Source organism: Rhinolophus ferrumequinum, unplaced genomic scaffold (assembly GCF_004115265.2).
Source record: "Rhinolophus ferrumequinum isolate MPI-CBG mRhiFer1 unplaced genomic scaffold, mRhiFer1_v1.p scaffold_84_arrow_ctg1, whole genome shotgun sequence".
NCBI lineage: Eukaryota > Metazoa > Chordata > Mammalia > Chiroptera > Rhinolophidae > Rhinolophus > Rhinolophus ferrumequinum.
The window spans coordinates 1,136,491-1,424,848 of NW_022680440.1; the positions used below are offsets into that span (position 1 = coordinate 1,136,491).

The 288,358-nt window shown below is 43.0% G+C and overlaps 2 protein-coding genes and 2 non-coding genes across 8 annotated transcripts; 3 read left to right on the forward strand and 1 right to left on the reverse strand.

The window, feature by feature from the left end:
* Positions 1-20,280: 20,280 nt before the first annotated feature.
* LOC117020108 (U6 spliceosomal RNA) lies at positions 20,281-20,385 on the forward strand. The gene has a single exon (XR_004422626.1). It is a non-coding gene; the product is annotated as a U6 spliceosomal RNA (small nuclear RNA).
* A 2,810-nt stretch (positions 20,386-23,195) lies between these two features.
* On the forward strand, positions 23,196-143,310 carry UGGT1 (UDP-glucose glycoprotein glucosyltransferase 1). Of its 5 annotated transcripts, none has more exons than XM_033102302.1 (42): positions 23,199-23,344; positions 28,094-28,246; positions 28,422-28,557; positions 35,443-35,525; positions 37,489-37,619; positions 44,018-44,130; positions 46,020-46,194; positions 47,274-47,370; positions 48,469-48,547; positions 50,902-51,002; positions 51,757-51,856; positions 52,928-52,988; positions 56,518-56,609; positions 57,918-58,068; positions 60,355-60,474; positions 63,595-63,680; positions 67,540-67,675; positions 70,127-70,258; positions 82,224-82,388; positions 93,920-94,040; positions 96,780-96,878; positions 99,993-100,016; positions 100,515-100,609; positions 102,461-102,667; positions 103,397-103,528; positions 104,309-104,439; positions 106,430-106,525; positions 112,766-112,868; positions 113,802-113,881; positions 115,230-115,419; positions 119,065-119,223; positions 119,730-119,815; positions 122,009-122,093; positions 123,363-123,451; positions 124,015-124,119; positions 125,341-125,425; positions 126,464-126,646; positions 127,293-127,453; positions 128,538-128,652; positions 137,516-137,632; positions 137,995-138,160; positions 139,685-143,310. In XM_033102302.1, exons 2-42 carry the CDS (start codon positions 28,228-28,230, stop codon positions 139,708-139,710), a joined length of 4,632 nt encoding a protein of 1,543 aa, XP_032958193.1. In that variant the 5' UTR covers positions 23,199-23,344; positions 28,094-28,227; the 3' UTR covers positions 139,711-143,310. The 5 variants fall into 5 exon arrangements, with proteins under 5 accessions (XP_032958194.1, XP_032958193.1, XP_032958192.1 ...); XM_033102300.1 differs by having other exon boundaries at positions 23,222-23,344; positions 28,176-28,246; XM_033102303.1 differs by lacking the exon at positions 28,094-28,246 and having other exon boundaries at positions 23,196-23,344.
* Positions 58,198-58,361, forward strand: LOC117020107 (U1 spliceosomal RNA). The gene has a single exon (XR_004422625.1). It is a non-coding gene; the product is annotated as a U1 spliceosomal RNA (small nuclear RNA).
* A 35,713-nt stretch (positions 143,311-179,023) lies between the features above and the next one.
* Positions 179,024-223,669, reverse strand: HS6ST1 (heparan sulfate 6-O-sulfotransferase 1). Its single transcript, XM_033102312.1, has 2 exons — positions 222,858-223,669; positions 179,024-180,127 (listed from the first exon to the last, which is right to left on the reverse strand). Exons 1-2 carry the CDS (start codon positions 223,382-223,384, stop codon positions 179,419-179,421), a joined length of 1,236 nt encoding a protein of 411 aa, XP_032958203.1. The 5' UTR covers positions 223,385-223,669; the 3' UTR covers positions 179,024-179,418.
* Positions 223,670-288,358: the final 64,689 nt, after the last annotated feature.

Consider the following 288,358-nt stretch of genomic DNA (forward strand, 5'->3'; position numbering starts at 1 on the left):
TTGACGGCAGGTAACTGAAACTGTGGAGAGTCAAACTGAGGATAAGGGGGTACCATTATATAAGATGAGGCATACTTTGTTTTACTGCACTTCACAGATAATGCATTTTCGTCAACATTAAGGCAAGACCCTTCACCAGGAAAAAGAATATGACTTGCTGAAGGCTCAGATGATGGTTAGCATTCTTTAGCAACAAAGAATTTTGTTTTTAACAGGAGAAAATGTCCAAAATGTATTATGGATGTATATGTGGAGGTGACGAAAGAATATGAGACCCATAAACACATTGGGCAGTTGAGACTTATAACCCATTCTGAAGAGAGGAGAAAGGAGGCAGGGGTCTCGGATTTCAAAGGGAAAGCAAGGCAATTTACAGGTTGATGAGAAAGAGCAAATGTGGTAAACAAATTCTTGCTGGGCCACCCAGAAACAACGGGAAACAAAGGGAAGTTCAATAAACAGCCTTTGCTAGATTTCTTCCCATCTGCCATGTTTAGTTTATATTATGATGCTAAAGCAAGCTCCCTTCCTTTAAACAGATTTTACTATCTGAATTCCTTTAGGCAAAGAAGGGGTAGGGAGGGTCAGCAATTCTCTGTGAGTTTATTTCTTAACAACTGGCTTAAAATCAATATCTCAAAGACATATTTTGGGGTGGTAAAACTTTGGTCCCCCTCAGTCTCGCCTTTGAAACTTTGAATAAAAAGTTTCACATTCCAGAAGTGAGTTGGTAGATTGTTCCATATCTCATTGAACCAATCATTCAGTCCTGAAAAGTAAGTCAGTTCGGTTAAACCACTATGTCACATTTCAGAAGGTGATGGTGCACACAGGCCCCCACCGGTTAGCCTATATTGTGCAAGCAAGCAATCAGGTGCTTATAAGCGGCATTTCTATGGAAACAAAGGAAAAACAAAGGTTAATGATTAGAGAAAGTATAAACCCAGTTTCTGAGCCTGGAACGCTGCCAGTTAAGATGAGATGTTAGGTTCAAAGCTTTTTTTTGCTGTAGTGAAGACAGTGACAATCTGATAGATAGATTTTCCTGGTTTGCAGTTTGAATGTCTCTGGTGATCTCATCAGGTGTTCAGGCAAACTTTTGTGTGTGTGTGTGTGTGTGTGTGTGTGTGTGTGTGTGTGTGTTTGTGGTTTACACAACACCAGTCACAGAGATTATGTAAGCGTGAGTGGTTGCGGTGATTTATCTGAAATTTATTTCAAGTCATGTGGCTGCAATTTGCAAAGCTTCAGGAAAAATGGCAATGTTAGCTCTCAATGATTCCAAATCAAAGGATGGGAGAAAAAGGAAAATGTGAATTTGGAGAGTTGTAACCAAATATTTTAAAAAGCTAGAAGAATTCAGGATTCAGTCCAGTTTAAAAGCTAAATAACAAAAACCTCACAAAGTTAATAGGACTAGAATTTAATATCCACACGTGTGTATTATAGTTCCTACTGAATCATAATTTTTCTCTCTAAAATCACCCTCATTTTTTACCAAAGATAGCCAAAGTAAGACTAATTTATTTGCAAAATAAATCAAGCTTCAAAATAAAGTTGGCCTGTTACTTGGCCTGTAAATACCACCAGAGTAGCCATGGATCATATAGGCTATTTGAAATCTTGCTGCGCTGGAATTTTTCACGAGGAATCTCCAGACAACCTTTAATGGCCTCTTGAAGCTGAGAGGTTAAGCACATACTCGCCAATACACTTTGCTTGCAGTACCTTCAGATTTGGATCAATTCTTTTCTTCTAGAGGCCCCCCAAATATCCTGAGGTTCTCTGCCTCTGCCAGGAAGTGACCTTCTTTACTGAGCTGGAAAGAGTTCTGGGAACCCTATGAGCAAGGCGCCAGGCTGTTTTCCCAAAGAGTTTGTATTGGCTTTCATAGTCAACCTAGTGCCTGCAGTCTGCATCTGAGTCTATGAATCTCTCCCTTAAACATGACATTCTAGTCAAAACCTTGGTAATATTACCGGGTTCCAATTGTGTCCTGTTACAAAAAGAACAGATTGATACCGAATTTATGCAAATAACCACATTGCTGTGAAAATAATACTCACTGAGTTTTTAAATTCTAGAGGGATCTGGTAGGAAAAAAACAGAAATGTTTCAATTCTGCTTCCAAAGGTATAATTTACCAAAGTGCTCTAAATTATAGGTAGTTTAAAAGAAACATGTTTCCTTATATCTGGGAAACAAAAAAATTTAAAAAAAATCAGCAACATGTCAAACAAAAGGTCATAAAATTATAATCGCCCTCAGTTCATTTAATCCATGTAATTAATTTTTGTTTATCTTGGACATTTGTTAGCGTTTTTATGAATCCAGTTTTACCTTAGAGTTTTGCAAATTTTCATCCAATTTAAAGGCATGATCTGAAAGTTTGTTCTCAGAACACTGAGAGTAAGTCAAAGTCCTCTCCTTGGCTCTTTCTAAAGATGAGACATAGTGATAACATATTTTTAAGTTAAGGTATTTACATTGTTTTAGTAGACATAATGCTACTGCACACTTAATAGACGATAGTATAGTTTAATGTAACTATATGTGCACTGGGAAACCAAAACATTATGTGACTTGTTTTATTGCAATATTGGCTTGATTGCGGTGGTCTGGAGATGAACCTGCAATGTCTCTGAGGTCTGCCTGTACTGAAAGCCTCAAAAAATTTGCTGAGAGAAATTAAAGAACTAAACACATGGAGACATATATACCATGAGTTTATATTAATAAACTAGATTTTAAGGTGACAATTTCCCCCAAATTTATCTATAGATCCAACACAATCCCAATCCCAATACCAGCAAGTTCTTGTTGCAGAAATTGACAAGCTGATCTCTATGTGTTTGGAGATAGATATTTTAGAATCATGAGATGCAAAGGAGCTAAAAGAACCAAAACAATCCTGAAAAAGAATAAAGGTTGAGGACTTTCATTACCTGATTTCAAGTCTTTCAAGACTTACTATTAATGTAGTATTGCAGTAAGGACAGCTGTGTCATTCAGTGGAACAGAATAGAAAGTCTAGATACAAACCACCCTCATATATGATTAATTGCAGTTCAAAATGGTGCAAAGGGGATATACTCGTCTTTTTAATAACTATCGTTAGAACAATTGGATATTCATATACAAAGAAAAATGAATCTTGACTCCTACCTCAAACTATATGTAAAAATTAATTCATGCTGAACTTATGGGTAAGACCTTTAAATATGTTCAAAGAAAGAAAAAAGAAATAGTTATCCCAATTTCTTAGGTGTTATATAAATGTTAATGAAAATGCCTTCTAAGTGTCATTTAATGGTATACTGTGTGTCAAAGGAAGAGGACATATGAGAAATAATCTCCCATTATACATGGATATAGGACATTTGATTTTTGATAAATCCAGTGGTAAATTTAAAAGTACCTTTCAGTGACAATAGAATACGAGGTCTGACAATTAACTTCGCGAACACATCCTGGAAAAAGTGCTACATACCTCATTGCTGAATATCACTACAGTCACCTTCAAAGTTACTCCCCTTCGGAAGCTATGCACCAACACCAGCCCCTAGTCCACCCTTCAAAGCAATTTTGGAACTCTTTTCCTGGAATGGCCATCAGAGCTATTGTCATATTACCCTTGAAGTCCTGAATGTCATCAAAATGTCTTCCTTTCAATATTTCCTTTATCTTTGGGTGAAGAAAGAAGTCATTGGGGGCCAGATCAGGTGATCAATGCAGTTATTTACTTACTGGCTAAAAATTCTCTTACAGACAGTGCCGTGTGAGCTGGTGCATTGTCGTGATGCAAGAGCCATGAATTGTTGGCAAAAAGTTCAGGTCGTCTAACTTTTTCATACAGCCTTTTCAGCACTTCCAAATAGTAAACTTGGTTAACGGTTTGTCCAGTTGGTACAAATTCATAATGAATAATCCCTCTGGTATCAAAAAAGGTTAGCAACATTGTTGCAACAATTTTGCGAACTTAATTGCCAGACCTCATATTTCATGTAATCTGTGCCAGTGACAAACATTTAGAAGAACATGCAGAATTTGCAGTCCACTTGCTGAGAGCAATGATGGTGTAAGCAGTGCAACTCTCTAGGTTTAAGTCTGGTGTGAGTGGCAGGACTGTTGGATGGAGTATGTGTTCATATATTTATCACATAGTTACTTAGTGCGCAGTGTAAGCCAGGCATTTTTCCCAGTGCTGGGGCTATAGCAGTGAATAAAACAGATCTCTACTTAAACAGTGTTTACAAAGTAGTGCTGTCTAAAATTAACCTCAAATACAAATGGAAACTTATAGAATTGGAAAAATACAATGCTGAACAATGTAAATTAAATTTAAAATGTACTCAAAAAAATTAGAAGTGATGGAATGGTAAATAGAACCAGAAAACAGTGCATAGATGAGGTCTATGCTGCTAATAGAAATGCTGGGTGGAATCACTCTTTTTATATATCATGAAACTTTGGTATCCAAAGAAATTTTGCCAAATCTCATGGATACACTAACAAATGCAGTGAAAGATGTTCATTTTATGCTGTTCATGTAAGCTTGCTGAGTAGCCAGATTTGGGACATGTTCTGTTCAGAAGCTGGGGCAAACCAGACCCACTTGTTCTAACCTATTCAAGTCGTTGCTAGGAATGGGATGAAGCACGGGGTTTGAGTACTAGAATAAGTATCACATTTTTCTAGTTGAAAAGCAATCTCATTTGGTAAATATTTTAAACATGATATTTGGGCAACAAAATTGGCATATTTAATTAGTTTTTTTGGTGTTCTTTTAAAATAAATTTGAAACCACATGTTCAGAATATTAAGGGCTCAAAAGACATTGCTGTTACAGTAAGTAAAAAAAAAAAGTGATTGCCCTAGCTATAATATGAAGCAAATAAAGATAGTTTGAACAAACACAATTACAGATATTGTTACATCTCACATTATCTGTCTAAACTTTCGTTCATTACTTTACATAAGAAAAAAAGTTACAGAAAAGTACTTAGATAAATTATCCATTTGCTGATTACTGAATTAAACTTGGTGCCTGATTTCTTAGTTACATTGAATGATGTCTGGAAGACATTAAGTAGGATGAAAAAAATTTTAGTTGGCGAGTAAAAAGAACGTATTGTTATTATAATCACTATTTTCAGTGTGAACTACAATTTTCAACTCCGACCTGATAAAAATAAACAGGCTTGACCGTTTATCAGCTGTGTATTCTTCCACATGTTTCAGGCTGTGCTAAACTAATCTGCAAGCAAGTGCACCCATTGCAATAAGTATAAAATCTTTCCTAATTTTTTGGAGGGGATTTACTTGATACATTTAAGTGTTAGTAAATAACATTTTGTGTAAATATAGTTATGTTTTTACTTTATTTATGTTATGGGCTGAAGTTAAAGTCCTATGTTAAAGTCCTGACTCCCACGATCTCAGAATGTGACTGTATTTGGAATTAGGGCCTTTAAAGAGGTGATGAAATTAAAACAAAGCCATGAGGATGGTTCCTAATTCAATCTGACTGGTGACCTTATAATAAGAGGAGATTAGGACAGAGAGACACCAGGGTTGTGTTTACACAGAGGAAAGGCCATGTAAGAACTCAGTGAGAAGGCAGCCATCTGCAAGCCAAAGAGGGAGCTCTCAGGAGAAACCAACCTGCTGACACTTTGATCTTGGACTTCTATCCTCCTGAAATGTGGGAAAATAAATTTCTGCTGTTTAAGCTACACAGTCTGTGATATTTTGTTACGGCGCCCTAGCAAACCACATACTATACATACACTATATGTAGTAGGGTATTGTTTTGTGAAATTTTAGTTTATTGCATGTATGTGTCTCAACGCAAGATGCGTTTCCTATTATTTGTCATAGGTCAAAGCTTTAGAAAAACATTGAGCTATAGAAAAAGAAGGATTTTGCCTCCCATCTCTGAAACAAGCCAGTTGAACTACGTAGGCCACCCAAGGAACTGATGGTCATTAGAAACCCAGCTAAAATCAATGGCAGGGTAGAATGGGAACACTTCAGTTCCAGCCCCAAGGACCTGCTCTTGCCTCCTGAGGGTGTCAGGCTTACTTTTGTGGCTTCCCTGACCACATCCTTCCATACTTGGACCCTCAGCTCATGACCTGAATTTGTAGCACCACACGAGACTCTCCAGACCCAAGATGTCTGCATTTCCTGCTCACCCATTGATGGCCATGTGGGTCATGTCCACCCCACAGCTTGTCGTCCACCAGTTAACAGCAGTTAGGCTCTTCACTCTCTGTGTTTCCCCTATGCACACAGCACTCTCATTCTGGCTTGCCCACCTGCCAACATTGAGGGAATTTCACACTCCCACAAAGAACAGAATGACACCTTCCAGTGGTGGGCAAGGGCCACTACTAAATCTCCTCCAACTGACCCCCTTTGTGAGAGGGCTCATCCGAAAGAGCAGGGCATGCAGCTCAGCTCCTGCATGACCCAGGTGTCAGTGGTACACTCTGGTCTCCAGGGGGACCCTATAAACCAGGAAGAGGAGGAGGAGTAGCCCTGAGCCTTCAGGGAATGCAGGTCTGGAGCCTTGAACCACCAGCTGTCCTGGGAGGTGGGGCTCCTTTCCTGACCACATATCCTAATACACTGACGGCCCTTAGTGTCCTTTGGGCAGGATGCCCTACTTGATTAGCCAGTGTCCCACTACCCACATTTATGTATGTGGTGGTCATGATCAGATGGATAGCTCTAAATGTAGAGCTAAAGCTACAAAATTTTTAGAAAACTTAGAGAAAACATGGGAGTAGGTCTTCATGACTTTGGGTTAGGCAAATTCTTCTTAGATATACCCCAAAATCACAAGCAACAAAAGAAAAAAATAGATAAATTGGATTTCATTGAAAAAGTGAAAAGAGGCCGACCCGGTGGCTCAGGCGGTTGGAGCTCCGTGCTCCTAACTCCGAAGGCTACCGGTTCGATTCCCACATGGACCAGTGGGCTCTCAACCACAAGGTTGCCAGTTCAACTCCTTGACTCCCGCAAGGGATGGTGGGCTCTGCCCCCTGCAACTGAGACTGAACAGAGTACCTTGAGCTGAGTTGCCACTGAGCTCCCAGATGGCTCAGTTGGTTGGAACACGTCCTCTCAACCACAAGGTTGCCGGTTCGATTCCCGCAAGGGATGGTGGGCTGTGCCCCCTGCAACTAGCAACAGCAACTGGACCTGGAGCTGAGCTGCACCCTCCACAACTAAGACTGAAAGGACAACAACTTGAAGCACCCTCCACAACTAAGATCGAAAGGACAACTTGACTTGGAAAAAACAGTCCTGGAAGTACACACTGTTCCCCAATAAAGTCCTGTTCTCCTTCCCCAATAATAATAATAAAAAAGTCTTAAAAAAAAAAGTGAAAAGACAACACAGAATGTGAGAAAATATTTTCAAGTCATATGTCTGAGAAGGAACTTATATCCCGAATATATAAAAAAACCCTTATAATTCAATAATAAAAAGACGAATAACCCAATTAAAAATGGTCAGAGGATCTGAACAGACATTTCTCCAAAGCGGATATATAAACGGCCAACTAGCATGTGAAAAGATGCTCAATATCACTAGTCATGGGAGAAACACAAATCAAAACTATAATGAGATACCGTTTCACATCCGCTAGGACGATATAGTCAAAGGGGCAATAAGAAGTGGTGGTGAGGATGTACTTGCAGTTGGAATCATCATCCACAGCTGATGGGAATGAGAAATGGTGCAGCCACTTTGTAAAAAGTCTGTCAGTTCCTGAAATATAGAATTATATAATAGAAATTCTACTTTTATAGATATACCCAAGAGAAATGAAAACATACGAGTATGTCCATGCAAAAATTGTACATGAATGTTCATAGCAGCGTTATTCAAAATAGCACCAAAGTGGAAACAGCCCAAATGTCCATCAATTAAAAAATGAATAAATTAAATGTGGTTGATCCAAATAATGGAATATTTATTTAGTCATAAAAAGCAATGAAGTACGGATATGTGCTATAAATGGGTGAACCTTAAAAACATTATTCTAAGTGAAAGAAGCCAGTCACAAAAGACCATATAGTATATGATTCCACTTATATGAAATGTCAAAAAGAGCCAAATCTATAGAGACAGAAAATAGATTAGTGGTTGCTGAGGGATGGGGTGGGGACTTAGTGGGAAATGGGTATGGGGTTGTTTTGGGGGTAATCAAATCTTCTAAAATTGATTTTGGGTGATGGTTGCATCACCCACAATCAATGATTATGCTAAAAACCTGTGATTTTTAGCATAATCATTGTGATTATACTAAAAACCATTGAATTGTATACTTAAGGGTGAATCGTATGTTATGTGACCTATATCACAATAAAGCTATTTAAAATTGGGTAACTTACTTATCTTAGATGCATGAATAATATATTCACACCAAAGCACACCAAATTTCCACTGCTTGTTGGAAAGGGTATTTCAAATTCAAGGAAGCCCTTAAGTGTCCATATTATTTAGGTTTTACATTATATTTTTTATGAAATCATAGATTATTATCTGTATATACTGTTTTACTTTATAAGTCTGAAGTTAAGAAAATAAAAATAATAGTTGCTTGAAAAATGTTTTTCCCAGTAGCTATTTAGTTGTTCTCAGTAGAAGTTGAACCTCCTAGATCTTAGTGTCTGCCAGTCCAAACCCTCCAGCACCAGTCATTAATCAGAATCAACAAAACACAGGGATTGTCTCGTCTCCTAAGTCCCAGCCAGGCCTCTTCTCTTAGAATATTATGGGGAGATGCTCCCCCTGGTTCATCATGAGCTTGCTGTTTTTCCCTCTGGTCTGTGTTAACTGTCTTACTCCTTTTCTTATGGCCTTCCGTAGTAAATGTAAAACATGCATGGAAGTTCTGGAGAAGGGAAGGTCTGAGACAGGAATGTTGGCTAGAAGAATGTCCTGGAATTTCTGTACAGTCGTTGCAGACTTCTTCTAGGGAACTTGATAGGCTTCTTTAAATTTGTAATTTTGGTTGTCTGCTCTCCTTTCATTGTTTATTTTTTAATTTTTGCAGAGGTGCCTTCAGTGTGTGGTGCTGTTGCTCATTCTTTTTATAAGCAACTTAGTAGTAAATCTGAGTCCCTTTCATTTGTCTTAAGATTTTTCTGGCAGGTATTAATCTGTAAAAGTCTGAGAGCGACATGCCCAAACATCAGCAGCTTTGCCCTTAACCATGTTCTCCTGGGCTTTCTGCCTCTGATCTCTTGTTGTCCTTTTCCACCTTGTAGGTGCTAAACATTTATCTTCCCTACTGGCTAACATGTTAGTCTGTTACTGTTTCATGGGTGGTGGCAGAAGCTACCAGACTCCTGTAATAAATTTCCACTGCATGGACTTTTATTACCCACAGCACAGCAAGAAGCACGGGTGGGCATCATGTGTACAATTCTTTCCCACCACTCCTGCCACAGACCCACGGCAGGCAGGGGAGTGCAATATGAGCCAGATATCATTTGTGCACACAGTGAGTTTGCATGGCAGCTGAGAAACACTGAGCTTGGGGAACCTACTAATTTATAGCAAGCAGAGTTCAAGCCTACTTTTTGTCCCAGTGTGAAACATTACCGCATCCCTCAAGCCTGCTTGCTGCAGACAAAATCCTGAGAAATGACCTGAGGAAAGTGTGGTCAGGGACTTGAATTCTCAGAAAGATGTGAGAGGCCCATGGAGGACTGTCTCTTCCAAACACCTCTCCTATTTCACATGTGTGTTGATCCTCCCTTGAGAGACCTCCGCAACAGCTCCCCTAGATGGAGTGATCCACCATCTAGGAATTTACTGGATGGCTAATGACAACCAATAATAAGCATAAAAGATGAAACTTTGTTAATGCTCACACCAGTGGGGGCTCTCAGGGAAGAAGAAGCTTTCTCAGCTGGAATCAGGTGGTGTAGGGTAATGGGAGAAGTCGAAAGATTACAGAAGCAAAAGTACTTATGTGTTAATGAGGGTTGGGCTACATTGTGTGCAAGTTGTTATTTGATTGGTTCTCGTGTGTGTGTATGCATGTACGTGTGTGCATGTACGTGTGCGTGTGCATGTATGTGTGTGTGTGTGTGTGTGTGTGTTATGTGCCCTTGAGTCAGCTCCAACTCCTGGCAACACTATGAATGAGTGATGTCCACAATGTCCTGTCCTCTATGATGAGACAAGTAAAGACTTAACGGGAGTGGGCTTGTGAGTTTGCAGGATGGGATGGGCAAAGAATTAACAGGCGCGAGCTTGTGGGCTAACGAAACAGAGCTTAAACATTAACTGCCTGGCTCTGAATTCCCCGTCTCGCACTGCACCTGCAAGCTGACAAGCACCTTACATCCATCATAGGTGAGAACAGAACAGTTCCCAATCGCAACGGCAACCCCCTACAAGCTGACATCCATCATAGATGGGAACAGGACAGTTCCCAGGAGAAGACAATTGTAACGGCAGTCCCTCCTTGCCCCAAGCTGACAAGCAACCTACATCCTGCTTAGAAAAATATAAAACTTGAGCTAAACAGAAACCCAGCGCAGCTCTCTCTACTGCTGCCCTGGCTAACCTTTTGCCAGTTCCCAACAGAACTCTCTCTCTGCCTGACTTTCAATAAAGCTCTCTTGCTTTCCCACTTTGTAGAGCCTCATGAATGCTTTCACATTCTATGAATGTGAGTTTCACATTCTATGACCAGGAATTAATTCTACGCCAATACACTCTACAGCCCTGCTTGGCTCCTGTAGACTCATGCCTGTGTATCCTTTTCTGGAGTCAGTCCACCTCATATTTGGTATTCCTCTTTTCCTGCTGCCTTCTGTTTTTCCCAGCATTCTTGTCTTTTCCAAAGAACCCTGCTTTCTCATGATGTACCTGAAGGACAGCTTCAGTATTGTCATTTTTGCCTCCACTGATGTTTAAGACTTAAGTTGCTTGAGGACCCACTTGTCTATCATTCTGGTGGTCCAGGGTATACACAGAGTTCTCCTTTGGAACTTGATTTCAAATGAATCAAGTTTTCCCTGTCAGTATTCACTGTTCAACTTTAGCATCTGTACATAGTAATAGGGAATACGAGGGTGTGGATGACCTTAGCCTTGGTTTCTAATGACACATCTTTGTGATCTTTACTAATTCTTCTTCCATTGCTGCTCTTCTGAGTCTGAGCCTTCTCATGATTTCTTGGCTAGAGTGTCCATTTGAATTGATGATGGAACCAAGATAAGCAAAATCTTTAACAACTTCAGTGTCTTCATTGTCTGTGTTAAAGTTGTGTATTTTTTCTGTAGTCATGATTTTTGTCTTCTTGATGTTCAAATGCAGTCCTGTTTTGGCACTTTGTTCTTTCACTTTCATCAGAAATCATTTCAAATCATTGCTATTTTCTGCCGGTAAGATAATGTCATGTGCGTATCTTAAGTTACTGATACCGTGTTTCCCCAAAAATAAGACCTAGCCAGACAATCCGCTCTAATGTGTCTTTTGGAGCAAAAATTAATATAAGATCCAGTATTATATTATATTTTATTTTATTTTAGAAGACTGGGTCTTATACTAATTTGTGCTCCAAAAGATGCATTAGAGCTGATTGTCTGGCTAGGTCTTATTTTCAGGGAAACACGTTACTTCTTCCACCAATTTTGACTCCTTTGAGTCTAGCCCAGTTTTTCATATGATATGTTTTGCGCACAGATTAAATAAATAAGGAGATAAAATGCACCCTCGTCTGACACCTTCGCCCATAGGAGACTGTTCTGTCCTCCATAACCTGTCCTGACAGTGACTTCATATCTACAACACGGGTTATGCATCAGGACAGTCAAGTGCGGAGGCGCGCCCATTCCTTTCAGAGCAACCCATAGCTTTTCCACGTAGTCAAGGCTTTACTGTGGTGCATAAAACACAGACTAACCTTTTGAAATTTTTAGGAGCACTCTAGTATCCAGTTAATGTTTGCAATCAGGTCTCAAGTATTTCTTCCTTTGCTGAATCCAGACTGAACATCTGGCATTTCTTGTTCCACTTAAGGTAAAAGCCTTTGTTGCAGCACCTAGAACATCACTTTATTTGCATGGCAGAGTAGAGCAACAGTCCTATAGTTATAGCACTCTGTGGCATCTCCTTTCTTGAAAATTGGGATGTATTTTGAATGTTCCTGGTCGGTAGGCTGCTTGTTTTCCATATTTGTTGACAGATTCAGTCTCTGTGTCTTGAAATAATTCTGTTTGTATCCCATCTACCCCTGATGATTTATTTCTTCCTAATACTTTCAGGGCAGCTTTCACTTTGCTTTCTAGAATTACAGGTTCTTCCTCATAGGAATCTTCTTCAAAGGTTTCTGTCATCCTTTTGTCTCTTCTGTATAGATTTTCAGTGTACTCTCTCCACCTTCCCTTTATTTTCTCCTGGTCAGATAACGTGCTGCCTGGTTGGTTGCTCAGCATCTCTTGTTATTCCTTTATTTTTGTTATTCTCCTGTATCCCATTATATTGACTATTGTAATAGTCTTTTTTATGTATATGTGATAGTCATTGAAAAACTGTGTCAGGATTCTAATACTACTTTTGTCACCTTTAACTTTGGCCTCTTGCCTGTCTTCAACAATTTTTAGTGTTTCTTCTGTCATCCATCTCAATTTTTCTTTCCCTTTTACTTCTGGCATCTTCTTTTCTTTTTTCCTTTTTTCTAGTTTCAGTCCACAGTTCTTCTGGTTCTCCGTCAATTAAGTTTAACAGTGCAAATTATTCTTTTTGTGAACTTCAAATGCATCAGGAATGTTATTTATATTATATTTTAACTTTCATTTATTTAAGTGTGTTTTCCCAGGACCCATAGCTCTAAGTCAAGTAGTTGCTTCAATCCAGTTGCGGAGTGCACAGCCTGCAGTGGCCAACGTGAGGATTGAACTAGCAACATTGCTGTTGAGAGCACCGCACCGTGCTCTAACCAACTGAACTAACCGGCCGCCCCTTTATATTATATTTTGGCACTGTGAATTTTTTTTTAAATTTAAAAAAATTTTTTTTTTATTGGGGAACAGTGTGTTTTTCCAGGGCCCATCAGCTCCAACTCAAGTTGTTGTCCTTCAATCTAGTTGTGGAGGGTGCAGCTCAGCTCCAAGTCCAGTCACTGCTTTCAATCTTAGTTTTAGGGGTCGCAGCCCACCATCCCAAGCGAGAATTGAACTGGCAACCTTATTGTTGAGAGCTCGCACTCTAACCAACTGAGCCATCCAGCCGCCCCCTGGCACTGTGAATTTTTTAGTGCTCTTCTTCAGCTTTACTCTAACATTTGATATTTACAGTTTGTGGCCAGTACCACAATCCGCTTCTGGTCTTGTTTTGGCAGAGAGAACAGAGTTTCTCCATCTCCTGCTTCCACTGCATAATTTATTTGGTTTCTATATTGGCCATCTGGTGATGTCCATGTGTACAGTTGTCTATTCAGCTATTTGAAGCATGTGCTTGCCAGTGGACAAGTTGTTGGTTTTGCAGAAATCCATGACTGATTGCCTGCTTCATTTCTGACCCCTAGTCCAAACTGTCCAACCATATTTGATTCTGCTTTATTTCCAACTTTTGTATTGCAATCACCTATAGTTATCAGCATGTCTTCTTTTGTTGTGTGATCAGTTTATTCTTGCATACTTTCATAAAAGCTTTCAATTTCTTATTCTTCAGCCTTGGTAGTTGGAGCACAGACTTCAATGATGGTTATGTTAATAGGTTTTCCTGGAAGTCTGATTATTATTATTTGGTCACATCTTGCAATGTAGCCCCTAACGGCCTGCGCTACATGTTACCTCAGAATTAAAGCCACTTGGTTTCTTCTGAGTTTATCATTTCCAAAGTAACACACTCTGTAGTTGCCTCACAGGAAATGTCCCACTGCAGTCCATTTTAGTTCGCTAACAGCAAGCACAGTGATGTTTAGTGTCACCACGCAGCAGCCTACCCGTCTGTCTCCTTGTGCCTGCCCCCAAAGAAAGGAGAGTCTGTGAGACGGATCCTTTCAGGGACTTTGCTAAACCTTTGTGTTTGCACCTTATGCCTCCCTGTTTGGTCCCAGAAAGATGACTGGTCAGTCAATGATGAGTAAGATTCCTCACAGAAGGAACAACTCAAGCCAGACGCAGTCATGTGGGGACCAACAGGAGAACCCACGGGGTTCACAGAGGTGGGCACAGCCCCCCACCTTCCTCAGGCTAAGGAGAGCCTCAGCCTCTGTGGCTGCATTCCTTCCCAAAACCTGCAAGGGAAGTGGTTCAATGAGGTGCTCTCCATCTATTCATATGCATATAGGTTTTGTCCCTTGGGGAAGTACAAACATCCTGAGACTTATGTCCAGGTGTCTGCAGGCAAGGGTGATTGACTTAAATAGGTTTCCTATTATGATGTATAGGATTCACAGATCTTGAAATTGACAAGCTTTATCTCCTTTACTTCCCCAATGACTAATAAAAGCTGATGCGAAGCTCGAAGCTCCATTCGGTGCTTCCAGTCCTTGAGATTGGGGGTTCCTTGGCCTCCACACTTAAACTCTATTCATGATTACTGTCTTTTCTTAATCCTGCGCCTCCCTCCTCGCTCCCCACAACTCTCGTCGCACAGGATGCAGCAGTTTAGATGTTTCATTTCTTGCTTTATAATATCCAGTTTCCCATGGTTCATGCTTCTTATGTTCCATGTTCCGATTACATGTGTTGTGCAACATTGTACATTCCTTTCACCTTTCTACACATCGGCCACTAGATGTCCTTCCGGCCTTGGTCTAGTTGCGTCATTAGCAACGCTATTCATACTTTTTCTCTGCTCTTTGCAGTAACTGAGTGCTTCCCGATCTGGGAGTCTCATCTTTCAGCACTATCTTTTCTTAATTTATTATTTTTCAAAATAATTTTTTTATTTTTCAATTGCAGTTGACATACAATATTGTATTAGTTTCAGGTATACAATATAGTGGTTAGACATTTATATAACTTATGAAGTGATCAACCCAATAAATCTAGGACCCATCTAACACTACACATAGTTATTATAATATTATTGATTATATTCCTTATGCTATACTTTACATAAACATTACAATTTTGTAACTACCAATTTGTACTTCTTAATCTGTTCCCCTTTTTCATCCATCCCCCCAAACCCCCCTCCCATTTGGCAACCATCATAATGTTCTCTGTATCTATGAGTTTGTTTCTGTTTTGTTCATTTTGTTCTTAGATTCCACATGTAAGGGAAATCACATTGCATCTGTCTTTCTCTGTTTGACATAGTCCAGTCAGCACAGTACCCTCCAGGTAGTTCCGTGCTGCTGCAGATGGTGAGAACCCATTACCTTTCATGGCCAAGCAGTATTCCATTGTATATATGTACCACCTACTCTTTGTATCTGTACTTCCATTGACAGATACCTAGGCCACCTCAATATCTTGGCCATTGTAAACAATGCTGCAATGAACATATGGATGCACACTTCCTTTCGAAGCAGTGCTTTGGGTTTCTTCTGAAGGGGGATTACTGGGTCCTTCTTTGTCTCTTTTTATAGCCTTTGTTTTCAGGTCTATTTTATCTGGTATAAGCATTGCTATAGCAGCTCTTTTTATTTGTTTCTTTGTTTTTTTCAATTTTCATGAAATATCTTTTTCCGTACTTTTACTTTTAGTCCGTGTGTGGCTTTCAATTTAAGTGAGTCTCTTACAGGCAGCATACGTAAGGGTCTTGTTTTCATATGCATTCAGCCACCCTATCTTTTCTCTGGAGCATTTAATCTGTTTACATTGAAAATAATTGTTGATAGATATGTAGTTATTGTCATTTTATTATTAATTTTTTTTTTTATCTTTTTCCTTCTTCTTCTTAAAGAAGTCCGTTTAACATTTCTTATGATACTGGTTTGGAGGTGATGAACTCCTTTAGTTTTAAAGTGGCTCGATTTATACTATTGTTTACAGTTCATAAAAATTTTGTTTTATTAACTATTACAAATTTCACAAACAGCTTTGCATGCTATACCTATTTTTATGTCTCTTTGTAAATCTTAGTATGCTTGTACTACTTTTGTGGATATAAATGATACTTCTATTTCAACACTAGTTTGGTACAAAGCAAATAAACCCTGTTGTATAATTTTTAATTGTCATCAGTAGAAAACTTGTAAAAGCATCTAAGACTATGGTCTTAGTTTTAGCTTCTAATTTCCTTCAGTCTGTTCTTTTAAATTCTTCTCAGAGGTAGCTGGATCTTGATCATTCCAAGATGATGGCAGGTAAAAATTCGAGATTAATATGGGAACAAATGCCTCCATGGAATTGTAAGCTCATGGTCTGGGCTTTCACTGCTTAGTTAGATATAATATTGTGAAATCTTACCAGAACAGTTAACAGAATAGCCATTCAGCCACTAGAATCATCAGAGCTCAACCAAAATCTTTAGATTCCCTAGCTTGATTAGTTCTTGACACTAGCATTGACTTACACTATTTGCTTGTAGCCCAAGGAGGTGTTTGTACCATAGCCAATACCTCCTGCTATACCTGGAGAAACACCTCTTCCGGGGTAAAATTAGAGACAACCAAACTCCTTAACCTACAAGATCTCTTAAGGGACATTCTGGTTTCACCTCTAATATCACGGACTTGTTAAGATTTAGGTTTTCTGATATTTTCAGCTAGCTCCCAGCTGGGCTTAGAGCTCTTTTAAGGTCTGGATTACAAATTGTTCTACTCATTGCTGTTCTAATTTGTTTAATGTACCTTATTTTTGGGTAACTGATGTTCTGTCTGACCAAATGTTTAAGCCCCCTACAAAACTTGAGCAATGGTTGCATGAAAGCTATAAATGATCCACCAGGCCACTACATTCCCTCCATGTTTGTAATCCACATTAGTTAAAACTTTTACTTCTGACTCTAAATATCTTTTACCAATTACCCATGATTTTTCTTGATGTTACAAATTAAGAGCCTTTGTTTGCTCTCTATTGCTTCCTAAAATGTTTTGGCCATTTTACAGAAGAGTGTAAGTTTATTTGAATTTGGCAGGTGCCTAGGTGCCTCTTGTAAGCAAATGGCTCTGGTTGCTCTATTGGCTGCTGCCCAATCACAGGAGTGCCACTGAGGGACCAGAATGACCTGGAGCAGGTAGCCAAACCACTCCGGCCTCAACATGGGATGAGCTGGTCTGATTGATCATCGACATTGTCTGCCAACAGGTTTTGACAGAAAAAAGGAAATGTTAATAACTAGGTATGGTGCTGACTGGGTACTAGATTTATTGGAGTGATAAGGTATTTAATGTCTAGTCTCTATGTTGTACACCTGAAACTCATATTATATTGTGTGTCAACTATAACTGAAAAATGAAAAAGGAAAGAAGAAAATGTTGAGCTTGAGAAGGCATATATCTATCCAAAAGGACTCCTTGTAGTTAACTGGGCCCAAATTTATAACCAGAGTCTAGCAGCCATTGTTATAGGATGTCTCTCACATGTGCTGCATTTCAGGGAAAAGCCACAGACTGGGATGTAAAGGCTCCTGCACTGTGTTCCTGCTGTCTAACAAGGGTTTGCAAACTCTCCACCTGAATAAAGTCTCTCCTTTTTCTGCACCACAGACTGGGGACTCCTGTTGGCATTGGATTGGTGGCAGTGACCTTTTGTTGATTCTAGTCATAGAATTATGGGACAATTTGCCTCCCATCTACTTATCACCACATCAGTAGGGCTCTTGTATAATAATGTAGATTACAGCTAAAAGAAATAAATGATCTGGTTCTATTTAAGAAGCCAACAAAGGAGATAAAAACAAGGACACTAGAGGAAATTGAGGTCTTTGACACTTACAGCTATAGCAGAAAGTAAACACATACCAATTCCTGGCCAGGAAAACATAAAATTTCAAATGAAGGCATATTGATCTGAGTTCCTTTAATCTAGTACATCTACATCACGTTTGGCTTTAAGCAAAAATTACAGCCATACTAAAAGGCAAGAAAAAAATACAATCTAAAGAGACAAAGCATCAGAATCAGACTCAGATATGGCAGAGATTTTAGAATTATCAGACTGGGATTTTATCTTTTTTTGCCCCCTCTTCCCCAACTCTGAGTCAAGCCATTGTTCTCAGTCTAGTTGTGGAGGATGCAGCTCACTGGCCCATGTTGGTCTCATGAGCCTTGCAGTCTACCCAGCTGAGCCAGTTGGTCGCCAGCCACTGGGTCACGGCAGCCCAGCTCTAGGTTGAGTCATTGTTCTCAGTCTAGCTGTAGATGGTGCAGCTCACTGGCCCATGTGGGAATCGAACCGGTGACCTTGGTGTTAGGAGCACAGCGCTCCAACCACCTGAGCCACCTGGACGCCCCAAACTGGGATTTTAAAGTAACTTTGATTAACATGCTACAAGCTCAATGGAAAACATGAACAACATGCAAGAACAAAGGGGTAATCGTTTGATGGAAACTAAGAAAATCAAAAAGTAATGCTAAAAATTACAAACACTGTAACAGAAATGAAGAATATCTTTGATGGGATCATCAGTAGATTGGACATAGATGAGGAAAGAATCAGTGAGCTTGAAGATATGTCAGTAGAAACTTCCCAAAATGAAATGTAAAGAGAAAAAGGAATTTAAAAACCAGAACAGAATATTCAAGAACTGTGGGATAATTACAAAGGTTTAACATTTGCATAATGGGAATACCAGAAGAAGAAGGAGATAAAGAAGCAGATAAAATATTTGAAGTAAGAATGGCTAAGAATTTTCCAAAATTAATGAAAGAAACCAAGTCACAAATCCAGGATGCTCAGAGAACACCATGTAGAATAGAAAATAAAAAAATCTACACCCAGATATATCCTATTCAAACTGCAGAAGCCAAAGAGAAAGAGAAAATTTTGATCAAAGCCAGAGAGAAAAACAACTTTACCTATAGATGAACAATGATAAGAATTACATCAGACTTCTTTTCACAAATTATGCAGGCAGAAATAGTATGGAGTGAAATATTTAAAGTCTTGAAGGAAAATAATCAGTACCAAAGAATTTTGTATTCTGTGAAGTTATTTTTCAAAAGTGAAGGAGAAATAAAGACTTTCTCAAGTAAAAACGGAGAGAATATTTCTCTAGTAGACCTGCCTTGAAAGAAATATTCAAAGAAGTTCTTTAAAGAACAGGAAAATGATGTAGTTCAGAGGCTTGGATCTATAGAAATAAAGGAAGAACATCAGAGAAAGAATAAATGAAAGTAAAATAAAATTTTATATTTTCTATTGCTATCTAATCTAATAAATAACTGTCTCCAAAGTAGTAACAGCAACAATACATTGGTTGGTTATAGCATACAGATGAGTGAAATGAATGGCAGCAATGCAGTAATAGATAGGATGCAGAAATTGGTAATATTCTGTTGTAAATCAGTACCACCCTGAAGTAGTATAGTGTTATTTGAAAGTGCATATGGACTAGTTGCAAATGTATATTACAAACTCTAGGGAATCCACTAAAATTTTTTTTTTAAGTTTAGTTCATATGCTGAGAAGACATAAAATGGAATCATCAGAGGACATATGAGTATAATGCTCAATTCCAAATATCATCACATTGGGCATTAGGTTTCAACATACCAATCTTGGGGAGGGAGACAAACATTGGGACTATGGCAGATGGTGAAAAGGTCAGTTGCTAGGGATTTGGGGGGAGAGATGAACAGTTGAAGCACTGGGTTTTGTTAGAGTGGTGAAACTATTCCGTATAAAACTGTAATGGTGGATACATGTTGTTATGTATTTGTGAAAATCCATAAAACTGTGCAATGCTAAGAGTAAACCCTGATGTAAACTATAGATTTTAGTTAATAATAATCTAAGAATGTTATGTCCACAACATTGAATTTTGAGAGTCCTTTATATATTTTAAATACAAGTCCTTCGTCAGATATGTGGTTTGGAAATTATTCCATTTGAAAATTATTTTAAATATTCCATAGTATGGATGTAACCTTAATGTACCACACTGATGCAAGATGTTAATAATAGAGGAAATGCTGTATTGGGTGTTAGGTGTTGGGCATATGAAACTGTATGTTCAATTATTCTAAAAAATTAAAACTGTACTAAAAATAAAGAATATTATTTATTTTTAAAGTGTGAGTCTCATTTTTCTTCATTTTTACAGTGAGGCTAGAGAATTAGGTTATCTTTATATTTCTTCCATCTTTAACATTTATGATTTCCCCCTTTTCAATGTACTTTAGTGCTCACTTTGGCAGCACACATACTAAAAATTGGAATGATACAGAGTTTAGTGTGTCCTCTGCTCAAGGATGACATCCAAATTCATGAAGTGTTTCACATCTTAAAAGTGCACCTATACTTTATTTTTAGAACAGTTTTAGATTCACGGTAAAATGAGTTCTTATCCACCCTCCCCGGCATATCTTCTCCCACTATCAACATCTTACACCAGACGGATACATTTGTTACAACTGAGGAACCTACATTGACACATCATCACCCAAAGTTCATAGTTTACATTAGGGTTTACTCTTGTAAGTTCTATGGATTTGACAAATGTACAAATACATGTATCCACCATTAGAATTAGTTTCACTGTCCTAAAAATCCTCTGGACTCCACTTATTTGTCCCTTCTTCCCTCTAACCCAATGGAACTATTCCAGCACCACAAAGATCTGTATCTTGATTTTGGTTGTAGTTACACAAATCTACACATGTGATAAAATAACAGAACTATACAGACACTGTACCAATGTCAAATTTGTGATTTTGATATTGCACTATATTTAAGATGTAGTCATCAGGGGAACTCGTTGAAGGGAACATGGGAACTCTGCACTGTCTTTGCCACTTCCTTGTGATTCTATAATTATTTCAAAATAAAAAGCTTTAAAAATTGCATCTGTCTTTGTTCACAGAAAACAGCACTGAATTTTTTGAGAAGGATTTGGAAAAAGAGAAACCCAACTTTCTTGGGAGCTCTGCACTTAGTTTTATAAGTAAGCAAACTGGCATTGTTGACAAAAGGTCCTTGTCACTAATTCAGTGCCATCAGGAGTCCCTGACCTGGGGTTTGATGAAGAAAGAGAATTTACTGGAGTGATGCCGCTCAAGTGTTGCAGCTCTGGTGTTACAGCTGAAGCTGGGGAAATGGAGCAGAACGTACACTCCATTGAGACAAAGGGAAGGCTGGCTGGCTTATATATGGAGAAGTTCCTGCCCCCAGTCCCTGATTGGTCCATTTCTAAGCAAAGTAGGACTCCAAATCCACCTAGTTTGACCCAAATAGCACTGTCCTGATTGGCGGGCTCCACATGTTCTTATTGGTTGTTGTGGAGCCACTCAAATTGGTCAGTAAAGATGCGAAAGAGGATTTAGCTATGCAGCTCTAATTGGATGGGGAAGGTCTCATTCCTATTGGTCAAAACACTAATCCAGAAACTCCTTTATAAGGGTAGGCTCAGCAAGCAGGAGCACAATGCAGGAGGCTTGGCAGCCCACCTCTGTGGCTTTTCACTGAAATGGAGCTTTTGTGTGTGTGTGTGTGTGTGTGTGTGTGTATGTGTGTGTGTGTGTGTGTGTGTGTGTGTCCCTGTTTATAGCTTCTTGACTCTGATTATGAATTTGGGCTCAGTTAACTACAAGGAGTCCTTTTTAGCATGTTCATTCTTTCTCAGAATCAACAGTGGTGTTCATGTATCACAGAGCAAAAGACCAAGTGTCATGCAGGGTGTCACGCGGGGTCTCGGCTTCTGCTCCCCACATAAGAACGCAGGATACGGTGTGGCCACAAAGGAACACCAACGGAGCCATAGATAGGGGAGTCATTCCACAATATTCTCGCTGGTGGCTGGGTTGGAGACACACAAAGTAGGATCCACACAAAGTAGGATCCACACAATCAGCAATCCCTGCCTGCCAACCAACCAACGCAGTCACAGCAGTTATATCATATCAGCAGCCAATTGGCCAACTGGCCAACCACCACCCGAGCCGGCACCTCGCCACGCGAGGCCGAGAGCCTAGAAACTGCTCTCTGGGACTCTGTCCCCACACAAAGGTAAAACAAAAAAAAAGTGAAAAATCAACTCTGTAACGTGGTGAATTAAAAAACATTTCCTTTTTAATGGAAACACCACCTGAAGAAATTTAAAGGGTGGTAGAAAACACACAATGGAAATCCACTAACACAAATGTTTACTCAAGAAATGAATTTTAAAATGCTTATTTTCATTCCTTAAAGTTATTTTAACTCCATTTGTACTAGCAAGGAACAGAAAACCCAGTAGACAGCTCTGAAGTTCTTAAGCACAGTATTTAGTTGTTGTTCTGGCATTCTCGGGGGAAGGGCTGTTTGTGTCATATAATCAAAAGTCAGCCAAAATTTTACACTTTTTATGTAATTTTTAATGCATTTTTGGTTTTTAGTTCACTTTCACATAAAAGTTAAAAATATACCCTCTAAACACATTCATTTTTGGATGGGTAAAATGATCTGCCCAGTGTCACATATTCAAAACAATTTTACATAATGATTTATAGTTGTCAGTCAATCAATCAAGTAATTCCAGCAGATTAAGTTGCCAGTCCCAGTATAAAATAAGAGAAATTCTCTCATAAAATTTAAAGTCTTGTTTTCCCCATGCTACCTAGAACGGATGCTACCACAGTTTATGGCTTCAAATAAAGCCTAAGATGCAAGGAACATTGTCATTTTGTTCTTTATTGTGTAAAAGTGCTTTTTTTTTTAACAGTGCTTTTAATAGAAGGATTTAAGGAAGTAGACTCTGAAATGCTCATAGTCCAAATCGGAAAGAAGGTTGAAACCCCTGTCTGGCCTCACCATCTGGTAAAACTTTTGGGTCTCAGCCGACCGTCCTATCATACACCCTCTCCATACCTGGAACACTTAAGCCGCCCTAACTACGCCAAACTGGAAAAAGCACGAAGGGAGGCGGGGGCTCCTCGGATATAAGATGGCGGCTCCCTCCCTGACGCTCTAGGCTGCCCCAGCTGTGACTCGGTAGCCGGAAGTCCTCCGGACCTCGGCAATGGGAAGCGGAAGTAAAGGGCCGTTGGCAGCTGTGCTGTTGCTCCGCGAGGCCGGCTTACGAACTGAACCGCGGAAAGGCGCGTGTCGGCTGCTCACTGGCGCAGCAGCTGCCGCTACCGCCGCCGCCCCCGCCCTTCCCCCTCCGCCCCGGCGTTGTCGCAAGCGCAGTCACGCACCGAGCGCGGCCCCAGCTTGGGCAGGAAGGGGGACACGAGCGGCGGGTGTCGCGGCTGCGCGGCAGGTGACAGGTACCCCTGGGGTGGTATGGGTGGTATGGGGCGGTCTCGTGGACTGGAAGAGGGTTCGAGGCGCGGGCGACCTTGTGCCTCGGTCTCTTGAGCTTCCGCTTCTTCCCTGACTCAATTTCCCTTTCTGTGCCCCAGCCCTCACCTTTCTTGCGAGTGGCCGGATTGTCCCTCACTGGTCTTCTGTGCAAAGTACAGGTTCTGTGAAGGCGGCCGCGCGCTGTCTTTAGCTGTTTTGAGCCTTCATTGAAGAGCTTTGAGACCCATGTGCCCAAGTGCCCTAACATGAATTTAGACCAAAGCTGACCTTACGTTAGGTCGAGAACCTACAGTTTGTGGGACTCTGGAGAACGACGTGATCTTTTTTTATAGATTTCTGTTTTCCCTAACCTGACTTGGGCTGCTGCACACTGGCTGCCGTTTTCATTTAATACAAGGATCTGTCGGCTGGAAATAAGATGATCCGGTTTCACTTTTAGTCTGGGAGCTGCCAGAAGAATAAGATCTGCGTATGCCAATAAGTTACGGATGTCAATTGTTCTTGTTCTTAGTCAGAATCTCTAGATTGTTTTGCCTTTCTTGCCAGATTTGATAACTGGCGCATTTTGTTCATTTGAAGTTCTGGGGTCTTATGTCTTACTGTGCTTCACTGTTTTGGAAACATTCATTGTGCACTTGCCAGCTAATTTTAGTGTGGGGTTTGGAGACATTTAAAACAGCTATGTAACAACACTGCGAAGTTTAGGATGATGGTAGCCTTTCTAATTGACTTGCTTTTGATAAACTTAGCTGAAACTCATTGTTATTAAAGGAAATGAACATTGCTTCGTACAGGAGCATGGTGCCTTCGCAATGCACATTTAATTTGAGGGGAATAAATTGAACTGTGGAGAAAATTCTGTTAGATTTTTCTCTGCGGTTATCTGTGACCATTTTCATATTAAGATGTATAGTAACTGCTTGTATCAGAAATTAGATTTATGTGGTTCACAACAAATGGTTTTGTAATAGGTGTAAATGTATATTAAGTTTAATTATTTGAGAAGTAAATTTATTTCACAAGAAGGGTACTTTCTAATATTGTCCCTCACTTTTATCGTATATGTTGAAACTCAGATGGCTTTCTGTAAACTTGCAGCATGTAAGTTATTTTGTTTGTTAGCTATTATCTTCAGTTGAAAAATAGAAGAAAAAGTTGGTGATGACCTAGAATTTCATTCCTCTTCTGCTTTCCATAAAGTGAAAAGCATTTTCCATATTATGTCTTTTTAATGTTTCCAATATCTTACTATAGATCAATAAGCAAGAAATAGGTTTATCAGTCATGCCACAAGCATTGTGCCTATAATCATGCAATGCCACACTGCAGATTCTACAGATGTTATTTCTCAGACTATTCATTGTTATAAGCAACATTTAAACGTTATTAATCAAAGTGATAAGGGATCTTGTAAAATGAAGGCATCCTCAAACAAAAGGCCACTTCAGTGAGGTCCTTACCTTTGCTTCTCCGTACATCCTTTTCCTCTGGTGTTACCTCTGGAATCAAGGAAGTGGGCTCAGGGTGGAAAAGCTCTTTAATGTATACCTTTCCTCCCTTTTTCATTTCTCATGGTGCTGTACCTTGCCCCAAGAACTCTCTCTGTCGCTGTTTTCTAAAAACAGTGCAAGAGGATCTCTGGTGTATCGCAGGATATAATTTTCATTTTTACCGTTTTTAAGTTCTAGGCTTTTTGTAGTGTCTTTCTCTTGGTGCCACACTCCTTTCTTTCTGGTTTCTTTCATTTATCCCTTAATGAATGACGCCTGTATTTGTTTATTTTATTTTGAGAACCTCCTGTGTTCCAGGCAGTAAGCTAGGCATATAACAGTGAAAGACACAACTCCCTGCTCTTGAGAGCCCACACTCAGTCCCTAAAGGCAGCCAAGGTATGGCTCTGTCAGGCTGGTTGGATGGTTTGCTTTGGTCCCAACTTCAGACCTGCCCCCTTGGTTTCAGGAGGAAACTGTTCCTCTCTCAGTCACCTGTGTCCCAAGGATTCTGCCCTCACAAAATCTTTAGACTTGCCTTGGTTCTCACAAGAAAGCACCTTGCTTGGTCTGGGTTTGCACGGTTTGCATCTTTACCACTCGTAAAGCCAGAGAACCAGGGGAGCTAGCTTGGTACTGCAGAAATTTTAAAAACAGGCAGATATGGGTTCCAAGCATTGCAGATTAGTCGGTGAAGCTACTCAGCCTGTCTGAGCTTCCATTTTCTTATTGTTAAGCAGGAATGATAGTGTTTCATCCATTATGTAGCATACTTTTGGAGTATCTACTGTTTGCCAGGCACTGCTGTGCGCTGTGGTGAGCAAAGTAGACATGGCTGCCACCCGCCCTCAAGGGAATGCGGTCTCTTGTGTGGAAGGACTCAATGACACGCATACACAGCGCCTGATGCAGTGCTGCCGGAAGTAATGGCTCAGTAAATGCTCGTGTTTCCTCAGGGCCCTGGCCAGTCTCAGTCCCTTAACGTCGCTGTGCGGTGGTGCCCAACTTGTTATCCGGAATCCTCACGTGGGGGATGACACATCTAGGCCCCCTGCAGGAAAAACCGCAAATAGCCGTAGCATAATATTCCTTCAGTATAGTTCATACACTCTCTGTCCAGTTTAGAAACTTAGTGAGTTTGGGGAGGGTTTATTTTTATTTTTTTCCCTAGCCAAGAGGATAGGTTTCCGAGGCATATTTTGAAGCTATGTAATAACAGTAATGTGTTAGTCTATAATTTAGAAGTAGTTTTTATTTCTTTCCCCTTATGATGTATTTTACTAAAACAGTTAATGTACTTGGCACTTTACGAAGTGATTTTCATATTGCCTTTCCATTTTCACAGTGACCCGGTGTGGCACACACTGGTGGTATTCCTGTTTTAGAGTCTGGGAGACAAAGGGGCCAGAGATATTATTAGGTAACGTGCTAAGGATTAAAATGCTAGTAAGTAGCAAACTCCAGGAATTGATCACAGGTACCTGCTCCAAAAGTTTTTCTCTTTTCGATAACCATGTTTGTTCTGTGGTGCAGGCAGGTTTCTGAGACTACAGTCCATGGACCTGTAGGGAAGGGTGTCTAAAGATACTCTTAAGAGAATTCTTGTGTGGTCCGAAATTGTTTGTAAAAGTTTGGGTCCTTGCTTGCAAATCTGTAGGAAATGGTGGTAACTTCTGCTAGCTTCCAAAAGGGGCCTGCATCGTCTACTCTGCATCCCTCCACCTGCCAGCAGTCCCCCACCACCGACCCCTAAGCCAGGAATCACCGCTCGCAGGTGTCATTGTCAAAAGTCTAGTTTGATTAGTCCTTGTCTTTACAAATGTTGATATGAAAAATATTTATTAATTATTTTTTTTTAAAGTTTTTATTGGGGAATTTGGGGGAACAGTGTGTTTTTCCACGGCCCATCAGCTCCAAGTCAGGTCGTCCTTCAGTCTAGTTGTGGAGGGCGCAGCTCAGCTCCAAGTCACCCCTTTTCAGTCTTAGTTGCAGGGGGCGGAGCCCACCATCCCATGCGGGAATTGAACTGGCAACATTGTTGTCAGGAGCTGGCACTCTAACCAACTGAGCCATCCGGCTGCCCCCAAAGTATATTCATGTATGGAATGTTCATATGAATTTTTTGTTTCCAAAGAAGCTGGCAGAGCCTGAGCTTAAAACTCATCTAAAAGCAATTTTTCTATTTGGTATAATTTATTTTGCTTTTGACCATCGTCCTTTAGAGATATTGTGTGTTATATGAACAGAATGTTGGCACAAATGATAATGCTTTTGTAAAAAGACAATACTGACTGGTTCCCCGCAATATGGACTGTCCACCCAACAATAGATTTTACAGCCAGTGTTGACGAATTGGGGTGAGCCTTTCCAGATGTTAATGTCCAGAAGCACAAATTTGGTTTAGTGTTTCCTACATATTCACATCCTCTTTGGGTTCCCATTCAAACGGGTGGGACTTGGATGTTGACTTTTATTTAGCCTGGAGCAAGTCTGGTTAGGGTTCTTCATATTAGACTTCTGGGATGAAAAACCAGATAAAGAAGTCGGCAGCTGGAGACACTTTTCTGGAATGATCTGGACACTGTGAGATCACTGTGCTTGGGGAGGCCGTCGCTGAGAGCTTGGGAGCCCTGCATTCTATGGTCATACCAATTTACCAGGAACCCCAGTTTCTCTAGTGTGTACATGGGGACCCTTTGGGTTCTTAACGTTTCCTCATTCCAGGACCTATCTTTGGGTTTATGTTGGAGAACCATCATATTAGCTTCCTAGGGCTCCCAAGACAAAGTGCCACAAACCAGGAAGCTTAGAACAACCACAATTTATTGTCTTACAGTTTTGGAGGCTACAGGTTCTAAATGAAGGTGTCACAAGACCTTTTTCATGCTTGTTTGTAGAGGAGGGTCTTTCCTGGCCTCTTCCTGCTTCTGGTCACAGCTGACATTCCTCGGCCTGCAGTAGAATCCCAGTATCTGCCTGTCTTTACCTGGTAGTCTGTCTGTGTCTTTTCATAGAGCCTTCCCTCTGTGCTTGCCTGTCTCTGGGTCCAAGTTACCCCTTTCCCATTAAGACCAGTCATATTGGATGAGGGCCCACCGTCATGACCTCATTTTAGGTTGATCACCTCTGTAGAGACCTGATTTCCAAATAAGCTCCCATTCTAAGGTACTGGGGCTTAGGACTGCAAGGTAACAGCCATCATTTATGTGTTTTTTGTCTCAGGTTTATTTACTCTCTCGCTTCGTGAGGGATGGTTGTGTGCAACCTGCTTTGCATCAACACTGACTTGTATCCCTCCGTATAGGATAGATGCCCCAGGAAGGGAACCGGAGCCTTTGTGGGAAAGAGTGGGCATAATGGGCCCCACACGCCTCGGTAGGCGTCCATTAGTCAGGAAATAGCTGTTCAACTCTTTAGGTATTAGATACTGCCACATTTTGGAAGCATTTCTAGTTCTGTAATATTCATGTTGTTTTGTGTCTCTAAGTATTAAGAAACAGGTTTCAACATTTCTCTGTAGCAGAACCTTTTTTTCTTTTTCCTTTTTTAGGGGTTTGCTGTAAAATGGGACTTCTGATTGTAGTCACTGGACTCTGGCTCTTTTCCTCAGTAAAGGCAGATTCAAAAGCCATCACAACCTCTCTTACGACAAAATGGTTTTCTACTCCGTTGTTGTTAGAAGCCAGGTAAGAAGACATTTTTTTCTTTCACATGTTTGAGCAAAAATGTAGGGTCTGCTAGTGAATATTCAGGCACTTTTTAGGAAGTGAGATTCTCATCATTAAATGCATTTAGTGATAGCCTCTTTCAGTGTGCACTGAGCTGTTAGAATCTGTTAGTAGGATAGGATTCATAGGGATACTTGGGGACTTCTTTAGACAAATATATTGAACTGGTTAAATTATTCTGCTATCTTCCAGGAAAAGTATAAATGTGGTAATAAGGGAAGACAGAGATGTACTTAAAGGAAATTTTTTCTTTATTTAGAAGGAAGACGAGAGCTTGGCCAGGTGGGGTAAAGAGGACAGGTTGCTCTTAAGAACGTGGAATAAGACCCCAAGATAAGAGAGCACAAGGAGACAGCTGAGGAAATGTCCAGATTTTATCTGTCCTAAGATGTACATGTTCTGTATTTTAACATCTGCAAAAATCAGGATGCAGTCTAATGAAATCAAGATGTTGTCTTACAATTAGAATTGGTACCATCTTTCATTCTTAGTGTTTCATAAAGTTATGTCTTAAAATCTATAGTGTCTTAAAAATCAATAAAGTACAGTATAGTCAATGATTTCTTGGGAAGTTTGTCTTCCAAGTACACTTATTACTTATATTTATAATATAAATATAACCAGATACCTCTCTTTTAGTCAGTTTTTTAATGTTTATAGATGGAAACTTACTGTATCTCAAACAATTTATAGCTAGGACTTGCAGAGAATCTTCCTAAAGCGTAAATTAGGTGGATTGAATGTCAAATGCTTGGTAAGTCTCAGAATTTGATAGTGTTAGAAATTTGAACTTTTGGGTTTCTTCAGTTAACTTTTTGGTCTTCAACTTAGAATTTCATCTTCTAACATTTTCTGCTTAATGCCTAGAAAAATGGGAACGAAGAGTTTATTTCTGTAGACTGTGTATACGAATAGTTGCATCTCCTAAGGGAAAATCCTCACGTGGCCTTGGTGAGAGGACAGGTAGGCAGGTGGGACAAGTGGGAGCTGGTCTCGACTTGCTGAGGAGCAGATTCTGCGGAACAGACTTCCTTCCGTTTCTTCTCTGAGTCTGTCTTTTCTCAGCAATAAAATGGCAAAAAACAAAACGAAACAAAACAAAAAAAAACAAACAAACCCAACCTAAACCAAATCAAACCAAACACTAAGTGTACTTCATAGTGATGTCACAATAACTAATTTGATAAACGGGATGAGTTCCTCAAATCTTAGAACTTTATTAGATATAGGGTAGTTGTGAAAGTGAAGTGACCGAAGGTCTTTTGATATTAGAGACTGCCTGAGCCAGGACTCTAATAACTGAACTTTGTTTTCTCTTTTTGCTAATCTGATTTTTGATGATTTGGCTGGCATAAATCTAGGTCGTTGAGATTTTCTATCACTTTCAAGTGCGTTTGTACAATTAACTGTAATGGATGTTTTATGATATCCTACTTAACATTCTTAACTGAGTTATATTCCATTACTCTTACTTACACTAACTAACTCCTTAGTTTTGCATTGTCGTAGAAGATTCTTATGGCCTCTAGATATGGACTTCTGAGAAGGTATGCTAAAATTGTTCGCCTCAATTTACCAATTTTTCCAGTTTCTTTGCTGTCGGTGAAGTGAGTATTGGATACTTCACCAACTTGCGCATGTCAAACATCTCCCCTTTTCATGGTATCCTGGCCAAATGCCATTCTGGTGCAGTTTTTAGTCCTGTGGCTATTTGCAGATAATTTGCCAAAGTTATTGGCATGCAGGCAACTCACAAGTGAGCTGTGCTTGTTTGAAACCATTCCATCCATAGTCACTTCCAGAGCTGGCTGAGGCCACCGTTCTTCCCTCCTGGATTCCTGGCGAACATTCGTGGTGGGTTGTGGCGTGGTCTGTGTATGGCTGAGGGGAAAGGGTAGGTGAAGGGCACATTCTGTCCCCAAAAACCGACACATACAGCTCCAACAGGCCATTTGCCTTCCTTCCATCTAGCCCTTAGGGATTAAAACTATTCCCGTGTGTATTTTCAGATCAGTCCTGATGCTGCTGGAGGGGTTGTAGCTTTGTGCTTATGCAGGAAGTGATATATATTTAATTGAAGTAAAACTCTGGGTGTAGTTTGAGCAGCTATAATACCTAACAGAAATATGTGTAAGTAAAGTACTATTATTAAAACAAAACTGATAGTCATTTATTGAGTGCTAGATATTATAAAGCCCAAGAGTGCAGCATGATGGAGACGTAAATCAAACAGATTGGAGTTTACATTCTAGATTTTTCACTTAACTAATCTCACCTTGAAGCAAGTTAATAACCCCTCTGAATTGCAGTTTCTTTATTCTAAAAATGGTTATAACTCAGAGTTGCTGTGAGGATTTGGGGATGTGGGTGAATATGCTGAGCGGAGTGTCTGTCACACAGTAGTCCTTCTTTAAATACTCATTTTCCTTCCAGTCTAGTTCTGTATAGGAGGGAGACAAATTCTTTTTTTTTTTTTTTAACATTTTTTTTTATTAGTTTCAGGTGCACAAAACAAAGTAGTACTTAGACACTTATCATTTATATCCCTCACAGCATGTGAACCCCCCTCCCCCCATCCACTACCCCTCTGACATCGCACACAGCCATTACATTTCCACTGCCTCTATTCCTAATGCTGTACTCCACTTCCTGTAACTATATATATAAAGTTGTAGTTGACATTCATTATTGTTCAGCTTCAGCTTCAGGTGTACAGTGCAGTTATCAGGCATCTACATCATCCCTGAGGTGCTCTCCCTAATGAGACAAGTGTCCATCGGATACCCTACAAAATCTTTACAACATTATTGATTACATTCCACAAATTGACTTTCGTATCCCACTGACTGTGCTTTCTAATCCCCTCACATTCCTCCTTATCCCCACCCCACCTCCCATCTAGAAACCCTCAGTTTTTCCTCTGTCTCTGAGACTGTTTCTGATTGGTTCATTCATTTATTCTTTTCTTTAGATTCCGTGTATAAGTGAGATCATATGGTATTTGTCTTTCTCTGTCTGACTTATTTCACTTAGCGTAATGCTCTCTATGTCCATCCATATTGTTGCAAATGGTAAGATTTCTTTCTTCCTTATGGCTGCGTGATACTCCATTGTATAAATGCACCACAGTTTCTTAATCCAGCTGTCTACTGATGGGCATTTTGGTTGTTTCCATGTCTTGGCTATTGTGTATAGTGCTGCGATAAACATAGGGGTGCATAAATTCTTTTGAATTAGAGTTTTGGATTTCTCCGGATAGATACCTAGGAGTGAAATTGCTGGGTCATAAGGTAGTTCTATTTTCAGACTTTTGAGATACCTCCATACTGTTTTCCATAGTGGCTGCACGAATCTGCAATCCTACCAACAGTGCACAAGGGTTCCCTTTTCTCCACATCCTCGTCAGCACTTGTTGTTTGTTGATTTATTGATGATAGCCATTTTGACTGGGGTGAGGTGATATCTCAGTGTCATTTTTATTTGCGTTTCTCTAATGATTAGTGAGGTTGAGCATGTCTTCATATGTCTGTTTGCCATCTGTATGTCCTCTTTAGAAAAATGTCTCTTCATGTTCTCTGCCCATTTTTTAATTGGGTTGTTTGTTTTTTTTTGGAGTTGAGTTGAGTGAGTTTTGTATACATTTTGGATATTAACCCCTTATCGGATATGTCATTGGCCAATATGTTCTCCCATTCAGGAGGATCCCTTTTTGTTTTATTGTTAGTTTCCTTTGCTGTGAAAAAACTTTTTAGTTTAATGTAATCCCATGTTTATTTTTTCTCTTGCTTCCCTTGCCCGAGGGGATATCTCAGTAAAAATCTTATACCGGGTAATGTCTGTAAAGTTTCTTCCTTTATTTTCTTCTAGGTGTTTTAGGGTTTCAGATCTTATGTTTAAGTCTTTAATCCATTTGAATTTATTCTTGTATACGGTATAAGGAGGTGGTCCAGCTTCATTTTTTTGCATGTGTCTATCCAGGTTTCCCAGCACCATTTATTGAATAGATTGTCTTTACCCTACTGTAAATTCTTGCTTCCATTGTCGTAGATTAAATATAGGCATGGATTTATTTCTGGGCTGTCTATTCTGTTCCATTGACCTATGTGTCTGTTTTTATGTCAGTACCATGCTGTTTTGATTACTGTAGCCTTGTAGTATAATTTGATGTCAGGTATCGTTATACCTCCCACTTTGTTCTTATTTCTCAAGATTGCTGAGGCTATCTGGGGTCTTTTATGGTTCCATATAAATTTTAGGATTATATGTTTTATTTCTGTGAAAAATGTCCTTGGTAGTTTGGTAGGAAATGCGTTGAATCTTTATATTGCCTTAGGAAGTATGGACATTTTAACTATATTAATTCTTCCTATCCATGAGCATGGTATGTATCTTCTTTAATTTTTCTCTTCAGTGTCTTATAATTTTCTGAGTACAGATCTTTTACTCCTTTTGCTAAATTTATTCCCAGATATTTTATAGTCTGTGAAGCAATTGTAAATGGGATTGTTTTCTTAATTTCTCCTTCTGATATTTTGTTATTGGTATATACAAATTCAACTGATTTCTGAATATTAATTTTGTATCCTGCTACTTTACTAAATTCATTTATCAGTTCTAATAGTTTTTTGGTGGAGTCTTTAGGGTTCTCTCTATATAGTATCATATTATCTGCACATAGTGACAATTTTACTTCCTCCTTACCAATTTGGATGCCTTTTATTTCTTTTCCTTGTCTGATTGCTGTGGCTAGAACTTCCAGCACTATGTTGAATAGAAGTGGAGAAAGTGGGCAACCTTGCTTGTTCCTGATCTTAAGGGGAATGGTTTTAGCATTTATTGATATGATCATATGGTTTTTATTTTTCATTTTCTTAATGTGGTGTATCACATTATTTGATTTGCGGATGTTGAACCACCCTTGCATACCAGGTATGAATCCCACTTGACCATGGTGCATGATCTTTTTAGTGTATTGCTGAATTCTGTTCACTAATATTTTGTTGAGGATTTTTGCATCTATGTTCATTAGGGATATCGGCTTGTAGTTTTCTTTTTTTGTAATGTCTGTCTGATTTTGGGATCAGGGTGATAGGGGCCTCGTAAAAAGTGTTTGGGAGCCTTCCCTCCTTCTAGATTTTTTGAAATAATTTGAGGAGAATTGGTGATAATTCTTTTTTTGAATGTTTTGTAAAATTCACCTGTAAAGCCATCTGGTAGAGGGAGACGAATTCTGATCTCCCACAATAACTTTGGGAGTCAAGTCCAGTCACCAGCACCACTACACCCTCCTCCTTTCCCCCGCTGGAATATTTTAAAGCAAATCCTAGACATCAAAGAATTTCATCTGTAAAATTATAGTTTGTCTACTCAGTGGAATAGGTATAAGCTGAAAAACAATTCAGGACAGAAAGCAAACAAACTGAAGTACACTGAACAAATGGTTAGCACTCTTTTGCATAGTATCTTGTGTTGTTCTTACCTTCCCTGGATTAGTTCAGTGATCTAGTGATTAATTTTCTTAAGACTGTTTGAAAGTTAGACATTGTAGGACTTATGTATGCAGTGGGATGAAAAAGAATGTGTGTTCCAAGAAGTTTTCCCGTATGTAACTGAAAAGCATGTATTTTTGCATACGGCCTTTCTAGGAGGGTCTGAGCCTCAGTGAATCCTTGTTCTTACCAAGGCAACTGATGATTTGCTTATGTTGTGAATGAAGCTTTAATTCGTGATCTTTATGTTTATTTGCATATCATAAGCTGTCTTAGTACCTGCCTATAAACTATTGTGAGGTTGGTATGAATTCTGTGTCAGTTCCAGAAAGCCTAGAAAAACGCCACACTCCAGGGGGCTCCAAATAATTTAATTGTGATAGTGGGTATTTTCAGAAACCTGTTTTTAGAGAAGCTGTGCATTACCAGGAAGTGTTTCTTATTTTCCCCATATTTCTGTGTCTAGCTGTGGAATAGAGTGAGAACTGTGCACCTCGTTGACAAGGGGAGAGTCTTCCTGTGGCTCGGGAAGCTGAGATCCAGGTCTGCGGTGCACTTGAGGACAGGGAAAGGTCACCACTACATTAGTGTTGTGGCTGAGAGGAGAAGAGAATCAGTTTGTGTTAAATGTTCAGTTAGTACATGCATTTTCTGTTAGGGATAAATGACTCTTGAATGAAAGGGAATTTAGCATAGCCATTATTTTAGGTCAGTAGTGTAAAGTCAAGGAAAAATAATTAAGACGGCATTAAGGTCTTAAGACCTGATTTTATTATGTCAGTGTTAACTTTTTAGTTAATTTTAAACTAAAATGTGGTGATTTTGAAAATTTGGATTTATGGATATTGAACGAGTACAACATGCTGCCTTTTATCTCCTAGAAATTTTTCTAGGGTTCATGTTTTCCTTGGAAGACCCTTAGTCGACGTATATTGTTTTTGTTCTTTGTAAGGTCTTTCAGAAAATAAGTCAGCAGAGCTAGTGCTAGAATGATCAATTGCTAATTCTGCTGCCACTACGGAGGGCATTTCCACATCCTGGGGTTTCTTAGCCTTTTTGATATTGGCACTTTTCTGTTGTTACAACATTTCTATTCTAGATTTTTAAAGGAATACCCATTAAGCTATTAAGTAAATCATCTAAGCTAATTAGTTATTAAGAGCTAATAGGCTAGTAAGACTTTTCTTATCATTAAAAATATATGTTATGCATGTTTGTGTAATGTATACTTAAATTAAAAGTCAGACCACGGACATTTGGAAACTTAAAAACCTATTTTATTCTCTTTAGTAATAGCGTTTATATTAGATTTTGTTAAGTTGTTGTATTCTGATATTTCCCCCTTTTTTCCCAGTGAGTTTTTAGCAGAAGACAGTCAAGAGAAGTTTTGGAATTTTGTAGAATCCAGCCAAAATATTGGATCATCAGATCATCACGGTAAAATTGAAGCAAATGCTTCTTTGACTTTGGTGTCTGGGAAAATAGTAGAAAAAATGGTTTCTTTCAGAGCACGTGTGGCATGGCAGTTAATGGGAAACATTTTTATCTTAATGATTAGAGTAATGACAATAGCCAGCAGAGCCAATACAGGCTAATAATTATTTTTGAAGCAGTTTATAACTTTGGCTATAAGCAGTATCCTTGACTCCCCCACCCTTTGTGTGTGTGTGTGTGTGTGTGTTCTTTTATTACAAGTGTTGTTTGAATATTTTGTGGCAGTCAGATTCATTTAAAATCATTTAGTATTAACTTAATAACTATCAGATTTGACTCACTCTTTTTTTGTTATGAACTAATTACATAACTGATCTATTACCCATTAAGTTTATCATTAAGTTAGTGCCATCCAAAATGTTTTCCATGATGCCTGCCAGCCACCCACAGCTTGAGTGTCAAGGTATCAAATTAATTACAGTGTAAATTCTATCATTTGTTTACAGTTGATGATGTGCTTTCATAAACATTTTCTAATTCAATGTAAGCTATATAGAGTATAAACATTAGTTGTCAAAGATGCTGATACATAGCACCTAAAAACCTTGATAATACATTGACATGCGTTTAAGTCTTGTTGAAGAGGAAATGGGTGAAAATTTTGTGACTGCTGTTAATATTGAACCAAATTGATTTCTAACTCTGATTTTTATTAATATACATATTTTAAAAGTTAAGTCTGAATTTTTTTTGCCATGTAAATACATAAAGGTTTTTAACAAGCGTTTGTTTTAGTTATACATGAAATTTACAGTCAACTAGAATTGTTTGAGTTATCAAACAAATCATTTTACTTTTAGTTTATGATTTCATAAAACACATTTATTTATTTTTTTACATTTTTTTATTAGTTTGAGGTGTACAAAACATAATGATTAAACATTTACACACCTCACAAAGTGATAACCCCAACAAAAACAAATTTATTCAAGTGGGTTTCATAATGAATTTGCTCTCTGACATTTAAAATGAGATTTCTTCAGTATAAATGATAATGTGTTCTTGGTTAGAATTAGGGGCATATGGATTCTTGGAAGTGATCGTAAGTATGTTAAACATTGATTTGAAATATTATTTGTAGTCCCACCACCCAAAGATATTCACCATTAACATTCTGGCAACATTTTGAGGTATTTCTTTCTGATCTCTTTTTCTACTTAGAAAATGTTTATGCAATGTGGAACCTTTTGTATTTTGCTTTTTAGAACGTTAATATTTTCTTTAAAAATAATTTTTGATAATACGTGATTTAAAAGTCAAAGGTAGGGTGGATGGGTGGCTCAATTGGTTGGAGCGCCTGCTCTCAACCTCAGGGTTCCCGGTTTGACTCCCGCAAGGGATGGTGGGCTGTGCCCCCTGCTACTAAGATTGAACAACAGTAACTGGACTTAGAGCTGAGTAGATAATGTGCTAAGCACTGGGGAATACAAAGATAAATAAGTCATAGCTTCTACTTGTGGGGACTCAGAGACTATTTGGGGAGGGGTAGATAGTGAATACATAATTTAATAAGTGATGTGATAAGTGAAAGAGGTAAGCAAAGAAATATTATGGGAACAAAGAAGAGATGTGCTTGGTCCAGTGAGGCACGGGGTAGGGTTGGGCTGCTTCCCTTCAGTGGTGGTCTCACGGCTGAATTCTTTGCTCAGGAAGTAGGTAGGAGTTAGTCATCCTGGGAAGTGAGAAAGTAGCAGTCTAGGGAGAGGGAAGAGCTGACAAAGGGAAGAAGAGGAAAAGTCCAATTGCAATGTGTACTCCCGGGAGTTCTAAACATTTGACAAGACAGTATGGTGGTACTATTTTGTGATCGTATGCCTTTGTAACACAGCTTTATACTTCTGGAACTGTCTTACTTGGATATCTCTAGTCATATATGATTATTTTGGTTACTGTTCTTCCTTGACAGGTACTGATTATTCCTATTATCATGCAATATTGGAAGCTGCATTTCAGTTTCTGTCACCTCTACAGCAGAATTTGTTGAAATTCTGTCTGTCTCTTCATTCATACTCAGCTACAATTCAAGCCTTTCAGCAGGTGAGTTCAGTGCTTGCATGTAACAGTATGTTTTAGGGGTTTAAAACACGATTGGTTAAATTGCAATTGTCCTGGCATTGGGTTACAGAGCTGTAACTTTTCTGCCTGAAATTTCCTAGGATTTATGTTTTTTTTAATAAATAACAGGCACAGTTGATGTTAAATCTTCAAACCACAGATTATTAAAAAAAAATAATTTGCACTTATTTTCATTTACGAAATTAAAAAAGCATGCACACACAAAAGATTGTGTGCGCCTCATTTACAAAACAGCCTAGGAGGTGGTCTTGTTAAGCCAGTTGAGCCTGAATCTGATCACAGCTTATAGATCTCAAAGCAGCTTACAGGAAACACAGGAGATGGGAAGCATGAAGCTGTATGACGGGGACACAATCAGGTAAATCCAGAATGCAAGAAACTTTGTAGTAAAGTGATGTGATTTCTTCAACAAGTAAGTTAAAAGGAAAAGGAAAGAGGGAGGGAGGAGCTCCAAGAGAAACTTTAAAAATGTGTCAGTTTAATGCAATTTGTTGATCTTGTTCAATTTTGAGTTGAACAAACTCCTATTATACAAAAAAGACCGAGAAACTTGTATACACTGATGGCATATTTGATATAAAAGAAATATTAATTTTAAACCCATGTTTCAATTATAAAATAAAACAGGTATAGAAAACCATTCACAAGAAGTAGGAATTATGATAAAGTGAACAGTCTTGTAATTTTCACTCAGGTCAAGATCTAGAACTTATCCAGCCACACTGCAGGGTTGCCAGTGCTGTGGCTGCATCGCAGCTGACTCTTGCCCTCCAAAGGAACCGCTTTCCCAATTTTTTGTAGGAATCAAGGAATCACTTGCTGTGGTTTTTATTTTATTGCCCAAGAGTATGTCTCCATACAGTAGAGTTTAGTCTTGCCCATTTAAAAATGTTTGATAATTTTTTTGTTTTTGGGTATATATGTATGTGTGTGTGTGTGGGGGGTCTCATACTTTACAAGTTCTTTCTTTATCCCTTTCTTTTCTGTTGAGTAACTTGGACTGTTTGCCCTATACATTATTTCACAATTTACATTTGGTTGATCACATACTCATGATGCAGTTCAGCGTATTTCTCTGTCTTCTGTTCCCTGCAACTCGGCTGCTGGATCCCGGGGCTTGATCATAATAGTGTTTCATCCCTCTGGCAAGTCTGTAGGTAGTGTTCTCTTCTTCCATTAGGAGGCACCTACTGTCTGAGTTCCTCTTTTTGATTTAGCTGCCTTTACTGCTCATGCTTAATCCATTCATTCTTGGGGATTAGAAAGTGGTGACTGATTCTGTTGTTCCTCTTTCATTTGTTCTTGGAACTTGGATATAAAGAAGTACGTATCCTCCCCCTCTGGCACTATTTCATGGTACTGTTCACATAGAGTAGGCAGAATACATGTTTGATTCTTGCTTTTTATACCAGGTTTCTGAATGAGTTTGATTCTCTATCCTTTTTTGACCATTTAGGTTTTTTCCCCATTTTGTTTTTATTGTGCTAAAATATGCATAAAATGAATTTATTTTCCTGTCCTTTTCTGAGTGTACAGTTCAGAGATATTTAGTTCATTCATATTGTTGTGCAGTCATCACTGCCATTCATCTTCAGAACTTCTTTCATCTTGCAGAACTGAAGCTCTGTACCCATCAAATAATAGCTCCTCACCCCCTTTTCTTCCCACCAACCCCTGGCAACCACCATTTTACTTATTATCTCTATGAATTTGCCCATTCTAGAAACCGCACATAAGTGGGATCATGAGTGTTTATCCTTTTATGTGTGGCTTATTTCATATAGAATGATGTTTTTAAGGTTCATCCATGTTGTAGCATGCATCAGGATTTCATTTCTTTTTATGGCTGAATAATGATGCATCGGATGCGTGCACCACATTTTGTTTATCCCCTCATCTGTTGATGGACACTTGGATTGTTTCTGCCTTTTGGCCGTTGTAAATAATGTTGCTATGAACATTGGTTTGTAAGTATCTGGTGGCATCCTTGCTTTCAGTTCTTTTGGGCATGTACATAGGAGTGTTATTCATGGATCATATGGTGATTCAATGTTTAACGTTTTGAGGAACGGCCAAACTCTTTCACATAGCAGCTGCACCAGTAATGTACCAGGATTCCACTTTCTCCACATTCTTGCCGACAATTGCTGTTTTCTGTTTTTCTTTTTCTTTTTAAATAATGGCTGTCCTAACGGGTAGGCAGTGGTATCTTGTGGTTTAGAATCTCAGTTCTCATTTTCCTAATGACAAATGATGATGAACATCTTTTCATGTGCTTATTGGCCATCTGTATATCTTCTTTTGTAGATATGTCTATAGAAGACCTTTACCCATTTTTGAATTGGACTGTTCGATGTTTTTGTTGTTGAGTTGTAGGACTTCTTTATATACTTTGGATATTAATCACTTGTCGGACATACACTTTACAAATATTTCTCCCATCTGTGGGTAGCCTTTTCACTTTGTTGATAGTATCCATTTATGTAGAGAAGGTTTTAATTTTGATGAAGTCCATTTTATTTTTCTTTTGTTGCCTGTGCTTCTGGTGTCATATCCAAGTACTCATCACCAAATCCAATGTCATGAATCTTTTGCCCTGTTTTCTTCATGAAGCTTTCCCTTATATTTTCTCCTCAGAGTTCTATAGTTATAGCATTAGCTCTTAAATTTAGGTCTTTTATCCACTTTGAATTAATATTTGTCTATGGTAGAGAGTAAGAGTCCAACTTCATTCTTTTACGTGTAGATAACCAAGTTTCCCAGCGCCATTTTCGAAAAGAGTATCCTTTCTCCATTGAATAGTTTTGGCATCCTTGTTGAAAAACCTGTTGACCGTATGTATATGTAAGAGTTTACAAATGCTGGTTTACAAATGCACTTATGACAGTAGCACACTGTTTTGATTGTTGTAGCCTTGTACTACTTTGGGAAATCAGAAAGTGTGAGTCTTCTGCTGAGTTCTTTTGTTGCTACCCTAGTAGTCTTTGGTTGCTTTCTTGCTATCTGGTATGATAAGAAGTTTCAGGTTCATTTTGTACATCTCTGGCCCTAGATTTGTGATCAGCTGTTTTCTAAGAGGCTTGTTAAAGGGTTTTTTTTAAAGGGTGTATGTGGAAGGTGGTATTTTAAGAGCACAGTCTAGGCACTGGGGATATTGTTCTCAGGCCTCTTAAGTGGGCAGAGATAGGAAATACCTGCACATATATCTAGAGACCAAATACATAAAGCCTTGTAAAAATGAAATACTTTGTGAGTTCATATGGATATTTTAAATTTAAATTAAGGACTACTTTGTTACATGTATATCTGTTTTCTTCTGCATTAGAATCTCAGTTCTCAAGGGTATAACGGATGATAGAATTAGACTATCTCTTGATGACTTATTTGTTTTATCCATGTTATATACACAGTAGTATTAATAACAATAGTCATTCTGTTGCCACAATAACATTTACTGAAAATAGTCAAAAAATTTTCTTTTGGCCTACTGATTCCCATTCTCCATCCCTCCATTTAAAAAATGAGTATATTCTGTGTAGAACATAGATGTTTCATATTATACTGTCTCCCCATTAGTCCCCATTTAGTCTCGTTTCTACGATAATTTATATTTTTAATGCTCACCACCAGTCCCTTTGCCAAACGTCTCTACTCAGTTGACTTTCCTGACATGTGCTGACTGGTAGGTTCTTCAAGAAGGGCTCACGGGAACAGTATTTCCTTGGTTTTTGCATGTTTATATAACAATCTGGCTATAAAATACTTAGATATTTTTCTCCCTTGATTATATTAAACATATTATTTCATTTACTTTCAGTATAAAGTTTTCCTGCAGAAAGTGTGATGATACAATGATTTTTCCCTTAAAAGTCTCTTGCTCTTTTTATCTAGAGACCTAAGGGATTTTTTTCTTTTTATTTAAAGTCATAATTTACTAGAATATAACTTAGCAGTGATTGTTCTGGGTCAGTATTTTCAGGTATACAGTATGTTGTTTTAATATAGAGTTTCAAATAATATTTTATTTCAAGAAAGTTCTCTTGAAAACTTATTGTTCTGTTCTCTTGTTTTGGAATTCGTATCATCTATATGCTTAATTTTCTTTGCCTAACTTCATTTTTTTGTCACTTTCTCTTGGATCTCTCTTGTCTTTCTTTTTGATATAAAAGTTTTTCCTTCTTTCATCTTCTGTTTAATCATTACTTACTGTGTTTGTTTTTGTGCTCATTCTGGTTTAGTCTTCATTTCTAAAATGATTTACTTATAATTTTTGCTTCAGTCTGTCACCTCATTTCAGTTTTTCTCTTATTCTGTTATTCTCTTATTTCTCTTATTCTCTTATTTAGGTTATTCTTTATATCTTATATAGTTTTCTTCGTGTATTTTTACTTACTTGAAATAGTAGGTTACATTTTTATCTGTTTTCTGGCTATGTATTTCTGACATGGTTTTATTGACTATAGCTCTGCTGTCCAATATGATAGCCACTAGCCACATGTGGCTACTTAAATTTAAGTCAATTAAAATTACATGAAATAAAACATTTCGCTCTTCAGCTGCACTGGCCATATTTTCAGTGGCTACCATATTGGACTGTGCAGATGTAGGAGATTTCTGTCATCGCAGCAGTTTTTCTTGTGTAGCGCTCATCTGGGAGAGGAAGAGTACTATTCCGTCCCCCACCCCTTTTCTTACAGTAGCTTTGGATGGGATCTGACATCAAGACTTTTCTGCTCATTTTGATGTGGAATTAGTTTTCCTTAACTTGCAGAGGTTGGCATGGCTCCCCCTTCTGTTGTTTAATGTAAATATTAAACAATAGTGGTGGCTTAAAAAAAGGTGGCTTGGTTTTTGAAATTTCTGACTCTGTTCCCCTTCTACACTTTTATTTGTACTTTGTCTTTCATTGTCTCTATATCTCTGTCCTCTTCAAGTTTTATTCTGCCCTCAGCAGTTTCTCCTTAGAGTGGGGCCCTTTCCTAGAAGGGCATCCTCGCTTGTGAGTCTGAGGGGTCAGAGTGGCAGAACTGCCTGAACCCTTTTAACCTTTACCATGGATCCCTGTGCTCACCTGATATTAGCACATTGACCCACCATACTTTCCAGTGAAGGCTGTTGACTGGGGTTTTCTTGCTCTCAGGAGCATCAGAATTTCGTTTCCCTCTGTGTCCTTCTCCATGGCATTCTGATAACTGTAGGTCTTGTTTGTGTTCTGTATCGTGGGGATTGCCTTCCACCTAGTTTTGTCAGAAGTGTGATCCACTGGTCTTTGCTATCTAGTTGCTCTATTTTTATGGGGACGGTGGGAAGGTTGAAAAACTATGCTGTCAGTTGCCATTTATGCAGTATTTTATTACTTTTATTTAGAATTCATGTGGAAACGATTCAATGGAGTGTGGTAGAAAGGTAGATGAAATAAGATTGGCTATGAGTTGATAATTATTGAAGCTGGCCCATGGGTATGGGCCATGGGGGTTTATGATACTATTCTTTGTTCTTTTCTTGTGTTTGTAAGTTTTATAATTAACAGAAAAGTAAAGAACGTAATGAAAAGTTTTAGTATCAGTTTTTCATAGCAAGCTTTCCGTTTCTTCTTTTATTATTTTTTTGTATTCCATCTATGGAAAAGGACATCTTAATATGAATGTGTTACATAAAAGATCTTAGTTCCTACACCAGTGCTTGTCATTGTATCTTTTCCTTTACTCATCATACTCGCTCTCCTCAGTGTGCCTCTCATTAAAGGTGCAGATTGACTTGTCTCATTATGTATTGGCATGAATGCGTTTCACTCTAAACATAAATTCACGCCTCATTCAGCCTTTCCTTTGAATGTCTTACTATGCTTGTTAGATAATTTTACCTTTCCATCAATAGTCTTTTCTTAGGCCCAGTTGTTTTTTTAGATTCTATGTCATTCTTTCTATTTCAGTGAGGGGCTTCATGTTAATTTGCATATCATATTTAATCCTTAATACTATAAGACTACATCCTTATACTTTAGCATTTAAAATTTAAAATTGACATTTGTAAGCTTAGTTTTCTACAAGGTATATACTGCATTCCCTGGATATCTTTTGATATAGTCTGAGAGAATTTCAAGGTCCTATTTTGGGGATAATAATAACATCTTTCTCATGGGATGATACTGGGAGGAACTAGAAAAAGATTATACAAGGAAAGCAGTGACACGTAAAGTTCTTACTTGCTGTCACATAATGGGTATTCAATAAATGTTAATTTTTGCTTTACGGATGTTGTTTTATTATCATTTTATTACCTATTTGGAATATTTATGTCTTTATCTCATTTTTGGTTAGAAAAGTTATTTTAAAAAAATCTTGTGTCTTAAATGACAGATAGCAGCTGATGAACCTCCACCAGAAGGATGTAATTCATTTTTTTCAGTGCATGGAAAGACGACTTGTGATTTTGATGCCCTTGCGACTCTTCTTCTTACAGCACCTGAAAGGTAGACTGTGTGTTTCTCTTTATAGTTGTCATGTATGCATTGTGCTTTCTATATCAAGTCCACCTGCTGATTTTTCTTTTTTTTAATGGGTTCTGTAGTCTATAGGTGTGGATGCTGGAACCAAACTGACTAGATTTGAATTCCAGCTCCATCACTTAAAATGTAGGCAATTTATTTAATCTTTCTTTTCTCATTTTAAAATGGAGATAATAAGAGTATGTAATATTACTGTTACTATTTAGCAATGACTGTATCTAGAAATTATATAGACTTTGTCATCAGTTTAGTAAAGAATACTCTGTATTAAAGCCATTGTCTGAGTAATTATGTTAATGATCTCAGGATATTACTGGTTTCAGACAAAGTAGACTATTTAAAAGATAATCGCAAGCTTAATTTCAACATTAAATTGGCAGTTAATGGGCTGGCTTTCTGCTGACAGGTCAGTTTCCTTTGTGGACAAATATAATAGTACATCTTGCTGTCTGGTTGGGCAGTACCCTTTGTCCTTCCTCCTTTGGTGGCCTTATAAATAGGATACCAGTTATCTCTCTGCTGTGTTGATCTGCTCTATCAGAAGTGCTAAGGGTGCTGTAGGTGGGGGTAGTTCTTCTTCAGTGAGGTTACCCAGCACTGTTCTCTGCCCACCAAATGGCATGAGTGCTTCTTACTGAGGGTGACACCCAAAAACCCAGCGTGCATTTCAGCCAGCTCAGGGTCAAGGTGGCTGCATGGTAAAGTAGTGCTCCTTTGGGGAAAAGAAAAGTGATTAATTCTTTGTTTAATTTTTTACAATATGCAACCTTTGTAAAGAAAAGAGTGATAGTGTATCCTCTTCTGAAAGGTCATAGTTATTTTTAATGGTTTGGCATGTATCCTTTTTGACTTTTTTTCTGTGGTTATAAATTTATACAGGTAGGTAGGCTTGTTTTAACAAGAGTCATCTTTCTTTTAGTGCATGTAGGTGTACCTCATTAAGAGGAGTTGGTGGGTCATAAAGTCTGTGTTAATATCTGTGAACATCTGTATGCCATTCTTAGAGAATTTTTGAGGTGGCAAGTTTTAAAATTTATGAGGAAAATTTAAATGCTAAACCTATTAATAGGAAGATCATAGTAGTAAAGATGACAGAGGAGGGAAATGCTATGCATAATTGGTGAGTTATATGCTTAAAGTAGTCCTTTACCTTTTTGTATTATTTGTACTTAGGTTTTCAGATAAAAGGATAATTATTTGCTGTTTGTATGGTGGAATAATTTATTAAAGTTTTAGTACTGTAAGATCTGGATATACATCCTTTTTCTGGTTTTTCCCCCCTTCTGTAGGAATTGGTTCACAATTATTAATCAGTCTGTATTTCAAGTTAGTATTTATGTAATGTACTTTTATTACTTTTTTTTTTTTTTAGATTTTTTATTGGGGAAGGGAACAGGACTTTATTGGGGAACGGTGTGTACTTCCAGGACTTTTTTTTCCAAGTCAAGTTGTTGTCCTTTTCAATCTTAGTGGAGGGCGCAGCTCAGCTCCAGGTCCAGTTGCCATTGCTAGTTGCAGGGGGCGCTGCCCACCATCCCTTGCGGGACTCAGGAATTGAACTGGCAACCTTGTGGTTGAGAGCCCACTGGCCCATGTGGGAATCGAACCAGCAGCCTTCGGAGTTAGGAGCATGGAGCTCTAACCGCCTGAGCCACCGGGCCGGCCCCTTTTATTACTATTTTTAATGATGAACAAATAAGACTTATGCCTGACAGCATTCTTACTCACTGAAAATGATTTAAAATTTTGATACCTTTTATATTAAGATGCTTATAATCTTACATCATCAAGCTGCATTTTGTTTAAAAACTTTGTTAAGTTTACAATTCTAAGCTTTTGATATTTGTTTTCAGACCCAAACCCTTATTGTTCAAAGGCGATCACAGATACCCCTCATCTAATCCTCAAAGTCCGGTGGTGATTTTCTACTCTGAGATCGGCTGTGAGGCATTTTATAATTTCCACCGCCAGCTTGTATCAAAAAGTGATGCAGGCGAGATCAATTACATATTCAGACATTATATATCTGTAAGTATTGACTTATTTTATAATGTTTTAAATATTAATTTGCCCAGCATGACCTTAGCACATAAGCTAATAATTTCCCCCTTTATAAAAGTATTTGTATTTTTTTGAGAAGTGTAGTACTTTCATCAAATCTGTTATTTCCACACAGGAGGCACTTTGCTTGCCTTTCTCAGGAAATGTAAAATGGTTATGCTTAAAAAATAATAAATTTTCCAGTCTATTTAAAAAATGAACCATGTAGATTGTTCATTTACATGAACAATCCAGATATGGTCATTATACTTTGAATTCAGTTCTTTTTCAAACCTTTTTTTTCCTTTTTGAAATCTTTTCATTAGATGGAAAAGGAAGGGTTTCTAAAGAGGTAAAATTAAGCTTTTAAAACCTTGTGTAATATTTAGCATTTAAAGTATTTATATGTAAAGATTGTTAGCCCTAGAGTTTCTGTGTCATAATAAATTCAATAAATATTGGATACTAAGTCCATGCACGTAAAATAAAAGTTTTAAATGAAAATTTGTGTGAGCAGAAACGGATTTATTGGTATTTAATTTTGACAACTGCTCTCCTTCCCAGTGTCCCCCAAGCTTGTGGCTGGTATCCAAGATTTAAAATGTCTAAAGGGCCACCCTCATTCAGGATGGTGGTGAGCTGGTGACGTTTGGTCAGCCCAAACCCTGATTGCAGACATTTAAATTCAATAGAAAACATACACGCACACATTTACACACATGCTCCCCACAGAGCACTTCTGGTGAGGTTTGAAACCTCACCAGTTTCAACCCTGCTACATAGGTCTGGAACTCTTTTTCTTTCTCCATTTCTTTACACGGTTTGGTTACCTTTTCCCTTTCTATTTTCCCTTCCTCTGGTTTTGCTTCTGTCTTGGAATCCTTGTTCTCACACTAGTGGCATGATGCAAAATCTAGAGGAGGCTGGGAGTCCCGTGGCAGTTGAAGTGTATTTGAGCATATAATCCTAGGTGACAGCTACGCGGCATTAGCACGGTCATGTTGTGTGTACACCGTAACACGTGAAGGCCTCGGTGGTCATGCTGGAATCGCTTGCTCTGCCTGCAGAATCCTAAGCGGGAGCCTGTTTATCTCTCCGGCTATGGTGTGGAACTGGCCATGAAGAGCACCGAGTACAAGGCCAAGGATGATACTCAGGTGAAAGGTGAATTTGTAAATTAGACCAATGTGTTTTCTTTTTCTTTCTTTCTTTTTTTTTTTTAAATTTATTGGGGTGACAATTGTTAGTAAAATTACGTAGATTTCAGGTGTACAATTCTGTATTACATCATCTATAAATCCCATTGTGTGTTTACCACCCGGAGTCAGTTCTCCTTCCATCACCATATATTTTGTTTTCTTTTTCTTAAACATAAAGGGGAACTCGTTTCTTTAATGAAAAAGAATAGATTTAGGAATATGATGAACCTGTGTTTGAATCCTGGTTCTCTGACATCCAAGTTGGGTGACATTAAGCAAACTCTCTACGTCCTAATTTTTTGCTCTGTAAAGTGCAGATAATGATATATATAAAGTGCAGATAATGATCTTAAAGTATTTGTGAGGAGAAAATAAGATGTATAGGTAAAGGCATTAGTACAGTTTTTTGCACAAAAATGTTCAGTAAGTAGTAGCGATTGTTACCGATATGTAGTTCACAAATAGCCATTAATTTGTGGCCCAATGTGAAATCTTAAACTCTCCTATAATTAACGAATTATTTAATGGTTTTTATTATTTTCTGCTCTTGGAACAGTTTACTATGGATACTTGCGTCATACTCTAGGGTTTTGAATTCATTATTTCAATTAAAACAAGTTTCATGTACAGTGTCTTTTGAGATTATTTTAAAGATACAAATGATTGGCTTGAGTACATGGAAGATAACCTAGTAAATCTTCATTATGTTCTCAATAATTCTATTTACGATTAAGTTGCCTGGTTACATAGTGTTCAGAATTTTCATATTGAAAAATCCATTTATAATTTTAAAGGCATTAATTTTGAAATTTTTAACATGTAGTTTCCCCAAGTTTAAGGGAAAAACGCATTCTTTATCCAGGAACATCAGATATATTAAAAACACATTTATTCTGTTTGTCACCATGCAAAAGGTTAATTGAAGTATTCAACAATTTCAATGGTATCACAATTTCAGGTGTTCCTAAATTTTTTCACATTATTCAGACTTTATCAGGTTAGTAGTATTATATTTTCATTTCTAATCTGAGTGATTATACATGTATTTGCTGTGCTTTTGTAGGAACTGAAGTAAACACCACAGTGATTGGTGAAAATGATCCTATTGATGAAGTTCAAGGATTCCTCTTTGGAAAATTAAGGTATGTATATTTTTTTGGAAATGGTTTTATTCTCTTTAAACCTCCAGGCTTTGGAGCGCTGAATTCTGCTTTTTTTTTTTTAAAAGATTTTATTGGGGAAGGGGAACAGGACTTTATTGGGGTACAGTGTGTACTTCCAGGACTTTTTTCCCAAGTCAAGTTGTTGTCCTTTCAGTCTTAGTTGTGGAGGGCACAGCTCAGCTCCAGGTCCAGTTGCCATTGCTAGTTGCAGGGGGCGCAGCCCACCATCCCTTGCGGGAGTCGAACCGGCAACCTTGTGGTTGAGAGGATGCGCTCCAACCAACTGAGCCATCTGGGAGGCAGCTCAGCTCAAGGTGTCGTGTTCAATCTTAGTTGCAGGGGGCCAAGCCCACCATCCATTGCAGGATTCGAGGAGTTGAACCGGCAACCTTGTGGTTGATAGCCCACTGGCCCATGTGGGAATCGAACCGGCAGCCTTCGGAGTTAGGAGCATGGAGCTCCAACCGCCTGAGCCACCGGGGCCCTGAATTCTGCTTTATCTGGAAATCTTAATTAGGACATCTGTGTGCTTTTCTTTTCTTTCTTTCTTTTTTTTTTTTAAGAAAGGGCTCATATAGAAATAATATGTATAGATTCAGTTTCATATACTCAGCTTTAACATTTGGCTGAGTGAAGAATTTAGCAGGGATGACTGAGTTCATGTTGAGTCATTGTGGGCATGTTGAGTTCATCCCAGGCACGTGTACATTTCTGAGTGTTTCACGTCAGTTTTGGCCTAGTTACTAGGTAATCAGGTTCCATTTTTTATTGGCCCCAGGTTTCCAGAATCCCTTCAAACATTCATGTTTTTTGTGTTTGTCTTTTTGAATAGCATTATGATTTTATGTTTCTATAGCAAAAGATAGACTATTGAAGAATTTGGACATTCAGAATAGTTATTTAGCTAAAGTAATGGGACTGTAATTTTGGTCTTTTTATTTTGAAGAGGAGTTTGTAGCAGCTGATAGGAAGTGGATTTGTTGGCAGGTGAAGAATCTGAGTAAATATTTTACTTTCTGCATGTTGTATTTATGAAATTTTGAGTTTCTATCATTTAAAAGAACAGAATGACTCTTACCACCCATCTGTCTGTCTGATCTAAATGATACATCCCTGCTTCTGATAACTTCTGTTGTACTAGCTTTAGATAGAATACACTATACAGTGGTATCTCGGTTTTCGAACATAATCTGTTCCGGAAGACTGTTCGAAGTTCTGAAACGTTCGAAAGCTGAGGTGCGCTTTCCCCATAGAAAGCAATGGAAAATGGATTAATCCATTCTGGATCTTTAAAATCAACCCGTAGAACTGCAAATTTAGCATGAATTTTACTATCTAATGATACCATAGATCCATAAAATTTATGGCGTTCGTAAACCGAAATGTTCGTCAACAGAGACTTTTGAAAACCAAGGTACCACTGTATTTCAAGATAAAACTAAACAAAACCCAGTAATCTTGGTTAGATATAATCTTGAATTATATTCATGTGACCAAAGGATTTATGAGCATGTTGCTGAAAGAAATTCATTTTGGGATCAGTAGCCATATATGTCCAATTTTTTTTTTAAATTAAAATTTGGGGTGACAATTGTTAGTAAAGTTACATAGGTTTCAGGTGTACAATTCTGTAATACATCATCTATATATCCAATTTTATTTTGAGAAATTATAAAGATACAGAAAAGTATGGAGAATAATACAACATACCCATATACTCACCACGCAGAATTGATTATTGCTATTGTACTTGCTGTTCTGTACCAAAGAGCCATTTATCAACTTTTTTTTTCCTTCAACGTACTCCTTTTAATTTAAAAAAGAAAGAAAGAAGCAAGATGAGTAAAACACTGCAGGTAGAGTTGAAGTTCCCTTTGTTCCCTACTTCCAGTGTCATTCCTCTCCCTCCCTGAAACATAGAGAATCACTGTTATAGTGATTCATTATTTATCTGTAAATACTATGGTTTTTAAATTAACCTTTACTCACAGGATGTAAAGTACAGCATAGGGAATATAGTCAATATAGTGTTGTAACAGCTATATACGATGTCAGAGGGGTAGTAGATTGCAGGGGGAGTTATCACTTTGGTGAGGGGTATAAATGTCTATTATGTTTTGTATACCTGAAACTAATAAAAAAATAAATTGACCTTTTCTATATTAACTGATCTTTTCAGAAACGTAATTATAGTTTAATTTTTTCCCGTATATTGTAGGAATTTTTCCAATGATTAGAGGGGAAAATCATGAAAATAAAATTGGAGCCAACTTCTAAGTGTGCTTTGAGAAAGAAAAGACACATGAAAAGGACTGATTTTATGTTTCTTTCAGAGATCTGCATCCTGACCTGAAGGAACATTTGAAAGAACTTAGAAAGCATCTTGTGGAGAGCACCAATGAAATGGCACCTTTAAAAGTTTGGCAATTGCAAGGTAATAAAAATAAAAGCATAAAGGAATCACTGGCCTACTTTTTGAGTAAATTTTGTGGTATTAAAAAATGTAGAATTTAGATGTAATTGCATTTATTCACGTGATTCTAAGGGTACCACAGATTTTAAAAACAGAATGATGTATTATGATTAATCAGAAAAGAAAGTCCTTTTGTAGACAGATAACACTATGCAGAAGTAATATATGTAAATGAGTGCCAGATCTTTCTTTGTGTGACCAGATACATAAGGTAGATATAAGCTTATGTATCTGGTTACACAAATACTAGAAACATGTTTGCCTTGGTCTTTATTGTCTATATGTACACATTTATTCAACAGCGTATCTACCGAATGTTAGAGGCATGTCAGTATGGGAGAATGCATGCGTGCTTTTCTGGTCCAAAAGACTACTTATCAGGTTTTACCCAACATAATTTATAGTCTTTTGTTATACTTTGTGATTTGTTTTAAATTCAGAAGAGGGAAAAGGACTTGGGATGGATTTATCTTGTGCTAAACGTTTTAATATATGCATTAATGTTTTATGCAGGTAGATCAAGAAACTGTTAAAATAAATATTCTAGGGACCGATAAAGAAAATAAAACCGGAAATTAAACCATGGGCACTCTCTGAAATGGTTGGCTCATGAGGCATTCTTAATTACCAAGAAAATGGTGGGAAATAAATGTTTTTTCCTATTTCTCATTGCATTAGATTAACACATTTTATATTATATTTGATGTTGTTGCAGATCTAAGCTTCCAGACTGCTGCCCGAATCTTGGCTGCACCTATTGAATTAGCTTTGGTGGTTATGAAGGATCTTAGTCAAAATTTTCCTACCAAAGCCAGGTAATTAGAGTAATAAGGCTTTGAGGCATTCTTCTTCTTGACATATACCTAGTTACTTAATGTTTAAATGCAAAATAAATAATTAAAATATGGAAATGCTTAGAAAATGAGAGTTCTCTTACTACCACCACTATATTGCTAATGGTACTCTCTTTCTGAGAAGGTGGCAAGACTGAATTGTGTGGTTGTGTGAACTTTGTAAATAAACGCTTTGCTCAGCACTGAAATGCAAATAACAACAGCAGCCTTTCAGAATTTGTTGAGTTAACAACATGTAACGTACGGAGATGTAACCGATCTGGGGTCTCACAGGGATGATAGTGTTTTTCTCCCTGAGGAGTTTCATGTACATCATCTTATTTAACCTTTTTGAAGAAAATGTTCATCCTGACAGAATAAGGTTTTGAATGCAGCTTTTCTGATACTGCTTTCAATTATATAACGACCCTCTATATCACATAAATGCAAGGCAAAATTGCTTTAAAAGCCAAAGTTTTAGAGACTAATGACTTAAATGAGTGTCAGTCTTTCTTGAGTCACTGAATCAGGTGTTTTGACTTCTGATGTGAGATGTTTTGTAAATAAATTTGTTTATTTGATTAGTCTTGAAAATACTTCCTAGACAGGACTTACATATATCATAATACAGTTTCCTTTAGTTCAGTGTGCTATTGATAATACACATGTAGGATTCCGCCTCCACCGTAAGTGCTTAAATAGGACGACCAGTCTGTTGCCTTATTTCATTTATATTATCTTTTAGCCTGTGAGGTGTGGACATCATATATAGGAATGGAGCTACATCTGTTTAACTAAGATCTTGGAAATAACTGCACTTGCATTAAAATGCTGCCATTACTGCTACTTTTCCTTAGTATTGTGTCTTGTAAAAATGGAAATGTATTTCAGTTGTAAAGATTTAAGGTTTTTTTCCATTTAATTTGTGTGTGTGTGTGTGTGTGTGTGTGTGTGTAGTTTATTAAACAATTTGTTGTTTCGTACTTAAATATAGGGAAATTGAAGACATATTAAATGTTAAACCAAGCATTGACCATATTTTTATTTCCTTAGAGCAATAACAAAAACAGCTGTGAGTTCAGAACTTAGAACTGAAGTGGAAGAGAATCAGAAGGTATTAACCAGTGGAAAATAGTGGCCTTTCTGTTTTGTATTATGTCTTTAAAGATAAAGAATTGTAAGTTAAATCAGTGACATTAATAGTTTTAATCTCCTTTTATCAGACATAGTATTATTTGGATTTATTTCTGTAATCTTTTTTTTGTATTTTTAGTTTTTTAAAAAAATATTCATTTATTCATTTTTATACTATTAAAAATGTTTAATGTCATATTTTTAGTTTTTAATCAAAGTTGAATATTAATATAATTCAGAGCACCAGTTGTGCCACCAATTTATTTGGAAAAATAGCACCTCCCAACACATCTCACTCCCTGTTATATCCCCCTTCCCAGAAACATCTGCTTGCAAATCTTAGCTGACTTTTGATATTTGTCTCCAGACTTCTAGCAAGCTTAGACTGGTACTTTATTTTTCAGTGTCAGCCCTCATATATTGGCCTCCTATTACAAGGATGAGGTTTCCCTTTCTTTCACTGATCCTTTCCCCACCACGTCTACCGGAACTCCATATTGGCATTTTCCCCATCTCTTCAGTTTCCCTGTAGTTTTATGTCATGATTTTATCAATTCTTGATTTGCTCCACTGTGGATGGTTGTTCTTTATGTCTACTGCATAGCAGTTATCCTGGGGACCTTCCTTTAACTTCTTTTGTTGCATCTCCTATTTCTTGGATTCCAAGTCTTTGTTTTGGGTTTATTCACTTATTTTGGTACAGCAAATCATTCTTCATGAGAAAAGTTGCATGCAAGGTAAATTTCAGACTCTGAGAAATCAATTTTCCATTTCTGTTTTTATTCATAGCTTGGCTGGGTATAGAATTTTAGATTGGAAGTCATTTAGAAGTTTAAAGGCATGATCCTTGTAATTTTGGTTTCCATTGTAGCTATTGAGAAGTCTGAAGTTTTTGTATGAGATCTGATTTTTCTTTCTGGAGTCATCTAGGATCTTTGACCCTAATAATCTGAAATTTCACAGTGATATGCAATTTTTAAAATTCTCTATATTGATGGGTGGTTGGTGGGCCCTTTAAATCTGGAAAATCGTTTTCTCTAGTTTGGAGAAATTTTCTTGAGTTATTTATTTGCATTTCTTCCATCTGGTTTCTCTTTTTCTGTTTTCCTAGAACTGTATTTATTTTTAAGATTTCACACCTTCTTGACTAGCATGGCCTAATTTAAAAACATCTTTTCTTTCCTATTTTCCAATTCTTTCATCTTTTACTTTTAAGTTTTCTAGGAGGGATTTTCAACCCCTTTGTTGAGATTTTTCCTGTAGTTCTCAAATTTTTAATTTCCTAGGGTTATTTTTGTTCTTGGATTCTTTTTATAGTCTTCTCATATGTTTCTGAAGGTATGAGTGGTGCATGTGTATATTTTCTTCTCTTTGCATAGTCTATTTCCACTTAAGTTGCCTTCCTTTTTGTCTTGATCTCTTGTCTTTTATGTTAGAGGCTTTCCAAGATGTTCAGTGATCTGTGGCTAGCTGCTCATATTGAAGAATGAGACAGTCAAAAGCTGATTGAAAAAAAAAAAAGCTGATTGGAAGCCCTAACGATGAGACCTTTTCACTTTAGGCTATCTTGGAATGCCTATTTCTTAGGAACCCCAGTGACAGTATCTTTAAACCGTTCTTCTTGAGTTTTTCAATCTTCAGAAAAGGATCTTCTAGTCTTCTGTCTGGAGGGTGAAGTCTGGTGGTCAGAGTTGTAGAAGCCAAGTAGGGAAGAGCACTCAGAAACTTCTACTCAGTCCCCTAATTTCAATGTGGGATCCTCATACTCAGTTGTGCTTCACTTCCCATAGTTCCCAGATTCTCTGTTTTACTCTTTCCAGGGATGAGCCTCCATTGTTTTGGAGTAGTGGGAGTCATGACAGCAGCTACCTGCTGTGTGAAATCAAGGGAGTCTGCAGGCTATTATCTTAAAAAGGCCCTCTATCAGAACTAATTTTTTAAACTCTTAGTTACCCCAAATCCCCTCATACATGTGTTCCTTGTGCTGCCAGTTCCCAGGGTCCTTGTTGGCTTTCTCCTCTGTCAGCCTAGCAGTCAGCTTTCTCAGGATTGCTAAGACAGTTGCTGCTCACACATTTCCATTTCAGGTTGCAAAATTAGTTGCCTTTCTTCTTTTCTGGTCTCCTTGTCATTGTGGATTTATAACTTTAAGAGAGTCCACTTTAAAAAACTGACCTTTCAAGAGAATTTCAAAAGGGAACAAAAAATGCTTGTGTTCAATCTACTATCTATACCCCCTATTTTCTTAATCTTTATGTATATTAGTTACTTAAATAGACTTGAGGAATAAGTAAACCAAATATTTGCTAAATTGAAGAAACCTATGACAGTTTTTATTTACTTAATTTTTAATTTCCATGATAACAATATCAAATATTACCTTAATTTTAGGGCTTCTCCCCACCCCTACGAAGAAAAAAACGTTAAATTGTATAGGTTATATATTGGTACTTCCTGAATTCTTCATTTTTTGGAGTGAAATATTTTATTAAAGTATAAAATACAAAAATATAAAACAAATACAAAAAAAAATATTTTAGTGTGATGAATTTTCAGAAGCCATACCAACCTGTGTCGTCTACATAGATCTAGAAATATGATCTGTGTTTACCAGCTGAGACTCCAATTTTCCTAGAGTCAAAGGGTACTGTACTTGCAGTCTGGGAGTGAGTGGACATGGAAATTTTTCTCTCTCATGTAAAGAATTCTGATTCTCATTGATGGAGCTTTCCACTGTCCACTTATCTTGCTTGCCATTTAATCCTAGTAGGGCAAAGAAGCAGAAGCCGTGGCTTCCTTGTCGTTTTTTTCCCCCCATGCAATCCTAGATCTTAGAATGTATTTCTGTTAGTCCGCTGACTGCTAGAAAATGAAAGGAGCTGATCAGCCCCTGTCCTTCCTCCCCCAGCCCTGGGAGAACCAGGGGGCCACTGTCTCAGGGAGCAGCAGTTGAAGCCCCCTCCGTGCGCCACCAGGGAGGCCAGGTTTTGGAGAGCTAGGTTGCATGTAGGTGCTGTCCTTAGCACAGCAACTCAGAGTTTCTTGGTGGACCTTAGTTTGAAGGTTTAAGGGAGTGTGGGGTTTTGAAACCCTTTTAGATAAGGTCTCTGAACTTTATCATGAAGGCCAAGCTGTTGTGACTGCTGTCACAACCTCGGTTGGCATCACAAACTGAAAAGGAACAGGACTCCTCTTTTATGAAAAGTGACCCTCAGCACTTGGCTTACTTGACTCCCCACCACCATTATAGGAAACAGTTGTATTAATTATTATTGGAAGGACAGAGGGACGGAGGAAAGGTGTGTGCTGCATAACCAGCAGTGTCATTACAGTGTAGTGAATGCTAAGAAGGGTCTGTGGGAATACACAGAAGGAAATCTTAACCCAGCCTTAGGCTTTCCTATGGTACATAAGAGGATGTCAACATTTACATATAATAAAGTCAGAAATGTGGAAATTTCAATTAAGCATTCTCTTCCTGCTCCTTAATAATTTTTTTATCATTTCAGTATTTCAAGGGAACGTTAGGATTACAGCCTGGAGATTCAGCGTTGTTCATCAATGGACTTCATATTGATTTAGACACGCAGGATATATTCAGGTATAGGTAATCTTTTTCATTCTCTGAAAAGTTTTTACACCTGGTAGCTCCTTGGGATGCGTTCAGATTGTCCTCCTTGCTGTGGCATGTTGGGAAGCCTGATGGCTCACTAGCCCCAGTGCGTGCGTTTGGGTAGGACCATGTTCTGACCGAGATGGGTATGATGACACTTGGCCAATTTTTATCATAATGTACATTGAAGGCCTTGGACACTTAAGGCCCAAGTGTCTTTTCAGGATGCCCTTTTAGAAGCTGTAGTTTTCCTGTTAACCATGGAAACAGAAATGAGCAGCTTATTTTGCTTTTGGGAACATTGTGAAGTAGGTTTGTTTATTCAAAATGCTGCCTCTAGTTTCTTAGAACATGTTCTGTCTTACATATGTTATTTGCATGGCTACCTTTTTGTTTGTTAAAATGTGATTCAGGGCTGAATTGCTCTAATTGTCATTGTGAATTTTTGGCGTGCGGTAGTAGACAGTCAGGTGGAAGTCACATTTTATCCTTGGAATTAACATTGGCACAGATGACACTATGGCTTTGTAACAGTAAAAACAAAAGCTATTGCTAATGCTTCAGAAGCGGTCGTTTCCACAGTAAGATTATTGTAATTGAGCTTACGTTTACATTACTGCTTTATAGAGCTAGTAAAAAATTAATGAAGGACACTTTAAAAGGTTTTGTTTTGTTTTTTATTAAAGAAACATATATATATCTCATTGTAAAGAGTGTTAAATAATACAGAGATAAAGGAACTGAAAAGTAAAGTCTTCATCCTGTCTTATTTCTTCCTCATCCCCAGCAAATGTCTCTGTTGGGTGTGACTTCTCCAGACCTTTTTCTGTGGTCATATGTGTGTAAATTGTAAATTGATTTACAATCTATGTAAATTGATAGTGAAGCATATATTAGACATATGGAGTCTACTGGTTCTTTTTGGTGTTTTTTTAAGTAAATTCTTTATTTTGAGATGATTGTAGATTCATGTGCAGTTGTGAGAAGTAACATAGAGTACTGTAGTGTTTTTAAAAATGTGCGATGTAAAATCCACATTTAGGATTATTTCATCCTCAACATTATGTCTATATTTAGAGATGCTTTCTGTATACAATATGTTGATAAGTATAAACAAACATGAACCAAGAAGCAGATCCCATCTGCTTTGTCCCACATACTTTGACAGGATGAAGCAGAGGACAGTGCTCCCTTTTTTGATTTCTCAACAGGTTTGATGGGGATTTGAGTTTGAACTGATATATTTTTTTCGTGGCAGGGATTCTTTTTAAAGCTTTTTCTACCATTTTTTTTCAGTCTGTTTGATGTCTTGAGGAATGAAGCTCGGGTCATGGAGGGTCTGCATAGACTGGGGATAGAAGGCCTTTCTCTGCATAATATTTTGAAGCTGAACATCCAGCCCTCTGAGGCTGACTATGCTGTCGACATCAGGAGTCCCGCTATTTCCGTAGGTATTCTGTGAGCGCGTCCGGGGCATCTGCCAGGCATTTTGTTATGATGTCCTCACTTGGTTTTTATGAGAGGTAAGGTATTCCTGCCATCTCTCTTGTTGGCATCAAAAGTGGACCACACCATCATACTTACCTGGCAGGGGAGATACCATGATCACGAAGGTGGTTTTTCCGGGGCGAGGCTTATCCATTGCACTCTGGATGTGCTGACCCCTGCGATTTCCCCAAATGTGGGAAACTCGACTGCGTAATTTGTGGTAGTGGAGGACTGCGTTCATGCTCTCCCCTGAAAAAAAAAAAAAAAAAAGGAACACACCTGCTTACATGGGGCTATGTGTGTATAATAAAGTAGGCTCTTGGATGCTCCAAAAGCTGAGTTACTACGTTTGATATGGTTAAGGCAGTGATTTTCCCACTTTTGTATCCCCCAATAATTCAGCTGAGCATCTGTTGGGAAAGAGTGTGTAGTTTGTATTTTCTCTGTTGCATACAAGTTTTGTGTGATTTTGTTTAAAAACGTCAATTTTTAGCCAATAAGCTTCTTTACAAGGCATTTGAGATTTTATATGTGAAGGATTTATATAGATTAATATCTGCTTTGGTGTCTGGGTCTTTGTCTTCTCATCTGTAAAAGAGGACAGAAGGAACATAGCTAACCTGGGCAGTCATGGTGAACGTGAGACCAGTGGTAGAAATGTGCCTGGCACACCCTTGGCATGCCAGCTTTCTGTAGTGTAAAATTTTTCTGTAGTGTAAAATTTTTTTGAAAGAGAAATCATGTAGAATCTAGATAGTCATCACTTGGTGATATAATGGCTATTTTGGTTAATACTGTTGTGTTTGTTTTTCTGTTAAAATGTTCTGTTAAAATTACAAAGAGTAAAGACACATCATTAGCAGCCATGTGTCCCATCACCATACTTACTAAGTGTTGCCATTCAGTCATTTAGTGTCAGATGTATGGTTTTCTTGGAAGAAAGTATGTTTCAGTCAAAGCCCTCCTTGCATCTCTTCCCAGTACCACCTCTCCCTCCCTGAGGGTGATTCCTCTTCAGGAGTTGGTGTGCGTTCCTCCTGTCCCTTATTTTATTTATTTATTTTTTAATTAAAGTTTATTGGAGTGGCAATTCTTAGTAAAGTTACATAGGTTTCAAGTGTACAATTCTGTAATACATCATCAGTATATCATGCTGTGTGTTCACCTGTCCCTTATTTTATCATTTGATTCCCTACTGTATGTTCTAAAATTTTGAAAAATGCCATATCAGTATCCTTAATCCGTTTCCTTTATTATTCAATAATTTTTTTCAAGACATATGTAGGTTGATACCTATAGATCTAATTTTATCATATCATGTTTTATATTTTACTTATTTTTTTAAAAATCTCTTATACATTCATAGTTGTTAAGATATACAAAAGTATATATTGAAGTCTCATCACCCAGCTGTCCAGTTTTTCTTCTCAATTATTTGTATTCCAGAAATACTCTGTGTTTACATGAGCAAGGTAATACACTCAGATTCCCTCCCTGCCTTTTTCCTATGAATGGTACGTGCTGTTTATGTACCCATTACTGTCTTTATGGACATTAAGCTGTTTCTAATTTTTGGCTGTTAGAAGCAGTATGCTAATGGCTCTTTCTGTACCTCTGTCTTCGTGTACACATGTAGACTTTATTTGGTGTAGAGCTAGAATGGCAGTACTTCGTGGTGAGGTAGAAATGAAGTCTTACCTATATTCGGTCTTCTCTAAAATGACTGTTCCAGACACCAGCAGTGGGTGCGAGTTCCCAGTATTCTGTATCTGCCTCCTCTTGGATAGTGACAGACTTTAAAGTTTTTTCAGTTGAATGAATATGGAATTTTATTGTGGCTTTAGTTTATATTTCTCAGATGACTAGTGCCGATGTACATCTTTCCTTGTGTTAATTGCCTATTTGAATTTCTTCTGTAAATTTCTTATTCATATTCTTGATTCAATTTCACTTCTCATTTGTTGCTTGCCTTTTTTTATAGCTACGTTAGATTTCTATACATATTCTTGACACTAGTCCTTTATTGCTTTTGTACGTTGCAAATATCTTCTATTCTGTGGCTTATGTTTTAGTCACTCTTTTTTTTTTTTTTTTTAGTCACTCATTTTTCTACTTGATCTTTATATTTTTGAAAATGGTCTTTTCCTGTGTAATTTTTCTTAAAATATTGAAAGTCTTATTATTTCTGCAAATTTCACTAATGGTGACTAAACTGTATGCACAATGTTGTTTTATCTTTTTCTAGTGGATCAACAACCTGGAAGTCGATAGCAGATATAATTCATGGCCTTCTAGTCTACAGGAGTTGCTTCGACCCACCTTTCCTGGTGTTATCCGGCAGATCAGGAAAAATTTGCATAACATGGTAAGTAAAACTCCTTATTGTCTGGTCATCAACTCCATTTCTGCCTTGGTGTGTCTCATCTGACCCCTTTGTCATATCTAGAATGTTAACTTCTCTCCTTTACTAGCCGCTTCTCCCCAGCACTACCACTGCTAAATAGACTTTTTTTAACTCCATATCCAAACTGAAAGGGTTTTGAAATGTATCGTCGTTTGTAGAGCTATGAGATGTCAGTGTGTGAGGAAACTCATCCTTCACCTGAAGATTCAGACTGTGTTAGTTTTAATACCCCTTTTTTACTCAGAAGATGAATACATTACTACTATTTTTCTTGAATATCTTTTTTCCCCCCCCATTTATGTCACCTCCCCCACCACTCCGATTCAAGCCATTGTTTCTCAGTCTATTTGTGTAGGACACAGCTCCCTGGCCCATCCAGGTATTATGAGCCTTGCGCTCCCCACGGCTTGGTCGGTCGGCCGCTCACAGCAGCTCGTGGCAGCTCTCGTGGCAGCTCTCGCCGGCTGCTGGCCGCTCACGATGGCTTCCAGCCACTCATGCTGGCTGCTGGCCACTCACGCTGGCCAACAGCCACTCATGGCAGCACACGGTAGCACACGGTAGCTCACGCTGGCTGCCAGCCACTCCCGCCTGGTCACCAGCCACTCATGGCGGCACAGGGTAGCCCACAGCAGCACACACAAGCCCACAGCAACACATGCCAACCTCCGGCTGCTCACGGCAGCCCAGCTGCAGGGAGAGCCAGCCGTTGTTCACAATCTTAGCTGTAGAGGGCGCCGCTCACTAGCCCATGTGGGAATCGAACCACTGACCTTGGCGTTAGAAGCACGGCCCTTCAACCGCCAGAGCCACCAGGCTGGCCCTTTAGTGAATATCTTAATCCCTAAAATTTAATAGTCCAATTATTCCCGTAAATAAGTCTTCCTGTCATCTCCTGCTCGTTATTCCTTATTTCACGGCTATAGAGAGATAGAGGAAGAGGGTTCTTAGCTGGCCCTCTTTTCCCCTCTCATTTCTTTTTCTTCCCTTATGTAGCTCCTAAAGAGACGGGGCCAGTTAGTGCCAAGGTCGGCTTCTGCAGAATGTGCAAGGGAAACTGTCCTTTGTACTTTTTTCGCTCTTGAAACCACCTTTTTGCCTTCCCAGTCAAAATTTTAGTCTGTTTCTCTCCTACCACATGTCTGAACTTTACCGAATGAGATGATATATATTATACATATATATATATATATATGTATAATATATATGTATAAAATATATATATATATATTTTTTTAAATTAAAGTTTATTGGGGTGACAATTGTTAGTAAAGTTACATAGATTTCAGGTGTATAATTCTGTATTACATCATCTGTAAATCCCACTGTCAGTTCTCCTTCCATCACCATATATTTGATCCCCTTTACCCTCATCTACCACCTCCCTCCCCCTTACCCTCTGGTAACCACTAAACTATTGTCCGTGTCTATGAATTTTTGTTTCTCATTTGTTTGTCTTGTTCTTTTGTTGTTTTAGGTTTATATACCACACATCAGTGAAATCATATAGTTCTCTGCTTTTTCTGTCTGACTTATTTTGCTTAGCATTATACCTCAAGATCCATCCATGTTGTCACAAATGGTCCTATTTCTTCTTTTCTTAACCGCTGAATAATATTCCATTATTTATATATACCACAACTTCTTTATCCATTTATCTATGGAAGGACATTTTGGTTGTTTCCATGTCTTGGCCACCGTAAATAAAGCTGCGATGAACGTTGGAGCACACGTGTCTTTATGAATAAATGTTCTCAGATTTTTTGAGTAGATACCCAGGAGAGGGATTGCTGGGTCATACGGTAATTCTATTCGTAATTTTTTGAGGAACCTCTACACTGCCTTCCATAAAGGCTGCACCAATCTGCATTCCCACCAACAGTGTACGAGGGATCCTTTTTCTCCATAGCCTCTCCAACACTTGTTACTATTTGTCTTGTTGGTGATAGCCATTCTGACTGGGGTGAGGTGATATCTCATTGTGGTTTTTATTTGCATTTCTCTGATGATTAGTGATGTTGAGCACTTTTTCATATGTCTATTTGCCATTTGTATGTCCTCTTTGGAGAAATGTCTCTTCAGGTCCTCTGCCCATTTTTTAATTGGGTTGGTTGTTTTTTTATTGTTGAGTTGCATGAGTTCCTTGTATACTTTGGATATTAGCCCCTTATCAGAGGAACTGTTTGCAAAAATCTTCTCCCATTCAGTTGGTTGTCTCTATTAGGTCGATGGTTTCTTTTGCTGTGCAGAAGCTTTTAAGTTTGATATAGTCCCATTCATTTATTTTAGCTTTTATTTCCCTTGCCTTTGGAGTCAAATTCATAAAACACCGTTTGAACCCAAGGTCCATAAGTTTAGTACCCATGTTTTCTTCTATGCAGTTTATTGTTTCAGGTCTTATGCTTAAGTCTTTGATCCATTTTGAATTAATTTTGGTACATGGTGGCAGATAGCAGTCCAGTTTCATTCTTTTGCACGTGGCTTTCCAGTTCTGCCAGCACCATTTATTGAAGAGGCTGTCTTTCTCCATTGTATGTTTTTTGCTTCTTTGTCACAAATTATCTGTCCGTATTTATGTGGTATTATTTCTGGGTTCTCAATTCTATTCCATTGGTCTATGTGTCTGTTTTTCTGCCAATACCATGCTGTTTTGATTATTGTAGCCCTGTAGTACAAGCTAAAGGCAGGGAGTGTGATACCTCCAGCATTGTTCTTTTTTCTTAAGATTGCTTTGGCTATTTGGGGTCTTTTGTGGTTCCAAACAAATCTGATGATTTTTTGTTCTATTTCTTTAAAAAGTGCCATTGGGATTTTGATGGGGATTGCATTAAATCTGTATATTGCTTTGGGTAATATGGCCATTTTAACTAGCATAAGACCACGAGAACATCACTCATCCTTTCAGTTCCATATTCTTTGGACATAGGGGAGAGTAACTGCTGTTTGTGTATCTCCTCTCTTACGTGGTTCAAGAGTAGCTGGGAAATACTGCCTTCAAGTGTAAAGACTAAGGGCATTTTTATTGGCCCAGTGGCATTTTGATGAGTGTTATTTCAAGTGTTCCTTTCCCTCTCCCTGCAGATTTTCATAGTTGATCCTGCTCATGAGAGCACAACAGACCTGATGAGCACCGCCGAGATGTTCCTCAGTAATCACATCCCACTAAGGTAACACCGATACAGGTTTGAGGATGTGTCTAATTTAGTCCAGGTGTGTGTGTCATTTTTAAATGCAGTTCTGGTGCCACTGAATTGTATGGTAATTAGTAATGGGGATCGTAATGGAAGTTTTATCTTTTGCTCAGTAAAAAGCCAGTATCTTTTGGGATAAAGAATTTGATTCTCAATGAATAGAAGCTTGCCACCACTAGATTATTAATAAATAGCTCATGTGAAACACAGAGGGTGCCAACAAAATGTATACACATTTTAAGAAAGGAAAAACCTGTATTAAAATTGTAATACAATTGTAAAATTGTAGCATATACTGATAACAAAAGATGAATACAAGTTATATGTTTTCATTTTTTTGGCTCCCCCGGTAGTTTGTGGTGTGAGCTCCTTCCCAACGAAAGGGAGTTTTTCCAAGTGAGTGTCCACATCCCAAAGCCCATCTCTACTTCCGGTGGAGATAAAGAGCTTTGCTGGCAACTTTGGTTAGAGTGTCAAGGACTAAATGTCTATGTACACCTATATAGATGCAGACAGACACATTGATTTCATTTGTGCTGCAGTTATGCCAACAAGGTACTTGAATGGCTGGCTTTCCATTGTACGTTTGAAAAACAATATTTTAAGGTTTTTACATATAAGTGTTGAGATATTCTCATTTACCTTCTGAATAATATCTGGTAATTTTACATGTTGACAAAATTTAAATTCTTAGAAAAAATGAAAATAAGAAAGGAAATAACTCTTTAGCTAACAAATGTTATTGTGTATTCCGTACCCAGCACTGAGCTAAATATTGTGAAGTACATAAACCACATTTCTACCTTCTTCGAAAAAATACTGTGCATACTTTCAGACACTTTAAGAAGATATTTTATGAAGTGTTAGGTTATGTCCTATTAGTTACAAGTGCTTTAGAATTTCAGGGAAACAAAAGATTATAGACAGATATTTGGAAGGACAAAAGTTTCATGGAAACGTTGGATTTTTATAGACCTTGAAGAAAAAGAGAGTTTTTATTAATGGAAAAGCAGAGATTTTGAGTTGAATGAACTTTTTCCTGTAAAACATGCATACAACCTGGTTAGATGGAGCAATAAACTACTGGATTACAGCCAAAGCTATGTTTTGATTAAGAGGGAAATATAGGACACAGAAGAAGGTGGCTCATGATACACAGTGGGCACTAATGAAATATTTATTGACGTGCACTGCGGGACAGGAAGAGGGAATGCAGGCTGAGGCTGCGGTGGTGGGTGAGAGGAAGGCGGTAGACAGAATGCCGTGAACAGTGGGAGGAGCCTACGGCAGGCAGCTGTCGCTTCACCCTTTGTTTGGGTTGATGTGTGCAGCAGGTGTTTATGGGGTCAAGGAGAGGAGGGGACAAATCTGAGAGGCTCCTGAGTGATTTGGTGAAGGGCTGGGAGAAACACAAGTCAGAGTTTGGGTGCTTTGCTAAGAAAAACTGATGTTCTTTCTAGAAATTGGGATCTTGGGAAGGGGAATTACTTCGTGAGGAGCTAATTAGGCTCTAGCCATTATTTTAGTTTTTGTGGGAGTAACACTTAGGTTATTTCTGCCTGGAGTCTACTCATGATTTCTGTCATTAATGGGATTTTAACAAACAAAGCCAATTTTCATCTGAAAACAAACTCTCTCGCTAACCCCATCCATGTATACATACCTTGTACACATACATCTTGAGACCTTGAAGTTTGATATGCTTTTTCTATTTTTAAGCTATATCTTTTTAAAAAAATTAATAGACTTTGTATTTTTTAGAGTAATGTTAATTAATTAACTGGTATTGATAATTGCTATTTAAAGTCCATAGTTTACTCTTTGAGCTGTGCATTCTGTGGGTCTTCACAAATGTATTATGACGTTTCCACCATTATAGATTCATACAGATGAGTTTCCCTGCCTTAAAAGTCCCTGTGCTCCACTGATTTGTTCTGCCCTCCCCGCCGCCCCTGGCAACCACTGGTCTTTTTATAGTCCCCATAGTTTTGTCTTTCCTAGAATCCTGACCTATGTAACTTTTTTATATTGGCTTCTTTCACTTAGCAGTATGCTTTTAAGGTTTGTCCATGTCTTTCTGTGGCTTGATAGCTCATTTCTTTTATCACTAAATAATACTCCATTATATGGATGTACCATAGTTTTTTTTTTTTTTTTTTAATCCATTCACCTATTGACAAACATCTTGGTGGCTTCTAAGTTTGAGCAATTATGAATAAAGCTGCTATAAACATCTGTATGTATGTTTTTGTGTGGATGTAAGTTTTCAGCTTGTTTGGATAAATACCAACTAGCATGATGGCTTTATCTTATGATAGCATGTGTTTGGTTTTGTAAGAAACTGCTGAACTGTCTTCCAAAGTGGTTGTACCAGTTCGCATTCTCATCAGCAATGAGTGACAGTCCCTGTTGCTCCAGAATTTGGTGGTGTCAGTGTTTTGGATTTTAGCCATTCTAATTGGTATATCTCATGGTGGTTTTAATTTGAAATTCCTTAATGATACGTGATGTTGAGCATCTTTTTATGTACTTATTTGCCAGCTGTATGTCCTGTTTGGTGAGGTGCCTATTCAGACTTTTTGCCCATTTCTAACTTTTTTTAAATTGCGATTTAAGAGTTCTTTGTATATTTTGGATATCAGTCCTTTATCGGATACATGTTTTGCACAGGTTTTTCTGCCAGTTTGTGGCTTGTCTTTATTCTCTTAACAGTTTCTTTTGCAGAGCAGAAGTTCTTAATTTAAATGAAGTCCACTTTATCAATTCTTTTTGTCATGGGTCGAGCTTTCGATGTTAGATCTAACAAGTCATTAACAAACCCAAGATCACCTAAATTTTCTCCTATTGCATTTTCTAGGAGTTTTATAGTTTTGTATTTTGCATTTATGTCTGTGATCCATATTGAGTTCATTTTTGTGAAGGTTATAAGGTCTCTGTCTAGATTCATTGCTTTGCATGTGGATGTCCAGTTGTTCCAGCACCATTTGTTAAAAAGACTATCCTTTCTCCATTGAATGGCTTTCACTCCAATATGGAGGATAGTGGCCTCTGTTGGCCAGTGCAAGGGTTTTGTTTTTTGCGTCTGTAGATGTGTAATGGTATCTCTTTGTGGTTTATTCCTTTATTTAAATTTTTAAAATGTAATAAACTTTAATCTTGGTTGTAGCTTTTTGCTCAAGGACAATAATAAATGTTTTTATGCTTTCCATTTATCTATGATTGCCATTGCCTGTTAAATCTCAAAGTCACCCCCCCCATATAGTTTCACATTCTGAAATTTTTCACTTACCCTAATTTTTGTTGAAAAACAGGACAAAAATCTTTATATAAAACGATAGCAATACCCATCATGTCAGTAAAGGCCTCATTTCACAAGGTGGAAATGGCTTCCTTTAACAGTTGAAAGCCTAAGCCCCTTTGGGAACTTGCTTCTCTTTTTTAAAATTTTTTTAAAATTGGGGAATATTGGGGAACAGTGTGTTTTTCCAGGACCCATCAGCTCCAAATCAAGTTGTTGTTTTCACTCTAGTTGTGGAGGGCGCAGCTCACTGGCCCATGTGGGAATTGAACCAGCGCCCTTGGTGTTATGAGCACTGTGCTCTAACCAACTGAGGCAACTGGCTGCCTCGGGAACTTGCTTTTCTTATTCTGTAAGTGATGAAAGCGTTTGCCAACCATCTCAGACTTAAGTGTGAGCTGTGCTTTTCAATAGAGGATCGTTTTCCTCTATCAGCTACAGTGTTTGTGTGGGGTACGAGGATGCCATTCCTTTTAACCGGTTGTATTCTTTGAGATAAGTTTCTTTTTCTTCTTTTCCCTTCCTCCTCTCCCTCAGACTTGGTTTAATCTTTGTGGTTAACGATTCTGAAGATGTGGATGGGCTGCAGGATGCCGGAGTGGCTGTACTGAGAGCGTATAATTACGTTGCCCAAGAAGTGGATGACTATCACGCCTTCCAAATTCTGACGCATGTATGTGTTCATTCCAAATGTTGAATAATTTTAAAAGTCAAACTTACTCTGAGAAGCAGTATGTGGTAAGGGGATTCGATATTTCTGTACAAAGAAAAGTAAGAAATTGTTCATACAACCTTTATGTGTTTGATATTTTAGGAGTTGTCTCTACTTTATTTTTATTTTTTACATTAAAATCTTTAATTTTTTTTTTTTTTTTTAAGATTTTTATTGGGGAAGAGGAACAGAACTTTATTGGGGAACAGTGTGTACTTCCGGGACTTTTCCAAGTCAAGTTGTTGTCCTTTCCATCTTAGCTGTGGAGGGCGCAGCTCAGCTCCAGGTCCAGTTGCCGTTGTTGGTTGCAGGGGGCGCAGCGCACCATCCCTTGAGGAAGTCGAGGAGTTGAACCGGCAACCTTGTGGTTGAGAGCCCGTGTTCCAACCAGCTGAGCTGTCTGGCCACCTGGGAGCTGAGCAGCAGCTCTCTGATTTCATTTTAGTTGTGGAGGGCGCAGCTCGCTGGCCCTTGTGGGAATCGAACCGGCAGCCCCATTGCCCAGAGCTCGTGCTCTAACCAACTGAGCCACCCATCCCTCCCTGTCTCTACTTTATTGATTCACCAGAGTTAATAAAGATTGCTGTGGTTTCAGCCAAGATAATCTTCCTTAGAAGCCACACTAACGTCCGTTAGCCTCTGCCTTCTTATGGTTTGAAATCACTCATTCATGCCTTTTGGTAAATGTGATGTTCTCTACTTGTTTAAAAAAATGTTTGCTCCCCCTCCTTTAAGACCATCATAATCTTTTCATTGGGATTCAGTTTACTATTGAAGTCAAAATTCTTAATTGTTTGTTTTCTCCATATTAACTGGAGATTTTGAAATGCCCTGATTTTTATATATGTTTGAAATACTGCTCAAATTCAAAGAACTCTCCTTGTTTTCTTGTTTTTTTTTCTATTTTTAATATAAAAAACTTCATTTTCAATATATTCAAAAAAGTTATATTCAGAAGTAACAGTTCTTTTGTTTACAGATTAGTGGTAATTATTGAATTTTACCTATAAACATGATGTCAGTCTGCTGTTTATTATGTTTGTTATGTTCATTGTTTAGAGATTCAGTTAGGGGCATTTTTTATTAGTTAAAATGTGCATTTATGTATTCGGCTAACAGTCACCAAGGACCTACCACTTACCAGACCTGGTCCTATCTGTGAGGGATACAAAGAAGAGTAAGACGTCACCTCTGTTTTCAAAGCCCTTACAGTCTAGTGGGGGCACCTCCACACAGAGGATCTACTTGTGTGGGGAGCACAGCTGGCTATGACAGCACCAGGCCCTCTCTCCACTAGAGGTGGCCATGGGCATTTTTGTGGAGTGGGACATTGTCCCAGCTGAGTGGAGGAGGAAAAACGGGAATTGGGTGAGCAGTGGCTTTAAGTCACAGGTGCTGATTCCAAGTTGTTAGTGTAACTTGAGCAGAGTATTGTGAGAGCAGAGTGGAGAGGGGAACCTGGTCGTTGAAGCCATGAGGGGAGGTAACAGGTGTCTAATCACAGAGTTAAACTGTAATTAAAAAGATCATTCTGATGCGTGTGTGGAGATGGATCTGAAGCAGGGCAAAGACCGTGGCAGGGTACTAACTGATGAGCTGTTGCTGTGACCGCTGAGCAGTGATGGTGATGGTTGTTACCAGCAAGAGGGCTACGGGGAATGAAATTAGTTCAGAAGAAGTTGCTAAAGCTAAGAAGTGTTTTAAAGTCTGCTTTTTAAAGTTTTTCCCCCTCATAGCCATGTGAAGGAAAGGATAATGTGAGTTTTAATTTTTTTGTTTATTTTTAATTGAAAAAGTAAAAAAAAATTTCATTGTAAAAAATTTTCAAATAATATTAAAGTGTGTCAATTTAAAATTTCTCTGTCCCTTACCCTCCCTAATCCTGCTCCTTGAAGGTAGCCACTATTAAAAGATTGCTGTTATCCTTCTAGATATTTAACTGTACATGTACAGATGTGGTGGTGTTTGTTTTATGTCTCCTTTTTCAATTAGCAATAATTACGTCTTGGATAAACCTTGTTGGCTATGGTATTGCCACTGTGTAAAGCTATGTATGCTTTTTAAAAACAGGGGTTGTACCATACATGTTTTGCACCCTGTTTCCCCTAAATATCAGGGACATGAATTCTTATTTCAAGGATTACTTGTAAATATTGAGATTTTAAAAAATTAACATGTTTTTGCATTGAGGACTTAATATGAGTATGAACTGATTGTGTCATTTTAAAAGTATGTATAGTTTCTAATGTAAGAAGGCATGTTGAGGTATATGGAAAAGGGAGAATTGCTATTCCCATTGGACCTTTTAAGAAAAATAGCCATGTTTTCCTCTACATTCAGAAATCTTTTTAATAAACACTCTCAAATTTGAATTTAAAAGTGTAGTTGGTTACCTGGTTTTCCTTTCTTCAGATATACAACAAAGTAAGGACTGGAGAAAAGGTGAAGGTTGAGCATGTGGTCAGTGTCCTGGAGAAGAAGTACCCGTATGTGGAAGTGAACAGCATTTTGGGGATTGATTCTGCTTATGATCAGAATCGGAAGGTAACACATTCTTTCTTTGGCACTTCTCGTGTGACTGCAACACTGCACTCTCCTCACCTCCCTTTTTAGGTTGTCATTAACAAAGGTGGTGGTGGTTCAAGTATTTAGGTACTTAGCGTTTATAAATTCAGAACCCAGATCACTTTTCTTTGTTTACAAATGCAGTTTATATTTTAGTTTTGTGAATATATCATTGATAGTTAACTGGCATGTTAAATATTAAAATATAAAGCCATTTCTTTTTCACAATGCCCTGGTAGTACTTGTATGACATATATTCTGGATGAAATCTATTGGACATATGATGTGTGGTTGTCAGGATATGAGGTATAGCTTAATGTCTGTCATTTATAGTTCAGGTTAAAGATGGGAATGTATTAAGAAATGTAATAAACAGAATGGTAAAATGTGGTAATAAGGATATAGAGAAACACTTAAAAATATTTATTTAAAAATAATAGTGTTTCTTGTGAGATTCTAAGTGCAGTAAAGGTCTCTTATTTATTGCAAACAGGAATGAGGTAGTAAGTTTATTGAAAATAAATGTTAAAACAATGAATCAAAATACATCCCAAAACATTTTAATTTAAAACGAAAATGTATTTGCTTACCACCTTTTTTCCTTTTTTCAAATGAAGGATAAGGCCTTTGGTTATTCTGTTTGGAGATTGGAGCTACTTTCCTTTAGAAACCATATTCATAATAAATTGTTTATAATTTCTTTTTCATCTGAGTACTGAATCCTTTGAGATTTTTGTAATCTCCCTCCCGTGTTTTATAGTTGTTTTACCCACATCTCATTCAGCATCAACTGTTTTTAACTTTTCACCTTTTTGAGTTTTTCTAGTCATTGAATTTATTTTTTTGGGTAGACCACCTTTTTTTCCCCACTCATATATTTTATTGGCTTGAATAATATTGACTTACGTTGTTTCATTAAGAAAAATAGTTGGTTTGGAAACAGACACAGCTGGTCTTTGATAAACATACAGCTCAAACAAGGAGAGCAAAAGTGTGTGCATTCTAGAGAGTAGCTCACCAGTGTAAGAGCTTAACATGCTTTAATGGCAAGTGTTTGTTGCTATTAACTTGGTTAATTTAGATTGGTTAAGAGATCTGTTACTGTAAATTGATCCATTTTTTAAGGGCTTAAACAAAACACTATTTAATGAGAACAAACACAAGAACTTAACTAGAGACACTCCTGAAATACTTTGAAATAAGGAATAAAGTTTTAATTTTAAACACATATGGTAGTACTTGATAACTTCTCTGTGCCAGCCCTGGTAATAGAAAGTTGAACAAGGGGGTGTGCCTGTACTTGGGGCGTCACACAGCCTTTTGGCGGGTGATACAATAAAAGCAGTGAGGTTTTGGTGATTGAGAGGTAGTAGGGTTTGCTTCAGGCCTAGAGGAGGGAGGGGTGGGCGGCCCTGCCAGTTTAGGACAAGGTGACTGTTGAAGGCTTCCTAGAGGTGGTGACACCTGCCTACCCTGCAAATGAAAGTTTTTAGGGAGATAAATGTAAAATCAAAACAAAACACAAACTCACAGGTTATTATCTGTGTAAATTGATATTGAGTTCAGCACTGATTAAAATACTGGCTCTCTACCAGTACTTTGTAAAGGTAAGTTCACACCAGGAGCTAGTGGATCTGTGAGAGTGAGCCGGTTTGCCTTTTTTCTCATTACTGTTTTTGATTATGTGCTTTAGTGTTTTTTATTTTTTTAACAGCCAATGATAAGGATTTCCCCCCAGCATTATCGAGATATAATTGACATTTCACATTGTGTAAGTTTGAGATGTACAGCGTGTTGATCTGATGCACAGTTACCACAGGAGGGTTAGTTAACACCTCCATCACCTCACATACTTGCCATTGCTTTTGTGGTGAGAATATTTAAGATCTACTCTCTTAGCAGTTTTCACGTGTACAGTACAGTATTGTTAACTAAAGTCACCGTGCTGTACATTAGATCCCCAGAACTTACTCATCTTATAACTGGACATTTGTGCTTTTTGACCAACATCTCCCCATTTCCCCCATGCCCCAGCACTTGACAATCATCACTCAAATCTCTCTCTCTTTTTTTTTTTAAATTTATTGGGGTGACAATTGTTAGTAAAATTACATAGATTTCAGGTGTACAATTCTGCATTACCGAATCTCTTTTTATGAGTTTGGCTCTTTTAAATTCCACATACAGGTATCTGTCTTTTTTTCCTGACATATTTAAATTAATTAGCATGCCCTCAAGGTCCATTCGTGCTATTGCAAATGGCAGGAGTTACATCTTTCTCATTGCTGAATAATATTCCACTGTACAAGTGTGTGTGTGTGTGTGTGTGTGTACGCGCGCGCGCGCATACACACCTTATCTTCTGTATCCATTCTGATACACACTTAGGTTGTTTCCTTATCGCTGCAATAAACATGGGAGTGCAGATATCTCTGAGATCCTGACTTCATTTCCTTTAGATACATACCCAGAACTGAGATTGCTGAATCATATCACAGTTTACTTTAAAATTTTTGAGGAACCTCCATACTGTTTTCCATAATGGCTGTACCAATATACATTCCCACTAACAGTGCACAAGGGTTCCTTTTTCTCCACACCCTCACCAACATTTATTATCTCTTTATCTTTTTGATGATAGCCATTCTAACACGTATGAGATGATATTTCATTGTGGTTTTGATTTGCATTTCTCTGATAATTAGTGATACTGAGCGTCTTTTTTCATGTACTTGTTAGCCATCTGTATGTCTTCTTTGGAACAATCTCTTTTCAGTTTCTATGCCTATTTTTTAATCAGACTTTTTTTCCTTACATATTTTAGATATTAACCCCTTATCAGATATATGAAATGCAAATATTTTCTTTCATATCATAGATTGCCTTTTTGTTTTGTTGATTGTTTCTTTTGCTGTATAGAAGCTTTTAATTTTTCATGTAGTCCCATTTGTTTATTTTTGCTTTTGTTGCTTATGTTTTTATTGTCTTATCTAAAAAAATCATTGCCATGACCTGTGTCAAGGAGCTTTTTACATAGGTTTTCTCCTAGGAAGTTTACGGTTTCAGGCCTGTTGAAACTGAAGTCTTTAATCTATTTTGAGTTAATTTTTGTGAGTGGTGTAAGATAGGGGTCCAGTTTCATTCTTCTGCATGTGTTTATCTGGTTTTCCCAGCACCATTTATTGAAGACACTGCCCTTTCCCCATTGAATATTCTTGGCTCCCTTGTCAAACATTTGTTGACTGTATATGCAAGGGTTTATTTCTGAGGTCTTGATTCTGTTCCTTTGGTCTCTGTGTTTATTTTTATTCCAGTACAATGCTGTTTTGATTACTATAATATTATAGTATAGTTTGAAATCAAGAAGTATAATGCCTCCAGCTTTGTTTTTTCTCAGGATTGCTTTGGTTATTTGGGGTCTGTTTGAATTTTAGGGTGGTTTTTTCTTTATTTCTGTGAAAGACACCATTGGAATTTTTATAAGGATTGCATTGAATCTATAGGTAACTTTGGGTAGTATGGATATTTTAACTATATTAATCCTTCTGAATCATGAGCATGCGATAGCTTTTTTTTTTTTTAATTCAAAGCCGTATAGTTTTCAGTATACAAATATTTTGCCTCCTTGGTTAAATTTATTTGTAAGTATTTTATTGTTTTTGATGCTACCGTGAGTAGGGTTTCCCCCTGCCTGCCCCCCGCCCAGATATTTTGTTGTTGGTGTATAGAAAGGCAAATGATTTCTGTATGTTGATTTTGTTTCCTGCAACTTAACTGAATTTTTTGATTATTTCTAATAGTTTTTTTTGATGGAGTCTTTAGGATTTTCTACATATAAGAGTATATCATCTGAAAACAAGAGCAATATTACTTCTTTCTTTCTGATGTGGATGCCTTTTGTTTCTTGTTCTTGCCTGATGGCTTTTGCGAGGACTTCCAGTACTATGTTAAATAGGAGTGGTGAGAGTGGGCACACTTGTGTTCTTCCTGATCTTAGAGGAAAAGCTTTCATTCTTTACCTCTGAGTATAATGTTACCTGCCGACTTGTTATATACAAGCCTTAATTATGTTTAGGTATGTTCCTTCTATAGCCAATTTGTTGGTTATTTTTTATCATGAAAGGGTATTGTATTTTGTCAAATGTTTTTTCTACATCTGTTGAGATGATATGACTTTTATCTTTCATGCTATTATTATAGTATATCACATTTATTGGTTTGCATATACTGAACTATCCTTGCATCTTAGGGATAAATCCCACTTGGTCATAGTGTATGATTCTTTTCATGGTTGATAAATTTGGTTGGCTAATACTTTGTTGAGAATTTTTGCATCTGTATTCAGGGATATTGGTCTGTAGTTTTCTTTTAGTGCCCTTATCTGTCTTTGGTATTAGGATAGTGCTGTCCTCATTAAATGTTTCTGGAGTGTTCTGTCTTCAATTTTTGGAAGAGTTTGAGAAAGACTGTTATTAACTCTTCTTTAAACATTTGGTAGAATTCACCAGGAAAACAATATGATCCTGGGCTTTTCTTTATGGGGAGGTTTATGATCACTGATTGTTACTCATTATTCATTGGTCTGTTCAGATTTTCTATTTCTTCATTATTCAATGTTGGTTGATTTTATGTTTCTAGAAATTTATCCATTTATTCTAGGTTGTCCAGTTTGTTGGTGTGTAATTATTCATAGCAGTCTTTTTATTTCTGTGGTATCAGTTGTAATGCTTCTTTCATTTTTAATTTTATTTGCTTGAGCTTTTTTCTCTTTTTTTTCTTAGTCTAGCTAAAGGTTTGTCAATTTTATTTTTTAAAAAACCAGCTGTTAGTTTTGTTTATCTATTTTATTGCTTTTCTGGTTTCCATTTTTTTTTGCTCTGATGTTTATTTCCTGCTGATTTTATAATCTTTATTTCTGCTAACTTTGGGCTTAGTTTGTTTTTTCCTACTGCCTGGAGGTGTAAAAGTTGATTGAGATCTTTTTTCTTTTTAAAAAATATTTTTATTAAAAAATATAGCTAACGTACAATATTATATTAGTTTCAGGGGTACACCATAGTTAGTCAACCTTTACATACCTAAAGAAGTGATCACCATGATAAGTTCAGCAACCGTCTGATATCGTACCATGCTGTCATAATATTATTGACTATATGCCCTATGCTGTACATTACATTCCCATGACTTATTTGTTTTATACCTGGAAATTTGGACCTCTTATTCCCCTTCACCTTCCCCCTCTTTTTAAATTTTTCAGTTACAATTGAAATTCAGTATTAGATTATATTAATTTCAGGCGTACAGCACACTGGTTAGACATTTGTATAATTTAAGAAGTGATCCCCAATTAGTACCCACTTGGCACTATGCATAGCTATTATCATATTATTGACTGTATTTCCTATGCTTTACTTTACATCTCCATGACTGTTTTGTAATTACCAAAGTGTACTTTTGTTTTTTTAAAACTTTTATGTATTTTAAGTGTGTTTTTCCAGGACCCATAAGTTCGAAGTCAAGTAATTGCTTCAATCTAGTTGTGGAGGGTGCAGCTCACAGTGGCCCATGTGGGGATCGAACCAGCAACCTTGTTAAGAGCACTGCGCTCTCACCAACTGAGCTAACCAGCTGCTCCCCAGTGTGTACTTCTTAATCTTTTTCACCTTTTTCACCCTGCTCCCAACCCCCACTTCTATCACCGTAATAAATTGAGTACCCATCTGACACCATATATAGTTATTACATTATTATTGACTATATTCCTTATGCTATACCTTACATCCCCATGACTACTTTTTAACAACCAATTTGTACTTCTTAATTCCTTCCCTTTTGTGATTCACACCCTTGCACCCCACCTATCTGGCAACCATCAAAATGTTTTCTGTGTCTGTGAGTTTGTTTCTATTCTTTTTGTTTATTTTGTTCTTTAGATTGCATGTATAAGTGAAATCACATTGCATCTGTCTTTCTCTATCTGACATACTCCACACAGCATAGTACCTTCCAGATACATCCATGCTGCTGCAGGTGGCAAAAACTCATTCCTTTCCATGACCAAGCAGTATTCTATTGTATATATGTACCACCTCCTCTTTATCCATTCATCCATCGATGGGCACCCAGGCTGCCTCCACATCTTGGCCACTGTAAACAATGCTGCAATGAATATGTGGATGCCCATGTCCCCTCGAAGTAGTGTTTTAGGTTTCCTTGGATAAATACCCAGAAGTGGCATTACTGGATCCTTCTTTGTCTTTTATTATAGCCTTTGTTTTAAAGTCTATTTTGTCTGGTATAAGTATTGCTACGCCAGATTTTTTTGTTTTTTTCATTTCCGTTTTCATTAAATAACTTTTCCATCCCTTTACTTTCCATCTGTGTGTGTTTTTCAATCTGAAGTGAATCTTTTGTAGGCAGCATATGTAAGGGTTTTGTTTTCTTATCCATTCAGCTCTCCTGTGTTGTTTGATTGGAGCATTTAATCCGTTTACATTAAAAGTAATTATTGATAGATATATAGCTATTGCCATTTTATTATTCATTTTTTTGATCTTTTTTTTTTCTTCGAAAAGAAGTCCCCCTAACATTCCTTGTAATACTGGTTTGGTGGTGATGAACTCCTTTAGCTTTTTCTTGTCTGGGAAATTCTTTATCTGTCCTTTGATTTTAAATGATAGCCTTGCTGGGTAGAGTAGTCTAGGTTGTAGGTCCTTGTTTTTCATCACTGAATGTTTTCTGCCAATCCCTTCTGGTCTGCAAAGTTTCTGTTGAGAAATCAGCTAACAATGTTATGGGGGTTCACTTATAAGTTACTAGTTGCCTTTCTCTTGCTGCTTTTAGGATTCTCTTTGTGTCTTTAACCTTTACCATTTTAACTGTGATGTGTCTTGGTGTGGACGTATTTGGCTTCATTTTGTTTGGGACTGTACTTCCTGGCCTTGTATGTCTATTTCCTTTGCCAGGTTAGAAACTTTTCAGTCATTATTTCTTCAAATAGATTCTCAGTCCCTTGCTTGCTTTCTCTCTTTTCCTTCTGGTACCCCTGTGATATGAATGTTGTTGTGCTTGATATTGTCCCAGAGGTCTCTTAAACTATCCTAATTTTTTTGGATTCTTTTTTCTTTTTGGTGTTTCCTGCTACTTTGTCTTCCCAGTTGCTGACTTGATCCTCTGCTTCATCTAGTCTGCTGGTGATTCCCTCTAGTGTATTCTTCATTTCAGTTATTGTATTCTTCAGTTCTCACTTTTTTTTTTATAGTTTCAATGTCCCTTTTTATGCTTGCTATCTCTCTGTTGAAGTTCTCACTGAGTTCCTTGAGCATCCTTATAATCATTGTTTTGAACTCTGTCTCTGGTAGGTTGTTTACTTCCATTTCTTGTAGTTCTTTTTCTGGAGTTTTCTCTTGTTCTTTCATTTGGGATGTATTTCTTTGTTTCCTCATTTTGGCTGGCTCTCTCTGTTTGTTTCCATGTATTAGGTAGATTTGCCATGTCTCCCAGTCTGGGCCAGGTGGCCGTATGTAGTAGGTGCCTTGTGGGGCCCAGTGTCAGTCTCCGTGGTCACCTGCTCTGGTTGCTCCAGGGGTGTTCTGTGTGTGTGTTGTGTGTCTCCTGTTATAGTTGAGCTTTGATTGCTATTGGCGTGCCACTGGGTGGGATTCACCTTTAGGCTGATTGGCTGTGGGGTTTGGTCATGGCCACAGCTTGCAGGCTTTTGGGTGGTGGGGGGCTTACTCTGCCATGTGGGATTCACCTTACCATGTTGGGTGCCCATTGAGGCTGCGCTTTGTGTGAGCCACTTGTGGGGCTAATTGGGCAGAGCCCTGCTGGGGTCTGAAGCCAATCTCTAACTATGTGGTTCTGGGGCCTCTTGGAAGGGGCTCTGTTACAGGCCCAGGTCCCCACTGCCTGTGACTGGCCAGGGACCACCTGGTAGGAGCTATGGTTGTTTGCACCTGTGCTAAAGTTGAAGGCATATAGGAGAGGATACACTGCAAACCAAAGACAGCTACCACCAGTACCAGGCCTGGGGTAGCTCTGCAAAAGCCAGGACACCCTGAGGCCTGCTGCCACCTGCCGGCCTCCTTAAGGGTCAGGCACTGATAAAGCCTCGTGCGGTACGCGAGTTGGGTCCCACGGAGTCACTAGAGTGGGAAGAGTTGTAATCATCAGGTTAATGTGGACTGGTTTGCTGTCCGTTCTGAGCCTGGAGCAATCAGCAAAAGTCGCAGAGCACACCAAGGCCAGTCACTGCTCACCTGGGGCCTGTAAACTCTGATAGTTTTCCAAGAATGAGTGCAATGTGAGTGGGGCTGGCTGCAGGAGGTGTACGGAGGGGGTCCCAGTGAGGCAGCAGCAGCAGAGCTTACCAGGCCAGTCAGATTCAGATCTGGTTGTGGTGGGGACAGGCCGTAACAAAGGAAAGATGGCACCTGCCTGCAGGCTGCATGGGAGAAGGACCCCACACAGGGAAAATGGCGACTGTCCTCCAGCCCTGCCCCAAAGACACACAACTCAGTTTGTCCTCCATATGCCTCCCACGCCTCCAGAGTCATCGTCCCTCCACTGGAGCCTAGGGTGAGTGCCTGCGAATGAGTGAGTCCATTCAAGCCATTTAAGAGGGCATCTGGATTTCCCGCAACCTTCCATTCCACCCAGATGGTCATAATCCCCACTGTGTTTCACAGCCAGATGTAGTGAGGGCTCCTCGGTACCAGCCCTCCGGGCTGGGGAGTCTGGTGTGGGGGGCTGGAGTCCCTCGCTTCTTTGTGGGGAACCTCTGTGGCCAGGATGTCCCTCCCAGTTCTCACACGGAGGTTTGGGGCCAGCCCATTTCACATCTCCATCCCTCCTACCAGTCTGGACGTGGCTGCTTCTTCATATCTTGAGTTATAAAACTTCTGTTTAGTCAGACTTCAGATGGTTCTGTAAGTTGATTTTCTTATGATTTAGTTGTAATTTTAATGTGTTCACAGAGGGAGCAGGCACAGTGTAAACTACTCCGCCATCTTGGGTCTCCTTTTCTTTTTTCTTAATGTAGGTATGTATCTCTTAGAACTGATTTGCTGCATTTCCTAAGTTTTAGTATGTTGTGTTTCAATTTTTGTTTGTTTCAAGATTTTTTTATTTTCCTTTTGATTTCTTCTTGATCCATTGATTGTTAAGATGTGTGTTAATTTCTGCATACTTGTGAATTTTCCAGGTTTCCTCCTGCTATTGATTTTTAGAATGTTACTTGGGTGCTTGAGAAGAATGTTATTCTGCATTTGGATTAAATGCTGTGTAATGGCTGTTAGGTCCTTTGATCTAAAGTATGGTTCAATTCAACGTTTCCTTATTGATATTCTGTCTGGATTATTTATCCATTGTTGACAGTGAGGTGCTGATCTCTCCTACTAGTATTGTATTTTTGTCTATTTCTCTTTTGAGATCTGTTAGTATTTGCTTAATATATTTAGGTGTTTCGATGTTGGGTGCATATATATTTTTGATTGTTACATCTTCTGTTTATCGTTATATAACGACCTTTTTTCTCCTTATAGTATTTGTCTTAAACTCTTGTTTTGTCTGATATAAGTATAGTTATTCCGGGCTGGCCCCGTGGCCCAGGTTGTTGGAGCTCCTAACGCCGAGGTCGCCAGTTTGATTCCCACATGGGCCAGTGAGCTGCACCCTCTACAGCTAAGATTGTGAACAACAGCTCTCCCTAGAGCTGGGCTGCTGTGAGCAGCCGGAGGTTGGCGTGGGCTACTGTGGGCTGCTGTAGGCTGCTGTGAGTGGCCGACCAACGACTGGAGACTGACTGCCTCAGCCGGGGGGGAGCGCAAGGCTCATAATACCAGCATGGGCCAGGGAGCTGTGTCTTACACAACTAGACTGAGACACAATGGCTTGAACCGGAGTTGTGGGGGGGGGAGGAGGAGGGGTGGAAGAAGGGGGAAAATAAAGTGTAGCTATCCCTGCTCCCTTTAGTTTCCAGTTGCATAGAATCTCTTTATTTTGAGCTTGTGTGTGTCCTTAAAGCTGCAATGACTCCAGTGCTGGGAGTCCAATCTCTTGTAGGCTCATATAGTTGGATCTTGTTTTTTTAATCCATCCTGTCATTCTTTGCCTTTTGATTGGAGTATTTAATAGTTACTTTTAGAGTAATTATCGGTATACTAATGACATCTTATTAGTTAATTTGTGGAACTGTTTTATAGTTCCCTTATTTCTTTCTTCTGCTCTTGCTTTCTCCCTGGGTGAATTGATGATTTTCTGTGGTGGTATGCTTTGATTCCTTTATCTGTGGTGAATCTACTGTAGATTTTTGCTTTGTGGTTACTATGAAGCTTACATAAAACATCTTATAGATAGAACAGTCTGTTTCACACTGGTAAAATCTCAGTTGTCATTTGTGAGTGGCTCATTCATAGATTTTGAGTGTAATTAATGTTTTTAAATTATTTATAATTAGCATTTTTAGTGATCAGTTGATAGAAATTCTCACATGTAATTTTTAAACTTCTCTCTTTGATAATTGGGCTATTCTGTTATTTGGTCTGGTAAACTGTTTACAATTTGTAAAAATGAAAACTGCAGTCAAAACATATCCCTCCACTCCTGACTTTCACTTAGTTGCTATTTCTAGAGACAACCATTGTTACTTACCTCTTATTGTCACCTTGAGTTAGAATATAGTCTTTCTAACTCTTAAAGTTTTGTTGGGTAAATGATTTTTCAAAGCTCAAAATATATTAAAATTGAGTTTTTATGAACTTCTTTGAAACAGTTGAGATGTCAAAGAACAGAATTAACATGGTTAAAATTTTGGGAGTGCAAATTTTAAAAGTTTAAACAATGATATAGAGAAACGGCAGAAATCAACATAGAAGGCACTTCTGTCTGTGCTCTATTTAGTCCCTCAGATAGGTTTGTACCATCATTCAGTGCGGTGGCTGGATCTGATTAGAAACTTAGTGGTCCATGGCTGATGACTGGTCTTAGTTACCCAGTTGAAGAACTTCTTTATTTGTGCTATCTAAAAAGGTTACATATAAAAAATTACTGCTATTTTCAGAAAATACCAGTTGCAAGATGTTTAATAAGAAAGTTTTAAGGAACTCTTTTTAATACCTTGCATAGTAATACAGTTTTTACTCTGAAAACTTAGTCTTGGGGCTGTGGTTGATATATGGGGAATGGACCTATGTTGCCAGGGAAAAATGACAGGAAAAAAATATATTCATCTCAGATATATTTGCCATTTTGTTGGCCTAGCATTTCCCTGCCAAAGAATCTCTTTTGTCCTGGAGAAGGAAAAAGATTGAACTCAGTATATTGTAGAGCAGTGTTTGAGCACTGTTTCCTCACTAATCTTGTTTTGTTTTCTGTAGGTGCAAAAATTTTTTTTTTGTTTTTTTTTTTTTAGTGATATGGATGGACCCTTTTACATATAGAATTGGGCCTAAATATTCTCAGGATATCTGCCCAGGAGCACAAATAATGAGTCTGTTGTTGTGCTGCCCATTATGGGGAGCTTCTAGCCACATGTGACTTTTAAAATGGAAATTAATTCATTTCACGTGTTTAATAGCCACATGGTTAGTGGGTACTGCTTTGGACAGTGAAAATAAAATGTCTCCATCACTGCAGAAAGGTCTGTTGTATAGTTTGGGTTATAGTATATGTAATTTAGGTTTGGTAGCTTGGCTGCTTAAAATTACCCCAACCTTTACCCCCAAACCACTTCCTAATTTGCCTGGTTTTGTGTTTTTATAAAAACTCCGTAACTTAACTTCACATTTGCCCAGTAGGATATTAACTATGATGTCACCTTGGATATTTTAAAAAAGAAATTTGTTTAATTATTTCTTGGCGACTATATACGTATGTTTGAAAAATATGCTTTGTTCCATTTTGAAGGACCAAAATGTGCTGTTTGTGGTCCCTTGTGTTTTAGGAAGCAAGAGCCTACTATGAGCAGACCGGAGTTGGCCTACTGCCTGTTGTTCTGTTCAATGGGATGCCCTTGGAAAAGGACCAGCTAGATCCTGATGAGTTGGAAACCATCACAATGCACAAAATCCTGGAGACCACAACCTTCTTTCAGAGAGCAGTGTACTTGGTGAGTTGTCTTTGAAGGCTGATTTTGAAAGAGAAGATTTACTTACATTTTTGTAGTCTCTGTAGTAGTCAGTGAAATTCGTTAAGTATCACTGTTTTCTATAAACCACTTGTAATTGATTTGCAGACTCCCAGCAAGTTCTGCTGTAATGAAAATAGTCATTAGACTTTCTCTACATTGTTTTTGAAATAACTAATTTTACTGGTTTCAGGATTACATTTTATTTTAAAAATACTTGAGAAGTTAGCCATTCTAAGGACACATTTGTTCTACTTGTAAGGAATTTTGACTTAGAAAAGGATAAATTATTATATACATGTATAGTTATTGTTGAGATAATAACTCACATGCCATAAAACTCAAACTTTTAAACTGGACTATTCAGTGGGTTTTAGTAAATACAGAGGTATGCAATTATCACCTCTAATTTCAGAACGTTATCATCACCCCCCGCAAATAAACCCGGCACCCAGTAGCAGTTACTCTCCATTTTCCCATACCCTAATAACCCCTGGCAACCATGAATCTGTTTTCTCTCTCAATGGGTTTGCCTGGTTTGGGCATTTTGTATAAATAGACTCATACAATATGTGGTCTCTGTGACTGATTTCTTTCACTCACCGTGACGTTTTCAAGGTTTATCCTTGTCGGAGTATGTGTCAGTACATACTTCATTCCTTTTCATGGCCAAATAATAGTCTCTTGAATGGATATAACATATTCTGTTTATCCATTCATTGGTTTTTTCCCCACTTTTTTTGCTACTAGGAATAATGCTGCTATAAACATTTTATGTACAAGTTGTACTGGATATATATCCAGTAATAGAATTGCCTGCTTATTTGAATAGCTTGATGAACTACCAGACTGTTTTCCAAAGCAGCTGCACCATTAAACGTAATGCATCCAGTTTCCACTTTCTTGGCATTCTAGTCAGCACTCGATCTTGTCTGTCTCCTTAAGTATAGCCTAGTGGGGTGGCGTGTGTCTCACTGTGTTTGGATTTGTATTACTCTAACACGAATGCTGTTGAGCATTGTTTCCTGTGCGTATTGACCATTTATATCTTCTTTGGAGAAATGTCTATTCAAATTACTTGCCCATGTTTCATTGGGTTACTTGTTTTGTTACTGTTGAGTTGTAAGAGTTATTTATGTATTCTGGATACCAGTCACTTATTATATATATTATTTTCAAATATTTTCTCGCCTTTTGTGATTTGTCTTTTCACTATTTGGTGGGGTCCTTTAAAGCTTAAAATGTTTTGAATTTTAAGTCCAATTTACTTCTTTTTCCTTTGTTGCTTGTGCTATTTGTATCATATCTAAGAAACTATTGCTTAATTCTAGGTCATGAAGATTTATACCTATGCTTTCTTCTGAGCATTTTTAGTTTTTCCTCTTAACATTTAGTTCTTTGATCCATTTTTAGTTAGTTTTTGTACATGGTGTGAAGTAGGAGTCCATCTTTTTTTCCGTATCCAATTTGGCATACAACCAGGTATATTTTGGGATAATCAGTTGTTTCAGCACCATTTATTGAAAAAAATGTTCTTTCCTCATTAAATTGTCATGGCACCCTTATTAAAAATAAATTGCCTCTTAATGAATAGGCTTACTTTGGGATTGTCTGTTGTTCTCCATTGACCACTGTATCTTTTCTTAGGTAAGTACCTTATAGCCTTGCTTACTGTTGTAATCTTTCTTTTTCTTTTTTTTTTTTTTTTTTAATTTTATCGGGGAAGGGGAACAGGACTTTATTGGGGAACAGTGTGTACTTCCAGGACTTTTTTCCAAGTCAAGAAGTCAAGTTGTTGTCCTTTCAGTCTTAGTTGTGGAGGGCGCAGCTCAGCTCCAAGTCCAGTTGCCGTTGCTAGTTGCAGGGGGTGCAGCCCACCATCCCTTGTGGGAGTCAAACCGGCAACCTTGTGGTTGAGAGGATGCGCTCCAACTAACTGAGACTTCCGGGAGGCAGCTCAGCTCAAGGTGCCGTGTTCAATCTTACTTGCAGGGATGCTGCCCACCATCCCTTGTCGAGGAATCGAACTGGCAACCTTGTGGTTGAGAGCCCACTGGCCCATGTGGGAATCGAACCGGCAGCTTTCGGAGTTAGGAGTATGGAGCTCTAACCGCCTGAGCCACCGGGCCAGCCTTTGCTTTCTTTTTTTTAAAAGACTGTTTGACTCTCGATGTCTTCTTCATTGCCATATGAATCTAAAGATCAGCTTGTCAGTGTCTGCAAAAAAAAGGGCTATTGAGATTTTGATAGGAATTGCTTAAAATCTGTAAATCAATTTGGGCAATATTGACATCTTTTAACAATACTGAATCTTCCAACCCATGAACAGAGGATATGTTTCCGTTTATTTTGGTCTTGTTACTTTCTTTCACCAATATTTTGTTGTTCTGAATGATGAAGTCTTACACTTCTTTCCTTAAATGTATTCCTTAATATAATTATTTTTTATGCTATGTAAATGGAATTGTTTTTTAAATTTAATTTTTGGATAGTTCATTGATAGTGAATAGAAGTACAGTTTGTATATTGATCTTATATGTTGCAACAATATTGAACTTTTTTGTTAACTCTAATAATGGTATTTTGTGGATTCTTTACCACTTCCTATGTAGAAAATATTGCCATCATGTGAGTACTTCTTCGGCAAAAAGAGATAGTGTTGATTCTTCCTTTTTAATCAGATGCTTTTTACCTTTTTATATTTCTTCTGTTCTTGTCTAATTGTTTAATTGCTGCCTTGCACTATGCTGAATAGAAGTAGTATTGAGTGAACATCCTTGTTTTGTTGTTGATCTTGGGGCGGGGGCAGGAACGGTTGCGGGGGAAGCTTACAGTCTTTCACCAGTAAATATGATGTTAGCTGTTGGTTGTTTTCCAGATTCCCTTTATCGATTTATGAAAGTTTCCTTCTATTCTTAGTTTGCTGAGTGTCTTTTATCATCAAAAAGTGTTAGAATTTGTCAAATGCCTTTTCAGTGTTTATTGATATGATCATGTGGTTTTTGTCTTTTATCTATTAATGTGGTATATTATATTTGGGCGTATTTTTTGGAGTGTGTGTATGTTTTTCTATAAGTTTCAGGTGTACAAAACAACATAATAATTAGACATTTACACACCTCACAAAGTGATAACCCCACCAAAGTTCCCTACCCCTCTGACATCATATATAGTTGTTACTATACCATTAACTATATTCCCTGTGCTGTACTTAACATCCTGTGACCATATATATATTTAATTATAGTTGATATTCAATATTATTCTACATCAGCTTCAGATGTGTTGTTTTGTTTGTTTTTTTTTAAAAAGTTTTTTGGGGTGAAAATTGTTAGTAAAATTACATAGATTTCAGGTGTACAATTCTGTATTACATCATCTATAAATCCCATTGTGTGTTCACCACCCAGACTCAGTTCTCCTTCCATCACCATATATTTCATCCCTTTTACCCTCATCTCCCACCCCCCACCTCCCTTACCCTCTGGTAAGCACTAAACTATTGTCTGTGTCTATGAGTTTTTGTTTCTCATTTGTTTCTCTTGTTCTTTTGTTGTTTTTGGTTCATATACCACATATCAGTGAAATCATATGGTTCTCTGCTTTTTCTGTCTGACTTATTTCGCTTAGCATTATACTTTCAAGATCCATCCATGTTGTAACAAATGGTCCTATTTCATCTTTTCTTACTGCTGAATAGTATTCCATTGTGTATATATACCACAACTTCTTTATCCACTCATCTATTGGAGGACATTTTAGTTGTTTCCATGTCTTGGCGACCGTAAATAAAGCTGCAAAGAACATTGGAGCACACGTGTCTTTATGTATAAATGTTTTCAGATTTTTTGGGTAGATACCCAGGAGAGGGATTGCTGGGTCATCTGGTAATTCTATTCGTAATTTTTTGAGGAACCTCCACACTGCCTTCCATAGCAACTGCACCAGTCTGCATTCCCACCAACAGTGTATGAGGGTTCCTTTTTCTCCACAGCCTCTCCAACACTTGCTACTATTTGTCTTGTTGATGATAGCCATTCTGACTGGGGTGAGGTGATATCTCATTGTGGTTTTCATTTGCATTTCTCTGATGATTAGTGATGTTGAGCATTTTTTCATATGTCTATTTGCATTTTGTATGTCCTCTTTGGAGAAATGTCTCTTCAGGTCCTCTGCCTATTTTTCAATTGGATTGTTTGTTTTTTTGTTGTTGAGTTGCATGAGTTCCTTGTATACTTTGGATATTAGCCCCTTATCGGAGGCACTGTTTGCAAAAATCTTCTCCCATTCAGTTGGTTGCCTCTTTATTTTGTCAATGGTTTCTTTTGTTGTTCAGAAGCTTTAAGTTTGATATAGTCCCATTCATTTATTTTAGCTTTTATATCCCTTGCCTTTGGAGTCAAATTCATAAAATGCTCTTTGAACCCAAGGTCCGTAAGTTTAGTACCTATGTTTTCTTCTATGCAGTTTATTGTTTCAGGTCTTAGGCTTAAGTTTTTGATCCATTTTGAATTAATTTGGGTACATGGTGACAGATAGCAGTCCAGTTTCATTCTTTTGCATGTGGCTATCCAATTCTCCCAGCACCATTTATTGAAGAGGCTGTGTTTTTCTCCATTGTATATTTTTTGCTTCTTTGTCAAAAATTGTCCATATTTATGTGGTTTTATTTCTGGGTTCTCAATTCTATTCCACTGGTCTGCGTGTCTGTTTTTCTGCCAATACCATGCTGTTTTGATTATTGTAGCCCTGTAGTATAAGCTAAAGGCATGGAGTGTGATACCTCCAGTATTGTTCTTTTTTCTTAAGATTGCTTTGGCTATTCAGGGTCTTTTGTAGTTCCAAACAAATCTGATGATTTTTTGTTCTACTTCTTTAAAAAATGCCATTGGGATTTTGATGGGGATTGCATTAAATATGTATATTGCTTTGGGTAATATAGCCATTTTAACTAGTTGATTCTTCCCATCCATGAGCACGGAATGTCTTTCCATTTCTTGTGTCTTCTTCAATTTCTTTTAAAAATGTCTTGTAGTTTTCAGCATATAGGTCTTTCACATCCTTGGTTAAGTTTATTCCTAGGTATTTTATTTTTTTGCTGCAATTGCAAAAGGAATTGTTTTTTGTATTTCTGTTTCTGAGATTTCATTGTTAGCATGTAGGAATGCAATAGACTTTTGTACGTTGATTTTGTAGCCGGCAACTTTACTGTATTCGTTGATTGTTTCTAGTAGCTTTTTGGTGGAGTCTTTAGGGTTTTCTATATATAGCATCATGTCATCTGCCAAGAGTGACAGTTTAACTTCTTCATTCCCAATTTGGATGCCTTTTATTTCTTTCTTTTGCCTGATTGCTCTGGCAAGGACTTCCAACATTGTGTTGAAAAGCAGAGGTGATAGGGGACATCCCTGTCGTGTTCCTGAACGTAGAGCAAAGGGTTTCAGTTTTTCTCCATTAATTATGAGATTAGCTGAGGGTTTGTCATATATTGCCTTTATTATGTTAAGGTATTGTCCTTCTATACCTATTTTATGTAGTGTTTTAATCATAAATGGATGTTGTATCTTGTCAAATGCTTTTTCTGCATCAATTGATATAATCATATGATTTTTGTCCTTTATTTTGTTTATGTGATGTATCACATTGATGGATTTGCGGATGTTGAACCATCCTTGTACCCCGGGGATGAACCCAACTTGGTCGTGATGAATGATCTTTTTTAATGCATTGTTGTACTCGAATTGCTAGAATTTTGTTTAGGATTTTTGCATCTGTATTCATCAGAGATATTGGTCTGTAGTTTTCTCTTTTTTGCGTTTTCCTTACCAGGTTTTGATATCAGGGTAATGTTGGCCTCATAAAATGAGGTGGGGAGTACTGTCTCTTCTTCAATTTTTTGGAAGAGTTTGAGCAGGATTGGTATTAGATCCTCTTTGAAGGTTTGGTAGAATTCACTAGTGAAGCCATCTGGTCCTGGACTTTTGCTTTTTGTAAGGTTTTGGATGCCTGATTCAATTTCTTTACTGGTGATAGGTGTGTTTAGATTTTCCAGTTCTTCATGGTTCAGCCTAGGAAGGCTATATGTTTCGAAGAACTTGTCCATTTCATCTAGGTTATTGAATTTGGTGGCATATAGTCCTTCATAGTATTTTTGGATGGTCCTTTGTATTTCTGTGGCGTCTGTGATAACTTCCTCTTTTTCATTTTGATTTTGTTAATAGGTGTCTTCTCTCTTTTTAGTAAGTCTAGCCAAGGGTTTGTCAATTTTGTTAATCTTTTCAAAGAACCAGCTCTTTGTCATGTTAATATTTTCTATTCTCTTTTTTTTTCTCTATTTCATTTAGTTCTGCTCTGATTTTTGTTATTTCCTTTCTTCTGCTGACCTTGGGTTTCATTTGTTCTTCTTTTTTAGTTCTTTAAGGTGTAACATGAGGTTATTTATGTGGGATTATTCTTGTTTCTTGAGATAGGTCTGTAATGATATAAATTTCCCTCTTAAAACTGCATTCGCTGCATCCCAAAAAATTTGGTAGGATGTATTTTCATTGTCATTTGTTTCTGTGTATCTTTTGATCTCTCCTCTAATTTCTTCTTTTACCCGGTCGTTCTTTAAAAGTATGTTGTTTAATTTCCAAGTATTTGTGTTTTTTCCTGCTTTCTTTTTGCAGTTAATATCCAATTTCAAAGCCTTGTGATGAAAGAATATACTTGGTATGATTTCAATCTTCTTAAATTTGCTTGGGCCGATTTTATGTCCTAATATATGGTCTGTCCTTGAGAATGTTCCATGTACACTAGAAAAAAATGTATAGTCTGATGTTTTAGGATGAAGTGCTCTATATATGTCAATTATATCCATTTCATCTAATGTGTCATTTAGGGCTCCTATTTCATTATTTATTTTCTGTTTGGATGATCTATCCATAGCTGTCAATGATGTATTTAAGTCTCCTAGTATAATTGTGTTTTGGTCAAATTCTCCGTTTAGTTCTGTTAGTAGTTGCTTGGTATATTTCGGTGCTCCCTGATTGGGGGCATAAATATTGATGACTGTTATGTCTTCTTGTTGTATAGTCCCCTTTACCATTATGAAATGTCCATCTTTGTCTCTTGTTACCTTTTTCACCCTGAAGTCTGTTTCATCTGATATCATTATGGCTACACCCGATTTTCTCTGGATACCATTTGCTTGGAGTGTCAATTTCCACCCTTTCACTTTGAGTCTATGCTTGTCCTTGTAGCTGAACTGTGTCTCTTGGAGACAGCATATGGTTGGGTTTAGTTTTTTGATCCAATCTGCTACTCTGTGCCTTTTTATTAGTGAGTTCAGTCCATTTACATTTAGGGTGATTATTGATATGTGAGGAATTCCTGTCATTCTATCTTTAGTTTTCTGGTAAGGCTATGTCTCCATTGTTTCTTTACCTTTTTGTTGTTGTCTGTTATATCTGTGTGGTGGTATTCAATGATGTTTCCATGTGTTTCTTCTTTTATCACAGTTTATATTCGCGTTCTGGATTTTTTTTGAGTGGTTACCCTTAAGTTTATGTAAAAGAAAGTTTGATATTTAGAGTATTCCATTTTCTTCAGCACGCTTACTTTCTCCATTCCCATATTCCGGTTCAGGCCTTTACTCTCCCCCTTTTTTATGTTTTGGTTGCCACAAATTGTCCCTGTTGATGTTGGTCGTTTGGGTCGTATAGTTGGTCCTTTAGTATTCCTTGTAGTGCAGGTCATGTATTAGAAAATTCCCTCAGCTTCTGTATGTCTGGAAAGGTCTTTATTCCTCCTTCATATGTGAAGGATGTCTTTGCTGGATATAGTATTCTTGGCTCATAATTTCTCTCTTTCAATAGTTTGAATATTTGGTTCCACTCCCTCCTGGCTTGTAGAGTTTCTGCTGAAAAATGTGATGATAATCTAATGGGCTTTCCTTTGTAGGTTACCGTCTTCTCTTCCCTGGCTGCCTTGAGGATTCTTTCTTTGTCGTTGATTTTAGACAGCTTCAATACAATGTGCCTTGGAGAAGGCCTGTTGGGATTGAGGCAATTAGGTGTTCTATTTGCTTCTTGGATTCGAGGATCCAGTTCTGTCCACAAGTTTGAGAAGTTCTCATCAACAATTTGTTTGAATATATTCTCTGTTCCCTTCTCTCTTTCTTCTCCTTCTGGTACGCCTATTATTCTTATACTGCTCTTTCTGATGGAGTCAGAAAGTTCTTGTAGAGTTCTTTCATTTCTTTTAAGTCTCAAGTCCCTTTCTTCTTCCATCTGTGTAATTTCCAGGTTTCTGTCTTTGATGTCACTGATTCTTTCCTCCATCTTGTCAACTCTACTACCTAAGCTGGCTATTTCATTCTTAATTTCTTCTATTGAGTTCTTAATCTCCAGAAATTCTATTTGTTGTTTTTTTTAAAATTTCAATCTGTGTCGTAAAATGCTCATTTTGTTCTTTGATTGCGTTTCTGAGTTCATTAAACTGCCTTTCTGTGTTTTCTTGCATCTCGTTGAGTTTTTTCAGAACTGCAATCTTGAATTCTGTCGTTTAAGTCACATATTTCCATATCTTTAAGTTTCTTTTCTGGAGACTTTTCACTTTCTTTCTGAGCTGTCTTGTTGCCTTGGTTATTCATGGCAATTACTGATTTATTATTTCTCTTCCTAGAGATCTACAGGTGTGGTCTCTGCAACAGGTTGATAGGAAGAGGTCTTTCTTTCATTTTCCAGTACGTGTTGGTAGAATGTTTTATTTTCTCTCCGACTGCAGCCTTGTTTTCTCTCTCACACGGTAGTGCTATGTTTTCTCTGCACTATTCCAGCTTCTCACACAATAGGGGGATTCCCTGGGAGACGGGCTTCTCCTCTGTTAATAGTTCGCTTGGGTCACAGGGCGCACTGTCCATGTGGGTATGCGGAGAGCTTTTGAAGTTCCAAAGCTCTTCCTGCACCAGATTCAGAGCCCGTCTGTTTCAGCAGTTCTGTTTACTCCTGCAGGGATCCACCCAGATAGTTGGGGCCAGGGGCGGGGTTAGTTGTGAGAGGTGGCCCAGAGCAATGGCAGCGACCACCACCACAGCCGGTCCTGCTTCCACAGCACCCTCCCCTCTGCCGGAACAAGTTGGGCTGTGAATCTGTGTCTGCGGTCCACAGTTCTCAGAATAGCAAATATTCTGTTCTTTTGATCTGACACTGCTAGTGTTCCGCTTCTAGCACCGGGCAGGTGGGGGCGGGGTGAGCTCTGGGAGGGTAAGGAAGCGGGCAGCCAGTCTCAGGGCCTAAGGCTTCCGTTCTCTGCTCGGTAAGTGAGGGCTTAAACCACCGTTTTCAGCCTTCTTCCCTCAGTCTTTTCTCCAAGGTTTCTGCCGTGAGCGTTGGGTTCAGCCATGTTATATGCTGCCCCCTCAGCCCTGTGGGCCATAAGCGGAGCCCTAGCAGTCCGAGTTCTTCCCTCTCCCGCGGCTGCGGTAGTTCCGGGATGCAGTGAGCTCGGAGCAGTGAGCTAGGTCTGAGTCCTGCGCCCGCCCGCGCGACTCCGTCTCCGCGCTTCTCCCTTCCCTCCTCCCCCACTGGCGCGATTCGCCACCTTTAGGTGAATTCAGTAGTGAGCCTCTTCGTCTTGCCTGTCGCTGTGCAGGGAGTCCTTTGTACAGTTATAGTTGTTCCATTTGTTGTAAATTCTGGGGAGATTTACAGCGGCTCACCTCACGGCGCCATTTTGATGGCATGTTCAGTTCTTTGGTTTTATATATTGACTTAACTTTGAATTCCTGGGGTACACCCCACTTTGTTATGGTATATATATAGTCCTTTTTATATAGCATTTATTTAGTTGTTAAATTTTTTGTACTAACTTAATTTCAATAGTAGAGAAAAACTTTGCTCTTCTGTAGCTCTATGTAGGCCCTCCTTTATGTTGTTACTGTCATACAGATTACATCTTTCCAGATAATATGTCTATCAGCCTTGATTTATAACTGTTGCCTTATTTTATAGTTGTCTTTTAAGTGAAGTAGGAAAAAGAGTCACAGACAAAAATATATGTTTATACTCTTTATATTTACCTGCATGATTACCTTTAGTCGTGCTCTTAACTTTTTGTGTAGATTCGAGTTATTGTCTTGTGTCCTTTCATTTTAGCCTGAAGGAATCCCCTTAGTATTCATAGGTTAGGCCTGCAAGTGAAAAATTCCCTCTGTTTTTGTTTATCTGGGAATGTATTCATTTACCCTTGATTTTTGAATGATTATTTGCCTGGGTATGGAATTCTTGGTTGGCCGTCCTTTCAGCACGTCGCATATATCATTCCAATGCCTTTTGATTCCTGATTTCTCTTGAGTATCGGGTCTATAGGATTCGGTAATAAGTCTCTTCTCTTCTGTTTTCATGATCCTCTCTTTGGTTGATTTTAGGATCTTTCAGTATCTTCTTTCATTTTTGACACTTCATAATTATGGCTAGGTGTGGAACTCTGAGTTTTTCCTCCTTGGAATACATTTCCTCTTCCCTTCCTTCCTTCCCTCCTTCCTTCCTTCTATTCTTTCACAATAAACTACAGTTAACCCTTGAGCAATGCAGGTGTTAGCGGTGCTGACCATCCTACGCAGTAGAAAATCCACATATAACTTTTGATTCCCGAAAACTTACTACCAATAGCCTATTGTTGACTGGAAGCCTTAATAATAACATAAACAGCTGGTTAACACATATTTTGTATGTTGTATGTATTATTTACTGTATTCTTATGATAAAGTAAGCTAGAGAAAAAAGGTTATTCAGAAAATCATAAGTACAGGAAAATGCATTTACAGTATTTATTGAAGAAAAAATCCACATATAAGTGGACCTTTATATTTCAAACCTGTGTTATTCAGGGTTAACTGTGAACGTGTGTCTATAATATGAGAGGTACAAAAGGGAAGAATAAGTAGTAAATGATTTCTCGTCCCCCCAATGTAATTGTGACTCTGGAAATGTAGGGTTGCTTGAATTCCTGAGGCTGAAAAAAGCTTGGGGTGATTTTTATAACAAAGTATAGTAACTCCTTGACAGAATGCATTTGGCTTTCTTTGGAGAGAAGTGAATAATAATAAACAGATTCAGAGTGGATTTCTGCTTACATTAACTCTTAACTAGTTTGTAGAGCTTGCTTATTTCTGGGGAAGCAGAGTGGTATGTGGAGAGATCACATATTCCTGGATTTGCATTTCTTACTCACTTCTCATCAGCTCTGTGACTTTGAGTCAGCTATTTAACCTTTCTGTGTCACAACTTCCTCATCTTTAAACTGCATGTTAGCAACGTCTGCCTCACGTTGTTGAAAGAGTTAGCGATACTATTCATAAAGCGCCAAGCTGTGCTTGGCAATGGTGGGATCTGCAATGTGGTAACTTGGTTTTAGCTGTTACCGGGACATAAGAAGATATTATAAAGTTAATGATTTCTTAGATTCTCATAAATTATTTTTGATCACATTTGTTTAACACTCATTTACCTCTGTCCTGTTTCTTTTTTTAGGGTGAACTATCCCATGACCAAGATGTGGTAGAGTATATTATGAATCAGCCAAATGTTGTTCCACGAATCAATTCTAGGATTTTGACAGCTGAGCGAGAATACCTGGACTTAACAGCAACCAGTAAGGAGCGTTTCAGGAACATCTTTGAGTTGTTTTTGGTTTGTCCTTCAGAATCTTTGCATTTACTGGGTTTTCACATTCAGAAAATAACCTGAGATTGTGATACAATTTTATGTTTAAACTCATTGCACTTTGAGTTTATAATACATACTTCTAAATTCACAGAAGTTTCCTCCAAAAGGAGAGAAATTCTTCCTGGATAAATCCTTGTAAACTTTGAAAAATATTCAGTGTCTTGTAGATACCAACTAAACAGACATTAGATGATAAAACGTACCTGTATTGTTGACTTTCTTAGTCATAAAGGTCTTAAGCAATTATCTTTTTTTCATCTTTCTCCTGGAATCAGGCTGCAATAACGTCGACAAATATCTTAAGTAGTTTTACTCTGAGAACATAAGAATGCCTTTCTAAGAAATAAAGCTTAATTAAAAAATAGTGCCATGCCATAAAACAATCTATTAAAAGTATACACTTTTACAGTGTTTAGTTTTAGTATATTTTTAAAGTTGTATGATCATTACCACTATCTAATTTTAGAACATTATCATCACCCCAAAAGAAATGATGTACCCATTAGTAGTCATTTCCCCCTTCTCCTATTCTCCATGAACCACTAATGTAGTTTTGTTTCTGAGGATTTTTCTATCCTGCATATTTCACATAATGGGAAGTGTTTGTGCCTGGCTTCTTTCACTTAGAAGAATATTTTTCAGGTTCATCCATGTTGTAGCCTGTCCCAGCACTTCACGCCTCTTTGTGGCTGATTAGTATTCCAATATATACTTATTCCACGGTTGCTTATCTGTTCCTCAGTTGGTGGATGTCGGGTTGTTTCTACAGAAATACCATTTAAGAGGTAGATATGGTAAGCCCAGATGCAGTTTGTTCCTTTTGCCTTTCAGTGAGATTCTGAAGGCCACTTTAGCAAACAGATGGAAATAAGGTAGAACTGTCATCACTTGCCCAAGAAAATCTCACTGTAGGAGAAAAGATAATGTGTACTGGTGAGGTCAAAACCAAGTGGATTCGTTATTGTAGTTGAGAATGATGAATATATAGGTCTGTTTATGGATGTTACTTTATGGCAACTATCTCTAATTTAACTTAAAACCGAATTCCTTTTCTTGTAGGTACATATATGCTTATACTTGAAACGCTTATATCCTTATATATATGCTTATACTTGAAAAAGAAAGTAGTCAGAACGTGAGCTGCATTCTTTGTTCACAGCTAGGTTTTAGCTTTTCTCCAGTTTTTTTTTTTTTTAAAGAGCTGGTCCCAAGTTCTTTTTTTTTTCTTCAATTTTTGTTGCGGAATATTGGGGAAGAGTGTGTTTTTCCAGAATCCATTAGCTCCAAGTCAAATAGTTTTCATTCTATTTGTGGAGGGCGCAGCTCAATGGCCCACATGGGAATTGAACCGTCGACCTTGGTGTTACGAGCACTGCGCTCTAACCAATTGAGCCAACCAGCAGCCCTTCTCCAGAAGTTTTAATAGAGCAAGGCAAACAGTGTCATGAGTCTGTGTCCTAACTTTTTGTTGTTTTCATCATTTAAATTAAACTGAATGGTTATCTTCAGATTGCGCATGAATAAGGAGCACACGAACAGTTCTGTGTGTTGGATACTTTGTCCATTGGGCACCGTGGTCATCACTGAAATGTGCTAGGCCATGGTGGCAGAGCTGCAGCCTCTGCTGAGCATTGGAAACCTCAGGGAGGGAGCAGCAGGCACCCTCCCGGCCCAGTGGTCACAGCTCTACTCCCACGCTGCCCTGGCCCTTACCGTCCTGGGGCCTTTTTAGACAGTACTGTTTTAAGGCCATCGTGCGTCCTCCCCTCCCACGCATGATGGCATGGCCGGGTCTGTATGATTTACTGTTGCTGTTCTTTACTAGACTATTGACAGAAAGGAGAGTAGGCCCTTCGTGTGCCTTGGTGAATGAAAGGCTAGGTGGGTGAGTGGGTGGACAGACAGATAAATGGGGGGTGGGCAACAAGCTGAGCTGGGAGGACAGAGAAGAATGGCTTCTGGGTTGGGGTGTAATAATCCGTAAGACTGGAGACGTTACTGGAGATAGAGCACTTATGGCACCAGGCTGGAGACCATTTTGTAGGTGAGAAGAAATTACTGGGGAGTTTAGAGCAAGCGGGTAACTTGATGAACTGGAATTTTGTCAAGAATAACCTGAGGGGGAACATTCTCTGAAGGGCACTAATCAGAGAAGATACGGATCTGAAAACGACCTTTTGTTTCTGTTAGGGCTAAACTTATATTGTGGCACATGAAAAAGCTAAAATGATAGTTTTCTTATATTTTTTATCTCCCAATTGTTCTCTCCCCTTCCCCTCCACCCCCCATAGGATAGGGAAGAGCTTAATGTGGTAGATGAACAGTGGGAGGGAGAGATGAAGTTAAGGGCATCCCTTTGAGAGATCATTCTGTAGTTGTACAGTGATAGAAGTGGGAATAGGATAAATTTAAACAATTAAAGTGATACACACGTATATGAGAGTTACATGAGATATGTACATTTTTATTAACTTTGTGTCTTACAATGTGATTAATGGGATGGTGTCAGTGGGGTTGTAAAGTTGTGCAGTAAACATGAAACTATACTTCACTCATGCATTTTTATAAAATGTGTGTTATGGTCATATCAGATTACCAGTTGAATATTAACATTAGGTTGAATTTAGGCATATTAATTGCAAATCTACTTCAATTTGTTTTCCAGATAACTTTTTTGTGGATGATTATGCTAGATTTACTGCCTTGGATTTCCAAGGCAAGACTGCTGCGATAGCCAATAGTATGAACTATCTATCAAAGAAAGGTAATAAATACATTCCAGGCTTATTTTGGATTCAACTTTCTGTGGGTTTTTTTTTTTTTTTTAGTATTTGCAAAAAATTTAATTGTTAGTGTCTGTTGGGAGAGAGGCTCCATAATTTATTAATTATTTCTTATAATGATTTGAGTGTAGAAAATACCTGTTTAAAATTTAATTCTTTATAAATTTTTGAAAATTTAAATGTCTTCATAAATTTTACATTAAATATTAAAGTCAAAGGAAAAATTTTTCATGGTTCAAAATGGAAAAACATTTATGATGTAAAAATGGGTCAGTGGATTGAAAATTGGTTTGACTTGCCTCTTCAATGACAACATCAGGTTAGTTTTTTCAAGATAAACTTGATTCTAGAAACACTTGTGTAAATTTTAAAATTTATTTTCATGTAGAGTTCTTTATTTAGACTAAGATTGTGTGAAATGATATTGTGTTAATGACAGACAGATGCTTTTCCCCTTTGGTCGCACATACTACCCTTTCAAAGCACTGATTGTTATTTAAGCTCGCTGTTTTCATTCCCACTGTAATCTCTCAGAATTTCTGGTTTCTTATATCCAGAGGGTGTCAAAAAAATGTATACACTCTTTTTTTTAATTAAAGTTTATTGGGGTGACAATTGTTAGTAAAGTTGCATAGATTTCAGGTGTACAATTCTGTAATACATCATCTATAAATCACATTGTGTGTTCACCACCCAGAGTCAGTTCTCTTTCTGTCACCATATATTGGATTCTCTTTACCCTCATCTACCACTTCTTTCCCCCCTTACCCTCTGGTAAACTGTTGTCTGTGTCTATGAGTTTTTGTTTCTTCATTTCTTTGTCTTATTCTTTTGTTGTTTTCAGTTTTATAACATATCAGTGAAATCATATGGTTCTCAACTTTTTCTGTCTGACTTATTTCGCTTAGCATTATAATCTCAAGATCCATCCATGTTGCCGCAAATGGTACTATTTCATGTTTTCTTATGGCAGAATAGTATTCCATTGTGTATATATACCACAACTTCTTTATCCAATCATCTGTTGAAGAACACTTTGCTTGTTTCCATGTCTTGGCCACCGTAAATAAAGCTGCAATAAATATTGGAGCACATATATCTTTACCGATAAATGTTTTCAGAGTTTTTGGGTAGATACCCAGGAGAGGGATTGCTGGGTCATATGGTAATTCTATTCGTAATTTTTTGAGGAACCTCCACACTGCCTTCCATAGCGTCTGCACCAGTCTGCATTCCCACCAACAGTGTACGAGGGTTCCTTTTTCTCCACAGCCTCTCCAACGCTTGTTATTATTTGTCTTGTTGATGATAGCCATTCTGACTGGGGTGAGGTGATATCTCATTGTGGTTTTTATTTGCATTTCTCTGATGATTAGTGATGTTGAACATTTTTTCATATGTCTATTTGCATTTTGTATGTCCTCTTTGGAGAAATGTCTGTTCAGGTCCTCTGCCCATTTTTTAATTGGGTTGTTTTTTTTGTTGTTGTTGAGTTGTATGAGTTCCTTATATATTTTGGATATTAGCCCCTTATTGGAGGCGTTGTTTGCAAAAATCTTCTCCTGTTTGGTTGGTTGCCTCTTTATTTTGTTGATGGTTTTTTTCACTGTGCAGAAGCTTTTTAGTTTGATACAGTCCCATTCATTTATTTTAGCTTTTACTTCCCTTGCCTTTGGGGTCAAATTCATAAACTGCTTTTTGAACCCAAAGTCCATAGTTTAGTAATTATGTTTTCTTCTATGTAGTTTATTGTTTCAGGTCTTATACTTAGGTCTTTGATCCACTTTGAATTAATTTTAGTACATGGTGACAGATAATCTAGTTTCATTCTTTTGCACGTGGCTTTCCAGTTCTCCCAGCACCATTTATTGAAAAGGCTGTCTTTTCTCTATTGTATTTTTTTGGCTTCTTTGTCAAAAATTATCTGTCCCTATCTGTGTGGGTTTATTTCTGGGTTCTCAGTTCTATTCCATTGGTCTGTGTATCTGTTTTTCTGCCAATACCATACTGTTTTGATTATTGTTGCCCTGTAGTACAAGCTGAAGTCAGGGAGTGTGATACCTCTAGCATTGCTCTTTTTTCTTAGGATTGCTTTGGCTATTCGGGGTCTTTTGTGGTTCCATACAAATCTAATGAGTTTTTGTTCTATTTCTTTAAATATGCCATTGGGATTTTGATGGGGATTGCACTAAATCGGTATATTGCTTTGGGTAATATGGCCATTTTGACTATGTTGATTCTTCCAATCCATGAGCATGGAATGTCTTTCCATTTCTTTGTGTCTTCTTCAATTTGTTTTAAAAATGGCTTATAGTGTTCAGTATTTAAGTCTTACACATCCTTGGTTAAGTTTATTCCTAGGTATTTTATTTATTTTGTTGCAATTGCAAAAGGAATTGTTTCTTTTATTTCTTTTTCTGAGATTTCATTGTTAGTATATAGGAATGCAGTGGACTTTTTGTACGTTGATTTTGTAGCCGGCAACTTTACAGTATTCGGTTATTGTTTCTAATAGCTTTTTGGTGGAGTTGTTAGGGTTTTCTGTATATAGCATCATGTCATCTGCAGAAAGAGACAGTTTAACTTCTTCATTCCCAATTTGGATGCCTTTTATTTCTTTCTTTTGCCTGATTGCTCTGGCAAGGACTTCCAACACTATGTTGAAAAGCAGAGGTGATAGGGGACAGCCCTGTCGTGTTGTTTACACATTTTGAGAAAGGAAAATCTATATTAAAATTACACTGATGGTAACCACTTTGAGCACCTCTAGTAGTTGCAGAAGTCAAACATGACTTGTATTCATCTTTTGTTATCAGTATATATTGAGTATTACAATTTTAATACAGTTTTTTCCATTCTTAAAATATGTATGCATTTTTTTGGCACCCTCTGTAGATATAAGTACAGGGAATTGATCCATTAGATTCCTCGAAGAAATGGGTCATGAGGGGTGTTGGGACAGTGCTAATACTAGTGGGCCAAGGAGCTCACAGGAGCTCTGTTAGGCATTGTTCGAATCTGGCTCTGATAGTAGACAGTAATTACAGAAGTGACATTTTCTTTTCCTCTACTCTTTTTCCTTTACCTTTGTCCAGGAATGTCTTCCAAGGAAATCTATGGTAACTTTAAATTTCAGAATATTCTGTTCCTTTTCTTAATTATCTTATTTCAGGCACCATTATAATTCAAAATTTATTGACCCTTTATTGGGATGTGTCTGGAACCTGTCGGTAACAGTAGATAATTTGTCCATGCAGATAAATTTTGTACAAGGGTTTGCAAAGAATTATGTTTCAGAAAGTTACAAATTAATATAATTAAAGATTGTAATATGTTACCCACACGTTCAGAGACTCTTTTTCATTTTACATGCTAACAGATGCCCAAACTATAATAGAATTAACACATGTGCATGTTCCTGGCTTATAATTAAGCAGGGAAGGTTACCCTGCTTTCGTGCTATATCGAAGTTTCTGCTTTGCATCCTTATTAAACTTTTCATTTTTTATTTTTTGCATGGTTTTCAGAAATTATTTAGCTTAATAACAGTATTGAAACATAGTCGTAGAATGTACTTCTTCCCTCCTACTCAGATATGTTGTTTTGTTTTTCTACAGATGATTCATTTATTAGGCCAGTAACTTTTTGGATTGTTGGGGATTTTGATAGCCCTTCTGGAAGGCAGTTATTGTATGATGCTATTAAACATCAGGTAAGTGTCTACAGCTTCACTCCGTTATCTTTGTTTGAGCCTGCCATTGTGCACGAGCCCCTGTGTGCCGACACTCATATTCTGGTGGGGAGGCACGAGTCCTGCTGTCTTAGTGCATGAGGGAAAAGAGTGTTGTTTTTTCAGAGGTGTGCAGCTAGTGTGTAAATAGAGAAGACTACAATATTCTGCCTTTATTTGAGGGAGTAGATTCTTTTAGAGGAACAAATAGGAGATGTTCATCAGAGACAGGTTTTTATTGTATCACCGCTCGTGTTCTTATTGCAGAGATGCTGTGAAGACCATGTTGGTATTATATGGGAGAGACGGGCGCCTTATGCTGAGGGATAGGGTGTGGTGGCACTGTGCAGGTGCGTGAGTCCACACACGGTAGCAGGAGATGTGGGCACGCAGGGACGCACACACAGGTGGTCTGACAAATGTGCGGCACAGATCGTGGAACTTGAGTGAACGACAATGCTGAATGGTTGACAAGACACTGTCTCCTTTAGAGAGTGCCATTGTCAGAGAATGAGATGTTCCATTCCTTTTCCTGAGCAGTTCCATATTTCACATCCGTCTCGTGTCCCCTTGGCACCTTGTGTCCCAGGGAGGCTTTCTGAAATATCCAGGCGATTTCAACTTTACTAATATGCAGCGTGCCTTGTCGTATGAGGAAACAGCCTAGATGCTGTGGTTAAGTCAAAGTTATATCCAGGGTAGACTGTAGGTATATGTACCAGGCACTGTAAAATTGATCAATACGCAAGCTATGGGAGAGTGGTAGAACAAGAGAGGGAGAATTGAATACTTTAAGTAAATATTTTAATGGAAGTAAAATATAGGTACAGAAGTGCACAGATCACAGGGTACACAGTGTCCCAAATGAACATACCCATGTGACCACCCCCCAGGTAAAGGAGAAGTCTCAGATTCCTGAAAGCCCGCCCCCGTTTGTGGCCCCATTACCACCCCTGCCTTTTTCCTCTTTTATATCATAGAATATGCCTGTTTATTATGTTATTTAAATGGAATCTGATAATATATATTTGTTTGTGTTTAGTTTCTTTACTCAACATTTTTGGGACTTATTCATGATATTACAAGTAGTGATAGGTAGTTCTTTTTCATTGTGTGGTATTGTATCATATGGTTATACCACAAAGTTCTGGTTGCTTGTTTAGCGTATTTGATGGATAATTGGGTTGTTTCTAGTTTGGGGCTATTTTAAGAATATTCTTGCTATGAATATTCTTGCACATGTCTTGAGCTATATGTAAGTATGAATTTCTGTTATGCTCTTGATACGAGCCCTTTTTTGGTTTTATGGGTCCCACATATCTTCTCCCACATGGACTCTTGTCTTTTTACCCAGGAAGAGATTGTTACTAGAAATCTAGAAAGGCTATGTGAATGAAAAAGGGTTTGAGCAGAGCCCTGAAGAATGGTTGAGACTTAAGAAAGCAAAGATGGGTGTACGTGTTGTTCACATGCCAATGTGAGGCATGACGTGTATTAGAACACAAAATGTGGGGGACGGGAGGAGGAGTTTAGGACTCTGATGGTGTATTTGCAGGGATGGTAAGAAATGAAGTTGGAAAGGAAGGCTGGGGGTCAATTCATGTAGGGGTTTGAATGTCTGTTATAGCATTTTAATTTCATTCTGTATGCAGAGGAGAACTAAAGCCTTTTAAAAAATATATATATATATATATATTTATAATACTCTTTATCACCATAAAGACTTTTTAAGGGAGGTATTACTTGCTATTTATGGAATATGACTGATATTAATGCTGCTTTTTAAGGTCAAAACATCTACTATATAACCCTTATTTCCCGTTTTGTAACTAGAAATCCAGTAACAATGTTAGAATAAGCGTGATCAATAATCCTAGTGAGGACTTAAGTTATGAGAACACTCAGATCTCCAGAGCAATCTGGGCAGCTCTCCAAACGCAGACCTCCAGCTCTGCTAAGAACTTCATCACCAAAATGGCCAAGGAGGAGACCGCGGAGGCTCTGGCGGCAGGCGCAGATGTGGAGCAGTTCTCTGTCGGGGTGAGTGTGTGTCTGCGCGAGGTGCATCCCTGTTACCTACCACGGAAGTCTGCTCCTGGGGCTGACGCTCTGTCGTGATTCAGGACTTGTGGTATTATAATAGGTGGAGTCTCAGGGTTTCTCTCTTTAAATTGGAAGAATCTTTCCAAGAAATAACAATTCTGCCACATTCCCTTTATTGCTTTTAAATTTGCTAGGTTTCAAGATGTGCATGATATAAGTTCATGTATGCTTTAAGCACAAAGCCATTTGTATAGTTTTTAAAAGACAGACAATATTTGTTTATAGAGCAAAAACCTGAGACTTAAGCCACTTAATGAGTTAGAGGCTTACGTCTTCTTGATGTGTTTCCAATATAAGCCCATGTTTATTCATTTATATGTTACTTTTTACTGTTGTGTAGTTTTAAAATTTCTTATAGAATTATGAGTATGCTTGATGTTTCAGTTAGAAAAAAGGCTCTCACTTGAAATTAGCAAGCTTTTAAAATGCAGAATAAAACACTAGCTTGCCAATTGATCAATCACTTATAAGAATGGGAAAAAGAAATAAGCATTACTTGATAAGTGGGCGGGTAGGAAATTGGGAGGGAAAATGGAGACATCATAATGTTAATTATTCAAATTAGTTATTACTTTCCATTAATCGAGGATTTTATGATTTATTCATTATGATTACTCATTTTTATGGTTTAATAATTACTTTTCCTAATAACAATTACTTTCCTAGGGCATGGATTTCAGTCTTTTTAAAGAGGTCTTTGAGTCTTCCAAAATGGATTTCATTTTGTCTCATGCCATGTACTGCAAGGATGTCCTGAAGCTGAAGAAGGGACAGAGGGCAGTCATCAGCAATGGAAGGGTGAGGATTTTGTCCTGAGACAAACTGGACTTCAAATTAGATCAGTGAACAGTCTTGGCAGCATTCTCCTGGGAAGCTAGTAAGCTCTTCCAGCAGAGCCAGTCTTTTTCCATAGGAGATTAGGGCTTATGCAGTGCTGAGGATATTTCTGCTTCCTTATTTTAAGGAAGCTTGCTCATTTTGACCTGAACATCTTGGGTGGAAACTTCTTGCTGGTTAATTTTGTCCCGCCATTGTGCACGGTGGTGAGACTATGGTGGCTGTCAGAACATAAACCAGTGAGGCCTTTGATACATTAAATATTCATCTCTGCAGGGACCATATTTATACTTTGTGCAGTCCATAGGAATTTAATCGGTCTAGGCTTAGACCGTTTCATGAGATCTGCAGCCACTGAAATGAGACTCTGGTGAACGTACCAAACTTTAAATTCTCAGCGTGGAGGGTGAAGTTTCTGGCATCTACACTACATCTCATTCTGGCTTCGTTATTTATACTCTGTGAGAATTAATGAAAGCGGTTTTATCTTACTTCCGAGTTTGCTTACTGTAAAAATGTTGTAAAGTATACAAGTCCACACTCTATGTAGTTGAGGAATTGATAAGTAAATAACTGTATGAGTTGATTGGGTTTTGTTTTTACTTTTGTTCATTGATGTTGTTCAGATGGAAACATTCTGGGGTCTTTCATGTGATTTGGTTTGTCAGCTAGCCTGAGGATGACAAAGACTTCTTTATAGCTCATGGATTCCCGCACTGACCACCCTGCTCTTCTTCACAGATCATTGGGCCACTGGGGAATAGTGAACTCTTTAATCAAGATGATTTCCACCTCCTAGAAAACATCATCTTAAAAACTTCAGGACAGAAAATCAAATCTCATATTCAGCAGCTTCGGGTAGAAGAAGATGTGTAAGTTTGCATAGAAGTTAATTTGTTCATGTGGTAGGAGCTATATTAATTGGACTTTCCTCATGCTACCGATTCCAAGATATTTTATTTCCAGCTTTACAATGTAATAATGCTTTCTTTCTTTTCTTTTCTTCCTTTTTAAAAAAATCTTTATTGGGGAATATTAGGGGACAGTGTGTTTCTCCAGGGCCCATCAGCTCCAAGTTGTTGTCCTTCAATCTATTGTCCAGCCGTCATTTTCAGTCTTTAGTTGCAGGGGCCACAGCCCACCATCCCATGTGGGAATTGAACCGGCAATCTTGTTGTTGAGAGCTCAGGCTCTAACCAACTGAGCCATCCGGCTGCCCCTGTAATAATGCTTTCAATTCAGGTTTTTGTTTATGCATCTATTGAAACAAGTTAATTTATTTTGTAGCCAGCTATTTAAAGAACTGAAAGAGTTCTCTCCATTTTTAATTTTAATCCTTGATGGTGGAAAATTTCAAACTTACGCAAAAGTAGAGTGGTAAGTTTATTTATTACCTTGGAATATTTATGTATAGAAATGCTTCCCTTATTATTTCTTTAGTTACCTGTCAGTTTTATTTTGTTCAGGAAGGGGCAGGTTAAATGCTTCTTTTCCTGTATTTACCATTATGGACTAATGACTTGTTTCTCTTGAATCCTCCAAAGGTGATGATGAGTTGGTTATTATTGGTTGGTTTTTAATTTAATTCTTCCATTATTATTATTAACTAATGCATTTTAATGAGTTATTTCTCAATGGAAGAAAATAAATTATTTAACTGGTCCATGTATGTGCTGTATAACTGGAGCCTCTAGTCATATACACATGGTTCCTACATTAAATATAAAATGAGTGTGTAGTTGGGGATATATTTTTATGTTTAATTTTTTGAGGAACCTTCATACCTTTTTCACAGAGGCTGTACCATTTTACTTCTCACCAGTAAGGCATAAGGGTTTCAATTTCTCCACATCCTCACCAACACTTGTTATTTTCTGTATTTTTTTAAAAAATAATATCCATTCTAATAGGTATGAAGCTCTTTATGGTTTGACTTGTACTTCCTTAATGAATAGTTATGTTGAACATCTTTTCATGTGCTCATTGGCCATTTGTATATCTTTGGAAAAATACCTGTCCAAGTCTTCTGCTTATTTTTAATTGTTTATTTCGTTGAGTTGTTGGGGTTTTTTTATATATTCTTGATAGCAATCCCTCACATATACATAATATATATATCTTTATATATACCGGGGGTGCCAAAAACATATACAAGTGGACACTTTGGTCATCGTTACTCAAATAGAGGTTTGCTGTAATCAGAAGTGTCTGGACGGTGATAGTAACCACTTTGAGCACCTCTTGTAATTGCAGAAGTCAAACGTGACTTGTATTCATCTTTTGTTATCGGTATATATTGAGTATTACAATTTTAATGCAGTTTTCTTAAAATGTGTATACACTTTTTTGGTACCCTTTGTGTATTTATTTATTTATAGCCATTAAATATGTATGTATATTTCTTTAAAAATATAGAGAAATTATGAATCAAAATGTCTTAATGCTAATTTCTTGATAAAGGTATTGTTTACTCGTATATCTCAGTTTCTCATTATATTTTTCCTGAAAATTTTCTAGTGAATTATCACTCTAATAATTATAAAAAGTAATAAAGTTATTAAGAAGAGGATGAGGGAGGATGTAAATAACATTAACTGACAGTTTGTTATGGGCTGGACTGTCTGTTTAGCCAGTGCAGTAATTATGAGAGCCGTGGAAAGCAGGCGTTATCTCCATTCACGGATGGAAAGGTCAGTACCTTCCCCAAAGTTATAAAACTAATCACTCACAAAATCAGTACTTTTTTCATGCCTCTTGGTACAAAGTTTATACCTTCTTCAGACTGTCTTGTGGGTGTTCGCAATAACTGGAAGAACCTTCATTTTAAAGAGATGCTAAATTTTCACCGATTACATCTTTCAGGGCAAGTGACTTGGTAATGAAGGTGGATGCTCTCCTGTCAGCTCAACCAAAAGGAGATGCAAGAATCGAGTACCAATTTTTCGAAGACAGACACAGGTATAGAAATAATGTTGAATTTGTGTGTATTCATGAATATAAGACTTTTTTTAATGAAGAAGTTCAATGTATTATTATTAAACTGTTTCTTGTTTTCCTGCAAGGGTGTTGCTTCACTGTATAAAAGCATCACCAGCACATGCAGTATGTTGCAAAATTCAGATAGTAGCGTCCAACATCTGACACTGTACGGCTAACAGAAACTCTTCTCCACTGCCAGTTAGTTCTGATGGGAAGATCATTATGTATTTTGACCCAAATCCAGAGACGGGTGTAAAAAAGTTACAATATTATATAGGGCTTAAGATAACAGTGTTATCCTTGAATTACCTAATTTTTATAACTAGATTTTACCACAGATAATTTCAGGAATTCTGAATATTACAACTGTCGCCTAGTCTGAAAGTCATAGGGTATTGAGAAAACGATGCATATTGTGTTTGTCTTCAAATATTAAAAGTTAAGGGGTATTTTCTTCCAGTAGCATTGTTGTAAGTACCATATTTTGCCATGTATAATGTGCACTTTTTTGCCCAAATTTGTGAGGGAAAAATAAGGGTGCGCATTATACATGGGTAGTACTAATTCTGTATCTATATAAATGTTTTTAATTATTTTATTTATGCTTATGAATTAAAAGTGTAACTCTAGAAATCAATATAATATCCGTATGCAAAATAATACCCTGGAATATAATAATCGGTTTTGTTGAACTTAGGACGAACTTGCGAAGACGAAGAGTTCTTGGCCTCTATGATGCATAAATATCGTAAATTTGGTACATAAAATTTCTTGTACCATAATATGTTAAAAAATAAATGCTAAAATTCCTTTATAATACAAAAAACAAGTACCTAAATGTAAACAAATGAAAATTTGAATTAGAAAATTAAAATGAAATATTTTTTTTCCATGAAAGTTTGGGCCCAAAACGCGGGTGTACATTATACGTGGGAGTGTGTTATACAGTGCATTATACAATGGAAAATACAGTAGTTTCTTTTTGCATTGGTATTACTAAAGGTTGCTTTTTTAAATTTTTTTATTGGGGAAGGGGTACAGGACTTTATTGGGGAACAGTGTGTACTTTCGACATTTTTCCAAGTCAAGTTGTTGTCCTTTCAGTCTTAGTTGTGGAGGGTCCTGTTCAGCTTCAAGTTGTCCTTTCAGTCTTAGTTGTGGAGGGTGCAGCTCAGCTCCAGGTCCAGTTGCTGTTGCTAGTTGCAGGGGGCGCAGCCCACCATCCCTTGTGGGAGTCGAACCGGCAACCTTGTGGTTGAGAGGATGTGCTCTAACCAACTGAGCCATTTGGGAGCTCAGTGGCAGCTCAGCTCAAGGTGCCGTCTTCTATCTTAGTTGCAGGGGTCGTAGCCCACCATCCTTTGCGGGACTAGAGGAATTGAACTGGCAACCTTGTGGTTGAAAGCCCACTGGCCCATGTGGGAATCGAACCGGCTGCCTTCGGAGTTAGGAGCATGGAGCTCTAACCGCCTGAGCCACCGGGCCGTCCCAAAAGTTGCTATTTTAAATCTTCTATCCACCACTAATTTAAGACAAGTATGCTAGATTAAGTTGTTTCATACTGTTTTATTCAGGGGGTTCCATTTTCACTCCTCAGTAGAGTTGATGTATTTCTCACATGCCTCTTCACTCATTATCTCTTCGAGTTCTGGAGGGTTACTCAGAGTCATTTTGAGCAGCCAGCCATCTTCATAAGAAGATCTGTTAACAAGTCCTGGGTTTTCTGCAAGAGCTTCATTAATTTCAGTTACTTCTGATAGAGGAGAATAGAGTTCACTAGTGGCTTTCACACTTTCCAAAGCACGAAACTCACCTTGTTTGTTCAGTTTTGTCCCAACCTCAGGCAGACTACAGTAAACAACATCTCCCAAAACTTCCTGTGCAAAATTGCTGAGTCCCACTGTTTCAAAACCATGTTTTGTTATCCATTCATGTTTCTCTCTGAATTTACACACCAAGAGGAGAGTGGGGCCAGGGCTCAGCGTTTTGACAGTGCCCACCCTCAGCCTTCAGGGCCATGGCGGGCATGTGGCGCGCACTGAGCTGGCACGGATCCACACCCTCATCCCGCATCCGCACCCCACACCCCCTGCACCCCAACCCTGCACCAGCACCCACATCCTACACCCTATGCCCACACTCCTCTACCCACACACCCTGTACCCCACACTTCATACCCACACTCCCTGCACCCCACACCTCTCACTCACACCCACCACCACACCCCAGACTTGTGCCATCTTGAATATTAAGCTTTTAAGGTTGTCTTTACCGCAGATTCTTTATTTTTTCATATAAAGTGTGAATGTAAGTTCTCATATGAATGGAAAATGTGTCTGGTGTGTGCAGTTTTCATATATATTCATGTTCATATGTAAAATTCATATACAGATCTAAGTTACATAAAAGTTGACTTTTATTTCTAAATCTGAGATAGTTCTGAGTGCACTATTTTAGAAAGAAAAGCATTTAAATGAAGCGGATCAGTTGTAATTTTCTGATACTCAAGAATAAACAGAATTTGTTAGAGCACGTGTCTCATTCATCTTATATTGAAAACTGTTTTGTTTTCAATAAAATAAAACTAAGTTTAGCATTATGAGGAAGTACTTGCCATATGTTTTCCAATTTTTATTTTGAGAAGTAAATAAAATTCTCAAACCTAGAGAATAGTTGAAAGACTATGACAGTGAATACCCAAATATGTTTAACCCAGATTCACCAATTGTTAACGAATGCCATATTTATTTGTCACCTGTGTGTGTGTTTGTGTATGTGTGTGTGTGTATGTGTGTGTGTATAGTCCATGTAATGTATATAGTGCATATAAAAACATAACGTGCACTCACATGCTTTGTGAACCATTTGAAACTACATTGGGATGTCATCACACATCATGTCTGACTTCTTCAGCATATGTTTCCCCAGGGCGAGGAGTTCTCCACAGTACCTGTTAGCATACCTCAGCCGTAATTCTTGACACAGTAATACTAAATAATGCCAGTTCATATTCAAATTTCTAGTAATGACCTTTTACAGCTATTTTTTCGTTATTTTGTTTTGGTCCAGATCACAAATTGCAGTTAGTAATTATATTTCTTTAGTCTCCTTTTATATAGGTAGAACAGTTCCCTGCTTTTCTATTCTGTCTTGTCTTTTATGAGATTGACTTTTAAGAGTCCAGGCCAGTTGTATTGTAGAGTGCTTCACAGTCTGGGTTGTTTCCTTATGATTGGACTTAATGTTGCCTTGTCTTTAGGAATAACCCCTACGGTTGAGGTATGTAGCCCTGGTCTGACCAGGAAGGTAGACATCTTTATTGTGCCTCAGAATCACCAGGGAGGCTTTAGACACAGAAGCCTGCATCCTGCTCCTCTGTGATTCTGGTTTAATTCATCTGGGGCAGATTCGACTTTGGTTTAGTTGACTTGTGCTTTCTCACACCACCCCTTATGGAGATCAAATTGGACAGACTATTTGACAATTTTAGGCTAGAATGGAGACCCTCTCCTTTCTCACTGGCTGTGTCTCCTAATGTCTGTGTTGCCAGTGAGTGGAAACTTCTGAGGCTCCTTGCTAATAACCCTACTTGGATTTTGCCCATTAGCACCCATCTTCTCATCACTCTGTATATTTTCAGGAAGTAATTCATTATCTAGTTACTGCCGCAGGAAACATTTCCTAATTGATCTGACATTTTGTTTGCCTTTCGTGGTCAAGATAGTGAATCCTGAGCAAGAACTCTTCCCTTTCTAGAATGTCATATTCTCCATGAGTCTTATATAGTTAAAATATCCTAATTACAAATTCTATTATGATAAAAGTTATAATTAGAGAAGTTCTTATTGGGGTTGTGTTAGTTGAGTGTTTGCTTTATTTAAATCAGAAATTTCTTATTTTTGCAAGACACGTAAAGGTCTTAATTATCAGTAATGTGTACTCTTGCCCTAAAAGAGTGGTCCCTGGTGCAGCAGTGGGGCACTGCCTGGGAGATGGTTGGAAATGCAGTGTCTGGCCCAACCCAGACTTCCTGAGTCAGCATCTCCATTGCAATGGGGTCCCCTCCCCCCAGGTGATTCCTGTATGTCAAGATTGGTGAAGCTCTGTATTCTTGGACATTTGCTGTACTAACCTCATAACAATGTCTATGAACCCTAAATCTTGTTCCTTTGTCTTTCACTCTTGACCCTATTCTGGTCTTTTCTCTGACCAATACGACAAGTACATTTAAACATGATACTATTAGTTTATATTGTTCTCCATTTTCTTACCAGTATTCCTCTTTTCTTGGTTTTTGTCTTGCCCTCTTTTTTCTGTCATAGAGATTGGGGGTGGTTAAAAGACCTGACAGGATCAGTGCTTGTTGTGGATCACCTAGAACACCGGCTTAGAACACGATATGTCAAACAGAACTCGATCCCATACTGCCAGGATCCTGGGATTTGGCCTGGGCAGGCCTAACTCAGACGCTGTCCCCTGGAGGACTGTGGGGACTTCACTTCTTGTTTCCAAGCTTTGTGAGACTCTGTGATGCTATTGTCTAATGAGCTTTGCCTTCTAGAATTCTAGAGTCTTACAGAGGTCCAAATTATCTGAGGGCAATGATTCTCATAGTTTTACTTACAGAGTTTGTTAAAATGCAGATTGCTGGACCTTCCCCCAGAGTTTCTGTTTCATTCTGTCTGGGTTGGGGGCCTGACAATTTGCTTTTAGAAACTCCCAGGTAAAGCTGGTGCTTCTGGTCTGGGGCCACACTTTGAGAAGAGCTGTATCAGTAAAAACATTTTCTTGTATTGCAATAATTATTGGTAGCTGAAGTTGTTACTATAAAAAATTGAGAGCATCTGCTACAGTACAGTCATAAAGCTATTCTGATGTTTATTTCCAAAGCAGTTAAAATTTAACATCATCATTTAAACTATAGTTACCCAATTTTATTAGTTATGTTCTGTTTTATACTTTTGTTTTCATCCTGCTGAGCAGATTTTCTTGCATAAAAGTCGTGGTTAGCATTGAAGCCACATTAAAATATTGTTCAGAGCAAACAAAGATAAACAGTAATTTAAATAATTCATGTTTTGGGAAAATTGGATGTATTTTTAAATCCCTTAATGTGTATTCCTTTAAAAATGTATCAGAGGCTCCGCTCCTCCTAAGTAACTTAAGTCAATATAACTTTAGAAGGAAGCAATGCAACTGGAAACTACATGTGGGAAAATGCACACTCTTCCCAGAAATCTTACCAGTACAAGCTGAAACCTAACCAGCTGCTGTTTTTCACTTATTAAGAACAGACATAATCTGTGTAACTTAATGCTGACAAAATGTGGTGAGGTTCATTTCTTGGTTTTGTAAATTTGTTTAGTTCTTCAGGAAATGTGCTTGTCAGTATATATTAGCCACAGAAATGTGTGTATCCTGTGACTCAGTAATCTTATATCTAGGACGTCATTGACTCTAAGGACATTTCCAAGTATGATGAAAGCTGGATGGACAAAGTTATTTTACAGATTGAAAGCCATCTAAATGCCCAGCAATAAGGTAGCTGCTTAGGTAAACTATGGCAGACTCACTTGGTCACCAGATAATTACTTCTTACTCAGTATATTAGATGTGTAACAACATGGAAAAGAAAACTATGATTTTTGTGGTGGGGAAAGAAGAAAACTGAATATTCTGTGGGTATAGCTGGTCTTTACACAGACATTTAAAGACTGCATGGAATATGCCACACAATGGTTGGGTTGGGATGATGAGATTTTATGATTATGTAGTTTCTTTTTCTCTCTTTTGAAAATCTTCTGTAATGTTCTTGAATTCCTTTTCTTATGTAAAAAAATTTTTTTTCTCTCCTCATACCCTTCTTGCCAAGAAATAAAAATTGGTATAATGTTCTGTAATTGTCAAAAACAGATAGAAGCTTTTAGCAGTTTTTGGCTACATACAATTTCAAGCTGGTTTTCCTCTTTTAACACACACATTTCAATCCATTTTGTGTGGACCTGAGTCATTGGAGGGTTTTGTAAACTCTGAGGTGGACGCAATCATGTAGTTGACCACCGTGTAACCTTGTTGTTCTAGATCTAAAATTTTTATTGAAATGCTGAGAAGGCTGATAGGCTATGTTGGACACCCCCCGACCCCCCACAAAAAACAAACAAAAACACCTTTGTTTCCTGTTTACCTACAGATTAATGTTTTATCTTTTGATCTTTGTAGTGCAATTAAGCTGAGGCCGAAAGAAGGGGAGACGTACTTTGATGTCATGGCCGTCATTGACCCCGTCACCAGAGAATCACAGAGACTTGCCCCACTGCTCTTGGTAGGGACAGCTGCAGAGGCAGTTCTCAGCTGTATCTGAAATGGTCACATGCCCCCGTGACTCTTGAGAGCATCACTGTTTGCTTAGTTTTCTTCAAAGGGCATGGAAACCGCTGCAGGGAACCTTGGGCGGCACATGTCTTGTCTCCATAAAGACTGGTCATAGCTCTGAAAACAGCTTCATAACCTTAGTTGGTACAGGTTTGGTAGGTTAGCTCATATAAGTAAGAAAAAAAATTACCCTATTTAGGAGCAAAATGTCTGAATTAAATCTGTTTATGCCATATTTTAATTTGTAATGGTGAAGAGGTAAAAAAGTAAAAGAATTCTGCTTTATCATTTTTCTCTTTTACAACTAGCATGTTTTGGTAGCATGTCTTTTAGATATATATATAAGATACTACAATTTTAAGAAAATTTTAAGAGCTCTGCCTAAAACAGTTGCCCCAACTTTTTTTTTTAGTTTTATTTTTTTAAAGACAGTTTTAATAAAGTATAATCAACTAACCTTTTTTTGTGGAGATACACACACACACACACACACACATCCCCCACCTCCCATACTGTAGTATGTATCCTGCACTGATGAATCTTCCGAATTTTCCTGTGCAGACAGCTCTGCATTACCTGTCTGTTGCTTCACCCACACGGGGACAGTGATTTCAGTAGCCCACTTCCCATGTTTTTGGTCATGTGATCCATATGTGTGATTTAGATTGTGCACTAGAGTTGTGATTTTCCGTAAGTGCCATTGCAGACTTTATGGCACTTACCTCTTTGTATCTTTTCTTGAGATATTAAGAAATATTCTCTCTGTTAACTCAGTATCATGTGGTAAATTTCTGAAGAGAAAATGTAAATATTTTGTCTCAAATATTAGTCATTTTCTGTATAGGAAAAAATTTATGTTTTGTCATTTGGTTTGCTCTTTCAGGTTTTAACTCAGCTGATCAACATGAATCTAAGAGTATTTATGAACTGCCAGTCTAAACTTTCTGACATGCCTTTGAAAAGGTAAAACAAAAGCTGTTTAAGAAATCAACAGTTGAAAAAGTGTATTAAATCTGAAAGCTGATATTCAGTGTTAAGGATTAAATGGGTTTATAGGTGAATGTTGCATTTGAAAAGACCATTTACTGAGTGTTTCGTTTTGCTAAATTTTGCTCTCATCAGAAGTTCTGTGAACTTAATATGGGCCTGGGAGTGTTTTGGTGGGATTAATCCAAGATCCGTGCCCTCGTGCTTTTCTTCTTTCTTTTCTTGGGTCAGAATTACACGGTTTTCTAAGTTTAGAACATTTGGACCAATATAGTTGTTAAATGTACCTAGTCAGCTGTGCTGAGGAAAGATCTGTTACTTTTTCATCTTAGAAGAAGAGCAGTTATTTCAATTTGGAATATGTTTTTCAGAGGAAGCTTGCTGAGGCTCCTTTGTGCATATCTTGAAAAGGAGGGCAGGCTTAGATGAATATTCTCTGAGCTTTGAAATGGTCATTTATGGAAAAAGTTATATAAAAACAGTTAAAGTAATAGTGTAGCACATGTTGGGGCTTTGGAAATTCTTAATTTACAAACGTGCCTGTGTTCTGTACATTACATCCTAAGTGAACTGAAACAGGTTTGGAAGTGACAAGAGGGTTCCCAGCTTCCACCGTTGTCCCTGGGCAGGAGCAGGGTTCAGACTTGCATGTCGTGTTTCTAGGGCTTGCCTGAGAACCCATCACCATTTAGGATTTTGTTTTTAAGAGCAAAATGAGCTTTTGTCAGTGAAGGGAGGCAAGCGCTCAGGATATGTTTGCGGTCCCAACAGCAGCACCCATGACAGTACAGGAAGGAGGAACCTCCATCTCAGTCCTGTCCCTCCTGCTCTTCTCCTGCATCTGCAACAACCATAGGACGGCTCATCATTTAGGAGATATTTGCAAACACTTCCCCAGTCTGGAAGGATACTCTTCCAAATCTGATTTGTTGTAAGCTGGTTGTTTACCTGTGTGGATGCCTGGAATCTCAAAGACTGTGATTGTATTCGAAAAAGAACATTTTTCTTTTTCTTATTATTAGTAGTTTCTGGTGTACAAAACAACATAGTGATTAGACATTTATACACTTCACAATGTAATAACCCCACCAAGCCTACTCCTCTGACACCGTATATAGTTATTACAATACCATTGACTATATTCTCTATGCTGTACTTGACATCCCATGACTATATTTATTTTTTTAATTACAGTTAACATTCAATATTATTTTAAATTATTATCAGGTATACAGCACAGTGGTTAGACATTTATATAATTTATGAAGTAATCTCCCTGATACATCTAGTACCCATCTGCTAACATTTTTCTTTTTAATTTCAGCTTTTATCGTTACGTCTTAGAACCAGAGGTTTTGTTCACTTCAGATAATAGCTTTGCTAAGGGTCCAATAGCGAAATTTTTGGATATGCCACAGTCTCCTCTGTTCACTCTGAATCTGAACACACCTGAGAGTTGGATGGTAGAGTCTGTCAGAACGCCGTATGATTTGGATAATATTTATTTAGAAGAGGTAAGATCATTGCTTCCAAGTATCTAATCATGTGTAAAACCTGTTTAAAATGTAGTCATGATAGTTTCTGACTGGATAGACTGGATCACAGTGTAGGCAGGCTTTTCAGACATCAATGTTCAGGCATAATTATATTTTTAAAAATAACAGTTTCATTGAGATCTAATCCACATACCATAAAATTCACCCTTTTAGAATGCACAGTTCTGTAGTTTTAATATATTTACAGTTGTGCAACCATCATCACTATCTAATTTTAGAATGCTTTCATCACCCTGAAAGAAACTCAGTACCCATGAGCAGTCACTCCCCTTCCTCCTGGCCGCCACAATCTATTGTCTGTCTCTATGATTTCATCTAAGTAGAATCACATAGTTTTATGACTGCCTTCTTTCACTTAACAAATTTTCAAGATTCATCCATATTGTAGCGTGTATTAGTATTTAATTCCTTTTTCTTGCCAGATAACATTCCCTAGTATAGATATACCACATTCCATTTATCTGTTCATTTGTAGACATTTGGGTTGTTTCTACTTTTGGCTGTTAGGCATATTGTTGCTGTGAACATTCATGTACAGGGTTTTGGAGATATACTTTTATTTCTCTTGGGTATATACTTAGGAGTGGGATTGCTAGATCATATGGTAATTCTCTGACATTTTGGGGGATTGCTGAGCTGTTTTCCAAAGTGTAACATTTTGCATTCGCCCTTATGACAAATGATGTTAAGCATTTTTTCATGTGTTTATTGGCCATCTGAATACCATCTTTGGAGAAATGTCTGTTCAAATCATTTGCATATTTTTAAAATTTGCTTGTTTTTTTTTTGTTGAATTATAAGAGTTCTTTATATGTTCTGCATACAAGTCCCTTATTTTATATATTATTGGCAAATAATCTCTTTCATTCCATGGGTTGTCTTTTCACTTTCTGGATAACGTCCTTTGAAGCACAAACATTTCAAATTTGATGAAGTCTAATTTACCTATTTTATTCTTTCATTTCATGTGCTTTTAGTGTTCTACCTAAGAAACCATTATTTAATCTCAAGTCACAAAGATTTGCTTCTATGTTTTCTTCTACGACTTTCAAAATTTTAAACTCTTACATTTAGGTCTTTAATTCATTTTGAGTTAATTTTTGTATATGACATGAGACAGGGTTCCAGCTTTATTCTTTGAGCTTTATTCTGTCCCAGCACCATTTGTTGAAAAGACTTGTTCTTTCCCCATTGAATGGTCTTGGCAGTTTTGTTGATCAGTTAACACTAATTGTGAATGTTTATTTCTAGGCTGTCAATTCTGTCCCCTTGATCTCTGTGTCCTTAGGCCAGCACCACACTGTCTTGTCAAAACTCCCTACTGTAGCTTTGTAGGGAGTTTTGAAATTGGTATGTATGAGTTTTCCAATGTCATTTTTCGTTTTCAAGATCGTTTTGGCTATTCTGAGTTCTTTGCATTTTGAAACCAGTTTCTTAGAATCTGCAGCAAAGGCTGATGGGATTTTTACAGGGATTGCATTTAATCCCTAGTCAATTTGGAGAGTTATCATCAATAATATAGAGTTCTGATTCATGAATATGGGATGTCTTTCCATTTATTTAGGTCTTTAATTTCTTTCAACAGTGTTTTGTAGTTCTTAGTATACAAGCCTATATACAACATCATGTCATCTGTAAACAGAGGTAGTTCTTCTTTCTTTTCAAACTGGATATCTTTATTTAATTTTCTTGCCTAATTGGGAAATTTAAAAAGTACTAATTCAATCTCTTGTTATAGGTCTATTTAAATATTCTGTTTCATCTTAAGTCAATTTCCAGAGTTTTTTGTATCTTAGGAATTTATCCATTCCATGTAGGTTCTCTAATTTGTTGACATACAGTAATTCATAGCATTTTCTTATAGTCTAAGTTCAGTAGTAATGTCTCCTTTTTCCTTGCTGATTTCAGTAAGTTAGCTCTTCTTTCTTTTTTCCTGGTCATCTACCTAAAAGTTGGTCAATTTGTTGATATGTTTGAAGAACCGGTTTTTGGCTTCATTGATTTTTCTCCATCTTTTCTATATTTCATTAACTTCCATATAACTGTATTCTGAGTCATTAAGGTAAGTGATCCTTTTCTCCTAATCCATTTTCAAAGATAGAGAGTTTACAAGTGTAATTTCACTGACATCTCTTCACAGCCCTCACTCTCTTGTACGTAGCTCAGAGTGTATTAACAAAGGAATTAAAAGACATGGTCTTTACTTTCAAGGAGCTTAAAGCTTCTCAGAGCCTCCTTCCTTTTTAAGACATTTGTTTCTGTATCTACCCGAAATATCTCTTGCTACACTTGAAGCTTGTTTCCTGATTCTGTTGTTTTGGGAATTGGGAAACCAGGAACTTAAAAATAGTTACCAAAGGATTTCTCAGCATTCTTTTCATTAAGTTAAATAACTCTAGTTTCTTTAAGAAGAACCCTTTAAGTACTAAGTTAGGGGAGTGTGTGTGTGTGTGTTCACACTTACTCCCCACCCTAGTCCTGTCCATCATATTTTTAGGAAATACAGTCGTTGCCCTTGAGGAACCAACTTTTGTTAAAAAGATTATAAAATGGCCACAAAAAACACTAAAGAACAGTGCAAGGAAGTCCAGAATCAGAAGCAAAGCAGGGTGCTTTCCATATCTTCAGACCTTTTGCTGCTCTTTCTTAGGCCCCCTCCAGTTTCTCTGCAGTCCACTGCAAATACAGAGCCCGAGGCTTGGAGAGCAGGTGGAGGCTACCTCTTAGCTCTTATTATTCATTATACTTGTGGAATCTAGCATTGCAGTACCATATGAAGTTCCAAATAGTGCATAATTAGCAGTAGCAAACCAAGTTTGAACTAGGCTTTAATTAGCTAAATCCAAGCTCCCCCAAGAATTGTAGTTATAGCATATTTTCCACAAAGAATCAGTAATAATTTGGGCAGTTGTAAAACATGCATGGTTTTATGCCATGTGAAGCCATTAAGTACATTTTAAACATTGACATTTAGAACAGCAATATTTTCAGCTATATTCTAAAGACCAAAATGAATTTGCATTTTCCTTTGATGTTTCTTGGGTCTTTCTCGTTGTTTCTCTGTTGTCTCATGGAAAGTAATCCTTGTAGAATTGTCTTTTCTATCTTTTCCATTATTTAGCTTTTAGATCTATTCATTCATTGGGCAGTTTATTTTACATGCTTTTCCCAATGCTACCTTCCTAGATGAGAGTCTTATCTTCTCATCTGTACTTTTGGAATAACTTCCTTATTGTTTTCTATGTGTCCTTTTTTCCTGACTCTCTTTTCAACCCACCTGAGTTTTAGAAATTGTATACAGTTGTTTGTCACCAGCGCAATTAAGATACAGAGCATTCCATCACCCCCAAAAGTTCTCTATGCCCCTTTGCAGGCGTCATCCTTCCCCACTTGTGGCCTCAGGCAACTGCTGACCTTCTCTCTGTCGCTATAGTTTTGCCTTTTCTTGAATTTCTTATAAATGTGATCATGCAGTATTTAGCCCTTTATGTCTGGTTTCATTCACTTTGCATAATGTGTGTGAGATTCATCCATGTGGTTGCATATAGTTTGTTTCTTTTTATTGCTGAGTAGTCTTCAAGTGACTTAATTGTGGTGTTGCAGGTGGACGGCGTTGTGGCTGCTGAGTATGAGCTGGAGTACCTCTTACTGGAAGGTCACTGCTATGACGTCACCACTGGCCAGCCCCCGCGAGGACTGCAGTTTACGTTAGGAACTTCAGCCAACCCAGTCATTGTGGACACCATTGTTATGGCCAATCTGGTAAATCACCAGGACTTCAGATGGTGATACTGAGTCGTGTTACTGTGGGCACTCCCATTTGTGATGGAGCAGCTGGCATTCTGCACCCAAGCGAGATGAAAATGCATGAGGGACTGAATTGGATCAATATAAAGATCCTCAGTTTAGTTAAACTTACAGATTGTAATTACATGTCACCTTAAAAGAAAACATGCTAGAATATTCTGCTGTGAACCAATTGGCCCCTGGAAGTGTGAGACACATCACTGTTCTTTGTGTTGGTTTGCAGCTCACTCATCATGTGCTGATTCTACCCTAAAGTACGGCTGGCGGGCAGGATTCTTGGCGCAACTGGTGTATTTTGCTAGTGTTTCTAATGTGTAGATTTTTTTAAAGAGTTGCACTGATTTGTTAACTTATTTAGAATGTAGGTGACTGATATTTCAGAAAAAGAAGTAACTGTCCCTTAGAAACAGCATTTTGATATTTCAAAGAAAACTAAAATTTGTCTTTTCTTCTTATCCTAGGGTTACTTTCAGTTAAAAGCCAACCCAGGAGCTTGGATTCTCAGACTAAGGAAGGGCCGTTCTGAAGATATTTATAGGATCTACAGGTAGGATTAGGTGATGCAGGTGCATTTTTTTCAGAACATTTTGCTCTGAAAATCAGCTCAAATTGACTACTACACTGGCAGTGGGCCAGGGAATAAGAATTTAATTTATAAATGTATGTGTGATGAAACATTGCTTTTCCAGGAAATTAAACATGGAAGAATGGGAAGGGTACAATTGGGTAATAAGCACTAAAATAGTAATAAGTATAGGGAAGCTTCACTTTTTAATCATCCCTTTCTGCTGCCAGTATCCTAGAATCAGATCGTCTGTCACTGTGATGAAAACATAGGCAGATGAGAAGCTGAGTCATTTTAAGAAAGGAGGAAGGAAATGAAGGACAGTCCGACTTTTCTCCCTGGGTGATACATTTCCTGCCTTGGAGTGAGCTGCAGGTGACAGTGCCTGTGAATTTCAGTCGTGACACTTTGGTGCTCATGCTGCTCCTTCCTGGCCTGTGTCACTCCCAGAGCGTGTCATCAGAGGTCAGGGTTTTGTTTCAAGGTTTGCTACAAATGACTATTATTAATAGGTAAAAAAATTACACTACCCCTTAAAAAGGTGTGTTCTAAATTCTGCCTAACGCAGTTTAAAGTAGCCTTAGGCCACGTGAAAAGACCTCATGTGATGTATTTAGGGAATGATTTCCATTAGGGTTTGGTTAAACACCCTCTGTTGGATCATAGGTGAAAGCAGTATGAATTCTTGCATGTTTTTTTTTTCTTTTTAATTAAAGTTTAGTGGGGTGACAATGGTTAGTAAAGTTACATAGATTTCAGGTGTACAATTCTGTATTACATCATCTATAAATCCCATTGTGTGTTCACCACCCGGAGTCAGTTCTCCTTCCATCACCATATATTGGATCCCCCTTACCCTCATCTCCCACCCCCCACCCCCCTTACCCTCTGGTAACCACTAAACTAATGTCTGTGTCTATGAGTTTTTGTTTCTTTGTTTGTCTTGTTCCTTTGTTGTTTTCAGTTTTATATCCCACATACCAGTGAAATCATATGGCTCTTGACTTTTTCTGTCTGACTTATTTCGCTTAGCATAACAATCTCAAGATCCATCCATGTTGTCGCAAATGGCTCTATTTCATCTTTTCTTATGGCAGAATAGTATTCCATTGTGTATATATACCACAACTTTTTTATCCAGTCATCTATCGAAGGACACTTTTTTTTCCAGGTGTATTTCTTACTCAGGAAATAGAGGATGCTTGTATTATAATGATATCTTTATTGTAAGCAGTAGGTTCTCCTCTAAGTAATGCTCTCCCCAAATAGGGTTTACAGAATTTTAACTATCATAAGTAGTGTATCTGTTGTCCTTTTAAACCCTGTTCCTTCTGTGTGCCCATTCCCTGGCCATTGTCCCCACTCCCTAGGAGTGTGGGACTGTCCTCTCTTCCTACTCTCTAGAGCTCCCTGCCTCCTGTGCTTCCCACTGGGTACTCCCAGCCTTTGGAGTTTCTCATGCTCCCCCACTAGAATCTTCTCTTTGCCTGAGAGCTGTGCCCTCTGTGGGATGACAGCGAATTCATATTTTGTCATGGCTTTCTACAGTCAACACCTTGAAAATCGGTGGCTGGAAATTGTAGGCATTGCAGTTAGTTGGTAGGGAACTGCTTTCCCTCCTCTGCCCCGTCTGCCTGCAGGTAGAACTTGTTAGCTCTCCTCTGCCGGAGCATGGGTCCCTGGCTAGTCAAGTGCGTCTGTGCAGAAGGACAGAGCAGGTGCCCTTATGAGCCTGAAGTGGAGCCATGCTGTGCTGCTCATTCAACAGGGAGTAGAAGGGATGTGCTTTGCATGACTGCAGAGCGGCCCGTGGCCCAGGCACTCCTTTACTCACAATGCTGGGCTGAGCTCAGACCTCGTGATTACAGATGGTGGGCAAGTGCCCAGCCTGCGCTTCAGCACCGCGACCCTCTCACGCTATGAAGGTCATTTCAGAGGGACTCAGACGGAAAGTTTGGGCTGTGGCCGACTGGAAGGATCAGTGTTTAAAGCATAGAGATTTTGGCTGGTGCTTCTGTATAGCTTGAAGGGGCTTCCTCCAGGTCGTGAAAAAATAATTTGTTCCTGAAAACACCTCTGTGATAAAATGATGAACCAGTATGGTGGATTGATTTCAGATCGTTTACTGTGATTTGTAGTATCTGCCTTACAGACTCCCTTTCTTTTTTCTCTAAGCCATGACGGTACAGATTCTCCACCTGAGGCTGATGAAGTTGTCGTTGTCCTCAATAACTTCAAGAGCAAAATTATTAAAGTAAAGGTGAGTTTGGCATGTTAAAGCAGCCACTCTTTTCTAGTTGGTAAAAGTGGCAATATTCTGGTATTTGGTAGCTGTTATCCAAAAATATGTATCTTGAAACCAGCCCCAAATAATATGTGAGTTGACGGATATGTTTCCTCCAGTCATCATGCCTTATTGTAATACTCATTTCACAATACATGTGTACACAAAGTCAGCACATTGTATATCTTAAATTTATACAATGTTATTTGTCAGTTATATCTCAGTAAAGCTGAGGGGGCAGAAACAAATCCAAGACTTCAATTCACCTTTGGAATTTTATTCTGGTGCTTATAGGAAGGCTGCTTTAAATGCAAATTGTCTTCTGTAAATATGCATTTGTGGCTTTCTTCAACTGAGGGTGAGCACCTTTTGGATAATCTCAGCAATACAAGTCTCATTTTAGGTAGAATGTTCTCGTAGATACTGTGCTGCTTGTCTAACCACAATTCACATTATTCGCGATGACTTCATTCTCAGAAAATCGGAGAGCATGCCAACGAAGGTTTCAGCAACAGTGGTGAATGGTAGCCCTGTTTAATTTCTTCTCACTTCTATTTCTTAGTCTCAGAATTTTAAAGTTCTTGTTGCCTTAAATTCGAGTGAAAGTTGTTATGGAGTAAGAGCAGGCACTCCTTTTTATTGCACTTCAAATTGAAGGAAAGACCGTGCACCAGCAAAAAGATGCCATCTAGCTTCATTGAGCTCCTTGCTTTATTGCAGTGGTCTGGAACTGAACCCAGTGTCTCTGAGTCTGCCTGTAATCCATACACAGTAAAATCTAAAGCAGCCACACATGGTGGAGCAGGGAAATGGTCCCTATGCTGTAGAGAAAATGCACCCTGTCTTTCCTAGAAATGCACCTAGGAAATCCTGAAAAAGGCTATGACATTAAATGACTCCTTCCTGCACTTTTTACCTAGAACTAGATGTTAGCTTGGTGAACTGTTGTTCTATTTTTACTCAGACTACATTTCCTACACAGTTGAATTTGAGGTTATTTGCCCATTTTAAAAACTGAAAACAGTTATTGTGTGATTAAAGGAGGTTGGAGTCTTCTCACTTAAGGCTTTATGTGATATGATAAAGGTGCTGCTGAGGCAGATGTCCAGCCTCTGGGTGGGTTGTACCTGCTTGTGGGAGGATTGGCCCCCGTTGTGGGCAGTATTCACTGTGGACGTCTGTCTGGCCAGCTCAGTTTGATGTCTAGCCCAGTGGGAGGAATTAGCTGGTCCCATACGTTTGCAGGTTCAGAAGAAAGCGGACATGGTGAATGAAGACCTGCTGAGCGATGGAACCAATGAGAATGAATCTGGATTTTGGGACTCCTTCAAATGGTAAATAGGCTTCATTAAAAAAAGGAATATTTTGGGGAAAAACTGAGATACAAGCACCATCCCTCCCTTCTTCTCAGTATAGTAATTCTGTCCTGTGCCTTTCAGATTCTGCTCTGCACAGCCAAAAGGTGCACTTACACTGACCACAGCTGAGTATTTACCACTGATGGACTAAAAGAAGTTAATGTCTCCTCAGTGTGGTTAATTCTGTTCCATACTTCTTGGCTCTTGTTGGCTCGTGCCTGCCCTTCGGAGGGCTGACTGGTGATGGCCCAGTTACTTCCCTTTGGACGGACTGCGTTCTGTGGACTAGCTAGCCTGTGTTCAGTCTGTTCCCAGAGCTGCACGGTGCCCTGCCGGCAGCATCCTTGCATTGTCCCGTGGGTGGTTGTGCTGGCCATGTGCTTTCCCCGGTTTCAGGGAGGCTCTGTGCCGGCTGCCCCTGCACCGCCCTCTAGGGGAGGAAGGGGTGTGGGGAAACATCATCTCTGCTTCTCTTAAAGGGCCGTGTGTCTGCACCAGCATTTCACATGTGCTTATGTTTCCCTTGATTATTATTATAGGGGCTTCACAGGAGGACAGAACACTGAGGAAGTGAAACAAGATAAAGATGACATAATTAATATCTTCTCTGTTGCATCTGGTCATCTCTATGAACGATTTCTTCGGTTAGTCGCATTGATTATTTCAATATATATATATATATGAATGAATTTGTCACAGTATTCTTATTTAGAGAGTAAATGTTTTATGGGATTCTGCCCATTATACTTGTGTCTATTTGAAGCACTCTGAGGGTTGTGAGTAGATTACCACATATAATTGTATTTGTTTTAATCTGGCCGACAGCATGAAGTTAAGCTTATATTAAATGCATCTGTGGTTATTCCAAGACTATAAATCTTTACTATCACTGTGCACACATTATACATAGTGGTGTTTAATTAGACCACAGATTAGGTTACCACAGAGAACAGAAGCAGAATAGGGCCATAGACCTGCCTTCTAAAGACTCAGGATTTTAGAGCCGGGTCATTTTAGTTCATATAGAAGAACATTTTAGTTCGGGGTGAAGGGACTCCCCGGAGGTCACACAGCCAGCCCAGGAGAGGCCACAGGGTTGCACTGGTGCCATAATGATCACAGGGAGAGGCCTCGGGCCCTGTGGTCAGTGATCAGGACGGCGCCTGGTCCTAGTAGTGACTTTCCTAGTGCCAGGTTCCTGTTACTTTTCATTTCCCACTACAAATCAGGAGTGTAGCAAATAATTCAGAATGTCATTTTACTCATGTTTTAGACCTCCTACTTCCAAGAAATAATATCTGATCTAAAATAGCAATGTCAGAGGTTAGTAACAACTGAACTCAATTAAATTCCTTGACCCAAAATGTGTTTTTGTTGTTTTCAAAGTAAGGAATCCTGAAATTGTAACTACCTGCTGCCCCCTTACCAGTCCCCGCTCTTCTCCTTGGCAGGGATCTCCAGTACAGGTGTGGGAGGCTGGGCAGTTCCACGGAGTGGCTGTGGCTTTCCAGGTTTTCTTTTTAGCATGACATAGTCAGTTAACCACAACCTCCATTATTCATTTGTATAATAATCAGTTCATGAAGCAGTATATTTAAACATGTGACATAATTAAAACATTTGCCTTTATCAGTAGGTATATTTTTACAGGTGAGAAATACTCCTCCTTTCTCATTCAGTGATAACTTTGTAAGAAGGAATAAGTACAATTTTCATTTTCCATTACTGAGGGTCTCTGCCTAATTGAGCCATGAGTAAGCTCTGCGGTGACAAACATTTAGCAGTCTCATAATTGACTCTACTTAATTTTGTTGAGGTTAAAGAGCTTTGGAAGATTATTATTATTATTTGCTTTTCTTTGACAGCATAATGATGTTATCAGTACTGAAGAATACCAAGACTCCTGTGAAATTCTGGTTCTTGAAGAATTATTTGTCCCCCACATTTAAGGTTTGTTCCTCAGGGAAGAGGAAAACCTTCTTATTAAGGAGATATGTGTAGTATAATATACTTTTTACTACTTCTATGTTATCTGTATAATTTAAAAACCTTCCTTTTATTAAATTACCCTGATTCAGTTGCATAGTTCTATGTCAGTTACTCTTCCAGACTGTTCTATTTTGGGGGAGCAGTTGTTACAAAATTGAACACAAAGTTATGTCCTGTTTGAAGCGTGGCTAACAGAGGAGGAGAGTCCCTATCTTCTGCTTTGATGAAATACCACTCTCTTCCTTTGAGTGGCATGTCCTGTCTACTTAGAAAGCTCCGTGCTGGTTTCCAGGGAGATGATTGCTACTCAGTAATCTATGGAAGAAATGCTTCATCTCTGTAAAACAAAAATCACACTTGGAAAGTTTTCTGCTTTATTTACATCAGTTAGTATTTGTCATCTAAATTGATTTATTTGTATCTTTTTGTTGTTGTTCTGTAGAATTTACTATTATAAACCACTTTTAATGTATTCAGTAATATCTCTCCTGGATAAGTAATTCACTTCTGCTCCCCTAAAGGTACTTGTATTTAGAATTTGAAAGACTTACTGACAGCAGATCTGTTCAGAGTGTTTGGGTTTCTCATGTCATTCCCTGGCTTAGACCTCTCAGAGAGAAAGGCTTGAAATCAAGCTGAAACAATGTTTTACTGGTCAAGTTTAGACAAATTAACTTCAAGTTCATTTCCCTTAAACACACACACACACACACACACACACACACACACACACACATAAATTAATTATCTAAAAGCCTTCACTTAAAGATTTCTGTCACATTTCATGTCGTGCTTAGAAGTCATAAAGACATTTGACAAAAATTTCTGTATTTTATGTAGTCACAAGTGAGTCAGGGTCAGTTTTTTTAATTAGACCACTGTTATGGTAAATGTTTTACTTGTGCCATAATCATGTTGGTTTACTTATATTAATTAGTCAGTTTTCTTAATCAAAGTAAATGATTGTGTGTTGTTCCTTGTGTGTGTGTCTAAAAATAGGAGTTTATACCTTATATGGCAAACAAGTACAATTTCCAGTATGAGCTTGTTCAGTACAAATGGCCCCGGTGGCTTCATCAACAGACTGAAAAGCAGCGCATCATCTGGGGTTACAAGATCCTCTTCCTGGATGTGCTCTTCCCACTAGTCGTTGACAAGTTCTTGTTTGTGGATGCTGATCAGGTAAGCTCTTCCAGGCCACTTTCAATCGTTTGTGTTAAAGGCATGAGACTTCCTTTTCCTTTTGGAATGGTTTTATTTTTCCAGTTATGGAAAAGTATATGCTCATTTTCCATTATTTAGAATATATGGAAAGGTATCATCCAGATATGATCACTTTTAAATTTTGCATTTGACATAACTCCTTTTCATATTTTTTCTATGCCTCTTTTATAGTTGTTGTTATATCATGTATGCAGTTTTGTATCTTACTTAATTCATTTCACATACAGACTAAAAATAAGCATTGTTTCACATTTGTCCATATATTAATTCATGTAAACCTCCCAACAACCCTGTGAGATCTCCATATTACAGATGAGGAAACTGAGTCACGAAGACGCTAAGAATGTAAATTTGTTTTATTTCTGCTCTTTTCGAATATTTAGACTACTGTGTGCCAAGCACTAGGCTAAGTGTCTAACATGTTAGTCAGTGGGCACTCAGCTGATCGGTGGGAGAACCCAGGATTCAGGTGGGAACTGGCCTCCTGCATCACCTGTGCTCCTAACCACAGAGCCGCCCTCCCTCAGTGAGGTGCTCTGTGTGTTAAGGAGACTGCTATCTGCGTGCTTGTGTAACAACAGATGTGTGATCTTCTTTTCTCCAGATTGTCCGAACAGATCTGAAAGAGTTAAGAGATTTCAATTTGGACGGTGCCCCTTATGGTTATACTCCTTTCTGTGATAGCCGAAGGGAAATGGATGGCTACAGGTTCTGGAAATCAGGGTACTGGGCCAGCCACTTAGCTGGGCGAAAGTATCATATCAGGTACTGAAAAAGGAGCACTCCTAACACTGGTTTTTTAATTTTCTTTTAAATTAATGTTGCATAATATAACCATGAATAGGTAATCGTTAATATGGTTCATAAATAAAAATTATAAAATACACAAAAAGTCAAAAAAATCTTCCCAATTCTGTCTGTCTTCCACCTAGTTCCCATCCCACAACAGATAACCTCCTCTATTAATTTACTGTATCTGTCCTTCCAGAGTTTCTTGATTCTTACATAAACAACTGTGAATTCTTTTTTACACAGAATGTGAATTGTCTTTTATATAAAATATACCATCCTATTTGCCAGTTTTGTGCCTTGCGCTTTTTTGGGTTTTTTTACTTAATATCTCTACTGGATCTTACTATATCAATACAAAAGACCTTATTCCTTTCAACATTTACATATCAGTGTTATAACAGTATGTGTGTTACTACATTTGTGGTCTTTGGCTGTGACATACAATATTGCAGTAAGTAATTAAATACATTATTTTGTATATTTCAGTATTGCTACAGGATAAATTTTCCTATGTGCATTTGTTGCTTTTCTAATGAGTACTACATTGTCTCTCTGGTCAAAGTGTTATTTGGAAGATTTGGAGGGTGAGGGGACCGGTAGGAAGCAGTACGTACAAAGATAAATGTTGGGGTGTGGTAATTTCAAGTACTGTACTCTTATGTTTTTGGTCAAAAAGAATGGTAATACTGTTTGGGCTAACCCCCCACCCCCGCAACATTTAAGACATCAGAATATCTTTGACTAATGATTATTTAGCAGTTACTATAGCTTTTATTATCTAATATGCTGACATTTTGCTAGAAATCTTTTGTCAGAGATTATTTCCTGGCAATTAAATAAGGAACAGTCACAAATTGAGCTTGTGGTGGCAGAATCTGGGATTTGTAATGACTTTCTTAGCCATCTTCGAAGTAGTACATACTGACCCTGAGCTTCACTGCAGCTTCCCTTTTCAAAAAGAAGCCAGAATTTTTGCCTAGTGGCCTGTTCCATTATTCAGTAGAGTTACTTTTTCTGCTGTAATCCATAGTCATAACAAATGATCGTCTTTCTCCAGTGCACTGTATGTTGTTGATCTGAAGAAATTTAGGAAAATAGCTGCTGGTGACAGACTCAGGGGACAGTACCAAGGTCTGAGTCAGGATCCTAACAGCCTTTCAAATCTTGATCAAGTAAGTGGCTATTTTTTTTTGGTTAACACTTTCAGTGATGGGTATACAATGTTGTGTCAGAAAAATGAAATATTATTTGCTTCTCAGTTCTTTCTGTTGGGACAGTGTTTTATTTCTTTATTGAAAGGAATTTTGTATATATGTGTGTGACATTTTTATCTGTCCTCAAGAGAAGACACACTAGTGAAGAATGTCATAGGCTTGGTGTTCGCTTGGGAAGGGAGATGGAGGGAGGGTGCTGCCTCTCGGAACCATTACTGTGTCTTTTCATTTTGTACCCAAGCTAGTCTGATAAATTTGTTTTTCTGCCTGCTGGGGTCAATTTGTTTCTCTTCTTTAGGCACTAACCAGCTCAGGATTCACAGTATAGACTACAGTGTCACAATACCCCTTTTTTCTATGTCAGAAACTATAGTGTTTTTCAAGAAATTTAGCTGAACCACAGTTTGTTAATGCTAAACATTTTCCAGAGGTGAGATTACAGTTTAAATGTTTTAGATAGTTTCACATATTTTGTTTTGCTTAAGTCTACCTTAAACATTTTTAAACCTTTGTTGTGATAGCATCCATAAAGAAAGGTGTTCAAAACAAAAATATACAAATATTTACATATTTATATGCATCAATGAATTACCACAAAGCAATTTTCTATATACCACCACCCAGTTCAAGAAACAAAACCTAACTATTATCTCAGAAGCCATCCTTCTTTAACAAAAGTATCCAGCGTCCTGACTTCTGTGGTAATGATCCCATTGCTTTTCTGTGTAGAATTACTACTTAAACGTGTATTCTTAAAAATTATAGTTTAGTTTTGTCTGTATTTTTCCTTTCTCAGTGGCATCATAAAAGATGTAGTCTTTTGAAGCTGCCTTCTTTTGTTCAGAGTTTATGTTTGTGAAGTTCATCCACGTTGTGTATAGTCACACTGTTTTGTTTTTCTATTCTGCATTTGGGTGATTTTCCATTTGTGTCTTCCACGGGGGATGCTGTTGTGGTCATTCATGCACATGTACACGTATTTCTGTCGTGTGTACAACTACAAGTAGAATTGCTGCGTCATTAGATTTGTGTATCTTATTCTTTACTAGATAATTCCAAACAGTTTTCCAAAGTATTTTTAATTTATACTCCCATCCGTCATGTAAGAATTCCTGTTGCTTTATATTTTAACCAATACTTATTGTCAATCTGTTAATTTGGTAGATGTGAGCTGGCATCCCATGTGGCTTTCAATTGGAGAGTTTAATGCATTTACATTTAATGTAATTGTTAGTGAGGTAGGATTTACATCTGCCATTTCCTGTTTGTTTTCTATACGTCCTCTTGTTTTTTGTGTTCTTCATATGTTATATAGACATTTTAATTCCCTTGTTTCTTTTACTATATATTTTTTTGTTATTTTCTTAGTGATTGTCTTGATGATTATCATTAACACTTTAATTTATGACAATCTAGTTCAGATTAATAATAACTTAATTTCAGTAGTATACAAAAACTTTGTTCCTATATAGCCTTGTCCCTTCCCACACTGTTATTGTCATACATTGTATGTGTTTACACATTATATGCCCTTCAACACAGATTTATGATTGCTTTTTGTAGTTGTTTTTAAAATCAGATGGGGGGAAAAAGGAGTTCCAAACAAGAAACACGTTGATATGTCTTTTTATATTTACCTGCATACCTTTACTAGTGCTCTTTAATTCTTCATGTGGACTTGAGTTACTGTCTAGTGTCCTTTCATTTCAGCCAGAAGAACTCCCTTTAGTATTTCTGGTAGGGTGGCTCTGGAGCTATCAGCTCTTGGGGAATGTTTAAATTTCTTCATTTTTTGATGAATAGGTTTTGATGGATATAAAATTCCTGCTTGACAGTTTTTTCTTTCAGCAGCTTGAATATATTGTCCCACAGCCTTCTGGCCCCCATGGTTTCTGATGAGAAATAGCTGTTAACTTTGAGAATCCTTTGTCTATGACAACTCCTATCTGTCTTGCTCTTTTCTAGGTACGTCATACTGTCTTTTGACAGTTTGATTATGATGTATCTAGGTGTAGGTCTCTTTGAATTTATCCTCCTTGGAGTTAGTTCATTGAGTTTCTTGGATGTTGTATATTAATGTTTTTATCAAATTTGGGAAGTTTTCTTTATTTCTTCAAATATTTCTGCTCCTTTCTCTTCTCTTGGGACTCCCATTATGTGTATGTTGGTATATTTGATGGTGTCCTACAGGTCTCGGAGGTTATACTTATTTCTCTTCATTCCTCTTTCTGTTCTTGAGACTGGATAATCTCAGTTGATCTGATTCTTTTTTTCTGGTAGCTCAAATCTGTGGTTGAACACTTCCAGTGAATGTTCATTTCGGTTATTGTATTTTTCAACTTCAGATTTTTTGTTTGTTTTTTTTTATATAATTTCTATCTCTTTGTTAATATTATCTAATTTTTCAAACATTATCCTCATACTTCTTTTAGTTCTGTTAGACATGGTTTCCTTTTGTTATTTGAACACATTTAAAATACGTCACTTAAAGTCTTTGTCCTATAAGTCCAATGTCTGTGCCTCTGAAAGTATAGTTTCTATTACTTGTTTTTTTCTCCTCTGTATGGGCCATTTTTCCTTGGATTTTTTGCATGTCTCTTCATTTTTGTTGAAAACTAAACATTTCAAATAATATAGTGTGGCAACTCTGGAAATCAGATTCCCCCCTCCCCCTCACCAGGGTTTGTTGTTGCTGCTTGTACTAATTGTTTGTTTGTGCCTTCTAAACTAGTTCTGTGAAGTCTGAATTTTTTGTCTGTCTGATTTGCTTAGTGGTTAACCAAAATTGGACAGAGATTTCCTAAGGCTCAGAATCACTAAAACTGCTCCCAGTTTTTGCCCAATGCCTCTAGGTACATGTAAGGGCACATCCTCAGCAGTCAGCCAGGCAGGTTACAGCTCTACCTTAGCATCAGGTTTTCCTTGCAAAGAGCTCTGAGACCAGCCAGAGCCAGAGCTTGGCCCGTCTGAGGTCCTTCTTGATTATGCGCACAGCCCTGAGCATGCAGAGCCTCACACGTACGTTGCCTTCCATATTCCCAGGAGCATGTCTTTTCTTTTCAAAGTCTCTATGGATATCTTATTGTTCAGCTTTTCCTTTAAAGATTTGTGGTTAGTTTGTTCTTTGCTTTATCTCCGGCAGCCTCAGGAAGCTTAATATATTCAAGAAGTGCTGCTAAGGAGAAGCTTTTGGCATTGGGCAAGTTCAAGTGAGATTGAGTAGAAATAAGCTTTTACAGTACAGTCTTCCAGGGAATGACCAGTCAGTTCAAATAATGACTGTGCTTTAGGAATGAAACTTTGAAAGACCTTCAGCCTTCTTCCTCCAGTATGGAAATGCAGGCGGTTAATTTTTGACGCTGAAGGAGAGGAGGAGAATGGGAGTAGGGTGCAAGTTAAAACACCACAAAGCTCACTGTTCTTACCGACATGCGGCCATTTTTGTTGACTTTTCAGTGCTCGTTTGGTTGCTGCAAGTCTTTGGTTAATTTCCAAAGTTCTGAAAAAGTTATTCTTACTATTTTTGCCAGATTTTGAATTGCAAATTTTGGGTGAATTGTCAGAGCTCCACACTCTGCCATTTTTGCTGATGTGGCTCCCCATTGTGGTTTTATTTTGCATTTCCATAATTAATAATGAAGTTGAATACCATTTTGTATGTTTGCATCTGTTTAGATATTGTCTTTTGTGACATGCTTATTTAAGTATTTGGGTTGTGGGTTGTTTGGTGTTTTTCTTCTTGATTTATGGGCATTCTTTACATGTACTGATAGTATATCCTTTGTTAGCTATCTATTTTAGAAAATTTCCCACTTTGACTCTCTTACTGGTATCTTTTGTAGTCAGCTGGTCAGTATTTTCCTTTATGGTTAATGCTTTTTGACTGTTGTTAAGGTTATGAAGATGTTTTGTATATGAACTTTATTGTTTTTCTTTCACATTTAGAATCTATATTCTAGTAGGAATTTGTTTTATGTATGGTGTGAGATAAGAGTTCAGCTTTCATTCTTTATGTACATAGTAGGTACAGTTCTATCAGCATGATTCCCCCCTCCTCCCCCCCTCCCCCATCGCCCACCCTCCCCCCTCCCCTAGCCCTCCGCCCTCCGCCCTCTCCCCCTCCCCCCACGCGCACGCACACGCACACTCAGGTTCAAGCCATTGTTTCTCAGTGTAGTTGTGTAGGACAGAGCTCCATGGCCCATGCTGATATTATGAGCCTTGCGCCCCCCCCCCCCCCGGGCTGAGGCATTTGGTCGCCAGTTGTCAGTCGTCTGCTTACAGCAGCTCATGGCAGCTCTCGCTGGCTGCCGGCCACTCATACTGGCCACCAGCCGCTCCTGGCAGCACACGGTAGCCTGTGGCAGCACTCAACAGTGCACGGCAGCTCAAAGCAGCCCGCCGCAGCCCATGCCGACCTCCGGCTGCTCACGGCAGCCCAGCTCCAGGGAGAGCCGTTGTCCACAATCTTAGCTGTAGAGGGTGCAGCTCACTGGCCCATGTGGGAATCGAACAGGTGACCTAGGCATTAGGAGCGCGGCGCTCCAAACACCCGAGCCACCGGGCTGGCCCATGATTTTTTTTTTTTATAAAACACATTGCTCTACAGTGCCACCTTTGTCAGATATGAAGTACCCATATGTGCATGGATTTGTTTCTGGCCCTTTATTTTATTCCATTGGTCTCTTTGTCTCACAACCATAACTGCAAATCTCTCAGTTACTGTAGCTGGTAAATCAAATCCTCCCACCTCATTCTTCTTCAATAGTGTCTTAGAGTATTCTTTATCCTTATTTTCCCGTGTACATTTCAGAATCAGTTTGTCAAGTTCAGGAGGAAAAAACACTTGCTAGTATTTTATATTTGGGTTGTGTTTAATTTCTCTCAATAATGTAGATTACTTTCTTTATAGAGATCTAGTACATCTTTGTTAGAGTTATTTTTTAAAACGTTTGGTTTTTGTTGCTGGTATCTAGAATTGCAGTTGAGGTTTGTTCATTGGTGTATTCAGCTACCTTGCCAATCTGTATGTACTTTTGGGTTTTCTACATTCATACTCATATTATCTACAAATAATGACAATTTTACTTTTTTCCCCCAATCTTACATTTCCAAAGATTCTTGCTTTCTCCATTGGCTCTGACTTACATATTGTTGAACAGAAATAGTGGTTATGGACATTCTTGAATCAAAAGAAAATATTTCAGCATTTCACTACCAAGTATTATGTTTGCTGTGGTTGTTTTGTAGCTACCTCACACTCAGATTAAGGAAGTTCCTTTTATTCCTAGTTTGCTGCTCTTTTTTTTCTTTAATCTAGTGTGTTAAACGTTATGTTTTCGACATCTGCTGAGATAATACGATTTTTCTCTTTTATTCTGTAATATAGTTAATTATATACTTATATAATTTTTGAAATATATTACAACTTGATCATGACTTACTATCCTTTTTTATATATTCCTGGATTCTTTATGCTAGTATATGTGTATGAATTTTGCATTTATGTTTTTGTGTGACATTGGCTTGTGATATCCCTGTTAGGTTTTGGTATCAAGGCAGTGTTGGCTTAAAAAAATGAGTTAGGTTTTGTTCTTTTTCATTTACCTGTAATTGGTTTGTGTATGATTGGCCTTGTTTCTTTCTTAAATGTTTGGTAGAATTCACTAGTGCAGCCACATAGAGATTTCTTTGTGTTTAAATTATGACTCCAATTTCTTTAAGAGTTATGGGACTTTTGACATTTTCTATTACTTCATTTGTCACTATTTTTGTTAAGTTGTATCTAAATTTCCTAACGTATTGTCACGAAGCTATTTCTTACAAATGGCTGTGTACAGTGACATGCTTAAGTACATGTCAGATCTTAAGTGTACTATTTAATCAGTTTTGATTAAAATGTCTATGAAGAATTAGAATGTTTCCATCATACCAGTAATCTCTTTAAAGTCTGTAGGAACTGTACTGATTTCTTATCTCTCTGTCTCTCTCTCTCTCTCTCTCTGTCTCTTTCTCTCTCTCTCTCTCTCTCTCTCTCTCAATTCCTGGCCTTGTTTATTTGTGCTTTCCCTTTTTTCCCTTGGTCAACTCCCTAGGAATTAATCAGTTTTATTAGTCTTTTCAAAGTACCAGCTTTTAATGTTTTTCATTTTGTCTACAGTGTTTCCTATTTCACTAATTTTTGTTTATTGTTTATCTTTTACTTTCTTTAATTTGTTGATTTTTTTCTAATTTCTTGATATAGATATTTAAGTTCATTTGAAATTTTCAAATTCTATCTCAGCAAGACTTTGGTTACATTCCATGCTCTATGTGTAGAATTTCCTTACTAGGTTCAATGTGTTTCTAGTTTCCATTGTAATTTCTTTTTAAACTCGAGTTGTTTAAAAATGAAGGCAAATACATGGGGACTTTCCAGTTACATTTTTGTTATTCTAGCTCATTTGTTCTATGATCTGAGAATGTATTCTGTGTGATCTCAGGCATTTGAAATTTGAGATTTACTTTTTGACACAGATATGATCAGTTTTGGTAAACATTTTATCTGCTTTTATATTATACAGTTGTTCAGTGTAATATTTTTCTATGTTCATTAGGTCAAGTTTAGCAATATCCTGTTATGTATCTTTTGTCTGTCCTTTTTCTATTAGTTGCTGAGATAATTGTGATAAATTTTTTTTTCTATATTGTGAAATCTTTCTTGTTTTTGGCTTTGTTAAATTTTGCTTTACATATTTTGAGACTATGTTATTAAATGGCTAAAAACTTAGAAGTCATATATATATTTCAGATTGGTAACACCTTTTCTTTTTCTTTTTGGCCTTAAAAGTGTGCTTCATCTAATATTAGTGCAGCTGCACGAGTTTTCCTTTCAGTTAGTGCTACGTGGTATTTTTAAAAAATTGTTCTATTTTCAATCTTTCTCTATCCCTATGTTTTAGTTTTATTTCTTACAAATAACTTGTATCTGTTTGTTTTTCGTTTCGTGTGACAGTCATTTAATTTGAACACTTAGTTCATTTATAGTTAATGTAATCACCAATGAGTTTGGCTTTTCTATAGTACTCCTACTTATTCCATGTGTTCTGTGTTTCTTTTTTTCTCCTTACTCCATTTCTTTCAGATTGATTGAGAGTTTTTATACTTTCATTTTCACTATACACTTTTTTTGCAATTCTTTTAATGATTATCCTAGCAATTACAGTATACATTTCTGACTTTGCAAAGGCTAATATTAATTGGTGCATTTTATTTATCTACCACGCAGTGCAAAAAACAGAACAGTGTTTCTCAAATTTCAGCATACATAAAAGAATAACCTGGAGGACTTATTAAAGCATTAATTCCTGGGTCCCATTCGCTCAAGCTGGTTCAGTATGTCTATGGCTGGGTCTGAGAATCTGCATTCCTAGCAGGCTTCTTGCTGTCAGTCTGCATACTACATTTTGAGTAGCTCTGTCTTAGGACTTATTAACTGCATTTATCTTCAGCCCACCTTAAATGCCTTGTTGCTGTGTATTTTATATCTCTCTGTATTTTCAATCCCAGAAAAAGTTATTATTCTCGTGTAGTACAGTCATTATCTAGATTCAGACTTACTCACATAGTTACCTTTTTAGTTACTCTGCCTTCTTCCCTGCATTTCTGGGCTTCCACGTAGGGTCATTTTCCATCTGCCTGAAGAATATCCTTTAATTTCCCTTAATGTGAGTTCAGTAATAATAATTTTTTTTAGTTTTGTTGCTGAAAGTGTCTTTATTTTAGCTTTCTTATCATTTTTAATTGTGGTAAAATATACATAACGTAAAATTAATCATTTTTAGTTGTACAATTCAGTGGTATTAAGTACATTTACAGGGTTATGTAATTGTCCATCTCTAGAAATTTGTTATCATCCCAAAGAGAAACACTGTATCCATTAAACATTAACCTCTTCTTTGCTCCTCCTCCCCTGTCCCTGGTAACCTCTGTTCTATTTTCTGTCTGTGTGAATTTGCCTATTCTAAGTACTTTTGGAATCATACAATATTTTTCCTTTTGTGTGTGACTTACTTCACTTAGCATGTTTTCAAGGTTCATCCATGTTGTAGCATGTATTAGAATTTTCTTCCTGTTAAGATCCAGTAATATTCCAGTGTATGAGTATACCATATTTTGCTTATCCATTTGTTTGTCGATGGAAATTTGGCATATTTCCACCTTTTGGCTGTTGTGAATAATGCCTCTATGAACATTGGTGTAAATATCTATTTGAGTCCCTGCTTTCAATTCTTTTGTGTATATACTCAGAAGTGGAATTGCTAGGTCAAACTGGTTGTTTTTGGACAATGGAATATTTTGTGTCAAACTCAAAAGGTTTTCTGAAAAAAAGCTTCAAAGCATAGAGTATATAGTTGGCTAGAAAACATGTGGGCTTCATCCATTTGGGATCAGGCATCAGTAGACAAGATGGATTCAGAGCCTCTTTTAGGCAAAACTGTGAAATACAAGAACAATACTCTATTTTTATTGACTTTCAAAGGCCTGAGTATTTTTCTTAGAATTGCCCTCTGGTGGGAAGTCTAGCTGCAGGCTAGTTGTGAGTTTTAAGCTTACAGTTTTCAAGTAAGGTAAGTATGGGTAAGTCCTCTAAATTTTGTGGATTTTAAAAGCACCATAAATTTTTTAGCTTCTCTAAGGTTTTTGGTAAGGGCCCTTTCAGCTGTAAAACTGTGTGATTGGCACGTGTTATGTAATGAGCGAACATCACTAATTTGCTATGCATTTATTTAAATTTCCCCACAACTTTAGATTGTTGTGTTTTATTTTCTTTACCTAACAGGATTTGCCCAATAACATGATCCACCAGGTGCCAATTAAATCACTCCCTCAAGAATGGCTTTGGTGTGAAACATGGTGTGATGATGCCTCTAAGAAAAGGGCAAAAACAATTGATTTGGTAAGCTGTCTGCCGTTCTTTTCTGTATCTTAGTCCAGGGTGATGACTAGATCATTGTTAATGCAGATTCTTATTTACTTTTTCTCTGCTGTTGTATAGTTTAGGGACTGCACAACAACTCATAGTAAGCAGATCTCTTTTCTGCTTGAGGCAGAAAGCCACATCCTCTAATGTCCGATGGGGCTGTGTTCACTGTTTGCAGTCAGTGAAGGTACTGCTTCTGCTAATGTATCATTTGGTTCCTCCATATTATCCTTTTTGTCCAGTTAGCACTTGTTATGCAGGAACAGAAACACCTTTGAATTCTGTATAATGTGTCCTTTCTACACTCAGTGGAAGGATGTTATTTTGCTTTTTCACAGTGTAATAATCCAATGACCAAAGAGCCCAAGCTGGAAGCAGCTGTTCGAATTGTCCCAGAGTGGCAGGACTATGATCAAGAAATCAAACAGCTACAGATCCGCTTTCAGAAGGAGAAGGAAACAGGAGCGCTGCATGAGGAGAAGACAAAAGAGCCACGCCAGGAAGGTAGGAAAAACCTTGTCTTTGGGCAAATGTTCCTTTGCAGTTCTCATTTCTGTTTACTGCAAAAACAACAGAATCATAAATAAAAGGAAAAGAAGAATTACTTATTAATCCTTTCATTCTGACATCACCAGTGTGTATTTTCCATTTTCCTTTTTCAGTTGGCCTTCTAAACAGTGGTTTTATTAATGCAACTTTTGCCTCTTTCTTTCCTCCCCCCACCCCGCTTTTTTTTGAGAAAGAATGCTTTGTTTATGGATATTTAGGTTCATGAGTTGTGATACATAAGCCAAACCTGACATTGTTTGGAGGATCTCTTGTCGGATTCCTTGGTTTTTTTATTAAATCTGTCCAAGCACTGGTGAATGAACACATTTAGGATCAAGACAAAGTACATATTGATTTGAAAAAAAGGAATTCTTTCAAACAAGAATATTGGGGTGGCGATGGAGTGTTTGTACTTAACTTAGGCTAAGAATAGAAAGGACTAAGTTTTCCTATTTAATGCTTTCCCTGTTACGTGTATATCTCTAATGGTAGCCAGTTGAAAAAAATCATTAGAATACAAAAGTGACCTTTTGTAAACTATTAATAAGCTGAGCTCTGGATTTTAACATTTATTCAACTCAAAACTAATTTTAAAAAAGCAATTCAAGAACATGGATCTTGAATGATTCACCTAAACATCCTGAAGACTATATCATAATATTAAATATCATAGCTAAAAGGTTGGGTATTTACCATAAAAATAATTAATTCAGGTATATTAATAAAACCTCAAGTGTTTCCACAGATAAATGGGCAAAGAATGTAGAATACTGTTCAAATAAGAGGAAAACAAATAATAAATGAATTTGAGGAAGCAGTAATCAGATTAAATATCTACTACACAGAAAAAAATTACATACTGATAATGCCATTTGTTGGGGAGATGGTCATGCAAATGTTGTGAGGCTTTGTGTCTGAGAACAGTCCTTGTTACAAAGCAGTGAGTCTTCTGTCGTCAGGAGCCATTACAATGTGTGTTCCCTCAGTAATTCCTCTCCAGAATTTACCTTAAAGAAATAATTCAGCAGAAGAAAAAAGTTAGATACATGGGGAAATTTATTTTACTAATATTTATAAACAAAAAGCGTTAAAAACAGTTAAACTTCCAAAAATAGACAACGGTAAATGAGCTACACTGCAACATAGGAAAATATTTATGTATTATTAAGTGGAACAAAAAAGACTTGGCTAAAAATTTACATTTTATTGGAAGTAAATACTCTACCGTGAAAATAGTTCACACTGAGTAGGGATATGCTGGTAGTTTCAATGTTTGTAAAAATAAAAATGTCGTTTTTATTTTGTTTTTGCTTTCAAAATATAATACACACACCAAACTAAAGTTCCTAATAAATTTTAAAAAGAGATAAATTGGAGGCTTGGGCACAAATGACAGGTTGTAATATAGAAAATGCCCCGTCTGTATTTTTATACTTGAGGACAGTCCATTTTCTTTTTAATTGTTCTCTTTTTCCATAGGACCTCAGAAACGTGAAGAATTATGATCTCCAGAGAAGGATGGGAAATGACACGGTGTGAAAAACACTTTTATATTGAGCACTAGTTATTTCTGATTTGTCTATACAACTACTGATGAACGGGCTGAGCAGGCTGCGTGCCTTTGATTCTGAGCTTTCTTTTGACTCCTGCACACCGGCGGGCTCCGCCTCTGCAGAGCTAAGGCTCCCTTGGATTTGTACCTCAGAGGAAGACCAGTGGCCGAGCTGTTCGGCCTCTGCAAAGAGCAGTCTTCTAACAGCTCTAGAAAAGAAATTGGCAAAAGCAACGGGAGTAAAATGACCTCCTGTGCTCCCACACAGAGTGCACAGGTGCCACCCGCTGTGTGAGCACCGCTGCGGGAGCCCTGTGGGAGCCGAGCAGCCCTAACCGCTGTGTCCTTCCTCACTTCCGCTGACGGCAGGCAGCTGGGCGCAGTCTGCCGCCTGGGCTGCAGGCAGTAGCTCTGTCCAAGGTCTACACCTCGAGGTTTAGGCCAGGGCGCTCCTGTGTCTTTTCCTGCGTTTTCTCCCCAGCATTAGTTCATCGTTGAATTGAGACCCAACCAACAATTGTGTGTCTTCAGGGTTAGCTCGGGGCAAATTAACTTGGGGACAGGATGGGGGTGGATTGGGGTGCGGGTAGGAGTAGGGCTCTGGGGTGTGGGAGCAGGTGAGGAAGACTGGAAATTGGCCGCTGTCTTTATAAACCATGAATACCGTTGTGACTAATTGGAAATGAAAACATTATCCTTATTCCCCACCCAGCCTCAGCGAACTTTTTAGGTAATTATTTTGTAAACAATTTTTGTATTTGTGAAAATATTCACTTTTTTTTCCACTTTCTAAAGAAATGTCGTTATGATTTCCTTACTGGATACAGCCATAGTGAGCCTGCGTGAAGGCTCGGGCTCCCTCAGGAAGGTCACTCTGTCCCCGCCCTCTCCTCCTGTGTAGGAGTTTCTCCGCCAGACCCAGGGGCAGTTGGCTCTGACTTTTCTCTACAAAAGACTCCCAGATCTGAGAGCAGGAGGGTTTGACTGTGTATCTCCTGGTTTTCTTACACACTTTTTCATAGTCCCTTCAGTTTAGTGCTGTGGGTCGCCTTTGGCTTGCAGTTGCCAGCACCGCTCCTGTTCTCACTCCACACAGTTGCATCTTGAAACCACAGAAGCCCCTTAAGTCGATGCTTTTTATGTCTGTGTTCAGCAGCCCAGGGTGGTCTGGAGCAGCCTGTCCTGGTGAGTGGGCAGGGCTGGGTGGGAGTCCCCCAGAGGGCTCCTCTGGTGTGCTGTTGGCCCGTGTGGGGTGGGGCTCCGGGTCCTTCCCTCTGCCTCCCAAGCTGCAGGGTATAGCACGAGCACGTGGTGCACGGCGCCCCCTCCCATGCAAGCACGCTTATCACATACTGCCTGCTTTTTAGAAACATGCGGTGGGTGCGAGGGGGTAGCTAAGGCCTCACTCTTCTACGCCAGGCCACATACTGATTTGCAGTCTTTTTAAAAAATCAAAGTCTTATGATAAATATCAGGTAATTTATATTTTCCATATTCACAGTATCTTAGGAGTCTCTTAGGTAGTCTGAAGGAGCTTTTGAGTTTGCTTCTATAATTCCATTAAAATTGGGGAGGGGGAGCTCAAAAGATTTTTAGATAAATTGATCCAACACTGAAAAGGACCCTCAGAATCATTGCTGGTGACAAAGGCTGTAGCATGAGTTCTGCTGCCCTGCCCCTCACCTCAGGGTCAGAGCAGCTGAAGGGATAGAACCAGTGAGGGTAAAAAACCATTTGTTCAGCAGGAGAGGCGTCTGCTGCTGTGGACAGAATTGTGCATTTTCCCAGTTTCTTTTCTGGGAGATTGTGCAGGAAATGCTAAAGTCACTGGGATAAGCTTTTTAAATGCCGGTTCCCTTGGGACGTGACCCAGACTACCTTTCTCTGTGTCTTTGTACCAGGTCTCTGTGCATATTTCATTTGAGGAAGGTACAGTGTCACATCTGTTCCTGTATACTGTGTGTTCTCATTGCCCTCACCTGTCACCACCCTATTAATCGTTGAATCGAAATATGCAAGACCCAGCTTGCTTCTGAAATGATCTGGGGCCTTCCTTCTCTTGCCAGTAACTCTTGGTTCAGGTGCCATAAGCATCTTTCAATATGAACCTCTAATGCCCTAAGAAACTGTTACCACTAAAATTTGGTCTTGGTCATCTTTGTCGTCTTTACTGTATGAAAGCAAATTGTCACTAGAAAGACAGGAGAGTTTTTTTTTCCAAGAAGTGAGGATTGATTGCATTGGAACATTCTAGCTTCTGGAAACTGTTCACAGTGTATTGTTTTTAACCACCATTTGTATGTAATGGATTTTTTTCCCCCTCTCATCATGCTGTAATGGAAAATTTTTCTGAATGAGTGCCAAAATGATGTGAAATAATGTGACATGTCAGAATGACATGCAGCAGTGTGACTATTTATGTTCTATGAACAGTGGTATTGGATTGAGATCAGAACCTGTACACACAGCCTGCTGCTAGGGCTGTGGGGACATGCCTGTGTTTTGTTTTAACATTGTACTCAATACTACCACACTGAGAATGATGGCATATTCTCTTTCCATAAGACTGATGAAGTATTGAATCTGTCAAATGTGGCATTTCAAGTTGAAACAAACAGGTGATTGCCTACCTACTAAGTGCATGCATCGTGGTACGCGCTCGTCTTGTGTGAACCCACCTCTTGGGAGAGCAAAGATTTTACATTGACTCAGTTTCCAAGAATGGAGCTTCATCTACTCTGCTGTCCTGTAAGTCCTTATGGATGATCCTTGGTAAGGCTCTGCCTGAACAGACAGCCTTGATGTGGTGCAAGATGAAGGCTGAAAGCTAGGGAAGGCTGTGTGGTGTTTGGAAGAGACTGGCCCGGTGATAGGGAGGAAGGAAATCCCAGGTTCCTGTAGCTGGGAATTTTGGTTTACCGATGCTGTAACCTGGGACAGGTCAGACCCCACCCTCACTGCGATAAGTATAAAATGGCTCCTCTTAGCCCACACCTCCCCTATGAGTAAATGTGGGTACTTGAAAGCAATCCTTTTCTGAAATTGCCATGAATGATTAAAAGAAATAATTCAACTCAAGAGTTACAGGGAATATCTAGTACATTTTTTTCTGAATAAAATACTAGTACTGTGCTATCAAATTTCATGGAACTGTACATGTTTTGGGAAAGCCACCTAAGGGAAACTTTCTCTTGGTAATACAAACGGAGGGTGCATTGTGTGCGAAGTTATTTATATATTCCACTGCTGTGTAATTTTAATAATTAGTTTTTTTAAATATTTTATTTTATGGGGACATTTTTGTGGGATGATTGGAATTAATCAACTTAAATATAAATGTGTCTAGTTTAATGAGATAACATTTTTAAATTTAAGTTCATGTTTGCCTTGCCTTGGTGTAGTGAGGAAAGATCTTAATCAGGACTTTGGTAATTATATGATTGAATTCAAGCAAATTAGGCTCATTAATTCAGGTCATTACTGATAGTTCAGAGTATCTGGAGGATACCAATTTCTCTTTTATTATGTGGTCTTTGACCTCTTGATCTAACACAGAAAGGACACTCCTAGGTGGCAGTGAGTGAGTGCACTGAGTAGATCTTTCCCCTCAGGGGATACTGACAATTTAGAAAAACAAACCACAAAATCAGCTTTAAGCAGCGACATGCTCTCCATAAAGTTTAAACTCCGTGGTCATTCTTTTGCAAGCAGGAGGCTATCTCCCGAGTCTACCCCAATTACCTAGCAACACAGACGCCAACCGTGGAAGATTTAAGTAGAACACAAGTGAGTGAAGGACTTCATCCCATCTGTAATTTATGCCTTGCCTTACTTGTCACAATTTATCCCTCTCCAGAATGAAAGTATCAGAATACATTAACCTAAGGGCAACAATTTGAGAAAAAGTTTGTCAAGTACATGCTTTCCAACCACTTATCCTTGGTATAAGGTAAACAGAAAAATATTAGACTTTTAAAGAAATTATGTACTTAAAAAAACTTTCTTTATAAAAACGATTGTATTTTACTGTAATTCTGGTCCATTAAATGCAACAGAGGTCCAGGTGCTTGGGAAAAAGGGCTCTTAAGTGTCTCCAGAGCCGTCTACACCGGACTGAATTGAATGAATTTCCTGGTACTGTAATGAAAATAAGGTCTGCTCAACACAATAAACTTCCTCTCTCCTTCCAAGCTGCCTGGTCAGTCATTCAGCTTTTATGTTTAGTAAGGGCAGATTGTTAGAGCTCAAAGTTCTCCCCCCTGCATTTGACAGAAGAAGTGGGCCAGGACAGGGAGGAGGGCTCTCCTTACCTGAACGTCTTACCTGGGGACGGAGCTGGGGCCAGTTCTCTGGGATCTGGATAGCACGCCTGCCTCTTCTGGGTCCCCAGCCTTCGTAAACTGCTGAGGCAGGATCTGGCAGCAAGCTGCCCCATCAGCACTAACACTACCAAGAAGGATAGCATGCATTTTGTTCATTTGCAAATTCTCTGAGCTCTTGCTCAGACTAGGTTTGGACCTGGAGGTGTGGTTCCTGCTGTTCAGGTTCTCACTGGACACTGTAAGCTAGTGTAATGAGTGCTTGTTAAGGTGGCGGCTGGGGAGGGAACTTAGGGCTGTGAGAACACAATAGAGGGCACCTGAAGTGTAGCAGAAGAAACATTTATTTGGTGGTCTGGAAAAGCTTCTACAAGGAGATGGTGCTTAAATTGAAGCCCAAGGAACAAGTAGGAGTTATCCATGTCGGGTGACGGAGGTGGGGATAGAGGGAGGAACAAGAGCTAGTGTATTTCATTTAGGGATCTGCAAGGGAGCTTTTGTAGCCAGAGTCGTGGCCAGGAGGGAGGTCCCGGGGGGGGGGGGGTCCCAGTTTGATCCTGGGGCCACAAGAAAGCCCCTGAGAGGTTTTAAACTGGGTGCCAACATGAAATTGGTTTTTTCTTGTAATAAGCTTTTTATGGACTTACAGCACATGTAGACACAAGTATATAACTGTGAACCTTCATAGATTTTTAAGTGAACACAGTGGTGTAACCATCACCCAGATAAAGAAATGAAGTTGGATCTTGTTTAATCTTAAGTAACTTGGAGACATCTGTTCACAGTCTGGCTCCAGCAATGGCAAGAGCATGTTGTATCAGACCATCCTACCAGTAATTATACACTCTGTTGAAATGCACTGGAGAGTAACCAGAGACAAGCAAAACCTGGAGGGGGTTCAAGCACTGAAGAGAAAAATATTGGATAAAATCATATTTAAGTGACTTCCTCATGTGGCCCACAGGGAATAAAACAAAAAGTGGCAGTCTTACTGGGCTGAGAGGCTAAGTTAGACTGTGGCTGTCTGAGCAGCTGAAACGAAAGGGGAAATCCCAGAATGAAAGAAACCACAGAGCCTTGAGTTTGTCTTACAAGTTCCCATGAAATCCTTCACTGACTCCTCTTGGTGTGTGTCTCTCTGGGCATATTATTTGGGGGACTCTGTGCTTCCTGGGCTTGTATGTCTATTTCCTTCACCAGGTTAGGGAAGTTTTCTGTCATTATTTCTTCAAATAGTTTTTCAATCCGTTGCTCTCTCCTTCTGGTACCCCAATGATGTGAATAGGGGTTATACTTGATGTTGTCCCAGAAGCCCCTTAAACTATCCTCATGTTTTTGGATTCTTTTTCTTTTTGCTGTTCTGTTTGTGTGTTTTCTGTTACCTTGTTTTCTAAATTGCTGGTTTGATCCTCTGCTTCATCTAATATATTGTTGATTCTAATGTATTCTTCATTACTGTATTCTGCAGTTACTGTATTCTTCATTTCTGACTGGTTCTTTTTTACATTTTCTATCTCCATTTTGATGTTTCCTCTCTCTTTGTTGAAGTTCTCCCTGAGATCATTGAGCATCCTTATAACTAGTGTTTGGAACTCTGCATCTGGTAGATTGTTTGTCTCCATTTTGTTTAGTTCTTTTTCTGGAGTTTTGTCCTGTTCTTTCATTTCAGACATGTTTTATTTTTTTTTCTCTCCCCATTTTGGCTGCCTCCCTGTGTTTCTTTCTATGTATTAGGTAGGGCTATATGCCTCCTGGTCTTAGTCGAGTGGCCTTATGTAGTAAATGTCCTGTGGGGCCCAGTGGCACGGTCTCCCTGGTCAGTAGATTCAGGTGGTCCAGGTTTGTCCTTTATGGGTTGTGTGTTTCCTTCTGTTGTAGTTGAGCCTTGATTGCTGTTGGCACATCATTGAGAGAAATTGATCCTCTGGCTGATTGGTTGAGGACAGCTGTGACTACAGTGGAGGAGCTGTTGTGCAGGGGCTGACCCTATAGGGCAGGAGTCACTTAGCAGGGCTCTGGTGCCTTCCCTGTCTGCCCTTTGGGTGTGTTGTCCTTGGAAGTGGCGAGGTGATTCCCCGGCTTGGTCTGAAGTTAACCACCAGGCATGTGTTCCCCAGGGCCTCCTAGGAGTGGACTCCCTGCAGGCCAGGGTCAGCTACAGCCTGTACTCTGCCCGGGGCCACCTAGCATGAGCCCCAAAGCAATCCACAGATGGCTGCTCCCTGCACTAGGCTTGGAGATGCTTCAAGAGGCTGAGCCATGAACTGAGGTTGGCTGTTGCTAGTGCTGGGATTAAGGCTACTAAATCAGAGGTACAGGACAATGCCACAGCTAGATGCTGGTTGTTTGGGTTTTGTGAACGTTTGAGAGATTTTAGGAGTTTTCTAACATAAGCCAAAGTCAGGCCGCTTGCATAGAAAAGCTGCTGGAAGCAACTTGGGTGGTCTTGCAGGTTGAGTGGGGTGGGGTCTCAGGATCCCTATGGTGGGGCGATCCATGTTAGCTGGGTTGATGGAGACTCAGATACTGTGACACCTGCCTGCTGGGGGAGGGCTCTACAAAGGAACAATGGCTTCTGCCAGCACTTCTGCCTGGAAGAAAATTTCCCCTTCAGCCCTTGTCCTGAAGCCAGACGACTCAGTTCCTTCCCATATGTCCCTGGAACCTTTCAAGCTGCTGCCCCAGCGCTGTAGCTCAGAGCAAGTGAGTCTGTCAGCAAGTAAGTCCATGCAAGGTCTCTTAAAGAGGAGCGCCTGGGATTGCAGCCACCCTCCTCTCATTCAGGCACAATCTCCACTGGTTTTCACAGCCAGAAGTTATGGGGACCTCTCCCCAGCACTGGAACCCTGGGCTGGGGAGCCTGGTGTGGGTTTGGGACTCCTCATTCCTCCGGGGGTGGGGGGAAGTTCCTCTGCAGCTGAGCTATCTTAAATTTTTAGTGGTCATATTGAGGGTGTGGGACCAGTCCATTCTGCATCTCTGCCTTTCCTACCAGTCTCGAGGTGGCTTCTTCTGTAGGTCCTTAGTTGTGGGGCTTCAGTTCAGCTAGACTTCAGGCAATTCTCAATAATGGTTGTTCTGTAGTTTAGTTGTAATTTTGATGTCACGAGAGGAGGTAAACACAGCATTTACTTACTCTGCCATCTTGACTGGGCCAAGATGAAAGAGAAAAAAATTTCTATTGTAATGTAAAATGCACTTATAAAATGTCCACAAAAGGCATGTAATTCTTCATTGCTATATAAATTTTATTGGGAATACTTTATTCGCCTATTGTTATGATGATGTCACCTAAAACATACTGTAAATGATGATTATACTCTATAAAAAATGCATCACTGATTTTCAGCAATCATTGGTTTAATAATTAGTCAAAGACTAAGCTATTTAGTCTTTTTTACTGAAGTAAAATATACATAAAATTTACCTTTGTAAGTGTACAATTCAGTGGCATCACGTATGTTTACAATGTTATGTAACCATCACCACTGTTCAACTCCAGAACTTTCTCATCATCCCATACCAGTATTGTATCTATTAACTCCCCATTCCCCACTCCCACTAACCCCTAGTAACCTCTATCCTACTTTCTGTCTCTATGAATTTTTCTTTTTTAGGTACTTTATATAAGTGAAATCACACAATATTCACCCTTTTGTATATGACATATGAGGTGTGATAAAAAAATACGCTTAATGTTTAAATAAAAAATTTATTACAGTAAAAGACACATTGTCATTAATTCCCCGCAAAATACTCCCCCTCGCTTTGAACACACTTATCCCATCGTTCTTGACGCTTTCTGAAGCAGTTCTGGAAGTCTCGTGAGTTTCTTTAGTTGTGCTGTCATGGCTGCATCAATATCATCCTGAATCGATTCAAAACATTTACGTTTCATGGTCAGGGGCCAGAAGTCGCACGGCGCCAGATCTGGTGAATAAGGTGGATGAGGACACACCATGATGTTTTTATTTGACAGAAATTGCTGTACCAGAAGCGATGTGTGACACAGAGCAATGTCATGATGGAGGATGATTTATGGCACACCTTAGAACACACCTTCTCTCAACTATAGCTCACACCCGACTGGCTGCACCGAACAAGTTGAAACTTGTCACACACTGTTACTAAGGTTCAAAGTGTTGCTTCCCATATTGAAGATCCCTGCCTTTCCATTGGATGGCATTTGGCAGCAGCATTCACTATATTTTGATCACACCTCGTATTTTGCTTAGCATAATGTCCTCACTGTTCATCTGTGTTGTAGCATGTCATAGTCAATGTAAGCTGTCATGACTGAATACCATAGTCTGGGTTGCTCAAACAACAAATTTATTTCTCACAATTCTGGAGGCTAGAAGTCTGAGATCAGAGTGTCTGCATAGTCAGGTTCTAGTGAGGGATTTCTTCTTGGCTTGCAGATGGCCACCTTCTTGCTGCATCCTCACACGACAGAGAGAGAACTCTTGTGTCTTGTTCTCTTATGAAGGCATTACTCTCATCATGAGTTCCCCATCCTCATAACCTCATCTAAACCTAATTATATACGGAAGGTTTCATCCCCACATAGGATCACTTTGGGGGTTAGGGCTTCAACATGAATTTGGGCAGGTGGGGATACAATTCAGTCCATAGCATAGCACGCATCATAATTTAATACATTTTTAAGGCTACATAATATTCCATTGTATGTATATACATTTCGTTTTTCCATTCATATGTGAATGGACTTTTGAGTTGTTTCTGTCTTTTGGCTATTATGAATAATGCTGTTGTGAACATTGGTGTACAGGTATCTGCTTGAATCCCTGCTTTCAATTCTTTGGGGTAAATATCTAAGAGTGGAATTGCTGCATCATATTGTTAATCTGTATTTAACAATATCGCTCAAATGAGTTGATCAATATCGCTCAATATCGCTCATTTGAGTTGATCGCTCAAATGAGGCTTGGCCCCTGTGGGATTTTGTGTTTGTAGAGACTTCCCTCTGGGTGTGTCACTTGTAGGTCAAACCCAGTAATACTCTGGTTTGGTCTGGAGTTGATCTCTGGCTGTGCTGAATCTTGTGCCTCTTGTACTGGGCCCTGGTGTAGGGCAATTTCAGAACAAAATAAGTCAACAAGCACATCAGCAGCAACAACAACAGCCACAAAGAAAAAACCAAACACAGTCACATGTAAAAACAACTGATAACCCACACTCAACACAGGCAAAAATATCAAAAATACAAAAACAAAACAAAACAAAAATAGCAGCGCCAGTCTTGGCTTAAGCCCAGCATCTCCAGGTTGTCCTTTGCTGTACCAAAGAGTCCTCTGCATCTTGTGCAGGCAGAGCCGGCCACCTGGTGCCCAGAGTGACCCTGGGACTGCAGTTCTAGATGAGTGGGGCTATGGGTCTTGATGGTAGTTTTTAAAAAGTCCATGCAGTTTCTTCTCTTGCCTGCACATATGCGCACTGAGAGTAACACAGCCGGCCTTGTGCCCAGGTCTCCTGAGTCTTAGGGCACTTCTTTCGTATGTGTGTGTGTTTGTGTGGTGTGTGTGTGTGTGTGTGTGTGTGTGTGTCTGTGGAGGGGGGGAGATTTCTGAGTTGCTGAAAGCCCAGAACTGCCTCTGCCATCTGGTGCTGTCCCCTGGGAGTGTCTCCACAGTTCTAATTGCTGTGCCCTAAGGCAGGCCAGAAAGGGTGGGGGCTGGGGATGGAGGGGTCTTCTCTCTCCCAGCCCAGCAGTGTCACACTCTTCCCACAGGCCAGAAAGGGTGGGGGCTGGGGGTGGAGGAGTCTTCTCTCTTCCAGCCCAACAGTGTCACACTCTTCCCAGCCTCTTCCCTGGGTCACAGCTGCAAATGGGGTCTTCCCAGATCCTGAGCGCTAGGGCTCCTCTGTAATCTGACACTACTCAGTTCAGGGGCCAGCTTGAGTCTCTGGAAGGGTGAGGGTAGGATTGGGAGAGTGGGGAAGGGACCAGATATGGTGTTTACGTCCTTTGTCTGACCTAGCGTCCAGCTGGAGGTCTCAGCTGAGGTTACTGCATCAAATGCTGGATATGCTGCTCTCTGGGCAGGAGAGATCAGCTATGGGATGCAGGGAAAGACGCCACCTCCTGGCTTTTGTGGTTTCTGTTCCATCCTGGGACCCCCTGTGTCTCCGCAGCAGTGGATGCTGGCTGCGTCTCCACTCTGCTCCCTTCCCTCTTCCCCTGCTCACCCAGTTTGCCCACCTTCAAGTAATCCTCGTATGAGTCTCTTAGCTGTTCTGTGTGATGAGCAGAGAGTCCTTTGATGGGTTATAAATGTTCAATTTGTGGTAAGTTCCAGAGGAAAACTCAAGAAAATCACCTCACTGCCGCCATTCCTATGACATCCTCATTTGTAGTTTTAATGTCATGTCTAAGAACTCTTTGCTTATCTCTAAGTCCTGAAGATTTTGTCTTATGTTTCTTACTGAAAACTCTTAGTAATTTTACAGCTTATTTTTAAATCCATAATCCAATTCGAATTAATTTTTATAAGATGTGAGACCTAGGTTGAAGCTCATGTTTTTGCTGATGGATGTCCAATTGTTCCAATACCATTTGTAAAAGACTATCCTTCGTCCATTGAGTTGGTTTTCTACTTTGTCAAATATCACTTGGGTGAATTTATGTGAATCTATGAGTATTTGTGGGTTCCATCCTTCTGGACCAGTCTCTGCTGTTCCACTGCTCTTTGTGTCTATCCTTCCGCTAAGGTTTTGATTTCCGTAGCTGTGCAGTTAGTTTTAACGTCATGTAGGTGCTTCCTCCTTCTTTATTTTTCTTTTTCAAAATCGTTTTAGCTATTCTAGTTCTATTAACTTTCCATATAAATTTTAAAATATTCTTTCCTAGAGCTACAAAAGTATCTTTCTGGTATTTTTACAGAACTGAGTTAATCCTGTATATCAATTTGGGGAGAATCGGCCTCTTTACTATGTGAGTCTTCTAATCCATGAACATGGAAGGTCTCTCCTTTTATTTAAAGCTTTTTTTGACTTCCATCATCAATGTTTTGTAATTTTCAGCATACAAGTCCTACATGTATTTTGTTGCATTTATAGGTAAATATTTAATTTTTTGAAAGGCTTGTAAATGGTTTTATGTTTTTAACATTGGTTTTCACCAGTTTGTTGCTAGTATATAGAAATACAACTGATGTATGTATGTTCATCTTGTATCCTGCCACCTTGCTAAACCCACATTAGTTCTAGGAATTTTATTTTTAATAGATGCCTTAAGATTGTCTATGAAGTTAACCATGTTGTCTGCAAACTATGGCAGTTTTATTTCTTCCTTTCCAATATGCATGTCTTTTATTTCCTCCCTTGCTTTACTGTTTTGGCCAGGACTTCCAGCATTGTGTTGCCTAAGATTTGTGAGAGCGATATCTTTGCCACGTTCCTTATCTTAAAGGGAAAGTATTCAGTTTTTTACTGTTAAATATGATGTTAGCCATTGGGTTTTTCATAGGATACTTTTTATGAAGTTGACAAAGTTTCCCTTTATTTCTAGTTTTCTGAGAATTTTTATCATGAATGTGTGTTGAATTTTGTAAAATTATTTTTCTGCATCATTTGATATGATCATGTGGGTTTTCTAGCCTTTTGATATGGTAGATTACGCTGATTGATTTTCAAATATTGAACCAGACTTGCTTCCCTGAAATAAATCCTACTTGGTCATAATGCATAATTATTTTTAAACATTGCTCAATTCAATTTGCTAATATTTTGTTGAGGAATTTTGTATCTAAGTTCATGAGAGATATTGGTCTATAGTTTTCTTTTTTAGTATGATCTTGTCTGGTTTTTGTTTCAGGACCTCATAAAATGAGTTGGGAAATGTTCCCTCTTCTATTTTTTGTGGAAGAGATTGTATAGAATTGTGTTAATTCTTTAAATATTTGATAAACTTCTCCAGGGAAATTACCAAGTCATGAAAATTTCTTTTTTGTAAACTTTTACATTATAGATTCATTTTTAAAAAATAGGTGTATGATTTGTTCAGCTTATCTATTTCATTTCAAGTGTGTTTTGATAGTTTGTGACTCTCTAGGAATTGGTGCATTTCATCTAAGTGGTTGAATTTATATACATGGAGGTTTCATAATATTCTCTTTATATCCTTTTAATGGCCACAGGATCTGCATTGATATCCACGCTTTCATTCCTGATATTGGTGTATTTTCTCTTTTTTTGTGTGTATTTTCTCTTTTTATTTTTATCAATGTTATTCAAGATTTATCAATCTTATCTTTTCAAGATCTTTTCTAATTTATTTTTTCTATTTTTTCCTGTTGTCAGTTTCATTGACTTCTGCTTATTTTTATTATTCTCTTTTTCTTACTTTGGGTTTATTTTCCTAGTTTCTTGAGGTGGGACTTAGATTATTGATCTGAACCTTTCCTCTTTTCTAATGTAAGCATTTAGTACTATAAATTTTCCTCTCTGCACTGCTTTAGCCATGTTCCACTAATTTTAATATGTTGTGTTTTTGTTTTCATTCAGTTCTATGTGTTTTTTACTTCATTTGAGGCTTCCTCTTTGACTTGTGGATTATTTAAAAGTGTGTAGTTTAGTTCCCAAGTGTTTGGAGATTTTCCTTTTGTCTTTCTGTTATTGATTTCTAGTTTAATTCCATTATGATCTGGGAATATACTCTATATGATTTCAATTCTTTTAAATTTGTTAAGGTTTGCTTTATGACCCAAGATATGGTCTATCTTGGTGAATATTCCATGGACTTAATAATGTATGTTCTGTTATTGTTGCTAGAATGTTCTATAAATGTTATTTAAATCCTGCTTGATATATTGCTTAGTTCTTCCATGTCTTTACTGGTTTTCTGTCTAGGTGTTCTATCAGTTTCTGAGTAGGGTATTGAATTCCCCAACTGTGGTTGTGGATTTGTGTACTTCTTTCAGCTTCAAGTATTTCGAGGCTTTGTTGTTTGGTGCATACCTATTTAGGATCATTATGTTTTCCTAGTGAATTGATTCTTTTATCACATTCAATACTCCTCTTTGTCTCTAGTTTTTTTCTCTAAAGACTACTTTGTGTGATACTAATATAAAGTCTCTCCTGCTTTTCTTTAAAAAAAGTTAACATTGGCATGATATATCTTTTTTCCATCCTTTAACTTTCAACCTACCTGTGGTGTACATTTGAAATGAGTGTCTTGTTGATAGCATATAGTGGGTTTTAGTTTTTCTAATCCACTTTGCCAATCTGTCATTTAATTGGTGTATTTAAACCATTTTCATTTAAAGTAATTATTGATATGTTAGGGCTTAAGTTTCCCATGTTATTATTTGTTTTGTATTTGTTTCCTGTGTTTCTTATTACATTATTTCTCTTTTCTTACTTTCCTGTAGGTTACTTGAGAATTTTTAAGGATTCCATCTTGATTTATTTATATGAATATGATTTTAAAGCTTAGTTTAGTAATCAAGAGGCTTGGCTCAAAGGAGGTAGTTATGATGTACATACATATCCAAATAAGAGATTTAGGGATCATCAATATTTCCAATATTCCAACATTTGCAATATTTTTCTGTTTGTTTCTTGTTCTTCTGTTCCTTTTTTATGCTTTACTCTGGGTTAATTGAACATTTTTGTGGGGCCTACATGATTATTTCTCTATAGTTTTTTATGTCTCTATGTATACTTTTTTTTAGTAGGTACTCTAGGTATGACAATATACATACACAGCCTACCACAAGAAAAGTAAAGAAAACTTATTTCCATTCGGGTCCTTTTACCTTCCCCACCTTTAAAATATAGTTGTCTTACGCATTTTCTCTACATATACTGATTCACATCAGATAATGTTATAAGTTTTACTTCAACCATCAAGTACAGTTTTAAACAATTTATAAGGAGAAGAACACATTATATTTACCTCTACTTTTTACCCATTTCACTGTTCTTCTTCTTTTTTTTTCAATGTTCCAAAATTCCTTCTGTTATCATTTCCATTCTGTTTGGAGAATGTCTTAAGCCATTTTTTAGGAGATTTGCTGGTGACAAATTCTCTTAGTGTTTCTCTGCCTAAAATGGCTTCATTTCTCTTAATTTTTAAAGGATGTTTTCACTGGGTATATTTGGTGTTGACAGTTCTTTTCTTTCAGCATTTGAAAAATGCTGTGCTACTTCCTTTGGCTTCCTTGGATTCATATAAGAAATCTGTTGTCATTTGAATTGTTTCTCTCTAGGCAAGGCATTATTTCTCTCTAGCTGCTTTCAGTTTTTTTTTTTTTTTTTTTTTTTTTGTCTTCAGTTTTCAGAAGTTTGATTATAATATGTCTTGAAGTGGATTTCTTTAGGTTTAGCCTATTTGGGGTTTACTCAACTTCTTGAATGAGTAGGTTTACGCTTTTCACCAAATTTTGGAAATATTCATCCATTTTTTCTTTAAATATTTTTTTCTGTTCCACAGTTTCTCCTTTCCTTCTGGGACATCAGTGACACAAGTGTTATATCTTCTGTTATTTTCCCACAGGTCTCTGAGGCATTGTTCATTTAATCACCATCTATTTTCTCTTTGTTGATCATATTGGATAAATTCTATAGATCTGTCTTCAATATTCTTTTATCTCTCTTCTCTAATCTATTATTGAGCCCATCCAGTGAATTTTTAACTTTGGTTATTTAACTTTTTAGTTCTATAATTCCCACTTGGTTCTTTTTATATCTTCTATTTCTTTACTGATATTTTATATTTTTATGTGTTACAAGAGTATTTGTAATTGCTCTTTGAAGCATTTTTGTGATGGCCGCTTTAAAGTCTTTAACCGATAATTCCAACATCAGAATCATCTCGGTGTTGCCAGTTGTTGTTTGTCCTTCCCCTTCCAGTTGTGATTTCCCTGGTCCTTTGTATAATGAATGATTTTTTTTTCTTTTGTATCCTGGACATTGTGAGTATGATGTTATGACAGTCTGGATCCTATGTAAATAGTCTATTTTAGCAAACAGTCATTCTGTTTAGGTTAGTATGCTGGCCCTGACCTACTTTTGTGGGCTACAGGTCCAATGACAATTTAATTTCTGAGTCCTTCCAATGCTATTCTGGTGTGGGATTCAAAAGCTGGGTCTCAAACTTTTTGGTGTATTCTTTCTGGCCAGTTTCTCATGTGAGTCAATCAGCTGTCTGCCCAGAGTATCCTGTACCAATTTAGAGGATTCCTTTATCCAGTTTTTTTCTCTCCAAAATCGTCTCCCTAGTCCCTAGTTTGGAGGGTCAGGGGAGCTGTCTGCCACTGCTGGGCCAGAAGAAATCCAAGCACCCGCCGGGTTCTCTGCTGATGCTTCTCCCAGGGGAGGGAAGCTCTGGGGCCTCAGCTGCTGCTGGTTGGTGGGGGGAAGTCCATACTCCTGCCTTGGCTAAAAAAGCAGGCAGTGGGGAAGGGAGTGCCCCCAGGTCACCTGCTGTTGCTGCACTGCCACTGGCTGTCCTACTACTGGGGGCGGGGTTGGGGGTGGGACTACAGTCCAGAATCACCACTTGGTCTCTGTTGCGCCACACTTGGAGGGGAAGAAAATACTCCACGCTCGGCCACTTGTTGCTACCAGGTGGAGGGAAGTCTCTATTCCTTCTCCACTGACCAAGTGTTGGAAGGATAGAACAGTGTTGTCTTCTGGCTGCCCTGGCTGTCTGCCACCACGGAGTAGCTAGGCTGCCTTCCATCTGTCGTAGCCCTCATTTTGGACTGAATGTTTGTGTCCTCCCAACATTCATAAGTTGAGGTCCTAATCCCCAATTTGATGATGGTATTTGGAGGTGGGGCCTCTGGGAGGTGCTTATGTTTAGATGAGGTCATGAGGGTGGAGCCTCATAATGGGATTAATACCCAGAGCTCAGCCCCCCACCCCTCGAGTGGGAACATGCACCAAAGAAAGACAGCAACCCAGGAAGCAGGCCCTCACCAGGAAGCAGGCTCTCACCAGACACTGAATCTGCTGGCACCTTGATCGTGGACTTCCATCCTCCAGAATCGTGGGAAGTAAATGTTGTTACAGGCTACAGTATTGTGTTATGGTGGCCCAGCTGACGAATATAATCCTCAGTGATTGTCAGTTGTGTTATGTCCAAGGTTTTAGTACTTAGTGGAAGGAACAGGGAGCAACGGTGTCTACATCGTCTTATCTTGCAGCTTCCTTCTTGAAAGAAGTTTTTTATTTTTTATTTTTTAAGGATTTTTATTGGGGAAGGGGAACAGGACTTTAGTGGGGAACAGTATGTACTTCCAGGACTTTTTTCCAACTCAAGTTGTTGTCCTTTCAGTCTTAGTTGTGGAGGGTACAGCTCAGCTCCCAGTCCAGTTGCTGTTGTTAGTTGCAGGGGGCGCAGCCCACCATCCCTTGCGGGAGTCGAGGAATCGAACTGGCAACCTTGTGGTTGAGAGCCCATGCTCCAACCGACTGAGCCATCTGGGAGGCAGCTCAGCTCAAGGTGCCATGTTCAATCTTAGTTGCAGGGGGCGGAGCCCACCATCCCTTGCGGGACTTGAGGAGTTGAACCAGCAACCTTGTGGTTGAGAGCCCAGTGGCCCATGTGGGAATTCCCATGTGGGAATTGAACCAGCAGCCTTCGTCATTAAGAGCACAGAGCTCCAACCACCTGAGCCACCGGGCTGGCCCAGAAGTTTTTTATTTTTATAAAATCTAATTTATGGATTTTTTTCCTGTTATAGTTCATGCTCTTTGTGTCATATTTAAGGCATTTTTTTCCCAAACCCAACATCACTGTATTAGTTATCTATTGCTGCATAAAAAATTACTCCCAACTTAGCAGCTTAAAACAGGAAACATTTCTTATTTTCAATGGGTCAGGAATTTGGGAGCAGCTTGGCTAAGTAGTTCCAGCTCAGTCTTTCATGAAGCTAAAGTCTGCTGTCAGTTGTTAGTCAAGCTGCAGTCATTTTTTTCATATCTATGAATGTAATAGCGTATCTTTTTATTTTTTAAAAGATTTTTATTAAAAACATAGCTAACATAAAATATTTATTAATTTCAGGGATACACCATAGTTATTCAACACTTACATACCTGAAGAAGTGATCACCATGATAAGTCCAGCAACCATCTGACACTGTCCCACACTATCACAATATTATTGACTATATTCCTCATGCTGTACATTACATCCCCATGACTCATTTTATACCTGGAACTTTGGATCTCTTGTTCCTCTTTACCTTCTCCCTGCGCCTTTTAATTTTTCAATTAGAGTTGACATTCAATATTATTTTATATTAACTTCAAGTGTATAGTATAGTGGTTAGACATTAATATAACTTAAGAAGTGATCCCCTTGACCAGTCTAGTACCCACCTGGCACTATACATAGTTATTACCATATTATTGACTATATCCCCTATGCTTTACTTTACATCCCCATGACTACTTTGTAACAACCAATTTATACTTCTTAATCCCTTTTCCTTTTTTTACCCACAGCCCCAACCGCCCTCCCATCTGGCAACAATCAAAATGTTCTCTGTATCAATGAGTCTGTTTCTGTTTTGTTTGTTTGTTCATTTTGTTCTTTAGATTCCACATATAAGTGAAATCACATTGCATCTGTCTTTCTCTGCACAATACCCTCCAAGTCCATTCATGCTTCTGCAGACGGCAGGACCCATTCCCTTCCTTGGCTGAACAATATTCCATTGTATCTATGTACCACCTCCTCTTTATCCATTCTTCCATCTATGGACACCCAGGTTGCCTCCACATCTTGGCCATTGTAAACAATGCTACAGTGAACATATGGATGCATGGGTCCCCTTGAAGAACCGTTTTGGACTTCTTCGGATAAATACCCAGAAGAGGGATTACTAGGTCCTTCTTTGTCTCTTGTTATAGCTTTTGTTTTAAAGTCTATTTTGTGTGGTATGAATATTACTATCAAGCTTTTGTTTATTTGTTTCCATTTTCATGAAATAACTTTTCCATCTCTTTATTTTCTATCTGTGTGTCTTTCAATCTGAAGTGAGTTTCTTGTAGGCAGCATATGCAAGAGTTTTGTTTTCTTATCCATTCAGCCCTCCTATGTCTTTTGATTAGAGCATTTAATCCATTTACATTGAAAGTAATTGCCATTTTATTATTCATAATTTTGGTCTTTTCCCCCCCTGTTTTAAAGAAGTCCCTCTAACATTCCTTGTAATATTAGTTTGGTGGTGGTGAGCTCCTCTAGCTTTTTCCTGTCTGGGAAGCTCTTTATCTCTCCTTCAATTTTTAAACGATACACTTGCTGGGTAGAGTAATCTTGGTTCTAGGTCCTTGTTTTCCATCATTTTGAATATTTCATGCCAATCCCCTCTGGCTTGCAAAGTTTCTGTTGAGAAATCAGCTGACAATCTTATGGGAGCTCCCTTATAAGTTACTAGTTGCCTTTCTCTTGCTGCTTTTAGGATTCCCTCTTTGTCTTTAACCTTTGCGATTTTAATTGTAATGTGTCTAAGTGTGGGCCTTTTGGGATTTATTGTTTTTGAGACTCTGTGTTTCCTTGACTTGTATGTCTATTTCCTTTGTCAGGTTAGGCAAGTTTTCAGTCATTTTTTTCCTTCAAAAATGTTCTCAATCCCTTGCTCTCTCTCTTCTCCTGCTGGTACTACTACAATGCAAATGTTGTTATGCTCGATGTTGTCCCAGAGGTCTCTTAAACTATCCTCTTTTTTTTTTCTTCTTGTGGTTCCAATTGGGTGTTTTCTGTTACCTTGTCTTCCAGATTTGGATCTTGTACTTCATCTAGTCTGCTGGTGATTTCTTCTAGTGTATTCTTCATTCCATTTCTTTTATTTTTCGCTTATGACTGATTCTTTTTTATGGTTTCTATGTTCTTTTTTAATGCTTGCTATCTCTCTGTTGAAGTTCTCCCTAAGTTCCTTGAGCATCCTTATAACCATTGTTTTGAAGTCTGTCTCTCATAGGTTGCTTGCCTCCATGTTGTTTAGTTTTTGTTTTTTTTTCCTGGAGTTTTCTCCCATTCTTTTATTTGGGATGTATTGCTTTGTTTCCTCATTTTGTCTGCCTCTCTGTATTTGTTTCTATATATTAGGTAGATATGCTATGTCTCCCAGTCTTGGCCTGGTGGCCTTATGTAATAGGTGCCCTATGGTGCCCAGTGTCACAGTGTCCCTGGTCACCTGCACCGGGTGCTCCAGGAGTGTCCCTTGTGTGGGTCGTGTGCCCTCCTATTGTATTTGAGCCTTGATTGATATTGGCATATCAGTGGGTGGGATTGACCCTCAGGCTGATTGGCTGTGGTGTTTAGCCACGTCCACAGCTTACAGACTGCTGTACGGGAGGCTTACCCCACTGAGGGGGATTCACCCCAGTGGGTTTGGGTGCTGTTGAGACTGCTCTTTGTGTGTGCCAGTTGTGGGGCTAATTGGTTAGAGCTCTGCTGTGGTCTGAAGCCAACCTCCAAGTATGTTGGCGCTAGGGCCTCTTGGGAGGCACTCTGGTGCAGGCCCAGGTCACCTACTGCCTGTGACTGACTGGGTACTACCTTATACTTATGTCTATGATTGATTCCAAGTTAAATTTTGTATATAGTGTGAGGTTAAGATCAAGATCCTTCTCCCTCTTTTTCTTTTGCATATGACTATTTATTGAAAAGATTATCTTTTCTCTATTGAATTGCCTTATTGGTAATTAATTGACTACATATATATAAGTCTATTTCTGTATTATCTATTTTGTTCCATTTAACTGTATGTCTATCTTCACATTCATATCACACTGTTGATTTCTGCTGCTTTCTAGTAATTCTTGAAATCAAGTGTAAGTTCTCTTTCACCATTATTTTGGCAATTTTAGGTCCTTTACATTTGCATATAAATTTTCGCATCTACTTGTCAATTTCTACACAAAAGCTTCTGCCGTGTTAATTAGGGTTGCATTGCTCTTTGATCAATTTGGGGAGAACTAACCTCATAACAATATTGAATCTTCCAACCAGTGAACATACTTTCTCTCTCCATTTGTTTAGGTCTTTTAAAATTTATCTCAGCAATATTTTATAGCTTATAGTGTATGGGTCTCATACATCTTTTGTCATATCAGTGGAGGCTAGAAGCACCAAACAGCCAGGACTAGAGAGCCAGGCATGTCTCGCTAGGATAGAGGTTCAACAGTACAGCCAGGTGGTTGAAAGAGCGATAGAATGAACAACCAGTATATTTCTGGTGCCAAAGTTCACAAGTTCATTTCTGATGATCCCTTTATCTTGGATTGGTAGAATAATCCTTAGCCATGGGTAGCAGCCTGGATCTCCAAGTGGGTTCTGATATATGTTCATAGTGATTGCTAGTTAGCAGGGGGTGGGGCTGAGCTTTCAGAGGGTGAGATCACAGAGCTTTCCCTCACCTGATTTCCCAGAGATGAGGTCTGTTAAGTCCTCAGGGAAGTGATCTTCTTATGGCTCTAACCCAGGTCAGTGTGGCAAGCACCTTACAGGTGTTGAATTCATTTACTTTTCATGACAAACTTCTTATGTAGATGTGATTTTTGTCCCCATTTTTGACAGAAGGGGAATCTGAGACATAGAGATTAAGGAGCTTGCTCCCAATTACACAACTGATAGGAGCCACTGTTTAACAAATGTTTGTTGCACCTGGATATGAATAAAAACTACCAAAATATAGAAAATGTACCAAAGTCCACATCTGTGTGGTGTTTTACACTGCATTCTTTTTTAAATTTGAAATATGTCTTATACTAAGAAGACTATATAAAGCACACGTGTTCAGTTTAAAGGTTCATAATAAAACAATAGACCCCACTGAGACTGAGAAGGAGAACATTATAGGCTGTCGTTTAGAAGTGACTCCTCTCCTCCCACTGTGCCCCCTTCTGATCACATACCTCTCTCTCCCTACTAGAGGTTATCATATTTCTAAACTTTGTGTTAGTCATTCCCTTACTTTATAGTTTTCTCTCCTGCATATATAATTTAAAGCAATGTATTGGATCAAGCCTTATGAAATTGAATATAGGAAATTTCATATGGTTTAACCCATACATTTTCAGTGGAAGCAATATTGTCCCAAGAGGGTGAAAATTTGTTCTTGGTTGGGATAGTGCAAAAAAAAAAATCAAACCCAAAACCCTGAGATATCACAGTGGTTTGTGGTGCCCCACCCAGCCACAATATATGGACAGACATACAGTATATCATGGAATTAAAATTTCATGGGAGGTTGGCATTTTAGGGAAAAAAATATAAGGTGTGATAATTAAGTTCGCAAATTTGTTGCAACAATATTACTAACCTTTTTTTATATCAGGGGATTATTCATTACAAATTTGTACCAACTGGACAAACACTTAACCAAGGTTACTATTTGGGAGTGCTGAAAAGGCTGCGTGAAAAAGTTAGATAACCTGAACATTTCGCCAACAATTCATGGCTCTTGCATCACGACAATGCACCAGCTCACACGGCGCTGTCTGTGAGGGAGTTTTTAGCCAGTAAACAAATAACTGCATTGGAACACCCTCCCTACTCACCTGATCTGGCTCCCAGTGATTTCTTTCTTTCCCTGAAGATAAAGGAAATATTGAAAGGAAGACATTTTGATGACATTCAGGACATCAAGGGTAATAATGACGACAGCTCTGATGGCCATTTCAGAAAGAGTTCCAAAACTGCTTTGAAGGGTGGACTAGGCACTGGCATCAGTGCATAGCTTCCCAAGGAGAGTACTTCAAAGGTGACCGTAGTGATATTCAACAATGAGGTATGTTGCACTTCTTCTAGGATGAGTTTGCAAAATTAATTTTCCAACCTTGTATGTCTGAATAGGCTTCTTTGGGAGATATAATGAAAAAATAGGTTGAGGAACACTGGTTTAACCTAATATTATTTAGTATTACCTGGTTTTTGAACTTCATATAAATGGAATCTTATGCATGTTACATAGACATCAGGTTTGGGGCTAGCACACGCAGGCCATTCCTTTTCCTGGCTGTCTCCCAGTCAGCACAGAGACATACCAGTTTGCTCACTCACTCCCTCTCCAGTAAATGACCTTTGGGTTGTGTTCAGGTTTTTTGCTGTTACCAACAAGGCTGCTCCAAACATTCTTTCCCAGGGTTGAGGTGTGCATGTGCTGGCATTTCTGTCGGGAACCTACATGGAGTGGGGTCTCGGGCCACTGAGAGGCAGGTGTGTTCGATGTACCCCATTATTAGATTCCAAGCTGTGTTCCAAAGTGATTGCTCCATTTTATATTTCCACTAGCCGGAGATGAAGCTCTTCTTTTTTAAAACCTATTTTGACAGACTTTAACTTTTGCTAATCTTGTGAGTATGGAATTGGATATCATTGCTTTAATTTGTTTTCTTGAAAACAAATGAAGTTGGCCATCTTTTCACACATTTACTGGCCCTCCTGTTTCCTTTCCTAGGAAGTAGGAAGTTCTAGGTTGTAAGCTGTTGAGTTGTATCTTTTTTTTCTTGGTTCATAGACTTACTTTTGTTTGTTTGTTTGTTTTTAAAATATATTCTGGATATGAACCATTTCTCAAGTATATGTATTGCAGATACCTTTTTTTGTTGTTGCTCTCTTTTTTTGTTCTTTATGGTGTCTAAATTTTAAAGACCAGAACTTCTTAATTTTAATATAAACAATTAAAAAATACCAATTTTTCCTTTTTGGTTTATGCTGTTTTTTTGTTTTACTTAAGAAATCTTTTCCTACCCCTAGGTAGTAAAGATTTTCTATTGTATGCTTTTTTGTGTCACTGGTATGCTTTCTATATTGATGCTTGGAGACTTTCACACCCTCCAAGTGGCTTCACCACTCCTCATCCCCACTGTCCCCCAGGAACGCTTCTGGGCAGCCGGCTTCGCAGTGTGTGTGAAACAAGGCGGTGGGTTGGGGAGGTGCAACTACAGCGGGCGGGAGCCGCCCGAGCAGGAACCCACAGCGGTCGGCAGGTGGCGCCACCGCCCCGCGCTCCTACGCACCTGGCCTGCCGCCTCCTCCAGCGCCCAGCAGCTGCTGCTTGCTGTGTCATGTTGGTTTCTTCCTCCCCTGGTCCCGTCTCCAAAATGCGCCTGCTCTCTGGGCTTTCAGGATGATTAAGGATTATCCAGGCAACGGCTAGAGCTGGAGGGGCAGCTTCCTTCAGAGCAGCTGTTCTCTGCAGTCCATACCACTCTTGCCTGAAGCTCCGGTCTCTGGCTCAGCTCCCTAGGCACCTGGAGGCATCTGTGACTGAGATCCCCTTTTCGGACTTGAGTCCTCTTCCATGGAGAGGAACGGGGGGCTTCGTGAGTCAACCATTGCTTTAAAAGGTTAACTCCGATGATTACCTAAATAGTTTAGAAAATCTGAAAGCTGCAGAAAAACAAGAAAAAATAGCCTATATTTTCACTTCAAAAATAAATACTGTATATATTCTTTTATAATTTATCTTGTCTTCTTTTTGTGTAGTCCGTTCTTTTAAACGCCTTTAGAGAGCATGTGCTGTGTTCTCAGCTGTATTCCAGGCCTGGAGCCTCCCTGGGACTACAGGAGCCACAGACAGACCCGGGCTGGCCCTGCCATGGGGACTGCACGATGGACCGCGCCTGCCCAGTTGCTGGACTGAGTCTGGTCTTGGTTTCTGCGTCAAGTGGCCCAGGACAGGGCTGCCCGCTGCCCTGCAAGTCTGCCAGGGTCCGCTGAGGCGGTGACCCAGGAGAGCAGAGGTCGGGTAGGCGGTCAGCTTTCCTACGTCCTTCCTGTGCTGCTGTCCTGCTCTCCTGTGGGGTGACAGCCATGGGTCGTCAGGGGGTACTGCCATGCAAATATGGGGTCCCGGGGCCAAGGACCCTGGCGCCAGTGCTCTACACTAGAGTGGGACCCCAGGGCGGAGCTCCTGCCTAGGTAGCGGATGCCCCAGCTCGGGACGCCTCTGCTTGCAGACCTCCCCTGATTCTTGCGGGCTCTGCGGCTGGGTCACAGGGCCAGGCGGATGAGACAGCGGCGGGAGGGAGGGGCTGCTGGGAGAGCACTGCGCGGTGCTCAGAGGAGACAGAGCCCTCTGCTGGCCACGTGGTCCTGACATTCTCCACGCTAGACAACACTACCCATTTTCATGACCTTACCTTCCAAAGGTGGGTTTTAATACCACGTGGAAATCTCCGAAGGGCAGGCGGCATTCAACCTGACTGCGAGGTTTGAGAAGCTGTATGGCCCCCAACAAGTCCACATATCCCGTTAGTATCAACGGCAGTTATTAAAAAATGAAATAAAAATAATTCTTTCAATTTATGTATATGGCTTTCAAACAGCTACTAATTATTAGCATATACATACTTGTTAAATGGTTTGGACCTAACTGCTGAATAAATGGACCCCTTAGCGTTTCTGAGACAACAAGGGCTCTGATCAGAGAGAGTTTGGAAACTCTGGCTTAGATGGTTCTGCCTCTGAAAATTAACATCTGCCTTTAGGAGGAACAGCTGCAGGTAGTTCCACAGCTGGTTTGGTAGTTCCCTTTGGACAAGCAGGACCCCAGGGAGGCCTGGATATCAGGGGAAGGAGAGGGTGGAGGCGAAGCTGCCCTTGTCCCCTGGACCACTGATGGGTAGTGTTCTTTCTCCAAAGGCAAAACTCTACAGGGGACTTTGGGTGTGACTTTTATTTACACCTACTGGTGCTGATCAGCTGATGACATTTAACTGTGCCCCAGAAAAGCTGGAGAAGCAATGGGACGTGGACTAGTCAAAGGCTTCACACAGAGCTGTGTTGAACAAGTGGGGAACTGGGGCCTGTTGGTCCCCGGACAGCCAGTGACAGCCTTGCATACTTGGGGGCCCTGTGGCCACAGCAAGAAAAAACTCAGGTCTTTCCAGGGTTGGGCATCAGGCTACCTGAAAAACAGTTGGGCAGCATTTGTTAAAACTAGAAATGTATATGTTTTTAGGCCTGCCCAGCAGCCACTTTGGTCCATCATATCAGAAATAAAGTGCAGTGACTGAAGCTGTGTGCGCAGGGATGGTACCCCTGCCCCTGAAGCGGGAGCAACGGGACTGTTCAGCTCGGAGGAGGGCTGAGCAGCTCACAGCCATGCACACGTGGAAGGTGAGGCAGCCACACGAAGACGCAGTGGACATCGGGGCAGAAGATTTCACAGGGGTTTCTACAGGATATCACTGAGAAAATCAAGATGCAGAAAAGTGTGAAACAGGATCCCACTTTGTAAAGCAAATGAATCAAACCCTCTACCTATACATGTATGTAGGTGTACATATGTATTAATATGCATATATATGCTTGATTATTATTACATATGAGTATGGAAGGAAATGTGTATGGAATAAAAATTAGGTTATTAGTATAGAATATGAGGAAACAAGATGCAGACAGGAAAGAAGTTGATGTGGAGCCAAACAAAGAAGGAAAAGAGAAAGGATTAAAATCAGTGAAAACAAACCCCTCCTTATGTGTTTCTATAAAGTGTTACACACCCATATATTTACACACATGCATACAGACGTTTTTTATGTAACTAACAGTGCTTACCATATGAACAGGCAGAACGGATCACCAGCACTTCTGTTCAAATGCATAAAACAACCATCCATTATGTTCATAGAGTCTGTGGGTCAGCCACTTTTGGGAAGGCTCAGCCTGGCACTTGGTGTCACATATCAGCTGGGGACGGAGTCATTTGAAGGCTCCCTGCTGGAGGGTCCTGTTCCACTGGCACGGCTGGCAGTGTGGCACAGCTGTTGGCTGGGTCCTTGGTTGCCCTCTAAGAGGGCCTGTCCCTGGGGTCACTAGAGTATCTTCTTGGCAATGTCTAGGGTGCCCCATGTGAAGCATTGTAGTAGGAAAGCAGCCATAGACGCAGGGAACGAACACATAGGGCTGTGTTCCAGTGAACGTTAGGTACAGAAATAGGCTGTGGGACATTATTGCTTGTGGGCTGTAATCTGCTGACCGCGACATGCAATACATCCTTGTAGGCCAAGCTTAATACTTTGGCTTTTCCCCTCCCTCCCTTTCTACCTTCCTTCCTTCCTTCCTTCCTCCCTCTCTTCCTTCATTCCTTCCTCTTACCCTCCCTCCCTTTCAACGGTAGAGCGCTGCCTCCTGTTAGAGGTGAGTGTCAGGGCCACGGGCCTCAAGTTGTCCACGAGCACACTCATTTTGGAGGACTTACCACTCAGTTTTATTCTCTACCACACCCTAGTTAACAGGGGGTCCCATTGCGTGGAGTGGCTGCTGTCTGTGGGCCTGAATGGAGGTGACACAATGTGGAACAGGAGTTCTCACTTTCAGTTTCTGGTGAACTCCGAGGTTGTGTGCACGTTTTGTGGGTATGTGTCTGGGCCTTTGTGTTTTCCAGATAGAACATCAACAGTTTTCACTTGATTCCTGAGGCGTCTGGTCTAAAAGACGATAAGACAGTTGCTTAGGTGGCTGGGGGCCTGGGCCTTGGTCTGGTGGCTCAGGGCCAATCTCTGAAGGACTCAGGGCTGAGCATGTGACCCCTCAGAGTGCTGTGCAATGGGACAGTCTTTTCAGGCCTGTGCTGCAGAGACGGGAAACTTGCCTGGAAGTGACATACCAGACCGTTCGAAATCCATTATCTTATTTGATCCTCAGCAACCCGGGGTCAGGCAGGTGTTATTGCTAATAGAATTCCTATTTCAGAGGAGGACTGAGGCTCACGGAGGTTTTGGCCCAGGGCCTTTCCTCTGGGAGCTGACCACTCCGGTCCCTGGGCCTGGGCGTTGCTGCATGTCCCACACCGTGTGTGGACACTGAAGAAGCTAATTCGTTTGTTTTGCTGGCTAGCAGGTGTTCCTTATATTTCCAACATGAGTTAGAACTCATGAGATTACTTCTATTTGTATCTCATAAATCTATTTTTGTTGGTTCATTTCATCACTAAAGGCCAAATCTCAGGCACTTAGACCATTATGGCCACACTTTCAGGTCAAGAATAAAGTGTTAATTTGAAGCACCCATTCTCGACCTTGACAGCCCACGGGGCATCTCCTGGGGAGACTACATGCTCTCTGAAAAAATGGTGTTCCTGAGCCTCCCACCCAGGTCCTACCGAAATCATGGGCATCCCAGTTTTTATAAGCTCACTAAGTAACTCTGATGGACAATGAGAATTACGACCTGCTGACTTAGAAACTGAAGTGAGAACAGAAGGGGAATTAGTGAGTTTGCTAACTGATCTTTCTTTATATATCAGTTTTGATTAGGTTCATCTATGAGGAACCAAGTCATAAACAATAGAGGCTTATACAAGATAGAAGTTTGTTTCTGTCTCATATAAAAGAAGTCTGGAAGTAGACAGTTTTAGGGCTAGTATGGAGTCCTCATGATGTCTCAGGCTCTTTCTATCTATTTTCTGGCTCCATTCCCAAGATCGCCTCATTGCCTAAGATGTGTGTTACTGTACCAACCATCACATTTGTGCTCTAGGCAGCAGGATAGAGAAAAGAACGGTGAAAGGCATGCCCTATACTTTTAAGTAGGCTTCATGCGAGTCTTATGTATGATTTATTCTTACATTTATTTGGCCGAAAAGACATAAAAAACACTAACCAAAAAACAAACAAAAAATAGTAATTTAGACTTTATTAAAATTGAGAACCTGTCTTCATCAAAGAAGTTCATCAAGAGAGTGAAGCCAAAGACTGGGAGAAGGTATTCATAATACATACATTTGACAAAGGGTTCCTACAAAGAGTATATAAAGAATTCATACAAATTAATAAAAAGACAAACAACTCAATTTAAAAAAAAACACCAAAAGACACATTTCACAAAAGAAGATAGCCACAAGCATATGAAAAGATATTGAATATCATTACTTATCTAGGTGATAAAAATTAAAAATCACATGAGATACAGTTAAGTGCTCACTTAACGTTACCGATAGGTTCTTGGAAACTGTAACTTTAAGCAAAACGACATCTAACAAAACCAATTTCACTAATGGTATAAACAAAAGTTCCTCCAGCATATTTCTGGTCACAAAAACCAAGCTTTTGAATAAAGACCAAAAACACTTCTAATATTAAACATTGAAATAAATGTGAGTACATTTAAGAAAAATAAAAAAAAAACCTATCATATAGTAAGTTAATGACTTTCCAACCCACTTTCCAATCCAGTTCAGAGTCGCAAGTGGCTGAAGCCCCTCATAGCAGCTCAAGGTGCAAAGCAGGAACCCTGTCCATTGAAGGACACACAGACACACACACACACACACTCACACACACTCAGTCACACACACACTCACACACACACTCACATGCACACACTCCCACATACATACACATACACACACACTCACTCAAACTGGAATAACATGGACACTTCAATTCACTTACTGTGCACATCTGTGGGATGTGGGAGGAAACCGGAAGTCCTGGAGAAAAGCACACAGACCTGGGGAAAACGTGCCAACTCCACACACACAGTGGCCCTGGCTGGGAACTGATATTTTTCTTCTCATCAACGTTATAATGCAACAACATCTAAGGAGACAACGTTATTCAAGGACCTGCTATACCACTATTCAACTACTGGAATGTCTAAAATGGGAAAGATTGATATCAACAAAGTTTGGCAAAGATATGGGGCAATGGAAACTGTCACCCACTGCCTGTTGGGGTAGATTAGTTCAAACACTTTGGAAAACTGGAAGTCTGTTATAAAGTTAAAATATACTTTTATATAGCCCAGAAATTCCACTCTTTGGTATTTACCCAGTAAAAATAAAAATATATGTCCATGTAAATAGTTTGATAACAACTGCATTCATAACTAGCTACAAATTGGAAATAACCCAATGTCTAACAACAGGAGGATGGGGAGAGAAATTGCATACATTTTTATAACACAGATGTAAAAAAGCACAAAGGCCCTCACTGCAGCCACATGTGCAATAAGCCCAGCTGCTAGCACAAGCTGCTCCCCACAAAGGCTCTGGGCTGGGCCTGGGACCCTCTGCAGCAACTGCAGGAGGGGGTACAGGGAGCTGAGAGCTGCAAAGAGCGCAGCCTGCCCCCCCACTGGCACCTCCTCCTGGGGACTGGACTCCACTGGCCAGTGTCTGCGAGAAGTTGCATGGAACACCCATGGCGTATAACATGTATAGCACAGACCACAACATGTAACACAGTGTAGAAGATGCACAACATGCAATATAGCATGTGTACATAGAACATATGCATATAACATGCAACACACATAGGTCTGACGTGTATGATGCGTAATACAGAGCATGTAGCACACAGTGAGTAATATTATGTGTGACATACACAGCACATCATATGTATAACATGTAACATATACAACATATACAGCATACAATGCATTACACACAACACAGATAGCATGTAACATAATATGGTACATGCTACACGTACATACAGTGTATAACATGCATAGCACAACACGCTAGTCATACGTGTATACCATGTAACACACAACATTTAATGTAGCATGTAACACAGTACATAATATGTACGGTATATAACATATAGGGTATGAAGCACAAAGCATATAACATGCATAGCATGTAATAGATACAGCATGTGCACATATCTAGCACATAACACACAGAACATGAACACACAGCTGTGGTTTGCCCGTCCACAAGGCATGTCTCTCCTGTTATCTCTAGCAAGTACAACCAGGCTTGTTTTGCCCCACCCCACCCGCCTCTACCTTTATTTTTTTCTTGGGGCCTGGCCTGACTGAGCTGCTCTAAAGAAGGGGGTTTTGTGATATGGCTATGAGCAGGGAACAGCCCGGGACACTCTTTTCTGTAGTAGCCCCGGAGCCGCATGAGGTGGTCACTCCTAGCAGTGCCAGACTTCTGGCTCCTTGTAGGCCTGACCCTCAGGCTGGGGGTGTGAGGAAGCTGGCTTTCCTCCCCTCAGCCCTCCTGTGGCTCCATCAAGGGAGAAGCAACATGGAAAGAGGACTTCTGGAGGCTGCCCTGGAGTCAGGGTCTCTAGGTTTGTGTTCCCCCAGATAGAACCCAAGTGAGAATCCAACGGCAAGCGGTGTGTTTAGGAGCTGATTCTAGGAAGCTGCAGAATGTGCATGAGGGTGTGAAGGACAGTGACGGGCGTCTCATTCACAGGTCCCACCAGGCCACTGGGCGTCAATGCCCTTGGGATTCCAGGAGACGGTTCCTCTTCCAGCCGGGGCCATTAATGCTCCAGTTACAGATGCCATCTCACAGGGAGGTCCAGGCAGCTGTGACCTACTTGCATCTCAAATCTCATCTGACTGCTCATTTTATGCTAGAAACACATATTCACGGAGAGGAAGCATTTTTGCCCCAAAGCTGGCATGTGGAGGGGCTGGAGGTAGAGTTTCACACCAGTTCCCAGGCTGGTAAGTTCAGGACCAGAGTGACATTCAAGGGTGAGTGTGAAAGGAGAGCCTGTGAGGACTGGCCTGAGGGCAGTGGGGGCATCACGGGAGCCCCTCCCTTCCTGAGCCATGAAAACATGAGCAGAGTTGGGGTGAGGCAGGAGCCCATGGGGCCCCCTCCCTGGCTCAGTGCCCTTCCTGTCACTCAACTTCGTGTGACAAGGTCCCACAGTGAGCCCAGCCCTGAAGGGAGGCCAGGCCCCGTGCAGGAAAAGCCAGCGCGTAGAGCTCATAGTGGCCTTCCATGGAGCGGGTCCCCTAAATGAGCTAAAAAAGAACCAAAGAGGTAATTGCAGAGAAAAGGAAGGCAGTGGTCCTACTGCTTGCCTGGGCCCTCGAACAGATGGCTCTGGCCTTGTGAACGATGTTGGTCCTTCCTCTTGCTGGGGAAACTCAGAAATAGCCTGTCAGGAGGGGTGATCTGAGTCGGGGTTTGCTGGCAGAAGGTGGGAACATCGGGACCTGATACAGTTATGTTTTTCCTCGGATCAACTTTCTCAAGACCGTGCCTGCGGTCCTTCCTCACGGAGCCTCCTTTAAATTGATCGAAGGAAATGTTGGTGGCTGTGCTGGGTTAAGAATAACCATGTCCAGAGGCAGCTTCATTGAAATAAAAATAAAATTCTTCTGGTGAGGAAGCTTCTGCTGGGAATGTGGAGTGGACATACTTTTCTCTAGTGCTCCTGTTAAGTACTACGGAAAACACTGCATATTTCGTAGAGATAGAGATGCAGATATATATATATGGTGTGTGTGTATCATATATATGATAGATATTATATTATACAACATACCATCTATATCTATGTATCTATGATCTATCTATCTAGACCCTAAAATGTAGAGAAAAGAAGACAGACCAGTGAGGGACCTTGAGGCCCAAGGAATGACATGCTATGAGTTCCTGGGTTTTTTTTTTGCCTCGTGTGTCCCAGAATTGGAGCAGAAGCAGCCAGCAGCCCAGAGATGCCAATGGGCATAGATAGAAAAGCCCCAAGAACACCCGCTCTCTTAGCCAAGACCAAACAGAAAAGTTTTAGGCAATAACCACTCACTGCAGGCAAAGGCCACAGGACGCTCTGTGCCCCCCCTCCCCCACTCCCACTGGCAAAGCCAAGTGGTGATCCTGGACTCTACAAGCCCAGTGCCCCTCTGGGCGGTGTCAAAGCCGGCCCAGGAGGGGGCGAGGACTCCCATTCCTACCAGCTGGGATAAGCCTCCACCAGGTGTCAGTAGTGAGGCACCCCACGCCAGGTGGTAAGAGGGGTCATATGGGGACCCTACCTGTACTTGGGGCTCTGCTGAAGGGGACAAACAGTTGTGTGAGGGAGACCGGGCTCACACTGGGGAGCAGCAGGATCACAATACAACTCATGCAGCAAAACGACAGCAATGAGTGCTCAACGCCACGTCCCTCAGCCCCACAGCTCAGCCTGCAAGTTCTTGGGCCAGGCTGTCGGGCTCCCTTCCTGTTTCAGGAGCCTGAAGCCTGAGTAGCAGCCTGAGCTCCTGCACTGCCTCACGTGTAAGCTTGTAAGCCACACGGGTGGCTTTATTTTGAGGAACATGAAACCATAAAGAGAAGTACAAAGAATAATACTACAACAACCCCCACATGGACACCCAGCAGTGACAGCTGTTATTCTTTTATTTGCCTGTTTTCTAACTGTAACACGTAAAATGTTACAGATAAAGTTGGAGTTCCTTTATCCCTCCAACCTGAGTCCTACCTTCTCCCTGTTCTTTGAATTCTGAGAAAATCATGAATTTAGCAGTTATCTTCCATTTTGCTTTTGTTTTTATTTTCAGCCACCTATTTCATTCACGTTTCAAAATTCAAAAAGTGCAAATGGGTATTCTGCATCGTAACACGTCCATGTGTATGATGCCAGGAGCCGCAGGTGGGTAAACCTGAAGCAGAACGTTCCCAGCAGCTGGTGGAATGAGCTGTTGTCACTTGAGCTGCTGCCTGCAGCTGTTTCCGTTGCAGAAACACCACCTTTGGTGTCCATGCCATGGGGCCCATCATTGTGAGGATTAGGTTTAGTTGAGAGTGACAGAAACCCCAACGAGCAGCAGCTTAACTAAGATACATATTTATTTCTCTCCTACGTGAATGGAATGTCTAGGTAGGCAGCCCAAAGCTGGTGGGGTGGTTCCATGGTCATCAGGGACCTACCTTGTTGCTCTCCCGTCCTCAACACAGGCTTCTGCTTTGTGACTCAAGACGGCTGCTTTACTTCCAGCCATCACAGCCTCATCTAGCCGTTAGGCAGGAGGATGGAAGAGAGAAGGGCACACTGCTTCTCTTTCAGGATTGTTTCCCGAAGCTGTGAGTGTCATCTCCTCTTGCACAGTTGGCCAGAATTTAGTGCTACAGCCACATCTCACTGTGAGGGACTGGGAAGTGTGGTCTTGACCCTGGCTGGCTGTGCTCCCACTGACATGTCAGGATGGAGGGGAAGACAAATATCAAGGGACAAGTAGCAGGCTCTGCTGTGATGCCCGAGTTTTAAATGCTTTGGAGTGGAAAAATGACTTCCTATGTGGAGTGCCAGCTGAGAATGGGCAGAGACTCCAGGCCGGTCCTGGGCAGTACCTCTCGGCCTGCTCCGGAAGCACAGGCTGGGCTGCGCTTTTAAGCTGCTTCCTAAAGAACAATGTGTGAGTTATTCAACTGGAAGCCCTCTTGCTGGAGCTCAGGGCCCTTTGTAGCAAGCACCCGCAGTGTGTGCGGCTGTCACACCACGGGCCCTCCCTCGAGATGGCCCTGTGAAAGCACTGAACTAATGTGTTCAGCAACTCAACCAACAAGCCTGCTTGGAGCTCCCGGAGCCCTGCATCCAGCCTCGTGCCTCCCAGGAAGGGCAGCACCATTCAGAACAAAGCCGCACTGCTAACCAGCTGAGCCTCGAGGAGCCAGGCTGGCTCCTTAAGTCTTGGAGAGGTCAAGTCTTGAATGCTTAGCTTTTGTTTAAGAAAGAAGTGTTTCCCACAGTCCCTACACTTCCTTTCCCAGAGTTCCCATGAGCGAGAAAGCAGGGCAGGAGAAGGGGCCCGGTGAGGATGGGCCCGTCGGAGAAGACTGTGAGAAGCTCCAGGGGCACTGGAGGTGGGGAGCCGTCAGGCAGAGAGGAAGGGGAGGCACCCTGGGCCTCAGGGCTCAGCCCACGGCCTTTGCCAGGGCTAGGCCTCACAGCGTGGATGGGCGAAGGAAGCAGAAAGGGGGGACAACACCCAGCCCAGTTGCAGGAAGATCAGCTGCAGTGGCATGGAAATGGCAGTGTGGTAAATTTACAGAGAGCGGGCCTCCCGTGGCTGGCGGGGAGGTGGTCTGTTGTGGGGAGGTTAAGAACCCCATACCCATGGTGGTGGGGGAAGTAACCTGTGGCAGGGGGAGGGGTGGAGAGAAGGGCAACAGGGACAAGAAAGCTGAGGTGGGGCTTGTCATTAGAGCATCAGAGGGGACAGATTGGACCCAGGAGGGATCTCTATGCCTCACCCAAGCCAAGAGGGTGACACTGAGCTCTGATTGCCCTGGACACTCTGCAGCGGAGCCATGAGGACAGACTGGTGGTCATGGCCACGGGCAGATGGCCGTGGTGACAAGGTGGCCATATGTGAGCACCCTGCCACCCATCACTGGGGGACAGGAATGTCCCCTGGGCCCCAATGCCACCCAGAGAGGACAGGGGGAGCCCCAACACTCTGGTTCTAACCAGCAGAGACTGTTAAGTAAAATGGACAAATTTTAAAAAATCAAATCACACTTCAGAGGGAAAGGAAACAAAGTCAGGGTGTGAGCTATTTCTTTAAAAAGGGCATGTTTGGGGGCAAGGCTGGGCAGTGCTGTGTGAGTTTAGACACCACTGGGCCTCCCCTGGAACCCAGGTCCTACCTGAAGCCTGAGGCCCTCGCTCAGAAGGCCTGAGGCCTGGGGGGGGCTGGGCTGGGAATGGAGTGGGGTGGGAGGCCCAGCAACGTCTGCCAAGGTGGTCTTTTGTATCTGTTTGGCGGGACAGAAGGCTGAGTGACCCATCCACCTCGTAGGGGCAGAAAACAAGATGGTGCTGATCGGGGGGGATAGATGGGGCTGGCCGGTGGAGGACCTGAAAAGTTGTCAAGGTCATTTGAGGGGAAAAAAGGAAAAACAGGATAGTCCTTAGGTATGCCCGTGGGAAGTTGAATTCCAGGTGGCTTTGCTCTGCTGGTGGGCAGTGCAGTGGACGTGACTGAGCTGGTCGTGGGGAGGGTCAGGACATTGCTTCTAACAAGTGCCCTCCAAGCAGCCTGTCCGTGGTTAGGGCTGGAGACAGATGAGGGATAGCACAAGGTCTGCCTCTTCAAGGCCTGATTGTTCCTCCAGAAGCAGGTGGATCCTTACAGCACTTTCTCATTTCACAGAGCAGGGCAAACAGCGGGTCAGTGCCCCAGCCGGAATCTGAACTCCGATCTGACAACAAAGTTGTTCTTAAGTTTTCTCTGCTGTAGCATGGAGGGGAGCCAAGACCAGGCTCCCCACAGCAAGAAGTCTCCTTGGACCACGAGGTGTAGCCCTCCAAGCCAGGCCTTGTCAAGGGAGCTGGGTGCCTACCCTGGTCCACTAGGGCAGGAGTTTGTGGGGAGGGGACCTGGTCCACCAGAAAGGGTCTGGGCAAAGTGTCCCTATGACATCCATGCAACCAGTGCCCCCGAGGGCTCCGAGTCTTGGAGGTCCCAGAGACCAAGTACGTGCCCCTGGAGAGGGCTGTGGGTTTCCCTTCCCTCGGGGTTGGCCAACAGCCCCCAGGGAGCCTGAGTGCTCTGGGCGCCAGAGGACCGGCTCCTCTCTAAGCCATCACAAAGGGGAGGGACCAAGCTCAGGCAGGGCAGGACATCCCTTAGGAAGAGAAATGAACCAGGCAGAGCGCCATGTGAGGGTAAGTGCTTGGGGGTGTACACCCAGGGAAAGCATGTAGGTGGCAGGCCCACCCCAGGAAGTGGCAGCTCCTGGTCACAGCTGGAGTTTCGGGTGTGAAGAAGGGACAGCAAGGGAAGTAGGGGTGCAGTGGATGGGGCGCGGCAGCAGCTGGACACGAGGGGAGGGGGAGCAGTGAGAACCGGAGACCCAAGGCACAAGCAGGCTTGCCCGTAGTGCGGGAGGCCAGAGGGCCATGGGTGCAGGGACACAGGGAGGCTACACTGAGTGCAGGCCTCGGCGAGGGCTGCGCAGGGACGAGAGCCGCCTGGGCCTCAGGCTCAGGGGACTTGGAAGGGCCTCCCCCTTTAATACAGGTAGGAGGATGAAAACCCCCACCTGGGGGGGTATGTTCTTAGGACTTCTCTCACCTCTGTGTGCTCACACACTGGCCCTGCGGAGCTGAATGGAGCTCCCCGAGTGGAGGGCCCTTCCATCATGGGTTCCTGAGGACTGGGCTGAGGGAACCAAATGAGATGTTCCCGGAGTGGTCTCTGTGTAGGTCTCTCCACATTGGGTCCCCTTTGGAGTCTGTCTCTGCTCTTCCCTTGCTCTGTATTTGGATCTGAGTGTGGGGTGTAAGGGGCAGCCACGTGTGTCTCTGTCTCCCCCACGTAAGAGACACAGCTCTGGTGACCAGAAGGTGGGGCTGCGTGGGTACTGGCTGTGACTCTATTTCCAGGGTTTCTGCTCGGCCCTTCATTCGCTTGGGAGGCCTGACCTTCCCTTTCTCTGCAGGCAGCGTGGGTCGGAAGCTTGACACACCTGGCTCCTTCCCCCAATTCCTTGTCCCACGTGGACTTTATGGGGTCAGATTCCAGGTAGAGATACTACGAAGGTGGAGAAGGAGGGACCCCCTCAGGCCTTGCGGTCCGAACCACTCGAGGGAGAGGTCACTGAGAAAGCAAGTAGATGGTGTCTGTATCTGTCATCCTGCCTTTCGACTGAGTTCATCTTCTCAAGTTCTGCAGGTAATGATTACTAAATTGTTCTTTGTGGTGATGAGAATCGCATCTTTCATTGTCACAAAGCACTACCTAGTGAAACAGTGTTAACTTGTCCCTCATGGCCTGAGGGAACTCCCTCTGTTCCTGCATCGGGCCCTGTGCTCACAGATCATTTTGAAAATCAAACCAGAAGGTCCCTGCCACAGCACGCCGGGCGGACTATGTCACCACAGACCACAGCACACCAGCGGCTCCTTTTCACGGTTTATTTCATCTGCTAACATTCACTCTTGCCCTAGACAAAAACAATTAGATGATTACGACTTGCTTTTCCATCAACTCATTTTTTGTATGAATAACCAAAAGATTTCTTCTCAACACTTTTTTTGTTTTGTTTTTTTTAAGAAGCTATAAATAAATAAAGCTTTAAACGCTCCTGGGTTCAAGTTAAACACTTCCAGTTCCCCAAAAGTTCAGACTCATTGCTCGCACAATTCTGTCGTCCCTGGTTCCTCGTCCAGGAGGGGACATTGCAGGCCTGTGTGGGGAGTGAGTGGCTCGCTCACTGCGTGTTTCTTCTGTCCTTTCAGCCCTGGGAAGGGCCCTGGGTGGGGCCGCCCCATTCTGTTTGTGGAGCCCAGCCCTGGCATTGGAGATGTTGTAGGCACAAGGAACCTTCACCCCAAAGCAGGTGGCCTAGTGGAAAGTGCCAGACTGGAGCCCAGAAGGGCCGAGGGGCATTGCATCTCTGGGCAGCTCAGCCTAGGTGCTGCCCGGAGGACTGTTTTCTAGATGCAGCAAAGCAACTGAGGAGAGACCCATGTTTCCGTGTGAACGGAGACAACAGGCCATACGTTGAAACATTCCAGTATGTACAGAACAGAGCCTACGCTCAGGCCCGCAGTAAGGAGAGCCATTTTCTCGGCCAGGCCTCAGGCAGAATGGGCCTGAACTCTCCACTTATACCCTGGAGTTGGCCACTTCCTGACGGGAGGCCAAAGGCCCCAGAGCTCTTGTGAACACACCCCCCTCCTCCCTGGAGCTACCTGCCCCAAATGCTGAGCCTCTGAGCAGATCCCCACCCCCACGCTGTCCTTCACTTTCTTCTGCAAGAGCCATTAAGTCACCTGGGTGCTGCCTCCTTAGCACGATGTGCCCAATCCTGGGGGTGGTCCTCGGTTGGGCTGGCACGGTGCTCATCATGGCCTGCTGACTGCTCTGTCCTTGAACTACAAGATGAAGTGGCCAGTGTAGGAAGCTGCAAGGCGGAGCCCTTATGCCAGACAAGCAAAGACTAAAGCCAATTCCTCCTGGGCAGCCACCTCATTTGACACCAAGTTGGCTTTTCCTGAGCTACAGAAGGTTCCTTGCTCCCCCACTCCTCACTCCCTGGTGAGACAGCTGGGGTGGCAGAAGGAACCAGGGGCAGGCAACTGCTGGCGGGATCTGCCTATGAAGCTGCTGCCCTTGCCAGCCCGCTGCCAGGTGGCCTGTGGCACTCGGGGCACATGTGCTTCCTTTTCTGGAGAGATGGGGCACCTGTCACCATCAGTGTGGGGCTCACACCCAGCATCCCAGAACACAGGTTTTGGGCCTCATTCGGGGAGGGCACCCCCAGATAAGGCCCTGACCTGGCCTTCTTGAGCATAGGACAGAATGGGCATGGGTAAAGTGTAACATGGCTTCTCCACTCTGCAGGGCTGCTGGAAACAGTGCATGACCGGCTTGGGGGTGGGTGGTGGTGGGGGAAGGGTAGGGCAGGGAAATGCAGGGAGAGCTCAGCGTGCAGGGCTGTGAATCTGCATATCAGAGAGCCACCCAGAGCCGTTCCTTCCCACCCTACTGAGAATCTGAAAGCCCAGTCCCTTTTCTTGGCCATCCAGAACCACCATGCTTGAGGTATGGCTCATGGGCAGCAGCTGTGGTCCGTGTGTTCCTGCCAGTGGAGGCTTACCTGGACTTTTATACATCGGGTGGTGGGAGTCATCGGGTATGAGCCCTGAATAAATGTCCAAGTGATGGCTTGGGGCTGGGGCATTACACTGACAAGTCCCAGGGGTCAGAAAAGAGAATGGGGCAAGGGAGCCCTCGATTTCCATCCCCCTTCCTGTCTGAGCTGGTCTAACTGGGTGGTTACCCCAAAGGCCAGCTCGGACATAGCCTTGCCACTCCTGGATGCCCTCTGCCTGCCTATGGAAGGCGGCAAGGGGCAGTGCAGTGTGAGGCCCATTCCCAGCCCCAGCCACCCCCCGCCCCAGCCTCCTCAGCCTGAGGACTGTGGAAAGTGGAAGGGCCCAGGCCAGGAGGTGTCCGCTGATCTCCTGACCCAAAGCAGGAAGCCAGGGAGGGGAGGGGCTACCCATGGGCCGGACTAGAGTCTTCTTGGCTTCAGACGGCTGGCCCTGACATTGAAGGTGGGCAAGCGTGGAGCTCCATTCCTGACAATACCTCAAATGGCTGCCTGTGTTCCTGGGGAAGGGGCTTCATAAACGCCTGGGGCAAGGGGGCCACTGGAGGCCGAGGGGCTGCTGGGATGGCCCGAGCCTGGCGAATTCCTACCAGCTAGTGCCGGGAGAGGGGGGATGTGCAGGGCAGGCGTGGGACACACTCCCCACTCTCGGCTCCACTGCCTTTCCTTGTCTTCAAACTCGGCTGTTGTGACAGTGAGGTGGGGACCTGGAGAGCAGGGACGCCCCTTGCCCCCGGTCTGTGCAGGCCTGACTGGGGTGTCCTTCAAGCGGGCTTTCCTCTGAGCCAATGGGCGGCGGCACAGGTTGGTTTCGCAGACCCCGGGCTGGGAAGAAACGGTGAGAACCGACTCGGCTGGGTTCTACTCCCAGGTTCTACTCCCAGGTGTTTGTTCAGGACGCATCTGCCTCTGGCGAGCGGATCTGGGACTCTCTCCCCGTAGGGTTCTGGGCAGGCCCGCGTACGCCATCCGTCTGATTCCACCTCCCTGTGCCGAGCGCCCCAGGAGCCTCCCCACGGGCCGCCACTACCACTTCTCGATGATGTGGCTCATGTAGTCCTCGGTGGGCACGCGGCCCGGCTCCTCGGCGTCCTCGCGAGGCGGTGCCTCTTTGGCGCGGTGCAGCAGGCGCTCCTCGCGGCTGCGCAGGCGCTGCTCCCTGCGCTCCAGCTGCCGCTTGTACTGGTAGCGCTGCTGGAAAAGGTCCCGGGCGTAGTCATAGAGCTGCATGTCCAGGTCGTTGAGCTCCTCGATACGCCGGATCGTATCCTCGTCCACCTCCACGCCTCCTGCCCTCGTGCTATTGTACTGCATGAAGGGCCGGATGAACTTGAGGTTGAACGTCCGCTCGAACAGGTACTGCGTCTTGCGCTGGAACTCCGTCAGGCCGAAGAAGGCCATGCCCCGCAGGTTCTTCTTGGCACTCTCCAGCAGCAGCTGGGCCCGCTTGCCCTCGGGGATGAAGGACAGGTTGTAGCAGCCCACCAGGCTCAGGTCGGCCAGCATGCGCACCTGGCGGTTGTTGGCCAGGTTGTAGGGGCAGTCCATGAACTCCTGCAGCGTGCAGCCCGACCAGTCCGTGCCCTCGTAGCAGGGCGGCAGCTCCTCGGGTGTGGGCGTGCGCCCGTCACACATGTGCAGAGACGTCTTCCACGTGGCGCCCCGCTGCACGTGCCGCCACTCACTCAGGTAGCGGGACACCGGGTCTCGCAGCAGGGTGATGTAGTAGAACTTCCTGCAATGAGATGGGGACAGGAGGTAAGGTCAGGGTGCAAGGCTGCTGGCTGTGCAGGGACCGTTATGGGGTGAAGGAGGGAGGGGGCTGGAACCCCAAGTCTGACTGCCTGGAGTCTATACTCTGGGAACACAGACAAGTGACTTCCCCTCCGATGTTTAGATCTCAAAATGACCACTTCTGAATGAGAAACCTAGCCACCATCATGGCTGCAGTATGACCATTGTAGTCTCGGCAGTGCCTGGCCTCAGTGCCCTCCCAAAGGCCCAAGGGCTCCCCTGGAGGCCTTTCCCCGAGCCCAGGCATACCCTCCTGCCTGCTCACACCTCAGGAGGGACAACCTGGCTTTACCCTGATGCAGGTGGAGAAGGGTGGCCCCAGAGCCCACACGGCCTGGAACCAGTGGTTTAAAAAGCTGTTCAGTAGCAAGGCTCAGTGCTGCCCAAAGCGCCACTCAGCAGAAGTCACACATAGTCCCAGGCTGCACGGGCAGGCCTGGGTCAGGGTCTCCCTCTAGGCACACCCTCCTACGCCAGGTTCCCAGGAGGCCCAGTGGGGGAGGACACCAGCAGACCCGCAGCCCAGGACCCCAGGGTGAGCTGTAATCTGTGATTTGTGTTGTCTCCCCAAAACTGTTCCAGTACCACAGAGCTGGGCATCCCTCAAGATGTCACTTCCCCACCATAAGGGAGTAGTGTCCGTACCATGGACGAAAGGACTCAAGGAAGGCTCTACCCAACACCCCTCCTGTGACAGGAGCCAAGTATCATTCATGTCCCTGCAGGGCATGCTATGACTGGCCCTATGGCACCAGGACACCGTGAGCCATGGGGCAGATGCCAGAGGTTCCTGTGACAGGCCTGGTGTATGTGGGTCCACCTGGAGGGGTCTACAGCTATTCTTGGAGGCCCCTCCTCCAGAGCTGGCTGAGCTGGCTGACTGCATGGTGGTGGGCCTCAGGCCAAGGAGAATGAGGGCCTGGGGTGGGCAGCCTGTAATGTCCTTGATTGAAAGCAGGCAGCAGGAGCCCTCTGGGCCCCACACACCACTCTCGGGGGGAGAAGACCCAGGCTGGACCTCCCCCACCCCCTGTATGTCCCGGATGGCAACATGGACGTGTACCCACATTGCCCTCTCCTTGTTGAGGCCAAACAAGAGTGCCCGACTCATTCATTCCTCACACTGCTCTCTGGGAGAGCCTCGGGGCACAATGTCTGCTGGCATTTCCTTGACCTGACCAGGGGTAAGGGGGCCCTGGTGGGTGGGTGAAGTAACTGGCAAGGGCAAACGTGGCAGAGCACCAGTGGAGGTCACCCCAGCCTAAGGGGAGCTCAACCAGAAAACCTCAGGCTAGCAGCTCTGAAACACCTCCTTTAGAAGGCTCGGGCTCCTGAACAGGAGAGGCAGCTAGCTGATGGCTCCAGGCGGCAGATGGAAAGACTGGTCTGGCTATGCTCAGATTGCTGAGGAAGAGACAGGGCAGCTGCTGGCTGCCCTGGACAGTCCCCAAGGCACCCATTGGGGCTGAGCCACTCGGGGATGGGCAAGGCAGAGCCAGGCTCTACCACTGAGAGTTTCCAACAGACAGTGGGGCCAGGGCTTGGACAGAAGGCACCCCAGGGGCTGAGGGCCCACCAAAGGCTGGGGGGAGAAAGTCAAGAGCTTCTTTTTTAGCAAGGACTAAAGAGCAAAATGGGTATGTTGACTCCCGCCCCTGCCCCGAAGCCTGAGTTCTGTCTGCACTCTGCCTCAGGTCTGGGCTCCACCTCACCAGCTGCTGTCTGGGCCAGGCCGAGGGGTGAGCCCGACAGGCCCCCATCTGCTCTAGAGCATCCTCCCCATGTGCCGTGCTCCAGCCCAGGCAGTGACCACTTGTACTGGCTTGTGCAAGTAGCTCATGTTCCAGCCCCTCCAGAGAGAGTAACTTGTGGCCCAAATATGAATCCCCCCAAGCTCCTCTGGCACACACTTCAGGGGCTCTTGTCACCCTTGGTAGAAGAACAAAGGCCCACCTGTGCCCTCCCAGTCCCTCTGTGACTGGGACTCCTCTTGGCCCTCTCCCTGGCTCCTGAAGACACCCCAGGGCCTTTGCACGGGCTGTGTCCTCTTCCTTCTCTACTTCATCTGCTGGCTCTGGCTCATCCTCTAGACCTTAGCCAATGCCACCTCCCAGGGAAGCCTTGTGTTGGAGACACGGCTCCCTCTTGGGCATTTGTCACAGCAGTGACGTCACATTGACCGCTGAGCTCATCCTGGGGTAGGAAGTAGGAAGGCACGGACCTGGCTCCTGTGTGTGCACTAAGCAGGGCCATGATGCCTCCCAGGGGACAAGACTGAGAGGGGTGAGGGGGTCCAAGAGATAAGGTGTCTCAGGGTGGTCACCTCACACAGAACCTTAAATCACTGAGAGGTTAAGCAGCTGCCGAGAGGCCCCAAGCAGCTTCAGCGCTGGTGTGGGGCGGGTGGTCAGCCTCCTCTCTGCAGATGCTGGTTTGGTGGCCTCTGGCCAGTGTGAAAGCCCTTAAGTGTGGCCAGGACCAGGGAGATGAATTCATTGAAGGGCCAATTTCCTAGAGACCAAGTGTAAGACATTTATAAATCCTGACCACGACCACCACTTCTAAAGAGGCCACTACGGACAGGCAGACACAGAGTAACAGATGCAGGCCATGCCTAGAAAGACACAAACAAATCCCAAGAGCAAGATGAAGGCACACACGTGTCTGCTGCCATGGCCAGCTGGCTCCTGTGTCCTGCCCTCAGGCCCCACAGGGAGGCTGGGGCTACACAGACCTCCCCCCATCCTGTGGGGCCCTGACCTCTCCCACAGAAACAGGCTAGTGTGACGGTTTCTTCTGGACACAGAAAATCAAAGTGACGTATCAACTGACAGAGAGGTTTGTCTACCTGGCCCCCTCCAAGGCCACATGGGGCTCAACGTGGCCCCAAGGTAACCTGAGGTCAAGGATACAGCGTACACAGTGGCGCTCCCTCCCCAGAGTGTGATGGTAGCTGGCAGTGTGGTGCCTGAGGCCCCAAGGAGGCCAGGTTAGACCTCCCAGCAGCCCTTAGCAGTGAGGCATTCCTGTTGTAGGGTGTCAACTCACAGAGGTAAAGGTCACCCAGTGACCTACCTACAGCTGGGGCCTGTACAGCCAAGACGGAGGGGAGCCCTGCCTGAGGGGCAAGGCCACCTGTATTCCAGGTGCCTCTGTTCATAGCCCAGAGATGGCATGTGATTTGCTCTGCCTCACACAGTGAGTTATATGTGAGGCGGGCTGGATGGAGTCCACGCTGGCTTACTTGAAGCCCCACAGGCAGCTGTGCCTGGTTAGACAATCGGACGGATTGTGTTGGTGTTTGAGGGCTTGAGGCCCCACCCCATGGATGGGGTCGCTGAGGACGCTGTCTGCGCTGATGTATATGGAAGGTTCCAGGAGATGGCGTATGAGCCTCTGGTCCCTGTGTGGGCTCTGGTGGAGCCAGACAGGCTGACTGCGCGCCCTGGGCCTCATGCTGACCCCATAGCTGCTTGTGTGACCAGGGGTGCTGAGTGAGCTGGCTTCCCTCCTTGCTGCATTCCCGGATACTGGCCCAGCTGGACAGGAGCAGGGGTTTGCCCACAGCCGGAGTGACTGGGACAGGTGTTAGGATGGGGCGTGCCACGCCTTCTCTGCTCAGGACCTTGTCATGCCGTGGGCCCCTGATTCTGTTCCCCAGACATGGCCAGTGGTGGAGACAAAGGGCCCAGGCAGATTCTAGAACCTGCTTATAGGGCCAGCAGCCCCAGGTCACTGCCCACTTCCTGCCCTGCTCCTGCCTGGTTGGGGCTGGAGCCCTTGTCGGGAACGTACACCTGTACTCTGCCAGCCTGCTCAGGAGCTCACGCGCCCGACCTCCACTCGCCTCGTGTACCCTGACCTCATGCACTCTGCCACCATGACACCGCAGGCTGTGCCCTGGCCACCCTCTGCCCAGAAGCCCCCACTCCCATCTCTCGCCTGGCTCTTTTGTCCATTAGACACATCACCAGACACACTGGCTTTTCATGTTCTGGTTTGTTGTCTGCCAATAGGGGGAACGAGGGCCCAGCGTAGTGTGGGGAAGACCCCCTGATGGCAGACCCCCACATCTGGCAGCTTTCTGCCCAGGATGAGACCTGATGCACTCTCTGGAGGCACTCACAGCTCAGAGATGAAGAACTGAGCATGGGGCAAAACAGGTGTCCCCAGCTCCGCCACCAGGCCAACCTAATCCTGCCCTATCCCCACCCACAGGAAACTGGATGGACTCTGCTCCAGAGCTAATTTCCTCTTCTACTGACACCTGGGGTTTCCCACAAAACAGGGGGCTTTCTGCCTATCACTCTCCCACGGATCTGTTCATCCAGGTGGACCAAGTGCTAGCCAATGTTTCCAGAAAGAGAGGGAAGGAGCTGATGAAAGAAACAAGAACTGCAGGAAATAATTCATTTAGAGTGAAATGGCTCACCAAGTGCCCAGCAAATGAATGTGGGATCAGACCCAGGATTAAAGAGATGACCCAGGATGCATCTGGACAGAAAAGACAGACTACATAAAGAGGACTAGTTGTCAGACTGGGACTAAACTTCTTTACAGTAACACCATATGCTAAAAATCAACGGGTAATGGCTTCAAAATGCTGAGGGAAAATGACCAAGTAGATGTCATACCCAGCCAAACTATCGACCAAGTGTGACGGGAGAGTAGAAACATTTTCAGACATGCAAAGAAAGACTTAGGAAATTTATTTCCCAAGAATCCTGCTTTAGGAAGATAATGGAGTATGTATCTCATTTAGTAAACAAGGAAAAACCAAATGTGGGAGCCAGGAGCCTCAACCTAGGAGAGAGAGCCAGGATGTCAACTGTGCATCCTGCTGGGCCTGTCAGGAGCAGAGGGACATGGGTTCCAGGAAAAGGGGACATGGAATTTATTCCTCACACAACAGAGCATTTGTGGAAAAGAATGAATGGTAGGTACAGGGCAGATCTTTGGAATCACTTGGAGAAAGTTAAGACCATGAAGATAGAAAACAAAGCAAGTGAAAAAAAAATAGGGCAATCATTAATTCCAGGAAAACCAAAATGTTATATAAAAAATGAAGTATACTATTAGGCTCAGAAGTAGACAATGGTTTTAGGGACATCATAATGTAAGCAGTGATTACTGACTTAGTGAAAACTTGAGCTTTAACTCCACTTGGAGGATGAGTGGGATATGGAGAAGGATGTATAAGGTATAGGAACACGTAATCTTCATTTACCAAAACAGAAAATAAACGGTAACGTTTAAATCACTAAAGCAAGAGACAGCACTGTGCATTATTTAGAAATAAGGAGGTAAGTGCAAGTGGTTCTTTGGGAAGGTTTCAAGGCAGACCTGTTGGTTTTTACCATAAGACTCTTGGAACTATTTATTTGTGTTTTTTTCAGTGTTTATATATATTTTTAAGATTTTTATTAAAATATAGCTAACATACATTATATCAGTTTCAGGGGTACACCACTGTTGTTCAACATCTACATATCTAAAGAAATGATCACCATTATAAGTCCAGCAACTGTCTGACACCGTACCACGCTATCACAATGTAACTGACTATATTCCCCATGCTGTCCATTACATCCCCATGACTTATTTGTTTTATACCTGGAAATTTGGACCTCTTATTCCCCTTCACCTTCCCCCCCTTTTAAATTTTTCAATTGCAGTTGACATTCAATATTACTTTATATCAATTTCAGGAGTACAGCACAGTGGTTAGACATTTATATAATTTAACAAGTGATCCCCCTGACTAGTCCAGTACCCACCTGGCACTATGCATAGTTACCGTGTTTACCTAAAAATAAGACTTAGCCGGACCATCAGCTCTAATGCGTCTTTTGGAGCAAAAATTAATATAAGACCCCGTCTTATTTTACTATAATATAAGGCCGGGTCTTACATAATATAGTATAAGACCGGGTCTTATATTAATTTTTGCTCCAAAAGACGCATTAGAGCTGATGGTCCGGCTAGGTCTTATTTTTGGGGAAACACGGTATCACCATATTATCGACTATATTCTCTATGCTGTACTTTACATCCCCATGACTGTTTTGTAACTACCAATCTGTACTTCTTAATCCCTTCACCCTTTTCACCCTGTCCCCCATCCTCCTCCCAGCTGGGATAAATCTAGTACCCATATGATACCACACAGTTATTATAATATTGACTATATTCCTTATGGTATACCCTACACCCCCATGATTACTGTGTAACAACCAATTTGTACTTCTTAATCTCTTCCCTTTTTCAGTCACCCCCTTAACCCTCTCCCAACTGGTAACCATCAAAATGTTCTCTGTATCTACGAGTTTCTGTTTTGTTTTTTGTTCTTTAGATTCTGCATATAAGCGAAATCACATTGCTTGTGTCTTTGTCTGTCTGACATACTCCACTCAGCACAACACCCCCCAGGTCCATCCATGCCTCCGCAGATGGCAAGGACGCATTCCCATCTACGGCCGAGCAGTATTCCATTGTACATATGTACCACCTCCTCATTATCTGTTCTTCTATTGACGTCTAGACACCCAGGCTGCCTCCACATCTTGGCCATTGTAAACAATGCTGCAATGAACATATGGAACTATTTGTCTTTAAGTATAAATTATTTTAACTTAAAAAGTAAAAGGAACAGAAAACAATAAGGAAACTGGCTAAAACAACCATATGGGAAGATGCTCCACTTCGTCAGTCACCGAGCAATTGGCAGCTTAGACCCCAGTGTGACACCTACTAGAGTGGCGAAACAGAAGGGAACACTGCCAAGTTTTGAGAGGTGCTCATGGGATGTGAACTGGGGACAGCCATTACGGAGCGTCTTCGCTGGGGAGCTGAGTGCCTGCGTCCAGGCGCGTCCGTGTGCGTCCACTGTGGGATGTGGACGAGACTGCCCGCAGGACCGCTGACAGCCCCAGCGCACGTGCATGCTGACAGTGGTCATCTCTCAGCAACAGAAATGAACCGACCACAGCTACTCACAACAACTCGTGTAAATCTGATGAACGAGATGTTGCAGGAAAAAAGCAAATTAAGAAAATGTAAGAGTATGATCCTGTTTATCAAGTTACCAAAAATAAACAAAACCAAAGAAAATACTATTTAGTGATATACATATATATTGAAATTATTTTTTTAAAAGGTGATACATGTGAACATTCAAGTCAGAGGGTCGCCTGGGGGTGGGAGGCCGCAGTGGCACTAGGTCATGGTGGCTTCTTATTCTTAAGGCAGGCAGTGAGGGCACATGTGTCTACTTTTATATTTCTTATGTACACTATGCAAGCAGTTTTATATGTCCCAAACACTCTGTGCAGCCCACCTGGGACTGAGCCACGCACACAGCATAGGGTGGGGGTGTCACGCTTTCAGTCCCTCTGCCTCCAGTACCAAAGCTGCACACAGAACTCAGGGGGCCAGGTGGCTGTCCCCCAGAACCCGCAATGGGAATGACCTCGGTCAGGTGGGGGAAATGGGGTAAGGAAGGGAGGAGGAGGCCAGTGGCTTCTGCCCTGGCACTCCAAAGGCCCCACAGCACGCCACCAATGCTCAGATGACATGAAGCAGGAGTGCCACCAGGCCCCTCACAAGTGACAGTGGCCACGGTCACTCAGCTTTCCAGCATGCCAGGCACAGCTAAGGAGGCCTCTCTCCTCTTTTAGAGAATGAGCCTCGGTCTCACAGGCAGAGAACAGCTCTCAGTTACCCCATTTCCAAGAGCTCAGGGCTGGGTGGGCTGGGACCAACAAGGGCAATAAGACATGACGGAGGGCGGGAGGGCCAAAAGCACCACTCCCAAACGGGCGGGCTCAGGGAGGCTTCTCAGAGACGTGGGAGCACAGCCTTCTGGAGAAGGGGATTAGTGCAAGCACAAGGTGCACGCAGGGCCAGACTGGAAGGGGTCTTGTTCCTTTCACAGAAAAACAAGCTTGGATGGGTCATGGCACAGAGTGCAAAATTCACGTGGGTTTCAAAGTTAAACGTGAGTCTTCAAAGAGATTTCATGCTATAAAATGAATAATTCTAGTCTGTACGGGCTGCAGCCCTTCCCGCCCTCCCCGAGGACTCACGGACTGGATCATGCATTCTCACAGGAGTCGTGCTTGGTTTAAGCGTTCTCTGGTGTGACCCTAGCTGTTCTCAGTTTGTGTGCACGGGTTTAGTGCAGCCCACAGACATGTAAGAGCCTAGTGGACAGGAATGTGTTTCGTTCTTGGGTGCAAACACTGCTGCCAGGGAAGGGCCAGCCCTGAAGTTTTACGATCTGAGTTCTTATGGGACCACTTGAGTGCTGGACCCGCAGGCCGCTCCAGTGACCACACACACAGCCAGCCTCTGGGAGGGTTCTGCCAGAGGCAGCAGCTGAGCCTGCTGCTTCGTCCTTGGGGGGTCGGGGGGGAGGCACAAGTGGCCGACAGCCGAGCCATGGGGACTGCACGGCCTGCTCGAACCCAGGGCTAGGACCAGGGAGATGCCACCCTCCCTCCTGTCCCCTGCCTGTGGGCATCAGGCAAGCCGAAGCCCACAACCTTGACTGAGAGCCTGATTGCATCACTCAAATTGTACCCGTGATGTGGGAACCGGACTCACAGAGGCCCGGCGATTGATCCCAGGCCACCTGCACTGTGAAGTGGGAGCTGCCGCCCACGAGCACGGGCCCCCTGTCCTCGCACAGGGCACACCAGCGGCTGGAGGGGCTTCATGTTCCTTTTCTGCCCCGAGGGTGTGCGTACGACCCACATGCCCAATACACCCACTGCTGACCTCCTGCTGAGCCCAGGACTCTGCTCAGAGACTAGACTTGAAGCTCACACCATGAGAGGCCCAGGCCTGTGACAGTTGAGAGCCTGATCCGTTTTCTGTCCCATTCTGGGAGGGAGTCTGCTCCAAGGAAAACGGCCGAGATGTGACAAAGCGACCGCAGGACGCGGGCTGAGTGTGAGCCCTCACAGGCTGATGAGGAAATAAAACGAGGTGGATCACAGACATACACAGCAGACCATCCTGCAGCCAAGCGCAGAGATGCTTGCAAGACTGAAGACGGAACAAGGCGCTGCGCCCACCTACCAGTGACAAGCGCTGTGACCACCGCCCAGGACGGGAAGGTACTTATTAAAGGCTGCCTAGGATGGCAGAACTATGGATTTCTTCCAGCATTATAAAAAATTTCAAGCTTAAAGTTGGAAGTTCACTGAATACCCAATGTGTCCAAATGGGTGATTTTAACATTTTCTTCTTTAAATATTTCCGTATTGTCTGCAATGAGCATGCGTTATTTAAATAACTGAAACATAGTAAGAAACGTTATAAAACATCCCTGTTGCCTAGAATGGGGTGTTGGGTGCAAAGAGGCCACCAGACGGGGCCAGCTTTGCAAGGTTTGTGTTCATTTGTCCTCTGTGACAAAACGCCATCAGGCTGGCATCTTACAGGGGCACAGTTCCCCCTCACTTCCTCTCCTGGGCCACAGGCTGCCCCCTTGCCTCCTCTGCTGGGCCACGGGCTCAGAACACAGGGATTTTGTGAACAAGAGTCTAACTCACAATTCTCTGAACTCAGACCCCAAAACAAAGGTGAATTTTTCTACCAGTGCCCTCAGCGCTGCAGCTCCTGAATTGCTGGGGAGGACACAGTTATTTAGAAGCAGAATTACAGTCTTTTTTCTTTTTAAAGAAATACTATTGTATTTCTGGATACATAGTCACTGGGGGAAAACTAATGCCATGTGTCACAAGAGTCCTAGTCAGGGTCCATGGGGACCAGCTTCAAGCAGCAACAGAATACGTGGCCACTTTCTGCCCCAGGGTGAGCTCTGGGGGTCCCAGAGTGGCTAGGGAAGCTCTGTGAGGGGTACATGGGCCCCCTTCTACCTCTACTGTGTCCTTTGGTCTCCCAGGGCCCAGGAGTCCCTTCATGAGGACAAAACCCACACTGTGACACCAGGATGCAAATGATTATTTTACAAGCCATACTCTGAGAACAATCTGTATCTTCAGAGGGGGACACGGAGGACTAGCCATGGGGTGCCCCTCGTGTGCAGGACCACGGGGGCTGGCAGGGCTCACATGTGGGCACCCTGCCTCCCCGAAGCCTTGCTCTGATTACTGTCCCACCACGGGGACCAGGGGGCACCTCCGCGTAGGGGAGCCGGGACCCCCGCCTAGGCTAGGGTCCACTACCTCAGAGGAAGGAAACCACCACCTCAGTGCTGGCCCAAGCCAGGAGCCACGGCATGACCTGCCTCGGTTAGCTTACTGAGAAGAGCCTCGTCAGGGCTGCCTGCTGCCCACCCCGGGCCCCCTGCCCCTTATGGGGGCCCAGAACGCTGCATGTGGGTCAGGCCAGCTCCAGAGAGTGTGGTTCATGTGCGAAACACCTCAGCAGAGTCCAGGTGGGGATTCAGTGCCTTAGAAGACACGCAAGTCTGACTTTAGCTTGATTCCCACCACTTGTGTGCGGCTGGCTGCTTCCTTTTCCTTCCTGTGGCAGGAAGGGGCCTGCAGGCATAGGTCCCCAGGGTGAGGGCCAGGCTGGCTGTCAGCTGTGTCACCTCCCCTCTATGAACCAGGACCCTCATGTGCATCATGGAGAGAGCACAGCTGAGGGAACAGGGCAGGCGAAGGAGGACGCAGGAGAGACAGGCAGCACAGGAGTGAACGAGCACCCAACAGAGTGAAGACCCCACGGCGATGGTGGTCACCCCTCCCTTGGGGGGCAGCACGGCTCTCAGCCCCAAGCACGGTGCCTTCCAGTGCCTGCAAGAAAAACCCGGATCACCAGGTGTTGAGCTGGCAGTGCAGGCAGAGGAGCCCCTTTCCAAACGCAGTGCAGAAAATGCTGCTGTAAGGCTGCCTCTTCCTGGGCAACAGACTGGAGAGCGGCAGAGCGGCTCTGAACTCACAGCCATTCTTCTTGATTAACTGACTCTGTTTCCAAATATGCCTGGGTTGAGAGAGCAGCGCCACCCCGTGGTCAGGTGCTGTGTGCTGGCAGGCGTGCAGCTCCACCCCTCCCCCAGAGCACCCTGCTTTGGGACTCCCAGAGCAGGAGAGCCTAAAGCTGCCACTTCCTTGGCAGGACACCAGAATGGAAGTTCTGGGGTGGCCCCACATTGATCAGGCCAGTTGGAGAAGTGGGAGGCTGACACCCAGAGATGCACACGGCCGGCTCAACCGTGGGGGCTGTGCTTGGAGCCAGTGCTAAAGCTCGTGCTCCAGAGCACCACCCCTTCTTCAGGGATGAGCTGCAGGGCTGGGCACGTGGGCGCTGTCATCTTCCTCCAGCAAGGCCTACACTCGCAGGGTATCTGGACCCAGGCAGGGCTGGCGGCTGGTGCTTGGCTGACCTGCCCTTCCCACCTCCAGCAGAGCAGGCACGGCCTCCTTGGCTCCCCCAGGGAGCTGCTCTCAGAGTGGGAAGAGTCCAGCTACAGGGAGCAGAACTCAGTGGGCTCCGGGTGACACCACAGGCTTAGGAATCAGCACGGAAGCCCCTGAGGAGGAGAAGCCGGGGAAATGTTCTGCAGCCAGGTGTGGCTGAGTGACAGGTCAGGGCATCAGGGTGTTCTTACACACACATCCTTCCCTGTTCTCCTCCTGCTGGCTGGAATGACGTTGTGACTACAGAGCGCCAGAAGTCATTCTGACCGTGAGGCAGAAGCCCTGCTTTCTAGGGTGGTCGGGCAAGAGAAAGAGCCTGGGTTCTTGGGGCTTCCTGTGGCCGCACCACCAGCCTGCCTATGCTGAGTCCTGTTCAAAGGGAGGGGAATAAACTGCATCCTGTTGTGGCCTCTGAACCCAATCCACCTATTCAGGGCCGACACACTCAGGACCTGGGTATGATCAGAGGAGTTCCCAGGGTGGGCCAGCCAGGTCTGGGTGAGGCCTGGGTATCAGGGCCTCAGCATCAACAGGATTAGTTAATTTAGCAAATGCTCAGTCCTTTACCCTGGTTATCCTTGACACTCAGACACCCTGTAGGATGGAAATACTCCCATTTGCAGACGAGGTTATGCCCAGAGAGGTTAAACATCAACCCTGGCCACAGAGCCACCGGTGGCCATGCTGGGGTGGGAGCCCAGGCCTGCCTGGGCCCAGACTAACTGCCTGATGAGACCTGCTCACTTGCTGAGCCACAGCCCCCAGAAGGCACAGAAGCATGTCATCTGGCAAAGCCGGCCCCTCCTACCTGCTGACCACTTGCCAAACCACTAACTACGAACACAGTTTACACTCCATTTTCTTTAAAGTACAGTGAGTTAGTTAAGTCAGAGGGGTCTGCATACAGAAAAATACACGTCCAGACCTGCAACAAGGACAGAGCAGCACTGAGCTGAACCACTGCACCCAAAACCGCCCTGTCATGGTGGCCATCACAGGGAGGGGAAGCCCTGGGCTTGGACCCGACTCAGGTGGAACCTTGAGGGGACGCAGGGTGGGCCTCCCCTGGGCCCCCCGGGCAGGCTCCTGGTCTGGTCATGCGTGCTGCCCCAGCCCCCATCTCCTGATGGCAAGTGGCTGATGCCACTGTTACCTCACAGCCTAGAGCTTGGGAGCAGTGCTAACAGCACTCCTGTCCCTGCTGGGAAGCCAGATGGACAGAGACCCTGAAGCAAGAGACGGGGGGGGGGGGCATGACTGATCCTCACGGGGCTCTCGAGTCTCTGCAGAGGCAGGGGTCATGCGACTTTGAGCAGGGCTGCTGTGACCCCATTAGTGCCTCAGCGGCTCTGCCGTAACCCCTTCCCCACCCCTGCTCTACAGTCCAGCTCCCAGGGAGAAGCCTGCGCCCCCCCAGAGCTGCCACCTGGAGGATGAGGGCTAGGCCAGGGGCCTACGTGTGTCCAGGGTGTACGGGCCACACGGGCCCACAGCTCCAGACACAGGCCTCTCTGACTACCCCCCTTCCAGGGCCCCTGGATTCAAGGTCTCGAGGGACTGGCAGGGTCTGTAGGGGAGTGGTGGTGCAGCCCCAGCATGCAGGGTACCCCCTTCCTGCCCTGGGTGCTGAGCCGTCGCTGTTGGCAGGGGGCTGTGTGACCAGGGGCCCCAGGAGCTGGGGCCAGGACTTCCGGCAAGCTCCCATCAGCAGAGGGCCTCCCCTTAGGTCCCCCTGCCTGCACGTCTCCCACCAGGCTGGATCCTGCCTTGAGGTTTGGCTGTCAGTTATTGCCCAGTGCTGGCTCGGCCTGAGCCCTTCTCCACAGGGGGGGTGGTCCTGGGAGCTGAGGCCCAACCCCTTCCCCGGGCCAGCATGGAGGTACTGTTTGTCCCCAGTAGCCATCATGGTAAGGAGCTGAGAATGTAAAGGAGACAGTGGAGGGCAGGTCCAGAGTCAGACTCTGCCAGGGACCCCTGCTCCCACGCGGCCCCCCTAAGCCTGTTACCACCTCCTGGACCTCCCGGGTTCCTGCAGGATATGGTAAAGAGAGTATGTACCAGGCACCACAGCTAGAGGATGCACAAAGTGACGACCTCACAGCTGGGCAGAAGCAAAGAGCTGTGGGCAGGTACAGAAGGTGTGAGCGGGTGATGTCCCCTGCCTCAGGGCTCAGCTCCTGGGCTCCATGGTCCCTGCAGGCTGACTTACGCTTTCCTCCTTCACAGGAACCCTGGCCCATATGCAGGACAGGCACAGCCCTGCCCTCCTGCGGCATCTGGAGGGGGTGGGAACGTCGCCAGGAACATCCCGATGAGCACGTGCCAGGAAGCACAGGCTGTGCCTAATTCTGACTCAGGGTCAGGCAGGGCCCGAGGTGCGACAGGAGCTGACATGTGAGGGCGAGGGAGGGTGTGTGAGTGTGGTGGGGGAGGGGCAGCGCTCCTGACAGACCCCCAGAGGACGAGAAGGGGGGACCCCAGACCGCAGCTCATGTAAGAGCAAGGTCACTGAGCAGGGGAAAGGCGCTTGTGGCTTCATGTTGTTGAACGGTGGGAAATAACGAAATTTCTGTCCTCATTTCAAAATTCCAAGTTGTGGAGAAAATATGAAGAAAAACAAGTGTTGTGAGTTTAGCTTAGGAAATAGGTCCGCGTTGTCTTCCTCCGCCCCTGACAACATGTGTGGTTGTGGGCGTGTGAAAAGCTTCCCGCGACTTACAAACAAGGTTAGCAAAGTTTCCGCAAACAGCAGGCAGCCGCATCTCTGGCTCCACCTCACAGAGAATCCCGGGCACTACCAGGGTCCCTGCTGGTCTGGGGGATGGCAGAGGGGTCCCCAAGGCAGGCAGCCTCTTTGAATGCATTCCAGGGGGCTGAAGCCCCCACCTTCCTCCTCAGGCAAGTGACCAGGAATTGGGGCCCCACGCTTTGTGATCTCATCGATCCTCACAAGGCCGCCTGGTGACCCATGGGGCAGGGAGTGACTTAACCATTAGGGCAACATGCACTGTAGGGTGCTGTACAGGCCTCATCCCTCCGCAGGCACAGATGGGGAAGGCCCAGCCCAGGGCTGGGGTGCCATGAGGCACAAGAGTGTGTGGACGCAGCCGCAGACTGGCCCTGCCAGGGCCTCCTGCCCGCTCCCCTGGCTGCAGGCTGGCTGCCAGTCACCTCCCTTCTTACCAAGGTGACCCCTGTAACAGCATCTCAGTGAACATGTCCGGGACCTGGGGCTTGTAGCATTCCACCCACGAAGAGGCACGTGAGGTCACCTTCCCCAGAAATTCACTTCCCAGCTACGTGCTAGGACAGGTACCACTGTGCACTCCCAGAGACATCCTCTCCAACGGGCACAGGACTGGCTGAGGCTTTCTGTAAGCCTGCCCGCTGTCCTCACACCCACCATGGCCAGGGGCAGCCCCAGCCCTGGATTTCAGGGCAAACGTCAGAAGCCGCACTCCTGTGGGTCTTTGGAGAGAGAGAGGTGAGGAGGGAGGCGTCTCCTCACACGCCCAGGAGCTCTTCCTCACATGCCTCCCCCAACACCTCCCCCCCCGACCCCCCCACTCCCCCCAGCACCTCCTCACAGTTTCCCTATGCCCTCCGACTGCACCAAGCTCCCGCGTGCGGCTAGGGGTTAAGCCAGCGCTGTGCAGTTGGACCCAGCCAGGCCCCTCGCTGCTTACCCACGCACACAGCAGCCCATTCATGCTCCACATCCGACCACCCGGCACTTTCTGGCTCCTGACACCCAGCAGGGGAGACTTCACTTCCACCCCAGGCTAAAACGAAAGGGCTGTGCCCTGCGGCTTCCCTAGGAGGGGCCATGTGTCTGCAGACTCAGCGAGACCTGCCTCCAGAGCCTTGGTTTCCTCGTCATCAGCTTGAATCCTGGCCAAGAGCTCTCAGACTCACTCTTTCTGCTTCCTGGCCTTTGAGGCTCTTCCCCCAGGTCCTCACAGCCGGGAACTGCACACTGTTACCGCTGCCAGGGCCCCAGCAGGGAAGTGGCCTGTGAGAGAAGCTGGGGGCAGTGTCGGGCCTGCCAGGGCTCGACCTGCTGCTCCATCTCCACGCAAGCCAGCCTCTGGGTCTCTGTGCCAAGAACATACTGTACGCGCAGCCAGGCCGAGCCCCGGAGGCCACGCAGCACGCCACGTCTTCATGGACTCTGTCCTGCAGGGGTACAAACAGTCCAGGACCTCGCGGGAGCTCAGGGGCCCACGGCCTGATCCCTATGCCTGGCAGCTCCATCGCAACTGGGGGACACAGCCCTTTGGGAACTGGAGGGACACAGGAGCACACTAAGCGCCACATCACAGCCCGTGTTACAACTTGATGCCACTTCTGGAAAACACATGGACTGGGCACAGAGAAAAGGTGGGAAATGCAAAAAATGCCACAAGCCTTCAAAGGGGGCTTTTCCCCCAGGCCTGGAACCCCAGGCAACTTGTTCTTCTGATTCTCATTTTTTTGTACTTGAGATGTGAAGCCAGAGCCTGGGAGCTCTGGGCCTCCCCAGAAGCCACTCGAATGTCTCCAAAGCCATGAGACCACCAGCTATGTGCATTTCTACAGATGAGGAAGGCCAGAGCCTGTCTGAGGGCCACTAGGGGTATCCCAGGCTCAACTTGCTAACCCCACAACACGTGGTTGGCTCTACGCCCCACAACACCCCTCCTGTCAGGATGCTAGGTTGATCCTCCTTTCTTTCCCATGCAACCCCATGGAGCCTGTGAACAGAGAGGAGGGGCTGACACAGCCCCGTCGCAGGCACACACCTCATCCCGTACATGCCTCAGCCTACACACGCACAGTGAGCCAGGGAGCGATGGCTTCACATGCTCTTGGAACATAAACTCTTTTCCCCGAGACAGAGACATTCAGAGTCTAAACAGCACACTCCAGACAGAAGCCATTCGAGACCCAAACTAACGGCAACATCCCACCTGCTGTCCTAGGGTCCCTGCTGACCCAACTCTGCTCTCCCGCCTGGAGGGTGACCACCTCTGGCTGATGAGCTGGAAAACTAGTCACCTCAGCAGTAACCCTTGGTCCTGGGGACTGGGATAACAGGCCTTTCTGGAACCAGGAACACAAGGCCACTTCTGTGGGCAGGGGTGGGAGAAGGGGGTCTGCGGCTTGGTGTGGAGCATGAGGCCCGGCAAGCATTCGCCTCGCTGTATTCCTACAGCCTCTGGGGTGGGTGCCACCGTTACACCCCCTCTGCAGATGGGCCAGAACCTCCCAGCTATCAAGGGCTTCCACGTCTGGTGTGTGTCTGCCACTGACCAATCCTGGACTTAAGGCCTCAGAGGAGCTGGGCAGGGTGCCCACGGGCACTGAGTGTGCTGTCGTGGGCATCAGGAAGCGGTCTGCCACTCCGACTGTGTGGTCCTGACACGTAACTTGAGGAATTCCCAGCATGTGTTTCCTCACTGCATGACACAGACGCCTGGCTTCCTAGAGTCCATAGCACAGCACCCCACATGGGGGGCATCCCAGGGAGCCCAAAGCCAGCCACGAGGGAAGGAGAAGAGGGCTAGGAGAGAAGGGGAAGAATGGACTCTCACTTGTTCTCACCATCCGTGGGTGGGGGGGCCCCAGGAGAATATGTAAGGTGGGGGAGAGGTAGAGAAGCCGTCAAACAAAAAAACATAAGTAGCCCTATAATCTTAAAAAAGTCAAAGTCGTTAAAAATCTTCCTATAAGTATTCAAGTATTGAGGAATGCCTGCAGCGTAATTTCAAACAGTTCTGCCAAAAAGGGGAAAAAAAAGGTGCCCACACAGAAGTACATATACCCAGATACACACGGACATGCAGACAGCAAGAGCTAGCATGCACAGGCACGCAAGCCGAAACATTAACAATCAGCACGTCTGGGTGAAAGGGACATGTTTTACTCCTCTTCCACTACTTTGTAGGCCTGACATGTTTCAAAATGAAAAGTGTGTGTGTGTGTGTGTGTGGGAAATTCCTACAAAGAAAATGCCAGGCTATTTTTACCAAAGAACAAATTATCCAACTTTATGCAAACTCTTCTAAACAACAATAAAGAAACGAACTCCCCATCCCCCCAAAAAAACTCATTCTGAGGCCAACATAACCCCAGTATCGAAATCAGACAAACACATGAGAAGAAAGTAAAATTATAGCCCTTTTCATTCCCAATGGAGATGTAAAAGAATCCCAAATGAAAATCTTATCAAATCAAATCCAGTAGAGTCTATAAAAGATATGACACTGTGACGTCAGGCTATCCCCGGTACGCAAGGATGATTTAATGCGAGAAAATCTAGACACGTGATTTATCACTCCAACAAATACAGATCTCAGCAGGTGTACAAGAAGCATTTGCTGGAGTGAAATACAGTGGCACCTTGGTTTGCGAACATAATCCATGAGCTCTGAAATGTTTGAAAACAGCCGACAGCTAGGCCTCAGGATCTCGCACTCAGTGGAAGCCGTGTGACATGTTTGACTTCTGAGTCGTGTTCGAAAACTGAAGCATTTACTTCCGGGTTTACGGCGTTTGTAAACCGAAATGTTCGTCAATGGAGACGTTCGAAAACTGAGGTACTGCTGTACCTAGTCACGATGAAAACTCAGTAAAGCAGGAAAAGGAGGGTTCCCTTAACCTGATAAAAGTATCCAAAATAACCTAGGACAAACACGGTCGGTACAAGGAAGAGTCAGAGGCATTGGCTTTAAGAACAGGGCAAAGACACCCCCTCTCCCTGCTGCAAACCTGCGTTGTACCAGGGGGTCTCCGCTCTCGACAAGGAGCCTATCTCACCTGTGCTGAGCACCTGTGTGCAGGAACTGGTTGGGGGCTTTGCCCTTCGAACCCCGGCCAAGGGAGGGAACTGCTTCGCACATCCTGTGCCCTGGTGGGGGTTCCTAGCATGCCACACAGTTAAGGGTGCAGGCTGCTCTCAGACAGCGGGCTTCTGGAGGTTTGAAGCAGCCACACCACCAGAGCAGCAGGAAGCGCTGCCTCCATCAGCCACATCCTCCCGTGCCAGCCTCTTGGGGTGCCGGGTGACCTCAGCAGGTGCCTCTGTGGGAGCCTACAGCTCTGTGGCCCCAGGGTCTCCAGGGGCTGAGCCCTTCCTGGAGCAAGGTGGACCTGGAGGGCACCCATGGAGGCAAGATGCGGGGCCAGGGCGTCTCCCGGCCTGTTTCCTTGCTCTGTGGCCCAGCCCTGGCTGCCTCCCGTCAGCTGGCCCCTTGTCTGCCTGTGGGAGTGATGGGCGTGCTGAGAACAGGAAGCAAGCAGGGTCCTGAGGGTGGGTTCTGGACAGACCTAGAGGAGGAAGAAACCAGCCAGCCCGGTGCCAACAGCTCTGCCCAGGCCCTGAGTGCACAGGGTCCTGCAGTCTGCTCACACGTCATGTGATTTTGCCCACAGGTGTTTCCCTGAGCACATGTGTGCACACACACTGCTCCCTTTCCTCCGTCTAACTCTCTCACTGCTTAGGATCCTTCCAATGCACACTTCCTTGGGCCCACCTCAGTGAACCCCAGCCAAGTTCCCTGATTCTGAGTTGGCTACAGTTGAGGGGTCTGGCTCAGAAGGTCCCTGCAGGCCAGCAGAGGAGCCCAGGGTTGTCTGGAGAGGAGGGAGCTGGCTGGGGAGGCTGACTGGGAAGGGAGAGCAGGGGCAGGAGGCCAGTGGACTGGGACTGAGCAGTCCCCAGGCCCAGCTTGGATGAAAGGCGTGGGACCTGAGAGGGACTGTCCCCAGCTGCCCTGCCTGTCCTTCTGTGGAGTCTGAGCCTGGCAGGACACTGGGTCGGACAGGCTCCTGAGGTGGTAGGTGGGGTGGAGGTTCCTGGTACATTTCTCTACCATGCACTCAGGCCGGACGTTATGAGCGATACCCACCCCACGTGCAGAAGCAGCAGCAGCGGTGAGCCCAGCCCGATCCCAGCGTGGACGACCCAGCTCGAGCCTTGTACTAGAGGGGAAAGTGTGCTCCGTGCTAGGAGCTCAGGGACCTGCCTCCCAGGAGGAGCAAGTGCCCATCTGCGGGGCTTTCCAGGCCCTGGGGATCGGGGGGGCGACCGGGCAGGATGACGGAGGGCTTGGATCTAGCAACCTGCCCCGGGGGGACACTGACGGTGTAATGGGGAACCGCTGGCACGGGGCGGGAAGACACCTGTGTGATGCGGGTGGTGGCGCAGTAGAGACAGAGCCCTCCTGGCTGTGGGCGCCCAGCAGAGGCCTGGGTCGAGCAGTAGGGAACAGAGGCTGACACTCGGGTGGGGAAGTGGTGCCCTGAGGCAGAGGCAGCAGCACCTGAGGAAGTGAGCAGAGCCCCAGATTTGGGGTGCTGAGTGCTGTCGTCCAGGGTATGAGTGGGAGGGCAGTGACTCACCAGGCACGGGTGGAGGCAGGCTCAGGGGGCAGGTGGGGTGCCGTCAGGTGACAGGCTCCGGATGGAAAAGAGGGCCTGAGTCACACGGGAGGGCTCCTGAGACGGGGGCTTCTGAAAAGGTCAGCTTGAGGGACCAGAGCTGCGGCTGGGTCTGTGTGTGCCCACACCCACACTGCAGGTCAGCCGTGTTCCTCCTCTGTGAGGACTTGCCCCAGCACAGACAGGCTGCCCTCCCTGGCCTCAGAGATGGGGTGCGGAGCCAGTGTGCAGCCACCGTGGGGAAGGAGGGCTATAGGCTGGGCCTGGAGTGCAGGGCACCAGGGCACCACTGACCGCGGAGCGCCAAACTCTCAGGGCATCCACAGGCAAGACCAAGGCCGCCGCACAGGGTTGCCCCGCCAGACAGCAGCCCCATTATACCCTCCCCCAGCCGCAGTCACGTCAAGCCTCCCAATGGATGCGTCTGTCTGCCCAAGGGTCAGGTGGGCCAAGCCCGTGGCCCCGCATGCTGGGGAGCTCAGAGAGGCGTGGAGCGAGACTGACCAAGGAGCACGCTGTCTGCTCCATGGAACCAGGAGCAAAAGCAGTCAGTGGTGGTAGCACAGAGCGGGAGGACGTCCAGGAAACGTCCACGCTGCTCCAAGCCCTAGAAAGGCGGGGCCTGTCCAGGCTGAAGCAGCAGCAGCAGATGACAACAGGCCCCAAGGGAGCTGGGGAAGGGCCATCCCTGCTTGCTGAGTCCACAGCCGCCCAGCGTGTACAGCTCGGGGGCGAAGCAGGGTGGGCCTGGGTGTGGATGGGGAAGGCACTGCGAGATGGGGAATGAGACAGTGTGCCCTGGAGGGCAACACGGAGGCCCCACCGCACGTCCTCCTGTTGCCTACAGCTTCAGCTTTGGTACTCCACGGCCAGTTCTGCCTAGGGCTCTGGAGTGGGGGGGGGGTGTCCACAAGGGAGGGAAGGTGCACTGCCCAGCAAGCTCGCCAGACCGCAGGTGATCTCAGAGTGGACACACACACACACACACACACACACACTTAAAAACCTCACAAGGGGGAATAAAAACGTGGCCCAGACTGCCTGCAGGATGAGCCAGGGCTGTGGCATCCAGCCCTCCAGGGCACTGCCAAGGCCCTTCCTGCCAGCCAAGAAAGGCCTCTGCGACTGATGGCCTGGGACGCCACGGCCCCTGCACCGTGTCCAAGATGTGGGAAGCAGGGAACAGGGATGTGAAGGCTACAGGCCCGCAGTGGCGACACTTGGGTGATGAACACCCCTCCTGGAGGGCGGAGCCCCGCGCCCAGGGGAGGAGCGCTAGGTCTGTTACAGCCCCAGGCCCAGGAAAGTACAGCGCCACCCACAAATGACCCTGTGCAGGGACCCCTCATAAATCCAGGGTCCCGGATACCTTGAGAGCTTGACATGCACTCCCAGCCTACCCCCCACCCCCCCGCACAGTGGCCTGCTTGTGGTCCTCAGGGACAGGCAGAGGACGTCTGCATGGCCTGGCACAGGGTGCCCATGCGTGCACAGCCTTAGGCCAGGCAAAAAGCAGGGCAGATCATACAGCTGAGCACAAAGACAGTGCTTCCCGACTACCCAAGGGGGCTGAGGGATTCACAGCCACCCTTGGAGGTGGCGGGAAGCTGCAGGAGGCCCGTGCCATGAGCAGGCATCTGTGGCCACCACAGGGCCCAGTTGGCCCCACGGGTGGCCTCAGACCGTGAGCCAAGCAGAAGCTGAACTGGCCATGAGGAAATCACTGGGGATGGGGCCTGGGCCCATCTGGGGCTCTGCAGTGACCCCAGTGCAGGGACAAGCACACCATGAGGTGCGAGCGGTAGGCGTGGGCTCGGTGCCTCCTGAAGGCAAGGACCTGACGTTCCTCTCTGTCCTGCCCCCACCTCCAAAGTGCGGTCCTGGGCCCCCCGCTGGGCCCACTGAGTCTGAACCTGGTCTTGCCAGACTCCCCCAAGGCCCCACACTTACGAGGTTTGACAGTTAAGTTCACGAACTTGCCACCGTGTGCACTTCCATCGGCAGCACTGCACAAACAGCCCAGTAAGGCTTCATGACCTTGGTATGTCAGTGCCTCACAGCTGTGTTCCTGTTGCTGTGTGGCGGTGTCCTGCTGAGTGGCGTTCATTATTGCTGTTGTATGTTTCTGTGTGCTGTCGCGAGAATGTCTGAGCTTGAATCAGAGCAACGAACAAACATTAAATTTCTTGTTAAACTTGGCAAGAGTGGAAGTAAAATCAGGGACATGTTAGTCCAACTTTATGGGGATAATGCCATGAAGAAAAGGGCAGTGTACAAATGGATTAAATGTTTTTCTGAGGGGAGGGAATGTGTCACTGATGAAGAGAGGTCAGGGTGGCCAGTAACGAGCAGAACTGACGAAAATATTGAAAAAATTCGTCGAATTGTGTGTGAAAATCATCAGCTGCCTGTGAGAAGCATAGCAAACCAAGTAAACATCGACAGAGAAACAGTTAGGACAATCGTAACTGAAAATCTTGGCATGAGAAAGGTGTGTGCAAAAATGGTCCTAGGCGTGGCCGGACGGCTCAGTTGGTTAGAGTGTGAGCTCTGAACAACATGGTTGTTGGTTCGATTCCCACATGCATCAGTGAGCTGTGCCCTCCACAACTAGACTGGAGACAACGAGCTGCCACTGAGCTGCCAGAGGGGTGGCCAGATGGCTCAGTTGGTTAGAGCGTGAGCTCTCAACAACAATGTTGCCAGTTCAATTCCCACATGGGATGGTGGGCTGCGCCCTCTGCCCTCTGCAACTAAAGATTGCAAAACAGCGACTGGAGCTGAGCTATGCCCTTCACAATTAGATTGAAGGACAATGACCTGAAGCTGATGGGCCCTAGAGAAGCACACTGGTCCCCAATATTCCCCAATAAAAAAAAAAATAAATTGATCCTGAAGGAGCTCACCAATGAACAAAAGCAAAGGAGAGTCGAAGTTTGCCAAGACCTTTTGGAGAGGCAAGATGATGTTTTGGGCCATGTTATCACTGGTGATGAAACATGGCTGTATCAACATGACCCTGAAACAAAGCGTCAAAGTGCACAATGGAATTCAGCCAATTCTTCATGACCAGAAAAGTTCCATCAGTCCAAACCAAGAGTTAAAATGATGTTGCTAACCTTTTTTGATATCAGAGGGATTATTCATTATGAATTTGTACCAACTGGACAAACACTTAACCAAGTTTATTATTTGGAAGTTCTGGAAAGGCTGTGTGAAAAAGTTAGACAAAAACAAGCTGAACTTTTCACCAACAATTTGTGGCTCTTGCATCACAACAATGTACCAGTTCACACAGCCCTGTCTGTGAGGGAGTTTTTAGCCAGTAAACAAATAACTGTATTGGAACACCCTCCCTACTCTCCTGTTCTGGCCCCCAATGACTTCTTTCTTTACCTGAAGATAAAGGAAATACTGAAGCAAGACATTTTGATGACATTCAGGGCATCAAGGGTAATACGACGACAGCTCTGATGGCCATTCCAGAAAAAGAGTTCCAAAATTGCTTTGGAGGGTGGACTGGGCACAGGCATCAGTGCATAGCTTCCCAGGGGGAGTACTTTGAAGGTGACCATAGTGATATTCAGCAGTGAGGTATGTAGCACTTTTTCTAGGATGAGTTCGCGAACTTAATTGTCAGAGTGCACAGTGTGTTCTTGACTGTCCTACTGTAGGCAGTGACACGTCATTAATCAGAAAATAAGAAATGTTGGTAGAGATGTAGAGAAACCGAAACCCTGATGCATTCCTGGTGGGAATGTAAAGTAGGATGGTAGTTCCTCAAAAAATTAGACATGATTGTCACATGACCCAGCAATTCCACTTTTAGATGTACACCCAAAAGAAGTGAGAGCATCAGCTTGAACAGACATTTGTGCGCAGGTGTTCACAGCAGCATTATTCACAATAGCAAGAGGCGGAAGCCACTCAAGCATCTTTCTGTGGATGAATGGATAAACACAATGTGGTCCATACATACAACATAACGTTGTTCAGCCTTAGACAGGAAGGATGTGTCTGCGGACACAAGTACTATATGGGTAAATCTTGAGGACATTATGCTAAGTGAAATTAGCTGATCACAAAAACACAAATACTGTGTAGATTCCACTTATGTGAGGCACCTAGAATGGTTCAAGTCACGGAGAGTGGAATGGTGGTGGCACGCCCCCCACACCGTGCCTCACCCCACGCAGATATAGTGACCCCAGCCTTGCTGAGGAGGCCTCACACCATCAGCGGCCCATTAGGTGGTGCTGTCTTCCAGCCTCTGAATGAACAAACTGGGGCTCCGAGAGGCTCCGCCACAGGACCACAAGGAGGAGCAAGTCCTGGGTCCCTCGTTGCAAGAAGGCAACAGGACACAGACGGTGAATTCAAGCTACAGCAACAGGGAAGCGGCTGGCTGCCCTTCAGGCTCCACTAATCTCAAACTTGTGACATGCGGGTGGACGGGACAGACAGTGGGTGGTACCTTCTCCTCCAGGACCCGTCACCTGGGCACCAGGCACCCCAGGAGGCCACATTTCCCACCCCCAGGTGAGTTTGAGAAACCAACACCAGCCCCGTTTAACAGATGAGGAAACTGAGGCAGAGAGGTCAAACGCGCCCAAGGTCACACTAGTGAGGAGCACAGTGAGCTGGGCTCTAATTGAAGGTCATCAATCAGAGGTCACCTGCTTAGCAGAGCTAGGACCCACAGGTGAAAGCTGGTGGCCCAAGCCTGTCTTGAGAGACCCCAGCTGCTGATGGGACAGAGGCCAACAGGGCAGGGGCTGTGGCAGACAGGCTCATGGCCCCTCACCCACTCCCGGCCATGCACGCACTGCCCATCTGCAGGCAGAGTCTGTGGGCTCCAGGCTGGTAGAGGAGCGAAGTCTGCGGCAGCACAAACACCTGCCCCTGGGCCCTTCCTACCTATACCTGACACCCAGGTTTCTCTACAGCCAGCTCCCTGCACCCCGCCTGCGAGCGCTATGCTGCCTCTGTCAGCGTCACCAAAGGACTCCTGGGCTCCCCCCTTCTGCACCTTCAGCAAACTTCACACACAAAAAAATCGACGCCAGATCTTGACCCCGAGGTTCCCACAGCCAGAATCACAGCCTGTCTCTAACACCCAGTATGAGCTGAGGGCAGGGCTGGCATAGGCAAGATGACACTGGGAGGCTCCTGGACAGGGAGGCTGGGACATCGGTGACCGAACAGCCTCAGTGGTTCCCCAAGTCACTCAACTCCCTGAGGTGGCAGATGAGCCTACAGAGAGGGGGTGGCTGCCGAGAGTGCAGGCAGCCTCAGGGTCCAGCCCACCACCCACCCACACGCTGACGGGACAGGCGGGATGAGACCGCGGCCCGTCACCTTCCTCCAGAATCTCACACAGGACCTTTCCCATGACAACAGGCAATTCCCAGGAGGGGTGGTGTCCACAGGTGTGCCTGTCCCCTTGCTCCTGCACGTCTGGTCTACCTGAGGGCTGTGTGTGTGTGTGTGTATGTGTGTGTGTGTGTGTGTACATGAGGGGTCTGTTGTCAGCTGCAAGAAAGAATATACCTGCCAAAGACTCCATGTGATTAACTGGGCCCAAATCCATAGCCACAGGTCCTTCAAGCACACTACACATCAGGGAAAAGCTGCGCACTGAGCGGCCAGCCTCCTGCACTGTGTTCCTGCCATCTGAGTTCACCCTTATAAAAAGGACTTCTAGGATAGGAATTTGACCCATGGGCTGAAGACCTGTCCCGTGCAATCAGAGCTGCGCAAATACCAGATCTGATAACTAAGTTCGCAAACTTGTTGCAACAACGTTGCTAACCTTTTCTGGTATCAGAGGGATTATTCATTATGAATTTGTACCAACTGGACAAACAGTTTACTATTTGCAAGTGCTTAAAAGGCTGTGTGAAAAAGTTAGACAACCTGAACTTTTCACCAACAATTCATGGCTCTTGCATCAGGACAATGCACCAGTTCACAGGGCACTGTCTGTGAGGGAGTTTTTAGTTAGTGAACAAATAATTGGACTGGACTATCCTCCCTACTCACCTGATCTGGCCCCCAATGACTTCTTTCTTTACCTGAAGATAAAGAAAATATTGAAAGGAAGACAGTTTTGATGACACTCAGGACATCAAGGGTAATATGATGACAGCTCTGATGGCCATTTCAGAAAAAAAGTTCCAAAACTGCTTTGAAGGATGGACTAGGCGCTGGCGTCAGTGCACAGCTTCCCAAGGGGAGTCCTTTGAAGGTGACCGTGGTGATATTCAGCAGCGAGGTGTGCAGCGCTTTTTCTAGGAACAGTTCGCGAACTTAACTGTCCGACCTCATATACCCTCACATTTGCATCTTTGCTGACCAATCACAACAGTGTTATTTGGACCAATCAAACTGTGCAGATATGGATTCCTTATTTGCATGAAAATGGACCATGAAAAACCAGGGGGTAGGAACTTTCTCTATATAAGCCAGGCACCCCTCTCTGTCTGTGGGGCATTTCCTGGCCTTGAGCTGTTGGCACTAGAGCTGTAATACGTGCAGGCGGAGCCCTCGTGCCTGAGCTGCCTCACAATTGAGTTGTTTACTGCACAAGTCTCCCCCTTCACTGCTTCCCAAATTGGGGACTCCTGTTGATGTTGAAATTGGTGGTAACAACCTTCAGTTGAGAGTTGTATCTACCTGGGGGGCCGTGTGTGTGTGTGTGTGTGTGTGTGTGTGTGTGTGTGTCTACGGGGGGGGGGTCATGGGGGTGGTGTGTGTGTGTATGTCAGGGGAGGTCCTGTGCTCATGGGGGTGTCTCAGCCACGGAGCAGCTTCTGTGGCGAGAGGTCCCCAGCCCCTCCCCAAGATCTCTCCCCCGTGGATGAGCCTCTAAACCCCACTACCGTCAGTAGGCCGTCTGTACCTTATCTCTCCAGGCAGGCCTGAAAAACAACTGGGGAAGGACAGGCACACATACTGCACAGCCACACGCGTACTCCCGGGCCACCTGGGGCCCTCAGCGCCAGCTGCCCCAGTCACTGTGAGGCCATCCCAAGGATGAGCCTGTCCACAAGGCGGCAAGTGCAGACCTAGTGTTGCTGTCCAGAGCAGCACAGCCTGTCCATGCTCAGGTCCTCCCTTCCTGTGGGAGCCCTGCCACGGCGTCTCGGGTGTAGTGAGGGCAGCCATGATGGCACACACAGGGAGCAGCCAGCACACCCACTGCTATGGTGACTTAGGACCCGAGGGCTGCTGTCACTGGCATCAGCCAGGTCCCTTCTCCTGGGAGGACAGAAGGGGGAGGGAGCCCCCGAGGTCCAGCTGTCAGGAGTCTGGTCTCTCAGCCCTGTGCAGCCTCCCCCAAAGCCCAGCAGCGGCACTCCCACCCTCTGTGTGGGCAGGGGACCCAAGGGGCAACAGGCTAGCTCCAGGCTGCCCCTTCCCTGCTTCTGCAGTGACAGAAAATCTCCCATGAAAACACACTTCCCTCATACCCTGGCCGGTCCTGAGGGGGCAGGGACAGAGCGGTGGCCCAGCTACAGAATGGAAAATTGCTCAGCTCTTAAAGGGGGTTTGTGGGAAGGAATTTCAAAAGGGAGGAAATGTCCCAAAGTGCCAACCACTTGTAAGAAAAAAAGGAATTCTTGTTCCAGGATATTTCTGAGTCACTGCACGCTGCTGGGAGGGAGTAAGGGAAGAAGTGGGGTGGGGGGAAAAGAGAGAGAGACAGGCTCTATGACTGGGGTTGGGGGGTCTTGTGTAGCCTGTGTCTGGTCAGCGCCGGGAGCCCCAGTCGCTTACCCTCTGGGAGGAGGGGCCGATGTGCCGACCCACATAAGGTCCAGTCATGCCCTGAGGCCACTGCTCTGTGAGGCAGAGGACAGCCTGTGGTTGGTGGTGACAGGGAGCACAGATCACACACTAAATAAGGGTGTGTGCCATGTGGCCGGCCCCAGACGGACCTGGACCCTCCCCCAGCATCAGTGCCTATTACCTCTTATCCTGGGTTGTGTGCATAGCCGCATGGAGTGGGAGGGGGCTGGGAGTCAGCAGAGACCCAGAGGTTATCAGACGTGTGCATAACCTGTGCACAGGGTGAGGGCAGAGGTGCTTGTCCCAACCTAAGGGACACGTGAGTGCAGGTTCGAGGCCTGTGGCTCTGCCTGCTGGAGCCTGGCCCCCACGGGATCCCTGGTACCTGGGAAACCATGGCTGAATTTGTCCTCAGGGCTTGCCTGGCCCAAATGGCCTGTCCTCCACCAGCCCACATGGTTGGGGGCCGATAAGCAGTTGGGGACAGCATGCCTCCACTGCCAAAACCACTTGGAGGTGCCAGCTCGGCCAGAGGGCAGAGGCAGGCCAGAGTCAAGTCCCCACCAGAAAACATTCCCGCCTGAGCAAGAGCTAGTCCTGGCCCTCAAAACACCTGATAGCACCTGGAAACCAGGTGGGGATCGGGCACCGATGGCCCGGTCTCCCTGACCACTCGCTGTGCAGTGTGACCACAGGCCCTGAGCTCTCAGTTGGCGTCACAGGCTTCAGAGGCCTGAGAGAGGTGCAGCAAGGATGGCTGGGGGTCCAGTGTCGGGCCCCAGATTCCCTGGCTGGCTACTGAGCTATGGCAGTTATTACTGTTAGAGGAAGAACTGAAGATATTTAAAAAGTAATGTTCAGGTCTAGCAGTAAATTTCCAAGGCCCTGAGTTTCTTCTTTGCTGCACGTGGGACAGACGGGGCTGCCTCTGGGCGACCCTGGCCCGGCCCAGGATGTTGGTTGTGTTCCTGCAACCGCCTTCTCTTAGTCAGTCACTGCTCTTTGGGGCAGGACAGGGGCCCTTCCTGTGCATCACCCCCTCTATGAAAACTGGCTCCAGAACAGCTGCCGCCAAGTGGCTGCAGCCAGGGGAGTGGACAGGGCCAGACAGGGCTCCAGAATGCCTGGGTTCAAGGCCCGAGTCTGCTGCCTCAGCCATGTGACAAGTCCCTGACCTCTCTGTGCCCGTTCTCCCATCTGTAACAGGAGCAGTGGAGACCTTCACAGCCTGTGCCGAGGCCCAAGAATGAGTCCTAGCAGGGGCCAGCCGAGTGAGCAGGGGTCCAGGGTGCACCCAGAGCGAGATGAGAGCGAGATGTGCGTGAAGGGACCCTGACGTGATGTCACGTGGAGAAGACCAGCATCTGGCCTGGAAGATGGACAGCAGAGATGCCACCAGAGGGTGCTAGGGCCCTCCGATTAGCCCTGTAAACTCAAGGGGTCCACCAGCACAACCTAAGGGAGGTGCCAAAGACCCCCAGGCCCTCCCAAACCTGGGCTGCCCACCAGACATAGCTGGGGAGTCCTGGCAGGGAGGGCGGGCTGGATCCTATGTCAGTGTCCCTCTCAGGACTGCATAGAGTGAAAGCTCAGTGAAAACCTGCTAAACAAATTAAAACGACGCAGAAGGCTCCATGACAGAGCCCAGGCTGGGTTCCTATTAGCTCAGCAGACAACAGCCACTAGCTGGCCTGCAGAGTCGGGCTCCTTTGCCAGCTGTCTGCATGGCTCGGCCAGGGCTCCGAGCTGGGCGGGCAGGGAAGCCGGTAACCAGTGCCCACACACGGCTGCAGGCCCGTCTCCCCCAGACTCTGGGGTAACCACTCACCCCCTGGAGAGCATTTCCTCTGGAAATGACCTGCACAGCTCACGGATGGTTGACTGTCCAGCAGGCGGTGGCTGGGCTGCAACACCACTCAGCCCTTCCCCCGCACCTGGGGCACACTGTGCGGCCTGTGCGCTGGGACTATCCCACCCCACATCTGACACCACCGTAGGCCGCCTCTGGCCTGGCCAGCGGAGGGACATAGTGACCAGATGGCAGAGGTGGGGGGGTGGGGGGCAGTGCAGAGAATGAGGGTGGGTGAGGCATGGGTGGGTGCTGTCACACAGCAGCCTAGCAGACTGTCCCCCCGAGTCTTTCCTTAAGGAAAGAAGAGTCTGTGAGACTGTGCATCCCTGGGACTGCGTATTTCTACTTAGTCTCCAAAAGAGGGTTTGCGGCCAAAGACGAGTAAGATCCCCCATGGGGTGGGGGGGGCACAACTCAAGCCAGGCGGAACCCCATGGTGACCCCCATGAGCTGCCTTAGAAAGATTTGGGAAGGGGCCTTGTCTCCCCTTCCCCCTGCCTGGGAAAAGCCACTGCTGGCTCTGACTTTTCCCTCTCACCTAATTGGGAGGAAAGTCTTGAGAGCGGTAAGATTAAGCTCTCTCTGCTCAGCTCTGTAAAAAAATTTCAACATGTGTGATGTATGTCCCTTAAGGGGGTCACATACCTCACCTCAAGGACTTTCTGCTTTGGCTGTTTGAAGATCGACATAATTGGTTTGGGTTGTTTCTATAACGTGATAAGTGAGTCACACAGCCCGTGCCCAAAACACTGCTACTCCCTTGTATACTTATCAATAAAACCTCCAGTCGGCTTTATTCCGGGCTCCAGTCTTTCATGACTGTGAGACCCCTGGCCTTCTGAGATTTAAGTGCATTAAGTCTCTGTATGCTTCTTTCTTAAAACTTAACACAAAGCCGCCCCTTCTTGCACCCTCACTGCCCGTGTTGCGCTGGACGCGACAGGAGGGCCCCAACCCCCCGGCAGGGGGTTTCCTTGGTCTGTGGGAAGCCCCTGCAAACTCAAATCTGCTCTGCTGCCCAGAGAGGGCCTCGTGGCAAGTGCTGGCCCTCAGACAGGTGCTGTGGTGTGTGAAGGGGCCCAAGGCACTGGCCACTGGCCTCTGCTTCTCGTCTTCTGTGCACCTGAAAGGCCGAGTCAGGGCTTGGTGAGGCAGGAGGGGCCTCGCATGGAACAAGTCAGAAGGACACGTCAGAACGGCAGGGCCCGAAGCACTCACTCGGACTCAGCTGGCCTGCAGTGCAGTCTGTGCCCGAGCCAGCTGCCTGAGGTCTGCTGGGACCCTTTCGACCCAGCTGCCTGAGGGTCTTTTCCTGCTCTGGGACACTGCACACCAATCCCATCACCCCCCTTTCACCCGCTTGGCTGAAACCTGACTGCCTTCTACTTGATAAGAATGGTGTTTTCCGCTGGGCACAGCGCCAGCCCAGCGTCCAGGAAAGAAAAGAAGCAAACCTCTCCTACAGGGCTGGGCTTCGTGAGTCCCTATGCCTGACGGTTTTAAAGCAGGACTCATTAGGCCCCGAGCTTTCACGGGGTTCAGATGGTGCACCAGAAAGCAGCCTTCTGTCTGAACTTACGTGAGCAAAACAAACTGCCCACATCTGCCTGCCCAGCCACCTGCCTGCCACCAGGGAGCAGAGGAGAGAAGGAGGGGGCTGTACCTGGAGCTGAGGTGTGTCCTCTGCAGGAGGGGGGCCCTGGGGCGCTGCCATGGGCTGGGCGGGAAGGAGGGCTATGGGAAGGGTCTGAGGCTACAGAGGAGAGGCCTTAGTTCTCCAGAGAGGGTAGGAACTGTGCTCTCATGCCATGGCTCACTTGTTCCCTCTCCTTACAGGTGACACCAGACGCCTTCCTCCCCCGCAGGAGACCACCTGCTCTGCCTCTCCGGGAAGCTACACATCAGACCTAAAGACTTGGCTGTTTCCGGCAGGCAGCCAGCCACTCATTCAGCTGCGCCTCAAGGAGGATGAGCTGCCAGTCACTCAGCGGCCTCCCCCCAGTACCCCTGCACCATCTTGGGCTCCTGGGACAGCCCATCCTTGAAGCGGTCACGCTGCCCTCCACCACAGGCAGTGTGGCCAGTTGATGCCTGGCACTCGCTCCTAGTTGAGGACCTCTCCTACTCCTTGTCACCCTGCGGCCACAGGCCTGGGTGTGAGCCCCAGCTATGCCACCTGTGACGTTGGGTGACTGGTTATATTTGCCTCAGTTTCCTCATCCATACTGTGGGGCACCTAACAGTGAGGCAAGAACGAGGAAGGCCTGGCAGTGAGTGAGTGCAGAGCATGTCACACGCACGCTCTGCCCCAGACTGTGCTCCATCCCCCCAAGTACAATACACGCCCTGTAAGTGGGGTGCCTGGGGAATAGCAGTGCACCTCACAGACAGCACCTTCCCCAAGATCCCCACTCCGTGAGCTGTGGTCTGGCTGGAGGACTTCTTCTTGCTGTTGCAAAGTTCTCTCTGACAAGAACATGATGCAGGATTCCAGAGAAAACGCAGTGCTCCACGTTATACCCTGACCTCACTGCCTGCCTCTTGCTGCAGTGATACAAATGAAAAACCTCAGTGCTGGCAGGTCCTCAGTTCCCCAGGACATGGAGGCTCCAAGGAGGTAAATATTTACATGTGAGCCTTTAAAACTCCTAACTCAGAGGGGTGCTGCTCATGGCCATCCTTGGGCCACAGATGTGCCCACGATTGTCTCTGGGACCCTGTAAGTCCTGTGGTGGCAGAGCTGTCTAATTCTCCATGGATGGTGTCTTACGGGCCACCACTCCCAGGCCAGTGAGAGAAGTGGGCTAGGAGCAAAGGCCACAGATATGGGTTTGGGGTCAAGTGGGGCTGGCGGGGTGCATGCCAAGGTTGATGGAACAGTGAGGGAGCCCTGCCCTCATGCCCCTCCCCGGAAGGAGGCAGGAAGCTCTGTCTACAGAGGGCCATACAGGGGCAGCCCTGGGGTGTGGCTGAGGAGACAGGGTACAGGGCACCAGGCAGGAGGCAAAGGGACACAGGCAGCCCCACCCAGATTTCCATCAGGAGGGGCAGGCAGATCCTGTGACTTCAGGGCAGTGGGCTCCAGGCTCTGGTTTTGGTTGCAGGATCCTTTCTTCCAATCCAACCTCACAGAGACCCCAACAAACCAGGGGCAGCAGGCGTGAGACGCCAGCCAGAGGGCCCACCCACTCATCTGGCCTCTGGGCTCAGCGCCCGCAGTGGCCACCCTGCGAGCTGCTGAGGACTTCACAGGACAGCCCTGTGGATGTCCCTGCTGCAGGGAGGATGGCTGGTTTTAGTGGCCATCTGACTACCCACTCAGCCTCCTGGGCTTCTGGCTGAGCCCCCACAGGGCGTCCCAGAAGGATTCAGAGGTCAGCAGGTCCACTCCCCTCCGTCTGCTGCATGCACACTTGGTGCTGTTGGCTGGGGGATGGGCGTGCTGGCCCCCAGCCCCTAGGGTGCAGGTGCTGGTAAAGCAAACACCCAGGTCACATGCGGTGTGGGAGGACAGCCGTGAGGAGCCTGGTATGGACATTCCCTGCAGAACTTCGTCATAGGACATGTAAGGGGACAAACCACCCCTCACGGGAGAAAGAAGCCCAGAGACACCAAAGCCAAGAGGCGGGAGGAGACTGCAGAGGCCAGTAACCACACAACAGCATGCCCGTCTCAGCCGTCAATAGGAAAAATGTGCTAAGACCACGGCTACTGGCAACGTCTGACATGCCAAGTGGTGGGGAACCGCAGGACAGCATGCGGGGGTCGGAGGCAGTCTGGAACGTTTTGGTCCTGTCCAGTACAGCTGGGGACAGACCACCCACACTCCTGCCCACGCTGGGGACGCGAGGAAGGGGGCAAGCCCGTCCCCATCACCTGTCTGTGAAATACTCCTCCCGTGTGCTCTCAGAACAAGGTATAGGGAAACAAGAGATGTGTCTAGACAAATTTGATGTTAAATCTAGCAGTCAATGAATTAAGTATTCATGTCATGGACCAATATGGATAATTCTCAACAAGGCCGAGTGAAGAAAGCAAGTTGCAGAAGGTCAAGTACAGTCTGATGCAAGTTCTAGAAAGTTCGTAACACCTAAACAGTGCTGTGCTGTGCACTGTTTATGGGATACACATCTGCCATGAGAGCATAAAAGGGTGCAGGAAAAACGCACAGTGCAGACAGAGGTGATGGGGGCGGGCAAAGGGCAGGCCACAGCGGGCTTCCTGTGCCCTGTGCTGGAGCTCTGAGCCTGCAGTAGGGACCGAAGTACAGGCAACAGAGGTCATGGCAAACACCAAGTGAAAACACGAGCCTGCCCCCTCACACGCTTGTGGGTGGGTGACTACAGCAGCCCAGGGCACACCCCTAGGCTTCTGCAAAGCTAGCCTCTCTGTGCCCAGTCGAGGTCACCCACTTTTCACCTCTTCCTCCCCTCGCCACTGAACTCTTCCTGGTTGCGTTCTCAGAGGGACAGCTGCTGCTGACACAGGCCATAGACAGCAGGACCAACTGGACATCCCCACAGGTGCTGGTTACTGTGCTCCTTTCATCTGGGCTGCTGGCCAGGGGGATGGGGGCCTGCCGGGAATCCCGGGGGCAAACACAGCAAAGCCCTTTAGCTGAGTAGGCACGGACAGGAAGGAACAGGCTGGTCCCCGGTGCCACAGCTGTGGGGGTGAGCAGACCCCCACAGCTGAAGAACGGCACAGCCCAGGTCATCATGTAGGAAAGTCAGTGATGCTTGGTGCATGTCCCAGACAATGGCGCCCTAGCTGCCTGGACTTCAGCTGCTGTAAGGGAAGTGCCCTGCTGGCCCCTGAGCTGACCAATTCAGAGTAGGGTCAGGAGCCAAACTCCTCGCTGGCTCTGAAGGGCCCTGCCCTGTCCGCAGAGAGAGGAAATGCATTGCAGCCTCGTGTAAAACAGAGTCCCCAGCACCAGGCACAATTCCAAGTACCGTTCTATGAGGCAGGCACTGTCAGTATGCCCATTTTACAGATGGGAAACTGAGGCACAGAAGTCACAGAGCTTGTGAGTGGCAGAACTGGGATCCAACCCATTGGTCTGGCTGTACGCCTGCGCCCCCACACTTGCTCTATGGCCTCCTCTTCCCCCGGCTATGGTCATGGATTTCCTGCTCTTGCTCTCCCATCTGTTGCAGGCTATTTTCTTCTAGCTGGCTTCCTTGCTGCTGGGCTGCCCATGGACCACGTCTGTCCTGAATTACTGTGGAGGGCAGACACACGTTTCAGGAGCCGAGTGTGGCGTTCGGTCCTCCCACCACTCCACAAGGCAGGGAAGGGACACCAGGCTGAGGGAGCTCTAAGCACACCCAGGTGTGCAGCCAGGCCAGGGCTGCAGCGATGGGCGCTTTCCCGAGACACCTGGGTCCCCAGCTCCTGCTGTGACCAATGCAGCTGGGTCTGCACAGACACAGACCCCCTTCAACTCCATAGCTTTATAATCAATTAACGGTGGAGTTTTCATCTCTTCACTGTCCTCCCAGACGACTACTGATTTGCTGACGCCCGTTCACCATGTAAACAAACAGGACAGCAGCGCTGCTCACACGTGGCCCTCAGACAGGCCACGCTCAGCCATCTGAGAGCTGCCTGCCTCTCACCAAGTGCCCCAGCCCCGGGCTCCAGGCCCCATCCCCTGCCACCATGGCCAGCCTCCCACAGAGCCGCGGGAAACAAAGCCCCACTCCTGGGCAGCGAGGCCTGTGCTCCACCTCTGGACTGTAGAATTCTAAGGGGTTATGAGTGGCCACAGCTCCGACGAGACATGTACACAACAAGCTGAGGCTGGAGGGATCTTGAGGTCACAGGAGGTAACAGGTCACTGGCTCCTCTACAGAACGAGACGACAAACGCCACCATTTCAGAGATGGGGACTGAGGCTCAGACAGATGGCTGCCCTAGGCCCATGAGAACCCTGGCTCCAGACACAAGGTAAGAGACGCTGCCTTCCTCCTCCGGTTTCCCGCTGGGCCCGCTGAAGCCCAGAACTGCTGCCTGGCTGCCCGGAAGGAGGCGAGGGGCTGAATCCCCACATGCCTCAGCCCTCCTCTGGAGCCTCAGAGAGGGCCCAAGAGCCCTGTGGTGGCCTTGCGGGACTTGGGGTGACAGTCCCTGCAGGTAGCCCTTGGTAAGGTGGGGCCCCAGACCCAGGGTGCTTGGTTGGGTGAATAAACAGACCAACGGCTGGGTGAGGAGGGGCCCCAAGCAGTCCAGCCACCCTGGAGACTGCCTCGAAAGGGGTGCAAGCAGGCAGCACTGCAGGGTGGCGGTGTGGGGGCACTGCGCACTCTCAGCTGGCTAGGAGCCTGGTCACAGGCAGCTGGTGGCAGTGGGAGGGAAAGGCTGCCCTGGCTGGTTTCTGCCCTTCCATCAAGGAAAACAGGCCCCAGGCCCAAGCCAGGGCTGGGCAGGATGTGTGTGGGCTCCAGCTGCTGGACAGCCTCCTTCCCTGCCTGCTCAGCTGACCCTGATGTCCTCTGAAAGTGTCCAGGTCAGGCAGTCTGCAATCAGCATTTTAACTCTGTCTGGGGTGTGGGGATGTGCATGCCACACTCTTCCAAAACAATAGGCCCTGGAAGCTGGGGACTTGGGACAATGCCATACCAGAAGGGGGCATTTCACCCAGGGAGGGACACAGATTAGGCCGGAAGTCCCACGGCCGGAAAGTGACAGACATGCACTCAGGGCAGACTGTGCACCAACACCTGGGCCTCTGCCCGCCCCCCTGGTAGAGCCCTGCTCTGCTCACTGTCCCGCATGCCCACTCCCCTTTTTTGGTCTACCTGTCCCTGGTACTGGCTGTGTCTCAGAGGACGCGTCTGGAACCTAACAGTGTTTCCAGAGCACCACTCCTGTGCACACTTGTACTCATTCTGCAAACCCTGTGTGTAGGCAGCTTCTCCAAGCCCCCAGATGCTACAGGTCACACCTCCTGCTGTCTCCACTCACAGGCCTGCCCATTTGTGTGGCTGGGCAGCATGTCATCATCCCCTGTGGCCTTGACCAAGCTTAGGACCTTTTTTCTGCATAACACCTACCACCCCCAGCAAAAAAAAAAAAAAAAAAAAAAGACCCAAATCGCAAAAATTTAGTGGGAATAGAAAGAGCCAACTAAGTTCTAGAAGAGATAAGAACAAGACTCTTGAGAGATGAAAACCTTGCGAACATGTCTCCCTACCTGTGAGTGCTGGCCAGGGAGGCCCAGGTACGGGCCTCAGGGAGGCGGAGAGCATGGCTGCCAACGAGAAACGTCCCTGTGGTTGTAAGGAGAAGCAGTCAGACAACATGCTGTCAGGAGAGGGCCGAGCCCCAGCCGCTGGGCGTGCTCTCTACAGACCAGCAGATGCCCACCTGGCCTGAGTCACACAACCTCCCGACGGGGCCAGGTGGTGTGGCTGGCGGCTCCGTCCGCAGAACCACTTGAGCATGGCCGACTGCACAGGACTGGCAGGAGGCGGCACTGGCCTTGCCGCCACGGTGGTCTAAACTGCCAGCAGCGCCGACGCCATCAGCAAAGCTCACCCAGGTACCTGGCCAGAGCCAAGAGGATGTGGCCTAATTAGGGTCTTGCCGCCATGGCAGTGAAGGCTGCCAGATGTTTCCCGGTGAACGGAACGACACAGTCTGCCTGCGGAATTGACCGTGTCTGCCCAGGGTCTGGGAAGCCCCCACACGCGGAGCGGGCCTATCTGCCCTAATGGCAGCCTACTGTTCTCGCCTACAGGCAGTCTCCCACCTGGGGGAACGCAGGGCGGCAGCCACAGGCTGGGCGGGCACGCAGGCTTCAGGACAGACAGATAGCTGAATGTCAGCTCTTGGCTCTCCAGACTGAGGGACTCTGCAAGTTCCCCAAATTTTCTAGGCCCTGATTTTTCTTGTGTGGAAAATGGGGACAATCGTCACACACCTGCTTTGGGGGGGGGACCAAATGAGACCCATTCCAAATGCCTGCTGAGCACTCAGGGGACAAGAGCCAGCCTCCTGTGCACAGCCTTCCCCTCTGACCCCCGGCTCCCCTCACGGCCCAGTCACCCCTCACCGGACTCCAGACGGCAGAGCTGCACCCCTCTCTGAGCAGGGGTGACACGCACACATCTGAAACAAGAAAGTGATGGGCGAAACCCAAGGGTACACTCATCAGGCAGGATTCTTTCATAAAAACCATAGACAGATCCATTTTGATGATTTAAGAAACTAAACCCTTTTTAAACCCACAACAACATTCAGTACAAAGAAGCTGCTGCTGAGATGGGCACTCAAATACCACAGGTGGCAACATTACGGGCGCAGACTTTATGAAAAGTAATTTAACAGGTATGTGGAGAGCATTTAAGCATTCAGACCATTCAACTCTCAAATTCCCCTCCTAGGAATTTTCCGAGGAAATCAGAGATACGCCAAATATTTACACACAAGGACGTCCACTGCAGCACTGCACGGGGTCAGAGACAGCGTCTGCAAACCAATGCGGGGTCATCTGCAGGCCCTGAAGTATCGTGCTTTTAATGACAAGGAACAACCTTAACAGAGAATTTGTATTACGGTTTCAATTCCAGAAGAAAACGATGCATGGAGTATACGATGACTTCTTTTATACCTTCCTCCCAAGTATCCATCACACTCATTACTTTACAACAACAACAAAAAGAGAGGATGTGAGAGACTCAGGGCCCCTTAAGGACAACAAAGTCAGGCCCCCGCCACCGCCTGCCACTCCCTAACTGCAGCTGCTAAACCTCTCAGACCTCCTACCAAGAAAGAAACCCCTATTGATGGCGCTTCAGCGGCCCCTGGGCCTCAGGGCCCCAGGGGAAGCCTCTCTGACCCAGGAGAAGACCAGCCCCCAGACAAGAGGCATGGCCACAGAACAGGGTCCAATGGCCTCTGCATGGCCCCAGGCTCCACAAGGGCAGTGCCTCCAAGGACAGGCAGCCCTGGCCCCGTGATTTAGAACAACATGGCAACTTCACAAGCCAGAGCACCATTTAAAATGACTGTCAGTAAGCCATTTGAAAGTTTGCTTAAAAAGCAAGTTGTCATGCATTTGCTCAAAAGAAGTTTTGCTGTGTTTTAAATGAAAATCTTATTCTGAACATCTTGACTTCAGATTCTTTTTGGCTTAACCCAGGCACTCTCCAGGTGATTCAGGACATGGGAACACCCCAGTCAGGTCCTTGAGGTGGCAGGGCCCTGTTCATTGGTCCCAGTCACATGCTCTGGGTGACATCTGCTCCACTGAAGGCAAATGTGAGTTTTATCCCTTCACGGCACATAAGAAAGTGATTGTAAAGGCAAGTTGGGAATTGCTGAGTGCCATAGAAAAAACACTGTGCCAGAGCCACTCCAACCTAAGTGCCCCAACGGGCCGGGCCCACCGAGGAGATCTCGAGGAGCTGTGGGACCAGCACTGCACTCAGAGCCAACTCCCTAAACCTGACTTATTCAGGGAAAGCCAGCTGAGCGCAGCTCCTGGAGAGGCTGTGGGTCCAGGAGAAGAACATTTCCACTGGTGCCCACAGGCGGGAAGCACCCACTGGCACCCAGCCTGTGCCAACATGCCATGAACATGCCAAGATGGAGAGCGGCCACAGGGACCTATGGCGACAGAGTACTGCCAGGGAAACCTTCCTGGAGGAAGGTGCAGCAGAGCAGAGGCAGGAAGGAGGTGGAGGCCGCAGAGGAGTGAGAGGAGACGAGGGCAAGCCAGGCAGAGCGCAGCACAGGCATATTTCAGCGACCAGAGGGGACTTCAGGATGGTGGAGAGAGGAAGCGTGACCGGAGATGAGGCTGCAGGACGGAGAAGGCACACTCCATCGATGCCAGGCTTCTTGGCTCCTTGTAGGAGGCACAGTCTCTGAGGGCAACAGCATAGGTGCTGGGAGCCCACCAGGGGTTCTGGGGGGCCCTGCCACAGGGAGGGTGTGGTCAGCCCAGGACCCCAAGAAGGTGGCCCAGAAGCCACATTCAGGTCCCAAATGCGCTTACTGGCTCCAAATGAAGCCTAATGATTTCAGGGAGATTTCCAGGGCAACCCAGGGAAGACCATGACTGTGTCTTCTATCCCCTTCAGGCAGATGGGAAGAGAGAAGAGGAACATTCTGGCAGCTTGAAAGCACCATTCCAACCGTATGAGGCGACCCGGGAGACACTCTAACCAAAGTGGTTCTTGACAGCAACAGCCAGCTACCTGCCAGCTGCCCCTGGGCAGTCACACCTCTCAAGGCCAGGTCTTCCTGGGGGGGCCTTACAAGCTTTCCTGGCTAATGTCAGCAGGTGTGGCAGCCCTTCGATGGGCACAGGACAAAAGAGGGACCTGCCAATGCTTCGCTCACACACCTATCTTTCTTTTCCAAGTCGGAAGCACTAAGAGCTGCTAGAACTTTTAAACCATATTCCAGGAAGGCGCTGAAAACCTGTCCAGCTGCACTTGTCACCTCAACACGTGCCCAGTTAAGATGACCAAGGCTGACCCATGGGATGAAAGGTGTAGCTGGGAATACGCTCACTTTTTGCACAAGGACCACTTCTCCTAGGCCTCAAAATACCGCAGACGCTGGCACCAGGAGCTGGGAGCTCGGAGGAGAGGTTCTAGAAGCGCCCCTCATGGCAGGAAGGCATCTGTCTGAACCCTGCCACGTGCTTGGCCCTGGGATCAGAGAGGAGGAAAAAAGGGTTCTCATTCCAGGCCCACGCCCCAGCAGCACCCACTGGTCCACAGGAAGGGTGGGACCTGGCCCTGCTGGAAGGAGGGCAAGGGTGACATCTGAGACTCGTGAAACCGGGCACCACCAACCCCAGGCACCCCATGGAGGCTGGGCACTGGCAACATCCTGAGAGGGGCTGGGTGCCTGCACAGATGGGAGAATTGCACCCCAACCTTCACAGACTAGGGGAGCACTGGCAGGTAAACTTCAGTGCAGATGGGCTTATAAACGCAGAAACCCAAGATTATCTCAGCCTCGCCAGGAAGCTCATTAAAAAAGCCATCCACCTAGTGCCTGGAAAGAAATGAGAGGAGGGGGAGGAGAGCGCCTTGGAAGGCGACTCTGTCACCTGCCTGCTGGCACAGAGCTCCCAGAGTGGAAGGCAGAGCAAGGGCCTCCTGAGGACCCCAGAAACCCCTCCTCCACCAGGCCTGCTGCTGCTGCTGAGCTCAGCAACTTCCAGGGCAGGAGGGGGCGGGTAGCCCACGCAGCCAGAGGCGGCTGGCTGAACAGGCAGGCATTTCCCATTCTTGCTATACGCACCCCCCCTGGATGGGACACTGGGCAGGGCGGGAAGGGGGCTAGTCAGTTCCACATGATCCTCCCACTTCTGTCTGTGAGGGCGGCTGGCCTCCTATTCTGATGGACAAACTGCAGAAAAGGGAGGCCAAGGGCCCTTCACCCTACTGACCCAAAGGAAAAATCAATCTTAGGAGGTGGGGCTACAGGAGTGTCCTCTTCGCCAACTAGGGCCGCAGCCACGTGTACCGGGCAAGCTTGATTCAGTCCTCGCGGCAGCCCCCAAACCACATTCTGCACACTCTCCCTAAAGGAGCTTTCCTGCGCTAATTCCCTCTGGCAGACAGGACAGTGTATGTCCCCAGCCCCAACTCCTGCAGGCAGGGATGTGCCCATCTGGGCCTATCTGAGTTCGGCAGTGCCCAATTCCCAGGAGCCCACAGTCCTGGTTGGGGGTGGTGGTAGTGGTGATGGCTGCAAGCCCCCAGGTCAAGCTCAGTCTAGCACAGAGCGGCTGAACCATGGGGGGCAGAGGCCGGACGGTGGGTGTGACCCCAGGAAAGTGCATCCAGGCAGACGCAGGCCAAGGGTGGGCAGGAAGCAATGCTTCATGGGCCCTGGACAGGCAGATCTGTAAGCACTGGCCGTTAGGGGTGGGGACCATCACCTCTCCGGCTAGGAGCTGTTGGGGGAAGGAGAAGGATGTGGCGGCAGGTGGGGGAGGAGACGACACAGCCAAGGGAAAGTGGGAAGACACCCCCACCTCCGGCCAGTTCTAGAGCCCCAATTTCCTGACAGTCTGGGAAAGACCCCAGGAAAAGGACTGAGGGCCGAGCGGGGAGAGCATTGCATGGGCGTCACTCAGCACTGGACTGGCCAGATGCCCAACTTGCATCCTCCAACCTCACCAGAGACCCTACACCTTCCTAACAACCAGTGCCGAGGAACAGGACGGCCACACAGCTCCCCACCCCACCCATCTGAGAACGCAGTCATAAGGCAAATATGGAAGGTAAACCAAAAGCAACAAGACCTCACTCCTGGCCTTTCCCAACAGACATCCTGGGGAGAAGGCTCCACAGGGCACCAACACCAACAGGAAGGAAAAAATGCCGACGCTAAGCAGCTGAAACCCAGCACTGCCCCCACACTGCCTTGGGGTTCTGGCTGCAAAGTGCTTCTCAGGAGAGATGCGCCCCCCCCACAGGCAGCCCCGTGCTCCCAGCCTCCACAGTAGGGGGCCTACAGGAAAGGTGTCTGGCTGCACAGGTACCCTCGACCAGCTCAGCTTCCCCAAACCTGCCTGTTGGACCGCTTTTGTTCCTTTCAGAGCATGATTGTACCCGGTTCTGACCCAACTTAGAGGGCGGGCAGCAGTGCTGTCTACCTCCTCCCCGCCCCCAGCCCCAGGTCACACTCGGGCCTTTGTTCTACCTGCACACACGGGCAGGCGGAGCCAATTCCCTTCCCTGGCAGCTCCTCCCCAGCCCGGCTGACGGGCTGGGGGCCCCACAGGTGCAGGAGGAGAGGCCCTCCACTGTTCACTTACGCTCTAGATACGAACAGCGCAGGAAAGCGAACACTCCAGGTGGGCTACGCACGCACAGGAACCCACTTTCCCACCGGACGACCCAAGGCCAGCCTGGGCCTATAGCTGGCGCCGGCCCGGTGGAAGCCCAAGCACTGCGCAGCCCGGCGGGAGGTGGGGAAAAGTAGAGAGGCGCGGAACCGGAGAGGAGAGCGGTATTAGACCGCAGTGTGACAGCGGCCGCAGCAGACCACCTGGGGGCTTCGGGCGCCTGGCAGGCGGGAAGGGTTCCAGAAGGGCTGTGGCTAGTGGGGGCCCCCAGAGGGCAAGAGAAGAGAGCAGGGAGGAAGAGCGGGTCCAGGGGCATGGCCCCGGGAGCCGCCGCAAGCTGGGTCCGGCGCTACGGTCCCGACAGCGTGGCCACGCATCGGGCGGGCCTCACCTGGGCGTGCGCAGCGCGGCGGGGTCGCGGCGGTCCAGCACGCCGGGCACGCAGTTGGTGAGCTCCGTCCAGTCGGCGTGCAGCCCGCAGCTCCAGCCGGTAGAGAACCGGGAGAAGAGCCAGGTCTCGCGGCGGTTTGGCCGGTAGCAGGTGCACTTCTTCTGGCCTGGCCGGCAGTCGCAGGGCACTTCGAGGCGCACGTTCTGCACGAGGTGGCGGCCAAAGGTGGTGCCGCCCGTCTTCTGGATGTGCAGGAAGACGATCACGTCGTCGCCTTTCATGTCGAAGCGCAGCGAGCGCTCCAGCTCGCGCACCGGGAAGTAGTACTTCTTCTCGTAGTGCGGGTCGGGCGTCGGGAAGAGGTCCAGGTCGTCCGGCGGCGCGCGGCCGCCGGGCGCGCCCAGGCTCAGCCCCGGGCCCGCGTACTGGTACAGGATGAGCATGAAGCACGCCGAGCCCGCCACCACCAGCACGAACTTGCTGGCGCGCTCAACCATGGTCCTGCCGCCGGCGCGCCGCCGCCACATGTGTCACCATCGCCGGCGGCCGGGGCGCGGGGCGCTGGGCCTGCGAGGGCGGGGGGCGCGAGTGCAGCTGCCTCCGCCCGCGATCCGGCCTGCCTACTCGGCGCCCAGGCTGCTCGCAGCGGATCGGGCCCTGGCCCTGAGCGGCGCCATGGCTGCTCTCCGCCCGTCCCGGCTCCCCGGCCCGATCCCGGGCTCGACTCCGGCTCGGCACCCGCCCGCACCCCCGCACCCACACAGCACCGCTGCGCTCGGCTCCGAGAAGGCTCTGCGCCGCCCCGCACGCCGCCGCGTCTCCGCAGTCCGCCTGCTCCGCCTCCGCCCCGCCCCCGTGGCGCCTCTTACCGTCGCCGCCCGCGCCGGTCCTCGGCTCCGCCCCCAGAGTGCGCTGGGCAGCAGGCCCCGGCTGGGCGTTCACTCCCGGTCTCTGGCCGCCGAAGGCCTCTCCGAGGCGGGATGCCGCCCGCTGGGGACCCATTCCCGTGCGCCGAGGCGTGGGGAGCGGCGGCCCTTCTGGGCGGGAGGGGCGCCTAGCGGCCGGCGCCTCGGGGCTTGGGTCCTCCTTCCCCTGGGTCCGGGCTGCGAGTGGACTAGGCCCTTCCCCACTTCTCGGGAGAAGAGGCATTGACCTTGCACACTGGGTACTCTGAAGTTCCAAACGCCAAAAGGCGGGCTACATTTGGAGGGACTTGAGGGCGGTGGGGGCCAGGAGCACCTCGTTAGGGACGAGAGCCGGGGAGGGAAAGGAGGGTTGCAGAAGGAGGAGCCTGGGCGGGCGGCCGCGATAGGCCACCCCTCCCCCACCCGCCGTGGCTTTGGGACAATGAGCCGGAGCCCCTCCTGTAGAAATGCTTAAATGTTCGCAGAGGCCTTCCGGCCAGTTTTATGAAGTCCGTCTGCAGTGTGCATTGTTTTCTCAATGTTTATTACAACCCAATGAAAAAGTTGTAAAAAGTTGAGCCAATATTTAAAAATTGTGAGTCCATAAAAAAATTTTCAGTTTCCAGCTTTGGTGGGTCGTTGGGAGGGTCTGGCTGCTCTGGGCCTGACTGGTCTGCCGTGGTGCCCTGGCGTGCCCGGCTTCCAGCTGGGGCCCTGCGCAGGGCTTCTCTGGACCGCTGCCGGCAGGTATCTAGAGAGGGCCAAGCTCATTCCCACAAGGGTGGCACCTCTACGGATAAGGAGGTGGGCTGGGGTGTGAAATGACTGGCGTGTAATTTCAGCGCTAGTCAGCCGGGATTTTACTCAGGACAGACTGGCCTTGGAGAGGGAGTACAGCTACCAGGACTGGGTACAAATGCCTACACAAACCCCTGTCAGGGGGTCCTTGGTTTCCTTCTGTTGGGGATGATGAAAGCATGGGGGGGTGGGTTGTGAGGCTTTATTATTCAATTATACCTCGGTAAACTTTATATTAAATTATACCAGCAGACTGCTGGAAGCAAACCCAGAGCGCTGGAAAAATCACCCCCAACACCCCAAAACCCACTAAGGGAAACATGCAATTGTCAAACGGGTCTAAAAGAACAGCCACTCTGGACAGAAGGGTGCAGTGTCCTGAACACAATGCAGAGTGACAGAGCTGCTGGGGGTTGGGGTGGTGAGACCTTGGGTCCCAAAGCCCCCACTCATCCTTAGCTGTTTTAAAACTATCCCTGGCCTAGGGAAGCTTGGGGTGACCTGATCATACTTCCCCAGGAATGATTTCTTCTTGCCAGGAGTGGGGCTGGCACCAGGTGTGCTAGGAGATGCCCACCTCTGCGTGCAGTCACTTGACCCCTCTTTAGGCTGAGTCCTGGGGAGTCTTACTTCATTGACCTGGGGGCTGAAGCCCAGGATGCCGTGGGTCAACCACAAGGCATAAGCATGACTCTTCTACCAAGTGGTAAATCACAGTTGAGGCTGCTGTTCATCCAGAATTACTGTTAATGTGTCATTCCTAATCCCATTAGCAAGCTATTTTACAGAAAACAGGCTCAGAGGGGTGAAGGATGGCCCTGGCCAAGGCCACGTGGCTGGCTGGTACTTCTGTAAGGGTGACAGTATTTTGCAAGATGTAACAATCTAGTTTCTTTTTCTTTTTATTTTCTTTGTTTCCTTCCCCTCTTCCCTGATTCAATTACTCAGTTACATGCATACCTAGTTAACCTGGTTAATTGCCAGAACATGGACTTAAACGAAACTGTTTCAGCCCTTAGACCTCTAGACTCCAATAACCAGGCTGCAACTCCCTTGCAATTTTCCACCAGATGATGCATGAATCGCCCCTATGACCGGGTCTGAGATAACATTATTTTGAACCAGACCCTAGGATGTGTTTTTCCGGATGTAAGCATTCAGGAATCCTTGCCTAACGCCCCCTTTCCTTTGTCCTGCCTCTTACATGAAACCTTCTGGCCATTCTAGGAATGGGGAGGTGGCCTTTGAGACAGGAGTGGGCCATCTTCCTGGAATGCCGGCATTTTGAATAAACGTCCTTTTCTTCCCACCAACAGTTGTCTCCTGGACTTTAGTTTTCCTGTGGCAAGCAGCTGAACCTGGTTTTTCAGTAACACTTCCTCTTCCTGACTGAGGAGAGCAGGCTGAAGCCTCCTGCATGGGCACCCCTGCCCTCGGCCCTGGTGTCTGGGCCCAGCCTGGAGCCCATGGGTGTCTACCAAGGTCAGCCAAGCTCCTCTCACTCTTGTGAGAGAGTCAGCCTAGCTGGGAATCTGATCTTGGGCAATCTGGCTCCAGAGACTGGCCGTTTTCCACTTCTGCACCCACTTCAGCTCCCCCATGCTAGGGGCCAAGGCTAGGGTGGGGGGCTGTGAGAAGGTCTAGAGGGGCTACTTCTTAGCTCCTGACAACTGTCTCTGCTGCCAGATAGGAATGTGGGTCCAGAGTGTTCAGCAGAAAGTTAGAGTGTTATCCAAAGGCCACCAAAACCATCTGTGCTTGGCCCGTGGCTCCATCTTGTGACAATCTCACTGTCTCAAAGGAGAAACTGAGGCCTGGATTGGGAAGGTCTAATAAAGGGTCCCCAGTGGGTGGCTGCCCCTCCCATGAGCAGCCTGACCCACAGATAAACAGCCTCACCCCTCCCTCCCCTACAGAAGCTGTTTAATCCAACTTCGTACCTACTGGAATGGCTGATAAGGAACCCCCTACTTAGCCAGGGAGCCTTAGAGTTCTCTTAGGAGGAAGAAAATTTCCTACTGGGCTACAGGATTTTACTCTATTTTCCCCTTTGATCTAAGCGAGGGACATGCACTGAGGCCCCAAGGCTGCAGGTCAGTTTCTCACATTAAAGTGAAGCCAGATGAGCCACTAACCCTGAGTGAAGTTGCTCCAGTCAATCAGTGAACATGCCGGAGCAGGATGGAATGCAAACTACACCTCATTGCCTGGCTAGGAAGCTTTCATCAAGCTATGCTGCATTGAGCCTTCAGTGTCGCCCCCTGAAAAACTACCAGAAACGTGCACATTAAAGGGCAGTCGTAGATTTGAAGTGACATCACAGAGCACAGCCAACTCCTCGCACTCAGTAGGTCCCCTTCACTTGGCAATCTGGCTCGATTTACGGGGCAGCCAAGTTTCCCCTTGGTCTTAAGGTTGTATATGAATATGAGGCAGTCTAATAGTTTGCTGGAGGCAGCGTCCAGCCCTGAGTGTTTTCAGAGTTCAAGCATTTGCAACTCTTCTGCTCTGTGACTATCTTTGAACCCTGAATATCCACTTCACAAATTCTTTACTGTATGATTTCTGACTGTCAAAGAAAAAGAAAAGAACATGGTTAGTGGTGGGAAGTGATGATCAGATAAAAACAAGTCATTGTACTGCTGCTCCGGGAAAGCGCAAGCTGCGATAAAATTTCGGCTTTAAGAGTGAAATGCAATTTTCTGTGAACCTGAAAGAGCTTCAGAACACAAATGCAAGCTTTCCCACCCTACCGACAATACGTCCTCAAAGTCTGAGAACCAGGAGATCAACCCTCTCTCCCCTACCTCCCGGGCTGCAGTCCCGCCGGAGGTCGTGCGGGGGCAGCACCGCCGCCGCAGGCCACCTCCCGCGCCCCGCAGTACGCGTTGCGGGATAGGCGGATTTTCCATACTCTGTACGCTCATTCTCTTTCTGCCTCTTCTCGTAGTGGTTTCCGAAGGGGAGGAGGACAGCCACGTTTGTTTTCAGAGCTTCCTCTGGGGGTGGCCCCGATGCCCACGGCGGGGCGAGAGAGGGGTTTGATTTGTGGACAAACTTTTTAAGGGGACTCTGGATCGCGGTGGAATCGGCGTTGCTACTAGACATGCTGGAGGCTGGGGGGCTGGGGCAGCGAGGGGCGGCCCAGATCCCAGTGGCAGACCCAGCTGGACCGAGAGGGTGGGGCGCCAGGGGGCGGAGCCGGCAACCACTGGCCACTCTGGTTTCACCTATGCGTCCTCCCCTCTGTGGAGGCCCACCTCTCCTGGGGTCTCCATTCTCACCCCCTTGGCGCCCCCTGCCTGTGTCCTCACTACTCTGCCCCGGTCTCTTGCGGAGGCCGGCCCGCCTGTGTAAGGCCATCTCCTCCTCCAGGGAGCCCTCTCACCGGCTCCTTCCCACCGCAGTGCTGTCCCCGTGGCCAGGTCCCCTCCAGCTGGACTATTGGCTTGCACTCAGGCTCTGCGAGGTAGAGTGCCCTTCCTGCCCCAGCCCCGCACAGAGACCGGCACAGTGTCGTCCCAGGGTAGCTGTCTTGTGGGTTGAAGGACACAGGCTTTAGGAGGCCGCCAGGGCCAGTGGGGACCCTGCAGTCACACTTCTACCTGAATGAACTTTGAAGGGCCTGGAATGCCAGACATGGGGGAGGCGCGCTCAGAGCAGCCATCTCGAGTTCTCTCTGCCTGTCCTGACCATTCGTGGAGAGTGGGCAGTGGCTGAAGGGCATAGCAGAGCCAGCTGAGCAGCACTCGGCTGGTGTCCTTCTGAGCAGCCTGGGCCTCCTTTTCATCTGCTTCTCACTTTTCTTTGTGCTTTCTCCTGCTGGATTTTAGGCCCCGTGAAATCCTTTTGGGAAGAAAGTGGGAGTGTAAATAAATTAATGAGAATCAGAGTAATTCAGATGGAAACAACATGGCCCTGATCTGCCCCCATCCTCAAGAGCTGAGGTTTGTGACCTAGTTGTGGCTGTGGGAGAAATTAGTGTGGCCCTTCACGGCCCCTGCCCTGCAGAGCCTGGGTGACTGTTCACCCTGGCTGAGCAGGGGCACCTGGGAACTTGGCCCTGCCCTCCCCGTGGGTGGTTGGGCAGGAACCTGCTTTGCCTGCTGCTGGGTGTAGACTCTGTCCTGCAGTGGAGGCCCTGTTTGGGTGTCCCTCCCCACCTGGAAGCCCACCCTCCCCGCTGCTTGTTTCCCTGCTGGCAGGGTCGTTGAAGGGACAGGGGCAGGTTCTCCCGGCTTGGTGAGGCGTAGACAGGCATAATGTTATCCTGAGGGCATTGTCCTCTTTCTTGCAACCTCTCCTAAAGGGACACGCCTGTAGAAATTCCAGGGCAAAGTCAGGCTCCAAAAGTCTGTGTGGCAGGGAGAGGTAAATAGAGAGGTTGAGAGGTGTCTGTGTGGAGTGTCCAGCTCCCAGCAGGACCTAATCTCAGATTTATATCATTGTTTTTCCTTCCCAGAAGGGGCCCCAACCCAGCAGGGATGGGGGGGGGAGGTAGCTACCAGGGAGGGCAGTGGGGTGCTTTGGAAAGAGGCACCGATGGGAATATACCCTGGGGGCATAGTGACTCTTTTAAGGGTTAAATGGAATAGACTGAGAAAAGCCACTGAACCCCACCTAGGGTTGAAGCCTATTGGGGCTGGGCATGGGGGTGCGGGCAATGAAAGAGTGCCTGTGCAGGGGTCCTGATGCTTTTGCAGGCCTGGGGGGTGGTCAGCGCCCTCTGGCAGGACTCTTTGTTTGGGTTTGTGACCAGCTCATGCCTCTTTCTGTGTTTCCTGGGCTCAGCTGGTCACCCCTCACTGAGGCAGCTTGCCCTCTACAGCTACTTCTCTGTAGAACACATTCCGGGGTGTTTCCCCCTCTCACCAGCTCCCCTCACCAGATGATGGCCTGCCCCCTCCTTTATCTGGCTTGGCTTCATCTCGAATGTTATTACAGTCACCCTCCTCATAGATTAAAATCTGCATGACAACTCAGCTGATTTTTCTAACGGAAGCTTCTTTCTGGGGCAGGGCTACGAGGCCTTTCATGGGGTCTGGCCCTGGGTGGGCACACAGGGTAGAGAGCACTGGCATCTCCAAGGACAGAACCAGGTTTCAGAGAGGCTGTCTCCTTGTCTGCCCTGCCTGCCCCAGCGGCACTGTGGGGAAGGGGCCTCTCTGTCCTGGAGACCAGGCCCTAGCAGGCAACCCCCACTCTGTCCCTGGGCCAGCAGCTGTGAACCTGGCTGGCCATGACACTTTCTCCCAGCTCTGCAGTGACCATCTTTCTTTTGCTCCAAATGGGAATGTTCTTGCCATTCATTTCTCCCTTCCCCCCTTTAACCTCTTCTATTAAAGAGAAACCTTTTATGGTAATGACACAGCCTGGTCCAAGGGTTCTGAGCAGCCAGCGGAAGGAGGAGGCAGCACCCCTCTCGGCATCACAAGAGGGGTGGTGGCAGGTAGGGAGCCTAACCTGCAGCCAGAGCATCTATGGGATGTGATAAAAAACATACGGTGACTGCTACTGCTGAGCGCCATCCAAAGGAAAGGCAGGGATCTTCAATACGGAGAGCCATGTGTCGAACCTTAGTAACAGTGAGTGCGTGACAAGTTTCAGCTTGTTCAGTGCAGTCAGTGGGGTGTGAGCTACAATTGAGAGAAGATGTGTTGTAAAGTGTACCCTAAATCATCCTCCATCATGACAATGCTCGGTGTCACACATCGCTTCTGGTATACAGCAATTTGTCACATAAAAATATTGCGGTGTGTTCTCATCCACCTTATTCACCGGATCTGGCACCGTGAGACTTCTGGCTCTTCCCCAAAGTCAAAATGATTCAGGATATCGAGGCGGCCACAACAGCACAACTAATGATGCTCATGGAAGAGGACTTCCAGAAGTGTTTCAGAACGTGGCAAGAACGATGGGATAAGAGAGTTCAAAGCGAGAAGGAGTATTTTGAGGGGGATTGATGGCACTGTGTCTTTTACTGTAATATATATTTTTAATTTAAATATTCACTGTATGTTTTGGTCACATGTGTGTTGGTTGTGGAGCCTCTTTGAAGGGGTTCTGGCACAAGCCCAGGTCAGCTGCTGCCTCTGCCCAGCCAGGGGCTACCTGGTAGGAGCTACAGAGTCATCTGCGGTTGGTATACCTCATCTAGAGCCATGCCTCATTTTATTGCACTTCACTTTATTGTGCTTTGCAGATGCTACAGTTTTTACACATGGAAGGTCTGTGGCAACCAACCCGCGAACCAACCCAGTAAGTCTATTGGCACCATTTTTCCAACTTTGTGTCTTTGTCACATTTTGATAATTCTCATAATATTTCAAACTTTTCAATATATTTGTTATGGTGATCTGTGATCAGTGATCTTTAAAAAAATAAAAAAATTAAATTACAGTTGATGTTGAATATTATATTAGTTTCGGGTGTACAGCATAGCGGTTAGACACTTATATAACTTATAAAGTGATTCCCCCAAAAGTCTAGTACCCACCTGACACCATACATAGTTATTACAATATTATTAACTATATTCCCTAGGCTGTATATCATATCCCTGGGACTATTTTGTCACTACCAATTTGTACTTCTTATTCCCTTCACCTTTTACTCATCCACCCACCTACCCTGCCCACCTGGTAACTATCAGTTCTCTGTATCTATGAGTTTGTTTCTGTTTTGTTGGTTCATTTATTTTGATTTTTGTTCCACGTATAAGTGAAATCGTATGGTATTTGTCTTTCTCAGTCTGACTTATTTCACTCAGCATAATAGATCCACTGCAAATGGTAAGATTTCATTCTTTTTTATGGCTGAATAGTGTATATATATATATATATATATATATATATATATATTCCACCTCTTTATCCAATCATCTATTGATGGACACTTCTTTCATATCTTGGCTATAGTAAATAATGCTGCAATGAACATAGGTATGCGTATGTCTTTTCAAATTAGTGTTTTGTATTTCTTTTAATAAATACCCAGAAGTAGGATTGTTGTGTCATAAGATAGTTCTATTTTTTATTTTATTAGGAACCTCCATACTATTTCCCATAGTGGCTGCACCAATTTGCAATCCCACCGACAATGTACAAGGGTTCCCTTTTCCGCACATCCTCTCCAATGCTTTTTGTTTGTTGATTTTTTCATGATAGCCATTCTGACAGGTGTGAGGTGATATTTCACTGTGGTTTTGATTTGCATTTCCCTGATGATTAGTGATGTTAAGCATCTTTGCATATGTCTATTGACCATCTGTATGTCCACTTTGGAGAAATGTCTATTTAGGTCCTCTGCCCACTTTTTAATCAGATTGTTTGTCTTTTTGGTGTTAAGTTGTATGAGTTCCTTATATATTTTGGATATTAACCCGTTATCAGAGGTATCATTGGTGGATATCTTCTCCCATTCAGTAGGGTTTCTTTTTGTGTTGTTGATAGTTTCCTTTGCTGTGCAAAAACTTATTAGTTTCATGTAGATCCATTTGTTTGTTTTTTCTTTTGTTTGTCTTGATGAGGATGCAAAGGTTGTTACACTTGATGCTGTCCCAGAGGTCCCTTAAACAATCCTCATTTTTAAAATTCTTTTTTTTTTCTTTTCTTTTTTTTTTTTTGCTGTTCCTGTTACGGGTGTTTTCTGTTACCTGGTGTTCCAAATCACTGATTTGATCCTCTGCTTCATCTAATTTGCTGTTGATTCCATCTAATATATTCTTCATTTCAGTTTCGTATTTTTCATTTTTGACTGGTTCTTTTTTATGGTTTTTGTCTTCTTTTGTGTTTACTATCTCTTTGTGTAAGTTCTCACTGAATTCATCTATTCTTCCCCTAAGTTCATTAGGGGAATATAAAATCACTGGTTCTTATAACCAGTGTTTTGAACTCTGTATCTGATAGATTGCTTGCCTCCTTTTCATTTAGTTTTTTTTTTCTCCTGGAGTTTTGTCCTGTTCTTTCATTTGGGACATGTTTCCTGGTCTCCCTAACTTTGCTGCCTTCCTGTGTTTGTTTCTCTATATTAGGTAGATCTGCTACATCTCCCAGTCTTGGCGGAGTGGCCTTATGTTATAGGTGTCCTGTAGGGCCCAGTGGTGCACTCTCTCTGATTACCTGCTCCAGGTGCTCCAGGAGTATCCCTTGTGTGGGTTGTCTGTGCCCTCCTGTTGTAGTTGAGCCTTGACTGCTATTGGCATGTCAGTGAGTGGAATTGACTCTCAGGCTGACTGGCTTTGAGGACTAGCCATGACTACAGTGGATTAGCTGTTGTGTGGGGGCTGACCCCATGGAGTGGGATTCGCTTTAGTGAGGCTCTGGTGCCTGCTGAGTCTACCCTTTGAGTGTTTTGTTTGTGGAGCTAATTGAGTGGTGCTATAGAGAGGTCTGAAACTAATTACAAGGTGTATTGGTTCTGGGGCCTCTTTGAAGGGGCTCTGGTATGAGACCAAGTCAGCTGCTGCCTGTGCGAAGCCAGGGGCTACCTAGTAGGAGTTACAGAGTCATCTGCAGTTGGTAGCTGCCTGTGCTAGGTTGGAGGTATCTAGGAGAGACTATGCTGCAAACTGAGCTGCCACTAGTACTGTTGGGGGCCACTTAGCAAGAGGTACAAGACATGTGAAGGCCAGGCACAGCTTGTTTGGGGTTTGTGGACCTTTCATAGGTCTTAGGTAAGTCCATAGTGTGGGCCTATGCCAGCTGCTTGTAATTAACAGCTACTGAAAGAATTTCCAGCCAGGGTGGGAGTTTGGTGGGGTGGGTTCTCAGGGAATTGTCAGGGTGGGTTGTTTGATGGAGACATAGATTTGGTGCCCTCCTGCCAGTGCGTACAGACTGGGTTAAGGGAGGGCTCAGACAGGGAACAATGGTGCCAACCTGCTGGCTTTGTGAGGGGAGGGCTCAACAAGGAACAAAATGGCAGAGAGAGCTGCCTTTCAGCTCTTGTTCTGAAGCCAGACAATTCAATCCTCCCTGTATTTCCCTGATGCTTTTCGAGATGCTTCACAGTTTTGGAGCTTAGAATAAGTGCATCCATCAGCAAGTAAGTCCATGCGTGGGCTCTGTCTCCATCTGGATGAGACAGAGGGACTCCAGCAGCCCTCTGTCTCATCCAGATGGAATTCCTGCTGATTTTCACAGCCAGATGTGGGAACTCTTCTTCCCTGCACTGGTGGTTGGAGCTGGAGCTGCCTGGTGTGGGGCTGGACCCCTCGCTTGTTGGGAGGACCCCACAGCTGAGATATCCCTCCTGTTTCCTAACTGACACATATGGATGTGGGACCAGCCTGTTTCACATCTCTGTCCCTCCTACCAGTCTTAGTGCTGCTTCTTTATATCCTTAGTTATAAGACTTTTGTTCAGCCAGTCTTCAGGTCGTGCTCAAGGATGGTTCTTCTATAATTTAGTTGTAATTTTGATGTGGTGTGGGAAGAGTCAAGCACAGAGATTACCTATTTTGCTATCTTGACTACAAGTGCGATCAGTGATTTTTGTTGTCACTATTTTATTGGTTTTGGGGGTACCATGAACCATGCCCATATAAGACAGCAAACTTAATTGATAAATTATGTGTATTTGACTGCTCTGCCAACTGACTCTCGTCATCTTGTCAAATCTCCCTATTCCCAGAGACACATCAATATTGAAATTAGGCCAGTTAATTTCCCTACAATGGTCTCTAAGTGCTCAAGTGAAAGGAAGGGTCACACATCTCTCACTTTAAATCAAAAGCTAGAAACAATTAAATTTGTGAAGAAGGCATTTTAAAAGCCAAGATAAGCTGAAAACTAGGCCTCTTGCACCAGTTTGTGAATGTAAAGGAAAAGTTCTTGAAGGAAATTAAAAGTGCCGTTCTAGTGAGATCATGACTGATAAGAAAGTAAAACAACCTTATTGCTGATATAGTACAAGTTTGAGTGGTCTGGATAGAAGATCAAACCAGCCACAATACAACGTTCCCTTAAACCAAAGCCTAATTCAGAGCAAGGCCCTAACTCTCTTCAATTCTGTGAAGGCTGAGAGAGGTGAGGAAACTGCAGAAGAAAAGTTTGAAGCTAGCACAGGTTGGTTCATGCGGTTTAAGGAGAGAAGCCGTCTGTACAGCATAAAGTGCAAAGTGAAGCAGCAAGTGCTGATGTAGAAGATGCAGCAAGCTATGCAGAAGATCAAGTAAGACAGTTAATGAAGGTGCTACACTAAACAAGAGATTTCCAATGCAGATGAACGTGTGTCACGCCGGGCCTCAGCTCCCGCTCCCCGCACAAGAACGCAGGACGTATGAGGCCAAAAAGGAACAACGGAGCCATAGATAGGGGGTTCATACCACTATATTCTCATTGGTGGCTGGTAGAGACACAAAAGCAAACATCTGCCAATACCCCAACGGGGGGTCTTCCTGCACCCCCCTCTCACTGGCAGCCGGGTGAGACACAGGAAGTAGGATCCATACGATCCACAATCCGCCATCCGCTTGCTAACTGCAATTGCCAGCCGCAATCCGCTATCCGCTTTTCTCTTCCAACCCACCCAACTTGTTAGCTGCAATCCACCGTCTGCTTCTCTGCCAACCAATCAACCCCCTAGCATAGCCACGGCAGCTATATCAGTGGCTAATGGCTAACCAGTAACAGGTGATGGCCACCCAGCCACAGCAAATGGCCATCTGATTACAGCTGATGGCCATCTAATAACCGAGCCAGCACCTTTCCATGTGAGGCCGAGAGCCTGGAAAGTGCTCTCTGGGACTCTGTTCCCATAAAGTGCCTTATGTTGAAAGAAGATGCCATCCAGGACTTTCATAGCCAGAAAGAAGTCAGTGCCTGGCTTCAAAGCTTCAAAGGACAGGCTGACTCTCCTGTTAGGGGCTCATGCAGCTGGGGACTTTAAGTTGAAGCCAATGCTCACCATTCTGAAAATCCTAGGGCCCTTAGGAGTTATGCTAACCCTACTCTGTCTGTGCTCCATAAATGGAAGAACAAGACCTGGATGACAGCACATCTGTTTACAATATGGTCTAATGAACATTTTAAGCTCACCGTTGAGACTTACTGCTTAGAAAAAAAGAGATTTCTTTTAAAACATTGCTGCTTATTGACAATACACCTGGTCACCCAAGAGCTGTGATAGAGATGTACAATGCGATTAATGTTGTTTTCATGCCTGCTAGCACAACATCCATTTATCAGCCCATGGATCGAGTAATTTCAACTTCCAAATTTTATTATTTAAAAAATACATTTCATAAGGCTATTGCTGCCATAGAAAATAATTTGCCTAATGCATATGTGGAAAGTAAATCCTTCTGGAAACGATTCACCATTCTAGATGTCATTAAGAACATTCATGATTCATGGGAAGAGGTCAACATACCAACAACATGAGTTCGGAAAATGTTGATTCCAGCTTTCATGGATGACTTTGAGGGGTCCAGAACTTAGTGGAGGAAGTAACTGCAGATGTCGTGGAAACAACAAGAGAACTAGAACTAGAAATGGAGCCTGAATATGTGACTGAATTGCTGCAACCTCATCATAAAAGTTTAAAGAATGAAGAGTTGCTTCTTATCAATGAGCAAAGACAGTGGTGTTTTTCAAAGATGGAATCTACTCCCGGTGAAGATGCTATGAAGATTGTTGAAATGACAACAAAGCATTTAGAATATTACATAAACTTAGTTGAAAAGCAATATCAGGGTTTGAGAGGATTTACTCCAATTTTGAAAGAAGTTCTACTGTGGGTAAAATGCTATCAAAAAGCATCTAGTGCTACAGAGAAATCATTCGTGAAAGCAATAACCAATCCATGTGTCAAACTTCATTGTTGCCCTATTTTAAGAAATTGCCACAGCCACTTCAACCTCAGCAACCACCACCCTGGTAGTCAGCTGCCATCAGCATTGACTCTCCACCAGCAAAAAGATTATGCCTTGCTGAAGGCTCAATGATAGCATTTTTTTACCATAAAAAATTTTTTAATTAAGGTATGACCATTGTTTTTTTTTAGACATACTGCAGTATAGTATAAATAATTTTTATATGCACTGGGAAACCAAAAAACTTGTGTGACTTGCTTTATTGCGATATTTGCTTTATTGTGGTGGACTGGAACCAAACCGGCACTGTCTCTGAGGTCTGCCTGTACTTCGGTCCCACAGCTGCCAGAGGTCAGGGTCACACCACACATGTGGGGTATACCAGGGCATACACCTCGCTGGGGGCTGGGGCTGAGGACAAGGCCTTGCTCAGGCTGTGCCCACAAAGGCAACAGGCTGGAGGCAGGCTTCCAGCACAAAGAGTAACAGGCGTAGGCTCCCCTGGGCAGTAAGGATTGCAGGCACACTTAGCTCTGCTTGTGCAGGACAGCCAACCTAGAGCCCCAGGCCGTATCTGGGACAGGAGCTAACCCTACTTACTGGGTATGCACTAAGTGCTTCTCATTTAATCATTCATGGGCACAGCAACTCTGTCGCCAGGCCTATGATTCACACCTCTTTACAGAGGAGGAACCTGAGACTTGGGGATGCTAGGCCACTCACCAAGACCACGACCAAGAAAAGGCAGGGGGTGACCTGAAGCCTGTGCCTCCAGAGCTGAGGCCTACAGGGCAGGGAGAGACTGCACCTCAGGTGAGGAATGGGGCCTGCACTGGGAAGCCTGCTTTCCAGGTCCTGGCCCACCCTGGGCCGGGTGAGGGCCTCCTTGTGGGTGTTTGTCTCCTGACTTTGGCTGTTGAGTGACCAGGCTGGGTGTTCCTTTCCTCCTCAGGCTGATCCCAGGAGGCCCACCTGGGCTGGAGGCCCAAGGAGTAGGGTCTTGGCCTCAGCCTTATGAAAACAAAGTCAAGTGGGGCTGTTAGGAGCAAAGGTGCTGCGTTCATATCCCAGTTCCATCTACTTCGCTGTGTGACCTGGGGCAAGTTACTTAACCTCTCTGAGTGTTGGTTTCTGAGTGTTGGTAATGTTAGGACTACTTCATAGGGTCACTGTAAGGAATAAGTGAGTCAACATATATAAAGCACTAAATATACTGCTGGTCTATAGTAATCACTATATTAACACCAGGGTATTAAATAACAGCTTCTCTCATGTACCAGGCTCTGTGCTGGTCTCCTTTGAACATCATTTCATTTGGCTCTCTTAGCAGCCCTATGGGCATCATTCCCCTATTTCACAAATGAGGAAGTTGAGGATGAGCAAGTATAAGTGACTCGGCTAAGGTTATACTGTCCCTGCCTGGAGACGGCCTTGGCTTTGGGTCCTCTCCACTTTCCCCCTTCCAGGCAGCTCAGTGTTGGGAAAACCAAGAACCAGGTTCTGGGGCAGAGTCCATCCCCCCGCTATGCCTGGGTTGGTCCGACTCGCCTTGGCTTGGAGATTTGGGACTTCCATGTTTCCCTCCTGGGACCCTCCTGAGAGTGCCTCTAGGCCCCTTGTTTCCCTCATATAGCCTTCGTCATATTTTTATGGGAATAACATTTTTGAAACATGTTAATACACCCATCTAATTTTCATCTCTTGGTCCTGACATCTCCCTCTTCTGCTGGATGCATCCATTTGCCTAAGGTACGTTGGGCTTGCAAGAGTGAATATTCAGAATCAGAACTGCAAAATGAGGCTTCTGAGTTTGCGCTTGGCCAGTAGGCAGATTTTTGAGAGGCAGATTTTGCTGATAGACAAAGATTTCATAAATCTTTTCTCTTAACATTTCAAGATGGAAGTAGGTATTCTTGAATACAGAGGTGCCTGTGAAGGGACCTGTCCCTTTGGAGCTGCTGAAGGCGGTCTGTTCTGGAGGGTGGCCTGCCCCAATAGGGGGAGCCCCCAGCAGTATAAACATGGGGGCTGCACAGTCAGGAGGATAGATAGGCTGAGTTTGTTCTCCCAAGTGAGGATGCAGAAGTTGGATGCATCCTGGGGCAGGGTGGCTCCCTGTGGATGACCCGGACCAGGCCACTCCCGTGACCGCCAGCTCAGGGGCTGCAGTGAGGCATGTGCCGTGCATGGTGCGCAGGCCTGACCAACCTCCTCACACGGGACAGTGGCCGGCTCATGTCCAGCAGCTAGCGAGCTCCCTGTGAGTTTCACCTGCCTTTTTGCTCTGCACCCTCTTGAACTGCTAAAGAATTCAGAATTCTGAAAGACCAAACATTTACTTGAGCCATGCAAACAGAGACCGCGCTGTCCAAAGAAAGGGTCTGAGGATCACTCTCAGTTACAGATGTACTTTGAAGCACTTTTGGAATTTGCTTTAAAATGTTCCAGTGGGGACGGAGTACATATGGAACATGGTGGGTGTGGGATGTTAATTGTAGATGCTGGGGAAGAGCAGGTGTGGTTTCACTGTGCTACCTTCTCTGTTTCTGTGTGAATTTTAACTTTTCAGAAACAAAAGCTAAGAAACAAAAAGAGCACTAACAATTATTGGATGAGGCCGGAATGGCCGGATGGGACTAGATCAAGTGTTGCCTGTTGTAATACTGGGATGGGGTTGTCAAACAGATCAGAGCAGGGAGAGGAATAAAAAGCAATGTTTCAACGTCCAGTCTGGACAAGGTGGCATAGACCCATTCCTCCCTGCTCGTCCCTGCTAAGTACAGCAACAAACCCTGGAAATGGCACCAGAGACAACCAGAGAAGGACTCTGGGAGGTAGAAGAGGAAGGCCAGCTGGTTTGAGGCTCCAGGATGGCAGGAACAGCAAAGAGGGAAGGCTGCTTACAAACCTCATCCACAGAAGAAAGGGCCCAGACCTGCTGCTTCCCGATCCCCAATCTAGCAAAATAAGGAGGCCCAGTGGGCTCATTCCTCCCTCAGTGGACCAGCAGTGCTACTAAAAACACAGGTGAGACAGGTAGGGTCAGGAGGGAGGTCTGATGACAATAGGTGGCCAGGGCAAACACTCTCCCTGCTGGGCCTGAGACACTCCCTCACTCCACCCAGAAACAATGGCACCAGCAAGGGGGACGCCACATCCACAAGTGTCCCAGCCCAGGAAGCCTCTTTGTCCCTCTACCTACCTAGAGGCACCAGGTAGCTGGCCTGGGGAAATCCCATCAGCTCCTTAGGCAACAGCAGGGACTTGTGGGAGCCCCAGCAACACAGGACAAACAAATCAGACCAAAATTGTGATGTAAGGCTCTGAAAATTAGATTCTCATTGAAAAAATAGACCACAAAAGTAGGCCAGACATGCATACTAAACCTAAACTGGCAATTGGCTGCTAAAATAAAACATATAACCATACACACAGTCTTCAAATATAGTAGAGAAATTGTCTAGGATACAATAAAAATCACCCATTATGCAATGAGCCAGGAAAATCACAACTTAAATATGAAAAGAAAATCAATTAATGCCATCCTGGAGAGGAACCAGATGTTTTAACAATCTAGCATTAAAATGCTTCAACAAGCAATGACAAATTCTCTTGAAACAAATTAAAAAATAGAAAACCCTTAACAAAAAAAGTAGAAGTGATAAAACTATACCTGAAAAATGCCATAACAGGAATTTTTAAATAAAGTCCAGTGGATGGGCTCAATAATAGAGTGGAGATTACAGAGCATAGAATACCGGTGAACTTGAGGACAGAACAATATAATTCACCTAATCTGAGCAACAGACAGAAAATAGACTGAAAACAAAAATGAAATCAGAACCTCATTATCTTGTGGAACAATAACAAAAGATCCAACATTTGTGTCATGTATCATTGGGGTCTAGTGGAAAACGAGAGTGGGAATGAGAGTATCTGGAGAAATCATGACTGAAAATATCTTGTATTTGGCAAAATACATAAGCCTAGAAATTCAAGAAGCTGAGTGAACCCCAAATAGGATAAGCCCCCAAAATTCATGTCAACACACATCATAATTAAACTTGTAAAAATGAAAGAGAAATGTGCTTTTTTTTCTTTGTATTTTTCTGAGACTCACCTTTTAAAAACAGTTACCCTTATCATTTTGGTATGTCATTTGATTTTAAAAACATCATTTCTAGGTTACATAAGTAATACATGGTGAATGTAAGAAAATTAGCACATTATTCATTAAAAAGATAAAAATTACTGCAATCCCACCACATAGCAAACACTACCATTAATATTTTGATATTTGTATTTCCAGACTTTTTTCTATGTATATAAATGCATATTAGCTAAAATGGAATCATAGAATACATATAATTCCATAATCTACTTGTTTTATTTTACAACATGTTGTGAACATCTTTTCTTGTCAAAAAAATGTACATCATTGTTCTGGACGACTATATAGATTTCCATTGTATGCATATACCACAGTTTAAATAATTGCAAATGTTAAAAATTTAGGTTACCTTGTTTCCAATTATAAATAGTACTGTGATGAACATTTTTGCATGTATATTTTTGTGCACTTATCTGATTATTGCCTCAAGACAAATTCAGAAAATTTGAATTTGGAGTCAAAGGATATGTGTGGTTTAAGGCTTTTGGTCAATATTGTCAAGGCTTCCTTCAAAAAGATTTGATAATGAATACTTCTGCCAGCAGTGTATGAGAATACAAGCTCTCTGACTCCTTATTATGTGCTCCACCTGGTTTCAGACAAGATGGCTTCTCTACTGTTATCTTGAGTGTGCCTAGCATGTTTTCCCTTCAGGCATCTTTGGCTTACTGATCCCTCCACCTGAAACATTTTCCTCAGACATCCAAATGGTCCTCACTTTCTTTAAGTCTCTGCTCAGATGCCATTTGACTAGAATTGCCTTTTCTGTTCATCTTATGTAAAAGAACAATTCCCCTTTCCCCATATTTCCCTAGCCCTCTTACTGTTTCTCATCACCTTGTCTTTCTCACACTAGGTCCTAAGGTTGTAAAAAGAGAGACTGTCATTCACTTCTGGATTTCAGTTCCCTGGGGTATATACACATGCTACATGTAAAAGATGCTAATCAAATATTTATGATATTAATGAAGGACTACATTTATTTTTTAAATTGTATTAGTGTGATAGGTGAAAAATGGTATCTTAATGTTGTTTCAATTTGCATTTATTCAATTACTAATTAAAGTGAACTTTTTTCATTTTTTGCCCATTTATTTTTCTTCCTTTGCAAACTATCCATTTATTTCCTTAGTTTGTATTTCCATTGAGGTTTGTATCTTTTTGTTTTTAATAGTTCTTTAAATATTAATAGGATTAACTCCCTATCATAGATTTTAGGAATAATTTCTCACAGATTTTCATTTATTTTTAAATTTATTTTTTCCATCAGATGTTTTTGTTTAGTCAAATCCATCCATTTTGCTTTATATTTTCTTATATTCGTGCTGTGTTTAGATTATCTCTCTATACTACTAGACTATATGAAAATCATCTTTTAAGTTCTTTTAGAGCCTTTATTATATCTCTTTTAACATTTTTTAAATTTTAAATCTACCTGGAACTTGTTTTGCTTTAATATATGAGTTAGAGATAACTTTTTTGAAATTATGAGTCAATTTTCTCAATAACGTTTATTGAGTAATTTATCCTAACAGTGAGAAAAAGCTGATAAGCTACAAAAATCATAGTTTTAAAAACCTACCAGAGAACTAAGGTTAGAGAGAGACTTAAATGTACCAAATTCCAGAAAGTGGAAGAGGCCATGGCTGCTTTTATTTCTGGTGGAGTGGCGTGTGGGGGGAAACTTGTTGTAAATGGGGGTAAGAAACAAATAGCCAAATAAATAGAAACATAGAATATAACAATAAACAGCAAGTCTGCACCAACCTGTCCACTAAAGCTTCACTAAAGCCCAAACCTAGTTCCACCCTCCACAATAGTGGCCTGAAAGAATAAGGGGAATGTCTTTTACTAGGGGTAAATGCCATTAACTTCAGTTTCAACAATTGTTTTATAAAGTCTAATATACCAAAAAACAAACAAACAAAAAGTGATGAGTTGTAAAAAGAAACAATGTAATCCATGGTCAAGACAGGATATAATCAACAGAAGCAGACCCCAAAACGGCCAGATGTTGGAATTATCAGAAAGAAAATTTAATATAGCTAGAACACATATGTTAGAGAATCCACCAGAAAAGATAGATAACTTGTGAACACACATGGGAAATTTCAAGAGAGGTGTTCAAACTATATTGAAGAACCTAGTAAAAATTCTAGAAATGAAAAATACCCTATAAGAAACACAAAAATTATTTGCTGAGCTCATTAACAGCAGAGAAACCAATCAGTGAACTTGAAAATTGGTTAAGAAAAAAATCTCCGAAATGAAATACAAAGAGAAAGAATATAAAAAAACAGGAGAGAGTATCCAAGATCTGTGGGACAATATCAAGTGGTCCAATATATGGGTGAGTGGAGCATCAGAATGAGAGGTGAAAGGGATTGGGGAAGAAGAAATATTTAGCAGAGATAATAGTAGAGAATTTAACAAGATTGATGAAAGACACCGACCCACTGAGGCAAGAAACTCAGAGAAACTCAAGAAGTATAAACGCAAATAAAACCATACCTTGGCACATCATAATCAAACTATTGAAACCCAAAGATAAAGATGAAATCTTAAAAGCAGCCAGAGGAAAAAAAAAGACATATACAGAGGAACGATGAAAAGAATGTACAATGATTATTTTCATCAGAACCAATGGAGGGTAGATGACAGTGGGATGATAATAAATGCTGAAATAAAAAACAAAACCAAAAAGTAGAAAACTTTTCCACTACAGATCATACAGATATTAAAGTGATAATGAGGGGAAATTATAAACAACATCATGCCAATAAATTGAACAATTTAGATAAAATTGACAAATTCCTTGAAAATTGCAAATTACTGAAATTCAGGATAGAAAATTTAAATAGCCCTGTTTATCAAAGATATTAAACCTATAATTAAAAGCCTTTCTTTAAGGAAAACTCCAGTCCCAAAGAGCTTCTTCATAAAATTCTATCAAACATTTAAGGTAGAAATAATACTAATCCTACAAAACTCTTTGAAGAAAATAGAGGAGGAAATACTTCTCAACTCATTTTATGAGACCAGCATAGCGCTGATACCAAAATGTGATAAGAAAATTATAGACAAGCATCTCTTTTAAACATATATGCAATCATTCTTTAAATTTTTAAAAATTATAATCGAAATACAGTATAATATTAATAATTTCAGATGTACAAATAGTAATTCAACATTTATATAAGGTATAAATGCTCTAGATGCTCTAGAGTTAGTAAATAGATTTCCTCCCAGTAAGGCTAGGTGTTCTTTAGACAACTAGTTTCTCACTGTGCCCTAGTCAGGTGCATCTGTGTGCGCAGCCCCTCGGTGCACCCTCCCTGTTGCAGGGCAATGTGTTGGGGGTGAGATTTCCATGATACCATATTTCTCTTTCCTATCCATGTCTATGTGGTCTCTTTCTCGTTTGATGTTCAGACGCTGTTCAGTCAGCCCTCCGTTCTTCAGGGGGAATTGCTCTGTCTGTAGGTGTAGATGTGATGTGTTCATTGGTGGAGAGGAGTTCAGGGTCTTCCTCTGCTGCCGTCTTGGACTGGAAGTCTATGTAAAAATTCTTTTTTTTTTTCCTTTTTTTTTTTTTTTATTACTTTTCATTGAAAATTGCACTGAATGCTAAATGTCCTCCTTTACAATAAAAAAATACAGTAACAGTTACACTAAAACAAAATGTATTTCTGATAGCCATTATTTTTCTGTTTGAGACAGTTTGAAAGGTGTTTTTTTTTTTACTTAGACGTTTATCATTTATATCCCTGACACTGTGTGAACCCCCCTCCCCCCATCCACTATCCCTCTGACATTGCACAGAGCCATTATATTTCCACTGTCTCTATTCCTAATGCTGTACTCCACTTCTTGTAAGTATATACATATATATATATATATATATACATACATATGTATATGTATGTATATATATAAAATTATAGTTGGCATTCATTATTGTTCAGCTTCAGGTGCACAGTGCAGTGATCAGACATCTACATCATCCCTGAGGTGGTCTCCCAAATGGGACACGTGTCTATTGGATACCCTACAAAATCTTTACAACATTATTGATTATGTTCCCCAAATTAATTTTCAAAACCCCGTGGCCATCTTGTGGTTACCGACTGTTTTCTAATCCCCTCACCTTCCCCCTTATCCTCACCCTCCCCGGCCCATCTAGCAACCCTCAGTTTTTCCTCTCTGTCTCCAAAACTGTTTCTGATTAGTTCATTCACTGATTCTTTTCTTTAGATACCGCATATAAGTGAGATCATATGGTATTTGTCTTTCTCTGTCTGACTTATTTCACTTAACATAATGTTCTCTAGGTCCATCCATGTTGTTGCAAATGGTACGATTTCTTTCTTCTTTATGGCTGCGTAATACTCCATTGTATAAATGTACCATAGTTTCTTAATCCAGTCATCTACCGATGGGCATTTCGGTTGTTTCCATGTCTTGGCTATTGTGTATAGTGCTGCAATAAACATAGGAGTGCATAAAGATTTTTGAATTGGAGTTTTGGATTTCTCCGGCTAGATACCTAGGAGTGGAATTGCTGGATCATAAGGTAGTTCCATTTTCAGATTTTTTGTGATACCTCCATACTGTTTTCCATAGTGGCTGCACCAATCTGCAATCCCACCAACAGTGCACAAGCGTTCCCTTTTCTCCACATCCGCGCCAGCACTTGTTGTTTGTTGATTTGTTGATGATAGCCATTTTGACTGGGGTGAGGTAGTATCTCATTGTGGTTTTTATTTGCATTTCTCTGATGTTTAGTGGGGTTGAGCATTTCTTCATATGTCTGTTTGCCATCTGTATGTCCTTTTTAGAAAAATGTCTCTTCATGTCCTCTGCCCATTTTTCAATTGGGTTGTTTGTTTTTTTTGGAGTTGAGTTGAGTGAGTTTTTTTTATAAATTTGTGATATTAACCCCTTATCAGATATATCATTGGCAAATATTTTTTCCCATTCAGTAGGATCCCTTTTTGTTTTATTGATGGTTTTCTTTGCTGTGAAAAACTTTTTAATCCCACATGTAGTCCCACATGTTTATTTTTTCTCTTACTTCCCTCGCGCGAGGGGATATATCAGTAAAAATCTTACTCTGGGTAATGTCTGTGAAGTTTCTTCCTATATATTCTTCTAGGTATTTTATGGATTCAGATCTTACATTTAAGTCTTTAAGCCATTTTGAATTTATTTTTGTATATGGTGTAAGGAGGTGGTCCAGCTTCATTTTTTTGCATGTGTCTGTCAAGGTTTCCCAGAACCATTTATTGAATAGACTGTCTTTACTCCACCGTACATTCTTGCTTCCATTGTCGTAGAGTAAATGGCCATATAGGCATGGATTTATTTCTGGACTCTCTATTCTGTTCCATTGATCTATGTGTCTGTTTTTATGCCAGTACCATGCTGTTTTGATTACTGTAGCCTTGTAATATAATTTGATGTCAGGTATTGTTATACCTCCCACTTTGTTCTTATTTCTCAAGATTGCTGAGGCTATCTGGGGTCTTTTATGGTCCCATATAAATTTTAGGATTACATGTTCTATTTCTGTGAAAAAAATCATTGGTAGTTTGATAGGAATTACGTTGAATATGTATATTGCCTTAGGCAGTATGGACATTTTAACTATATTAATTCTTCCTATCCATGAACATGGCATGTGTTTCCATCTATTTGTATCTTCTTTCATTTCTTTTTCAGTGTCTTATAATTTTCTGAGTACAGATCTTTTACTTCTTTGGTTAAATTTATTCCCAGGTATTTTATAGTCTTTGGAGCAATTGTAAATGGGATTGATTTTTTAATTTCTCCTTCTGGTGTTTTATTATTGGCATATACAAATGCAACTTATTTCTGAATATTAATTTTGTATCCTGCTACTTTATTAAATGCATCTATCAGCTCTAATAGGTTCTTGGTGGAGTCTTTAGGGTTCTCTCTATATAGTATCATACCATCTGCATATAATGACAATTTTACTCCCTCCTTACCAATTTGGATGCCTTTTATTTCTTTTTCTTGTCTGATTGCTGTGGCTAGAACTTCCAGCACTATGTTGAATAAAAGTGGAGAAAGTGGGCAACCTTGCCTTGTTCCTGATCTTAGGGGGAATGGTTTTAGCTTTTCCCCATTGAGTATGATGTTAGCTGTGGGTTTGTCATATATGGCCTTTATTATGTCGAGATATGATCCCTCTATTCCCACTTTCTTAAAGGTTTTTATCATAAATGCCTGCTGGATTTTGTCAAATGCTTTTTCTGCATCTATTGATATGATCATGTGATTTTTATTTTTCATTTTGTTAATGTGGTGTATCACATTAATTGATTTGTGGATGTTGAACCACCCTTGCATACCAGGGATGAATCCCACTTGATCATGGTGAATGATCTTTTTAATGTATTGCTGAATTCTGTTCGCTAATATTTTGTTGAGGATTTTTGCATCTATGTTCATTAGCGATATCGGCCTGTAGTTTTCTTTTTTTGTGGTGTCTTTGTCTGATTTTGGGATCAGGGTGATAGTGGCTTCATAAAAAGTGTTTGGGAGTCTTCCCTCCTTCTGGATTTTTTGGAAGAGCTTGAGGAGAATAGGTGATAATTCTTTTTTGAACGTTTTGTAAAATTCACCTGTAAAGCCATCTGGTCCATCTTTTGTTTTTTGGGAGATTGTTGATTACTGATTCAATTTCCCTGGTGGTAGTCAGTCTATTCAGGTTTTCTGTTTCTTTTTGAGTTATCCTTGGAAGGTTGTACGCCTCTAGAAAATTGTCCATTTCTCCCAGATTGTAAAATTTGTTGGCATCTAGTTGCTCATAGTAATTTTTTAAAATTTTTTGTATTTCTGGGGTGTCTGTTGTCACTTCTCCTCTTTCATTTCTGATTTTATTAATTTGGGTCCTCTCTCTCTTGTTTTAAATGAGTCTGGCTAAAGGTTTGTCAATTTTGTTTATCTTCTCTAAGAAGCAACTCTTGGATTCATTGATCTTTTGTATTGTTTTTCTGGTTTCTATTTCATTTATTTCCCCTCTGATCTTTATTATCTCCTTCCTTGTGCTCCCTTTGGGCTTATTTTGCTATTCTTTTTCCAGATCCCTTAAGTGTGAAGATAAACTGTTGATTAGTGATGTTTCTTGTTTCTTTAGGTAGGCCTGCAATGCTATGAATTTCCCTCTTAGGACTGCTTTCGCGGCATCCCGTAGATTTTGGGTTGTCGAGTTTTCATTTTCGTTTGTTTTGAGATATCTTTTGATTTCTTCCTTGATCTCCTGGTTGACCCATTCATTTTCTAGTAACATGTTTTTCAGCCTCCATGAATTGGTGTGTCTTCCGGTTTTTTTCCTGTAGTTCATTTCTAACTTCATAGCACTGTGGTCAGAGAAGACAATTGGTATGATTTCAATTTTCTTAAATTTATCAAGACTCGTTTTGTGGCCTAACATGTGGTCTGTCTTGGAAAATATTCCATGTGCCCTTGAGAAGAACGTGTATTCTGCAGCATTGGGGTGAAATGCTCTGAAAATATCAATTAAATCCAAGTGGTCCAATGTATCATTTAAGGCTGTTGTTTCTCTATTGATTTTCTGTCTGGAAGACTTGTCCCTTGTTGTCAGAGGTGTGTTGAAGTCCCCTATTATGATAGTGTTACTGTTGATCTCTGTCTTTATGTCAGTCAATATCTGTTTTATGTATTTAGGTGCTCCTATGTTGGGTGTATAGATGTTTACTAGGGTTATGTCCTCTTGTCGGATCGATCCCTTTATTATTATATAGTGCCCATCTTTGTTTTTTAATATGTTCTTCATTTTAAAGTCTATTTTGTCAGATATAAGTATTGCAACTCCAGCTTTTTTCTCATTTCCGTTTGCATGAAATATCTTACTCCAACCCTTCGCTTGCAGCCTGAGTGTGTCTTTTGATCTGAGGTGAGTCTCTTATATACAGCATATACAAGGGTCTTGCTTTCTTATCCACTCAGCCACCCTATGTCTCTTGATTGGAGCATTTAATCCGTTTACATTTAAAGTGATTATTGATATGTACATAGTTATTGCCATTTTTAAATTTGTAGTTAGATTGTTTTCATCTTTCTTTTATTTACAGAAGTCCTTTTAGTATTTCTTGCAATGCTGGCTTGGTGGTAATACATTCCTTTAGCTTTTTCTTTTCTGGGAAGCTCTTTATCTCTCCATCAACTTTAAATGATAGCCTTGCTGGATAAAGCAATCTAGGTTGTAGGCCTTTGTTTTCCATCACTTTGACTATCTCCTGACACTCCCTCCTGGCCTTGAATGTTTCTGTAGAAAAGTCATTTCATAGTCTTATGGGGGTTCCCTTGTATGTAACCCTCTGTCTTTCTCTTGCTGCTTTTAGGATTCTCTCTTTGTCTTTAAGCTTTGCCATTTTAACTATAATGTGTCTTGGTGTGGACCTGTTTGGGTTTATCCTGGTTGGAACTCTCTGCACTTCCTGGGCTTGTATGTTGGTTTCCTTCACCAGGTTAGGGAAGTTTTCGGACATTATTACTTCAAATATGTTCTCGATCCCTTGTTTCCTCTCTTCACCTTCTGGTATTCCTATGATGTACATATTGTTGTGCTTGACGTTATCCCAGAGGTCTCTTAAACCATCTTCATTGTTTTTAATTCTTTTTTCTTTCTGTTGTTCGTTTGGGTGATCTCTGCTAACTTGTCTTCTAAGTCCCTGATTCGATCCTCTGCTTCATCTAACCTGCTGTTAATTCCTTCAAGTGAGTTCCTTATTTAGGTAATTGTGTTCTTTAGTTCTAACTGGTTGTTCGTTATGATTTCTACATCCCTCTTTATGTCGTCTCTAAGCTCCTTAAACATTCTTATCATCAGTGTTTGAACTGTGTCTCTGAAAGGTTGGTTACCTCTGCTTCATTTGGTTCCAGTTGTGGAGGTTTCTTCTGTTCTTTTATTTGGGACATGTTTCTTTGTTTCCCCATTCTGGCTGACTCTCTGTGTTTGCTTCGATGTATTAGGTAGATCCCCTAGAGTTCTTAGCTCTTGCTGGGTTATCTTCTGTAATATGTGTCCTTTATATTTGACTTGCACTACTTCGTTCTTCTCCTCTGCGTGTGCTCCAAAGGTGACTCTTGTGTTGTGTATATTGTCCTGTTAAAGAAGATCTTTAATTGCTTTTCGCTTGTGAGTAGGAGGGGTTAACTCTAGGCTGACTAGTTGTGAGACTTGGCTCTGCCCACCGCAGGGTGTTCTGCTGCGTGAGGGTTGACTGCTTAAATGTGGTTTGGCCTCTATGGGCTCTTGTGCCTGTAGAGAATTCCCTTTGGGTGTGTGACTTGTAGGTCAAACCGGGCAGTACTCTGGTTTGGTCTGGAGTTGGCCTCTGGATATGTTGAATCTTGTGCCTCTTAAGCTGGGCGCTAGTAGGGCAATTTCAGAACAAAGCAAATCACCAAGCACAACAACAACAACAAAGAAAAAATCAAATACATTCATATGTGAAAAACAATGACAACCCCCACTCAACACTGGCAAAGATATCAAGATATAAAGACAAAACAAAACAAAACAAAACAAAAAAGCAGCGCCAGTCTTGGCTTAAGCCCACCAAGTAATCTCCAAGTTGTCCTCTGCTCTACCAAGGTGTCCCCTGTGTATTGTGCAGGCAGAGCTGGTCACCTGATGCCCAGAGTGATGTTGGGACTGCAGATTCAGATGCTTGGGGCTGAGTGGTCTGGATGGTAGTTTTTACAAAGTCAGTGCAGTTTCTGCCCTTGCCTGCACATATGCGCACTGAGAGTAGCACCAAGAGCCCTGTGTCCAGTTCTCCTGAGTCTTAGGGCACTTCTTCCATGTGTGTGTGTGTGTGTGTGTGTGTGTGTGTGTGTGTGTGGCGGGCGGGAGATTTCTGAGCTGCTGAAAGCCGGGAGCTGCGTCTGCTGCTTACTGCTGATCCCTGGGAGTGTCTCCGCAGTTGTATTTGCCCCGCCCTAGGCAGGCCAGAAAGGGTGGGGGCTGGGGATGGAGAGGTCTTCTCTCTTCCAGCCCAGCAGTGTCACACTCTTCCCGCAGGCCAGAAAAGGTAGTGGCTGGGGGTGAAGGGGGTCTCTTCTCTCCTAGCCCAGCCAAAATCACACTCTTCCCATCCTCTTCCCTGGGTCAGAGCTGCCTGCCAGTCTTCCCAGAGCCTGAGCACTAAGGCTCCTCTGTAATCTGACACTACTCTTCAGTTCAGGGGCCAGTTTAAGTCTCTGGAAGGGCGGGGGCAGGATTGGAAGTGGGGGGAGTGGCCCAGGTATGGAGTTTGTGTCTTTTGTCCGGTCTAGGGCCCAACTGAAGGTCCCAGCTGAGGTTATTGCCTGGAATGCTGGATATGCTGCCTCCTCTGCGGGAGAGATCAGCTGTGCGACACGGGGAAAGAGCCCACCTGCTGGCTTCTGTGCCCTCTGTTCCGTTCTGGGATCCCCTGAGACTCTGCAGCTGCGGATGCCGGCCGTGTTTCCACAGCCGCAGATGTGGGCCGCATCTCCACAGCCGAAGGTGCGGCCACGTCCCCACAGCCACAGATGTGGGCCACGTCTTCACTCCGCTCCCTTCCCTCTTCCCCTGCTCGCCCAATTTACCCTCCTGTAAGTAATCCTTGCACGAGTCACTTAGCTGTTCTGCGTGATGAGCAGAGAGTCCTGTGATGGGTTGTATGTCCCATTTGTGATAAGATCCGGAGAAGAACTCAAAAAGTGCGCCCTGCTGCCGCCAGTCCTATGATGTCACTCCCTAAAAATTCTTAATAATATATTAGAAAATTGCATTCAGCAATATGTAGGAAGAACAGTATATAATGATCAAATGTGATTGATCCCAGGGATAAAGACTTCATTTAATATTACAAGATAAATCAATGTAGTTCACCACCATAAGGTGGTGACTAAAGGAGACTAAATAAGTAAAGGAGAAAAATGATATCATTATCTCAATAAATTCAGAGAAAGAATTTGATAAAGTATAACACATATTTATCATATGTGTTATGATAAAAAGTCAGCTAACCAGAAATAGAAGAAAATCTTTCCAATCTTATAAAGGAGGTATACAAAAACCTACAAAAGTGAGATTACAAATACTTTTAAAAATAACATTAAAAATACTTATGAATAAATCTGATGAAAGATGAGCAAAACCACCATTTTGAAAATGGCAAAAACATTGTTGAGAGAAAATAAATAAGAGTCAATTTAATGGAGAGATACATCATATTCATGAATTGGGTTCACACTGTTGCAAAGACATCAGTTTTCTCCATATTGGCTTATAGATCCAACACATCCCAAACAAAAGTCCAGCAGTCCTTTTGAAGAAATCTGATTTTAAAATTTATATGGAAAAGTAAAGGATGCAGAACAGCCAAAATGCTTTTGGAAAAGAAAAAAGTGGAGGATGCGTACAACCTGGTCTTAAGACTTCCAATAAATTTATAGTAATCAAGATGGGACAGCACTGCCATAAGCATAGACAAACGGGTCTGTGGGACAGGAAAGAGGTTTGGGAAATAAACCTACCTAGTATGATCAACTGATATTTAAAAAAAAAATCTCTTCTTTTCTTTCATTCACTTCCTTTGGTAATGACTATTTCACTCTCTGTTACTACGAGTTCAGCTTTTATTACTATTATTATTTTTAATATACTGCATGTAAATGAGATCATGCAGTATTTGTCTTTCTGTGTGTGGTTTACTTTATGTAGTATAATGTACACCAGTTTCAGCCGTGTTGTTGCAATGGCAGTATTTTCCTCTTTTCTAAGGCTGAATAACATCCCATTGTGAGGATATATGTGTTTGTGTGTGTGTGTATAAATAAAATGTGAATATATCCATGTATACAATCCCATTAGCCCACTGATGGGTATTTGGTGTGTTTCCATATCTCGACATTGTCAGTAACGCTGCGGTCAACACGGGAGTGCAGATGTCTCTTCTTTTCAGTTGATTTTTGACCAAAGAACCAAGTTAATTCAAAGAAGGAAGAAAAATTTTAAACAAATGGTGCTGAAACAAACTGGATATATGTATAAAAATAAACACTATTACACAGAAAATGATTTAAGATGAATCAGTCATCTAAATATGACCCTAGAACCATAAATCTTTTAGAAGAAAATGTAGGAGAATATTTTCAACTTTGGGGACGACAAAAACACTAACCAAATCAGTACAAAAAACATGAACCATAAATAAAAAATAATAATTGGACATCATCAAGACCAACATTTCTATTCATCAAAAGATAATATTAAAAAAAATGAAGTCAAACCACAGATGAGAAAAATATATTCATAATAAAGATATCTGATAAAGGATTTGTATTCATAATATGTAAAGAATTCCTAAAAATCATTAATAAAAAGACAGATAACCCAATTAAAAATGGGCAAAGACTCATAGACAATTCATGGAAGATATAAAAATGGCCTTTAAGCACATGAAAAGATATTCAATATTAATAGTCATCAGGGAAAAGCAAATTAAAACCACAATGAATTACCACTATAAACCTACTAGAATGGATAAAATTAAAACAGCTGATTATATCAGCTATTGGTGAGCATATGGAGAAACTGGAACTCTCACACATTGCTGTTGGGCCTGTAAAATAGGAAAGCAGTTCCTTCTAAAGCTAAACATACCCATATCCTATGACCTGTCAATTGCCCCCTAGGTATTTACTCAAGAATTCTTAAAAAGCCTTGTGCGTGAATGTGCATTGCAGCTTTACTCAAATAACGAAACACGGGAAAAATTCCCAATTCATCAATAGGTGAACGTATTAAACACTTTTGATATATTCAAAAATGGAATACTGCTAGCAATAAAGTGAACTGTTATGTGGTTGAATCTCAGAAATATTATGCTGCATGAAAGAAACTGGACACAAAAGAGTTTATCCAGTGCGTTCCATTTATACAAATTTGTAGGACAAGCAAATAGAAATCAGACTGATTGTTAATGTGCATGGGGGGTATTGACAGGAAAAGAGCATGAGGAAGCTTTCTGGAGAGATGGAAACATTCTAGATCTTGACTTAGGTGTTTATAACTGCCAAAATTCTGGAACTGAAAAATGGAAATCTGTGCTTTTTGTGGTATGTAAATTATATATCAATGAAAAAGAACAGTACTATGGAGGGAAGTTTATATCTAGATATTTATTATTTATTGTTGTTATAAATCTAATAGTTTTTTTCTATTGTATTTTCTAATGGGTACAAGCAATTCTATAGTCAAAGTCTACCAAAGTTTTAGGAAGTAATTTCCATCAAATTTCCTTGATGTCAAAACTTGATTGTCAGTATCTACCCACTGTGGGCATGCATACGCACTCACGCATGGTGTATTCACACAACTGTAGGCAAAGTGAACTTTTGAATATTAAAGTAAAAACACTAACTAATAGAAATTTTAATCCAATAGCCCCACACCACGACAAAATAGGATTTATTCTAGGAATATTAAGAGAAAAACACATGATTATGTTAACACACACACACACACACGCACACACGCACACAACTTTTGAAAAGGCCATGACGTCGGATGGAAGGGGACTTGCTTAACATTCTGAGGCCCAAGTGTCTCGTACAGCGGGCGTGTCAGTCCCGGGGGCAGGGCCTCTGCGGGCGAGGCCTCCTCAGGCTCTGTGGGCCAGTGGCTGGCATCTAGCAGGTGCTCAGTAAGCACTGATGGGACCAAGAAATTAAGTCAACAACCGTTTTACTGTATCCCCCCTCTCTTGTCCCCGCCCCCGCGTTTGACCTCCCAGAAAGTCATCTACAGAGCCACATCCTCCGTCTCCTCAGTTCTTCTTTTGAAAAACTCTCTAGTGCTAGCCAACGAGGTGTGACAAGGGCTTTATCTGGTTCTGATCATTAAATCCCGAGCCCCAGCCACGTGGGCCCTGTTCCTATTCCCCCGTCCTGGCCTCTGGTGGTCGGGGGAGATGTCTATATGGTACGGGTGGTGTGCTCACTCATGCTGCCCATGTCCTCTGCACTGGCTGGAGGCATTCAGGGCAAACCCCACCCTGCTGAGCCGTGGAAATCCCTGGGGAAAACCCTGTCTGGAGGAAAATTGGAGAAATGCACCCAACTATTTTAGGTGGTGAGACAAAAGACAATGGAGGAAACTGGGATAACACTTCCTGAGCCGTCGCCTGAGTGGACTCTGAACTTAGTAGCTGCAGGAGCATTAACTTCTATTATTTTCATAACAGCCTCATAAGGTGGGATTTCTGTTGTCCCAGTTTACAGAGGAGAATGCTGAGGCCCATGGAGTGACTGGCCCACATGCACAGCTTGTGTCTAGAGAGTGTCCTCAGAAGGTGTGGACCTGTGGTGGCCTTGTGTGAGGATGTAGGCTGTGGAAGGCTGAGGACCTTGGTGTGAGGGAAGCCAAGGGTCATGGAGAAGTGGGTACTCGCCTCTGGCCTTCCTCAGGGCACCTTTTGGGCCAGTCACAGAGCCTGGCAATGCTAGTGTTAGTATGCGTGGGACCACAGCCACTAAACGTGCCCTGCTCACCAGGCGCTGTGTGTCTCTCTCCTTGCACCCTGCCAAGGACAGAGCCTGTAGACAGCAGGGACACAAGGCTTCCCAGGTCCATCACAGGGAAAGCAGCACACAGCCTGGGTTTGTCTGCTGGTTCAAACCCAGCTATGTGGCCTTGGATTAACTACTTAAGTCTGTCTGCCTCAGTTTCTTCCTCTAAATGGGGATAACAATGATAATACCAGAGAAGACATTTGGTGTTTCATATGTGCCAAGTGCTGTTCTAAGTCTGCTGCACAAATGCCCTAGATAGTAAGGGAGCCCTATTTTACAGATAAGGAAACTGAGCCTCAGAGAAGTTCGGTGCCCTAACCAAGCTCCCTCGCTGAGCTGTACCAGGACCATCTGTGTTCTTTGGACTCCATCAGATGTCTGAGAACAGGCCTTCACCCACTAGCCTCAGCCCCTCCTGTGGGTTGGGGTGGGGTGATGGGGAGGGCAGGTAAGCCCCCTCCATGGAGAAAAGGACAGGCTGCCTAGGGGAGGGGGCTGGGACACAGAAGAAGGGTCTCTATTCCGCCCACCAGCCTTGTCACCTCCGCTGCGGTCGGGCCACTGCACCACTCTGTTCTGCCCAGCCTCACCCCTCCAGGCTTTGGGATGATTCCCTGGGCACCAGGGGACCATAGCAAGACCAGTTTCAACCCCAGGGAGTGAGGCCAGTATCTGCATTTCTGCCTGCACCCGAGTCCCTCTTTCCTTGAGAAAGGGGGCACTGTTCTCTCCCGCCCTCAGCGGGAGCTGTCTCTGCATCTCTTGTTTGTTCCACAGTGTGCAGGACCCCTTTGCACCCACCAGCCCTGGCACCACCTGCTAGGGAAGAAAAGCCCCAGCTCCCAGAATTCCCCAGGCATCCAGACTTGGAGCCATGGTCATGAATAATTGTCTTTTTTTTTTCCTGGCCTGAGTGGCATTTATTTATATATTTTTTCCCTAGCCTGAGTGGCAAATCTTATGTTTTATGTGGACTTTTCTTCTTTATAGTTGACATAAAATATTGTACTATGTTTCAGGTGTACAACATGGTGATCCAACATTTATGTACGTATCTTAATTGTTCTCTGTTGTTGAAAGTAAATTCAACTCATCACCAACCAGATTTCCACTAAATTTATATCAAAAAACAGAAACAGCAAGGATTTGGAGACTTAATGGAGTTAAGCATGCAAATATAGAAGTTGTAATGTCTTTTCTAACAGAGACTTTGCATTTTCAGCAAGTGAATTTTCCTCCTTGAACTTCATTTGCTCTGTTTTGCCTTTGGTAGAGTTTGTTCTGTGCTTTATAAAAAATATCAAACTGCTGTTTAATGGCCCAATGGTTCATCACTTAATTCCATGCAGATTCTGTGTTTCCACAAACCTTAAAATAGCCTGGGGTTTTATAGTCAAATTCCACCAATGGCTGTGGCTGGGATGCAAGGATAGCGTGGACAGCTGTTCTCACCACCAGTGATACTGTGGGCCAGCTTCTGGAACCTTCTCATGGTGGTTTTCCATATGGTGACTTTGAGCTAATTCCAGTGGAATTTGTGACAACCTCTAATATTATGTATTTAAAAAATGTTATTACTTTCAAGTAATAGCCAAAAATGGAGTTTGGACCAGAAATTTTGTCTTAAATTCTCCTTTCTATAGTAATTGAAGAAATATCACATATGGTTCATGTTTTAATAGTGAGTGTGAACTTGATTGAAGGGTGTGTTTCTTGGGCTGGTTAAACATTACCTCCCGCTGTTTTACTTTTAATAATGCTTATTTCTTTAGCAGCCCCCTAAATTCATCTTTACTTAAGAAACTTCTGCCCAACTCCTGTTGCCACACTGGAGTCTTCTGGAAGGAAGTGTCCCTGAGGGAGAAGAAAGTACCTGTAAGAGAGAGAGTGAGTGTATGGGGAGATTATGCAGAATGGTACAGGAGGCCAGCAGAACTGGACCGTAGCCTCCTGAACTGGCTGTCACAGCGCGAGGCTTTACACTTTATGCCAGCTCTGGCCCGTTTTGGGAACCACACATTCAGTATCTCAGTGACTCAGCGTGCAGGACATGGGGCTGGGAGGACACACCCCTGGAGGCCTGGTGGAATCTTAGGTATGTAGGGGATGGGTAGAGTAGTTTGAAAAGTTCCTACTAAAAGTCTGATGCGGCCCCATGCCTCCTACCTCCATCCAAATCACCAGAAGAAGCTGTGGTGTGTGTGTTGGGGATCATAGCTAGGGGCTTGTGGAACCCTGTCAGCAGTCTACTCAATAGCATCCTTCCCTCTCATTTTCCTTGCGATGTAGAAGTACCTCAGTTTTGTTTAGGTCAGTCATGTGCCAGTCTCAGGTGACATAGTCTCTTTCTCAGCCTCCCCAGAGGCTTGTGGTGGATATAACTCATAGTTCCTGCCAGGGAGACACAAGCTAAATCTTCTGCAGGGGTGGTGGTGGTGGTGATGGTGGTGGTGGTGATGGTGGTGGGGGTGATGGTGGTGGGGGTGATGGTGGTGGTGATGGTGGTGGCGGTGATGGTGGTGGTGATGGTGGTGGTGGTGGTGGTGATGGTGATGGTGGTGATGGTGGTGGTGGTGATGGTGGTGGAGATGATGGTGGTGAAGGTGATGGTGGTGGTGATGGTGATGGTGGTGATGGTGGTGGTGATGGTGGTGAAGGTGATGGTGGTGGGGGTGATTGTGGTGGGGTGATGGTGGTGGTGGTGGTGGTGGTGGTGATGTGGTGGTGGTGATGGTGGTGGTGGTGATGGTGGTGGGGGTGATGGTGGTGAAGGTGATGGTGATGGTGGTGATGGTGGTGGGGGTGACGGTGGTGGGGGTGACGGTGGTGGTGGTGAAGGTGGTGAAGGTGATGGTGGTGGTGGTGGTGGTGGTGGTGATGGTGGTGGGGGTGATGGTGGTGGTGGTGAAGGTGGTAAAGGTGATGGTGGTGGTGATGGTGATGGTGGTGATGGTGGTGAAGGTGATGGTGATGGTGGTGATGGTGGTGGGGGTGACGGTGGTGGGGGTGACGGTGGTGGTGGTGAAGGTGGTGAAGGTGATGGTGGTGGCTTGGGGGAAGCAGGGACAGATCTTCATTTTTTACCTTTCTTTTATGTGACCATGAGGTAGCAAGGATGAGGATACAAAATAGTTTACTACAGGAGGTCAAGTGGAGAGGTGAGAGCCTGGGCCCTAGATGCCGCAGTTGAATAGTTGAACTGGTGCCAATGGAAGCCCTTCTCTGAATTTGTGGTTATATGAGAAATAATCCTGATTTGTTTTAGCCATTGTAGATCAGTTGGGTTTTCTGTTACTTGTCGTCAAATACAAGACTACTGACAGAGGAATCTTCTTGGGAAGTGAGAAATGACTGATGTTAACACATGCAGCATTCAATATTTTATCTGAGTACCTGCCCTCTGTTTTTCTACAATACTCTGCTCTTTTTTTTATAATTCCATTTCTTCCTTTATGTGTTTGACAATATAGTACTTGTCAGCTGTTCCCATTATATGAAATATTTGGAGTTCTGATTCTCTGTTTTTTCTTTTGACTCTTGGTTCTGATTATTCACGTCCATGACTGTTTTGTAATTTTGGCAGGAGAGCTAGGGCTTTTTCTGAGGGACTTCTTTGTGGCCTGGATTGAGGGCATTGACATTGACTTTTGCCAGGTGCCCATGGTATGTTACCAGCTCAGGAATACTTTTCATTTATTAACTACTTGGTTTGTTTGGTACCTACGCCATGAGGTACAGTAAAGTTGAACACTAAACCTATGCAAGTTATGTCTTGAGTTTACAAAATCTTGGGGCTCATCCGCCGTCCCCTACTTTGGAGCTAAACAGGGAAGTATACTTGTTTCCCCTCTTTACAAAGTACAACCTGCCCTTTTACAAAATGTGAAGCGTCTGAGGTGCCACCTTATGCTGGGATCTCAGCCACAGCCCCTCACCCTGCTGGGCCCATGACCTCTTCTTTTTTATACAGACAAAATCCATGCTCTAGGGGTCGTCAACGGACCCTGCTGTCCCCCTCCCTCTGAAGTACAGCACTACTTAGGCCTCTTGTTTCCATGTCTTTTCCCATTTTGGATCCTTAGTACTATTCTCATTTCTTTTTGAACTCAGTTATTCATTTAAGAAGGTGTTTATTATGTTTTAGCCTGCATCTAGCACAATGTCAATTCAGGCACATGGGACACAAAGAGTTAGGTTTCCGAATGTTCTCTGGGCCCCTCCCCCAAGGCCAAGAACCTGAGTCTCCCTTAAGGTGAAAGTCCCCTTATAGTGAAAGTTAGCTTCCTGAGGACTGAACCGGGTTGATTTTTTTTCACCAATTTATCACTAGAACGTAGTAAATGCTCAGTCAGTTTGGGGTTGAATTTTGAATTAGGAATTGGTAATTTAATTGCAGCACATTCATATATGCCTTGTTAACTGCACTAGAATTATTTTGTTGGGAAAATGTTTTTGACATATTATTAGTAAAAAAACAAAACAAAACAAGAAAGGCGACATAGGTTGCCTGACTACTAGATGCAGTATAAGTGCTATTTGGAAAAATGAAACGATGAAAGGAAAACATGAGAAGGATATATAAAAAATATTAAAAGAGGTTATCTCTGGAGTGGGATTATAAGTAATACTTTTGTTTACACATTTATATACTTTCTAAGTTTTCAAAGTAGAGAATATGCATGACTACTATAATAGAACTTGTTTTAAATGTGGCTGACAGGGCAATCTCAGAGAGACTGTGCTGGGACTGGCTCACTCCCAGAGCTCACTGTCCATGGGGAGACCTGGCCCCACCTTTGCCCTTCACACTGTTAGTCCTGCAGGGCAAGTCCCAACACCTCCCCTTACATACTGGGCTGATCCTGCTTAGGAATTGGGGCTTATGGAGGAAAAGATTAAAAAAGAAATAAGAGCAACATCAACAACATTAATAATAACAGTTAACATGTCTGCTTCATACTCTATGCCAAGCATATATATACTCATTTATGTGTATTATTCATTTAGTCCTCATAACCTCATAACATGTCATCCCAATTTTATAGATGAAAAGAGTGAGGCAAATACATGTTATAATAAAGCATCTGTCTAGAAAGTATACTGTTTTCAAATATATTATTGTGTCAGTTAGGATAGGCTAGAGTTTGCTGCTGTAACAAACATTCCCAAAATCTCAGAAACTATAATAAAAACAACACATTTCTCCCATATACTACATGGCCATCATGGATCCACTAGGGACTGATCTTCTTTGCTTAAGGACCCAGGCTCCATCTCTTTGTCTACTGCCAAGGCAATGTGAAAGGGACTATGAGACTTGTAGACTGGCTCTTAAAACTTCCTTCTGGAGGTGGCACGGGTCACTTCTGCTCATTGAACGAGGGGAGTCCCATGACCATACCTAACTCCAAGATGCCAGGGGCCTGGCTTCCTACCGTGTGCCTTAAAAGGAGAACAAGACTTTTTGGGGAATGGTGCTAATGAGTCCATGCTTATCTACATTGACCGTTATAAAACCTGATGATTATTCATTTTAGATTAAAATGGTTAGCAGACTTTCTAAAGGGACCTAGCCAGGAAGGGGGTGGGTCATGGGACCAATGCCCATGTTCTAGTGTCACAGAATTCTAGACTGTCCCAGTGCATCAGTCATCATAAGAAAAGTCCTACCATCTTGTTCCTTCATTCTCGTAGTAGTTTTCATTCATTCCTGAGAGGATGTATTGCTTTTCCCATAGGGGCCAAAACTTCTCCAAGTGAAGGAGTGTGACCTTTAACAGCCCAGAGGGATGAAAGTGTTCAGTAATGCCATAAACTAAACTGTGGTTCTGCCTCATCTTCCTCCAGCTGTGTGAGCCAGGCAAACACCTAATCTCTGAGTCTCATTTTTCTCATCTGTAAAATGGGCCACCATGCCCATTCCCACTTCCAAGGGTTCTTGTGGGAACAAAATGAGACAAGGTAACAAGTGCAAGAGCACCCTAGTGCCTGGCACATGTGGTCACTCACCAAGTATCACTGTCTTCCCTTCACCCATTCACACAAGTTATTTGCTTGTGTATCCCTCAGTTTCCTCATTTATATCATGGAATTACTAATAGGGCAGTGGTATTGATATAATGTAAGTGTGAATGTGTTTTAAAAAGCTGAAAGCACTCTAGAAAATGCAAATTGTTAAAAAATGCTCATGGTAAATCTAAACATGTTGAACTTTTATAAGATGTATCTTAAATCAGTGAGTCTAACACTTTTTAAAAATAGAGTCAAGTTTGGCGGTTTCCACTAGTACAAAATCGAGCTGGAGGCAATCACCCCACTCAATGCAGGAGGGGGTTCCCCGAGCTGATCTAGGGCTTGGCTGTCAAGAAATAATTGCCATCCATCAGCAACTGTTCCCCAAGTCCAGCAAGGTCCCGCAAGAGGAAACAGGAAGCCCCAATTGCCCAGATGGAGGGCTGTTTGGCCCACTGGAATGGGGGATAGGGAGAGTGAGAAGAATGGGGTGGGGAGAGTGTGTAGCGTGGCCAGTGGATTAAGCTGGTGGCCCTTGGTCTCACTTGCTCCCACCAGAAGGAAATCTGTGGGTGGTGGGAATCCCCAGTCTCTCCCTTGTTTCTGCCGGGTTGCCCAGCTGAGTTCTTTCATTACCAAGGCTGCGCGGAACGCACACAGTCCACTCTCTCCCATAGGATGCACTGGGACTGTCCCACCGCCTTGTTTCTCTCCTGGACCCTGCCCACTCCTGCCCAAGGCCTGGCCAGACCTCAGCCTGGATGGGTCTGTACGCAGGCTCAGTGACTGGCTTGGCTGGGACAGTGAAGGCATGGGGACCTCTGGGGAGGTGCCCACATCACCCAGACCCCTTCCCTGCTAGTGCCACAAAATCTAAGACAGTAACATGGATGGGAGACTGAGTGGCAGGGTGGGTTTTGGCTGTGCAGAGAGTGAGAACACCAAACCTCAGTGCTGCCAATGGAGGGTCAGCCTCGGACCCGAGGAGAAGGGCCTCGGGGTCCAGAGAAGCACCTACAGCCGAAGTAAACAGGCGGGCTGGGCCCACAAGGTGTGATGCGACACCAGCATTAGTGCACCCCAACTGTGGCACGCTCTGCACGACACCCTTGCCCTGGAGGGGAGAGGCCTGCAGACCCCCCGCTACAGGTAAGAGACCCAGGTTCAGAGTGGTGGCTGCCCAAGGCTGCAGACAGATGGCCCTGGGTACCAGGTTCCAGGTGCAACCTCAGCCCATTCCCTGCATCCAGGAGCTGCTGGGAGCACGTGGAGTCCCAGATGCTGCTGGGGCTGGTCTGTACTTACCACTGAGGGATGTCTCTCCAACAATAGCCTTGGCCTTCCGAAGGAAGATTATAGATCTCCTGTCCTACTAATGGCCCATTCTCTTGTTTACATCCAGGGGCCCTCCGGCTGGTTATGGGACCAGGTGCAGGTTAGTGACAGAACAGTACAGGGACTGTTCTGCCTGAGCTCCTCCCTCCCGCCCCCCCACTCCCCCAGAGCTGTTAGGAGGAGCATCTAATCTGCTCTAAGTGCTGGGGATTTAATGCTGAATAAAACAATCCTGGTTCCTGTCTTCACAAACTCAGTCTAGGGGTGGGAGTGGGTGGATAAGCACTAAAGAGCAGTTCATGGCAGAAGTAAACATCTCTTCCTAATTGGGGTGATGCTGTGAGGCCAGGTGGGTGCCGTGAGGTGTGTGGCTCCCACACTTGACTCGTCGGGGAGCAGGGGCTCCTGAGGAGGAGGCTGAGCAGCTGGATGGTGAGGGAGGTGTGGGGTAAGGAAGCACATCAGGGTCCAGGAACAGCCTTCAGGAGGCTCCGGGAGCAGAGAGGGAGAAAGGTCGAGGCTGGGCTAGGGCTGGAGAGTGGCTGGAGACCAGAAGCGCCCTCAGGAGGTGAGGCCCTGGTGGGACTTGCTTGAAGACAGGCCCTGTGTAATGGGCCAGGGATGGGAGCTGTGCGGGGAGTTTCTCCTGCCCCGTCCCAGCCTGTCCTAATACCTGGAGACCCAGAGCCAATTGGGCATCAGCCTGTGAAGCGGGGCTCTTTCTGGAGAAGCCAGCCCCTTGAGAATGTAGGCAGACCAGGCCACTGCCCAACTTGGCAGCCATCCATTCATTCTTCAAGTGTGAAAGATAAGAACAATGTGAGTACTTAACCATCTTCCCTTCCCGTAGGGCCACTTGAAGGCTGTCATGCTTGTGGGGTCAGCATGTGTGGAGACTCGTGTGGGGTCTTATCTAGATAAAGCCCACAGTGGCTTCTCCCCTGGTACAGTCCCACAGGCTGGCAGCTGTGTGAGTGCGAGGTCCTGGCCCCTGATCCCCGGCCAACAAAAGGAGACAGCTGGGGCTGGGCATGGGGTGGGGGGCCACAGGGGTGGGGCGGAGCGAGGCGCTCTCACGGGAGGAGTCAGGGAGTCCTCTCTGATTTATTGGACGCCATGCTAAGTAGTTTGGGTTTATTTCAAGTTGGAGGAAGCTACGGAGAGTGTTTAAGCAGAGAAAAAACTTCTCTCCTCTCCTCCCTTCTCCTCTCCCTCCCCTCTTCTCCCCTCCCCGCCCCTTCCCTCTCGTCTCCTCTTTTTTTCTGTCCTTTTATGCCTTTAAAAAGTTCCCTCTGGCTGCTGAATGGAAATTAGCTAGAGGTAGGAAGGGTGACCAGGAAGGAGCTGTGGCCAGCCTGCGGTCCTCCAGGTGAAAGGTGGTCATGCAGGGAGGTGGTAGTGCAGGCGGGATGTGATTGGATCTGGGGACTCTGTGGGTGAAGGAGAGGAGGCAAGCAAGTACAGACTCTTTCCCCTCAGACACTGACCTTCAGATTCTAGTCCCGCATACGGCGGTACACAAGGTAGCTGTCTGGACTGCTATGTTGCTTGGTCCCGTGGGCCAAGCTGAATACCTTTAAACCTCACGAGCAGTCAGCCACAGGAGAGCACGCAGCATCTGGGGGGTGGGGGGCACCCAGGGGTGCTGCCAAGCCACAGTGGTCCAGTAGGAAGGGGCTGTTGTCAGAGTCAACACCCTGACCTGTCTTTGTCTGATCTCTTGTGCCTCCCACAGGCTGAAGGTGACAGGAAGCTGGAGGGTAAAGGACATTCCCCGACTCTTCTGTCGGGTGGAGGAGGGTGATCAGGAGGGCCAGACGGAAAAGGCTGGCACACTGGCTGCCACCTTTGGGGGAGGGTCTCTGCACTCGAGCGCCTACGTGGTCCTGTTGTCCCTGCAGAGCCGTGGGCTCATACAGTGGACCTTTGGCTTCTGTATTTACATATCCGGGCACAGGAGGACAGAATTGGAGCAAATGGCTTGGCCAGGTGTCTGGTCTGTTCCAGAGAATGCCAAAAGGAGGAGGGACATGTCCTGGGGTTGCTGGGCCGGGTAGGAACCCACTCAGAGAGTGGGGCCTCCGAGGGCTCAGCATCAATGCCCAGTCATCTGCAGAGCTCTGGGCAAATCCACAGGGCATCATCCGGGCTGCTTACCTTTCACTCTGCTGCCGTTCCACTGCCATGCCAGGCCTGCCCTGGGCCCTGGGCCACAAGCCCTGGCCTTGGCTGCTCTGTGGGAAAAGCCATGCACTCTTAGGACCAAAAAGGCCTATCAGTGCAGTCTGGAGTTAAAACCAGAAAAAAGAGGCCCACACCCCAGGTGCCATGCTGTGGCTGCTGAATTGCTGCCTTTTTTCTTGGCATTTTCTGGTTTTTGCTTCTCCCGAGAATATCTTGATGTGAACCTGCCACGGATTTGGATTACCCTTGGCCTCCTTGTCAAGGCCCCTTCCTCCATCAGGGTGGGCCACCCAGGAGCCCATGTCCCCTAGCATGGGGTTTGAAGTGGCATCTGAGGCCGATTATAGAGGCCCTCGGCAGGGAGGCTGGGACAGGGCTGCATCTACTGAGTATCCGTGTTGATAAAGTATATGGGGCCCTTCACACATGTTATTTCATTGAGTCCTCACCACTACCCTGTATTATAGATAAAGCAACTAACGTTTAAGGACTACCAAAACTTTTGGTGATCCAGCTGTAGTGGTGAAGCAAGATCTGGAATCCACCGTGGGGCATATCACACTTGCCTCTGCCCCTCTTGGCCCTGCAAGCCATAGGGATGGGCCTGCAGATAAAAGCCCCGCTGACATGCATTTGGCCTGCTCCACATGCTTACACATACCTATGCACATGTGAACATACACATGCTTACCCAGGCACATGTCTGTCTCAGACTCCCCCTGCCTGACCCACATCCCATGAGGCTCTGTTTTCTGAGCCTATGTCCCACTTCCAGTCATTACCACAGGTGTTTGCCAGATGGCCTGTGGGCTCTCCCAGAGTCTGCTCCTTTTTTTAGCCCACAGTGCCTGGCTTGGCTGCAGCAGGGACCAGGGATGTGGAGAGCAGAGCTAGAGATTCTTCCTAATTCCAACCAAGTCCAAGCCATTGTCTGCAGATGCAGCCCTGCAGCCGCCTCGTTTTTCACAGGCGGTGCCTTGCCAAGAAAAAGAGGTGCCTCTGCCAGCAGAGGAGGGGGAGGAGAATACCAGGGTAGGCCTGGCTTCTATGCGCCAGAGTGAAGAGAAAATCAGAACTGTACTATAGGGTAAGATCAGTGGTAAACTGATATTCAGAAATCATATCCTGAAGTCTAACACAATTATTGGAAGTGGGCAGCAAATTTGAAACTTAATTTCTTGGTGGCTAAAGCAGAACAGCTTAGAAAACTCAAATCATGAATATATGCATTCTTGATTTATGACAAAACTGGCAAAGTAGAAGGAAGGGAAGAGCTTTTTATTTTATTTATTCTTTTTCTTTCAGGGTTAGAGTTAGGGTTAAATTGAGTTTATGATTAGGGTTAGTTTTAGGGTTAGAGTTAGCTTTGAGATTGGTGTTTGGGTTTACATTAGGTTTATGGTTATGATTGGTTATTATTATGGTAAGGGCTAGGTTTGTTGTTAGGTTTAGGTTTAGGGGTAGGGGTAGGGAGAGACTTTTAAGCAGGATATAAGAAAGCACAAGCAGTAAAGAGAAAGACTAATAAACTGGGCTACTTTAAAATTAAGAGTACCATTAAGAGCGTGCAAAAACAAGCTAAGAGTGGGAGAAAGTATTTACAGCACATATAACTGACAGTATTTATATATACATAAATTCCTATAGTCATATCCAGACTATAGGAATTTATGTATGCACACACACACACACACACACACACACACACACACACACACACACACATATATATGCTCTTAGAAATCAACAAGGAAACACAAACAACACAATAAAAAAATTGGGAAGGAGACTTGAATATGTACTTTATAAAAGAGTTATAAAGAGTTTCTTGGTCCCAAATGGCCAGGAAACACACGAAAATGTGTTCAAGTTAATTAGTCAGAGAAACACAAATAAAAATCACAATGACATACCACTGGTAGTTTTAAAATATGCCCACAAACTCTTTAATATTCCTTTTTTTCAATAAGTAAAACTTAATTTCCGTCCCTTTGAATGTGGACTGGACTTATATGACTTATGGTTAGGTAATGGTGTGTCACCTCCAATACTGGGTTGTAAGTCAATGTAGCCTCTCTCTCTCTCTCATTCAGATCTTTCTGGAAGCCTGATGCCATGTCACAAGGACAGTCAAGCAGCCCTATGGAGAGGCCCATGCGGGGAGAAACAGGCTTTCTGCCATCATGTGAGTGAAACCTTAGAAATGGATGCTCCAGCCCCAGTCAAGCCTTTGAATGACCACAGCTCTGGCTGACATCTTGACTGCAATCTAGTGAGATACTTTGAAGAAGAGCTACCCATATAAGCAAATCCTGACTTCCTGACCCACAGAAATACTGAGACAATGAATGTTTGCTGTTTTAGGATAACTTGTATGCAGTAACAGAAAACTAATACACCACCTTTACTTATCAGAACGATTAACATTAAAAAGACTAAGATTGAATCAGTAATCAAAACCTTCCAAACAAACAAAAGTCCAGGGTGAGATCGTTTCACCGGTGAATTCTACCAAACATTCAAAGAATAATTAATACCAATCCTATCAAAATCTTCCAAAAAATAGCAGAGGAAGGAAAACCTTTAAACTCATTTTATGAGGCCAGCATTACCCTGATACCAAAACCAGACAAGGACATCATAAAAAAGAAAAGAAAAAAATTACAGGCCAATATCCCTGATGAACATAGATACAAAAATCCTCAAAAAAATTGGCAAACCAAATTCAACAATACATTAAAAGGCTCAATCATACACCATGATCACGTAGGATTTATTCCAGGGATGCAAGAATGGCTCAACATCTGCAAATCAATCATTGTGATACACCACATTAGTAAGATGAAGGATAAAAGTTATGTGATCATATCCATAGATGCATAAAAAACATTTGACAAAATTTAACATTTATTTATGTAAGAAACTCTCAACAAAGTGGGTATAAAGGGAACATATTTCAACATGATGAAGGCCATAAATGACAAGCCCACAGCTAACATCATAGTCATATCTTTTCTGCTAAAATCAGGAACAAGACAAGGATGCCCACTCTCACCACTTTTATTCAACATAATATTGGAAGTCCTCGCCAGAGCAATTAGGCAAGAAAAAGAAATAAAAGGCATCCAAATTGGAAAGGAAGAAGTTAAATGATCACTATTCGCAGATAACATGATATTATACATAGAAAACCCCAAAGACTCTACCGAAATATGTTAGAACTAATAAATAAATTCAGTAAAGTTGCAGTATGCAAAATCCATATCCAAAAATCTGTTGCATTTCTATACACTGATAACAAACTATCAGAAAGAGAAATTAAGAAAACAATCCTATTCACAATTGCATCAAAAAGAATAAAATACTTAGGAATAATTGAAACAAAGGAGGTGAAAGATCAATAAGACATTGATGAAAGAAATTGAAGAAGACATAAATAATTGGAAAGATATTCTGTGCTCATGGATTGGAACAATTAATATTGTTGAAATGTTCATACTACCCAAAGCAATCTATAGATTCAATGTAATCCCTATCAAAATTCCAATGGTATTTTTCACAGAACAATCCAAAAATTTGTATGGAACCATAGAAGACCTTAAATAGCCAAAGCAATCTTGAGAAAGAAAATCAAAACTGGAGGCATCATAATCCCTGATTTCAAACTATATCACAAAGCTATAATAATCAAGTCAGTATGGTATTGGCATAAAACAGACACATAGATCAATGGAAAAGAATAGATTATCGAGAAATAAACTCAATATATGTCAACTCATATATGTATATGGTCAATTAATTCACAACAAAGGAGCCAAGAATATACAAATGGGAAATGATAGTTTCTTCAGTAAATGGTATTGAAAAAACTGGACAGCCACTTGCAAAAGAATGAAACTGGACCACTATCTTATACTACCCTCCAAAATTAACCCAAATTGAATTAAAGACTTGAATGTAAGACCTGAAATCATAAAACTCCTAGAAAGAAACATAGGTGGGAAGTTACTTGACGTTGGTCTTGGCAATGATTTAAAAAATTTTTTTTATTTAACACCAAAAGAAAAGCCACAAAAGCAAAAATAATCAAGTAGGGCTACGTCAAACTAAAAAGCTCCTGCACAGCAAAAGAAAACATCAGCAACATGAAAAGGCAACCTACTGAATGGGAGAAAATATTTGCAATCACGTATCTCATAAGAGCTTAATGTGCAAAATACATAAAGAACTCATACAAAACAATAGCCAAAAAACAAACAAGCCAATTTAAAAATGGGCAGAAGATCTAAATAAACATTTACCCAAAGAATACATGCAGATGGCCAGCAGGTACATAAAAGAATGCTCAACATCACTAATCATCTGGGAAATGTAAATCAAAACCACAATGAGATGTCACCTTACATCTGTTAGAATGGCTGTTATCAAAAGACAAGAAATAAGAAGCATTGTAGATGCCTGATCACTGCACTATACACCTGAAGCTGAAGCTGAACAATAATGAATGTCAACTACAATTTTATATATATATAGTTACAGGAAGCGAAGTACAGCATTAGGAATAGAGACAGTGGAAATGTAACGGCCCTGTGCGATGTCAGAGGGATAGTGGATGGGGGTAAGGGGGTTGACACTGTGTGAGGGATACAAATGATAAATGTCTATTACATTGTTTTGTGCACCTGAAACTAATAAAAAAAAGAAAATTCATCACACACACACAATAAAAGAAGTGTTGGTGAAGACATGAAGAAAGGGAACCCTTGTACACTGTTAGTAGGATTGCAAATTGGTACAGCCACTATGGAAAACAGTATGGAGGTTACTCAAAAAACTGAAAATAGGGGGCAGCCAGATGCCTCAGATGGTTAGAGCATGAGCTCTGAACAACAGGGTTGCCGGTTCGATTCCCACATGGGTCAGTGAGCTGCACCCTCCACAACTAGATTGAAGGACAGCAACTTGGCACTGATGGGCCCTGGAGAAACACAATGTTCCCCAATAAAAAAAAAATTTATAAAAAAAATTAAAAATAGAACTACCATATAATCTAGCAATTTCACTTCGGGGTATTTATCCAAAAACACTTATTTGAAAAGATATATGCACCTCTATGTTCATTGCAGCATTGTTTGCAGTGGCCAAGATATAATAACAACACAAGGGTCTATCAATGGATGAATGGATAGAGAAAATTTGATCTATACATACAATGGAATATTATTAGGCAGTAAAAAATGAAATCTTTCAATTTGTGACAACATGGATGGACCTTGAGGTCATTACGCTAAGTGAAATAATTCAGACAGAGAAAGACAAATACCATATGATCTCACTTATATGTGGAATCTAAAAAAACAAAACAAAACAACTCCTTCCCCCAAACAAAAAACCAAGCTCATAGATACAGAGAAGAGATTGATTATTGCCAGGGTTTTGAGGGTGTAGGTGGGAAAATGGGTGAATGGGTCAAAAGGTAGAAACTTCTAGTTATAAAATAAATAATCCATGGAGATGTAATGTACACCAGCATGACTATAGTTAATAACATTGCATTGCATATTTGAAACTTGCTAAGAGAGTAAATCTTGAAAGTCCTCATCACAAAAAAAAAAGAAAGTAACTATATATGGTGCCAAGTAGACTATTGTGGTGATAATTTTGCAATATATACAAATATCAAATCATTATATTGTGTACCTAAAACTAATATAATATTGTATGTTAATTACACTTCAATAAAAATAAATACAATAAAATTCCTCACTCAAGTATGGAAATAAATGTACATCTATGCTCTGAAATATATAGCTAATAAAATTGTTTTCAAAAGTATATAACATGAAACATGCTTACTGTGTTATAATAACTTTACACGTTGGGTAGCAGTTCATTTACGCTAGTGTTATTAAACTTGGATAAATGATAGAAACTGGATATAAAGAAATATGTGGAAAAATATACATAAAGAGGCAGATTGTAAACATCTGATTTTCCCAAAATCACACTGAAATTTTTTTTAGTAAGGTCTTTTTATCTTAAAGTCATAATTTCAAAAGGACAGAAATAACAGAAGAGAAGAAAACTACAAAATTTTGAAAATTGCAAAGTGAATGGAAGATGAAAAAGAGCAATTGAAAGCAAATTGTAGGAAAAAAATACTGATAGTATCAAGTATTTATGACAATGTGGAGCAACTAGAACTCTCATACCCTGCTGGTGGAAGTGTAATTTGGTGTAAACATTTTGGAAAACAATTTGGTATTATTTCTAGTTCTATTATTTTCTACATAATTGAAGGCATCCATTTCCAATGACCTATCCCCAATGACCCAGAAATCCAACTTATAGGAAGGAGTGTACGCAGCAGAAATGTGTATATAAGCGCACACCAGGATGCATACACAGAACGTTCCTAGCAGCATTATTTGTATCAGGTTGGTGCAAAAATAATTGCGGTTTAAAGGTTAAAAATAATTGCAAAAACCGCAATTACTTTTGCACTAACCTAATAATAGCCCCAAACAAGAAATGGACCGAAGTGTACATTCACATTTGTACAGTGGAATATTGTAAACCATAAAAATTAATAAATTAACAAATTATGCCTCCATGCAATAACATGAATAGGTCTCATAAGCATAATTTTGAGTGAAAGAAGCCTGGCATAAAAGAGTACACAACGTATGATTCCACTTAAATGAAGTTATCTTTGATTAGGGGCTTCTGGGGTGTTGGCAATGTTTTATTTCTTTATCTAGGTGATGATTACATGGGTATTCATAATATTATCTGCACAGTTTTGTTTTGTGCTTTTTTTTGTGTGAATGTATACTTTTACAAGATTTTGAAAACCTCAAGAAACCAACAGCATAAAAACACCAAAACCTGACTTCATGGCCTGTCTTAACAGTCTTCAGTATGGATCAGCAGACAATCCTGATAGGCTTGCTGCTGTTCGGTGGGTGTGACCTCCAGGAGCCATGGAACATGTGCTCTCTGGGCGATCCCCGGTGAATAATATTCCTTTGATCAAAGCTGGAGAACAGAGAGTTTGTTGTATGTTCTCTGGTGGGAGCCTGACGAGAGGTCGATGCACCCACTTTAGAGACTGCATGGTGTCATGGCACACTTGACATCTTAAGAAGGCCAGGTGGTCTCAGCCTGCTTCTCATCTGAATCCATATCTATATGCCACCCGGGATCGGAGCCGCCTGGGACTTTTCTGCTGATGGACCAAATGTTCCCAGGGGCTCGCCACTGCGGAGCACGGCTGTGGGGATTTAGGCTTGATGTTTCCAAAGCTGGTGTTAGTAATTTCCCCAACGCCAAAGAAACATCTCAACATGCATGCCCTATCATGTATTTAAGCAGTGCAATCAACCCTCTTCAGGATAAGGCTGTGGACTAGCTCAGGGGATTCTAGGGCGGGTGTCAGTCATTGTTCCAGTCACCTCCTCAGATCCTCTGCTCATGGAAGCAGCAAGCTGCTCTGGCCCAGGGCAGACCACTGCTTGTACCACATGGGCATCTGACCACATGGGCTGGCCAGCAGTCTACGGAAGTGGGGATGGTGGTTTCTGAGTATCTCTTGGGATCCCTCTACAGTCCCTGCTCCTCCAGGGCCTGAGAGAGAGTAGCCGGGAGGCATCAAGACCCAGGGCATTTGGGCAAGAGCTTGAGACTTTGTTCCTTCTCTGAAGCTGGGTGGCAGGACGTCTGGTCCTGCACACAGCTCTCCTAGGCCATGCCTGGTCCTGGTGGCCTAGGCAGTGACAGCCAGCTCTCCTTCCCATTCATGCTCTAGGAGAAAGTAGGCTGCCTTTTTGACAGTGGAAAAGGCAAGAAAGCAGGGTAGGGCATCCCATGGAGTATCAGAGAGGGGAATTTTGTTTACAAGAAACAGGAAATCTCCCTCAAATTGACTTAGACAATAAGGATCATTTTGTAAAATTCAGATATAAAATTTACCATTTTAAAGTGTATGATTCAGTGTTTTTTTTTTTTAGCATAGTCACAGAATTGTGCAATCAAAACCACTAAATGCAGAACATTTCATCATCCACCAAAGAAACCCTGTACACATTAGTGGTCACTCCCTATGTCTTCCTTCCTCCAGCCTCAGGCAACTATGAAGCTACTTTCTGTTTCTTTGGATTTACATATTCTGGAAGTTTTATGCAAAATGGAAAATTTCTGTTTCTGCCTTCATTCATTTAGCATTAGATTTTTTATTCTTTTTGTAAATTTATTTTTTTTGTTAGTTTCAGATGTACAAAACAACATAAATATTAGACATTTACACAACTCACAAAGTGATAACCCCAATAAGTCTACTACCCCTCTGACACCGTACGTAGTTATTACAATAGCATTGCTATACTCCCATGCTGCACTTCACATCCCATGAGCATATATATATATATATATATATGTAGTGTGTGTGTGTGTGTGTGTGTGTGTATTCATTATAGTTGACATTCAATAGTATTTTGTATTAGTTTCAGGTACACAGTGCAATGAATAGGTATTTACATAATTTATGAAGTAATTCCCTTGATAAATCCAGTACCCATCTGACACTATACATAGCTTTCACAACATTATTGACTATATTGTATTTCACATCCCCATGACTTTGGTGACTACCAATTTGTACTCACTAATCCTTTCACCTTTCTCACCCCACCCCCAACCTCCCTCCTCCCATCTAGCAACTATCAGTTTGATTCCACATTTAAATGAGATCATATAGTATTTCTTTCTCAGTCTGACTTATTTCATTTAGCATAATATTCTTTAGGTCAGTCCATATTGTTGCAAATGGTAAGATTTCATTCCTTTTTATGCAGAGCAATACTCCATTGTATTGTGGTACATTTGTACCACAATCTCTTTATCCAGTCGTCTATTGATGGGCATTTTGGTTGTTTCTATATCTTGGCTATTATGAATAGCACTGCAGTAAACATAGGGGTGCATATATTTTATTGAATTAGAGTTTTGGATTTCTCCGGATAGATACCCAGGAGTGGAATTGCTGGATCATAAGGTTGTTCCATTTTCAGATTTTTGAGATACCTCCGTACTGATTTCCATAGTGGCTGCACCAATCTGCAATCCCACCAACAGTGCACAAGGGTTCCCTTTTCTCCACATCCTTGTCAGCACTTGTTTTTGTTGATTTATTGATGATAGGCATTTTGACTGGGGTGAGGTGGTATCTCATTGTGGTTTTTATTTGCATTTTTCTGATGATTAGTGAGGTTGAGCATCTTTTCATAGGTCTATTGGCCAGCTGTTGGTACTCTTTGGAGAAATGTCTGTTCGGGTCCTCTGTCCACTTTTTAATTGGATTGTTTATGGTTTCAGTGTTGAGTTATATGAATTCTTTACACATTTTGGACATCAACCCCTTATCGGATGTATCACTAGCAAATATCTTCCCCCATTCAGTAGGATGTCTTTGTGTTTGTTGACAGTTTTCTTTGCTGTGAAAATACTTTTTAGTTTAATGTAGTCCCATTTGTTTTGTCTCCCTTTCACGAGGAGATATATCAGTAAAAATATTACTAAGGGTTATATTTGAGAGTTTACTTTCTGTATTTTCTTCTAGAAGTTTTATGGTTTTGGGTCTTAGGTTTAAGTCTTTAATCCATTTTGAATTCATTCTTGTGTATGGCATAAGAAGGTGGTCCAGTTTCATTGTTTTTTTGCATGTATTTGTCCAGTTCTCCCAGCACCATTTATTAAACAGACTGTCTTTACCCTTATGTAAATTCTTGTGTTCTTCGTCATGGATTAAATGACCGTTACGGGGAGGGATTTCTTTCTGGACTCTCTATTCTCTTCCATTGATCTATGTGTCTATTTTTATGCCAGTACCATGCTATTTTGAGTACCATGGCCTTGTAGTAGATTTTGATACCAGTAGGTGATACCTCCAGCTTTGTTCTCTCAGGATTGCCATGGCTATTCGAGGTCTTTTATGGTTACATATAAATTTGGCACTTATGGTTCCATATAAATTTTAGGATTATTTGTTCTAGTTCTGTGAAAATTGCCATTGGTATTTTGATAGGGATTGCATTGAATGTATAGGTTGCTTTGGGTAGTATGGGCATTTCAACTATATTAATTCTTCCTATCCATGAGCATTGTATATGTTTTCATTTATTTGTACCTTCTTTAATTTCTCTTTTCAATGTCTTATAATTTTCTGAGTATAGGTCTTTTACTTCCTTGGTTAAATTTGTGCCTAAGTATTTCTTTTTTTTTTTAATGCAATTTTAAATGGAATTGTCTTAATTTCTTTTTCTGATAGTTCGTTATCGGTGTATAAAAATGTAACTGATTTCTGAACATTAATTTCATATCCTGCTACTTTACTAAATTTATTTATCAGTTCTAATAGTTTTCTGGTGGAATCTTTTGAGTTCTCTCTATATAGTATCATGTCATCTGCAAATAATGACAGTTTTACTTCTTCCTTTCCCATTTGGATGCATTTTGTCTCTTTTTATTGTCTGGTTGCTGTGGCTAGGACTTCCAGAACTATGTTGAATAAAAGTGGTCAAAGTGGGAATCCTTCTCTTGTTCCCAATCTTAAGGAGAATGCTTTTAGCTTTTCCTCATTGAGTGTGATATTTGCTGTGACTTTGTCATATATGGTCTTTGTTATGTTGAGATATGTTCCCTCTATTTCCACTTTGCTAGAGTTTTTATTATAAATGGATGCTGGATTTTGTCAAATGCTTTTTCTGCATCTATTGATATGACGATAGGATTTTTATTTTTCATTTTGTTTACGTGGTGTATCATGTTCATTGAATTGCAGATATTGAACCAACCTTGTGTACCAAAAATGACTTTCACTTGGTCGTGGTGTGTGATCTTTCTAATGTGTTGCTGCATTCAGGTTGCTAACATTTTGTTGAGGATTTTTGCATCTATTTCATTAGGATTATCAGCCTATTATTTTCTCTTTTTCTGTGGTGTCTTTGGTTTTGGAATCAGGGTATAGGTGACCTCATAAAATGAGCTAGAAAAACTTCCCTCCTTTTGGATTTTTTGGAATAGTTTGAGGAGAATAGGTGTAAATTCTTGTTTTGAATGTTTGGTGAAATTCACCTGTGAAGCCATCTGGTCCAGGACTTTTCTTTTTTGGGGGCTTGTTGATTGCTGATTTCATTTCATTCGTTGTAATTGGTCCGTTCAGACTTTCTGTTTCTTCTTGATTCCGCCTTGGGGGCTGCATGCTTCTAGGAATGTATCCATTGCTTCAGATTGTCCAATTTGTTGGCGTAGAGCTGTTCATAGCATTTTCTGAAAATTTTTTTTGTATTTCTGTGGGATCCACTGTCATGTCTCCTCTTTCATTTCTGATTTTATTTATTTGGGTCCTCTCTCTTTTTTCCTTGATGAGTCTGGTTAAACGTTTGTAAATTTTGTTTATCTTTTCAAAAACCAGCTTTTGCTTTCATTACTCTTTTGTATTTTTTTTAGCCTCTATTTCATTTATTTTCACCCTGATCTTTATTATTTCCTTCCTTGTACTCACTTTGGGCTTTGTTTGCTGTTCTTTTCCCAGGCCTCTTAGGTGTAAAGTTAGACTGCTTGTTTGAGATTTTTCTTGTTTCTGTAGGTAGGCTTGTATTGCTATGAATATCCCTCTTAGGAGTTCTTTCACTGTGTGCTATAGATTTTGGATTGTTTTGTTTGTCTTGAGGTATGTTTTGATTTCTTCCTTGATCTCATTGCTGACCCATTCATTATTTAGTAGCATGTTATTTAGCCTCCGTGTGTTTGTGTGTTTTTCGTTTTTTTTTTGTTTCTTATAATTCAATTCTAGTTTCATACTATTGTGATCAAAGAAGACACTTCCTATGATTTCAGTCTTCTTAAATTTATTGAGACTTGTGGTACATCTTGGAAAATATTCCATGTGCACTTGAAAAGAATGTATATTCTGCTGCTTTGTGGTGAAATGCTCTAAAAATATCAATTGAATCCATCTGGTCTAATGTGTCATTTAAGTCTGCCATTTCCATGTTGATTTTTCTATCTGGAAGATCTGTCCATTGGTGTCAGTGGGGTGTTAAACTCCCCTACTATGATTATACTGTTGATCTCTGTCTTTATGTCAGTCAGTATTTGTTTTATATATTTAGGTGCTCCTATGTTGGGTGCATAAATGTTTACTAAGGTTATGTGCTCTTGCTGGATTAATCTCTTTATTATTATGTAATATCCTTCTTTGTCTCTTATTATAGATTTTATTTTAAAGGATATTTTGTGTTATATAAGTATTGCTACCTCAGCTTTTTTCTTGTTTCTATTTGTATGAAATATGTTTTTCCATCCCTTTGCTTTCAGTCTATGTGTGTCTTTCGATATGAGGTGGGTCACTTATAGACAGCATATTCATGGATCTTGTTTTCTTATCCATTCAGCTACTGTAAGTCTTTTGATTGGAACATTTAATCCATTTACATTTAAAGTGATTATTGATAGGTACATAGTTATTGCCATTTTATTATTCACATTTTTGATCTTCACTTGTTTGTTTATTTTCTCCTTTCTTCTGCTTAAAGGAGTCCTTTCAATATTTTCTGTAATACTGGCTTGGTAGTAATGAATTCCTTTAGTTTTTTCTTGTCTGGGAAGCTCTTTGTTTCCTTCAATTTTAAATGATAACCTCGCTGGGTAGAGCAGTCTTGGTTGTAGGCCATTGTTCTTCATCATTTTGAATATTTCTACCACTTCCTTCTCGCCGGCAAAATTTCTGTTTAAAAATCAGCTGATAGTCTTATTGGAACTCCTTTGTCGGTAACTAGTTGTCTTTCTCTTGCTGCTTTTAGGATTCTCTCTTTGTCTTTAACCTTTGCCATTTTAATTGTGATGTGTCTTGTTGTGGGCTTGTTTGGGTTCATCTTTTCTGGGACTCTATGAGTTTCCTGGCTTGTATGTCTATTTGCTTCACCAGGTTAGAGAAGTTTTCAGTCATTATTTCTTCAAATATGTTGTCAATATCTTGCTGCCTCTCTTCTCCTTCTGGTACTCCTATGATGAAAATGCTATTATGCTTGATGTTGTCCCAAAGGTCCCTTAAACTATCTTCGCTTTTTTAAATATATAATCTTTTTTCTTTTTGCTGTTTTGATTGGGTGTTTTCTCCTACCTTATCTTTTACACACTGATTCAGTCCTCTGCTTCTTCTAATCTGCTATTGATTCCTTCTACTGTATTCTTCATTTCTTCATATTGTATTCTTTATTTTTGACTGTTTTTTTATAGCTTTTATTTTCTTCTTTATGCTTACTCTCTCTCTGTTTAAATTCTCACTAAGTTTCTTCAACATTTTTATAATCAGTGTTTTAAACTCTGTCTCTGGTAGGTTGGTTGCTTCCATTTTGTTTAATTCTATTTTTGGAGGTTTCTCCTGTTGTTTTATTTGGGACATGTTTCTTTGTTTCCTCATTGTTGCTGCCTGTCTGTGTTTGCTTCTATGTATTAGGTAGGTCTCCTATGTCTCTCAGTCTTTTCTGGGTGGCCTTATGTAGTATGTGTCCTATGAGGTCCAATGATGTGGTCTCCCTGATCTCCTGTGTGTGTGTTCCAGGAGTGCCCTTTGTGTGTGTTATGTGTGTTTTCTGGTTATAGTTGAGCTTAAATTGTTTTGGCGCATCAGTGGGTGGGATTGACTCCCAGGCTGACTGACTATGAAGACTGGCTACGCCCACAGTGTACGTGCTGCTCTGTGGGGGCTGAACCTTCTGAGAGGGGCGAACCCCCGTGGGCCCTTGTGCCTGTTGAGTCTACCCTTTGGGTGTGCAGGTAGTGCTCTGGTGTGGTCTGAAGCTGATCTCTGGGTGTATTGTTTCTGGTGTATGTTGGGAGGGACTCCCATGAAGGCCTATTTCAGCCTTGCCTGTGACCAGCCTGGGGCTATCTGGTAGGAGCTATGCAGCTATATGTGGTTGGTTGTTGACTGTGCTGGAACTGAAAGCATATGGGGGTGGCCTTACTGTGAACCAAGGCCAGCTGCCACCAGTAATGGGCCTGAGGCAGCTTAGAAAAAAGGCCCAGGGCCCCCTAAGCCTGTTGCCACCTGCTGGCTTTCCATAATGGTCAGCCATTGAAAGAGCCTCCTTAGGTTTGCAAGACAGGCTGTTGACCTGGTGTTGAGACTGCCTCCAGCAATGCAGCCCTAGGTGGGCTGGGTGGGATTCCAGGGAGTTATGTGGTGTGTTTGGTGGTTATTACAAAGTTAATGCAGTTTCAGTTCTTGCATTAATGCTGGACCTGGGACCACTTCACAGAAACACCCTGAGAATACTGCGGCCAGCCACCGCTCACCTCAGGCCTGCAGGTCTCTGAGAGCAGCCCAAGAGAGGCTATAATGAAGGTTGTGGGTCACTGCTCACCACCCAAAGTTGCTCAGGCTGTCGTGGGCCGTCTGCTGCTGTAAAAATCTTCCTCAGCTCATGAAGTGAAGCTGGCTACTCAGTAGCCGAGAGTGCCCCTGGTGATGCAGCACTAGCTGGGTGGGGCAGGGACCCAGGGTGTCACTAAGGTGGTGCACCTGTGCGGATTTTACCAGACCAATGTGGTCTGAGATTTGGCCCTTTGGGGGAAGGTTCAATACAGAAAAGATGGTGCCCTCCTGTAGGCTACACATGAGGCAGATTCCACACAGGGACAATGGCTGGTCCCTGCAGCCCTCAGTGCGATGCCAAACAACTCAGTCTTTCCCTATATGTCTCTGGTACCTCTGAAGTTTCCGCCCCTCCATCAGAGACCACATGTGTGTTTGCAAGTGAATGAGTCAGTGTGTTGTCCCTATAAGAAGGCATTTGGGTTTCCAGCTGCCTTCCATCTCGCTGGGACAGACAGACAGAGTCCTTGATGGTTTTCACTGCTGGATGTTGTGGGAATTCCTCTTCCTGGCACAGGACCCCTGTGCTGAAGAGCCTGGTGTGGGGCTGGGACCCCTCCCTTTTTAGGACCGACCTCCACCACTGAGGTGTCCCTCCCAGAGTTCAACCACTATCTGTGCATGTGGGGTCAGCCTGTTTCACATCTCTGCCCTTTCTACCAGTCTCCATATGGCCTCTTCTTTATATTTTTAATTGTAGGGTCTCTGTTCAGCTAGTCTTCAGATGATTTTTGAGGTTGATTGTTCTATAATTTATTTGTAATTTTGGTGTGATCCTGGGAGGCACTAGGCATAGCATTTACCTAATCTGCCATTAGGTAAATCTGCCTTTTACCTAAGCACTGCCAAAGAGCCTGTGCTTCTGACCGATTGGCAGTTTTCACAACTCCCTCCTCAGGTTGGATTAAATTGCTGATGCAGCTCACAGAATAGGAACCCAGTTTTAGTAGATTACTGGTTTATTACAAATGATATTCAAGGACATAAATAACAGCTAAATTAGTAAATACATAAGTCTGGAAGGGTCCTGAGCACAGGAGCTTCTGTCCTCTGGAGTTTGAGGTGTATCATCTTCCTAGCACACGAACACTTCTTGTTCACCAACCTGAAAGTCCTCTGAACCCGGTCCTTTCAGGTTTTTTTAAGGAGGCTTCATTACATAGGCATGGCTGATTAAGTCACTGGTTTTTGGGGATTGATCAGCCTTAGATTTTAAAGATTCATGCATGTTGTAGCCTGTATCAATATTTAATTCCTTTTTATGTGTGAATAATATTCCATTACATGGATATACCATATTTTGTTTATTCATCATATGATGGACTTTGGACTGTTTCCATTTTTTTGTTATTATGAATAATTTTGCTATGAACAATTTTGTACAAATTTTTGTGTAGACATGTTTTCATTTTTCTTGGGTATGTACCTAGGAGTAAAATTGCTCAGTGAAATGATAACTCTGTTTAGTTTTTTGAAGAATTGTCAGACTATTTTTCTAAAGTGACCACATTTCCATTGGTAATGTGTGAAGGTCCCAATTTTTCCACATGCTCATCCACACTTGATATTGTCTGTCTGTTGGATTAGAGCCATCCTAGTGGGTATAAATTAATAGTTCATTGTGATTTTGATTTACATTTCCCTAATGACTAGTGATATTGGGCATTTTCTTATGAACTTATTGGCTATTTACATAACTTCTTTGCAGAAATGTCTATTAAAATCCTTTATCCATTTAAAAATTAGGTTATCTTTTTATAGTTTGGATATAAACTCATCAGTTATATGAGTTATAAATATTTTCTCCCATTCTGTAGGATGTCTTTTTACTCTCTTGATAGTGTCTGTTGATGAACAAAAGTTTAATTTATTTTCCCCCCTTCTTCCGCCTCCCCGCCCCACTCCGGTTCAAGCCATTTTTTCTCAATCTAGTTGTGTAGGACACAGCTCCCTGGCGCATGCTGGTATTATGAGTCTTGTGCTCCCCCCGCTGAGGCAGTCATTGTTTGGCCTCTCAGGATGGCTGCCGGCCAGTCACGCTGGCACACGGTAGCCGAGGGCAGCACTCAGCAGCCTGCGGCAGCTCACCACAACCCACGCTAACCTCTGGCTGCTCACGGCAGCCTAGCTCCAGGGAGAGTTGTTGTTCACAATCTTAGTTGTAGAGGGCACATCTCACTGGCCCTTGGGGGAATAGAACAAGTGACCTCGGTGTTAGGAGCACAGCACTCCAACATCCTGAGCCATCGGGCCAGCCCCAAAAGGTTTAATTTTGATGAAGTCCAATTTACCAATTTTTTCCTTTGGTTGCTTGTGTTTTAGGTGTCATAACTAAGAAACTGTTGCTTAATCCAAGGTCATGAAAATTCATACCTGTTTTCTTCTAAGATTTTTGTAGTTTTAGCTCTTACATTTAGGACTTTGATCCACTTTGAGTTAATTTTTGTATTGTGGTGTGAGGTAGGGGTCCAAATTCATTCCTTTGCATATGGATATCCAATTGTCCTAATAATATTTGTCGCATTGTCTTGGCACCATTTGAAACTTAATTGCTTATAGATGTATGAGTTTATTTGTAAAAACCTCAATTTTGTTACATTGATCTGTATGTATATCCCTATGTCAGTACTGTACAGTCTTGATTACTGTAGCTTTGTAGTAAGTTTTGAAATTGGGAAGTGTGACTCATCCAAATTTGTCCTTTTTCAACATAATTTTGGCTATTCTGAGTCTTTTGCATTTCCATATGAATGTTAAGATAAGTTTGTCCATTTCTGTGAAAAACGCACCTGGAATTTTGGTATGGATAGCATTGAATCTGTAGAGCAATTTGGGGTGCATTGACATTTTAATGATATTAAGTCTTTCAATTCATGAACACCAGGTATCTTTCCATTTACTTCAGTCTTCTCTATTTTCTTTCAACAACGTTTTATAGTTTTCAATATATAAGTTTCACACTTTGGTTAAATTTATTTCTAAGTATTTTATTTTATCTTATTTTTGATGCTATTATTAATAGAATTGCTTTCTTTCTTTCATTTTTGGATTGTTCATTGCTATTGTATAGAAATATAACTGACTTTTGTATATTGATCTTGTATCCTGCAACTTTGCTGAACTTGTTTACTAGCTCAAATAGTTTTTTTGGGGATTTTTTTACAGTATTGTATATACAAGAGCATGTCATCTGCAATTAGATAGCTTTACTTCTGTCTTTCCAGGCTGGGTACATTTTATTTCATTTTCTTGCCTTGTTGCTCTGGCTAGAACCTTCAGCATATTGTGGATTGGAAGGGCCTCATTTTGAAAGTTTTCCTAGAAGCATTGTGTAAGAACTTCCACTATATACCATTGGCCAGGTTATAGTCACATGGTCACATTTATTAGCCAGATAGGCTAGGAAGTGGAGATTTTCTCATGGGCACATTGCTGTGCAAAATCAAGTTTCTGTTACTAAGAACAACAGAGGAAAGAATGCATGGTTTTGTAGGCAACCTATGGTCTCTGCTACATTGTGTTCTGTAAGTAAAATTCAAGAACTCTGGCTTCATTTCTCCGTGATTCTCCTGCTGTACTGAACTCTGGCCAGTCTCATCTCAGCCTGACTTCTGTCATGCTGGCAGAACGACTGCTGCAGTTCCAGGCCTCACTTCTGCACAGTTATTGAGCTAGAGAAAGCGCCTGTGTCTTAGACTTCCTGCCAAAGTATCCTGAGGTTTGCTTTAGTCTGATGAATTTAGATCACATGCTCACACCTGAACTAATGACTGAGGCCCAGTGGATGGAGTGTGCTGTTTAGATCAGCCTATGCCACACATTTCCCCTCCTGAAAGCAGGAGTCAGCTGAGAGGTTGGTCCCCTTATGCCCCCACCCCTGCCACTTTTACAGGCACTGAGGGCCTGGCAGCTGAGTGTGTACATGAGTGTGGCCTCGTCCCTTTCTGGCCATCAAATCTGGTGGGCTTACGGCCGTTACCAGTGAGGAGCCACACCGCCCCCAGGGAAGACTCTGGCCCTCCCTCTCATAGCCCTGGGACAATGGTGGGGATTCCCAAAGTTCAACTGGAGTGAGACAAGTGTTGATGGTAGTGCCTTACTTTGCCCGATGAGTGCAGCATGTGTTGAGGATTTGGAAACCCCGTTCCATTTTTTTCGTATTCCAGTTTTTTCAGAAGTGCAGTTGTGTTGTTTCTGATGGTGTATCTGAGACTCATGGGTTCTCACCCTTGACCTCCAAGTTTTGGTGGCTGAGAGCTGTGGCATCAGTCAGGCTTGGGGCAAATGCTGGCCCCACTATTTACCAGCTGAGTGACCTTGGGCACACTACTTAACCTTTCTAAACCTTTTTTTTTTCTCAATTATATTATATATGTTGGGGGATTGGTCCTGCTTATCTTGTGGGGGTTGGGAAAGTTCAATGAGATTGTTTGTGTAAAAGGCACTTGACACATTTTAAAGTCACTAGATGGGGGATGATGACAAAGATGAAGGTGATGCCATGTCCAACATTTACTGTTTGTTAATTCAGTCTGGAAACTGTTAATTCCTTCTGCTCAATGATCTGTTTCCTCATTTCCCCATTGCTGGCTATGCTCCTGCAAATGAAAATGTAACTTTTGATTAATGGTCACTGAAACCAAACTTCTGTCACCCTGCTTGGACAGAAAGGGAATTTATTGGTACTCACATGGGACACCCAGGACTGGAGGTCAGGGGGCTCTAGAGCTGGGGCCTGGGTTCACGGTAGCCCTCAACTTCGCTTTCACCGCTTGTTGGTCTCACCTTCCTTGTAGGGAGGATGGTGGCAACTGTCACTGCAGGCTTGCCTTCTCCCAGCCAGCACCCTAAGGAGAGACTGTACAGGACGTCCCAGGGTAGCCAGAGGGAGGTGGAGTGGCCTGGGGACACCCACCCTACAAGTGGCACATGGGACAACTTCCTGGGCGGAGCATGGGAGATAAATAGGCATCAGGTCTTCTGGTCCCTGTGGGACAGAAAATTCTGCAGCTTGGAGTTTCTAGCTGGGTGCTCAGAGGGATTTACACTCAGCAGCTACTGTCTCCTTCACGGGGTGCCCTTTAGGGCATGAGAACCATGGCTTCATCCTGGTGCCTTTCTAGCCAGTGGATACCCAGAGGTCCTGCCTCAGTCCCAAGGCTATTTTATACCTTTGTCATGCTGTTTCCTGCCACCAGGGTACTTGCTCATCCTCAGGACACGGGGCATCCTGGCTGCTCTTTCTTTGCCTGGCACACGTTCCTTCCACTTAAAGACCCCCTCACACCCCACCTGACCAACGGACTGGCTGACGCCTCCTTTGGGCTTTGCAGCGGTCAGCAATCTGTGGCCCCTCCAGGTTCTCTTAGTTTCCTTGTCTGTGTCCCCAACAGCTCAAAGGCAGAGCAACATTATTCTTCTTGGGGCTCCCAGCTCCTAGACCAGACCCGGCCTGATGGAGATGCTGGAAAAACCATGGTGGGCAGTGGCAAGATCAGGATGGTCACAGGCCCACTGGGCCTTGAGTTTGGCAGCTGCACATCTATTATGGGTTAGTTTCAGGGTTGGTGCATAAACTCACACGTAACCTGTTTGGCTTAGTCTGGCTACCTTCCAGAGAGGTCTTTTTCCCTGTTAATCATCCTTCAACCCACCAGGTTTCCTGCTGCTCCGTTTGTGTGCCCGCTCAGCATGCCTTCCTGCAGTGGGGCTCTGGGGTCCTTGGTGAGGAATGTACCTCAGAGCAGCCCAGGGAGCGGTGCCAAGGAGCTGACTATAGCCAATTTCATCAGAAATCAGGTCTACCTGGAAATAGAGCCCATGCTCTCCCCACTGCTCCTGCCCCTAGCTGAGGGCCACATGGTCACCATCCCCTTCTCAGCCCTCCTGCTGCACTTTCTGCTGGACCCTTCAATTGACCCTTCACTTGCTAGAATCTTCCACCAGGGACTCTCCAGTCAGGTTGGAGCTTCCGAACGGTGGGGACCAGGTCCTTTGCCTCTCATGCCCCAGTGGTGCCCGCAGTCCTTTGTACAGTTTTTTGATCAGGGGTGATGTAGAGAAGTGGTTCTCAAACTGTTTTTTATTTCAGGACCTTTTTACACTTTTGAAATTGACAAGGGACCCCTTCATGTGTGTTCCCTCCAGTGGTACGCTGATCTGGGCTGTCTGTCTCTCACCAGCTGGTGAGAGCTGACTGCACGTCTTTTTTTCCGACACTGTTCATGACCTGACTTTGGGAGCTTAAAGTCAGTCATGGTGAGAATATTTACACCATGGAAACTGGCAAGTACTACATATCACAACTTTACTGATGGAAACCTGGTTGTTTAACATGTACCAGCATACCATGGTTATATCTATCTATGTTTACTATCTCACAATTTTAAATTGAGAAATTTCTAAAACGTGAAACACACAGTACATGTTTTATTAGCCATCAGTGGCCTTGAGTGTGCTGTGGATGCCCAGAGCTGGGCTCTGGTGGGAGACTCACAGAGCAGATGGCACAGACAAGGGTGGGGACAGTCCCCTGAGACCATGCCCCTGGAGGCAGCCCCACACGATTCCGCCAAGGGGAGGCTGTACCTGGTGAGAAGGACTCTCCCTCAGCCTGTCCTCGCCCTGCCATGCACAGTACGATGAGTTTTAACAAGACTAGGGGCATGGACACTATTCAGTGTAACTGGAGTTCTTAATACTTGGATGTGTCCAAAGAGAGCTTGGCCACACAGGCTGATAGTGGGGACTGGAGAAAGAATAATACCATTTTGTGTTGGAACTACTGCTGTCAGACTCAGTGGTGAGCTCCTCGCACATGTTTTTCTCCTCCCACCTCTCCAACGTAGCAGAGTGTGGGAGGGTCTCCAACAGCAGAGGTGCCAGAAAGATGGCTGTTGTCCCATCGTTGTCCCTGTTTACTGTGTCCTACCCATCGTGCCCTGTGTGCCATGTCCTGCCTGCTGTCTGTTATTTGCCATGTTCTGTCTGCTCTGTCTTGTCTGCTGACCCTTGTCTGCCACGTTCTGTCTGCCATGTCCTACTATATGCTGTCCCTGTCTGCTGTTCCCTGTCTGCTGTGTCCTGTCTGCCATTCCCTGCCTGCTCTGTCCTGTCTGCTGTGTCCTGTCTGCTGTTCCCTGCCTGCTGTGTCCTGTCTGCTCTGTCCTGTCTGCCATTCCCTGCCTGCTCTGTCCTGTCTGCTGTCCCTTTCTGCTGCTTTCTCTGCTGTTCCTTCTGTTATCCCGTGTCTGCTGTTCCTGTCTGCTGTGTCCTGTCTGCCATGTTCTATCTGTTGTCCCGTCTTCTATCCCTGTCTGCCATTCCATCTCTGCTGTGTTCTGGTTCTTCCCTGTCTGCTGTTCTGTTTGGGGTGTCTGTTCTGTCTGCTGTGTGCTCTGTGCCGTGTCGTCTCTGCTATGTTCTGTCTGTTGTCCCCTGTCTTTGTCCCTTGTCTGCAACATCCTGTCTGCCGTGTCCTGTGCCACGTCCTCTCTCTGCCCCTGTCGGCTGTGTCTTGCCTACCGCATCCTATCTGCTCTGTCCTGTGCACCATGTCTCGTCTATTGTTTGCTGTCTGCCAGGTCCTATCTGCTGTGCCCTGTCTGCCAGGACTTGTCTGCTGTACACTGCCTGCAACTGTGGGCACACTCTTGCCTACTGGAGGTAGCCAAGCTGGGTCTCAGCTTCATAATTTATTCTTAGAGCAGATTCCTCCCTACCGTCAATCCCAGGCCAGTTTCTTGGAGTTCATCATGAACATGTGTCTTTTGGTGGGTGAACCCCTTCTTTGCACCAATCCATGACCTTTTGTGACTAACATCATGGAGGGTCATCTTTCTCGACGAGATGAATTAAGAAGTGCTCTTTAGGAGAAACAGGAGTTTGCCAAGTGTCAGTGGGAGGGGGACTATCTAGGGTTCCTCCTGCCTGCTTGTGTCTGGGGGGGTGGGACTCAGGGGTCGGTAGGGGAGAAGGGGCTCTCCTAAAGACCGTGGCCCTAGGGTGCGGTCACTGAGGGCCGCATTATCAGGGGAGACAGTGTGCAGCATTCCTTCCTGGAGCTGGCCCCCTGGCACACAGGCAGCTTTGGCGCTGGGTGGGTGCAGATTAAATCTCAGGCTAGACTGGGGCGGGGGCATGAGTCCCGCCCTGTCTTCGGGAGGGCTGAGGTTTGGGCTTGCTTTCCCAGCCCCACTCTCTGAGTTCCAAGAGGCTTGGGGGGGGGGTGCCTGAGACAGGGGTGCATTTTTGGAATTCCGAGCATGTCTGCTTCCTTTCCGGCCTGGCTCAGCCTGGAAGCCAGGAGCTGCGCAGAACTGTTGGCTCCAGGCTCCTTTCAGTCCTACCCCATGGGTCTGGGGGTGGGGTCTTTCCAAAATGTTGCCAGATGAAATCTGCTAAGGCTTGCCAGACCTTCCTAGTCCTCCCATTGGGGAGGAGGGGATGCAAAAAGGGGTGGGGAGCGCTCCTACCAGGCCTCTCCCAGCCTACATGGGATGGCAGTAGGGGACTTTGCCCCAGAGCACATGGTACTAAAGAAAAGACCACAGAAAATGACATCACTTAGTTTAGGGACCAAAATACCATGGGGAATTCTTTTAAAAGAGGTTTGCTTGGGGGCAGCCTGTTGGCTCAGTGGCTGGAGCGCAGTGCTCAAACACTGAAGTCACTGGTTCGATTCCCACGTGGGCCAGTGAGCTGCGCCCTCCACAACTAGACGGAAAAACAACAACTTGACATGGAGCTGATGGGTTCTGGAAAAACACACTGTTCCCCAATATAAATAAAAAAAAATAAAGAGGTTTGCTTGGGACATGATATTGAAATATTAAATGTAAACGTTTTTTAAAAAGCGCGGTCGTATCTTATTCTTAAATTTTGGTTATTACTCCCATGCAAAGATATGTGTGTGTGTGTGTGTGTGTGTGTGTGTGTGTGTGCATGATGTTACTGAGAAAGCAGGAAATCTAGTGCTTGCAAAATGGTCATAGAAAGGGTCACTTTTTTATTTTAATTTGTTTAATTAGTTAATAGTAACATTGATTAATAACATGCACATTTCAGATGTACAACATCATTATTTGTGTCTGTATACCTCATTGTGTGGTCACCACCAAAAGTCTAGTTTCCATTTGTCACCATATGTTTGACCCCACTTACCCATTTTGCCTTCCTTTCATCCCCCTTCCCCTCTGGTAACCACCGTTCTGTTGTCTGTATCTATGAGTTTGTTTTTGTTTTG

Coding starts and splice junctions, on each gene's coding strand:
- UGGT1 (XM_033102302.1), top strand. Junction 94,041..96,779: donor CCTGGACTTAACAGCAACCA/GTAAGGAGCGTT, acceptor TTTGTTTTCCAG/ATAACTTTTTTGTGGATGAT. Junction 123,452..124,014: donor TTTTGGGACTCCTTCAAATG/GTAAATAGGCTT, acceptor TTATTATTATAG/GGGCTTCACAGGAGGACAGA.
- HS6ST1 (XM_033102312.1), bottom strand. CDS start 223,384: ATGTGGCGGCGGCGCGCCGGCGGCAGGACCATGGTTGAGCGCGCCAGC. Junction 180,128..222,857: donor GCCGCGCTGCGCACGCCCAG/GTGAGGCCCGCC, acceptor ATCTCATTGCAG/GAAGTTCTACTACATCACCC.